Source organism: Mustela putorius, unplaced genomic scaffold (assembly GCF_011764305.1).
Source record: "Mustela putorius furo isolate JIRA1106 unplaced genomic scaffold, ASM1176430v1.1 tig00000785_pilon_pilon_pilon, whole genome shotgun sequence".
Classification (NCBI taxonomy): Eukaryota; Metazoa; Chordata; class Mammalia; order Carnivora; family Mustelidae; genus Mustela; species Mustela putorius.
Window position 1 is genome coordinate 3215534 of NW_025421480.1, and position 281975 is coordinate 3497508.

The 281975-nt window shown below is 43.3% G+C and overlaps 1 protein-coding gene and 1 pseudogene across 10 annotated transcripts; one reads left to right on the forward strand and one right to left on the reverse strand.

The window, feature by feature from the left end:
• Positions 1-15947: 15947 nt before the first annotated feature.
• Positions 15948-197850, reverse strand: POU2F1 (POU class 2 homeobox 1). 10 transcript variants are annotated; one of them, XM_045084628.1, is made up of 17 exons: positions 197759-197817; positions 115657-115757; positions 95390-95455; positions 71149-71249; positions 66723-66776; positions 64776-64895; positions 62298-62486; positions 60723-60849; positions 59553-59647; positions 52925-53098; positions 47920-48061; positions 46803-46948; positions 45409-45588; positions 43452-43569; positions 31180-31528; positions 30492-30580; positions 15948-27375 (listed from the first exon to the last, which is right to left on the reverse strand). In XM_045084628.1, the coding sequence occupies exons 3-17, from the start codon at positions 95445-95447 to the stop codon at positions 27062-27064; spliced, it is 2256 nt and encodes a 751-aa protein (XP_044940563.1). In that variant the 5' UTR covers positions 95448-95455; positions 115657-115757; positions 197759-197817; the 3' UTR covers positions 15948-27061. The 10 variants fall into 10 exon arrangements, with proteins under 10 accessions (XP_044940563.1, XP_044940567.1, XP_044940559.1 ...); XM_045084632.1 differs by lacking the exon at positions 115657-115757 and having other exon boundaries at positions 15948-26848; positions 43464-43569; positions 197759-197850; XM_045084624.1 differs by lacking the exon at positions 115657-115757 and having other exon boundaries at positions 43464-43569; positions 197759-197850.
• LOC123393263 lies at positions 149506-149836 on the forward strand (annotated as a pseudogene).
• Positions 197851-281975: the final 84125 nt, after the last annotated feature.

Below are 281975 nucleotides of genomic sequence, written 5' to 3' on the forward strand. Positions count from 1 at the left end.
GCGGCCGGCTTCCGGCTTCCGGGGTCAGCGGCGCCGGCTTCCGGGCTCGCCTGGGCGGGCGTCCGGGAGCGCTGCCGCGTGAGGTGTCGTGTGTGACGCTCCGCTCGGCCGGTTGTCATTTAGCCGGCGTGCTAAAGCCCCGCTTACTTTCCGCACAGTAAACGCGCGGGCGAAGATGCCGCTTTCGCCCCGAGCTGTGTTTCCGCCGCCTGGCAGGTAACGGGGATGCCCGTGATTCCGTCTGGGGCGGCCCAGCCGGTGCCCTTGCCTTGGGGCGAAACTGCCGACTCCCAGCGAGCGCGGTGGCTGCTTGGACCCTGCGTGCAGGGACCGGGAGTGCTGCCCTCCGGGCCGGTGGCCGTGTCTCCGGGACGAGCGGGCGTCAGGCCGGGCCAGGCCTGGAAGGGGCCGGGGAAGCCGCCGGGACCGCGGGGCTCCCAGCCCCGTGGTCAGCTTGGGGACGACGGGCACGTGGCAGAGGGAGGCCCCGGAGCAGCCACGGTCAGCAGAGTGGGGGTGTGGGGGTTGCAAACGGCCGCTGACGCCTCCGCACAAACCCTCTGTCTGCGGGATTTGGGGAGGGCTGGAGGATGACCGAGGTCCCTTTGGGTCAGGTTCTCTCTAAATGTAAAAGCGGTAAAAGCGGCCCCAACTCGTCAAGCTGCCAATTAACACTGGGTAGACTTCGAAATCAAAAACCCAAGGTCACGGCTGTTAAAAGCCCAGAGCCTTTGGGATTCCGGCGGGAGCGACTCGCATCTCAGCGAGGCGTGCATGTAACACCCCAGGAAGAGACGGCGCTCCATGTGAAACCTGACCTCATGGGGGGAACTCAATTCCGTTCAACAAATATTTACCCTGCACCGGCCTGTTTCTGTGCCCAGCACTTTGCAAGCTCCCTGCGAGGACACAGAAGAGCCACCCCAGAGCTGGATTCCAGCCACATCGCGGAAAGAGCAGCATCGTCCCGCGGGTCATGACACCCAGGGGGCAGGTAGGAGGGGTTGCTGCCAGGGAAGGGGTGCAGACAGAGCCCAACCAGGGGCTGGGGAAGTGGAGCGGGTTTCATGGGAGGATGGCTTCTGAGGACAGCTGGCCCTAATTAGGCGACCTGGTCACCAGGCAATGGAATGGGAAAATGATAAGGAGTGGCTTCAGCTGCCTGGATTCCAAGACAACAGATGGCCCCTTTTGGGTTACTACTTTTCTGTCTTCTCACTGGGCTTTTTAAAACCTGAGGTTGAGTTCATCTGTTAGTCAAAATGAGTAAGCCTCAGGCCTAGTCAAGGTCCACTAAGTTATCTGCAGGCCACATGACCCGGACTGTTGGCTTGAAAATAAGAGTTTGACCCAATTCCATCAAGAATCTGACTCAAGAGGCAGGGAGGAAAGCTGGCAACCAGGTGTGGGTGCTGTGGCTGACCTGGGTGGGTGGGTGAGGACACGTACTGGACCACATGCAAGACAGACAGCTGGGCGTGAGATGAGCACGCGCCAGGGGAGCGAAGCAGGGGCCAAGACAAGGTGTCCCTGGCGCCGCCCAGCTCCTGCCCTTCCTCCAGTCTGGCAGTCTTCTTTCCAAAGCACAGCTGGATCCTTTTCATCCCAGGAAGTTCTTGATCATAAAAGATGGGCCATCAACATACTTTAATTTAAAAACAAACAAAAAACATTCTTGGGGTGCCTGTGTGGCTCAGTCATTAAGCGTCTGCCTTCGGTGTAGGTCATGATCCTTAGGCCCCTGGTTTACAAACACAATAGTCACTGAAGGCCAGGTGTGGCAGGTATGAAAAGGGGAGGTGATCCATTCAAGCTAACAGGATAGTTCCGAAGGGGACTCAGGGCCTGGACATTTGCTTCTAGCCGTTTAGCTGTCAATCTTGTTCTGTCTGAGTAACTCATGCATTTTTGTGACCTGGCCCTGGATAATTCTGTGAACCTATGACTCAGGCCTAACTACAAATGTATGTCCTACAACTCAAAGCCCTCGTTTCTGGGGAAGAAAAGGCAACAGTAAGAGTAGACATCATTCACTTCGTCTTACAGGTGATTCAGCTCGACAGATGACAACCAGGAGTGGGTTAAAATATAACCACATTAAAAAAAAATTAACATATGATGTATTATTTGCTTCAGAGGTAGAGGTCTGTAAATCATCAGTCTTACACAATTCAGAACACCATAACACATAACCTCCTCAGTGTCCATCACCCAACCACCCTATCCCTCCCCCCACAACCCCCAGCAGCCCTCTGTTTGTTTCCTGAGATTAAGAGTCTCTTATGGTTGGTCTCCCTCCCTGGTCCCATCTTGTTTCATTTTTTCCCTCCCTACCCCCCACAACCTCCCACCCTGCCTCTCAAATTCCTCATATCATAGAGATCGAATGATAATTATCTTTCTCTGATTGACTTATTTCGCTTAGCATAATACCCTCTAGTTCCATCCATGTTGTTGCAAATGGCAAGATGTCGGGGTTTTTGATGGCTGCATAGTATTCCATTACACACACACACACACACACACACATAGCCTCTTTATCCATTCATCTGTGGATGGATATCTAGGTTTAGTTAGGCTATTGTGGACATTGCTGCTATAAACATTCGGGTGCACGTGCCCCTTCAGATCCCTACGTTTGTTATCTTTAGGGTAAATACCCAGTACTGTGATTGCTGGGTCATAGGGTAGCTTTATTTTCAACTTTTTGAGGAACCTCCATTATGTTTTCCAGAGTGGTTGCACCAGCTTGCATTCCCACCAACAGTGTAGGAGGGTTCCCCTTTCTCCACATCCTTGCCAACATCTGTTGTTTCCTGACTTGTTAATTTTAGCCATTCTGACTGGTGTGAGGTGGTATCTCACTGTGGTCTTGATTTGTATTTCTCTGATGCTGAGTGATTTTGAGCTCTTTTTCATGTGTCGGCCATTTGGATGTCTTTTTTGGTGAAATGTCTGTTCATGTCTTCTGCGTATTTCTTAGCTGGATTATTCTTTGGGTGTTGAGTTTGATAAGTTCTTTATAGATTTTGGATACTAGGCCATATCTGATAAGTCATTTGCAAATATATTTTCCCATTCTGTCACTTCTCTTTTGGTTTTGCTGACTGTTTCCTTTGCTGTGCAAAAGTTTTTGATCTTATGAAATCCCAATAGTTCATTTTTGCCCTTGCTTCCCTTGCCTTTGACGATGTTTCTAGGAAGAAGTTGCTGTGGCTGAGGTCAAAGAGGTGCTGCCTGTGTTCTTCTCAAGGATGTTGATGGATTCCTGTCTCACTTTGAGGTCTTTCATCCATTTTGAGTCTTGTTTTTGTGTGCGGAGTAAGGAAATGGTCGTTTCATTCTTCTACATGTGGCTGTCCAATTTTCCCAACAACATTTGAAGAGACTTTTTTCCATTGGACATTCTTTCCTGCTTTGTCAAAAATTAGTTGACCATAGAGTTGAGGGACTATTTCTGGGCTCTCTACTTTGTTCCATTGATCTATGTGTCTGTTTTTGTGCCAGTACCATACTGTCTTGATGATGACAGCTTTGTAATAGAGCTTGAAGTCTGGAATTCTGATGCCTACTTTTGTTTTCCTTTTCAACATTCCTCTGGCTATTCAGGGTCTTTTCTGTTTCCATATAAATTTTAGGATTATTTGTTCCATTTCTTTGAAAAAAATTGATGGTCTTTTGATAGGGATTGCATTAAATGTGTAGACTGCGTTAGGTAGCATAGACATTTTCACAATATTTGTTCTTCCAATCCATAAGAATGGAACGTTTTTACATTTCTTTGTGTCTTCCTCAGTTTCATTCATGAGTATTTATAGTTTTTTGAGTACAGATTCTTTGCCTCTTGGTTAGGTTTATTCCCAGGTATCTTATGCTTTTGGATGCAGTTGAAAATGGGGTCAACTCTGTAATTTATTTCTTCTGTCTTGTTGGTGTATAGAAATGCAACTGATTTCTGTGCATTGATTTTTATATCCTGATACTTTATTGAATTCCTGTGTGAGTTCTAGCAGTTTTGGAGTAGAGTCTTTTGGGTTTTCCATGTGAAGAATCGTATCATCTGCAAAGAGTGATAGTTTGACTTCTTCTTTGCTGATTTGGATGCCTTTTATTTCTTTTTGTTGTCTGATTGCTGAGGCTAGGACTTCTAGTACTATGTTGAGTAGCAGTGGTGATAGTGGACAGCCCTGCTGTGTTCCTGACCTTAGGGGAAAGCTCTCAGTTTTCCCCCATTGAGAATGATATTCGCTGTGGATTTTTCACAGATGGCTTTGATGATATTAAGGTATATACCCTCTATCCCTACACTGTGAAGAGTTTTGATCAAGAAAGGATGCTGTGCTTTGTCAAATGCTTTTTCATCATCTATTGATAGTATCATATGGTTCTTGTGCTTTCTGTTATTAATGTATTGTATCACATCGATTGATTTGTGGATGTTGAACCAACCTTGCGGCCCTGGAATATATCCCAGTTGGTTGTGGTAAATCATCTGTTTAATGAACTATTGGTTCCTACTGGCTAGTATTTTGGTGAGAATTTTTGCATCCATGTTTATCAAGGATATTGGTCTGTAATTCTCCTTTTTCGTGGGGTTATTGTTTGGTGTTGGGATCAAGGTAATGCTGGCCTCATAAAATGAGTTTGGAATTTTTCCTTCTATTTCTATTTTTTTGAAAAGTTTCAGGAGACTAGGTATTACTACTTTAAATGTTTGGTAGAATTCCCCTGGGAAGCCATCTGGCCCTGGGCTCTTGTTTGTTGGGAGATTTTTGATGATCTCCTTAATGGTGATGCATCTGTTCAGGTTTTCTGTTTCTTTCTGGTTCAGTTTTGGTAGTTTATGTCTCTAAGAATGCATCCATTTCTTCCAGATTGTCAGATTTGCTGGCGTATAGTTGCTCATAATATGTTCTTATAATTGTTTGTATTTCTTTGGTGTTGGTTTTGATACCTCTTCTTTCATTCATGATTTTATTAATTTGGGTCCTCTCTCTCTCTTTTTGATAAGTCTGGCCAGGGGTTTATAAATCTTATTAATTCTTTCAAGAAACCAGCTCCTAGTTTTGTTGGTTTGTTCTACTGTTCTTTTGGATTCTATTTCATTGATTTCTGCTTTCATCTTTATGATTTTCTCTTCTCCTGCTGGGTTTAGGCTTTCATTGCTGTTCTCTCTCAAGTTCCTTTAGGTGTAGGGTTAGGTTGTGTACTTGAGACCTTTCTTATTTCATGTATTGCCATATATTTTCCTCTCAGGGCCGCTTTTGCTGTGTTCCAAAGATTTTGAACACCTGTGTTTTCATTTTCATTTATTTCCATGAATTTTCTTAATTCTTCTTTAATTTCCTGGTTGACCCATTCATTCTTTAGTAGGATGCTCTTTAGCCTCCGTGTATTTGATTTCCTCTTTCCTCTTGTGCTTGAGTTCTAGTTTCAAGGCATTGTGGTCTGAAAATATGTAGGGAATGATCCCAGCCTTTGGGGTATTGATTTGTGACCCAGGATGTGGACTCTAGAGAAGAATGTGTGTTCTGTTGCTTTGGGATGGAATGTTCTAAATATATTTGTGATGTCCATCTGGTCCAGTGTGTTATGTGCAACCTTTTTTTTTTTTTCTTGTTGATCTTTTGCTTAGATGATTTGTCCATTTCACTGAGGGGAGTGTTAAATCCCCTATTGTTATTGTATTATTGTCGATGTGTTTCTTGGATTTTTTTTTTAATTTAATTTTATTTTTTCAGTGTTCCCAGATTCATGATTTATGCATCACACCCACTGTACCATGCAAAACGTGCCCTCCTTAATACCCACCACCAGGCTCACCTAATCCCCCCCCATTCCCTTCCCCTCCAAAACCCCCAGGTTTTTTTTGTCAGAGTCAGTCACTCATGGTTCATCTCCCCCTCCAATTTCCCCCAATTCACTTTTCCTTTCCTTTTCCTAAGGTCCTCCATGTTATTCCTTATGCTCCACAAGTAAGTGAAACCATATAATTGACTCTCTCTGCTTGACTTTTTTCACTCAGCATAATCTCCTCCAGTCCCGTCCATGTTGATACAAAAGTTGGGTATTCATCCTTTCTGGTGGAGGCGTAATATTCTATTCTATGTATGGACCATATCTTCTTTACCCATTTGTGTGTTGAAGGGCATCTTGGCTCTTTCCAGTTTGGCGATTGTGGACATTGCTGCTATGAACGTTGGGGTACAGGTAGCACATCTTTTCAATACCTCTGTATCTTTGGGTTAAATACCCAGTAGTGCAATTACACAGTCATAGGGTAGCTCTATTTTTAATTTTTTTGAGGAATCTCCACACTGTTTTCCAAAGTGGCTGCACCAACTTGCATTCCCACCAGCAGTGTAAGATGGTTTCCCTTTCTCCACATCGTCTCCAACACTTGTTGTTTACTGTCTTGTTAATTTTGTGCATTCTAACTGGTGAATGGCGGTATTTCAGTGTGGTTTTGATTTGAATCTTCCTGATGGCTAATGATGATGATCATTTTTTTTCATGTGCCTGTTAGCCATTTGTATGTCTTCTTTGGAGAAGTGTTTGTTCATGTCTTCTGCCCATTTTTTGATGTGATTATCTGTTTTTAGAAGTCTGAGTTTGAGGAGTTCTTTATAGATCTTGGCTATCAGCCCTTTGTCTATAGTGTCATTTGAGAATATCTTCTCGCATTCCATATGTTGCCTCTGTTTTGTTGACTTTTTACTTTGCTGTGCAGAAGCTTTTGATCTTGATGAAGTTCCAAAAGTTCATTCTCACTTTTGTTTCCTTTGCCTTTAGAGACATGTCTTGAAAGAATTTGCTGTGGCTGATGTTGAAGAGGTTACTGCCTATGTTCTCCTCTAGGATTTTGACAGATTCCTACCTCATGTTGAGGTCTTTTATCCATTTCAAGTTTATCTTTGTGTATGGTATAAGAGAATGGTTCTTCTATACAGAGCTATCCAATTTTCCCAGCACCATTTATTGAAGAGGCTGTCTTTTTTCCACTGGATAATTTTTCCTGCTTTGGTGAAGATTATTTGACCTGCAGGTCCATATCTGGGCTCTGTAATCTGTTCCATTGATCCCTGTGTCTGTCTGTGTGCCAGTACCATGCTGTCTTGGTGATCACAGCTTTGTAGTAAATCCCTTGAAATCAGGCAATGTGATACCCAGTTTTGTTTTTCTTTTTCCATATTTTTTTAGCAATTCAGGGTCCTTTCTGGTTCCATACAAATTTTAGGATAGTTTGTTCCAGCTCTTTGAAAAATGCTGGTGGAATTTTAATTGGGATGGCATTGAAACTATAGAGTGCTTTGGGCAGTATAGACCTTTTAATAATGTTTATTCTTCCGGTCCTTGAGCATGGAATGCTTTTCCATCTTTTTGTGTCTTCTTCAATTTCTTTAATGAGTGTTTTGTAGTTCCTTGAGTACAGATCATTTACCTCTTTGGTTAGGTTTATTGCAAGGTATCTTATAGTTCTTGGTGCCATAGTAAATGGAATTGATTCTCTAATTTCCCTTTCTATATTTTCATTATTAGTGTATAAGGAATCAACAGATTTCTGTGCACTGATTTTATATCCTGCCACGTTACTGAATTGCTGTATGAGTTGTAGTAGTTTAGGGGTGGAGTCTTTTGGGTTTCCCATATAAAGTATCATGTCACCTGCAAAGAGAGAGTTTGACTTCTTCTTTGCCAATTTGAATACTTTTTATTTCTTTTTGTTGTCTGATTGCTGTTGCTAGGACTTCTAGCACTATGTTGAACAACACTGGTGAGAGTGGGCATCTTTGTCGTGTTCCTGATCTCAAAGGGAAGGCTGTCAGCTTTTCCCCATTGAGAATGATACTCGTTGTGGGTTTTCATAGATAGACTTTATGAAGTTGAGGAATGTTCCTTCTATCCCTATACTTTGAAGCATTTTAATCAGGAATGGATGCTGTATTTTGTCAAATGCTTTTTCTGAATCAGTTGAGAGGACCGTGTGGTTCTTTTCTCTCTTCTTATTGATTTGTTCTATCACATTGATTGATTTGCGAATGTTGAACCACCCTTGCATCCCAGGGATAAATCCCACATGGTCATGGTGGATAATCTTTTTAATGTACTGTTGGATCCTATTAGATAGGATCTGTTGAGAATCTTAGCATCCATATTCATCAAGCGTATTGGTCTGAAATCCTCCTTTTTGATGGAGTCTTTGCCAGGTTTGGGGATCAGGGTAATGCTGGCTTCATAGAAAGAGTCTGGAAGTTTTCCTATTTTTTGAAACAGCTTCAGGAGAATAGGAATTATTTCTTCTTGGTATGTTTGGTAGAATTCCCCAGGAAATCCATCAGGTCCTGGGCTGCTAATTTTTTGGGAGGTTTTTGATCACTGCTTCAATCTTGTTACTAGATATTGGTCTGTTCAGGTTTCAATTTCTTCCTATTTCAATCTTGGAAGTTTATAGGATTCCAGGAATGCATCCATTTCTTCTAGGTTGCTTAACTTATTGGCATATAACTGTTGATAATAATTTCTGATGATTGTTTTCCTTTCCTTGGTGTTAGTTGTGATCTCTCCCCTTTCATTCACCATTTTATTAATTTGGGCCCTCTCTTTCTCTCTCTCTCTTTATCCATCTTACTGATTCTTTCAAAGAACCAGCTTCTAATTTCATTGATGTGTTCTGCTATGTCTCTAGTTTCTAAATCATTGGTCTCTGCTCTAATCTTGATTATTTCCCTTATGTGTGGGGTTGGGTTAATTTGTTGTTGATTTTCCAGTTCTTTTTTTTTTTTTTTTTTTTTTTAATTTATTTGACAGAGATCACAAGTAGACAGAGAGACAGGCAGAGAGAGAGGAAGGGAAGCAGACTCCCCGCTCAGCAGAGAGCCCGATGTGGGACTCGATCCCAGAATGCTGGGATCATGACCTGAGCCGTTAAAGCAGAGGCTTTAACCCACTGAGCCACCCAGGCGCCCCTGATTTTCCAGTTCTTTAAGGTGTAAAGAGAGTTGGTGTATTGGTGATTTTTCAGATACACAGAAACACTGACAGAAGAATAAGATAGGAGGGTGGTTCTTAATCCTCAATGTGAGCAAAGAAGGTGATTTCTGTTCTTCCTGGGTGTATCTTGTTATTTTGTTAAAGGACTCAACTTTACAGAGCTACAGGGAAATTAAAACTGGCTTCTATATAGGGATAGTATTGAATAGGAAAAATGGATTACCTTGAAGCTTATATCTGTATGTGTATTAAAAAAAGAAAAGAATAGGTAAAACACCAGTATATCTATGAAAAAAAGTTCAGGTTAAAAATTACGAAATATGTTCTATTAAACCTCTAATCATAATGGTAAGTGGGTTAAAAAACTTAAAAGAACAAGAATTGTGAGAATGAATTAAAAAAAAAGTATCTATGAAATATACAGGTAACAGGGGAATACTGGGAACTTAATATATTGTTTACCCTGACAATTAGGGTTTACAGTTTTATGGGGACCCTGTGGTGCTTGTCCTCTAGTTCTTTTGGCTTGTCTTCTGGGGAGGGGGCCTGCTGGGTCGTTCTCCTGTCAGTCTTGCTTGGGTTGAGTCGTCCTGCAAGCTGTCAAGGGGCTGGACTCCATGTAACCGATTTTTTGGGCTTTTGTTCTCTGGAGATTTTTGTTCTTTGGCCGCTTTTTGCAGCTTTTCAGAGGGTGAGAGCAAAGAATCCATCTGCATCCCAATCTCTGCCTCAGAGAGGAACCTTAGAATGTTCCCCTCTGGATGGTCCGGAGCAAACAGACTCCTCCTGTGCAAACTCTACTGAACAGCACAGCCTCCTGCAAGGGGTGCACACCCCCAGCCACCATCTCATCGCTCACCCGAGGCCCCTGCTTCTCTCTGCACCCCTGCACCACTAAAACCACAGCGATATTGGTCCAGTGAGCCCACTTCAGGTGTCTGCCTTTGCCAGGACTGCTGTCTGGAGTCCAGGCCCACGCCAGGTGCACTCAGACCCTGTGGTCGCCCAGGTCGTGGAAGGCTGTATTCCTAGAGACTGCCAGCCCGCGCCCACACCAGGCTCTCTCAGACGGGGGCGGGAGTGCACCCAGTTGAGCGGTGGTGCAAGCAGCAGAAAGCCTCAGGTTCAGGGACTGTAGGCCCCGCTGGACTCTCTCTGGCATGGTTGGTTGCCAGTGGTGATGATCCTGGGAATGTGTGCTTAGGCCCGTGTTCATATGGGCCCGTCCATTTCCACCAGTTGCCCCTTCAGATCTTTTGCTCTTTTTGAGCGCTTTTAACCAGACTCCAAGTTAATGCTGGTCCCCAACCACAGGGCACTTTCGTATTGGGGTATTACATTCCAGTGGGTCGCTTCTGGTGGCTCACTCCCCCTTCTGTTTGTCTTACAATATCAGTCTGAGCATTCCCCTTCTACGTTACCTCTCCACTGATGTCTTCTGCCCCCATAGAGATTCAGAAGTGTGCACTTCTACATCTCAGGCTGATCTCCTGGGTGTTCAGTTTCTGGTAGATATTTAACTCACTTTAGAGGACCCGTTGACATGGGGTCTCCTGCTTCTCTGCCATCTTGTCCCTCCCTCTTGTTTCTTGGATTTTATTAATTGGTTTATATAATTGGCTGTTCCCATGTTAGGGGCATAGATATTTAAAATTGTTAGATCTTCTCGTTAGACAGACCCTTTAAGTATGATATAGTGTTTCCTCATCTTTTAGTATAGGCTTAAAATCTAATTTATCTGATAAAAGGACTGCCACCCCAGCCTTCTTTTGTTCAATTTGCATGGTAAATTGTTTTCATCCCCCTCACTTTAAATCTGGAGGTGTCTTTGGGTCTAAGATGAGTTTCTGGCAGACAGCATGTTGATGGGTCTTTTTTTTTTTTTTTTTTTTAATCCATTCTGATACTCTGTGTCATTTGATTGTGGCATTTAGCCCATTTACCTTCAGGGTAACTATTGAAAGATAAAAATTTAGTGCCATTGTATTGTCTGTAAGGTCAATATTACTGTACATTGTCTTTGTTTCTTTCTGATCTGTTACTTTAAGGCTCTCTCTTTGCTTACAGGACCCCTTTCAATATGTCCTGTAGGGCTGGTTTGGTGTTTGCAAATTCTTTTAGTCCTGGAAGCTTTTTCTCTCTCCTTCTATTTTCAGTGACAGCCTAGCTGGATATAGTATTCTTGGCTGCATATTTTTCTCATTAAATGCTCTGACTATATCATGCCAGTCCTTTCTGGACTGCCAGGTCTCTGTGTATAGGTCTGCTGCCAATCTAATATTTCTACCATTGTATACTACAGCCCTCTTGTCCCAAGGATTTTCTCTTTGTCACTGAGAGTTGTAAGTTTTGCAATTAGATGATGGGGAGGGGACCCATTTTTGTTGATTTTGAGGGTGGGTTCTCCGTGTCTCTTGGATTTTGATGCTTTTTCCCTTCATCAAATCAGGGCAATTCTCTGCTACAACTTGCTCAAATATACCTTCTGCCCCCTTCTCTCTTCTTCTGGGAGCCCAATTATTCGAATATTGTTTTGTCTTTCTCTCAGATTCTCTCCTCATGGTCCATAGTTGTCTCTGTTTTGCTCAGCTTCTTTATTCTCCATCATTTGGTCTTCATCACTCATTCTCTCTTCTGCCTCATTTATCCCAGCAGTAGGGATCCCTCCGTGTTTGATTGCACCTCATTAATAGCTTTATTTCAACTTGGTTTAGATTTTAGTTCTTTTATTTCTCCAGAAAGGGATTTTATTTCTCCAAAAAGGGATTCTCTTGTATCTTCCATGCTTCTTTCGAGCCCAGCTAGCACCTTGATAGTGGTCATTCTGAACTCTGGTTCTGACATCTTACTAATGTCCCTATTGATTAGGTCCCCAGCTGTCGGGACTGCCTCTTGTTATTTTTTGTTTTTTTTTTTTGTTTTGTTTTTCTTGAGTTAAGTTTTTCCACCTTGTCATTTTTATCCAGATAAGACTAGCCGGAAAAGAGAATAAAATACTATAAGGGTAGCAATAACCCCAGAAAAATATGCAGTAACCAAATCAAAAGAGACCAGAAACCCAGGGGAGAAGAAAGGTGGAAAATTAGAAAGAAAGAAAAAAAAAAAAAAAACAAGGATGCGTGCGCGCGTGTGTGTGTGTGTATTAGACTGGTGAAAAAAATGGAGCCACACACATTTGGTCTCTTAGAAGAAACTAACTCCCAAAATTCTAAAGAAAGAAAAAAAAAATATATATATATGGGTAAACACAATGAAGGGATGGAAAATGACTGTAAGGATGAAAGTTAAAAAGTCTCCAAAAGGAATTGTTAAGAAGTTGGTTGAAAAAAGAGGAAAGAATGATCAGGCTGGAGACCAGATGAAGCCATGTGCTAGATTTAGAGTATATTTTGATCTATTAGAAAAAACTGCATCCCAAAATTTTAAAGGAAGAAAAAACTATGTGTACACAAAAAATAAGTTTAAATACAATGAAGGGATAGAATATAACAGTGAAAATTAAAAATGATTTTTATAACCATTAAAAAATTGTTTTCTGTTATATATTTTTATTTTTTTATACTTATATCTATTTTTTATACTTATATCTATTTTACTTATTTACTTTATATCTAAATATATATTTATTTACTTTGTTTGCTATTTATATCTCTTTATATCTACTTTTATTTTTTATATTTTATTTTTTCAGTGTCCCAGACTCGTTGTGTATCCACCACACACAGTGCTCCATGCAAAAGGTGCCCCCCTTAATCCCCACCCCCCCATCCCACTACCCTCTAAACCTTCAGTTTCTCAGAGTCCACAGTCTCTCATGGTACATCTTCCCCTCTGATTTCCCACCATTCACTTTTCCTTTCCTTCTCCTAATGTCCTCCGTCTTATTCCTTATGCTCCACAAGTAAGTGAAACCATATGATAATTGACTCTCTCTGCTTGACTTTTTTCACTCAGCATAATCTCCTTTAGTCCCACCCATGTTGATACAAAAGTTGGGTATTCATCCTTTCTGATGGAGGCATCATACTCCATTCTATGTATGGACCACATCTTCTTTACCCATTTGTGTGTTGAAGGGCATCTTGGCTCTTTCCACAGTTTGGCGATTGTGGACATTGCTGCTATGAACGTTGGGGTACAGATAGCACATCTTTTCAATACCTCTGTATCTTTGGGGTAAATACCCAGTAGTGCAATTACAGGGTATAGGGTAGCTCTACTTTTAATTTTTTGAGGACTCTCCACACTGTTTTCCAAAGTAACTGCACCAATTTGCATTCCCACCAGCAGTGTAAGATGGTTCCCCTTTCTCCACATCCTCTCCAACACACCTTGTTTCCTGTCTTGTTAATTTTGTCCATTCTAACTGGTGAAAGGTGGCATTTCAGTGTGGTTTTGATTTGAATCTTCCTGATGGCTAATGATGATGAACACTTTTTCATGTGTCTGTTAGCCATTCATATGTCTTCTTTGTAGATGTGTGCATTCATCTGCCCATTTTTTGATGTGATTATCTGTTTTTGGGATATTGAATTTGAGGAATTCTTTATAGAGCTTGAATATCAGCCCTTTGTAGTGTCATTTGTGAATATCTTCTCCCATTCCATGGTTTGCCTCTTTTTTGTTGTTGTTGTTGACTGTTTCCTTTGCTGTGTAGAAGCTTTTGATCTTGATGAGATCCCAAAAGTTCATTTTTGCTTTTGTTTCCTTTGCCTTTGGAGACATGTCTTGAAAGAATTTGCTGTAAGGTATTGATAAGATAAAATAGTTAAAAAACATTAAAATAGGAAAGTGGAAAAAATTTTAAAAATAGAATAGAAAAGTAAAATTTAAAAATTTTAATTTTGAAAGACTAAAGGATCAAGGAAAAAGCCATAAATTGTATGTGTTGCTTTCCCCTAGCAGTGGAGTTTCATAGTTCTCAGTGATCCGTGAATTTGGTCTTGGCTGGACGTTCTTGCTGATCTTCTGCAGGAGGGGCCTGTTGCGCCTGTTGTGATTCTCCATTGTTTTTGCCGGCGCGGAACTGCAGCGCCCTTGGCAGGGGCCGGGCTACGCGATCTGCTCGGGTTCGCGCTCGGAGCTTTTGTTCCCTGAGCGCTTTCCGTACGGCATTGGAGGATGGGAATGAAGATGGCGGCCCCCGGTCTCTGGCCAGAGGAGCTGCGAGCTCAGGGCCCCGCTTCTCAGTGCGACCTCGGAGAAAAAGCCGTCAGTCCCTCCCGTCTCCCTGGTCTCCCGCCGCGCTCGGAGCACCCCCGGCCTGTGACCGAGTGTTTCTGTCTCTGGTGCGCGGCCCGTGTGGGGTCTCCGAACCCAGCGGATCCTGCCACACACTCCTGTGCCGCTCTTCCCAGAGGAGGAAGGCGGGAGTCTCCCCGCGTCCACCACTTGTGGGGCCCGTCGAGGAGCAGTGCCCGGGCTGCCTCTGATCGTGGTTCGAGGCAGCCCTGAGCGGAGAGCCCCTCCTCGGCTCTGTCTTGCAGGTGGCGTCCCTGTTCCAATACCTGGGAGCTCTGCCACTCAGACACCCCTGGTCTTGTTGTGTCCGTGCGGGTCCTGAGACCACACTGTGCCCACGAGGGCTCCCCCCCCTGCTTAGCCTCCGGAGTGACGTCCCTCCGCGGAGCTGACTTGTACAAGTCCCCGTTTTGTGCCCGGCTGCTCTGCTGCTTGCCAGGAGGCGGCCCTTACCTCGCGGCCTCTCGGGCATAGCGCGTCCGATTCTCTTCTCCGCACGCCCTGCCTTCCGGAAAGCGGTTGGTTTTCTCTTCATGGACCTGCTGCCGTTCTTTTCGATCACCTGTTGAGTTTGTAGGTGCTCAGGATGGTTTGCGGACTAGCCGAACTCCTGGGACCTGAGGCTATTTGGTTCTCCTCCTCGGCCGTCTTGCTCCTCCCTAGAACCACATTTTTATGAAAGGACTACAGGGTAAGGATCTAGTCACTACTTACCCCTGTTATTTAGGTTTGACAAATGCGTTTTGCTTCCTGAAGTCTTTCCCAGGCTAGTGAGCATGCCGCTGCCTCTACCAAATGTAGGATTTGTATTTTTAAAAAAAGCCCCCAAACTTACCTGCAAGGTATAAACACAAGAAATGGGTGGATGGTCATGAGGTAGGAGCAGGGGAGAAGTAGGAGCAGGGGAGAGGAAGAGCCGGGTTCCCTTCCCACCGTCGGCCCTGGGGAGGATGGCCAGGATGGCCAGGCACGTCTGAGACAACAGCTGTCTCCTTTGGGGAGCACACGGGGCAGGTGCAGTCGGGCATAGCCCCCAGTTAGACAGGAATGCCTCTGAAAGTTCTTCAACAAGCTCAAGTTTGCTCTCCGTGGGAATTTCACTTATTTAAAATTCAAATTTCCAAACAGTGGCCTGCATTGAAGCACTAAATGTGAACTAACTAGTCCACACAGGAGGGAGGGAGCTACGCTGTGTGCCCTCTGACAGGAGAAGCAGATGCCAAGTCCGGGCCCAGCCTCTTTCAGAGAACCCCAGAGAGTGGGTGTTCAGAATGTGCCAGGGAAGGCTGGAGGGGGCCCAAGAGCACAAACAGTAAATGTGGAAAAGTCAAGTTCAGTACCAGGTCTGCTGTCAAAGACATAAGTGAAATGGGAGCTTGGAAGAGTTCTCTTGCAGGGCTAGTCAGTGGCCCCTGTGTTTGGTCAAACAGAACCCTGGGGACTATTGCTTCTCGAATGAGCGCTCCCCACTCACCCCCACCCCGGAAAACCCAGACAGTCTGAGGAGGGAGAGGTGTGGTCAGAGCACACCCTTAGGGTACAGGAGGAAGCACAGTGTAGGACCCAGGGTGGGGGTGGGCTAGGAACCAAGGTGCTGCCTCCCCGCCCCGCCAGGGGTGGGGCTTCTGCTGGAAAAGACAAACCAGAAGGCTTATGTGACCCTCTGTTCAAGAAGCATCCAGAACAGCAAACAGCAATTTCAAGGAAACTCCAACAATGTGAAAACACTTGGAAAATGGTTTAATGATGTTTTACAACAGAAACAAACTGTACAGTTACAGTAAGTTTTATATATATATAAAAATTACAGCAGACAAATGCATCTACACAAAATCTACCATTTCATTCTGATTCACTGTCACCTACGCAATCTCGCCCAAGCCTACAGCCCCTGTGGGAGGCCCCAGGAGGGGGAATCATATAAAGGGCACTTTTAAAGAGACAGCACCGCTCATATTCCCCACCGCCTCCTCAGGCCTCTAGGAGGCACATCAGCTAATTCCCCAAAATGTAAAGTTGCTTGTGTTTTGGGTTTTTGAAATCAAGAAAACACATGTTTTCCAGGGGCCCAGATAACAAGGTCCCCCAAACTCCCAAGGTATCAGCAGATTCTTATAAAACATCCCTAGCAGAGGGAATGTGGCTAAGCAAGCACTCTGGGCCAGTGAGGCTATACGACAGCCACCCAGACTGCAAAGTCATCTAAGGAGAAATGTAAAAGGACTCCCACCCAGCTACTCGGAAACTGTCACTGCCTCGTTAAAGCTGCTGGACAATTTTGGAAAGAATCATTTACACCACGTCTTAAGTTTCCACAAAAGAGAACTCAAACTCACATTTTAAATTTAAGTACGTAAAACAAAAAGTTTCGGGAGACCAAGGGGCTAGTATGCCTCATGACTCTCCCTTGACAACAGTGGAAAAACACCCCTGAATCAATATTTAAAAAAGAAAAAAAAAGGAAGAAAAGAAAAAGGTGAGGAGGGGAGTAAAGATGTAAAGACAGAGAAAACATCTTTAGGAAAACACGATCACTGTCTCTTTAAAACAAAACAAAATCCCAGTTGGGAACAGTAATCAGCAAATATGCAATCCAAATTGAACCTGGTGGAAGTTTATTATGAATATTATGTACACTCAGAACTTTTTCATTTTCTTTTTTTATTATGAACACCTAGGCAGTGAAAACTGTTATGTTAATACATACATAGACACACCCAAAACATACAAAAATACTATTATTTCAAACTACTAAGAATAGGACAGTTCAGTTATTTTCATGCTATGACTTTAAGAGCATTACACTGAAACAAACAAGTTAAACGACATTTTTTTTTTTAATATCCCAGAAATATACCAAAATATACATCTAAGCTTTGGAATTACTGAGGTTAGACTAATGCAAGTGCTGGGTAATCGTACTTAATACACAAGTCTAAGGTTCTGCAGGAAAGAAATCATCTTTGGTATCTGCATCAGGCTAATATTATTAACATTTGGATTTTGCTTTGGGATAGAGCTTGTATGACCCTAGAACCAAATACCCCCCTCCCCCAATCAACTGAGATTAAAAAGATCCATGTAAAAAGTTCCTTCATTTGCAAGCCCCCCACCCCCCCCAAGTTAAAAAGTCACAGGCATCTACCTAGCACAGAGGTCGTGAGCTACGATGCATAGTCGCACAGCGGTGCTGCCAAAGGAAACCAACCACGGCAAGGAGAAATGGAGAGCTTGGGAATCGTTCTGCGTGTCTTCTCACAAACAGGGCAGCCCCTTCCCAGCGGCCCCAGTAAAGGAAGAGAGCGAAGGCTCTGAAGGGCGCCTTGGCTGTACTCACTGTCATGACCCCGGAGGTCCGAGCACCCGGCAGAGCAGCCAGTCCTGCACCAGTGTCTTCAGCGTCCCTCCACTCTGGGTGTCCCGCGGCCAGGCCGCTGTGCTCAGCCCCCGCAGGACTCTAGTTTGCTGTCCTCAGCTGTCACCTCAGTACAGTGATGGCATTTTGCCTACTGTTTTGGTAAATCTGAAATGCCAGTTGGTTCCACGGCACATTTACAAGTTGGTCAGAGCCGAAGCCACTGAGGGTGCCACCTCCGCGAACCCCAAAACATGGAAGAGCCCCCTGCTTTCCGGGGAAGGGGGGGGTCAAAGGCCCCCACCCCCACCCCCACTCCTCTGGACACCAGGACACCACAGACTGGATTGATGCTGAAGACTTCCCTTTTCTTTGGTTTTTTTGTTTGTTTTGAGTTTATACAATCATTAAGGAATCTTTGGTTTTGGCTGGAAATTTAAAAAACAAAACAAAACAAAGAAACCACCCTCCCCTGGCTTATAGCAGCAGTATTCAGACCTGGCAAAGCTTTCTTTCGATGTTGGGGGGTGGGAATCGAAGGTTGGGAACTACATTCAAAGAAAAGGTGAAAGGGCTGGGGATGCAGCTTCTAGAGAGCCCACTGGATACAAGATTGTCAAATAATAATATTAATAACAATAAAAACTTAAATATTTGGATTTTTTTTTTTTTTTTGGTCATGTCAAAGGAAAAAAAGTGAAATATGTATGCAGCAGTCAGCTTAAAGGAGCCTTTGGTGTCTTTTCCCTTCCACCCAAAGTCCTGAAAATAAGCAGAACCCTGAGGCCTCAGGGAGGAAGGGGATGGCCTCCACCCCACCAGGGACATCAGACACAGGAGGGGCGGGGCGTGGAGAGCGGGCCAGCCCCCCCCACGCAGGGTGGCGGGGAAAGGAGATGTTAAGAGACCTGTGAAGACCCCTTGCAACAAAAGGAAATAGAAGATTGCAATTTGCCCTCGGTTTGCAGTAGCTTTTCAGCAGCGACATTCAGAGGCTCGAGGAGGTCCCACCCTAGGCTGCAGGTCCCGTGATGCTATAGGCCAGAGTTCAACGTTACTTAGAGGAGGGAGGGCGGACTTGGCAACTCTGAAGGGTTTAGCGAAAGTTAAAGCAAGTTACTCAACCATGAGCTAGAAATGAGGTATAGGACAGCTCGCGGACTGGGTGGGCAGAAGCCCCCGACTCACTCACCTAGCCTTTGCTACTACCGCAGAGGACGGGTCCGGGACGTCCGTTCCCTTGCAGAGGGCGCCTGCCCTCCCCGCGTCTGAGTAACGCACGTCTGCTCCCTGAGGCCGAGGTGAGAGGCTGGAGGAAGCCTGGCCTCTCCCTTTGTCTCAGGGGCACCGCCCCACAGATGTCGCCGAGAACTGCCAAGTCTTATGCTCCTTCCTCCCCGCGGCCCCTGCCCGCCCCACCCCCCACCCCCAGGGTTTGCGGTTTTCATCACACGCAGGCGGGCATCAGTCCGCTCCGCTCTTAGGAAGGTCCGAGCCTTCTGCAGACCTGGGCACCACTGGAGCCAGAGACGTGGCCCCCCCACGTGCCTACGACCACAGCCTTTCCTGACATAACCGCCTACACGTCAGCCTCTGAAAGTGCACTTCCTTTCCTGCTGTACTGTCAGACCTGGAGACACCGGGAGGGCTCGGCAGGAGCATCGTCTCTGCTCTCCTGGGCTCTGTCCTTTCTCACTGTTTCATTCCAAGGAGATTCCAACTTGCAAGAAGCGTCTGGATGTCTCCTGTGCGCACACAGCACGCTCTCCGGCTGTCTGCCTGCAGACTTCGGGATCTAATGTGAGAGCTCAATGCTGCTGCCGGGTTAGGAAAGAAGCCTTAAAAGCTGCTTTTGTAAGCTCGTGGCCAACTTAAAACAAGGATGAACAAGTCAACAAAGAAAACACAGGGGAACTTTGCAGCAGACCTCAGTATTTTTTTTTACGGTAAATTACTTTTGAGGTCTGAACGTTTTGACAGTGTCCTGGGTTTGAACCAGAAGGTGGTGCCAAGCAGCAGAGCCGCGGGCAGATGCGGGACGCCTTCCCTCCCCAGCCGGGGGAGGTTCACTTCCAGGCTCAGTGGCTCCGACACGCGCACCTTGGTTTCCTTAATGTCTGCGCGGCGTGCTCTTGCCTCAATATCCCGATCACCTACTTACAAACCGACCGAGCGCTTTGAAAAGTCACACAAGATTAATACCACTTTCATATAACGGCAGAACCACCGGAGTATTAGTAAAGCTTTCATGAAGTTCTGCAACCTGATCACTTCTGGGCAGAATATTAAGAGAGGAAGAGACGTCCCATCAAGAGTACACCAAGACAGCGAACTTCGGAACTCTCTAGAACTCATATATAAAACTCTAGAACCATGTATAAAACCATTTTGGAGGCATACAGCTCCCTGGGAGAGTAAAGGAAGTCTTTTGATTCTCCATGTAATCTTGCTCTTGAAAATGCTTATCCCTTACAAATGACAGAACAGAGATAGCACATCTAGGTATCAGCTGAATTCAAACAGGCTGTACTGGTTCTATTTATAAGTGTTAGATAAAGGGAAATAAAAAAATTTCTACCTCCATCTTTCGCCCTCCCCCCCAGTTTGCCAGCAAGTGTCAGACCATCACGGCTACGCTGCGCGACTCCCCATCCTCACAGAGCGCACGGCGTGAAGTGAACGCAGTCTCTTTTCCGAAGCCAGGATAAGCGACCAGACTTCCTTCAGAAAGGGGGTCCGGGAGGCGAGAACAGAGGCGAGAGGGACAGGAAGGAGTCACAGGTGCAACTTCTTCCAAATGTCAGCCTTTGATTCCTATTCTCTGCTGGTTTTGAAAACCTAAGAATAAACAGTGACATAGCAGTGTCTTTGGTGTCTAAACCAAATCCCACTCAAGTTCTGTGAGATGGATGGTTTATTTAAAAATAACCTTTTCGGAGCTGTAGTCTGTATCTGAACGTGGAGAGCCAAGACGGACGGCCTGTCTGGACAGAAAGGGCTCTTCACTTTCTCCCAAACCAGCATCATTTCTCATTCACATGTGCACCGAGAACAGCATCCTCCTCAACCTCACTGACCTGCGGGTCCCCAAAGGTCACGCCTCAAGTCGCACGTGTGAGGCAAGCAAGCTGGCCTCCAACTGCTTGGTCTGGTTTTACTTCTGTTTGCATTTTTGGTCTAGACAGAATTAGCCTTGGGCAGGGAAAGAGGAAGTCGAGTTTTCAAATGTTGGGCTACCAGCACAACATTCAATAGCATGACAGAGGGTGACAAAAAGAACCTGTTTTACTTTAACTGTCCTCGATTAGGATGTCCCCGCCCTCATCTCTCCTCTCCCAGGCATATGGCGCCGCCCAGCTCTGCCTCCCTTCTCACCACAGCCCCAGACGGCCGCACATGCATCTTTCGCCTAAGCTCTTGCTACAGAGAGAGGTAATGAATCCTTAGGCGAGGATGGTAGGGTCTGGGGGGCAAGGGCAAGGGCGACCATAGGAAGGAATTTCAATGTGTTAGAGGACCCTGAACCTCCAGGACAACCCATGTGTGACCTGCCTGCCACCACGGCACACGGCAGCGCGGGGCTGACCAGGGCGAGGCCAGGGAATCCCAAACCCATCACAGGGGTAATTAAGTTTCCTTTGGCAAGACAGGGGTAAGGAAAAACAAACACACATGAGAAACATTTTCCTTCTAACATAACCAACTTCTCCTCTCCCCACCCAACCCTCCCTAACCCTATAAACTGTAACCTATAAACAGGACCCGAATACATACAGCATCGATCATGTTTATCGATCATAATAACATCAGTTCAACTAAATGCTACAGCTAGAATTATTTCCACTATTTATAAAGTTTTCTTCTTTTTTATTTATTTGGTTTTTAGATTAAAACCAGGTCTGCAACAATGCTAAGCTACACTGAGGTATTTTATGAAGGTGCCAGAAGCTAGCTGTTACCCCCCCAGCATCACCCTCGCAGATTAAGGTATCGCCACTCGGAAAGGAAAGGCAGAGAGGGACGAGGGAAAGGGGCTCCGGGCCACAGAATCAGAGTAAGAGCCGCTCAAGCTACTGCTGGGAGGGAAGCCTGCGAGTAGGGCGAAGAGCCGGAACAAGGAACTCCGAGCTGCATGGACGCGGACCGGTGGAAGACAGCCCCCGCTCACGACGCGCACGCAAATCTGGCTGTAAACGGGACAAATCTGAGGAGAAAACACATTCTCTGCCCTCCTCATGAAATCCTTCAAAGATCCTACGGGAAATCTCAGGGGTGTCCCGTTTCATCTCTTTGGATCAAGAAAAGAAGAGGCAGAACAGGATTAGAATCCGCTCTCCGCGGCCGAAGCAGTCTAGTCCCCCTAGGCCCGTCCAAGCGCACAGGCACATCCGTGCTGCGTCCGCCGCCGCGCGAGCCGGCCTCCCGGCGGCCCTTCCTGTCCTTAAACGACGGCAAAAGATTCCTTCTCCTTCTCAAAAATGAAGGTAAATGCTAAGAAAGATTTACCATTTTATAGCATTGTCGTCAAAATGTTTTAAGCCAGAAAATGACATCAGAATGGCCAGGGCTGTGACGACACGAACAATGTCGCACACGACAGGCCTCTGTGCGCGCGCACACACGCACGCACGCATTGCGGTTCTGAGCAGAGTCATCCATCCGTTCTTGCACATTTGAGTAACTAACTTTCAATTTCAGGACTTTAGTCATTTTCTCCGTTAGCACTGCTGGTCTCTCAACATTTTCAGTTCCAATAATTTGAGGAATAAATAAAGCTTTAAAGTCATCCATTTAAATGCTGCTTTAATGAAAATGTGGCCAGCGTCTCATACTAAGTTGTTGAGGCTCCTCTTTAACTGAGGGTTCTCAAGCTGCCCCTAAGGGGTCTGAGCCCCAGGGGTGCAGCCGGCAGGAGGCCAGGTGGGCGCGCCTCCCTGTCGTCCCCGCCTGCCACCAGCAGTCTGCGGCGCCCGTAGACTTCTTCGCACCAGCACTTCTCCCTTTTCTTCCTCTCAAGGGGTTTGCCCCGCCCCCCCCCAAGAAAGTTTTGTGACGATGACAAGGGATGGGAACAACTTTAGATTATGAGCTACACAGAGTTTCTTCTGTGAGCCAGGTGTTTGTTACACACTAATTCTATGTTTACCGTCAGGATTTAGAACTTTAAACATCTGCAGTGATTTCCTGTATTTGCAAATGTATCCCGCTTTCCCTGCGATTTAAACAGGAAATTTAATGTTAAAGATTGGGCTGACCTTAAATATTGCATCAAGCAATGTCTGTGCTTCTGGGTAATATAGACTAGGGTTCCCCCACCTTCCCATTTACATGAGGGAGAATAGGACAAAATAATATAAAACAGAGGTATAATTGTGCTTGTTTCCCCCAAGAATGGATGAACTATGTAGAACAAAACAGCATGATAATCTCACTAAAAATCTTTTAATTCTAACCTTATTTTCCCTTAAAAAAACTTAATTTCTAATAATGCCACCATGAAGTACAGATCGGTATGGTCCTACACAAAATCAAAATTGGATTACTTTGGTTCCATTTCTTGAGTAGTAAGTTGAGTAAATTGGGATGGTATTGGTTGTTCTTATCAAATAAATGGAAGTGTGTACTGCATCAGGTAATGGAGATGAACATTTTTTTAATTCTAAAAAGCTGCCTATATAATTTCAGAAACATTTAAACTAATATAGCACTCAACTTATTTCTTAAAGTAGGAACAATAATATTGTTTCTATGAAAAGCCCTTTTCTAGGTCTTTCTGCTCTGTCCTTCAGATTCATACAGGGTATAAAATTCATGTCCAAACTGCCTGCTTGTGATAAGCAGGATTCAGTTACATTCACCACTCCCTAGGGAGGGCCCATTACCATGGGCAAATATAGTATCACCATAAATGCATTCAGAATTAGTCTTTGGTTTAATATGTATTCACCAAATTCAGGAATGAAATAAAATTTGCATAATCATTAGGGGGGATAAAATTAGAATGTACAATGAGTTAATGATGACCTATCTGGCCCATCTGCTGAGAAACGCAGAAACTACCAAACACCTCTTTTTCATCAAAGGGCCCCCTTAATTTCTAGACTGTCCCATAAAAGGGGGTTAAAAGTCAAGTCTGAGTACCTTCGCTTCGGAGAGTCATTCAAAGCAAAAAACATTTCTTGAGATGATAAAGAAATATAAAGTAAAAAAGGACTAAAGTTTGGGTCGTGAAACAGTACGATCAGGAGCCTGTCTAGGGGTGCTGATGGGGAGGCGATGTTAAGCTAAACACCGGTCAACAAAGTGTTAGTGTTCCACGTGTACATGTGCAGATAGGCCTTTCATTTTACAACCTGTCTTTAAGGAAAAAAATGAGAAAAATTTTTAAAGTTACCTTTGTCTAAGGATTTATTTCTTTTAAACACAGATTTTTACGCTGGTTTAAGGTTTATACTCAAAAAGTGATCCGCACACACCGAAAGGCAGAATCCCCCTATCCCAGGATGGCCGGAGAACACACACACAGGGCAGGGAATGGAAGGCCATTGTACTGACATTTAAAGCTTAATATCTTTTAGAATATTGAAATCCGTTGGCGAATCGTACCTGGGAGACGGGGCATCTTTTGAACCACACAGGAAAACAAGCAAGCACAGCCTTTCCTTGCCCTTCCTTTACACCCACTGGGTGTGAGTCCCCGAGGACTCCACACTTCCTTTGGTAGCTGTTTTGGGAAATTAATGCTGGAGCCTCTAATCCGGGACGGTGGGCATCAGCATTTCCCTCCCTGAGCCCGACCTCCTAACTTACCACCCCCCGGGGAGGGATCGCTCCAACGGGCAGCCACAGTCTCACTGAGGGCCCTAAACCATTTGCACGGACTAAAGTCAGAGGTGTCAAGTCAGGATAAAAGAGTAAACGTAACTACATCAGAGAAATAGCAAGATGGAGAGGAGAGAAACTAGTAACTGACACTGCCCTTCTATTTACACACCGAACTAAATAAACTAGTTAAAATCAAGTTAATGTCTGCCCAGAGGGTATTACGATTTACCAACATAAATGATTAAAACAAGCAGCAACTTTTATATAAAATTAATAAAGACAAATGAGAAAAGAAATTGTCAGTAGCATCTATCTCCTCAATGTGTCTGAAATGCACGTTATAAACTAGTCCATTAGTACAGCAGCTTGCTAAAAATTGACTTTGGTTCAAGCTTAGTTAAAAACAACAACAACATAAAAGACAAAACAACACACACCACTCATTAAAAAGGTGGATGGACATTTGTTAGTTTCCCTGCTTGCAGTTTGCAGATTTTGGAGGGATTTTAGGGAAGATGAACGGTGAGAAGAGGAAATTTAGGTTGATAATTAAATACTCTGAAATAAAACAGGAAGACAGAAGCAACAAAAGAAGGACTAACAAAGGGACTACAAATGTTTCCGGCCTTTTACTGTTAAGGTGCCTGTCTCCCACCTGGACGACCACGAAGAAACACACACACCGTGTCCCTGTCACCACCTTTCCCGACGCCGCAAAGAGACAGATACACAGACCCCAAGCTCCCTCGGGGACACAAGCGGAACACTCAGAACGCAGATGACCTGTACACCCTCGCTGAGACCCCAGCTCAAAAGCAGGGGTGCAAGTGCAGTCTCAGGCCACCGGAGACATAAGCGAGCACCCACGGACAGCACGCGGGAACCGTGACCTCCAACACGAAGGGGAGCTCAGACGAGCCCCAGCGCAGCGATCCGGTCTTCCGCGAACCGTTCGGGTAGATACCGTCCTCGCAGCATGCGGACAGGAAGGGGAACTGAATGTCCAAGCTACCCTCATTCCTCTGCATCGACTTCATCAACTCTTCCTTTCCACGGGCTCGTTTACATAGTCTAGAACTCCCTGCCAACAATTCCAGAAGCTAATCCCCTTCTCCGTCGTAGAGCCAGACGTGTGCTGCCCTTGTGACCCGCCTAGCTGGGGCATAGCTGGGGCATCACTAGCAAACCAAGGAGACACTTGAGGTGTGTGCAAAGTTCCTGCTCAGGAAGGTTCTCAAGACCCCGTGCCCAGCCAGCGGTGCGCTCTGCAGCCGGGGAAGCAAGGAGAGACTCGGCTCAGAGGCATGCACGCGCCGGCCCGTGAAAGAGAGGTCTGCGGCCAGGGGGCAAGGGGGGAGCCTCAGACTCCTCCCATCACTCCTCTTTGGGAATACAGAGCTGATGGCAGCCGTCTAGTGGCTTCCTTCGGAAAACAAAAGAAGGGCAGTTTCCCAATCTCAGTCAATCAGTCCCTCTTTGCCAAGTCAGTGAAAGGAAGTTTGGATGAAAAGCTTCCACGAAATGGAAACACACAAACCAACACACCAACAGTAGGAGCATTTTTCAGGAGATAAGAAATCAGGAGAACCGCCCAGTCAGGGGTCTGCAGTAGTCTTTGCGCTTTGGGCCCAGATCCTGCCCTGCCGCGCACGGCCGTCCCCACGGGAAGTCGCGGAAGCAGCACCCGTGCGCCGCAGGACCTGGGCCTCAGGGTCATTCAGTGATCTGGGGTGAGTGAGAGCTACAGTTCAGCAGGAATTCCTTCCTACACAAAAGTGCTCCGAAGGCACCACCTGACAGGGGGGGGGGGCGTGTGTGGAGTGGGCGTGTTTGCACACACTGCCTTCAGCTTCTGCACCAAGCCTCTTGCATAAGTGGCAAAAGAAAATAATTTTCTAGCACCTCTGTAAGAGTCATCAAGGATAAGGAAACCAGCAAGAACATTCCCCGCAGTTAAGAACGTAAGTCTCCCTTACCCCCAAACCCACCCTCCCCACAGTGTGGGAGCTCACTGAAATAGGATCCAGGAGCAAGAGATAAACATGTCCAAACTATATATATATATATAAAAAACAATAACAACAACAACAATAATAATAGAGATACAGTAATACAGGCCTGCCTAAATTGTACCAGTTAAGAAAGGAACCCCCAACACAAATGATACGATTATAAACACCTTGTTATGACTTAATGGCCTGTACAACAGACCCATAAAAATGATTTTTTTTAAGAAAAAAAGAAATTTAGACAAACAAGAAATCCCCTTCCTATATTGGAATTGGTAACCCACCTTAACTTGTCATCATGACTGCTGGAAATGATAAGTAGTCCTTTCACTTCTTTTTTTGTTTGTTTGTTTTTGATTTTTTGTTTCTGCTTTTTTTTTTTTTTTTAACTTTTTGGTTAGAAAGTTCTCCAATCCATGAAGCAATCCTGAAAAGACAGTGTTTTATTACAAAATTAGGCAAATGTTGTCCTTTCTCCATCCTTTGTTTCTGGTATGCGTTTTTCTCCTCTCCCTCCTCTCCCTTGCTGCGGAAACATGGCAAGAGGAAGCCAATCACATTTTTCAGTCTCAGCCTGGCCGGCAGCCCATCGTGCCGCGAGTGGGCAAGGCTGGTGGCAGCCCCGTGCAGCCCAGCCGGCTCACTGTGCCTTGGAGGCGGTGGTGGTGGTGGCGGCGGCGGCCCCGCTGGCGGAGGCCACTGTGAAGAGAGAGTTCTGGATGGACTCCGTGGAGGTGGAGGTGGCGTGAAGGCTGGCTACAGGTCCAGAGTTCCCTGCGGAGGCTGCGGCGGCAGAGACCAAGCTCACGGGGTTGCTGGTGAGCAGAGAGAGGTTCTGAGGGTTCAGGAACAGGGGGGCAGTCACGATGTTGGGGGCTCCGCCTGCATTGGCAAAGACCAGGTTCCCAGTGGCATCCAGTGACGTTATTGGAAGGGAGCCACCAGAGGCAAGAGCTACAGACAAAACCCCCACAAACAGGCAAAAAGGAGAACGTTAAGACCATTCTGGAGAAGCCAAAGTAGCACATCTAATGTAGTCTTCCCACAACCTCGGTGGAAAAGGGCAACCCTTTATTGACTTTCTATCTTAATCCCAGCGCTCTCCTGCCACCAGCTGAAGCGCATCTGTAATTCTGGAAGAGCCTGAACTGCTGTATTTGAACGAATGGGCGCAAGCAGCACAGGTGGGGGGGCCAGGAACGAGCAAAGCCGAGCTGCCAGGCCGTCTCGGGGCCTCAACTTCCTAGAGGACCTCGCCCTCCGAGGAGTATTAATATTAAGTCTGATAATTTCATCTTTAATGAAGAGTGCTGATTTTACACTTTGATTCAAAAGGCAAACTAGGTACAGTGACTGGGGCATTAAGATATAATTTGCTTTTAGCCAACTGGCATTATTCATAAATCTGAGCACTTAAAAAAAAAAAAAAGATGAAAACCATCTTTCCAAATGACTTTAGTGCTAAAATCATTATCTATAACCAAATAAAGTGGAAGGTGCGGCTAGTGCTGCCCTTGCTGAGGCATCACGTCGGACTCCCAGGACTCCTACGGAGGAGGAGGAGGACGACGCAGAGAGGGAGGGGTGAGGACAGCACAGGCGGAGGTGGCCTAAGGGGCTCACTAAGATTAGGACTTGCTCTCATGAGGGAGAATCTCTCTGCGATGCTGTCACTTCTGTCCCCACAGAAGGTATCACCGGACTTCTAAATAATTGGGCACTCTCATTTAATCCCTTCTTCTGCGATCTGACAACCCGCCATGGCCCTCCCACCCATATAACCACATTTGCACGTGAAGATCTGAGGGGTTTTCTAATGGCACTAAAAATCCGGTTCATTTCTAACAGAATACATAAAGCAAGCTAGGGGGACTGAAGGGAAAGTCTCTGACTCTGGACATGGCATACAAAAATCAAGTTTAGGGGCACCTGGGTGGCTCAGTGGGTTAAGCCTCTGCCTTTGGCTCAGGTCATGGTCTCAGGGTCCTGGGATTGAGCCCCCCATCGGGCTCTCTGCTAGGCAGGGAGCCTGCCTCCTCCCCCTCTCTGTCTGCCTCTGCCTACTTGTGATCTCTGTCTGTCAAATAAATAAAATCTTTAAAACAAAACAAAACAAAAAACAAGAATAAACAACAACAAAATGATTAACAAGACTTGGTGTAGCCTGACGTTTTCTGAGGTTCTAGGCTTCTAGTCATCGAACAGTTGCAGAGCTTCCCAGAAAGTACTCGTTCTAATCTCAGCTGGGCCCTGCAGAAGGCATTTGCCTTTGTGGCATCACTAGAGCCCAGAGGTACACCCTCACGCAAGAGGAAAAGTAATTTATCACAAATCTTATGCCAGAAAGAAATCCTCATATCAAAAAGTTTACAGCCCTAACCATCAATTTTACATACGATTTAGTCAATGAGAAACCCAATATAACGTAAGCCAACTGTCACGTAACGATTAATAAGAAATACGGATTTGGTCATTCAGTCACCTGAGTGACCAAATTAGTAATTCTTAGGTAGATCGAGTCGACATCCACAGCTCCTGAGAACGCTTCAGAGCCAGAAAGGTGGAATGGGTATCTTAGTATCAGGGACGGTGGCTTTTAGACCCCACCCAAGGGCAGGGACTGGCTGCCCCAAGACAAACGACGTGACCACAGGGTCGGAACTTGCAGTCCCACCCCCAGCCTCTCGGGATGGGAGAGGGGACGGGGCCTGACTCCGCCAAGGGCCAGGGACTTCGTGGATCATGACAGTCATGAAGCCTCTGTTAAAACCCAAGAGGACAGCTTTGGGTCTTTTTTGGAGAGCTTCCCCTCTGGGAGAACCAGGAAACTTCTACCCGCCACTGAGCCAGGCCCCAAGCTTCCCCTGGACAGAGAGTCCTCGGGCTGGCACCCCACCTGCCGCGCCTTCCCCTCTGGCTGCGGACCTGGCCCTTCCTCGTGCCCTTTCACAAGCTGCTGAGCGTTAAGCAACGGCTTCCCTGAGCTCTGCGAGCGGAGCACGAGACGCAGCCTAAGGAGGAGACTGCGGGGCCCTTGGATCTGTGACTGGTCAGAAGGCCCCGGGAAGCGCCGGGACCTGCGACCGCGGTCTGAAGGGCTGGACCCCAAGCCGGGATGTCGGGCGCTGCCTCTAGGGAGACGGTATCGGAGTCCACTTGAACTCTCCGACACCTTGCTGGTATGCGACAGCTGCTCGCCGCTGGGGGTGGGGAGGGCACGGTGGCTGGAGCTGGGTCTAGGAACCCTAGAAAGTGACCGAGGTCACGTCTTAGATGTGTCCGTCCCTCCCACTCACTACCGCAGACTGCAGACCCCATTCGGGAAACACTGGTCGGCTTGAGGTTGGCTAACAGCTTCTGTTTGGCCCCAGGAACTCTCATTTAAGTACAAAACATTTGAATCTTAAGAAAAAAATTCTCTGATTAATACACTGATGTCTCCGGTTGTCCTCCTGAATCCCCTAACAGCATCTTCAGACACAAAGCTCCGAAGCCAAATAAGCAAAACCCTTCCCGTCTGGAAGGAGCGGCTCCCGCCTGGACAGCACGGAGGCCGAAGGCGACCCGCGGGCCTCGACAGGAGACCGTCCCAGGGCCTGCGCGGGCTGTGCTGGCGGGGACGGGCGAGGGACGGAACCGAACCACGGCAAGTGCGCCCGGAGTCCGCAGAACCGGCTTCAAAGTTAACTCACTCCGGGACCACCTCCTACAGCCGCTCTTAGGGGCGCGGCGGGGACTGGAGACTGTCTCTGGGTCAAGTCTGCCTGGGATGGGTCCTGGTTGTCTACTTAGGTCAGTCTGTCAGGGGGGGATTCTGCCTCCACGTCTGCTCACCTAAGGAGACAAACAGCAGCACGAGTCCTCGTTTCTTAGACACTCCCTGTTCTTACACACGACCCCTATACCGCGTGCGGAAAAAAAGCTTTTCTACAAGGACGTTTTCTTGGTCGTGGGGTTCATGGGCATCACCAACCCAGCCCTCCCGCCACCTTCGCCCGAGCACAGCAGACCCCCCGGTTAACAAGCGCGCGCGCGCAAGCAGAGCGCCGCGAGGGGGACGGTCCACTGACCTTGAATGGTCGCCAGTGTGCTGTTGCTCATGAGGGCCGGGCTGAGGGCGCCGCCCAGGGTCCCTGGGTTGAGGCTGAGTAAGGCACCTCTGCAAGGTCAAAAGAGGGGCCACTCGTTACACGGCGCGGCTGCCGGGCTGAGCTCCCGCCGGAGGGCAAGGGCACCGGGGCTCGGAGGTCAAGGACGTCTCTGTCACCCTCCGTGCGGGACCAGGGCTTGCCTCGTGCCTTCCGGCTGCTCCCGGCACGCAGCCAAATAAGGACATGAAGCCCCCCCCCCCCGGACCTAAAACCCGCGGTTCTGGTGACTCTTCTTTCAAGGACTGTCTCCCCTTTTCCAGAACAAAACACAGAAGTGCCAGAGAAAGGACCGCATTTCAAGCGACCCTTCCACGCTTGACAGTAAACCGGGGTCCCGTTGCTCGCTCGTGTGGGTCTGCGAAGCGGCCGGCGGCGGCGGGCAGCGCTCGCGCCACAGACCGGGGCCCCCTCCGGGCCCCACAGCGCGCGCCCCGTCCTCGTCCTCGTCGTCGCCAGGAAGCCCCGGCGCGGCCGCCCCCCGCCCCGCCCCCCGCCCACGGCTTTAAGGAGAGTCGGGAGGCCCTGAGGGGGGTGGCGTCTCCCCAAGAGCGACCGCAGGGAGGGCCCCCAGCGGCTGCGGGACGCGCCCGAGGCGGGCGCTGCTTACCCAGCTGCGAACTGCGAGGGCGCCATGAGGCCCGGGCTGAGGCCGGCGGCCGCGGCCATGGCGGCGAGGCTGGCGTTGGCCGGGAGCGGGGCGGCCCCCTGGAGGGCGGCGGCGGCCGCCGTCTGCAGCCCGGACGCGGTCACCATCACCTGGCTGGTCCCGAGGGGCGAGGACAACGTGGAGGTGGTCTGGGTCGTGCTGGTCTCGCTGGCGCTGGACGCCTCGGAGGTGGAGGCCGAGGCCGACGGGGAGGGGCTCAGCGCGGGGGAGGCGGCGGCGGCGGCGGCGGCGGCGGGCGGCGCGGCGGCGATGACGGTGGCGGTGCTGCTGGGCGCGCTGTCCGTGCTGCCTGCGGGCGGGGGCAGAGCGCGCGAGAGCGTGAGTCCGGCCGCGCCCCGACCCCACGGTGACCGGTCACCGGCCGCCCGGTGGCCTCTCGCGGGGGTGTCCCTGCCACCCGTAGCGGCTCTGAGGAAACCGACGTGAGAACCCAAACCGCGATCCTCCTTTAGAGGCAAGAGCGACACGGCCGCCCCGCGCGCGGCGCCCAAGCCGTCCAGGCGGGGCATCAGGAGGCAGCCGGCGGGGCGGGCCGGTCTGGGGAGGAAACGCGCGAGCGCCCCGGCCCCGGAGAAGCGGGTTCCATCGAAACTGCAGTGGCCTCTCTAGAAAAATCAGAACAAAACAGCGAAGGCGAGAACTAAAACTTGGGTGTTCCTCTGAAGTTCGGCGTCAACCACATCTGCGAACAGCGGGGAGCAGCTGCGGCGCGCCCAGAGGCCACGGAGCTGCTCTGCCTGAGATCGGCTCCCCCGCAGCCTGTCGGAAACATGTTCCCTGTCCCGGAGACAGTAGCATGCAGGGTATGATGAATCCCAGAAAAGAATGAAAAATGAAGCTCGAGGAAACTGTTATTTGAGAGATCATTACAAAAAGAATCAAGATGCCCAAACTTCTTTTTGTTGTAAGGAGAACAAACAGTTGTATACAAACAACTAACGGACATTATAAATATAGTGCTGGAAACTAAAACACATTCACTGGAATTACTTAATGTTCGAGATCAATGTTGTCCAACAGAAACTTAAATAATTATGTAATTTAAAATTTTCTAGTGTTCCTACTGAAAATATTAAAAAGGAATAGGTTAAACTATTTCCACAATATTATCATTTTAACATTAAATCAGTCTCAAAACTTTTTTTTTTTATATTAAGTCTTTGAAAATAGTGTGTGATTTGTATGTAAGTGTGACGAAAAGAATACACTCTCTCTGCCCAAAGCAGAAATGACTCATAAGGCAGTCATAGGATAGAAAACCTTCCATAAAGCAGATGCCAGCCGTCCCCAGTGAGCTGTAATTCTGATGCTATTTACAGAAGGCACTAGAGAAGAGGCCCTCTCTGTCAGTTCTCAGTAAATGCCACATAATCACAAACGTGGGCTGCCTACACCAGCTGGAACTGGTTCTAGGGTCTCCCCAACCATATATATGTATAAAGCAGAACCCCAGAGGTATTTTCTCAGGACAGAGAGCTCAAGAAGACAAAAAGCGCCTATAAATTTTCAGCGTAGTATTTCTGTGAGGTATAAAAGACTTGATACATTATAGAAGAACTAGACCAATCAAAATAAATATTTCAAACCCATAAATACATTGAAACAAAGACCTTATGTAAAAGATAACTTTTTGGTGATAAAATCTATCACTAAGCTAAAGAAGAAAGACTCTCTCTTAAAAAATTCAGTTCTGTCCTCCTAAAACCTATTTTTGAGCCTTCTGGTCTATACTAAGAACATCCAGAATTCGACTCTCCTCATTTTAGCTCTAAGGCAGTGTTTCTTTCACACGGCAAGGAGCTGGGAAGAAATCAGACATCTGTTTCGGTACTGAGTCTGCTCTTCCGGCCCCCACTCTGCTGCACAGAAGTGTTACGTGGTCTCAGTGAATCCCATAAACACCTCTTTCTTATTGCTTATCAAAAAGGGACCATGTATTCCTCTTTCCCCCTTCTCAAAAATAGATAAAATTGCCTCTTTATTGCTGTTTTTGCTAAATACAGCTACACCTGTATCATTAATCAGGCTCCGTTACTGTTTCAGTTCTAAATCTACCTGATCACTCTCTCCCTCTGAGCCCCTGATGTTGTGCTGGGTCCTACGTTGGGCAGGTTCACACTCTTCCACTTTTGACACCTGGAAGAACTGCCCCTGTTCTATCTAGAAAGGCAAATGTCTTTTCTCATTTATCTTTGTACTACTAGGAAATTTCAATGTACTTTCAATCTTTTCTTGATTAATTTCTCACCTTATCTACCCTGATCTACCCTTATCTATGGGTACTACTTCCCTTTCCAAGTGCTGAAACTGTAATTTCCGTAAGATTTCTTATCTTGAGGTTAAAAACTTAAAATAGGATTTTTTTTTTCCCCACTCTCCATTTCCACTGCTTTCAGACAGACTATTCAGCATCACTCTCTTTAAATCCCCTATGTATACAAAGAAGGTCCCAGTCATCCTCAGCAGTGAAGTTAACCTGGGCTAGAAGATGACTCCAGAAACCACTCCCTGGTGTTTTTTTCTGGTTGTCATCCTTGAACCACATTCCAGGTGTTTTCAATAACAATATGTCATGTGAGGGGCACCTGGGTGGCTCAGTGGGTTAAAGCCTCTGCCTTCGGCTCAGGTCATGATCTCAGGGTCCTGGGATCGGTCCCCGAATCAGGCTCTCTACTCAGTGGGGAGCCTGCTTCCCCCTCTCTCTCTGCCTGCCTCTCTGCCTACCTGTGATCTGTCAAGTAAATAGTAAAATCTTAAAAAAAAGAATATGTCATGTGAGCACTTGTAATTTTCAAATAAATTCTCCTACCTAGTGAATCACATTTTATTTTTTTAATTGATTTCATTTTATTTTGAAGATTGATTTATTTGAGAGAGTGAGTGTACAAGCAGGGGAAGTGGCAGGCAGAGAGAGAGAAGCAAACCCCCCTCTGAGTAGGAAGCCCAGCATGGATCTTGATCCCAGGATGTTGGGATCATGACCTGAGCTGAAGGCAGACACCCAACTGACTGAGTGGCCCAGGTGCCCTAGTGAATCACATTTTAATCAACATTTTATGACCTTATATTCTTGGCAACACAGTTACTTGGGCTACTTTGACCAGAGAACTGATGTTTGCTCAGCTTCAATGTCCTCAACAACAAAATAAGATGCCATCACCCACCTAGAAGGTTAGTGGGAAGTTCTGTGCAAGGATATATAGTGTTAGGCACATCCTCTCACTTCCTGCCTCATCTTTGTTTTTTTAGAAAGTACATTTTTGAGATATAATTTAAATGTAAGAGTCAATGGTTTCTCATATATTTACAAAGTTGTACAATTACCACCCACTGCACCGGGTTTATGACCAGATCGCCTGTGGCTCTTCGTAGTCACACCCCTCTCTGCCCACGGCCCTCCTCCTCATCTGCTTTTCTCTACAGATTTACCTTTTCAGGACACTTGACGGAAATGGACTTGTATGATTTGTAATCATTTTCATCTGGCTTCTGTCAGCACACTGTTTTCAAGGTTCATCCATGTTGTAGTGCAAATCAGTACCTCCTTTTCCTGGCTGGAAAGTACTCCAGCGCATGGGCAGACCACACCGTGTTGAGGGCTTCACCAGCTGACTGGCACTGCCTGGGTTCCCGGTATTTGGTTATTACGAAGAACGCTGCTAGGCTCATCTGTACCAAGGTTTTTGCATGGCCATGCTTTCATTTCTCTTGCGGACTTACCAGGCCAAATGATAAGTTTACATTTAACTTTTAAAGACACCGCCCAAGTGTTTTCCAAAATGGCTACATCACACTTCACACTACCCCAGCGATGCAGGACGGTTCCTGGCCAGCAACTATTATTTTTGGTCTTTTTGATGACAGCAATTATACAGTGAGTATGAAATTTTATCTACGGTTTTAATTTGCAATTCTCTAATGAGTTACAAGGCTGAGCATCTTTTTAAGGTGCTTGTTAGTCATTTCCATATGTTCTTTGGCATTATATATATATTAGAATTTTTCCCTTTTTAAAAATGAGGTTGTTTATATTTTTACTACTTAACCGTAAGTTATTTACATGCTCTAGACACAGTTCCTTTATCAGATACATGATTTACAATGTTTTCTCCAAGGCTGTGGGTGTCTTTTCATTTGCTTAAAATGTTTCCTGAAGTACAAGATTCTGCTTTTGATAAATTCCAATTTATCATTTTTTTTCTTCTATGGATTGTGTTTGGTGTTGTATCTACAAACTCTTTGCCTAACCCGAGGTCATGAAGATTTTCTCCTGTTTTCTAAAAATTTTATTTCTTAAATTTAGGCCTTTGATCCCTTCGGCTTCTTAATTTCCATGCATGGTATCAGGAAAGGACCTGAATTCATCTTCCTGAATACAGACTTCCGGTTTCTCAGAACTATATAGTGAAGAGTATCTTTTTGCTACTGAATTGCCTCAGTACCTCTGTCAAAAGTCAGCAGAGCCTAAATTTAAAGGTTTGTTTCTGGACTCTCAATTCTGTTCCATTAATCTATTGTCTGTCTTCACGCTGGCCACATACTGTTTTCATGACATAGCTTTACACCATGCTCTGAAATCAGGATATTTAAGTCCTCCAGCTTCATTCTTTTTCAAAATTGTTTTGGCTATTCTGGGTCCCTTCCATATATATTTAGGATGAGCTTATCATAATTACTGCAAGAAAATTGCTAGAACTTTTACTATAATTGTACTGAATCTATAGATCAATTCAGAGAATACTGTCATCTTAAAAATATTGAGTCTTCTAAACCACGAACATGGAATATCTCCATTATTTAGACATTCTTTAATTTCTCTCAGCAAACTGCAGTTTTCACTGTATAAGTCTTACACTTCTTTTGTTAGATTTATTCCCAAGTATTTTATTCTTTTTGAAGCTATTGTGAATAAAATTATTTTTGTAGTTTTATTTTCGTACACGCTCACTGATAGCATGTACAAATGCAATGGACTCTTACATGTTGATCTTGTATCCTGCAACAACACGAAATTCATTTATTCATCCTAATAGTTTTTTTGGTATGTGGACTCCTTGGGACTTTTATATATACAGAATAATGCAAACAGAGTTTAACTTTTCCTCTTTCAAACTGGATGTTTTTCATTTTCCCCCTTTGTTAAACTGGCTCTAACCTCCTAGTACAATGTTAATTCGTCGACAAGAGCTCACTTTGTTCCTAGTTTTATGGGGAAAGCATTCAGTCTTTCACCATGAAGTATGCTGTTAGCGGTAGGTTTTTAATAGATACTCTTTATTCTTTATCTGGTGAGGAAGTTCTCTTTTATTCCAGGTTTTTATTATGAATGGGTGTTGGATTTTGTCAAGTGCTTTTCCTGTATCTGCTGAGATGATACTGTGGTTCTGGTCCTTTCTTTTGCTGCCGTGGTGTAGTACATTATCTGATGTTATTATTAAACCAACCTTACATTCCCGGGATTAGGCCCTCTTGGTGGTGATGAATAATCTTTTCTGCACATTAATGGATTTGGTTTGCTAAAATTTGCTGAGTGTTTTTTGGTATATTTTCATAAGGGATATGGGCCTATACTTTCTGTGTGTGTGTGAAATCTCTGTCTGGCTTTAATAACAAGGTAATATTGGCTTCATACAATGAGCTGTCCTTCCTGTCTTCTGGAAGAGAGAGCTGAAGATTAACTTTATTTCTTCTTTAAATATCTGACAGAATTCATTGCTAAAGCCATCTGGGCCTAGACTTTTCTTTTTGGAAAGCCTTTACATTAATGATTCATTTACTTTGCTTGCTTTAAGTTTATTTAAGTTTTCTTTCTTTTTTTTTTTTTTTGAATGAGTTTGGATAATCTGTGTCTTTCTCAGAATTTATCCATTTCATCTAAATTGCCTTAATTTTGGGGGCATAAAGTTGTTCATAATACTCCAGTATGCCACATAAAGCACCAATTCCATTCCTAAATATATACCCAAGAGAACTGAAAACATGTCCACATAAAAACCTACATATACATGCTCACAGCAGCAATGTTCAAAATGGCCAAAAACAGAAAGCAACTCAAATGTCCATCAATTGATAAATGATAAAATCTGTTATATCCACACACTTAAATATCACAAAACCAGAAGAAAGGAATGAAGTACTGGTATTCTGTAAGACGATAAACCTTGGAAAATGTTATACACTAAACAGAAGAAGCCAAACACACACCAAATAATACATTATTCTACTTGTATGAAATGTCCTTAACAAGCATATCCGTGGAGACAAAGCAGACCAGCCAGGACTAGGGTGAGGAGTCCATGGGGAAGGACTGCTAATGGGTATGGGGTTGCCCAGGATTCATTATGGAACAACGTTTTGGGAAGAAAATTGGGGCAGAGCATGTTTAGTTGAGATTATTGAAGGCTGTCGAATTTTCGTCTTTGAGACACATCCGCACATGTCTTTCTGGAGTAGTACACCCACGAGCATTCCTCTGTGTCTTCTAGGAAAGCTCACAGAGAGCGGTCACGTGCCAAGCACTATGCTAAATACTGGGAAAATAAAAGCGACTGTGTCAATAAGACTAGATTTCTCTTAGAAGATGGTAAACTGAGGATATGGTTCTTTGCTCTTCATTTCTAAAATCCTATTCCAAATGATGGTGAAGAAAAAAGGAAGTAAGAGTTCTGGGGACAGATATCAGAGGACTTGAGATTTTGATAGACTCGCAAATAAGAGGTTGAAATTTGGTGGTAGGGAAACCAACTGGAGTCCAGCAGTGAGAATTACTCACGTCAGCAGAGCCCTGAGGAGATTCCAAGCTCAGAGTTGTCAGAGAAAGAGAATTACAATAGAAGGGAATGACTTTATTCTGAAGAGAACTTTCTGTATAGTCCTGACTTTTGAAACCTATGTTTCATGATATGCTATTAGCTTATATACTTACAAAACCCCCACAAGGATGAGAGGAAGAACACCAATATTGAGTATCAATATTGGAATTTCACATGAATAATGTAGCTACACTGAAGAGAACAGAGAAATAACCAACCCAAACAGCTACACAGTCTCTGGATCACGTGCCTTCAGGCTAAAGGCAAGAACCCTAAACAACCAGGGAACTCGACTCAGGGGGCTCTCCGTTTAGAGGCGTGGACTGGCCATTCTGAAACCACTCTGTTTTCACTACAGGACCCAGCAATCCGGTCACGATACTCCTCTTACTGTGGGAGCCAGGCTGCTCCCTCACCGTGAAGGCAGTTAACTTGGAAAACGGACAGAAAGGAGTAAACTCTAGGGCGCCGGACTGGAACTGGAGCTCTCAGTATGAACTCATGGATCTGAATAAAAGTAGCTAAAGTGCACACAGCTATGTACGGATCTATGTAGAAAAATAAATTTACATGTGTCGGTCTAAGCACACATACGAAGGCACGCATATGCACACGTGTACCTATTTCTATTGAGATGCCCTAGCAGCAATGACCGCATAGTATCAATGATGCATCTAGATCCTGGCATCTGCATACCTTCCCTCACTAAAAAGAACTAGGGATCCTTGAAGAAATGGCTGATTCCAGGCCTGGTGCAGAGAACCTTCAGGATGAGGCTGAACATCTTGTGCCAAAGAATTAAGAAAGCAAAGAATGAGGGACATGTCGAAAAAGCACAGGAGCTACCGCCAAGGGGCTCCCACTGGCAAAATGAAAAAGAGTTTGAACACTAAAATAAAAAGTAATAGTAGGATTCTAACCTACTGAATATGGAAAGAACGTCTGAGTCCATACTGATACAGACAGATAAATAGGGGAAAAGGAAAAGTGGATCCTTACGGTTGAAAGGCAACTAATGAATGTAGAAGAAATAACAATTACTTGAGAATCACAGTAAGAGATCCATGCAAAAACTATCAATGGACACTAGTGGGCAAAGGTGTGAAGAAATTCCCCATTTACTGCTGTAAAGAGTCAAACAGTAACGACATGATGGAAAACCCTGACAGAAACCACCTTCATCAGACCGTCAAAGTCGGTGCCACCCGGAGTGGGACTGATCAACAGCACGTGCGTCCACACCAGGCACCAAGCAGGACTCAACATCACTTCTGCGGTCTTCTTGCCCAAACTGCATAATCTGCATCTGATCACGAGGAAACGTCAGACACAACATCTACAAAATAAATAGCTACATTCTTCAGAAAATCAATTTCCTAAAATACAAAGAAAGACTCATACTGTCCCCAGTTTAAGAAGACTGAAGAGACACAGCAACTGAATGCAATGCATGATTTAAGATTTTTTCCTCTAAGAGGCATCATTGGCACGTCTGGCAAAACATGAATGTGAATTGTTTACTAGATAGAGGACTGAGTCAATGTTAAGTTCCTGATATTTATTTATTCATTCATTCATTCATTCATTCATTTATTTGTTTGTTTGTTTGACAGATGGAGATCACAAGTAGGCAGAGAGGCAGGCAGAGAGAGAGAGAGGAGGAACAGCTCCCTGCTGAGCAGACAGCCTGATGTGGGGCTTGATCCCAGGACCCTGGGATCATGGCCTGAGCTGAAGGCAGAGGCTTTAACCCACTGAGCCACCCAGGCGCCCGAAGTTCCTGATTTTTGATCATTGTATTCTCACTAGATGTGGTAATGTCTTGAAGTAGGGATAAAGTAGCATATCCATTAATTTGATCTTCAAATAGTTCAGAAAAACATCACATACATAGCAAGTGAAAGAGAAAAAGGAGAGAAAAAGCAAATATGGCAAGATTTTCCCATACAGAGAATCTAAGGGAAGAGATGTGGGATTTCTCTTAACTATTCTTGTAACTTTTCTGTAAACCTGAAATTACATAAAAGTAAAGGTCCTAAATGGCTTTGCCCAGGTTTACGACACAGTATTATAAAACCAGGAAGATTAAAATGTTAAGGGGAAAATAAATCACCTACAGTTTTAAATAATTCAGTTGGTTGGGCAACTGCCTTTAGCTCAGGTCATGATCCTGGAGTCTCGCATCAGGCTCCCTGCTCAGCAGGGAGTCTGCTTCTCCCTCTGATACTCCCCCTTCTCATACTCTCTCTCTCTTAAATAAATAAATTCTTTTTTTTTTTTAAAGATTTTATTTTATTTATTTATTTGACAGAGAGAAATCACAAGTAGATGGAGAGGCAGGCAGAGAGAGAGAGAGGGAAGCAGGCTCCCTGCTGAGCAGAGAGCCCGAGGCAGGACTCGATCCCAGGACCCTGAGATCATGACCTGAGCCGAAGGCAGCAGCTTAACCCACTGAGCCACCCAGGCGCCCTTAAATAAATAAAATCTTAAAAAAAAAATAAAGGTCCTCATTATAGCATTATTTATAATAGTGAAAACTTCATTCCTTTAATAATTAGTTTATAGTTACTGAGTATCTTATATTAGCATATAAGATACGGAGTATATTACATTATTTTATATTCTAGGTGGTGTGCTTGACACAAAGGATATAATATTGAACAAACAAGACCAGTTATGTGGTTCGGAGACTGAGGCGTTTCGTGGGACTCAAACGGAAAAAGCTGGTCATTCTAGGTAGAACTCAGCCACGATGGCACTTAAATGGAAATGTTTACGAAGTTCTAATACAAACATTTAATAAAATAAGGGCAAATCAAAAGTAGAAATGTAAAAACTATTAACAGGGGATAGTACTTATTGTAAGATCAGAAGTAAAAAAAGTACACACTGAACACTATTAGAACTGTACATATGTACATAAAAAATTTAAAGGCAAATATAAATAGCTCATTGTGATTATTTTTCCCATTTGAGCTTCTGATAATGTTCAATTTTTTTAAGAACTGAAGGAAAAATTCATTCTAAAGAAGTTACCAACACTTCGATTTTTATTTTTTATTATTTTTTTTTAAGTAGGCTCCACAGGAGGCTTGAACTCACGACTCTGAGATCAAGACCTGAGCTGAGATCAAGAGTCAATCGCTTAACCGACTGAGCCACCCAGCACCCCAGTTACCAACATTTTAGAAAACAGTTATAATTAAATGCACATAAATGGGCCAAGCAAGTGAGTTCAGGAAAATGTCATTGGTTAACTGGAACCATCAAAAACTGATAGGAAAGTTTTAGCTGTTTTCGGGATGTATATCTCCTAAAAATTACCTTCTGTTTCAGATTTTTGCCACATTTTTAGAAAATTTGCAAAGCTATCTGTTCTACCAAGTTCTAGTTGAACTACAAGGAATTGTTCTGCAAAAGATGGGTATTTTTAGTCCTAATAAAATATGATATAATTTGCTGGGAAGGAAAAGTTCAGTTTATAATTTAACAGAAGGCGGCAGGCAGGCGGATGGTGAGTTCCTTAAAGGCCAGAATTCCACATTCCTAATGCCCCAAACAACAGCGGCCAGTCGCCCCCAGTTTGCTCACGAAGCCGAAGTACTGAACACTGTCTACTGTACCCTCGCGCACACGGGGTTTCTTCCAATCTCCACTCCTAAGGCATCCGAAGACGGCCCCGATGAGGTGGGGATTGATGGGAGTTGTCATTTATGAACCTCCTTGTATTTTACTAAAAATTGAGCTTTTATCGATTTTGTGAAGGGAACGTTTAAAGCTTTCATCAAGTTTTCCAGGAGCTCTAAAACCCCAAAAAGGTCAAAATGTACTATTCTCGGGGCGCCTGGGTGGCTCAGTGGGTTAAAGCCTCTGCCTTCAGCTCAGGTCACGATCTCAGGGTCCTGGGATCGAGTCCCGCATCAGGCTCTCTGCTCAGCAGGGAGCCTGCTTCCTCCCCCCTCTCCCTCTGCCTGCCTCTCTGCCTACTTGTGATCTGTCTGTCAAATAAATAAATAAAATCTTTAAAAAAAAATACTATTCTAGGGTGCCAGGGTGGCTCAGTTTGTTAAGCAGCCGACTCTTGATCTCAGGGTCATGACTACGAGCCCTGCACTGGGTTCCGCTTTAAGCCTCCTTTTTAAAGAAGTGCTACTCTAAATAAGTAAACAAAATTATGAGATTTCCTAATGACTTAGAAATTTAATAACTATATAAAAGCCCAGTGAGATCATAGAACCAAAGAAGTGCTATAACAAACTTAAAACATGCGTGAAGACAATCAAATTCCTCAACTCTAGGTTAAATTCACGCTTGACTGTGAAATAGCACAAATCCATTCGAGGCTTTACTACTAGCAGTAATCAACCCGGTGAATAACTACAGAATATAGCACTAAAAAACTTCTGATGACAACGCTGTTTTGTTTGTTTGTTTTTTAAAGATTTCATTAATTTATTTGACAGAGAGAGATCACAAGTAGGCAGAGAGGCAGGCAGAGAGAGAGGAGGAAGCAGGCTCCCCGCTGAGCAGAGAGCCCGATGCGGGGCTTGATCCCAGGACCCTGAGATCATGACCTAAGCCAAAGCAGAGGCTTTAACCCACTGAGCCACCCAGGCGCCCCAACCCTGAGTTATCTTAAAAGTACTTGGGAAATGTGCTATTTTAAAGGAGGCCAAAGGAAAAAAAATTATTTATTCATTTTATAGTCAATGTGTCAGGCACTAAACTAGACACTGAGACTGCAAAAAGAATATTTAGATCTTCTAAGAAGCGCAAAGTCTACTGGAAAAGACAAAAGTAGAAAAATATAATCATTTATAATATAAGCAGGTGGAAAAGAACAGTTTCCTGGAAAAGCAAGAGTATTTCCAGAAAGAATCGATACCTATGCTGGGGTAGTTTCCCTGCTATCGGAGAGAAGTGCAGGCAGGGCTAAGGTTTCAGGCGGTGGGGATGTTTACAAAGGCACAGATGGAATCTTCCTGTGCACTGAGGGTGGAAGGGAAAAAAGATCCAGACTGGAAGTAACCTGCCGTGAATTGATGATGAACTTGGATGCTTTCCAGAATACAAAAAGCTGCAGCCACTGAAGGTTTTTAAGGAGTTACTTGAAAAAAAGTTGGGAGTTGTGAAAGGTAAGTCTGGAACAATGTAGAAGATAAGAGTAATGTGGGAAAGAACAAAAGAGATAAAAAAAAAAAACTTTACGTGAAAGTTATTTTTTCTGAAAAAATTAATTATGCCTCTTTTCTGGAGTTCAGGTTTTTATATAGGACTTTACAAAGAAGTGATACATATTTGTCGTTTAGAGCCTTAATTCGCAGTAGCGTTCACAATTCTCAGAGAGACCTGTCACAGGCCTGCCGCTGGTGCACGAGCAGCACAGCCCGGCTGCCTTACCTGTCACGTTACCTGTAACAGAGAGGCTCGTCACCGCCGCGCTGGTCAGCGGGAGGACTGGATTGACCGTGAGGGTCGTGGCCGCGCTGCTCGTCACAAGGCTTGGTGTGGTTGCCACCTAGAGGTCAGAAATGGAAATATGCAAAAGCATTTTTAAAAAATCAGAAAATGTATACCAATACTGAAGATGTATTTTGCCTGTAACAATTTTTAAATTCCAGATAAAAAAGAATTAAAAGGGCCTAAGAGGGAATAATTTTATAATCATCTTTTGATCTTGGAATTGAGAAAATAGACATGTTCAAAGGCTGCTATTAGAAGTTGGTTTTCTTTCTGATAGGAAAAATGGCTTTGCCCAGGTTTTAAAAAGAAATAATTTAGAAATTCCTAAATTTCAATGATGGTGAGTCAGAATTACTCCAAGTAAATAAAAAATATTATACCAATTATCAACTTAATCTACATGAAAACTATTCAACAGGATCAGAGAATCAGGGAATCGGATTGCTTTTACTTTTGGTCAGGTGGAGACAAGTGTCTTATTTTTATTTTTAATGAAATGATATTATGGAAAGAATGTGAGGCAAATTTTTTAAAAGCTTGCAGTTTCTTTCTGAAATAACATAAAATACTTCTACAGTTTTGTAAGAAACACTGTCTTCCTTTCAGTAACAAATAGATTCAAAACACAAAATAGCCACCTACATAAAACAGGACCGTATCTAAAGACTATCTTTTTCATAACTACTATGTCAGGAACTTCATGATTAAAGCCCAACCACTCAACAACCACAGCTTTCCCTTAACAACCTGTACGTGCTCTTAATGATGACTTTAGTTTAAAAAGCAGTTTTCAAGTGATATTCAAATATAATAAGAACAAATTAATAAGGGAAGATCAAAAATCCAAACCCAACAATCTACTTCTCATCTGTGGAATTCTGGTTGGAAATATGGAGTCACATTTGCCATCATCCTTAAGATCAGGGGAGTACATGACCGCCGCATGTTCCCTCAGTTCTAGAATACTCTTCCAAAGCAATGCATTCAAGTTACTCAATGAGGTCAGCAAAGAACAGTCCCACATATGTTTGAGAGTGAAGACGTGAGATGGTTGAATTCATACCAGTTCAGAGCTAAAGGTTATATGGAATTCACTGTCACCTCTTCATGTAAGTTTAATAAACTGGATTTTAAAACCCAACATGAATATAGGGGCAACTGCGTGGCTTAGCCGATTAAGCATCCCACTCTTGATTTCGGCTTAGGGCGGTGAGACTGAGCCCTGCGTTGGATCCGTGCTGAGTGGGGAGTCTGCTTGAGAACTCCCACCCGCTCCCCCTCAAAACAAAACAAAGGAAGAACAACAAAACCCCAAGACCCAACATGAAGAAAAAGCAACTAAAGATTTTTTTTCAGGTTACTGGAACCCAGCAAATCTGCTCCCACAGTTCCAGAGTAACCTAATAAACTACATCAGAGAAGAGAATAATGAAGCAAGCCACCATGAAACAGGAAAAGATTAAAACTGCTCACTTTAAAAAAGAAAGATCACTAAGTTCTTGGCTTAATGACAATATGAGATTTAATTACTTTAGTATCATTTAATTTTTTTAAACCTCCGTCTTTTTTTTTTTTTTCAAGATTTTATTTAGTTATTTGTCAGAGAGAGAGAGAGAGAGAGAGAACACAAGAACGGGGAGAAGCAGGCTCCCCGCGGCGCAGGGCGTCTGATGTGGGACTTGATTATGACCTGAGCCGAAGGCAGACGCTCAACCAACTGAGCCACCCAGGTGTCCCACTTAATAACATTTAAAATATAAATTTACATACACTTACTCAACGTGAACATCTATATACAATAAAGTGCTGTTAGGAAGTAAGTCAATTTCATAGATCATTTATAAAATTATAGAAATCCGTCCTTGAGCTTGCGTCCTCTATTTTTTATCCTTACCAGTGAGGTCGGACTGGGGAAAATTGCTTTGATAGGTGAACTGCTGGTTCCACCACTGCTTGGTGGGTTGATTCTTTTTTCTTTCTGGCGACGGTTACAAAACCAAACACGAATCACTTCCTTTTCCATACTGAGCTGATCAGCAATCATGGTGATCTCTTCCGAGGTAGGCTTTTGATTCTAAAGGGGAAAAGAAATCATCTTTTGGAATACCTTTTTATTATTTTAATTAAAAAAATTTTTTTGTGGGGGGGCAGCTTTTTAAACTACTGACATAAATAAACTAATGGGGAGCGACAAATCGGAGAATGAAGCTGGGATACCTATGACCATATTGGCTGGCTTTTAACGAAGAACTTCTACAGATAAACATTCTAATGAACATATATTTATTAAACTTATTCATATTAATTAAGAGTAAGTTATTCTTTTTTTTTTTAAAAGATTTTATTTGTCAGAGAGAGAGAAAGAGAGAGAATACAAGCAGGGGAGCAACAGGCAGAGAGAGAAGCAGGCTCCCCACTGAGGAAGGAGCCCAACACGGGGCTCGATCCCAGGACCCTGGGATCATGACCTGAGCCGAAGGCAGATGCTTAACCAGTTGAGCCACCCAGGTGCCCCAAGTTATTCTTGAATATATATATATATATTTTTTTTTCTTAAGGGCTATCAATCTTGAATAAAATTATCAATTTTATTCGATTTATCATCAATACAACTTCGTTATCTCAGTAGGAATTTAAGAGCTTCTCATGCTTCAGGACATGCCTTCACCAGGACAGTGAGGCCTGCAATAAGCCTACTGGGCAGGTAGGGCGGGGATTCACAGATAAAGGGACTTCAGCCTAGGAAATCCAGTAACTTGACCAGTCACACGTCGAATGGATAAAGATTCCTGACTCAGTGTTCCTCCCGCCTTTTCTACATTAGGGAAGTCAAAATGTGACGGGAAGCTCAGACTGCGATACCCCGGGGGCAGTAACTAACAAACGAACAGGCCAACCCGCTCTTGGCGATCCAAGGCCCGCAGCCTGCCGGTACCAAACGACTATTCCAGGCGCCCAGACACTAGTCACACCAAACTATCCGTGTGTCGCCGGATCTACCTTGAGGAGTTCCCTCCCTGGATGTCTTTGCTCTTGCGTTTCCTCTGCTTCCAGTGCTTCCCCCGCTCTCCCGGGGCAGCTGCTGCCTGTCCCACTGGGGCTCACATGGCTCGAGCCTGGGCTTTCCTGCACCCTGCACGCTGGTTCTGTTTCTGATGTTCAGTAACCGGCTTTGCCCACTGTTCTCCACTAGGTTACAGGACTGAGGCCAACAAGTCCGTCTTTTGTCACCTACAGCACCAAACATTACACAGACAATCATATGTACAAGAGAAGTAAAAACCTAACCTCCAAGAAACTCTTCTCTAAGGCCACACGGATGTTGGTCTCTATGCTGGTGCGTTTCTTCCTCCTGCGGTTCAAGCCTTCCATTCCCAGCCCTGGAGAATTCAGGGCACTTGGGCTGGAGAGACCTGAATCAGATGAGAGGTTCTCTGTAAGAAAGAAGAAAACACAGAAGTCAAGTTAGTGGAGCGTGATTCATGCACGTGATACATATATTAAGGACAACAAAACTGATAAAAATATGTTAAAAGCAAGCACGGGAAGGTTTTCATAACCTACATTAAAACATCATTCTCTACCATAGATCTTTCTAAGTAAAGTTTAAACAAGGTTCGGGCACTGAATAGTCCAATGGCCCTGGTCATGTCACAGACATCTCTGCGTTTGTCTGCACTGGACAGAAAATGAGGTGTTCGCACCTGCGGAATTCAGTAAGACAGACTGCTCGTGCTGAGGCCTCCCCCCCGCACCTGCGGAACTCAGTAGGACTGCTCATGCTGAGGCCTCCCCCCGAGCTGTGGAAGCAGATCGTCCCAGGGTGGCTATGACAGGTCTGTCTTTTCCAAAGACCTGACTTTTGTTCATATCTACAGTGAGAACCACGGTCTAGAAGCTCTCTGTGGTTCCTTACGGCTCTCAGAGCCTATGATTCTGTGACTCAAAATCCAAATTTTCCAAAAGGAAATCTCAGTACAAAAGACCGAAGTTAAAACCAGCAGTGCAACTTTTTCTCTATGAAATATTACTAACAAAAGCAGAAATATGATCAATAGGAAGTTTACAATGATCCATCAAGGAAGAACCTATAAATCTGTTTTTCAAGCGTTATCTAAATACACAGGACTTCTTATCCTCTTGCTTCGACTATCCCTAACTCTGGTTCAAATACAAGAAATATTCCAAGGCTAAAAATCATTGTTCATTGTGTACTTTGTAATTACTAGAGCTAAGTGCATGACTCTCTGACTTACGGCGTCATAACTGACAATGACCCTTCCAACATGAGTGATTTTCGATGTTCTGAAGTACCAAGAATGCAACAGGAAACATAAACCCATGTGTAAACATCTGCTGCAAAATTCCACTGGACAGTGAGGAAGCGTCTTATACAGTCACTCACCTGCATCATTTAGCCACTTCTCCAAGAGTGGCTTTAGCTTGCACATGTTCTTAAAGCTGAGGTTCAAGGCTTCAAAGCGAGAGATGGTCGTTTGGCTGAAGTCATTTCCATACAGTTTACCCATAGCGAGCCCAACATCACCCTGCACGGTAATACAGAGCAGGAGGGGGAGAGGAAGAGAAGTAATTTGTCTCACTAATGTCCAAAGTCCTCACTCAAGGGTGCTGCTGCAGAAACTGTTCTAAAGACTCAACAATCACTCCCTTTACCGGGTCCCACAAATGCATCCAACCTTGGGCCAAGCACAGCATTCAACAAGGAAGGTTACTAGGCCTGAATTATGACAGAATTTGTGACTCCGATTTTCTCTCTGTTTTGAGTCTCTTCTTGCTACCTCATGTAACAATCAAGCTACCAAATATTTCTAAGTTTCAAAAGACAGTGCTGATATCCTATCAAGCCCCTTAACTGATACAACCACAATGATTTAAATAATCCTTAAAGCCAGTTACCTGTGTGTCCTATAGAGTTAATAGATGTAAATGCTTAGATAACTTCAGGTCCTTCTGAACTAGCCAAACTTCCTGTAAATCACTGTAGAATCTAGAAATAAGGCCTCGCTCTCTCTGCACGTTCCTCCTGCCCCCCGTAAAGTATTTCTGGAAGCAGTGAGAAAAAATCTATTTTCCACCCTTAGTTTGGATTTCAAAGTTGGTTACAAAAACAGGTATCCTAAAAGACTACTTTTGTAACCATTATAGAGACAGAAATTCACAGTAGAGAGGTTTGACCCACTTAGTTAAACCTTCATGGGCACTGGAAACTTGGTAACCTTATAGCAATAGAACAATGATCCCCTGAATATATTACAAAAGATGTCTTTCTTTATAAGCCTATAACCTTTGAAATGTATACAGTGCTTTTCTTCCAGCTGAATCTCTCCTGTTAAAGCTGAAAAAAGCCGTTATCTTAGTAGTTATTTTATATACAGGTAATAGAAACTCATGGGAGTTTAAATGATTCATGCTCTCATTTCAATTAGTTTAGTGGCAGGACAGAAAGGTAACATTTCTAGTCCTAAGTACTACACAGCCAATTCTACCATGCAACAGCCAACTCCCAACAACTGCAACCACACTTACTTTGAACTGAGATTATCCTAGTTGTTGGGGACACCCCCCAGCCCTCCCAATCCGATACTACATCATTTATTAGCACCTGCATCTAGGTGGTAGTTAAGGAAAGGAAAAAAACCTTCCCCCTGCCCAAGATTTTATTTCTTTACTTGACACAGAGAGGGAACACAAGCAGGGGCAGTGGGAGAGAGCGAGCAGCAGACTTCCTACTGAGCAGGGAGCCCGATGAGGGACTCGATCCCAGGACCCTGAGATCATGACCTGAGCTGAAGGCAGATGTTTCACTGACTGCGCCATCCAGGGGGCCCCCCCAAAAACAAACATTCTTAAGAAAACTCCATTTTCTTACTGGTGCGCAACTTCTGATAAAAAGTTTAACAGAGGTATAGGTTTAAATGTTCAAACTAGGGGTGCCTAGGTGGCTCAGTGGGTTAAAGCCTCTGCCTTCGGCTCAGGTCATGATCTCAGGGTCCTGGGATCGAGTCCCACATTGGGCTCTCTACTCAGTGGGGAGCCTGCTTCCCCCTCTCTCTGTCTGCCTCTCTGCCTACTTGTGGTCTCTGTGTGTCAAATAAATAAATAAAATCTTTTAAAAATGTTCAAACTATATGATAAAATGAGGTAGAGAGAATATCAGAACTTCAACTGATGTGGCTACCTAAACTTGAATTAATTCAAATCAAATAAATTAAAAACTCAGTTCCTTATTAGCACTACTAGCTGTCTGTCAAACGCTCAGTAGCCACACGTGGATAATGGCTATTGTACTGAACACACAAATACAGAACATTCCCACCATCACAAAAAGTTTCATTGACAGCTTTGAACATACAATCTCTAAAAGCAGAAATGGACTGCTTATTGATTTCCTTCCAATTATAGTAAAACCGAAAGAACCAGGATGGTGTGAATAGGTATAACTGGTGTCCATTACATTTATATACAAATGTATCTGTAGAAACAGGTTTATCTATATCGGTATCATTATACATTTGTTAGATCTTACTTCAGTCAATCAATAAATATTCACTATAAACATGCTTTGTTTGTCACATATATGCAGGTCTGGGCCACTTTATTTGTTTAGATTATAGCTTTCTAGAAAGCTGCACCAACTAAACCTTGCAATTCTCTGAGAAGAAGAGCTGCTGTAGTAGTCAGATGAAAATAAATGTCTTCTGACATCATATCTGCATAATTTGCTAAGAATTTCTCAAAAACTTCTGTAATATCTTTCTATGAAAAGTAACGCTATTGGTAAGTATACAAAAATAACACATCAAAAATCACATCACTATAAAAATAAATGTCTTTAATGGTGGCTACACATAGAGCCATGCCATCAACTATCCATGTGGGATTTATAATACAATTTTACTTCGTACTTTAAAAAATTTTTAAAAGATTTATTTATTTATTTATTTGAGAGAGAGCATGTGAGGCGGTGGGGCGGGGAGGTGGTTGTGCAGCTGAGGGAGAGAGAGTCCTAAGCCGATTCCACACTGAGTGCAGAGTCTGACATGGGGATCGATCTCATGACCCTGAGATCAATCCACCAAGTGAGGGAGCCTGACTCGGGGCTTGATCCCAGGACCCTGAGACCATGACCTGAGCTGAAGTCAGGCATGGAACCACCTGAGACCGCCAGGAGCCCCTGATACTTTTTAAAAGAGCAAAGGCTGCAATTTGGAAATAATGAATCTACCACATGTGATAAAAGTGTTATACTCTGGTATGCCTCCCAACTGTATAGTGACGCCTACAGCAATCTTTTAACCAATTAAGTAAATAGAAAATTACTGTTTAGGGCATGCCTGGGAGGCTCAGGTAATGATCTCAGGGTCCTAGGATCAAGGCCAGTGTCGGGGGCGGGGGTCCTGTCAGCAGGGAATCTGCTTCTTTTTCTGCTCCTTCCTCCCTTCATGCTCTCTCTCGCATTTTCTCTCTCAAATAACTAAAATCTTAAAAACAAAAAACAAAAAACTGCTGTTTAAAACACTTACTAACGTGTTGTTTAAACTAACAACTATCCCTGTGTGTGTATATAAACAGGATACAAAGCAACCTTTGAAAAACTACAACTGGGATAGTGTGACTTAAAAATAAAGGTTGAGGGCACCTGGGTGGCTCAGTGGGTTAAGCCGCTGCCTTCAGCTCGGGTCATGATCTCAGGGTCCTGGGATCGAGTCCCGAATCGGACTCTCTGCTCAGCAGGGAGCCTGCTTCCCTCTCTCTCTCTCTGCCTGCCTCTCTGCCTACTTGTGATCTCTGTCAAATAAATAAATAAAATATTTAAAAAATAAATAAATAAAGGTTGATTTTCCCATCCTGCACCAGTAATAGGTGCTGTAATCCACGCAGTTAAATTCTGCAAAATGCTGCCAGTGGTATGTCAAAGTCATTCTGAAAAATCAGTAAGAGTCATCCCAGATAACAGGATAAAGCCAAAAAGCACCAAACCATAACGAAGCTCCTTTCCGTAAAAAGAAAGAGAAAGTTAAGAGAAGGAGAAACAACACTAGCAATGTTTTGGCTCAAATGCCACAGAAAGGCTAAACGCTATTTGGGTAAAAGTTAAAAAAAAATTTTTTTTTAAAGATTTATTTATTTGACAGAGATCACAAGTAGGCAGAGAGGCAGGCAGAGAGAGAGGAGGAAGCAGGCTCCCCGCTGAGCAGAGAGCCCGATGCGGGGCTTGATCCCAGGACCCTGAGATCATGACCTGAGCCGAAGGCAGCAGCTTAACCTGCTGAGCCACCAAGGTGCTCCTAGCTTTCTTTTTTAAAAACAAGCCAGATTGTTAAGATATTTCAAAAGTACTGAACTCTATGAATTGTAATTTGTTTGCTCACAAAGATAACTACATTTTCTCTAAAACTGTATCTACTTAAAAAATCGTTTCATGTTCCTAATATGTAATTAGTTTCTTTAAGCAAAAATAACTTACCAGAGAAATATAAGGAACAAAAAGTCTGCTCTTAAAAACACAGAGGAAAGAGGGATATCATCCCTGGTTTTTGATCTACCACAACAGCGCATACTTTACTTTCAACTGAAAATAATTTGGACAATGTTTAACTAGTGGCTTAATCTTCACATGGTAATTATATTCTAAGAAAACAGCAGGTTTTTCCTGATTCCATAAAAACACCCAATCCTCTATACTTCGGCAACTGTTTTCCATCTAATGATCTCATATCATTTTACATAACTGCTATGCGGCTTAATTCTTTCCCTGCTTTCAAAGTATCATTTGTGACCCGTTCATCGGAGGTAACCGTGGTAGCACTTGGAACAAGGGTACCGCATACCCAGACGCCTGTTCAGACCGTTAAACTTATTCCACATTAAAAGCCCTCTGCTAGGTGACATTAAAAAAAATTAATTTGGATTTTGATTAATTTTGACTTTTCAGATTTAACAGATTTCTATTTGTTTACTTTCAGTTTGGGCTTATTGTGTGTGTGTGTGTCTGTCTTTCTCCACTGGCCCCCTACTCCCTCCCAAAAATCTGTTTGAAACAATTCTCTCAGACTTTCCCCCTGCAACCTTTACTCAGAGCACTAAGGCCTAGAACCAGATGTCCCACAGATAAAACCCTCACTATAATTACAGTATTCCCAAACATAATCTTTTAAACTCTCACCTTTTATTGGTCTAATTATGACTTCAGAGGCCGGTGTTCTGAGAGACATCTTAAAGATTTTAACCTAACATTAAAGATTAAAGATTTTAACCTAACATTAAATCATACATTTATACTGACTATATGATGAGCAATCTAAATCTATAAACGCAGAAAACGGCTAAGAACAAGTTCCAATCTAAAACTAGGCGACACCAAAGCCGGGGAACCTTCCGCGTCCTACCTGAGTGAATCCAAGTTTGATTCGTCTTTGTTTGAAGGTCTTGGCAAACTGCTCAAGCTCCTCAAGGTCACTGGGCTCCTCCAGGCTGGGGGTATCGATTCGCTTTGGTGTCGACTGGCTCTGGGGGAGTGCCTGGATCGGAGTGGCTGCTATCGTGCGCGTCGGGGTTGCTGGCTGTTCCGGGGACGGAAGGACATGAGAACAAGCGCACACAATGACCCACTGGGATGTGCCACACGCGAACAACTTACAGAGCAGCAGCCTTTGTAAGAACTACGTGGACCGTGGGACCCGCGGAAGGCACAGTGTACCGGCCCGGCGAGGAGGGCAGCGTGCCAGCCCGTGTGTGCCACGGCTACGCTTACAGTTAGACACGTCCAGTCCAGGAGAAAAAATTAACTACTCAAAAATGAAACCCATTATACTCGGGTTTTCAAATATATGTGTGCATAAGATACTTGTGTTCAGAGCATACATAACAAATTAGACTATTTTAAAGAATCTCTTCATCAATATGCCACTTAAGGTGTAAGTTTCAAAAGAGCAGGGACCACATCCGTTTTGTTCATCACTAGCACATCTCCAACTTACAACACAGTGTTATAAAAACAGTTTAAGGGGAGAGTAAATCACCTACAGTTTAAATGACTTAGCTTCTTTTTTTGTATATCTTTTCGTAGACCTACACTTCTTTCCTTTTTTATGCTGTTTTCATTTGTTGTACTATGTTTATTTAACCTCTACATGTATCTCACACAAGTTCTAAGTAATTTTCATATCTTCAATAACAAGTCCTGCATCTCACACATCAGAGTAACTTTTATATTATTAAGACACTGGAAGGGTCCACAGGGCACAAAGTCAAACAGTAAACTTTGTTTTTACTCAGGTATGACTGATGTAAAAGAAGCTGTATACATTTAATGTGTGCATCTTGAGGAGTCAGAAGATAAGGACACGTTCGTGATTGGATACTGTCACCATACACAATGCCCTAAAACCTACTTATTACCTCTACCAGGTTCTTCTCTGCCTTGGATCTACATTCCTAACTTTAGAGATTTTAGAGAGAGAGAGGGAGAGAGAGAGGGAACACAAGCAGGGGGAGCGGCAGAGGAAGACGCAGGCTTCCCACTGAGCAGGGAGCCCGATGCAGGACTCGATCCCAGTCCTGGGATCATGAACTGAGCCGAAGTCAGATGCTTAATGACTGAGCCACCGAGGGGCCCCTCATTCTTAATTTTAACTGTAATTATAATATATATAATTTTATGCTCTGCTTCATAATTATCATTTTCAAAGGCTGACTGAAGAGATATTATCCTAACTAACTTAACAATTTCTTCATTGCTAGATACTTTTTTCATTTATGTTTTCGTTAAGAGAGTTACCACATAACATAATGAAAAACTTTATACATAGGATTCTTTTTCCCACCTTTGTAACTAGTTGAGATAAATTCAGAAGTGATTTTCTTTCTTTCTTTTTTTTAAAGATTTTATTTATTTACTTGACAGACAGAGATCACAAGTAGGCAGAGAGAGAGGAGGAAGCAGGCTCCCTGCTGAGCAGAGAGCCCGATGTGGGGCTCGATCCCAGGACCCTGAGATCATGACCTGAGCCGAAGGCAGAGGCTTTAACCCACTGAGCCACCCAGGCGCCCCCAGAAGTGATTTTCTATACCTGGTTAAAGGGCACATCATAAATAATTCCATGGCTTTTGATATACATCATTTTGGTTCTCACTATAAAATGCTAGTTTCTTCGACATGATTGTGGTAGCAGTTTTTAAAGATGTATTGCTAATTAAAGGAGTATATGGTACTTCACTATTGCCTTAATTTGAATTTCTTATTACTCGGAAATTTTCCCATGTGTCAATTATTACTTGTATTTCTTTATCAATCAATTTAGATCCATAGCCATGTGTCTATTAATGGTCTCTTTATTCTAATCCCTATGGAGCTCACCAGATGTTAGAGAGTAAATCTTTGTTGCATTAGTACAAATAGATTTCGCAATCTGTTTTTTTCCTTTTCTTTCTCAGTGTACATAGGTTTTAAACTGTCATTTGGGTGAACTTTTTTTTTCTTTCTAATATTTTATTGCTTCAAATCTGAGAAAGCTTTCACTTATTTCTAACTCAGATAAAATTCCTTTAACAGTGTGTTGGCTTCCTCTCTGTTTTTAAATATTTATTTAAATCTATCTAGAGTTTATCTGAAGACATGAAGGTATAATCTTTCTTCTTTTGAATAAAATACTAGATTTCCTTATTACACAAACATAAGGCTACTCTGTTTTGCTCCCAAGCCCTGATTGGCACCTGTCGGTGTGAGTCTTCGATCGTGGAAGGTGCTGCCTGACTACAGCCGAGCTGCAGACTCAAGCCTTCCTGGGAAGTAGCCCAGCTGAGGGCGTCGAAGCCGGCATGACAGCCAGAGCCTGCGGCTGTGAGTTTTCTTGTAATTTACATGCGTCCTACACCCCAAACTTCAACCTGGAGAGTGATGTGCTCTTTCCAACCGAACCAGCCGGCCCAGAAACCACGCGGTAGACACGACCCAGGCCCACAACTGGAGTAAGCGCGTCTCTGTCATCCTGTCTCAGTGAGGACAACCAAGCTCCTCTCTGTCAGATGCTGCTGACGAGGCAGGTCGTTCACCCTGACCGTGCGCGAGGAGCCCGACCCCGCACCAACCGAGTTAGAATCCTGCAGCTGCGCACGCCCCAGGGACCCTGGCTGCCCGGCAGAGGTGAGTCTCGGCTATTGAACTGTGACTTCATCTCCAGGCTTGAAGAAGCCCCGTCCTCCAATGAGAAAGGACTAAAAATAGCGTCCCTCTTGGTGGGGTGGTTACAGATAAGTTACCCCAACTCCAGAAACCTCAGGCTGCACCGGGCCAAAGCTAGCAACAGCAGAGGAGAAGTCAATGCCCAGGGGTCAGGTGAAGCCACACCAGCCTTGCCCTGTGAGCTGAGTGTGGAAGCTGGGAAGGAACTGCTGGTACAGGCTTTTTTCCAAACTCCAACCTGATTTTTATATGCAGCATAATCACAATGAAATGTAAATTTAAAAGTGTACAGTTTGATGCTCTGACAACTGTATATAGACATAGAACTGCTGCAACAATTAAGATATACAACATTCTACAACTGTATATAGACATAGAACTGCTGCAACAATTAAGATATACAACATTCTACAACTGTATATAGACATAGAACTGCTGCAACAATTAAGATATACAACATTCTACAACTGTATATAGACATAGAACTGCTGCAACAATTAAGATATACAACATTCTACAACTGTATATAGACATAGAACTGCTGCAACAATTAAGATATACAACATTCTACAACTGTATATAGACATAGAACTGCTGCAACAATTAAGATATACAACATTCTACCCCCCACAAAAGTTCCTTTGTGCTCTTTGCCACCAATCTCCACCCTTAGCCCCCAGCCCCTGGCAAGCACTGACAGGATTTCTGTCCCTACAGTTCTGCCTTCTAAGACACCACACATGCTGAATCATACAGTCTGCTGCCCTTCGTGCTGGGCTTCCTCCACGTAACACGATGCTTCCAAAATGCACACACGTTGGTGAGTGTTTCACACGTCCATTTCTTCCCATTGCCAAGCAGCATTCCATCATAAGGATATGCCAAAAATGATGTCACCTAGTCACCAGCTGCTGGACATTGAGGTTGTTTCCAGGCTAGGATGATGACGAATAAAACTGCTCTGGACATTTATATACAGGTCTTGGCTCGGACATATGCTTTCATTTCTCGGAGCAGAAGTGCTGGGCCATAAGGTACCTGCATATTTAACTCTGTAAGAAACTGCCAAACTGTTCTCCAGAGTGTTTGCCCCAACTTGCAGCCCCACCGACAATATATGAAAGAACCCAGTTGCTTTCCACTTGGTATTGTCACAGCCTTTTAAATTTTGCCCATTCTAGTGTGTGTAGTGATAGTTCCTCTGCATCTCCCTGATGACATATGATCTTGAGCATCTTTTTATATGGTTACTGGGCATTCACATACCTTCTTCTTTGGTGAAGTATTTTCAAATATTTTGCACATACCCCCCTTTTTAAAATATTATTGAGTTGTATGAATTTGTTTTAAATTCTGAGCGTAAGTCTTATCAGATATAAATTTGAAGAATATTTTCTTCTAGTCTGTGCCTTTTTAATAAACAAAGAATTTTCATTTTTATAAATTAATCATTTTCTTTTATGATTACTGCTTCTTGTGTCCTATTCTTAAAAAAAAAAAAAAAAGATTTATTTATTTTAGAGAGAGAGCACACATGCAAGAGCCAGAGGAGGGGCAGAGAAAGAGGGAAAAGGAAAAAAGCAGACTCCCTGCTGAGCATGAAGCCCAAAGTGGGGCTTGACCCACCACCCTGAGATCATAACCTGAGCTGAAATCTAGAGTCAGATGCTCAATTGAGTGAGCTACCCAACACCCCTTTTTGTGTCCTATTTAAGGAATCATTACCTTCGGGTGCCTGGGGAGCCCAGTTGGTTAAGTATCTGCCTTCCACCCTGGTCAGGATCCCAGGGTCCTAGGACAGGGCGGGGCATCCCGAGCAGGGAGTCTGTTTCTCCCTTTCCCTCTGCACCCCCCGCATCGTTCTCTCTCTTACTTTCTTTCTTAGATAAATAAAATCTTAAAAAAAGAAGGAGGAGGAGGAGGAGGAAGTCATTTTCTTTCCAAGGACACAAAGATTTTTCCTAAGTTTTCTTCTGGAAGGTTAGGTCCATAACCCATTTCAAATAAATCACTGTAAATTGTGTAAAATAGAATCAAGATTCTTTTTGGGGGGGAGTGTCTATGGATAACCGAAGGCTTTCCTTTTCTCACTGAAATCCTTTGGCATCTTTGTGGAAAATCAGTTGGCGATAGATGTGTAGGTCTCCTTACCCTTGTATTCGGTTTCACTTCTATCCGTGGGCCATTATCATCCTACCTTCATTACTACAGCTTTATAACATTTCCTGACATGAGGTAGTCTTTCAACTTTTTTACTTTTCAAAATTGTTTGATTACTCTACGTCCTCCACAATTCCATATAAATGTTAGAAACACCATGCCAATTTCTATTTTACTTTTTTTTTTTTTAAAGATTTTATTTATTTATTTGACAGAGAGAGATGACAAGCAGGCAGAGAGGCAGGCAGAGAGAGAGGAGGAAGCAGGCTCCCTGCTGAGCAGAGAGCCCGATGTGGGGCTCGATCCTAGGACCCTGAGATCATGACCTGAGCCAAAGGCAGCAGCTTAACCCACTGAGCCACCCAGGCGCCCCAACCAATTTCTATTTTAAAAAGCCTGTTGGGTACTGATTGGAATTGTTTCAATCTATAGCTTGACTTGGAAAAGAATTCACATTTTAGCAATGTAGGTCTTCTGATTCATGAACATATCATATCTGTCCATTTATTTAGGTCTTCTTTAATTTCACTCAGCAATATTTTGTAGTTTTCAATATGTAAGTCCTTCAGATGACTTGTTAAATTTACCCATAAATACTGTAAATATTTTTCCTCTTAATTTCAACTTCCAAACAATCCTTGCTAATACTGACTGATCACTAGTCCTACATTCTTGCTAAACTCACTTATTAATTCCAGCAGCCTTTTGTAGATTCCTTAGGATTTCCTACATTGACCATCATGTTGTCTACCAATTAAGACGGGTCTACATCTTCCTTTCTAATCTGTATGTGCTTTATTCCCTTTTCGTGTGTTACTGCACTGCTAGGCCCTACAGTACCATGCTGAGTAAGTGCGGACAGTGGACATCCTTCCCTTATTCCTGATTTTAATGGGAAGTATGATGTGGGGTTTGTTTGTTTTCGGTAGATGCCTTTTACTGGGTTTGAAAACTATTCCTAGTTTGCAAGAGTTTTTTTTTAAAAACATAAACAGATGTTGCATTTTGTCAAATGTGGCAATGTGCTCATGATAACTTTCAAGACTATAAACAAAGAGAATCAGAGCTGGAAGAGAGACTCAAGATCAGTCAGTTCAACCTCCTCAACAACAGAAGAAGAAATGACCTGCTCAGAGTCACAGGTGGTTACGAAGCAAATGATCTATTAAATCTCAAGATGCTGACACATTAACTCTAATAGAAATGAGCCAAAGCAAGATCTTAGAGCCAAAAGGAAAGAGAACAGAGAGGTCAGAACGTCTCTGCAATTTCTGAGAAAGTGCCAAGGCCAATGATGTGTTTGAACCGAGGCACTAGGTTCCTAATGCAAGTGGAAATCTCTACAGACAACTGAGGGGAGGGGTCAGGGAGATGAGATGATGCTCAAATAGCCAGAACTCACTGCTCATCTGCCACTAACAAAGTTATTCTTTATAAACACATGAGCAAACAGGAACTCCCTAAAGGCGGTCAAAGACGACATCAGTTTGGTGGCACTGCTTTATCAAGCTGGTAAGTTCTGTTTTGAATCTTTGATCACTTTGTGAAAACTATCTGGATTATTTTTATCAGGGTATGATGGGGTTTTGCTGTGTTTTATGATTTAACCAAGTCCAAGAATCCGTCAAAACATCAGGGTAAGAGAAAACAACCGTCCCCGGGAGAAAACTGACCTGGGAGGTGAGGGTGATGCTTGGCTGTGACTGTAGGAGGTTGGCTTGGCTTTGCTGAGGTAGTTGCGTTAAAAGATTTTGCGCTTGCAGGAGACCTGTAAAACACAAACATGTCGTGTCAGAAACACTCAAGATTGCTTTGAACATACAGCAAAACCGAGAGTAAGAAAGTGAAGTGAAAATTTCCAACTGATCTCTTGATAGTTTTATCAGTCTTAAAACTCTTAATGTCTTATTTGCTAAAAATTCAATCTTGTTAAATACAAGTTGGGCAGGAAGACAAGAACCATTAAAGTAAACGTGACGCATTTGTTTGATCCTGGCTCTGAGGGGCTCTCTGGTTGGCAAATCCTTTATGTTAGTTAGTAAGGAATGGATGAAAATGAATAAGTACTTACTCTAAATGGAAGCAGCCTGAAACTCTAAAAAGAGCTCACCTTCTTAACCCAGACTGCACTGGAAACTGCCAGTAGATGCTGGACCAGAGGACTGTCTGGTTCAGGGAGGGAGCAGGCTGTCTATTAAGTGGGACAGGTATTTACACAAGGAAAGGTTTTAGAATGAATCACCAAGACGAAGAGGGCTAAAGGACAGAAGTAATGAGGCACTGGTGGAGATGCACTCATGTGTCTTGGGGTGAAGGCGTGATACCCTGAAATCTCTCTACAGTGACTCCAGTAACCAATCTTACAAACATGACTGAACTTAACTGTTTGGTACAGAAATGACAAAACAACTTTTGGTATTAAAAGGCCTCAAACTTTTTTTTATAACTCAAAAACCTGCAACTTCTAATATAGTAAATACCCTTGTCCTTCTCAAACTTTAAAACAAATGACTGTTAAAAGCATATGCTTTTAATGCTCAGCCCACATGTCATAATACATTCTCAAGAAAAACTATCAAAATACTAGAAGTAATTTATGTGAAAGATTTCATTTAGGTTTTGGCCAAGCTCTCGGTTCCCCCTTCGTGACTAAACCGAGGAAAGGCAGTGAAGGACTTGACCGAAAGGTGCATTTTTCTTAACACGAGTACTGAGTTGGAAGTTAGAGTCAATGCAGTAGAGCGGTTGTGCTGATGGACAGTTCCCGGGCCGGCGAAAGTAGCCGGTGTAGGAGCCCCCGCGCGGCGGCCCAGTGCGCCCACAGGAGCGGCGCCGGCGCTCACCCTGCTGGCCCTGGGGCGTCTGGGAGATGATGAACTGCGCGGGCTGCAGGTTGGCGGTCGGATGCACCAGCACGAACTGCTGCAGGTTGAGATTCTGCTGCTGAAGCTGCTGCAGTTGCTGCAGATCCTGGAAAACACAATTAAAACACAGCTTGGAGATCCCGAAATCAAACTCCCTGAATCATCAGGTTCTGCAGAGGATAAACTGGGTCATCCAAATAAAAAAGAGTCAATATTTATTTTACAGTCTTCCGTCTTCGGAACGGGGTGTGCCTGGGGATGTGCATGAAGAGGAAACAAAGAAGAACCCGGAGCGGCCAGGAGGACTCAGGAGTTGTGTGGCAAGCTACTGCGTCCTGACTCAGGCCAAACCTAGTTTCCAAGAGTAATTACGAATTTCCTCAAAACAAACGGTTATGGTTGAGTTTGTAACATGTAAAGACCAATATGGGTTTTACAAATCGAGTGAGGAAAGAGTATGTTGAGTTTTTGAATATTCAACTGATCTTTCTCTTAAATAAAAATTGAGAGCACTATGTCTGAATTTGCATCAATAAATTAAAGTATCTATAATGATTCATTAAAATTGGTACCAGTCTAACTCAACTGCAAAATCAGTGTAAAAACAACTAAAAAGAGCTATCCACATAAAAATCCAATCCACAGCATACTGAACTTGCTTATCTCGGCTTAGTGTTTCATAGTTTTCAATGTGCTTCTGTGCACGTTATCTTATTAGAATAATGTCAACACAGGGTCTCAGATCTTACACACTTAATGTGAATTTGGTGATGAAGCAAGAAGCCAAAATTAAACATCTTGGTAAAGCTTGTATAGAACAGTCATAAAAATTAGTCTGACACGTATTCTTTACTCAATAGTTTACTGGCTCCTTTGCAACATCTAGTCCAATTTGAGCTACACTGCAAATCCACTGCCGCACTTCGGAGTCTCCTCTAGGGCGGTTAAGGACCATCGTCTCACACTAGACTCCGAAGAATTCTTGGTAGGACTTACCGATACGACTACCTGTACTTTCTTCCTCTTCTCAAGATAAAGGGTTTCACTGACCTTTCTTCCTTGGTAGCACTGTCTGTGCATCGTAAATAACTTTTTAGTATCTGTGGATACTTTGCCCTAAAACGTGAATGTGGAACCCAAAGCCCACTCTCCGCACTCCGGAAAGTGAGCGCCTCCTTTGGCAGCGGAGAGCCCGCGCCATCCCGCCCACTCGAGCGGCACCGGTCGCCGCCGCACCCGTGAAAGAACCAGGCCTGCCATAATTAGCTAATTAAAATAAATACAGTCATCCTTTGCTCCAGAAATATGCCAACTAATTATTCAAGAATTGTCACTTCATATAAACAGTCAGTTATTCAAATAATCAGTTATGTGTTTATAATATCAACTCAAATTAGCAAACAAACGTGTTATTTCCAGCTCGGTGGCAGCAAGGAAGGCTGCCGTGTCCTTCCTGAGCTCTCGGGTCCTGAGGGGCCCACACTGAATGCTGCACCACAGGAAACCGGCCCTTCTCTGCCTCCCCCAGGTGCCCGGGCCACCGGAGACACTCACCTGCGCGATCTGGATGGGCTGCGACAGGGGGATCTGCGTCATGGGCGTGGCGGCAGAGGCGGAGATGGTGGCCCCGGCTGCGCTGTGCTGTTGGCTGGCCGAGTGTTGCTGCACGGCGGCGGCCAGCAGCTGGGCCTGGGCCTGGGCCTGCTGGAGCAGTAACTGTTGCTGCGCCGGCGTCAACGTGAGCTGAGCACAAGCACAAGCCACAGTCTGAAAGGTGTGAAGGAGAAGGGCCCCCAGTGCGAGGCACCTGCTCTGCGGCAGGTAACGCCGGCGGTCCAAGACCTTAGCTGGCCAACCGCACCGGCGAGCCCGAGACAGAAACGTTCATCGGCAATCAAGCTACACTTCCCAGCCCAACATTTAAATTAAAATGGTGGCCCTCACTCTGGACTTAAACAATCATTCAAGCTTGTCCTGGGTCCCAGGGTTCAGGCAAAAAAGTAATTAACTAGTAAGCAAGGAAAAAAAAGAATCAATGCTGACAGGATATGAAAAGAAATTTACACCCAACAGAACAGCAAGTGATTAGTCAGATGAATGAGGAACCAGGATGCTGGATCTGACCACGGGAAGAACTGATAAGGCCCAGCTGCTTCCCATTAGCATGAATCTCTGCCATGTTCCATCATTTCCATTATGTCCTAAGATATGACTAAAGAATATGAGCTCTATTTGTTTCTTTTCCAAGTCTCCCTACAGCCCCTCCCTAACCCAGTCTTTTCTATTATTGAAAGCACTGCGTCTGGGCAACTTTACATCCCTTTCCAATACATTATCTCGGTGAAACAGGTGGGGACAGCCGCTCTTCACATGCAAATGAATGCTAAAGCCCAGGTTTAATGGAAGCACCAGCCACAGGAACCTGGTATCCTTGGGACTGTGGTGGACACTAGTCTCTCAAAACAAACCCATAGAGTAAAACAAGAAATGTATTTAGAGCAGATTTAAACTGGCTTTCATAATGCAACTTACTGCAAATACAAAGTAGTAAGTGTGTTTTGCCTTCCTTTTGGTGGCATGTTCCCATCAAACAAGAAGGAACCACAGAATCTTTCGTATGCTTTTCTTTTTGTTGGTAATCTCCACCCCAAATATGGGGCTTGGGCTCACGACCCTGAGATCAAGATTCATCAAGATTCGCATGCTCTTCCGACTAAGCCAGCCAGGTGCCCCACCTTGGGATATACTCTTAGGTGCATTCACCTGGTGGCACAACCCTCCTTCTAGAAGGATCCAACAGAACTTCCACACCAGAGGCGTAAGTATCAAAATCAAACCATCCAAAATACCTATCAAGCTATATTTGCTTATAAATATTTTCTCTAGTATATAAACATATTAATTTTTACTGAGGGGATTTTTATTTTAAATTTTATTTTGTTTAAATTCAATTAACATATAGTATATTATTAGTTTCAGAGGTAGAGCTCAGTGATTCATCAGTGGCATTTAATGAGCATTCAACAGTGCTCATTCCATCATGTGCCCTCCTTAATACCCATCACCTAGTTACCCCATCTCCACCCCCACCCCCCCACCACCAGCAAGTTAAGATTCTCTTATGGTTTGTTTCCATTAAGGGGATTTTGAGAATAGTTTCACAACAATTCTTAAAAGAGCCTTCCCACTACCAAGACATACTTAACTAAAATAAAGGAAATAAAAAGTTGTGTGGGCTGATGTGATGTGAATTTAACAATAACAAATAATTTTTCTTATAATTCTCCTAGCTTTTCCAGCCACAAAAATAACAGACAAGTGTTTAACCCTGGAAAATATTTTGTGTCTTTCAGAAAAGAGAGTTGAAAAGTTAAAAGCTTAATATATCCATAAAGGCCAATTTCTTACCAATAATAGTAAATGACCTTTATTGACTGTAATGTGCACAGCACCATTCTTTAAGTTTTTCAAGTATTGTTGCTCTTAATCTTTGTAACAGTACTGTGAGACAGCACCGCACATGGGAAACACCTCCATTTAACTGAAGGAAAACTGAGGCAGAGAGATAAGATCATCAGCCCAAATAGCAAACTGCAGAACCAAGACAGGAGACCAGGGATTTCATCGGAGAACACTACACAGAATCTTAAAAAGAATGTTTTTCTTTTGTAGGTACTAGCGCTTTCTCTCGCTTCCGTTCTGCAGCAGTAGCAGAACTCCAAACTGATCACTATGACTACACCCATGTCATGGTCTCAGCCACAGGATGACCCCACCACACGATGAAGCAGCAGCTGAAACACGAGTTTAAAGAAGTCTTTAGTTTATCCAGAGCATCTGCAAAAGTCAGAAAAGATACTCTGAAAACTTAGGACAAATGCCTTTTTCAGAGCTGCCTACGGTACAGAAAAATCCTGAAAGAAAACGGTGCCAGGCATAGCAAACAGTTCTAATCCGAGTATTGGCCAATGGCAGTTCTGACACAAAGAAAGTTTATGAAAGTTTATTATAATTCTCTCAGTGAAGACTCACCCCAGTTATCTGTCCTCCAGCCAGCATCAGCTGGGTCTGGGGGATGGCCGCCTGCACTGACGGCTGCTGGGAAGGCTGGCTCGGCTGCTGTGAGTCCCCCGACTCTTCGTTAGATTTAGACTGAGGTGGGCGGGGGATGGTGGGAAGGAAGAAGAGATTTCAAATAGTTGATTAAAAACTCTGTATTTTAAGAATTTTTTACAACATGGATTTATCTATTCTGGTTTCATTCTTTTTCTTTCTTACCAATCTTTGTATTTTCCTAATTTTAACATAATAAGTTTTTAGACATTTTTTCTTTAAAAAATTTATTATTTGCTGTTTTCCAACTATAAGAGAAATGATCAAATATGGAACCTAGAAAAGTAGAAAAATAAAATATAAAAATTATCCACATACAAGTTTTTGGTGTAGATTTTTTATTCCAATAGTAGCCAAGCTGCAATTACAACTCTGAAGAAGCAAAAATAATTGGGTCCTCCACAAATCAGCAGATTGTTTAGAAACCCAAATCCTTAATTTTTGGAAATACAGAGTAAGGGAAGAGCACATTCTCCATCCACCTCTACACCAGACCGTCCAAGCCAACATTCTGAGATGTATTTGGTGGTCAGCCTAAACTTCCTTATACATCCTCTCAGAGACTGGTTACTTGACCCACAAAACTTTCCATCTAATATTTAAAATAAACGTAAATTTAGCATCTCCCATCAAGTAATATACAAATTTAGAGGGAAAATGCTGCAGTCAAGAGGGAAAGAGAACACACTCCTAAAAGGGACACTAAGAGGAAATTTTATGGTAATTAAAACTGGTTATGCAGAACATTAAAATTCTGCATAGATTTGCATATTTCCCACCACCTGTTTTGGGGACCGCAGCAAGGCTAATTAACATAAAGGCTCTGATTAATCCTGCCAGTCACTGAGAGAGAATTACAGTGCAGGACTGTAAACATGCTGCACTGGGGACACAGCCTGTTTGCCAACATCTCTCCAAGGGATGGAAGTTCACCATGGCAACCAAGGCAATTTTCCGCCTCCTCTCCCTCAGAAAGGAAGGTCACATTATCTCCTTTTCTTTTCTCTATTCGCTTCCATGTATTACTAGGTCCATATTCCACTGGGTTTCATGGAATGCTCAACCCAAGGTCTTCAGTCATTAGCAACACTGGAATCAATCTTCTAGAAAACGGTTTCCCCCTCTTGACTGTCAGTAACCCAAACACTACAACGAAAGGAAGCAACAGATCGACTGAATTATGGAGTAATGCATGATAACCGAACTTTGCATGTTTTACCATATGGTTTGTATCAGCAAAGTAGCCAGATTTAACTTTGGTTTTTAAAATTTTGACTGTAGGAAGCCCATCAAGGCTATAACAGGTTTAGTTATAAACCTTAGAATCACAGCATTTTAGAGCAGAGAGGAACCCTGCCAAGCTTCTACACTTCCCTACTTAAATAAATGTAAGAGAAAAGGAACATCAGGAGGTGGAGTGACTTGCCAAAGGTCACACAGCTAGCCAGCGGCAGAGGGAAAATGCAAACCCAAGACCTCTGTACCTCAGCCCAGTGTTCTTTCCTCCACACTAGAAAATGACGAGAAAGACGTCTGGAAACAAAGGGGCATTAAGACACTATGTGGCTTTGTGTTCAGGTATGTTTATCACTACATAACTGAGAAGCTGTTATTAAACTTACATATCCAACTCTGAAAGTACACTTTTCCTGTTCACCTTTTGTCATGCATGGTAGCATAATACAAACTGAATTTTCATTAATGTCAGTGATTATCATTATTGGATCTTAATGACATTAGGCAATGAAGAAAGGTTAATACTTCTAAATATTTCCTAATTATATTATTGCATGCTCATTATAAAAAAATCTAAAAAGTATGGTAAAAAAGTGTAAAACTGATCCATAATCCCCTGACCCAGCTTACCTGTACATTTAAAGACTGAGCAGCAGCCTGTAAACTTGTTCCAGCGAGCTGGACCTACAAGTACAATAATCAGGTAAAGTTCTAGTCTAGTACTATGGATATTGCATCACTGTAAGTCGACATTGACAAGTATTTCAAGAATCCCTACTAAGTGTATGTCACTGAGTTAGAACTGAGAACACAAAGAGGTCTATCTTACAGGGTTAAAACTTTATGGAAAAGCTCCCACCAGAAAATTATGTTAACATTTCTTTCTTTCTTTTCTTTTCTTTCTTTCTTTCTTTCTTTTTCTTTCTCTCGCCAACAGTTTTCACCTTCATTCTTTCTTTTAAAATTTTTATTGTGTTATGATAGTCACCAAAAACACATCTAACATTTCTTTTCTAAAGTCTAGCAGACGAGTTTTCCGAACGAGCGCCAGCAGGCATGCCGTACTTGTAGAAGGCATTCCTCAGGTGCCATCCTGTTTGTACCCACGGACACTGAGATCCTAAAAGCCCAACTCATCTTTCGTATTAAAGAACACGTGAGAACAAGCTACTCATACACGTCACTGTCGTCATTATAAACAACCAGAATTATCTACTCATTCTAATTTCAAAATTTTCATGTACACACCAGAGTAAAAACCTTATATATACATACCCAGTCAAGTCCTTAAAACATTTATAGTCATAACTCAAGAGTGCTGGCTGAAATAGAGAATCTGTCCTATAAACCACACATGAAAGTGTCATAGTATTTATTTAATACATTTCATGCATCCACAAAGTTAAAACCATGATTTTCATTAGAATAAGGATCATTATTTGACAACCATGTCGGCGAGAACTGTTCTGGCAAGTGTCACCCACGGACGCTCTAGTGGTTGAAACTGGAGGAGTAACATGACAGTCACACATTCTCCGTATCTCTTCATAGCTCTCAACTAATTACAAAAGACAAAGTCCCCAGCGATGACACATGTGCCTTCTGGTATGATCCACTAAGAACACAGCATTACGTATGTTGTATGTAAGTACCATACGACTGAGCAACAGTCTTAAAAAATGTCAGTGTCGGGGCACCTGGGTGGCTCAGTGGGTTAAAGCCGCTGCCTTCAGCTCAGGTCATGATCTCCGGGTCCTGGGATCGAGCCCCGCATCGGGCTCTCTGCTCAGCAGGGAGCCTGCTTCCCCCTCTCTCTGCCTGCCTCTCTGCCTACTTGTGATCTCTCTCTGTGTCAAATAAATAAATAAAATCCTTTAAAAAAAAAAGTCAATGTCCTGAAAACAAAATCACTATGTTAGAAGAAAAAGAAGATGAACGAGGGTAGAATAAGCAGAAGCCTAAAGTAGAACAGCAGCCGTCAGCAGGAAAAGCAGTTAACGCAAGAGGCACTGCAAGGTGCTACACAGGATCCTGGCAACTGAATGGATATAGATAAAAAAGTCATGAATTATTCCAGGGCTCAAATCTGAGAGACTGAAAAAAAGGGGACGTTATTGCCAGGGAAGCCAGTAAGTTCCGTTTTGGATCATCACATGGCATCAAAGTTTCCTGAAGGTAAATACAAGTGTTAATATGAGCTCAAGATGGAGTTCAGAGTGAAAATGATGAGAGACGCCCTTTATTTATAACTAATAGTCCTGCTAGGAGCTGAGAGCTCTCAGAAGCAAACCTGGACACTTACAGAGAACGTATTCTAGATGCAGTGTAGTCAAGGGAGGATTATCTGAAAAGATAATATGTTTAAGACCCAAAGGCTAAGAATTCAGCCAGAGAGCCAGAGGAAAGAGTTTTGGGTACACAGATTTAAAGGAAATAAAGTTTCTGTGGGATTTTATTTAAATCATGTTGTTTCTGGGCAGAAGTCTGTTGAGAAACAGGACAGTTACAGGTCTTCAAGTACCCCCTCATGGTTTATTTGCTGAGTGGACTACCTGAATCGAATGATCAAATTTTGTATCACAGTAATGGGACAATGTGATACCACAGACCTAATGTATTCCTGTCAAAACCTTGGATCCAATCACGAGGGAAAAATTAAACAAACCCAAATTGAGGGGGTCTTCTCTAAAACAGTTGGTATCTACTCTTTAAAAATGTCAACCTCATGAAAGATGAAGACAGAACTGAGAAATTCTTACAGAATGAAGAAGCCAAACAGACAGGAAACCCAAATGCAAGGTGTGGACCGGACTGCAGATCAGAGAACACTTACATATGGACTGAACATTAGATAACAAATTTCATCGATGTTAAATTTCTGGAATTTGAAATTTATATTAGAGTTGTATAAAAAAATACTGTTCTTAGGAAAAATGTGATGAAGTATTTAGAAATAGAAGGTCACAGCGCCTGCAACTTGATTCCAAAAAAAAAAAAAGTACATTTTTTATATGTGTTTGTACATACACACACACACACACAGCAAAGATAAGAACAGTAACTGTTGGTGATTCCAGGTGAAGGGCTTTTGGTTGAAAACTGTTCTGTAGATATAACTTTTCTACAGATTTGAAAATTTTCAAAATAGAAAGTTGAAAAAAGAGTGAGAGCATCCTTTTGCCACTCAATTTAGCGAACTCCCAACATCCTTCAAACTGTAGCTCCAAGGTCATCCTCTCTGATTAATGTCTTAGATTGTACAGGTTGAACTAATTATTTCTACCTCTCTATTCCTATACAACCTTACCATTCACTTATTCAGTAAATAATTACTGAACATCTATTATATTTTGGGCTCTTTGGAAAATGCTGGGATAAATATAAATGAGAAAAAGTGCCCATCTTCATGGAACTTACAGGGTAACAGAACTAAAGTCATCTACTTTGTATACGTGTACACACATTTGTAATTATGGTAAGGAAAAGGTCAGAGTGTGAACCCAGTCAATAAGAGGGCTAGAAACAGAAGGTAAGTGTCATACTTATGCTAATTATGTCTCTAATCAGACGGTGAGCAATTCTGAGGGGACTGACATCTTGCTGGAGAAGTCCGTAATGTCAAGATTTCCTATCAAATTCTTTGGTTTAAAGTCCTTTGGTTTGGGGCATATTGAAGATTCAGTGATTTTGGTAATCAGCAGCTGGAGGCCTTGGAGCTGATGTAAGAGTCGCACTCTTCTTAGAATTTGGATCCAGTGAAGAAGACTGCATATCATCTTGTATCTTTGGGGACTTTTGAATACATTATGACTATCACAAATTTAAGCCAGATAGAGGCTTAATATGCACCATAGACATTGACTACCAAAAATTTTATTCCTCTAAGAAACCAGAAAACTTGTTGGAAGCTACAAATGTTTTTACTTTTCACTTTTACTTTTATTTTTTGAAGATTATTTATTTGAGACAGGGAGAGAGAGAGTGCACAGAGGGAGAGGGGAAGCAGGCTCCGCAGTGTGCAGAGAGCCTGATGCGGGGCTCGATCCCAGGACCCTGAGACCATGACCTGAGCCGAAGGCAGACACTAGACCGAATGAGCCACCCGAGCTCCCCTACAAATGTTTTCAGAAGAAAGAACTGAAATGAAGATAACATTTTTTGTTTTCTATAATATATTCTTAAATTATTTTAGATGCTAATACATCTTAATATTTTATCTAAAAGTTCCATATAGAAGTTTCTCTACTTTGCGAAACACAAACAAAGCTATGCACCTGAGCAAAACTGTGTCAGCTAAGCCCTTACTCCAACAGAAGGTGCTGATTGCCTCCTGCACACCATCCCTTTGAATTTGAGAATAAATGGGCTTTTGAGGACCTTTCTAAAATTGCACCTGTTTCAAGTGCAGGAGCTTCTTTTATATAAAATTCAGGGAGGGGGCGCCTAAGTGGCTCAGTTGGTGGGGGTACTGCCTTCAGCTCCAGTCGTGTTCCCAGGGTCCTAGGATCCAGCCCCTCATCTGGCTCCCTGCTCAGCAGGGAGTCTGCTTCTCCCTCTCCCTCTCCCTGCTTGTGCTCTCTCTGTGTCAAATAAATAAGAATTCTTTAAAAACAAAAAAAAGTTGAGGTAGTCTAAAGACATAATTTATGAGCTCAGAAGACATATGAAGACACAATTTATGAAGACATTCTGAGCAGAGAGCCTTACACAGGTCTTGGGCAATGGTGGCCATGTCCTTCTGGATGACTCTGTAATTTACTACCTTCAGTGAGCCTCACAGACCCATAGTGATAAAAACAGTAACTCAGTTGTTATGAACATTCCACTCATAACAAAGAATTCTTTTTTTTTTTTTCCCACAAAGCTGTGCGGTCAATAACAATACAGTCAAACTATGATTCCAGACTAACCATTCAAAAGGACACAATCAGATGTGATTAGCACCAGGCTTTAATCAATTTAAAAAGTCCCACACACTGATATAACTACCCCAGGCCTTCACATTCCATGCTTCTGGTTTTTACTTTCCCTTATGGCTGAGCAGAGAGCATTCTACCTGATGGAGATGTCCAAGGAAAGCCTGGGCCTGGGCTGTTGAGATGGCTCCTCCGACGGGCACAGGCTGCTTCTGAAAGTCCAGACCATTGGTTTGTGTGCCTAAAAAGCAAGCAAAAGCACGTAACTGTTAAAAACAAACTCAACTGAAACAAGCACTAGACTTCAGTCACAAGCATTGATCAGGCATACTATTTTGTAGAAGCATTTTCCTAAGTACCCCCAGGGACGAGAAGGGATTTACAGCACAAGGTTTTCTTTTCTGAAGGGAGGACTGTGGGACAAGTAAATGAACAGAAAGCTTAAGAAACAGAAACAAAAATATAAATACTGAATTCTAATCATAAGATGGTGTTACAGAATTCAGAAGCGATGCAGGGACTGGGGTCACAATAAGCATGGCACTGACATGCCTTAAGGAAAAGATTATCATCACTACTACTGTTGTAAAGAATGGTACAGACAGACTTCCAAGGAGGGATTGATGCGCTCTTCTGGTCTCCCCATTCTCAGTATTTGGCATGGGCAGAAGAAATTCACTGGTGACTCTGCAAGGTGATTGATTCTTTTTACTTATTTATTTATTTGACAGAGATCACAAGTAGGCAGAGAGGCAGGTGGGGGGGTGGGGAGAAGAGGCTCCCTGCTGAGCAGAGCCTGATTCAGGGCTCGATCCCAGGACCCTGAGATCATGACCTGAGCCAAAGGTAGAGGCTTAACCCACTGAGCCACCCAGGCACCCCAAGGTGATTTATTTTTAACTTACACTTTTAATACATGATAATCTGATGGCAAAAACAACAATTTACATGATAAACAAAATAGTCTTACTGATTTCTTCAATCCTAAAGTATAGATTGCTGCATACATGTAATTAGCAAGAGCCCTGCTATAATTATAATCATCCAAATGTTATGCCTGTGCATTTTAACCACTTATGCTGCAGTCTGATGATAGGATAGGACTAATTTATGGAAAGACATACCATCCGAATGTTCAGAAATATTTATTAAGGATATAATATATTGTTTTCAAACTATAATATCCAGAAATAATTTAGAAATTACCAAAATTCCATGTATGCAATAAAATGTAACAGGCCACAGGAACCTGCAAGAATCACCGAGGCTCACAAATGTGGCCCTGAACTTCTGCTTCTGACCACTCCGACAACCTCCCTTCCCGTCCTCACTCCAGTGTGTGCACACAAGGAGAACGCTGGTCAGGACAGGACAAGCCAGAACCTTAAGCAGTATTTCTAAATGGCTACCCACTTCTGCCATTATATATCCGAACTAACATCTGGCAAATGTATCACTTTAATAACAAAAATGAGGTAGATCACATGACTCCAAGGAACTATTAAAGGTTTCCTTGAGATAATTATAAAAGGAGTGTCTATACATATTACCTGCTTAAAACCTCATAATGGTTGTTCTTTTGTATTTTTTCCCTGGCTTCCCATAAGCAGAAAACGAAAGAATCATCTAGACATACAAAGGGTCACTTTTATTGGCCACATGCAGAAATTTAATTATTTTAAAGTTACACATTTGGTCATTAGCTGCTGTCTCTATTCCTATGCAGAAAATCATTACTGAGGTTGATTTTAAGATTGTTCACCCTTAGAGAATTATGCTCCATATATATTACACAAATCCACAAGGCTAAAAGAAGACGAGGTTTTGAAAAATGGAGACAAGCACCCAAAGATTAAAACATCACCAATATAGGAACTCTTCCAGAACCAAAAATTTCACTCTCATGGAGTCCATGAAACTTCTACACACTATCAAGTCGCTGCAAAAATGATATACCCCTTGTAAATCACAAAGCACTATATGAAAAGACTGGCTAATTTCTACCTCTGGTACAGAGCCTATGGCAATGGCCTACAGCTAATGCTATTTATTTATTTATTTATTTTTATAAATCTTTTTTTTTTTTTAAAGATTTTATTTATTTATTTGACAGAGAGAGATCGCAGGTAGACAGAGAGGCAGGCAGAGAGAGAGAGAGAGAAGCAGGTTCCCTGCCGAGCAGAGAGCCCGATGCGGGACTCGATCCCAGGACCCTGAGATCATGACCTGAGCCGAAGGCAGCGGCTTAATCCACTGAGCCACCCGGGCGCCCAGCTAATGCTATTTAAGTACCCTGGCTCTACCAGCTCAGAGGACAAATAAAGGCAGGACACCCAAAGCTAGTGAAGTACAAGAACATTCCTAGACAACAGTTCAGATAAACAGAGATTCAAGATGCAAAAGAAGGGTTTTTTGTTTTGTTTTGTTTTCTCAGTAAAATTCTGAGGCTCCATGAGGAGGTAAGGGATGGAAGAAAGTAGATATCACATAGAAATCATTCTTGTAAATCATAAAGACCTAAATTGGGCTAAAAGGAAAAGAGAGGGGAACAGACGAACAGACACCCATACATACACACACATTTAACATAATTTGAAGACAGTACAGGGAGACAATGATGGTGGGAGCCAAAACCAAATGCGTGTCAGAGAAAATAGAACATCCAAATAAAGAAAGGGGGGAATCAACAGGTTGGGAGAGAAGGTGAACGATGTAAGAAGATTAAAATAGAACATACAGAATTTGAGAAACCCTAAAACATGTAAGAAAAGTGATCCAGAAGGCATTTAGAAATGACAAAGTCCAAAGCTAAAGATTCTATAAGATTGCCACAAGAACAGTGTTACTGAGGTAGACCTCAGAGATCTTGAATCCAACCTTCTTATTTTATTGGTGACAGATTAAGGAATCTTTTTTTTTTTTAAGGTTTTATTTATTTATTTGACAGAGAGAGAGAGAGAGAGATCACAAGTAGGCAGAGAGTTAGGCAGAGAGAGAGAGAGAGAGAGAGAAGCAGGCTCCCTGCTGAGCAAAGAGCCTGATACGGGGCTTGATCCCAGGACACTGAGATCATGACCTGAGCTGAAGGCAGCGGCTTAATCCACTGAGCCACCCAGGTGCCCCCAGATTAAGGAATCTTAAGTGAACTGTTCAAAATGTCATAGCTACTTAGTGGAAGAGCCAAGACAAGGACAGGGTCCCCTGATTCTGTGTGATTACTCACAGAGAAGTGATAGTTGTAATCTGGAGTAAAAATGCCAATCAACTAAGAGTGGGTACAGAGAGAAGAAGCCTGAAGGTAAGACAGCACCTACATTAGGAGATGTAGAGACAAAGAACCAGAGAGGAAGCAGTGAGAAAACAGGGAGAAAAAAATAAAAAAAATCTTCAAGGACTAGTGTGCTTCAGGAGCCAGGCAAAAGAATCCTACAAGGATGGGGTAGTTTACTACTGTCAAATGGTACAGAACAGGATCAAATACTGAACAAGAAATTAATCCAGATAGTCTAAATGAAAGGCAGTTATAAAAGTAAGGCCAAAACTTAATGGAATAGGAAAAGAACACATAACAGAAACACCAAACTTGGTTCTTTCAAAAGAATCATATAGCTTACAAACTTCTGCTAAGATTGAAGATAAAAGTAAAAGGGAAGGAGCAAATAATTTAAGGATAGCAGGAAGAAGGACATAATAAAAAATGCTTTAAACATAATAAAACAAATGCTGCAAACATAATAAAAAATGCTGCTAAAAACAGAATATCATGAACCAATAAAATGCCAAGGGTCCTACAGCATTTGAAGAAATGTAATATGTAGGTAAAAATCTTCCCAAAAGGAAAAATGAAAACCTAAACAATTTTACTCTGCTTGCTTCCAGAAATCAAAGGGACAAATAATTCTAATCTTAAGTAACTTTTCCAGAGTATGGGGAAAAAAGGGAAACAATTTCTAAGGTCATTTTGTGAGGTCAGCATAACCTCACTACAAAACCTAAAAAAGATGAGTAAAGAAAACAAAACAAACAAACAAAAATACATGCCAGTTTTACTCACAAACATACATAAAAATATCCTAAATAGTATTAGCAAAAATAAGCTAATAAGATAAAATATTTGGAGTTTAAGGGTTAAAAAAACCAATGTGGGGCGCCTGGGTGGCTCAGTGGGTTAAGCCGCTGCCTTCGGCTCAGGTCATGATCTCAGGGTCCTGGGATCAAGTCCCGCATCGGGCTCTCTGCTCAGTGGGGAGCCTGCTTCCTCCTCTCTCTCTCTCTCTCTGCCTGCCTCTCTGCCTACTTGTGATCTCTCTCTGTCAAATAAATAAATAAAATCTTAAAAAAAAAAAAAAAACAATGTGATTCATCACATTAATTAAAGGGGAAAATCATTTAATTGACTCAAAAGATTAAAGAAAATCCTTAGATAAAATTCAATATCCACCTATGACAAAAATTCTATGCATAGGAACAGAAATAAACTTCCTTAACTTGATAAAAATTAACATTAAAAGCATTCCAATTAATATTAAGAACAAGATAAGTGTGCCAGCTACTGAAAGCCTCAGGCAACAAACAAGGTAAGAAAAGAAAATATACCAACTGCAAAAAGAAACAAAACTTTCTTTTCAGATGATTTTTATAAAGTACATAGAGTATCCTGAGAAATCTAATGATCTATTTCTAGAATAAGAGAGTTTAATAAGGGGATCTAACCAGTATGGACATAAGATATTAGAGCTAGAATTCAGAATAACGTTTATAAAGATACTAGCTGAGCTTGAAAAAAGCATAGAAGACACTAGAGAGTCCCTTTCTAGAGAAATAAAAGAACTAAAATCTAATTTTTGAAATCAAAAAGGCTATTAATGAGATGCAATAAAAAATGGAGGCTCTGTTAGGATAACTGAGGCAGAAGAGAGAATTGGTGAAATAGGCAACAAAATGACAGAGAACAAAGAAGCTGAGAAAAAGAGAGATAAACAACTCACTGAACCACAAGGGGAGAATTTGAGAGATAAGTGATACCATGCAGTTAAATATTAGAATAATTGGGATTCCAGAAGAAAAGGAAGGAGAAAGAGAGAGAAGCAGAAGGTATACTGGAGCAAATTATAGCAGAGAACATCCCTAAACTGGGTAAGGAAACAGGAATCAAAATCCAGGAGAAAAGAAATCCCTCTCAAAAATCAATAAAAATAGGTCAACACTCCTACATAGAACAGTGAAACTTACAAATCTCAGAGACAAAGGGGGAAACCCCAAAGGCAGTTTGGGACAAGAGATCTGTAACCTACAAGGGTAGAAACATTATGTTGGCAGCAGACCAATCTGTAGACACCTGGCAGCCAGAAAGGACTGGCATGATATATTCAGGGCTCTACCTGAGACAAACATGCAGCCAAGAATACTTTACCCAGCTAGGATGTCATTCAAAACAGAAGGAGTGGCAAGAAGTTTCCAGGAAAAACAGAAACTAAAAGAATTTGTGAACACCAAACCAGCCCTACAAGAAATATTAAAAGGATCCTCTAAGCAAAGAGAGAGCCCACAAGTAACATACACCAGAAAGGAACAGAAACAATATAAAGTAACAGTCTCTTTACAAGAATACAATGGAACTAAATTTGTATCTTTCACTATTTACTCTGAAAGTAAATGGGCTAAATACCCCAATCAAAAGACAGAGGGTATCAGATTGGATAAAAAAAGCAAGACCCATCCATATGTTGTCTGCAAGAGACTCATTTTAGACCCAAAGACACCTCCTGATTTAAAGTGAGGGCGCAGAAAACCATTTATCATGCTAATGGAGTGCTAATGGACCTCAAAAGAAAGCTGGGGTAGCAATTCCTATAACAGAAAAGTTAGATTTTAAGCCAAGTACTATAATAAGAGATGAAGAAGGACACTATACAATTAAAGGACCCATTCAATACAAAGTTCTAACAATTATACATATTTATGCCCCTAACATGGGAGCAGCTAATTATATAAGTCAATTAATAACAAAATTAAAGAAACACATTGATAATACAATTAATAGTAGGGGACTTTAACAACCCCCTCACTGCAATGGAGAGATCATCTAAGCAGAAGGTCAACAGGGTAATAAGGGCTTTGAATGACATACTGGACAAAATGGGTTCACAGATATACTCAGAATCTTATATCCTAAAGCAACAGAATTCATATTCTTCTCCAATGCACATAGAACATTCTCCAGAGTAGATCACATCCTGGGTCACAAATCAGGTCTCAACCAATATCAAAAGATTGGGATCATTCCCCACATACTTTCAGACCACAATAATTTCAAACTGGAACTCAATCACAAGAGGAAACTTGGAAAGAATTCAAATACATGGAGGCTAAAGAGCATCCTACTAAAGAATGAATAGATCACCAGGAAATTAAAGAAGAATTTAAAAAATTCATGGAAACAAATGAAAATGAAAACACAACTGCTCAAAATCTTTGCAGTGTAGCGAAGGTGGTCCTAAGAGGGAAGTATACAGGAATACAAGCCTTTCTCAAGAAACAAGAAAAGGTCGTAAGTACACAACCTAACCCTATACCTAAAGGAGCTGGAGAAAGAACAGCAAAGAAAGAATACACCCAGCAGAAGAAGAGGAATCCTAAAGATTAGAGCAGAAATCAATGACACAGAAACCAGAAGAATAGTAGAAACTCGGAGCTTTTTATTTGAATTATTAATAAGACTGATAAAGCCCTGGCCAGATTTATCAGAAAGAAAAGAGAAAGGACCCAAATAAATAAAATCATGAATGAAAGAAGAGAGATCACAACCAACACTGAAGAAATACAAACAATTAAAAGAACAAACATATTATGAGCAACTATACGCCAGCAAATCAGACAATATGGAAGAAATGGATGCATTCCTAGAGATGTATAAACTACCAAAACAGAACCAGGGATAAACAGAAAACCTGAACAGAGCCATAACCAGCATGGAAATAGAAGCAGCAATAAAAAATCTACAAACAAACAAAAGCCCAGGGCCAGAGAGCTTCCGAGGGGAATTCTACCAAACACTTAAAGAAAAATTACTAACAATTCTTATGAAGCTCTTTCAAATAGACAAATGGAAGGAAAACTTCCAAATTTCTTCTGTGGCCACCATTACTTGATCCCAAAACCAAAGACCCCCACCAAAAGAATTACAGACCAATATCCCTAATGAACATGGATGCCAAAATTATCACCAAAATACTCAGCCAATGGGACCCAATGGTACATTAAAAGGATTATTCACCACGACCAAGTGGGATTTATTCCTGGGCAGCAAAGTTGGTTCAACCTTCACAAATCAATCAATGTGATATAATACATAAATAAAAGAAAGGACAAGAACCATATGATCCTCTCAATAGAAAGGATTTCTTTTCTATTTTCAATAGAAAAAAATGCAGAAAAGGCATTTAAAGTATAGCATCTTTCTTGACTGAAACTCTTCAGTGAAGGGATAGATGGAACATACTTCAATATGATAAAAGCCATCTACAAAAAGCCCACGGCGAAGATCATTCTCAATGGGGGGATATTGAGAGCTTTCCCCCTAAGGTCAGGTACACAGCAGGGATGTCTACTATCACCACTGCTATTCAACACAATACTAGAAGTCCTAGACTCAGCAAACAGACAACAACAACAACAAAAAAAAAAACAAAAGGCATCAGAATTGGCAAATTGGCAAAGAAGTCAAACTTTTGCTCTTTGCAGATGACATGATAGTCTGTGGAAAAGCCAAAAGACTCCACCCCAAGGACTCCTGGATGGCTTGGTCAGTTAAGTGTCTGCCTTAGGCTCAGGTCACGATCCCAGGGTCTTGGGATTGAGTCCTGCAGGCTCCACTGCTCTGGCGGGGGAGACTGCTTCTCCCTCTGCCTATCCCTCCACCTGTTTGTACTCTCTCTCCCTCTCTCCTTGACAAATAAATAAGTCTTTAAAAAAAAAAAAAAAAGACTTCACCCCCAAATTGCTAGAACTCCTACAGGAATTCAGCAAAGTGGCAGGATATAAAATCAATGCGTAGAAATCCTTTGTATTTCTAGACACTGACAATGAGACAGAAGAAACAGAAATTAAGGAATCAATCCCATTTACAATTACACCAAAAAATGTAAGATACCTAGGAATAACCTAACCAAAGAGCTAAGGATCTATACTCTCAAAGGTATAGAACACTTATAAAAGAAATTGAGGAAGACACAAAGAAATGGAAAAACATTCCATGCTCAAGGATTAGAAGAACAAATATTGTTAAAAATGGCTATGCTACCTAGAGCAATCTATGCATTCAATACAATCTCTATCAAAATACCATCAACATATTTCACAGAGCTGGAATGAACAATCCTAAAATTTGTATGGAACCAGAAATGACCCTCAATAGCCAAAGGAATGTTGGAAAAGAAAAACTGAAACTGGTGGTGTCACAATTATGAACTTAAAATTGTAAGAAGACATAAATAAATGCTCATTTACTGGAAGACTCAACATTATAAAGATATCAATCAATTCTTTATAAACTGATCTTTGGATTCAAAGCAATTTCATATCAAAATCTCAACAAGTTATTTTCTCTTTTTCCTTCCTTTCTTTTCAGGGTTGGGGTGTGTGTGTAATTGACAACTTGATTCTAAAATTATTTAAAGTTTTTTTTTTCCCTCTTACCCAACATGGGGCTTGACCTCATGATCCCAAGATGAACAATCACATGCTCTTCCAACCGAGCCAGCTGGAGGCACTAGAATTCTAAAATTGATCCAGAAGGGCAAAGGGTGAAAATGCTTTTTTTTAAAAAAAAGCAAGCTGGGATGCCTGGGTGGTTCAGTCGGTTAAGCCACCGCCTTTTTCTCAGGTCATGATCCCAGGGTCCTGGGATCGAGTCCTGCATCAGGCCCCCTGCAGGGAGCCTACTTCTCTCTCTGCCTCTGCCTGCTTGTCCATGTGCATGCTCGCCCTCTCTCTCTCTGACAAACAATAAATAAAATCTTTTAAAAAATTAAAAAAGCAAGTTGAGGGACCCATACTATTAAGATATTATGAGCTATAATAGACCAACAATAATCAGAACAGTGTAGTATTTGTACAGTGACAAACAGATCAGATTAGAGTCTGGAAGCCACATGTACCTCAGTATTTTGAGGAAAGATTCTATGGGAAGGGATACACTGATGATTTAGAACCAAATGGGGTGAAAAGACAGGACAGGAACTTGAAAGAAATGAGAAGACACATAATTAAGAGTGAAAAATGGAGGATCATAATAATGAAAAAGGATATTTCTTAAAGGCAAACGAAAAGGAGAAGATGGGTGAAAGAAAAGAGGGAGGCGGCCGGCTCAAATCAGTACAATTTTCTCGGTAATCAAAAGGTAGCCATTTTCAGAAAACAAAAACAGCAAGACAGAAAGAAAGTTGAAAAGTTCTGGACAAGGGGGAACAGTCTGCTCATTTTCGCTATTCCTACTGTTTTTCTCTGTAACTGAGAATGGAAATCTATACTTCCGAACGCTCACGTTACAATGTATAAATGGGGCAGGAAACATAACATACTAGGGAGGGAAGGACAGAGACAGGAGGAGAAGAATGGCGGAAGGAAGGACAGACAGAAACCCAAGGTCATATCGTCACGGGAGGGTCTGCAGATGGCCTCCGCCGTCTTCTCTATGTCTCAAAGTCCCAGGTAGTGTTCAACATGCAGCCGGAGTCTACCCCCTTTAAGGGCCAATTTAACTAGAAAAATCTTTCCCAAATCTTTTTTTGGAGGGGGGCTGGGGGGGAGAGGGAGCAGGAGAGAGAGAATCCTAAGAGGGTCCAAGCCCAGCTCGGAGCCCAACACAGGGCTCAATCTCACGACCCTGAGATCATGACCTGAGCTGAAATCAAGAATGGAAGTTCAACCAACCAAGCCACCAGGCGTGCCAATCTTGCCCAAATCTTAACGCCTCTACAGCCTAGTTTTTCTTAAGTAAGGACACTTAATCCTTACTGAAGAGATAACATTAGTGTTTTTCAACAGATCAACATGTTAAGGCCAGAATTTAAAACTTACAGTAATGTATTTTCGTAGTCTCTTCAGGATACAGCTACGTTGAAAGAAAGCCATACTTTAAAAAGGAAAAAAAAAATCTCTTTTTTCTAATGTCAGTAGCCTCAGATTCTTTTGCTAAATGCATGGAAATGGATTTGTTACAGTGGTGCTCAGACCAACATTCAGAATCACTCACATCACCAAAGAGAATTAAATCAGAGTAAAGACATTGGTTATAGAGATGTGAGATTTCTGGAATCCCTGAAAATACTTATAAATATTCCTGGATTTCAAAGGAGGATCAAAAATTATTAACTCTGAGTGGAGACCTAAACATTGAATATATAAAAGGGCAAGGTACCTTTTTTTCTTCTCGGATCTGATAAGACCCTACTTGGAAGGAGAGTGTCACAGGCAGCTGCTTACCCCCACCCAATTAAGGATGTTGGGGACAAGGGAGAAGCCACGTTAAATATACTGCGCCTGTGCTGAGGCTTCTTTGCTTCCAGTAACAGTTGGTATCTCTGGCTAATTAAACTGGGAACTTACTCTCATCTGCAGCGCACGTGGTCTCCCCTTACAAATCTGATCCGCCCAGAACTCTACGCTCCCTCTACTGTTTTTGATCTATTCCGATAGTGACTACTTTGGAATACTGATACAGAGATTATCTGGCTATTTTCTAAATGATTAACTTCTTAACCAATAGCTTTGTCCATCTTTACAACTGAAAAGAAATCTCTCCTTTCAAATGAACAGTTTTACCTTTATAGGGACTACCTTCTGAGAAACCTACTGTTATGGCTGTATATGTGAAACTTAGGACTGAATCACCTCCCACGTGCACAGAGACTGTTCTTTCCACTCAGGCACATTTTCTGCTTTTATATAATTATTTAGATATAAACAACAACAAAAGAGAACCAAGAATATATTGTGCAGAGGAGAGAGCCTCCTGTAAGAATAAATGCTATATTCAACAGTTACTGTGCGTTGGTGTGCCAAGTGCTGAGGTTATGTAAAGAAGAAAACGACACAGTCCTGTTCTTAAGTAGCTCTCAGACCCATTAACTCACGCATTAAAGAAAAACTCACCAAATATCTATGTGGCAGACGCTGTTCTAGATGCAAGAGACAGAACAAGAGAGAAGAGAGACAGAAACCATGTCCTCATAGATCCTACATTTTAGTGTGGGGAAAGAGACAATACAAATGAAAAAATACTGAACATTAGATAAAAATAAGTGCTAATAAAAAAATAAAAGAAAAAGGAATAGGGAGTGTGGTGGAGGTGCAGAGTAACAACTGTGCTTCTAGTTCCGTAAAAGGTACACACAGCACGGCAGGGGCAACAGCAGCAGATACTCACACACTGGGACCGGGACCCAGCAAGGGGCCCGTAAGGGAGAAGGGAAAAGGTGATTGCAGGGAAATCTTCTTGGAGGCAACATTCTGATTGAATCTTAAGAGGATGAGATGGAATTAACAAAAACTGGCTATTTGAAGAAGGAAAATGCCAATTTCTCTATCAAAAGTAGTGGTCATTGTAGTACAAGTTTAACATCCAGGAATCCAAATGAACAATTTTAGACATTCTATTAGGTCCTCGGTTTACAAAGGTAAACAAGTCATACTCCCACACCAAAAGTTGCTCACAGCTAGCTATGTGTGACAGACAAGAACACAAAAAACTATAATGTAAAAGACAAGCACTTTAAAGAAGTTACCTACAAAAAGATGGCAGAAAGTAGTATACAAACAGAATCCAGTACATTCACCGTCCTCAAACAAAACAAGGCAGAATATGGTATTTGCTCAAAGAAAGGTACAAAGTGCTTTGCGAGTTCTAGCATGGTTAAGAAAGGGAGATTAGGATATAAAGGTGGTTTAGGGTTACATAGTGAAGCCTGACCCGCCATGGTATGAAAAGTGAAAATTATTGGTTCAGATGTAAACACAAATTGATTACTAGCCACTGCTCATCTCATTCTCCAAGACAGTCTGACCATAATGCAGAGGGAGATACACAAAGACACTACTAGAAAAAAGAGCGCAGAGCTGCTACTTTAAAAGTACATTAAAAATAAATAAATAAAAGTAGCTTATTCAACCCATTAGGAAACCTATTAACAGGAAAAAAAGGGAAATAAGAAGTGTTGGCAGAAACTGGAAATCCTCGTACATTGGCTGTGGAAATGCAATATGCTTCAGCTACTGTGGAAAAGAGTCTGATGGTTTTTTAAAAGTTAAACATAGACTCAGCATATGACCCATCCATTCCACTGCTAGGAATACATCCCAAAGTGAAAACGGGTACTCAAAGAAATCCTTGGACGTGAATGAGCACAGCAGCACTATCACAATTGCCAGAGAGCAGATACAATCCGAGTGTCCATCAACAGATGACTGGATAAACAAATTGTACATACAATGTATGCACACACAGTGGAGTATCACTCAGCCGTTAAAAGGAATGAAGATTAGACATTAGACATACCACAATATGGATGAACCTAGAAAACGTTCTGCTGGGTGAAGGAAGCTGGACACAAAAAAGATCACATAGCCTATGATTCAATTTATATGAAACACCCGAACGGGTACATCTCCAGGCACAGGAGCTGAGGAGCAGAGGAAATGGAGGGCAACTGCTTGACGAGTAAAGGTTTCCTTTGTGGTGATGGGAACACTGCAGAACCAGACAGGTGGGGGCTACACAAACTGTGACTATACTAAATGGCACTGAATTGTTCACCTTAAATGGCTCATTTTATGCTATACACATTTCACCTCAATAAAACAAAAACAAAAAGAAATCTGCAGCGCAGGACAAATCTGACTGCCCTATGGGCTTTGCCTGCCTCACGGCCCGACTGGCTACTTACACTATGCCTTAGACCAAGTAATGCCAGGCCACCCCTGTGGAATCTGCCTGTCAGTAAATTTAAGGCAGTCAAAGTGAAATTTGCCAAGAGCTTAAACTTCAGATGCCCTACAAGGAATAACAAGGTCTGCGCCTGTTACTGCACTGCCGTAACAAGCAAGCACAAATTCTAAACCAAGTTTACAGAAAGTCAAGTAACTATGGGACATAACTAACATAATAACAGCTAAAAGATCTTCAAGGAAAACTTAGCTTATGTTCATGTGTCTGTGTGTGTGGGTGTGTGTAGGTGGTTTCTTCCTTATGAGTCATCATAAAATGGGAAGAATTTGGGATAACGGAAATCCAGAAAGAAAACCACTTAAAGCTTAGAAAAGTTCTATGTCACCACAAAAGCAAGAAGCATAATCAGAAATTATGCTACAGATCATCTACAGGATGGGTGGCTATTAGGTATCGACTAAAAATGTCCCCTGCTATCATACTGTCTAGTCTTCACTTCCTAAATGATGGTATATTTTTAAAAAATTGCTTATATATATATATTACCTTGGAGATGACTGCATATTAGTGATGTAGGACAAGAGTTCCATGAATGGTTAGTCTGTCCAACTGTGGTATTGTTTTGTTTTGTTTTGTTTTTAAAGATTTTCTTTATTTATTTGACAGACAGAGATCACAAGAAGGCAGAGAGGCAGGCAGAGAGAGAGGAGGAAGCAGGGTCCCTGCTGAGCAGAGAGCCCGATGGAGGGCTCCATCCCAGGACCCCGGGATCATGACCTGAGCCAAAGGTAGAGGCTTACCCCACTGAGCCACCCAGGCGCCCCGTCTGTCAAATTGTTAAACGTCTATCTGGATGAAAGGTATTACTGAAACACACCTTTCTGCCCAACTGAAGAGAAATGAATGGCTTATGACCTACCAGTTATTCAGACCACGTCTTTTTCAAGTAACTTAAGCATGTCACCTACAGGGAATGCTTCAAGGACCAAGAAAACCAGAAATAAAGTCCTTGCTCTAAAGTTGTAATACCATGCCGACAGTTTGTTGACAGAAAAATTTACCAAACATTTACTCTGCTCCGTCTTTCTCCTGCCTCCTAACCTAGTCGAGTATTCCTCACTCAACTTCAACCTTTGAGATGGGAGTTTGCTAAAAAGTGGTAGTTTCCTGCCTTCTTTTCAAACACAAGGTGCCCGAGAAGCTGCAGTGAAACTCCGGAGCCTCTGGTTTTATCTGATGGCAAGTTCCCAGCTTGAATTATGACCCTTTGCTATCAATCCTTCTTATATTGTTTATTTATCTGGATGAACTATCTACTCCCAGACTTCACTGCAATTTGTTCCCTGGTTTCATTTTCCCAGTATCACAAGGACAGCCCTAATTGCCTCCTTCCTAGTCCTATCTAGAGGGCTTTCTTCCCTTCCCTTCTACCTACAAACTTATCTACAGCCGTTACTGTATGTATCTCTAACTCCTCCACTCTCCCATTTCCTTACCTTAAATGGGGGGGGGGCCTTATTCTGTTCCAAGCTACGCCCTGGACCAGCGCCCAGAACCCGCACGCTTCCCTCCTCCTTGGGAGCTCGGTTCCCGACGCATCCATCCCTTCATACCCCCGCCGCCTGGCTCCTCTCCTTCGCACACGCACACTGGACTCCCTCTCCTGCTCTTTCCTTCCCGAATCGCCGCCGTCATCGTCACATTCGAGATGAACACTGTCCCCTGCTGAGCCCCTCCCGAGTCGCACGTCTACTGGCTTTCAACGCGTACATGGCCCTTAAACAAGGATTTGCTACTATTTCTCTCCCACTTCACAGCTAAGAAAAGTGTGGCACAGGAGGAATATGCCCGAAGTAACGACTGTAAGGGAAGGCACCAGGGGCCTGAACCGGGGGGTCTGGCTCCAGGGCCCGGGCTGCAGGCCACCGCGGTGCACGGCCGCGCGGCCACAAGGGCTGCGGACGTTCGTCAGCCCCGGCCCCTTCCCCAGTCGCTCAAGCCTCTGTCCGCAGAAATTCCCTCTACCTCGAACCTAAAGCCATTTAAAAGCCCCCTGGTAACCCCGAACTGTCACGATCGAGGTCGCAGCTAAGCTTCCAGGGTCCTGACCTCGCCGCGGGCCCCGGCTGCCCGGCCCGCTAGCCCCGTGGACGCTGCCAGCTTCGCGGCTCATCCCCGTGGTGGCTCCGGAGTCAACGAGGCACCGGCCAGGGGCAGCTTCCGTAGTGCCGGAAGGTCGGTGTATGCGCGGCCCAGCACGGCGGCTCCCGCACGCGTGGCCACGGAGCGCGGGCGGCGGGGGCGGCGGGACCGCGGGACCGAACCTCCTTCCGACGCGGACGCCGCGGACGCCGTGGCCCAGGTCCCGGGCGGGGCGGGCTCCGTGGCGGCCCCGCTTCCTGCGCCGGCCCCTCGGAGCCGTGGGGAGGTCCGTCCGCGGCTCCAGTCCTGGCTCATTCCACTCCCGTCCCAGGGCCACCTCCCGGCTCGGACGTCGCCTCCCGCACGGCAGCCGGTTCGTCCTCCGGGTTCCGTCCTCCGGGTTCCGTCCTCCGAACGCTGCGTCGCACCCGCAGGGACCACGTGCGGCCTCGGCGCCGCAGCTTCAGAACCTACTGGATCCGGCAGGGGCGAGCCCCCTGCAGCGCGGGCCGTCCCAGCTCCAGCCTGGCGCCCCGGCCACCGCCGGCCGAAACGCAGGCCCGTCTGCTGGATCGCGCTCGCCCCGTGTCTGTCTGCTCCCCCCGCAACCTCCGCTCTCCTTCCCACGAATGCGCTTTCAATCTGACCCCGGTGTCCGCTGCCACTGCTCCAAGCCAGAGCACCACGTCCTGGGTCTCACTGAAAGAGCAATGAGTCTACTTCTTTTGCTCCAAGTGAAATGTAACGTATAACACATCTAGAAAATTCTTTACACACACACACACACACACACACACACACACACACACAATTAACATGGCCGGAAACAAAACTTCCCTCTAAGGGAAAAAGGAGAAAATTACAGAAAGGTCACAATCTGTACTTAAAATGGCCTTTTAGCAATAAATCCTCTTTTATTAATGTCCCAAATTCTTATTGGTAATGAGTAAAATGAAACAGATACTACTTTTAAAATTCTGTATTTGCTATTGGATTACTCCTGGCAAAAGGATCACTCACTCCTTCATTCATTAAAAACTTAATTCCAATGCCACTTAGTACTCTCACAGGTTCAGTAACAATAGCTCCCTGCCTCGCACACCTAAAATCATCATCACCACCACCACCATCATCCTCCCCACATGCACCAGTGGGGAGGGCCAGGACAAGCTTCTCTGATACGCAGTGGTCAGAAGCTCTTAGAAGCGGTATCTTGTAACTGATATCTACCAAACTGAACACCAGAGGGAGATCCCCCTTTCATACAGGCAAGTGGTTTTTGCTTCTAGACTACACAGAATGCCCACCACTGTGCTCCCGAGGCTCTCCAGAAGTGCTCCGGCCAGTCTCACGCACCCAGGGAACTACTCACTATTTAAAACTCCAGTAACTCCAAGAAAAATCAGTATTGGTATTTCCACCCTCAGGCTTATGTAAGAGCACTCTGGCCAGTAGAGAACGTAGTCTACACAGTGAAACACGTAATGAGTTTAAAATGATAATGATAAAAAAAATAATTATCAAATAAAATAAAATGATAATGATAACAGCAGTAAGAATATCAGAAATGGCCCTTGGATAAACGAAAGTTCAAAGGGAAAACAGCTCTTCTGAGTCTGAAATTTGCAACTGCTCTACTGTTTTGATGAGAACTTTATGTGAGGCCTGTTCCTCAGTGAATATCTGATTCTTTTCTGAAAACGCTGTATTTTATCTGGAAATGTTTTCCAAAACTAGTGTTGGCTGGTTCAAGACTTCAAGATTCTTCAATTACTATGACGACTAGCAGGTGTATTCACTGGTGCCCTGGCCCTTCAGGATCCTTTCTCTTTATCTTGGAGATAATGAGGTCTGCTCAAGCTCTCTTACTAATATAATTTGTAAAATCAGCCACAGCACTAATACATTTCACAGAACAAATATCCCTGGTTTCTAGAAACTTCTGATAAAATATTTTTGGAATGCAATCACAGACATATATTGGGTCGCATTAATACATTTATTTGGTCTTTTCAGCTGTGAAAAGATCTTGACATCCTCCCAGGGGAAAAAAAAATCATCTGAATGAAGCATCAAGTGAGTCAGAACAGAATGGGGAGGAGCTTTAGCACTATTGTAATTCAGGTAAAAAGAAAAAAGACTTAGAGTTAATTGACCCCAAACTCAATGAATCAGCAAGTTAGTCAGATGCTTTGAAACAGGTTTCATTATTTCAAAACAATTAAATATTACCAGAAAAAAATAACACTTTATATTTAAAAAATTTAAATCTAACATCTTTTTTACCTTAATTATAAAAAATAATTACAATAAGCCAATGGTAAGTTTTCAAAAATAACAATCAGCTGATGGTGACGGTCATGGTTGTACTGAAGTCTGAAGAGCCGGGTCATCTGACCTGTGAGGACGACAGAACGACAAAGGATCTAGAAATCACAGGCTCTAGGGAAGACTCGGAAGGGATCAGAGAACTTTAGGTTGGGTCTCCTCCCATCTTGGCTTAACTGCTTCTTCAGGCCGAGCAAACACACCGCCCCCACCGACACACGGAAATCGGCCCAGCCCTCTAGGTCCAGCGGTAGCTCCACCTTCCACAAAGCCTTCCCTCACCCTCCCAGCCAGAAACAACCTGCCCCATGCCGAAATCTCACAGACCTCTGCATACTTCTTATGAATCTGCTACTACATTTTCAAGATATTTTCTCTGTAAGATAAGTTTACTGAGAACAAAATCAATATTTGATTGAACTTTAGTGATCATACTTAGTACAGTATCTTGCACATGGAAAACAAGACATAAGGAACAACATAGCTCAAAGGACAAGAGAACAGCTCTGCTCACTTTTACAGGTATGTGGGACCTTTGAAAAGTGACCAAACATCTCTGAGCCTCAATTCCCTGATCCATAAAAAGAGAAAAACAGTGTAACAGTGTAACCTCATATGGTTGTTACAAGGATTAACTGAGACAATCCACACAAAGTGGTTAACACACCTGGTAAATACTTAATGACAGCCACTATTACTATAGTATAAATTATTACTCTATAATAAATTATAACATAACAAATTAGCATTTGAAAATAAATATCAAGTACATGTTGAAGACTTAAAATATGGCAATGACTTCCAAAAGAGCTTTCATTTTTTTAAAAGTTAGGGAAAATCATTTCAATCTGTATTACTCCTAGGGACAGAATTCAAAAAGAATATAGATAACAGAACCGTACAACAACAGAAGAAGATGTATCAGAAATTATGATTCCCTGTCAGTGAATGAGCCCAAGCACAGGGGAGGTGACCATCTGTCAGAAGCAGAAGTCTGCCCTTTGATTAAGAGTCAGCAAGACTTTAAGGTCAAAAAAACCTGCTTTGGTTATTCTTACTGATGTTTACAAAACTTTACACAACTTTTTTTTTTACTCTTCCAAATATTATCTCTAATACAGTGGATCAGATTTAATTCAGGATAAAGAAGTGTAGCAGCCAGAACAATGGCCAAAGATGTCTACGTCCCAACCCCCAGAAGCTGTGAATAGTTCCTTTATTCAGCAAAAGGAGTCTGCAGATCTGATTACCTTAAGAGTCTTGAGATAGGGAGACTGTATGCCTGGGTAGCTGGGTGGACCCAGGGTAATCACAATGGAGCCTATAAGAGGAAGAGGGAGGCAAGAAGAGTCAAAGAAGATGGCATGATGGAAGCAGGAGTCACACGGAATGACCGCCCTGAAGACACCTCACTTCTGGCTTTGAAGGTAGAGGAAGAGGCCATAAACCAAAGACTGTAGGTGGCCTATGGAAGCTAGAAAAGGGAAAGAAATGGATTCTCCATCGAGGCTCCTGAAGGAATGCAAGCCTTACAACACTCTCATTTTAGAAGTTTCAACCTCCAAACCATAAAGATAATAAATTTGTGTTGATTTACCCAGCAATTTCACTACTAGTTATTTAGCCAAAAGAACTGAAAACAGTCACTCTAAGACTTGTGCACCAGTGTTCACAGTAGTTGTAGCTAAAAGGTGAAAACAACCCAGCTGTCCGTCAATGGATGAAAGGATAAACAAAATGCGGTGTATATATAATATATACACACAATGTAATATTATCCAGTTATACATGCTGTAACGTGGATGAACCCTGAAAATATGCTAAATGAAATAAGTCAGACACAAAAGAAAAAATATTGTGTGATTCCCCTTATATACAATATCTAGAAGAGGCCAGTTCCTAGAGACAGAACATAGAGCAGATGTTATCAAGGGCTGGGAGGAAGAAGAAATGGAGTTATTGCTTCCCCTACAGGCAACATCCTTGGCAGCATCCTTGTCCAAAAAACTGTAAGAACTATCATTATTATTCTCCTATCTAGATGGTCTGCATCAGGCTCTGCGCTCAGTGAGAAGTCGGCTTCAGGTTTCTCCATCTCCCTCCGCCCCCCGCTCCTCACTCTTCCTTTAAAATAAACCAATCAATTGGTTCTTAAAGGATATAGCTAGAGTCATCATACTGCCTGTAATAAACTATATTACGAAGATATAATAATTTAAACAATATGGTATTGGTATAAAAACAGACACACAGATCAATGGAATAGTACAGAGTCCAGAAATAAACCCATGCACATATAGTCAATTTATGACAAAATATAGAAAGAACTCACACAACTCAAAAACGAAAAAACCAATCTGGTAAAAAAAATGGGCAATTTTCCCAAAGAAGACGTACAGATGGCCAACAGGCACATGAAAAGATACTGAACATCATTAATCATCGGGGAAATGCGAATGAAAACCACAATGAGATGTCACCTCACATCCGTCAGAATGGAGACTATCAAAAAGACAAGAAGTAACAAGTACTGGTGAAAATGGGCAGAAAAGGGAACCTTAGTAACTGTCAGTGGAATGTAAAGTGGTTCAGCCACAATGGAAAACAGTATGGAGGAGCCTGAAAAAACTAAAAATAGAAATACCAGTAATTCTGCTTCTGCATATTGATCCAAAAAACAAAACAAAACAAAAACACAAATTAGGAAAGATACACACATGTCCGTGTTCACTGTAGCATTATTCACAATAGCTAAGATATGGAAACAACCCTAGTGTCCATCCGTGAGTGCCTGGATAAAGAAGATGCTGTCTATGCACACAACGGAATACCACTCGGCCATAACCAAGAGGGGAGTCTTGCCATTCAGGATGACATGGATGGACCCTGGAGGTATTACGCTGGGTGAAGGAACTCAGAGAATGACAAATACCACAGATCTCAGGACACGTGGCATCTAAAAAGTAACACAAACAAAACAAAATTCATAAATGCAGAGAACAGACTGGTGGTTGCCAGAAGGGAAGGGTGACTGGGAGTTGGGTAAAAGGGAAAAGAAGTCATGAGGTACAAATTTCTGGTCACAGAATAGTAAGTCAGGGATGTAATCAGAGCACGATGACTGTATTCAATAATACTGTATTGCATATTACGTAACTTCACACAGGAAGAAACAGACTTACTGGTCATTTTACAATGTATACAAATATTCAGCCATTATGTTGTCTACCTGAAACTAATATAATGTTGAATGTCAATTATATGTCAAGGAAAAAAATACTCAAAGTTCCTCAAAGAAATACCACTCTGATATTTTTCTGTACCTCCTCTTGCATTACAATAATCTACCCAGAATCTCTTCTCTGTGTATCTGTTTTCTTAACGGACGGCTAACTCTTGAAAGGGAATCTCATCTATTAGCACCAGCACCTTATAATAAACACCACACACAATATTCTACATATAACAGGCACTTAATGAGTCAACACATTGATAAACCTAAACTACAGATTTTCTGGGAACACATCAGGGCTGTTTGACCAAAGCGCACCATCAGATTTACCTGCTCAACTTACACGATCGCTCTGGCAGGAGAAAGGCAAAGAAGACACCCCTCAAACGCGATCTTAAATAATTCTACAGTATTACTCCCTCTAAAATGTCACAAACCAAAGTTATTTTTTCTAGAAATATTTAAAGTTTTAGTAATCTACATGAAAGTATTCCAAATCCAAGAAAAGGTAAGACTTCCGTTTTCTTACAACACTAAGCGTTCTTTCTACTGAGAACTTTACTTGTCATTCAAGTAGCAGAAACGAAGACTTCATACATCCTTTACAATTAAACAATCTGTAGGTCTGCTTTATTTTTAAATAAAAATCAATTTGTAGGCATGTAATTGTCTGAGAAATCTATCTATATCTGATACACTGAGCATTATAACTTAATAGGCAAACTGGAACTCCAAGTTATTTTTATATTCCTAAACTAACAAACTGACATCAGTGGGAGATGCTAAGAACAAAGTGAGAGGCTCTTAACATTTCAGAAATTGACATTCAAGGTTCTAGTTACCTTCAAGCGCATGTAAAGGTCTGTAACATGGAAGTGATTTGTAATTTTACAAAAGCAACAAATGCTGAGTTTTAGAGACATTAAAAAGTAAAAATCTATATTGATACTGCCCAGTTCTGAGTCTATCACACACTGCATATTAAAACAAGTCAAGATATTCCCAAGACTGCTTTAGCAAGTACTCCATCTAGAACTTCTCTTATACATGGTTCTGAAAATGGTTTTACCTGAAATCAAGCACAGCTTAAATTTTGTTTTATTTTATTGCAATTCATGGAAGAAACCATATGCAGGGTGTAAATCCTCATTTTGCCTTTATTTCCTGGCTGGTTTTGTGCCTTGACTTCCTACTCCTTGAAATAATAATACCTAACTTACAGGGCTGTCATTAAGAACTCAACTTGAAATCAGGTAATGGGAACAGTGCTTAAGATTTTTTTAAAACATGTCTTCGGGGGATTATTAAATAAATGTAGGTGCTCAACAAACGGTAGCAATGAAACGTCTATTACTCGTAGGGGTTTCTCAAGGACTCTAGGGTAGCCCCATTTTCAGTGCTGGCCCAACCATTAGTCTGTCTTCCCTGAGGAATGCACGCCTGTCCTCTGAAGTGGCTCCTTGGGCGCAAGTGCCCTGTACACCCCCCAACGTCCTGCGGGATCAACCGCCCTGCTTCCCTCTGCAAACAAGTCCCACACCTAAGCTCGTTGGCCAGAACACTGGCAGATGGATCCGTGCTACAAAATGATGCAAGACAGCACCCGATCAGAGGACAGAGAAACAGCAAAAATGAGACTGCAGCCGACAGCCCAGACAGAAGGGAACGCTGCCCTTCTCCCTGCGGCGGCAGGTCCCACGGCAGCAGGTCCCGCGGCGGCCTCCCCGGCTGGCCTTGGCGCGCTCTGGGCGCCCCGCTCAGTGCAGCGGGCTGTTCCATGGCTCAACTCCCACCAAGAGACAGGTTCACTTTCGGGATTAAAAGCTTAAGAAGTACCTCCATGTGGAGAACAATTTCGAATGGAAAGATATGGAGGCGGGAACCACTATACTGGTTTGCCTCATCTGCTTCAAATTACAAGATGTCGTGGCCGACAAGAGGTGAAAACAAAGGCTGCTTCCAGGGGTGACTCCCAGACGTAGAACCTCCCACAGTCGGGCAGTTTTAAAATGATGGGTCAAGGGCACCTGGGTGGCTCAGTGGGTTAAAGCCTCTGCCTTTCAGCTCGGGTCCTGATCACAGGGTCCTGGGATCGAGCCCCACATCGGGCTCTCTGCTCAGCAGGGAGCCTGCTTCCTCCTCTCTCTCTGCCTGCCTCTGCCTACTGTGATCTCTGCCTGTCAAATAAATAAATAAAATCTTTAAAAAAAAAAATGATGGGTCAAAGAGGCAACCCCCTCTGCAAGTGAAAAACCTAGTTTACTTCAGAAGTTGTTCCTGTCTGTGTAGCCCTGCCCCTGACTCCGTCTCACACAGCCGAGTACTGAAACTCGTGCCTCCTCCCCAGAAACCGGGCCGGCCCGGCGCCCGCTCTGGTGCACGATGAAGACACCCGGTGGAATGTCCTCGGAGCAATGCAATGAATGAACAGCAGGGCTTGTAGAGACGTTCTACCCTTCACGGATTTGCCTTTCTCTCATGGGGCCTCAGTTTTCTCATTTACATGATATTAATTTTCTCCTGATAAAGAGTTTAATCAAGTATAAATTTTTAAAAATTACCAGATGAAAGAACAGATTAGAAATAGGTGTGTGTTTTTAACTATCTACTGACATCCTCATAACTTCAATTTATACTGAATGGGGGGTGGATAATATTTACTATTTTGATTAACACCAGTAACAAGGGCAACGCTTTACTGAATGGTTACCGTGTAGCTATTAGCACTGTGCTTAACCGTTTCCTTTAATACTCACAATGACCTATGAAATATATTATCTCCATTTTATAGGTGAATAAAGTCTCAAAAGATTGGGGAAATTGCCTTAAGTCCAAAGCTAGTAACAAATCCCTAATTCACACCCAGAACTATTTGACCCTAAAGGACTCTTCTCTCAACTGCTTCAGAGTTTCTCTGAAAAACGGCAGCAAAGAGATGAAGCAATCTGCAGGAGAAACTAAATAATCTCTTGTTTTTTTAATTAACATACCATGTATTATTTGCTTCAGGGGTACGGGTCTGTGAACCCTCAGTCTTACACAGTCCACAGCACTCACCATGGCACATGCCCTCCCCTACGTCCGTCACCCAGACACCCCATCCCTATCCACCACCCCTAGCAACCCGCAGTTTGTTTCCTGAGATTGAGTCTCTTGTGGTTTGTCTCCCTCCCTGGTTTCGTCTTGCTTCATTTTCCCCTCCCCTCCCCTCTGATCCTCGGTCTTGTTTCTCAAATTCCTCATTGCAGTGAGATCATATGATAATTGTCTTTCTCTGATTGACTTACTTCGCGCAGCATGATACCCTCTAGTTCCATCCGTGTCGCTGCAAATGGCAAGATTTCGTTTCTTTTGATGGCTGCGTAGTATTCCATATCTCTTTCTCTCTCTCTCTCTCTCACACACACACACTCACACTCATCTTTATCCATTCATCTCTTGATGTTCATCTAGGCTCTTTCCGTAGTTTGGCTACTGTGGACATTGCTGCTATAAACATTGGGGTGCATGTGCCCCTTTGGATCACTGCGTTTGTATTTTGGGGGGAAATAACCAAAACTAGATAATCTTAAGCAAATACAATACCAGTTCCCGCAAGCGCTAAATTACATTTGACAACTCAACACTCCAACTGCTCTTCATTTGCCGAACAGAAGTCATGGTTAAATGGAAAGTTCTTCTCTTAACTCCATTAGATCTAGTTAAAAAGCCGGATCTGGGAATCATCTCTTACCTGTGTTGCCATCTCCACTCTCCATAGATGGTTTACTGGTTTCTGACGGATTGTTCATTCTTGAGTCTGCAATGAATGAGAGGTGAATGAGGTTTTTAAAAATTGGGGATGTGGTTAGGAAGGCAAAATTGTGGCAAAGGAAAGGTTTAAGAATATTGACTAATGTTACATTAATGTTCAAAAACATCAAATGTAACTAGTGTTACATCACAACATGATTTTTGATGTTTTGTGTAACTTATGTTACATTAATTAATGTTCAGAAACATCAAAGAATATTGACTGTTACATTAATTAATGTTCAAAAACAGATAGTGTCAACACTAAAACATTGGAAATTGTAATAAAAGTTTTATCTGAACGAAATTCAGGATTCCTTTAACCCTGAAGTGATCCACAAATAAACTCACTTTCCAAAGAATTTTAACTTTCTCCTAACAAAGATAACTGAAATCTAACCGGAAAAAAATTACAATAGAGTCTAACATGTAAATGTAATAAATAAAATATGAAGCATAAAATACCTCAAAGAAACAAACTAGGGCCAAGCACCTTACAGAGTAAAACATGTTACTCTCAAAGAAAGCTTCTTTTTCTCATAAGCCTTTGCATTTGTTAGTTACAACCAAAACAATTCACCAGTACTCTTCCTAAAAGACTGTACTGTAACTCAACCTCACAGAATAAAAAGAAAGCATGTCTAAGAAAAAAATCTCCTTATCTACTCCCTACCCAAACTATGCGTCAAAGTGAGAATATGTCAAATGCATAACCCAACCGTAAGCCAGTCCAAGAAGGTGCACCACAAGGCATGACAGATATTCTAATAATTTCAAAACTGAACCACAACCACACCCACCTAAAAACACTGTGTGATATCCCATATGAACCTCCTGACCTGGGTTTATCTCCTTGAGGGTTATCTCTTTAATGAAGGTTTTCATAGTAAAAAATTTTCATCAAGCAATATAAAGTATCCCAGGAGATATACAAGGGACAAGAACAAGTCTGTTTTTCTTCCACCTTTTTAACAGGGTAAAACCTAAATATACATTTAATACATACCTTACTGTATTTCTACTATAAACCCAAATTTAGCATATTTGTAATCAAGTTTATTATCAACCAAGTTCCCCGCTTTCCCCTACTGAGTTAAGAACCATTTAACTATAATTATTAGTTTAGAATAAGTAAACCACATATATTTGATTTTTTCACTCAAGGGTACATTTTGTCATCTGCTTTAATGTTTAACTAGGAAACCAAAACCATCATCAGAAGTCCCAACCACCCTGTCCATAGTTGCTTTATCCAAATGCACAAGTGATAAGAGAGAATCAAGAGTCCTCCTCATAAATTTCATTTCCAACCTGGACGCTGTGTGATAGCGTTTCTAACATAGGTTTTGAAACAGATGCTTGTCTTACAGTCTTAAGCAGTTTTATCATCTTTAGTTTGTTCTTCAGATGTTTGAAGGATTCAAATTCGTTTTTTCTGTGGTCATAAAGGAGAGTAGTTCTATAACTTCCTTGCATCTACTGCACAGAAAAATTTAAACGTCACTGAAAGAGTACTAAGGTTTGAAAGGAACAGGTGTACAACTTAGTGAAAACCAGCTTTCTGAATGACTTAACCAAAATCTTACGAAGTCCACAAAGATCAGAACAAATGTTAATATACCATTAAACATACGTTCTGCTCAATGCTTCCTTTAGAATAGCAAAAGAAAGTGGGAGAAGTATGAACCAGTTAATATTCATAAAAAGGGTAACATATCTTTTATACAAAGAAGTAGGAATAATTCTTAACAAGTCATGAGCCTGTGCTTGTGAAACTCATACCCTTATTTCCACACATCTAAATTAAAAATTATGTCACAGGTACTGTGTGACTCTTCTAAGCATTTTCTATTGAACTGTCGAGCTTTAGAGACATTGAACAAAATTACTTCACACACACACATACAGACACATGTAAATAAAACAAAATTCTGACTAACTGTACAACAATGTGAAAACTGTTCAAATGATAGTTACTGTTTGTTACAAATAGTGTAGATACAATTTCCAACTCTAAAATATAATGCTAAAAATATTTCAAAGGTATTTTTCTTTTCTTTCTTGAGTTCCCAACATAGATGTAAAAGAGTAAATACAAGTAAGTTCTCTTTTGATATCTGAAGTTTGTTTGTTCTTTTTTTCTCTCTGGGCACAGCGAGCTGTGTATGAGTCTAACACACAGTCTACAAACTGTTCTCGGATGGAATTCTTGGTATCAGTTTGTTGTTTTGATTGTGGTTTTTATTGTGCTACACAAATATTACTACTGTCTTGAGTTTACGTCATTCCTTCGGCCTAACAATGTAAACATTTTCAGAACTATCGTTTAATTTTATCCTTAGCAACTGTGAAGGAGATGGGGGTGGAGGGGTTAAGCTTCAAATTTTCAAGCACAAAAAATGATGTACAGGGGAAAAAAAAATCACTTGCAAAGGTTTTCAACCTAAAGTACCTCCGTCCTGGGAGTTTATAGCATCTGACTCCCCAGGTGACCAGAGTAAGGTAAGGAGGTTTCAAGAATTTTGCATACAAACAGACAAATCTCAACACAAAATAGAGCCACCAGGAGTCACAGTGAGTCTCAATCTATTTTAAATCTCAGTTACCAAAGACAGTTTATATAATCAAGAGTCACACCCCCTCTCCTAACAGGTTTGTTGTTCTACAGAAAGAACTCTAAATACAGGCTTTCCAGCACTTAAAATTGTTTTCTGAAGAACAGAAGTTGATTTTTTTTTTAAATAAAAAAGGCTAATATCGGCCAAAATTTGAAAAGTTGATAGTTTCTCAAAGCTGGAAACGGATCAACCAACAGTCCTATGGCAGGAACCGCTGCCGTGGCCCTCTGCGTCAGAATTCATGGGAGCCATTCTGCCACTGGGGCTCCGCCTTATTTTTCACTGTCCACTTTTGGTTTTTATATAAGACATTGACATTAGGTATGCAAAACATTTTTATTAATATGTACACATTTTTTAGGTACACTTTATAATATTGTTTCAGATTTAGAGTGTTTTTAGGACTACATGAAATGCTCCCAATAGAAATTTCCAAAAAGCAAAAAGGTACTCTGTTTAAGGTGAATTCCAAATCCACACTATGTACTGAAATGTCCTCTGAACCAGAAGAGCTGGTGGTAGGAGGGACCTACTGCAAATTCAAGTATGCTCCTGCCTTGCAAATGCTTTCCTACTTCTCTGCGCAGTCCACCTCTCCCCTCCCTCCCCGAGCTGGTTGCATATGCGATTAAGCATTTATGCATAGTCAACCCCACACACGCCATTTCCATACTAAAGCTTATAAGAAAGAACTGTGCTGGTACCCACCTAGAACATAGTCACTGCAGTCCAGCATTGCTGTGAGGTCTTCTAGAGGTTCAGACAGTCCAGAGCAAGGAAGAAACAGGTAGCAGTTTGGGGTGGGGGAAGAAGGTACTACTATTTCTACCACATCTACACTATGTTCTTAAGAGAACAAGGGTGGGAGGTGGAAAGTGGATTAGGGGGCGAGGCAAAATACAACTTCAGTTACACCATAGCAATCTTCAACTGAATAAGGAAACTTCAGTTGCTCAGAGGAGTTTTAGTCTCTCCTACCAGCTAGGACTGACATTGTCAAGGCAACTGAAGCATGAAAAGTTCCCCTTTTTGTAATAAAATAGAAACAAAGATTGCAGCTGGCAGTTTCCATAATGAAGCTTAATCAGTATGCGTGTGATTAGGGCCTTATGCAAATCTCTCCTCGTTAGCACAGCAGCCAGCACTTTGAAGTCCTCGAACAATTCATTTACAGAACACACTGAAAGCACTCCCTGCATAATTTAAATCATTGCATAAATATTTATCAGCCCATTTGCATATTAATTGGCAGTGCATGAAGGGAAAAATTATCTCCTGAGTGCCAGCATAATAATTAGGAGGATAAAATGAGATTTCTTCCAATGGCCTGGCTCCTCGGACCTAACTTGAGATAGTACCAGGGGAGAAGGGAAGAGACAGGAGACAGAGTTCTGTTAAAATGGCACTGAAATGACACGTACAAATTAGAAACAACTCTACAGACTTAAGCACCTTTAATCTTATTCCTGCTGGCAACAATGACTTCAGTAATAAGAGGATTTGCAAAAAGCTTTCTACACAATCCAAATAATCCCAAGGAAACAATTAGCAAGGTAGAAGCAGAACATAGGGCTGTCAAGATGGTGCTAGCCTACTGATAGGAAATTTTCCAAATATTAACGTGCACTGTCTGGGGAAAGTCCTACTTTAAAACAAGGTAACAATATAAACCCAGAAGTAGTGCAAGAGCTGTAACATTATTTTCAAGAGTATGGAAACTCATCATCTATAAATCTTTTCAGGCTACTAAATTAACAGACCAGATTAGACCAACGCCACATATCATGAAGCACCCTTCCCTCATCGAAATCAATCGAAAGAAGATGTTTCATCATTTACAATATCAATCACCAAAAAAAAAAAAAAAAATGGTCATACAAATTATGGACTTAGTCTTTTCAAGTAAATTTCACCTCATGTATAGGAAATATATATATTTGTATTCTTTACTAGAGAATATATCTATTCAATTTAAAGTAAATTTACAAGGTAAAACATCAGTCCAAAACTCTTTAGGCATTATGACAGGACATTCCACTGTAATCACCATAAACAACTCAGGAAAAGACTTATAAAAATCCCACGAAGTAGGTATAACTGACTTCTTTGTGGTTTGTTTTTTTAAAGAGGAAACTGAGGCAGAGTGAGCTAAAGCACTTTACCCAATGTGACACTAATAATTTGGAGTCAGACTTAAAATCAGATTTTGCTGATATCAAAACCTGAGCTCTTTCTTGCCCATTATTACACGCTGCGGCCCAGTGGTCCACTTACGGAAGTAGCAGACATGAGGGGCTTAAAAAGGGCAGCAGATTAACACAGCTTGTTTTCAGTGCAGTGAGGACACTAATAACTAGTGACAAAGATTTTGTGTTTAAAAGTCCAGTATGTACAGATACACAGAAGAGTGCACTAGAATTGAGGGGAGTTCTCCAGGGTATTACCCCGTTAACAACTTTTTATTTAGAACTAGTCTTCAAGCATGCCATGTGTCTGATTATTAAAAATATGTATTTTTAAAAAGATTTTTATTCATTTATGTGTCAGAGGGAGAGGGAGAGAGAGGGCACAAGCAGGGGGAGCAGCCAGCAGAGCAAGAAGCAGGCTCCCCTCTGATCAAGGAGCCTGCTGTGGGACTGGATCCCAGGACCCCGGGATCACAACCTGAGCCAGAGGCAGATGCTCAACCAACTCAACCACCCAGGTGTCCAAAGTACGTATGTTTTCCCAACATTAAGGTTGAAATTAAACTCAACATGCATACGTGGACACAAAAGACAAGACTTCTATAACAGAACTTTAAAAAGATTTCTTTGCAGGTCAATAAATTAGGTAGGAACAGAACCAAAACCCTCTCTCAAGTTCTAGATAAGCACTCTATTTGTACTTCTAGTCCTTCCATTGTGCAGAATCACAAAATTCCTATGAGGGGAGAGTTCACAGAAGAGAAAGGTAACACTGCCACTCTGTACCAGGGAGACTATGTGCCTTCCCTTTTTGAACCCTAATTTTCTCATCTGTAAAATGAGAGATCTTTTCCACGAGGCTGCTGTGAGGATAAAGGGGCCTGTGCCTCTCAGACCCGATAGTGGGGCGAGGCAGGAGGCAGCTGTGCCAGTGGACAGAGACCACGACACAGGATAAGCAAGCTACCACCTTCAAGAGCACCAAGTTTACTCAATAATAATTCCCAACACTTCGTAGTAAAACAATAAAGACTGTATTACACAACAAAATACAAAATTCAAATGAGTTTTGAAAGCCTTGGACTATACAAGCTTGTACCTGGTGAGAAAATATCAGAAGCGTGACTGTGACTGGTAAGGAGGGGACACCAGTGTATGCTTCTTTCCCTCCACTTTCGTCTTCATAAAACTTTACGTTTACTGCCTGTACTTATTACAGACGATCTCTGCAACTCACCATCTACTTTTTATGCTGTTTGCAGTGGCACTTCTAAGCTACCTTTCTTACACCAATTTGGTCTTTCATAAATCAGCTAAGTGGGACTTGAAGCCTCAGCCAGGCCATCACTGCCAACTACGAAGTGTTTGCTGGAAGGTGCCCTTTCAGGGGTGGGGCCTTGGCAGTGTACTAACCACCCTCCCCCCCCAAGCCAAGAGAGTGGCACAGGGCCTCTGCATAGCAGGGGGCCTAGAGCTCACCAGCTGACAGAGGCTGCTATCCAGAGAGGGACCCCTATCCCTTCTGCTGCAAGTCATTCGTTGTCCTCACTCCAAGAACAGAAAGAGGGGCAAGCGGAGGCAGTGCTGAGATGCAGCTGTCCACAGTGACGGGGAGCCTCACCCATGCAGCGGACTTCATTACAATGGAAAGGACAAGAAAACTCCCATTCGCCACCCTCGATGTAGGTATTCTGCGCATTCTAAAAGGCAGGTTTAAATACTAGAAGGCTGTCTAGGCCTCTACAGATGGACTGTAGGAGGCTGGCTACCATCCATCCCTCCCCTGCACTCCCCCAACCAAGGCAAAGTTAGACCCAAAAGAAGGGAACAGACAGTTTTCCCACAAAGCTCAAGCATTCACTTTATTGGGCCCTCTGTCTGAAATATCAGATTAAAACTTAACCTAAAAGAATACCCTTCTAAAAATAGAAATTTCTGGAAAATTTTGTAGGGCTGTCAGTCATTCACACTTTAGCACAAATTAATCCAATTCAACTGCTTTCCTTTAACACCTCACTGAGGAGTTATAGGGTGGTAATAATTGTTTCCATTGGAAAAGGCCAGTAAATACTCTTATAAAATAAATGCTATTAGCTGACCTGTACTTGGGGGATGGGGAAAGGGTTCACAGAAAGCAGAAAATAGGAAATAGTAGCGTACAGTAGTATAAAAAGGAGCTCAAAGACAAAGTTAAAATTCACATACTTCAAAATCAGGCTTAAAACTGAGGCTTTTTGTATTTTTCATTATTATTATTATTATTATTATTATTTTAGTAATCTCTACACCCAGCGTGGGGCTTGAACTCCTGATCCTGAGATCAAGAGTCGCATGCCCCTCCAACTGAGCCAGCCAGGCACCCCTGAGCCTTTTCTTTAAGAATGGGAAGAAATGCTCTTCCAGAATCCAGAATTCATGGCTCACAGCATCTGTATTAGAGTAGTTCTTCACTCATGATCATATGGCTAGTCTCGGTCTCATTAGAAAGGCAACTGAGGACAATAACAACTCAATGACAAACCAGATTTTTAAAACACATCTTTTGTGTATGAGGGAACAGAAGCAGGCCTGTACTCCACCGACCTCACTTATCAAATTCCAACCTGGTCACAGGCCAGATGGACAGCCAAGTGTACACCCCAGGACTGGCCGTCCAGCTAGTCCGGGGAACGGGAAGGTATACTCGGCAACTGGTCGCCGGCACATCCCGTCTGCCTCTCAGTAGGATTTTTCATCCCCTAGCCCCACTGCTTTCACGCCTAGGCAATCTCAATTGCCTCTTTATTTTTTAAAGATTTTATTCATTTATTTGACAGAGACACAGGGAGAGAGGGAACACAAGCTGGGGGAGTGGGAGAGGGAGAAGCAGACTCCTCGCTGAGAAGGGAGCCCAACGTGGGGCTCGACCCCAGGACCCTGAGATCATGACCTGAGCCAACGGCAGCCGCTTAAAGACTGAGCCACCCAGGCTCCTGCAATTGTCTTTTTAATTCTCACCTATTTTCAAAATCTACCACTACTGGGGCGCCTGGGTGGCTCAGTGGGTTAAGCCGCTGCCTTCGGCTCGGGTCATGATCTCAGGGTCCTGGGATCGAGTCCCGAATCGGGCTCTCTGCTCAGCAGGGAGCCTGCTTCCCTCTCTCTCTCTCTCTCTCTCTACCTGCCTCTCCATCTACTTGTGATTTCTCTCTGTCAAATAAATAAATAAAATCTTAAAAAAAAAAAATCTACCACTACTTTAATCTCCTCACCAGCTTCTTTACAGAAAACAATGACACTGCTTCAGCAGATGCTCAGTAATACAAAAATGTTTTATTAGCTCAAGAATTATAAACCGTTATCTTACCAAAAACCTCATCCCAAAACTCATCATCCACAGAAAGCCTAAAATAATTTACTAAGGCTCAAATACAAAAGAACGTTCTAGGATCTGGAAATTTCTTAGATCCAAAATCAAGTGATGGGTATCAGCACTGCCACTATTCCTCTGCACGGAATACACAGTATATGTGAATAACATCCGTCCCCCCCAAGGCTGCAATATGGAATTTCAGAGCTTAAGAGGAACAGATTTAAGAAAACAATGTCTGCTGTATTTACAAAAACTCTTCGATGGGCAAACACCAAGACCGAATCTATTTTTATCATTCTGGCAAAAAGCACTGCCCGATAACAAGAGATCGTAGGGATGATTTTCTTTCTGAAAAACCAAACTGAGAGCTAGAGAATGACTCACAGGTCCCACTACTAAGTGGCAGAGAAAGCAGGGGCTAAAGGACATAACAAGGAGGCATGAGAGCAAAGTTTAAGTAAAATAAAACAGGCTGAAACTCTTACCCATGACACGGAGATCTGTAGTTGGTCAATTATAAAAGGTCAGCTTAAATATTATAAAACCATTATATCATAAACATTTCATGTTAACAGAAAGTACATAAGCATACATTTATTTACTCATCTTTTGATGGTGGACCAAAGCCTTTGCTTTAAAATTAAATCCACTCATTTGAGTTTCCTCTTCTTTTCTGGGTGAATCATATCCTTTAATACTTACTCCAGTATTTTCAGTTTCAATTTCTTGAGTTTGTTTTTCAAGCTTTTCATATTTGACATATATATTAAGAATATAAAAAACTCAAGAAGAATTTCATGAAACAATGCTCCTTCTTAGATGTAGTACAATATGATACATATTTTTTTATTTTTATTTTTTTTAATACATATTTTTTAACTGTTGATTTCAATCTACTGAATTGACTTCATGACCCACAAATTGAAAAACTGCTTTAAAAGTAAGACAAGGGGCACCTTGGTGGCTCAGTGGGTTAAGGCCTCTGTCTTCGGCTCTGGTCATGATCCCAGGGTCCTGGGATCGAGCCCCACATCGGGCTCTCTGCTCCGCGGGGAGCCTGCTTCCCTCTCTCTCTCTCTGCCTGCCTCTCTGCCTACTTGTGATCTCTGTCTGTTCAAATGAATAAATAAAAATCTTTAAAATATATATATATATATAAAAAAAGGTAAGATAAGAATGTGGAGTGCCTGGGTGGCTCAGGCAGTTAAGCAGCCCACTCCTGGTTCCGGCTCAGGTCATGACCTCAGGGCCCTGGGACGGAGCCTGTGCTGTTCCCCGCGCTGGGGGAGGGTCTGCTTGAAGATTCTCTCTCCCTCTCCCTCGCTCCTCCACCCCCTGCATACACTCTCTCTCTCTAAAATAAACAAACCTTTAAAAGAAAAAGGCAAGAACTTAAAAGACACATCAAGCACTGAGAGCACAGAATCTTTTTCAAAGAACCATTTATCCCTAATATTTTACAGCTCTTTTCTCACATCTAATTCAGCAGCATTTTCAGTAATTATCCTTTATCTACACTTTTCAAAACATTCAACTGAAGTTTTCACAGAGACGTCATCTCCTCCTTCTCTACCCCTTGGTTGATATGATAACGGTTTAAACCGTGGAACGAGGTGAGAGTCCAACCAGACGGGGCAGGCTGGGGAGCGCAGACAAGCGCCGGTGCTGCGGGCCGGCCGGCCTCCGAGGGGCAGCAGACGGCACGGACAGACAGTGCAGGCAGCTGTGATCCGAGGAGTCCCTCGGCCACCGGGTCGCTAGGAAAGCTGCCCCGCGGGACAGCAGCGAGCTCCGGTGAAGAGGCTAGAGCTTCTGCGCTTCTCCGTAACTTCTGCCGACACACACATTGTCGTGCACGGAGCCCACCTGCCACCCGGGCGACCACTGCAGCGACTCCTAGTAGACGCGTCACTGTAGAATTCCATCCTGCATTTCTGGCTGTGAAGTCTGAACTCCGCACGGCTCTACGGAAGGTTCGCCGTCGCACTGCTGTCCAGCTCAGCCTGTCATCCGATTTGATGCTGTAAATGTCTTTTTTCCTAGTTTATGGAGTTTTGCAAAGTCACTGATTCATGCACGAGCACATTCAACAAATACGGACTCGCTGCGGCCGGGCAGTGGGACAGGAATTGGGGGCACAAGGCTGAGACACAGAATGCTCCCAGCTGATCAGACAGAAGAACTGGACAATCACCCCAAACAAGACCACCAAGTAAGAAGATTCCACAGAGGAGAAGAGCAGGTGACAACCCGGCTTTAACACAGGCCTACAGCCTGTCTTGGCATCTCTGGCTAATATTAGAGTTCTCCTAACAACTGCAATGTGACTTCTCTGATTCCATTTCTTAAATCCATGAAATACAGGCTTTTATTTATTGTGTTTTATTTGAAACCCCATGCTGCTTAATGATTCCCAGCCGTCCCTTTGAACTATTAGGTTTCATCTACGATATCGGTGAGGTGTCCTCTCTGTGTGTCTCTTACTCTCGGTTTCATAAATTTGTGTGAAGATACATGGGTAATAAGTATCCCAGAGTCTATGTGAGATATAAATTTAAAAACACATTTCTCTACTCAACTAATGAAGATGTTCTTCTGACTAATCAGATGTCACTAATACGTTTTAACAATGTCAACGGTGTAGTAGCAGTCAGCCAAACACATGTACGGACTGCCGATCTCTCTGCAGGATCTTTCCTCCCGGGATGAACTCATGATCAAGTCTACCCACCGAACATATAAAGACAGGTTCAAAGGTTACGACCTCAGACCTTCCTTTATCGCCCTCCTCGTCAGGTGACTGTTTGTTGCTCCAAGACCATATACAAATGACAGTATCTCTTTTTGTTTGAAATGGTTCATCCTACAATATGCTATCAAATCCAAGCAAATGACATTGGTATAAAGGGTATGTGTAGGGGCGCCTGGGTGGCTCAGTGGGTTAAGCCTCTGCTTTCAGCTCAGGTCATGATCCCAGGGTCCTGGGATCGAGCCCCGCATCGGGCTCTCTGCTCAGCAGGGAACCTGCTTCCACCTTTCTCTCTCTGCCTGCCTCTCTGCCTACTTGTGATCTCTGTCAAATAAATAAATAAAATCTTAAAAAAAAGAAAGGGTATGTGTAGTTCTGTCATCTTATTGTCACATGTGTAGGTAGACCACAACACCACCGCTGCAATCACGATAGAGGAGAACCATTTCTTTTTCTTTGCTTTTCTTTTCTTCTTCTTCTTTTTTAAAGATTTTATTTATTTACTTGACAGAGGTCACACGTAGGCAGAGAGGCGGGCTGAAAGAGAAAGAGGAAGAAGCAGGCTCCCTGCCGAGCAGAGAGCCCTATGGGTCTCAATCCCAGGACTCTGGGATCATGAACTAAGCCGAAGGCAGAGGCTTAACCCACTGAGCCCCCCAGGCGCCCCAGGAGAACCATTTCATCACAAAGAATTCCCTCCTGCTACCCTATTATGGCTTTACTCATTCCTCCCCTTCTGGCTATTCTGAATCCTTGACAACCAATCATCTGCCATCCGCCTTTGTAATTTTGTCATCTTGAGAATATTATAAAAATGGAATCACATCATATATGACAATTTCAGGTTGGCATATTTTATTCAACATAATACCCTTAAGATCTAATCAAGTTGTCCTGTGTGTCAACAGTTCATTCCTTTTTACTGCAGAACAGAATATTCCATAGTATGGATGTACCCTAATCTGTTTAACCATTCACCTATTAAAAGACTTTCGGTCATTCCCAGTTTGGAGTTATTACCAAAAACAATGCTACAAACTTTCATATTTGGGATGTGCACTGGGTCACAAGCTCCGCAACGGGAGAAAAGGCTTGCAAAGGACCTGTCTGGTAAAGGATTCTCATCTATAATATATAAAGCACATTCCTGTATATGTTTTTATGTGGACAAATTTTTATTTCTCTGGGATAAATACACAGAAGTGATACTGCTGGGTCACATGGTTAAGTGTATATTTAGTTTTTGAAGAAATTTCCAAATATTTTCCAGAATGGCTGTACCATTTTAGGATTCCACGATGTATGAGAGATCCGGGTTCTCCAAATCTACACCAGCATTTGATATTATTACTTTTCATTGTAGCAATACAGAACGTATTTTCATATGCTTATTATTTGTGTATCCTCCTCAGCGACATGTCTATTCAATTCTTTTGGATTTTTCTAAAAATCCCCCAAATCTCCCTTTTCTAAAGGACTGTTTCGATTTCTAGAACTGAGTTTCACTGTGTGTGGGAGGGGAGGTCTAAGTACAGCTGACACATGTTATATCAGTTTCACGTACGTAACACAGTGATTCAACAAATTTATATGTCACCTATGCTCATCACAAGTGTAGCTACCACCTGTCACCGTCCAACACTACTACAATACCATGACTATATTCCCTACGCTGTCTTTTCTTCCTGTGATTTGTTCATCCCATACCTGGAAGCCTAGATCTCTCAGTCCCCGCCCCCATTTGTGCCTACTCCCCCCAACCCCCTCCCCTCTTGCAACCATTAGTTTTTTCCTATATTTATAGGTCTGATTCGGCTTTTTGTTCATTTGGTTCTTAGATTCCACATGTAAGTGGAATCATATGGAATCTGTCTTTCTCTGTCTGACTCCTCTCACTTAGCATAATGCCTTCTAGGTTTGTCTGTGTTTTCACAAGTGGCAAGATCTCATCCTTTTTATGGCTGAGTAATATTTCTTTGTGTGGACATATACCACAACTTCTTTCTCCATTATCAGTGGCCATTTGCACTGCTTCCACATCTTTGCTATTATCAATAATGCTGCAATAAACATAGGGATTCATGTATCTTGTTGAATTAGTGTTTTCTTTGGTAAATACACAGTAATGGAATTACTAGCTCATATGGTAATTGTATTTTTAATTTTTGAGGAACATACATACTGGTTTCTGCAGTGGCTGCACCAACTTACATTCCCACCAAGAGTGTATGAGGGTTCCTTTTCCTCCATAGGGCTGTGTTTTGTGAGCCCTTTACATATTGTAGATAACAGCCTTTTATCAGATATGTGCTTTGCAAATATTTTCTCCCACTGTGGAGCTTGCCTTTCCATCCTTTTAATGGACACAGCAAAATATTTTAATTTTGGTAATGTCTAATTTATCAAATTTTTCCTTTTGTAGGCTGTATTTCTGGTGTCATGTGTTTTGGGTTTTTGTTTTTAAGATTTTTATGTTTAAGTCATCTCTACTCCCAACATGGGGTTTGAACTTATAACCCCAACATCAAGAGCAGCATGCTGTACTGCCTGAAGCAGCCAGTTGCCCCTCTGGGGTCATGTTTAAGAACTATTCATCAAGTCCTCTGTTCTACAGGTTTCCTTCTATGTTTCTTCCTAGTGTGAGCAGTAAAGGTGTTTTTTTTTTTTTTTAATTCTTTTTTAATTGTTTGTCAAAAAGATTTTCCTTCCTCTATTTGCTCCAAATGTTTTCGTACCTTAGTCACAAATTAGTCATTTATACCTGTGTAAACCTATTTTGGGTTTTGTTTCTGTTCCAATGATTAATGTGTCAATTTCTTCACCAATATCCTCAGGCTTCATTCTTGCAACTATGTAAGAAGTCTTGAAGTTAAAGAAACTGATTTACTACCAGCATTTGTAGTCTTTGGTACACAAGTCCTAAGTATATTCTGTTGATTTAAAACTACATATTTTGTTAATTTAGCCATTCTTTTAGGGTAGGTCTACCAGAGAAGAATGCTTTTTCCTTCATCTAAGAATGTCTTGATTTCCCGTTCACTCCTGAAGGATATTTTTGATAAAAACAGAAGTTGGTATTTTTAGTTCTTTCTCAATACTTGAAAAATGTGATGCCACTGCCTCTTGGCTTCCATGGGAATTGTTTTTCTCCATAGGGAAAGGCATCATTTCTCTCTCACTGTTTTCAGGATCTTTCCTTTGTCTTTAGTTTACCAACACTTTATTATTACTACTTTGGGTTTATATTGTTTAGAACTTGCTCAGACTCTAGAATCTATAGGTTTGTATCTTCTGATAAGTTTGGGAAGTTTTCAGCCAGTCTTTCTACGAGAATTTTTCAGACCACCCCCCTTTCCGTTCTCCTCCTCTGTGGTCTTTCTGTCAGTCCCACAGGTCCCTGTGGCTCTGCTCACGTATTGTTCTATTTTCTCCTTTTTGTTCAAATTGGGTAATTTCTACTGTTCTATGTTCCAGTTCATTCTGTCCCCTCTATTCTGCTGTGAGCCATCCACTGAGTTTTTGTTTCAGTTATTGTTTTTTTCAGTTCTAAAATTTTCATTTAGTTCTTTATATTTTCTGTATCTTTATGGAGGCTTTTTGTTTCTAGGCTGAAACTCTGCATTTTATTTTTCCTTTCTTTCTTTTTACTGTTTTGGTGAAGAAATTAGTAGTGGACTGCTCTAAGAATAACGGGAATATGCAGAAAAGACACAAAAGCAAGTTTAAAAGAACCTTCTATTGACTAAATTTCAGGCAATATGACAAAATAAATAAAAACAATAAATTATAACCACTACTGGGGTGCGTGGCTCAGTCAGTTAAGTATCAGTCAATTAAGCGTCTGACTTTGGCTCAGGTCACCTCAGGGTCCTGGAATCAAGCCCCACGTCACACTCCTCACTGAGCAGGGAGTCTGCTTCTCCCTTTGCCCCCTCCGCCACGCCCACCCCCCTCGTGCTCACATTCTCTCTCAATTGAATAAATAAAAGTCTGTAAAAAATTATAACCATTACTCATAGGAATTCATGTTGAAATAAATAAATCAACAGGGAGAAAAGAAGGTTTTTTCCTTGTAGAATTCCAAATAAATACAGAAAGAATAATAGAAAGTCAGAATTTGGAAACTACCATCATCATATAAATTCAGTCAAAGTGCTCTATCTAATGAAATATCTAATATCAAAAATTTGATGATGAAAATGTTGTTTTCCTACAAAATATTAAGCAATTACAAAGGGAAGACGCAGCTTTACTGAGAAGCCTGGTAAGCATCACCATAATCAAGCGATCAGTTAAGGTCACTTAGTCAAGGGACAAATCAAAATTGTACACTACCAGAAAAGAGGAAGTGAGAACACAACATCACTTCTGTGATATTCCTGCCACAGACGTAGAACCTGAATCTATTATGGGGAACTATCAGATAAACACAAATTCAGGGACGCCTGTCACTCAGTCAATTAAGCACCTGCCTTTGACTCAGGTCATGATCACAGGGTCCTGGGATTGAGTCCCAGCATCAGGCTCCTTGCTCAGCGGGAAGCCTGCTTCTCCCTCTGCCTGCCACCCCCCTGCTTGTGCTCTTTGACAAGTAAATAAAATCTTTAAAGGGGCACCTGGGTGGCTCAGTGAGCCTTCGGCTCAGGCCATGATCCTAGGGTCCTGGGATCGAGCCCCACATCGGGCTCTCTGCTCAGCAGAGCCTGCTTCCCCCTCCTTCTCTGCCTGCCTCTCTGCCTACTTGTGATCTCTGTCAAATAAATAAAATCTTTTTAAAAAACTCAAAAAACCACAAAAAAATCAAAAACCACATATACAAATTCAAAGATATTCCACAAAATATATTCTTCCAAAGTGTCACAGTCTTGAAAATCAATTAAAGACTAAGGAATATGGTTGAAGAACAGTAAAGAGATAGGATGATTATATGCTGTGTAGAATCCTGCAGTAGGTACTTTTACTATGAAGGCATTTTTGTGATAACTTGGCAAATCCGAATCAGGTCTATGGATTAGTTGACAGTAAAGTAATAACGCTAATTTCCTGCATTTTATGTCTGTATTGTGGCTCTGCAGCAGAATGTCCTTATTTATAGGATTATTCACTGAAGTACTGGGAGTGTTTTAAAATCAAAATAAAACAATAGCAAAGGAAAAAAAAAGAAAAAAGGGGGGGAGAGCTCAACAAACTACCAGTGTTTTATTATAATTCCAGTGGAGCCCTGTCATCCCCATCCCTAGAAATCTCAGATTGCAAGGTGCACATTAACACGGACAGGAGCACAGTTCTTACAGAATCACGAAATGCACAGATTACCTACGGTCAGAGCGCACTTGAAACAATTTAAATGGTATTCTGATGGACATCTCACGATATGGAGGAGTCCACACTGTGAGGCTCTACACTGCATGAGTGAAAGTCCATGTGAGCACTGAGAACTGAACAACCTTTCCACAACCGGTAACATACCACATACCCAAAAAAGAGCCAGAAACCTATCACAACCCCAAATTCTATTAACTACCACCTTATTTATTTATGTTTAAAGATTTTATTTAATTGAGAGAGAGTAAGAAAGAGAGAGAGAGCATGAATAGGGCAGAGGGAGAGAGAGAAGCAGACTGCCAGCTGAGCAGGGAGCCCGAAGCGGGGCTTGATGCCAGCATGACCTGAGCTGAAGGCAGCCGCTTAACCGAATGAGCCACCCAGGCGTCCCTCTATTAAATATTTTAGAATCTCATATAGTTTTAAATAAAATCTACCCAGACAAAAGGCAATATTGGCAAATAAATTTTAAATATATTATATATATCTATTTTTACATGTCTTTAAAACTTATTATTTTATCGGCACGACAATGTGGTATGTCTAACTTCCTTACTTAAGAGATGTTGACTGAAAGACTTACTGTCTGTTACGGGTTGGACTGTGTCCCCCAGAAGAAGAGTGTGACCTAACTTGGAAATAGGGTCTCTGCAAATGATCAAGTTAAGAGGAGGTCAAGCGTGGGCCCCACGCCCATCGTCCTGGTATCCTTGGGTAAAATTTGGACACAGATACATAACAGGGGCAAGACAAGAAGGAAGACATGAAACATCCTCCCTCATAGGCTTCCAAAGGAACCAACCCTGCTAATACCTCAATCTTGAAGTTCTAGCTTCCAGAACCATGAGGTAAGAAATTTCTGTTGTTTAAGCCACCTGGTGTGTGGTACCTTGCTATGGCACCCCTAAGAAACTTAACGCAACAGCTGAACCTTAATTTCCTCATTTGAGAAATGAAGATTATGCTATCACCCACGTTTGCTCTTAAATTTAAAATGAGAATAGAAGTTATTTTGAAAATAACCAAGAATTATAAAAATGATAATGGTATTGTTATGCGCTAGAAAATTTTATAAATACCACTGTCAAGATTTTTCTTCTATTATAATAAAAAATTTAAGTGAAACTCTTGACCATTTTTGGGTTTTTTTTCCTTTTTTTTTTTTCATTTCTGTGTTTTTTAACTGACTTTTAATCCACAGGCCTCAAGATCACCTTTGCTGTACATGGTAAGAACAGAGTCTTAATAATGTTACAATTACCTGGACATGGCTGATTCCTGCTTTTTTCCTCATGCTTTAATCCTTAAATAACTTAAGAAGTGTAATTTTTCTTCTTTGCAATCATTTTTGAAAATACACTTTATTGAGTTATATTTGACATACAAAAGCTGTATATATTTAATGTATACAGCTTGGTAAGTTCAGCGGCAAGTATACTCCTCTGAGAGTACAAACAAGGCCATAAACGTGGCCATGACCTCCAAGTTTCCTCCCCTCCTTTTTCTTCATTAAAACTTGCATGTGTAGCAAGAGCACTTCACCTAAGATCTACCCTCTGTGCAAATTTTTAAATATTACAGGGAAGTACTGTTAACTACAGTTTTCTGAAAATTTAAAACTTGACCCTCCCACTGAAACCAAAAGCAAACAAACCAACCAACCCCAGAACACCGATGTATAAGCACCGAAAGCAATCCCAGGTGGTTGTGACTCAGAGCACTGGAAACAGGAGCACTTGGTGCTGCCGAAAGCAAACGATGAAAGAATATGGTGGATTAACAAGATGATCGCCCGAACAAAAGCGACGCCTAATTCTGTACACAGCACTTCTCTCGGCTCTACTTCCTGTACTTCCACACTTCTGCTAAAACTGTGCCTCGCAGATGCCGGCGGAGTCGGGATTCAAGACCCACTCGCCCCCCCAGCCCCGCCTCACCTCCTTCCCTTCTACTCGGAGGTGAGCGGCTCTAAGACACATGAAGGCAGGTAAGCGACTCCGGAACCTTCTCAAAACGTCACTGTATCGGTAAGTTTCATACCATCTTCGCAAGCTCCGGTTAGAAAGGATTTAACAAAACCAACAATAAAATCTGCCCGTGTATCTCACCTTTCATCCAGTCCTAACATATGACTGCCCCAAGTTGAGAGATTCCAGGCAATCTAATTACATTTCTTATTTCGAATGGTACAGGTTAAAATGCACACAAATTACATTTCTTTGCTGTAAGTTCTCCACACAACCAGAAATAAAACAGTCCCCTCATACGATCTGCTGATAAAGTGTATTTTTAGCACCTCATCGCCTACATTCTAAGCATGCCCACCCTCCTTGGGCCAGGCGATGGTGGTAAATGGGAGATTTGTGGGGAAAGGGGAGCCTCAGGGGCTAAGTCAGGTTTTATGGCAAAGATACACCTGGTTTGGGCAAACTCAGGTACACTGGGTACTTTAATAAAGAAGACGGCATTTTCTTTGTACTTTCATCATTACTGTTTCATTTCAGATAATAAGCTTTTACTTATCCCCCAGCCAGTCAAACACTTGAAATGTATTAATTTTCAAATGATACTCCTCGCTGTAACATTGATTTCTTTCATTAACATTTAACTAATTTTGAAAGGTCTGTCTGAAAAATACTTGAGAAAAATAATAACTGTTCGTTGTTGATCGGATATAATAAGTAAAAACACGGAGACAAATGTTCTATCACAGGAAATATGCCTTTCAACTTGCTCTAGTTAGTGTAGTTTAAGCACATGTTTAGAATATATAAATATTTTATAAACACCTTTCTTTTGTAGAGAGGCATAAGACCTACACATTTAAACGACATTATAAAAAGAGCTAATATGATTCTTATGGTTAAAATCATTACAGAGGAGACATGGTTTCTCTGCATTACCTCAATATGTCCCTAAAAGGCTCAGAGTTTTGGATGGCTGAATTATGAGAGGAAATTATTCTATAATCAATAATAGTTAACACGGGATAGGTTGGATTTATGATTGAGTTTTAATTCCAAAAATCAACAGGCTTCACAGCTTAGTAATGCACTTTTAAGTCTGAGAGCACTGGGTTTTAAACTCCACTTTCTAAACATCCTAAGCTACAGCACTCTCTTTGAAAGCCTCAGTTTCCTTTTCTGCAAAACAGGTCCAAAATATGCCCAAGGGTTCACCTCAGGCTTAAAGTGTATCTAAAAGCTTTAATGGTACCTAGTAGCTTATTAATGTTAATACCATTGTTAATATAGATAAAGTATTCTATGTGGCATATATATAGATCCATTTTGTCCTCTCTGTTCCTAAACTAACATTTTAAGTTATACATTAGACTCATATCAAATGTTGTTATGATTTGTCTACTCTCTTAGGCATGTTAATTCTTACTTAAGGTACTTAAAAGATAAGAATTTTGAAAAGGCACTAGAGTAGGAATCAAAATATGTAGGCTCTGATCTAAAATTTGACCTCAGCTCTAGACCAGCTAGCTCAACTTTCTTAAGCAAGTTACTTGATCTCGCTAATCTTCACTTAGGTCATCCGTAAAATAAAAAAATGTAGGTTTAATATTCTGATTACTAGATTAATTCTGTAAAACTATTATTTACAAAATACTATTAAACTGCCACATAGGGGTTACTGCTAATGTTATATTATCCAAATAAAGAGAAAACCTAGTATATTTATGTACCCAAAACAAAAAAAAAAAACAAAACAAAAGAAACCACCCAGCACAGCCTAATCTAGTACTAGGGCCAATCCTAAACTGTTTTCTGTCGCCGGCTAGGTCACAGGCATTCTAAGGATCACTCCATCGCATCAATAAATATCAAACAAATTTCAGAGCCAATATCATATATAAATATGGTAAGTCATTTTTATAGTCATTCCACAAAATTAAAGGCACTCATCATAAACACCTGGATTTATCAGAGGCTACTTAATTAATAGCTTTTATGAGCAGAAAATATTTACCAGGTATAGAAAGACTGCATTCTTTCTTTGAATTGATTCATTGAAAACTGAGAGTAGTTTGGTAATTTAAAAGGCAGGAAAGCTCTTCTTACTTTTCCAGTCTATGAATACAAAAAGAGAAAAAGGCAATACTGAGTCAACTGCATAAAATAACCTGACACTTTAAGGGCGAACAATTATACACGGTGGGGAACACTGGACCACCCGTGAGGGTGTAGTTCGCTGCCTGAGCACAGGGGACTGGAGGCGCGCCCTGCCCTTGTGCTGCTTCCTCATCTACCGGATGGGGATAGTAGTACCTGCCCTGACTTCAGAACGTGGAGGTGAATTAGAAGATCCTTGGAACATGTATTACAAGGTGCTACTCTCTCATAAAGCTGAATAAAATAGCCTACTTTTTTCTTTAAAGAGTATATTTCACTAATAAAAAAAAAAAATCCCCAAATCCAGTGTTACCTTTTTCCAAATTTACAAGTACCTACTTCAACTGGCATTATACACACACACATCCACACACCATATATACATACACATATGTATACATATATACACACACACATATGTTCCCAGGTGACAGATCAATGTATACGACCATCACTGCAAAATATTCTGGGAAAAAAAAAAAACGGTACAGGATTACAATTTTGTCACTAGAAAATAAGAAATACTTGGCACACACAAGTATGGAAGTTCACCATCACTCGCTGATCGCCACACTCTGCCAGAAAACCTTAGAATTCAGACCGGTAGAAAGTTCAAGCAGGGGCGCCTGGGTGGCTCAGTGCGTTAAGGCTCTGACTTCAGCTCAGGTCATGATCCCAGGGTCTTGGGATCAAGCCTCCCAACAGGCTCTCTGCTCAGCAGGGAGCCTGCTTCCCCCACTCTCTCTGCCTGCCTCTCTGCCTACTTCTGACCTGTCAAATAAATAAATAAATAAAATCTTAAAAAAGAAAGAAAGAAAGAAAGTTCAAGCAGCCTTAACCAAGGAAGAGGAGTCAATACTTGCGCTCTCATTTGCCACACACCTGTACCATGCAGCTATGTCTGAATTAGCATAACTAATTAGTATAACTAGGATAAGTCAGTATAACTGAGTAGTGTAACTTATTAGTAAAAAGCACCTAAATTGTATGTATCTGTGCTCTGTAACTCTGTGCTCACGTAACTAGTCCATATAATTTTTTTCTGTACATTCAGTGATGGACCTAACCATTTATGAAACTCTGAAACAAGGCTTAAGTTCAATGGTGCAAACAAAATCCAATACATAAATAGTTCCAATTGCCTTCTTTAAAAAAAAAAAAAAAAGTTATTTTTGTGAGAGAAGGGGTTCACAGTAGTTCCTAACACTTGAAAGTAGAGATCAACAAGAAATTCTGCCATAATTCTGCAACTGTGGTCAAAAACTAAGACATTTGATTACAATGTATAACTGGAAAGAAATTAAATTCCTTCTTTCTTGAAAAAGAGTCTGATCTACATGCACTTTAAATTCTTTAAGAGAATTTTAAAACCATAAAGATATTTAATTACGGATATATATTAGAATATTTAAAAGGATATTCCCAAAACAAAAACAAAACACAATGAGACAAATATAAACTTTAGCATATCAACCAAAGCCCTCCAGAAACATGAACTATAATGAGTAAGGAAAACCCACCCCACTCTTCCTCTTTAGACCAATATGATGGTTACAAATGACAAGCTCCTTCTGGCTGTCCATTGACACGTCTACAGACGTTTCATTCTTTTGTGAAATTTCCCCAACTTAAATTGGATGCAAATAAGCCAGGTGTGCTCCTTACAACAGTAATCCCGCTAGCCCCTACTGAGTTTCCATAGAAACATGCACAGCTGGCAACAGCAAAGGGTTGTACTGGCCTCAGACCGGTTTAAAGTTTCAATACTCACTGAGTGAAATAACAATTACCGGATCTTACTAAAGAACAAATAAAAAAAAAAAAAAAAAATCCTATCTTTGGGATCATCGAGCAAAATAATGCCAGTATTTTCATCTAGGCCAAAAGTAGCTTTCAGCCCAGCAGCCATAATCAATGCATCTGTCAAAAGTTGAGAGATGTCAATCATCAAAAGGTAACTATTCTTTTACTAAATAAGTAGAATTTGAGGGCGTATTCCCTGTGGGTCATGTAACGTAATAGCCAACCACCAGAGAGAAAAACCAATACAGTCTGACCTAAACAGCAGTAAGTACCATGTATCTTCTCCTTAAACAAATTCAGTACGACTGCTCCTTGCTTTCATTAAACATAAATGTTTCACAACAGCGATTCCCGAAGTGCAGTACCGGAGGAGCACCATCAGTATCATCTGGAAGTTACTAGAAACTTAAATTCTCAGGCCCCATGCCAGACCTACTGAATCCGAAAATCTGGGGGTTGGAGGCCCAGCAATCGGTTTTTTCACAAAATGTAAAGGAGAACTCATGGGCCCCTGAACTGAGTCTGTTGGCTAGTAACTCATTGCCTAAAAAATACGATGCAGAGGTCAACAGTGGTCCTACACAGGCCAAGCACAAGAAGACAAGAGTTATACTGTCTGCTTGTGATACCTCAAGGAGAAGAGGGTCCTCGCACATAAGATACTCAACCCACTACAGTTACAGTCCATTACTGATCACAAACTGTTTCTAATCACTGAGGTCTTCAGACACAGGGTAGTAAATCTTATCATTTATTCCTTTATAATAAACAAATAATAATTTTTCCAAGATACCTAACATGTAGGTAGGTGTAAGTCTGAAGTTTCTACTTGTAGGAGCTTCCACAAAAAAGGGCATACAAGAATGCATTCCTCCTCCTGATCTAACTCATTAGACACTTAATACGCTACAAAGTACCCATTCATTTTTCCTTTAACTTCAGTTAAAGAAACCCCACTTATAATCCCTTCTCTATTTCCTTTAAGACAATGGGCAGCACTTTCTTCTTTCTTTGAAAGAAACACCATGATAGTGACATTAAAGTGACCAGAGACCAAGAGAGAAAACCACTGAGTAAATCAAATATGAAATATGCTGTTAGAACTAATGAAATAAGGCCAAATAACAGCTTTCTGTAGCTCATAATTAAAAATACACACAAAATAAATTTAACTAGAAGACTGATTCACACGCCCTTCGTTGTAATTGTTAAATGTTGGTGTTGCTCAGGGTCTGTCCTCAGCCCATTCTCACTATACCAAGGACTGTCAAAGTATTGTCTTGCTGCTACTAGAGGTCCAGAACTGATCCCAAAATGCTAATTATTGATTTAAAAAATTTTTCATTATTGAAGTGTAGTTGACATACAGTGTTGTGTTTCAGGCACAGCACAGTGACTGACAATGCCATACACTACACAGTGCTCATCATGAGAAGTGTGGTCACCACCCGCCACTGTTACTGACTGTGATCCTTACTCTGTACTTTTCATCCCCATGATTCGTTTATTTCATCACTGAAGTCTGTACCTCTTAATTCCCTTCACCTATTTTGCTCATCCCCACATCTCCCTCCACTCTGGCACCAATTTGCTTTGTGTATTTTGAATTTGTTTCTGTTTTCCGTTTGTACCTTTGTTTTGTTTTGAAGAGTTCACTTATAAGTGAAATCATAAGGTGTTTGTCTTTCTCTGACTTACTTCACTTAGCATAATACCATCCATGTTGTCACAAAGGGCGAGATTTCTTTTAAAGGCTGAATAATCTGGTGTGTGTGTGTGTGTGTGTAATCACATCTCCATTCATTATGGATAAAGCTGGGACACTTGGGTTACATATTCATCTTGCTCATTGTAAATAATGCTGCAACAAACAAAGAGGTGCATATATCTTACCTAATTAGTGTTTTCAGTTTCTCTGGGTAAATACCTAGTTGTGGAATTATTGTCTCATACAGTATTTCTGTTTTTAATTTTTTGAGGAACCTCTATACTGCTTTTTACAGCAGCTGCTAATTCCATTCATTCTGAGGTTTCACTCTGGACTACAGTAACAGTACATGCTGATGGCGACCCCAACTCTCCCCATTTGGAAATGGGCAAATGACCTCAGCTCAAGGGAAAGAGGTGAATGATCAATCCCAGCTACTGACTTGTTCAGGAATAGACCGTAATCCAGAACATAACTCAATTCTAGCCAATGAAATCAAGGACAGAGCTCCTGAACCTTTCTGGGACAGTTAGTCTCACTTTTCATAGAAAGTAAGTGGCTACTCCCCATTCTCTAGATTCCAACCAGGAGGAGTACTTCTCTGGCTGCTGCTAGCAGGTGTTTTGCAACCATCAGGGAAAGAACCCGAGGGCAAAGCAACACAGAGAGCCCAGGCTGTTGACCCTGCAGCTCTGGGTCTCTCAATCCTGTGAGCCAAGCCAGTTTCCTTGTGTTGAAGCCAGACTGAGTTTTCATTATCTGAAGTTAAAAGCAACCTACCAATAACATATATTTAAGTTATTTAGAGTTACTCATTTGGTGCTCATTGATTATAATTAGATCAGTTACTGGAGTCTGCTAAGAAATGTAGTTACCACTTATGTTAGAGGCAACTCTGCAAACCTCCTAATGTGCATGCACATACGTAATGTACAAACTCGAATTTCCAAAATCTGGTCTTGTTAATTGTGCCTGGTCAATATTAAGTTATAGGTTTTCAGTCTCAACTTTTCTTTCCTATTTCGTATATCAATTTAGTTATATATTTGCACCAACATTTCTAGCTTATCAGATTTCAAAAGAACAGCCTCCATGACAGAAGTCAGTAACATTCAAATAGTCCCCATATTTCACAGTAAAGTGCTTTGCGTATAAGGAAGACTCTGTAAGATGAGTTCTGGGTATGATTCTACTTTTATCTGTACTTATAGACACATATATGTACAGATTTACAACAAATGGTTAATTTTTAGCATATGCATCTGTTTTTTGGTTTCAAGAGATACATAGTTTTTGTGAAATTGTTCTATTACTAAACGTTTCTTAAATTATTTTCAATGCATTTGACAATATCAGTTTCATTTTTTTATTTTTAAAAATTTTATTTATTTATTTGACACAGAAAGATCACATGTAGGCAGAGCAGCAGGCAAAGAGAGATGGGGAAGCAGGTGCGGGGCTTGATCCCACAACCCTGAGATTATGACCTGAGCCGAAAGCAGAGGCTTAACCCACTTAGCTACCCAGGTGCCCCAATACTGGTTTTAAATATAAAGATTTGTTATAATACAAGAAAGTTCTGTAATTAAGAGGAAACTAGCAAATACAAAGGAAGATTTTCCAGATAAAAAGCTCAGGTTGCCCCAAAGTAATATAAAACTGGATTTTATTTTTTTTATTTTTTGCCACCTCTACATTTTGCCCTAGATTAGGGTCCCATTTTACCTAAATGCAAAAAAGCTAACTGGAAGAACTTTCAAAATGCTGTCCTTGCTCGAACTTCATAAGAGCTTGTCAACTCATGACTCAACTGTAGAAGTAAACGAAATTTTTTAGTTGTACTGTTTGTTTTGAGACAAAATAAAGTAATTGTTTTTTAATATGATGGCAGCCACTACAGACCCTTTCTGTGCTACCTATAGTAGAAAGCAGCACCTCCAGAACATACCTGTTAAAGTTCTGACTTATTTCATAGTTGAACCATTCATCAGAAAACTACAACAAAAAATTAACAATGACCCTCAAGGGGTTCAAAGTGGTAGACAGAAAGGGCTTCCGGTCAACGTGGTAGAGAGACAGACCATCCACAACACATTCACATCACACTGGTTATGAGAACATCAACCGGTTCCACAGAACACCATTTAAAAAAAAAGAACATTTTATTAAAATTTTGGCCCCTGAAGTAATGTTCATATGCCACAAAAATGAGGACAGGACTTTCTAAAGCTCTAGATGAAAATCCTAAAGCCATTAACCTAATGGCAGATGATTCAATAACCTTGTATATACTCAGTGCTCCCTCCAGAGAGTAAAGCCAAAATACGTTAGAACTGCTAATAACTTTCAAAGTAGAAAGTCAAGATAGCAATTCCAAACAATGAGGAATGGTTAACAATTATCAGAAAAAGGATCAATAAATGGGGGGCATTTTAGCTAAATTCGATCAAGAACCTATCTCGACTTAGGATTTAGTACATATTATCATTCCTCCCTCTCCTACACAGATTGTTACAAAAGAGACTAAAAAGATAGAAAAACTATAATCTACCCGTAAGAAGGCTCACTAGCTCATTCTCCCCCAGAGGCACCGAGAAGAGGTTATTAAGGTAACGTAAGTGCATTTCCTAACGTGAACTGGAAAGAAAACAAGTAATGACAGTATGCCAGGCAAGCCGGACGTGAGGAGCTCCCGGGCAGCGGCCCTTCTCCGGGGCAGCCGGACTTCAGCCGCCACCACAAAGGAAGAAACTAGAGCACCCGCAGTCACGTCACTCCAATCATCTCCCCCGACTTCACGCTATTTGGGACACAAGATGAGGCTATTAAAATTCTCTCTTCTGGGGTGCCTCAGTCGGTAGAGCGTGTGACTACTGATCTCGGGGTGTGTGCTCGAGCCCCGTGTTGGGTTCCAGAGATTACTTAAAAATAAAATCTTAAAAAATAAATTCTCTATCTTAAACTTGAATATGCTACTAAACAGATTTTCACTTTAGAAAACTTTGTCAACAATATGCTAACATGGTATAAAAGAGAATGCTATGCTTAATTTTAAAAAGAGAAGTACCTAGCACCTCCTCCCACTCTGAGAAAATAAAACTTTAAAAAAATGTACTGTATTGTAGACCAGCCCGTACTTAGAAACCATCAACTATCCAGACATCTTTTCTTTTTTTAAACTATCCAGACAGCTTACCATACTGGCTGGGCCCTTTTTTACAAACACACTACTTGTTTGTACTAAAATAATCTCAATACTAAGAAAAATTAGATAGGCAGATGAAGAGTACAGGCCACTAAAGAAAACAGAAGTGGCAGTTAATCATAACATAGCACACTGTGTACTCATACCCCCACTAAACCTTTTTCAGCGTTTCACTACCATTTAACGAAAAATAGTTTAAGCACCGCTGTCCTGTGTCATTAGATTTAGAATCAAATCTAACATAAAAGGCAACCTTTATCTCTCCTGGCTCTTGCAAATAGCAAAGGATAAAAATCATAGGGTTTTAGAGTAGAGAAAAATGTTAGCAACAATCAATCTAATCCCCTCACTGGACAAACAAGGAAACTGCGAGCAAGACAGCATGATTTACTTCAGAACACATCATGAGTGACAGCACAGCTTCAATTCAGATCCGTTTTCGGATTCTGGGTCCGTATGAGTGTTCTTCACACTGGCTACCCCATCCCCTTCAGAAATGCTTAAATTTTCCAAATATGACAAAGGCACTTTTTAAAAAAGCAGTCAATATCTATCTTTTTAAGGGCGCCTCGGTGGCTCAGTGGGTTAAGCTGCTGCCTTCGGCTCAGGTCATGATCTCAGGGTCCTGGGATCGAGTCCCGCATCGGGCTCTCTGCTCGGCGGGGAGCCTGCTTCCCTCTCTCTCTCTCTGCCTGCCTCTCCGACTACTTCTGATTTCTGTCAAATAAATAAATAAAATCTTTAAAAAAAAAAATCTATCTTTTTAAGTATGCCGATTATTGGTTAATTATTCTCCAAAGACTACCTCCACAGTAAAGTTCATATATATTCATTCATTTGTTTATTCAGGCACTCAAACAATTTTAAGAGATTATTATGTGTAACGCCCTGTACTCTCTCCATGGGACCAGATACTAGACAGGATTCTGACCTTGGAAAGCTTCAGTCTGACAGGCTGAAGAGCTAGAACAGACAGCACAGGACTCAAAGAGTAATAGCTAAAAAAAGTATTTACTTTTTGAAAAAGAGTACAAATATATGTATATTTCAAAATAAAAGAGAAACATAGTTTTCCTGTGATTTTAAGGGTTTCTTATTTATGTAGTATAACTAAATAACTAGATATTTATGAAACTGATTTATTCTAAAGAAAAGAGACTAGATGCTTAAATTCTATAGCATAATTTAACATTTTGGATACTCCCTTTAAAGTTTCTTTCATGTGTAATAAACAATGATCATTTGTTATTCTCTCTTATCTCCCTCTGTAAAAAACTAGATTTATAATTCAACTAAGTTTAGCAAATATTTCAATGTTTTTATATTACAGTGGGGTCACTACCAACTGCCCAAATGAAAACAGACCACATACCAGCAAACAAATCAAACATCTCCAACCAAACGTTACTGAGTTCACCGGCTGAAAACAGAACAGAGTAAAAATTACAGCAGCAACACTTGGGCCAGTAAAAGATATGAACTGAAGTTATGACACTCTAGTGTGATTCTCACACCATTATAAAATCAAAATCAATTTCTACACAATGTAGGGTCATTTTTAACCACCACATTAATATGCTCCCGTAGCACGTGGAAACACCGGCTCATACGGGCCTCACAGCCTTTGCAATTTGTTCCGTCAGCCTAGGAGGCTTCCTGCTCAGGAGGCTTCGTCTCTCTTCCAGGCTCTGATGGCCATCTCCTCAAAGAGTCCTTCCCTCACCATTCAACCCAAAACACATGCCCCTTCCCCCAGTTACTATCATGTCACCCTATTTTGGTCTTTTTATGTACTTCTGATAATTTTAAAACTCATTTACTTGCCCCACTAGAAGGCAAGCTTCCTGAGCACAGGCACCTTATTAATCTTGTTCGCTACAGCAACCTCAGTGCAGGCGAGAACCTGACAGGTGTGCAAAAATACCTGCTCGATAAATAAATGAATGGTGCCCAGAAAGTCCAATAAATGGTGGATGAAGGATATCAACTTAGGTCCACAAAACTCCTTAAAAGAAACTATTTCAGGAGTGCCTGGGTGACTCAGTGGGTTAAGCCTCTGCCTTTGGCTCAGGTCATGGTCTCTGGGTCCTGGGCTCAAGGCCTGCATCAGGCTCTCTGCTCAGTGGGGATCCTGCTTCCCCCCCTCTCTCTGCCTACCTCTCTGCCTACTTGTGATCTCTGTCAAATAAATAAAATCTTAAAAAAAAAAAAAAACTTTCAAAAATATATAAAAATATGTGCTGAGAGAACTCATCTATTGACTTTGGCCCTCCTAACAAAATCCTACTGAAAGTATACTACTGATAACATAGCTGAATTTCAACAGTTAGAAAAAAATTCTGTCTAGCAAATACTTTTTTTAGAGTCAGGACCATAAGAGAGAGAGAAGTTTCTGGTTGTGATGTTCTTGGCCAGTTAAAGAGTATCAAGTTCTATTTCATTTATTATTTTAAAATTTGCCCTAGATTAGCATGGGTTCTCAGAAACAATAAATCTAGAACTGTCTTTTAAATAATGGATGTAAAATCTGAGAACATTTTGAGTAGAAATTCAAATCTTCAAATAAAAATCAAGAGTGACATTTAAGATCTTGGTAAACAGGGGGTAAAATTTGTTGATACCTAATTTAAAATTTGCTCGGCAACCAATAAATAGAAATCTTTCATGAAATTCAGCCACTCTAAATCACATCCAAGAGACTGAATGTGTCTCCTAACTTTGTAAAATAAGACTAACCATGTTGGGAGTTCTGTTGAAATTCCAGCTTCCCTTGAAAAATTCTAAATTAAGAAGTCAGTGTCCCCCTTTGCCACGGAGGAATGAGAGAGCACACTCTCTCAGGAAAGTTGATGGATCAACTATCTGTCAATCCAGCATTTACTCAGTACCAACATCTTAAGACAGGTGTATGGAGGTTACTTAGATTTACCCAAGTGACCAGTATCTGCTTCATTCCCTCTGGAATCTTGGTCTTTCCATCCGAGTTCAATTTCCTTCTTTAAGTATATCATTTTAAAGTTCTTTCAGTGAAGGTATGACAGCACCAAATTCAGTTTTTATTTGTTTAAAATGTCAATTCATCTTTATTTTCAAATAAAAGTTTAGCTGGGTAAAAATTTTAAGGCTGATAGTTATTTTCTCTCAGCATTTTATAATTTCATTGTCTTCAGGGTTCCATTACTGCTACTGAGTACTATGAAATGTGGCTCTGTGTGGGCAATGATCTATTCTTCCTGTCCCCTATTAAAGATTCTTTCTTTGGATTTTCTGAAGTTTCACTATAATATTTCTAGGGACAGGATTTTTATCTATCCTACTTAGGGTTTCATTGTGCTTCCTAAAGCAGAGAATTCATGCCTTTCATCAATTCTAGAGAATTCTCAACCATTATATAGTATTTGAATTGACAATAGCTGAGAACTACTTCTATTCTCTCTGAACTCCAAAATTAGATTCATTTTAAATCTTCTCATCCCGTCCTCCAAATCTCCTACCTTCTCATTCCTGCCTTTCATCCATAACTACTAGTACTACATCTGGTTAATCTCCTGAGCTCTATTATTAATTCACTCTTTAAAAAGTTTGTAGTCCACTATTACCCACTGAGTTTCTAAATTTTTTTCCTTTCTAGAAATTGTTCCTTTGCCAAATCTACCTTGTCATTTTTTACTTTGCTTCTTGCCCGGGTTTTCAACGCCCCTCTTTTATTATTAAAACATTTGTATGTTAATTTGAATGATAATCTGACTAATTCCAATAATCTAAGGTCCATGGAGATGGGGAGAGTCTACTTCTATTGTTGGTTGTTTTGCTGCAACTCTGATGTTGGCTTCTTCCTTCCTGGGTTCTATAATCTGGGGATACAGGCTTTGGAGGAGGAGTCTGAGAAGCCTGGGTTGAAAGTACGTTCCTTCAAAAAGACCATATATTTGCCTCTACCCCACTGAGGCACTTCTACCCCAATATCACTTTTATTTCTTACTCCTGGTTTCCCAGATCACATAGGTGGCATGATTTCAAACTTAGAATTTGTTTCTTAAAAAGAGCTCTGGTATGAATTCTCAGGATGACATCTCCCTAGATCTAAAGTTAAAAAAGACTTCACTGCTATACTTTGCCAGTGGGTGGGTTTTTTCCTCGCCTACCCTTTTGCTACAGAATATAGGTATTCAAGAGTTACAACTTCATGAAGGGATCTCAGCTCCATTTCACCATCCTAAAAAGTCTAGTCTTCAGACATTACAACAGAAGGATCTGGAATGCTCGGGCCAAGGGCCCTCCATTAGCTAGATGATCACACCCTCTCCTATTCACTGGCCCTGGCAAAATCCCCTATATCCTTAATCTTGCAAGAAAACATTAAAGAGCTATATCATGGGCATTTGTAGGAATTTTGCAGAATACTTCAGAATAATCTGGTGTAGTAACAGAAGTCTGAGAGTTTTAACTGCTTAAAACAAGCAATTTCAATCTTCACAAGCAAACTTTGAGTTTTGTCTGCTCCTCTGTGTTCCCACAGCCCAGAGCACACCCCGTGGTCGCTCTTCCTTTACCCCACCTTGTCATGTGGTGGACCCTCTCCTCCCTGCCTGGATTTCAACAGACATTCTGAGTGTTCAGCAACCCAAGGGAACATAGGAACAATGACAATACCTCAGCAATTCCTACAAGAAAACAGGAATTAGGGGAGTGTTTCTTCAGCTTCACTCTAACTCAGGAGATAAAGATCAGGGGCAGTTGTTCTCTGCAGTTCTTTTGAGAATGAAGGACTACAGAGGTTTTGACAAATGCTCTCAACAGGACAGCAGGAATGGAAACTTACTGGTTGATTCTGGGCCATGTATGACAGTAATCTAGAAAAGAAATGATGGTGGCCTAAGCTCAGATGGTAGCAAAAGGGACCGAGTCTCTATGTGTTTTAGAGGTAAAGCTGGCAGGTGTCTGATCTGATACGAGGGATGAGAAAGGTATTGACTCTGTAAGGCTACAGAGAATGAACTAGAATAAAGAGATGAAAGTAACAAAAAGGGAATATATTTCAAGTTAGTAGTTAAGGGAGAACTATTTAAAAATCAGAACATTCACTTAAAAATGGAATAAATCCGAGTGTATCACTTCCAGTTGAACTTCTCTCTGTACTGCATTCGGTGGGTGCGAGGCCGCCAGGCTGAAGCTGTGCGTCGAGGAGTCTCCTCTCTGGCCAGAACCCGCTCCGGCCCTTCCTCTCACTATCCTTTTACCTTCCCCTAATCTCCTATTACAGGCAACGACTCGGGTTCATGGTTTGCCGTGGCTGCCCTATATCCTTTATCACCGATTCCTGCAGTGAGAAGCCCCCGTAAATACGCCGGACTCAACCCATCTCCCGAGAGCGCGCTCCAGGGCCGGGTCTTTGGCGAAGCCAGACCCTCAGCAGTCTCCAGTCGGAGCTTCTGGAAAACCTGCCAGGAGTCGCGTCTGAAGACGAAAGCGAGCAGCTGGGAAACGAACGCCTGGCAAGGGTACCAGAGAAGGAATTAAGTTCTTACAAGGAAGGCTGGCCTTGAACTCTGACAGCCCCTCTAATTCTAAGGTTTTGTGATTCTATAAAACTTCTAGTAAAATAGTCTTAAGACATACCTGAAGCACTGTTTGGTTTTTAATCCGGTAAATATTTATTATCCACTCTTCATGTACCAGGTACCGTGCTAGGTAGGCTTAAATGTGATCCCATTTAATCCTAATAAAACCCTATGAAGCCTTACTCTCTTCTTTCTTCTACAGATGAGGGAATCGACGCAGACTGCCCTAACACAAATGCTCTCCAAAGTGCCAGAGTCGAGGCACAGACTTGATCTTCCAATTTCAAGCTTCCTGCTCTTACACTAACATCATAGCAAACAACTGATTTACAGTATCATTTCATTTCCACATCTAAGTAAATAAGAAAAAATACACTGAAAGTTTCATAGACAGGAATGAACCCAGCACAGACAGCAAATAGCCACAAGTTCTTCTTTTACACTTGTGAGAGAATCTGTTTCAGCAAAGCAAAACAATTCATCGACTCAGCAGGGTTCAATTCAACAAATATTTATTGTGAAAGGCATTAACAGAATTCTAAAAGAAAAAGTCTAAGAAAAATATTAAAGCAGAGAGTCTATCATCGTTAACTATTAAAGCTCATGGCAGCATGGAGGAAAATTTTATAGCTTAACACTAAAGATTAAACATCAAGTTATTCTCCATTTTTTGTTAAAAAAAAAAATCTCTTTAAGAGGAAAACATAACCTAATAGTGACATAAAGTCTTTTCCACAAAGCAGTGTTCTAGGGCAAAGTTTTTCCTCCAAATCAGAATACAGAGGTGGGAACTACATATATTAAAATGCATCGATCTTAGTTGCACCAAGAACATCCATTACGCAGGACAGCAGGACCAGCAGTCAGTGCAGTCTACCAGAGAGCCGAAGCACTGGGCTTCCAGCTCTCACTATACTGCTACCTGCCTTTGTGATTTACAGCAACTGACCAACCTGTGAAATACATTTTGGTATTTTCAGGTTAGAAATATGCAAATGGTTGCCAATTAACTTAAAAAAAATAATAATTAATTTGGGCACCTGGGTGGCTCAGTTGGTTAAGGGACTGCCTTCAGCTCCGATCATGATCCCAAGGTCCTGGGATTGAGCCCCACATCGGGCTCCCTGCTCAGTGGGTAGCCTGCTTCTCCCTCTCCCTCTGCAGCTCTGCCTGCTGTGCTCTCGCTCTGTCAAATAAGTAAGTATAAATCTTTTTATAAAAATGTTAAAAATCAATATTTATTATAATTGGATATTACCTTTAAGACATATACTATTTAGAGCAAATAGAAAGTTGAATCATTAAGGAAATAAAAAGGAAAAGAAATTGTTTCAATGCCATAAAAAGAAAATAAGATAGACGGTAAATTGCTTTGGCCAAAGTCCCTAAGAACGGCAAAAATAAATATTAAAGAATCTAGTCTAAATTTACTATGACTCAGCCTTCTCTATTTCTACAAATCTACACAGGCAAAATATATGAAGCCAGTTAAACTTAAAGTCAGTATTTACTATTTGTTTACTAGCATGGATGCGCAGGAATGCCTCATGGAAAACACACACCCCCCCCCCAACTTCTCATTTTTACAACCCGCAGGAGCCAGCAAATGCTTGTCTTCTTTCACACGTTGAGACCTGGGAATCTGAACAGCACTCCTATATCCAACTTCTCAAACACAACAGAAAAACGCAGGACCTGAAAATGTCCCTACACACGAAGAACAGATAGTCTAAACCCATGTCACCAAATGAGAAAGCAATGACTCTGGACTCTCCGGGTCAGGCGGGGGCAGGCGGTGAGAGAGAGGGAGTCTTCAGGGGGCTCCAAGCCCATGCAGAGCCCAGCGCAGGGCTCAATCTCGTGAGCTCATGACCTGAGCCGAAACCAAGTCAGGCACACAACCCACTGAGCCACCAGGGCGTCCTCCTCCAGTGACTTTCGTATTTTCACAATGTAGCTGCCGTTTCCTCGCACAAATCCCCACAACCCTGATCTGTAGCACCTACTCACTATCTATCCACCCAACCATCCCATGCAAGCGCCACTGCTTCTGGCTCGCCACTGCTTCTGGCTCGGACGTTAGCAATGTTTTCTACAAACAAATGTATCAGAGGTAGTAAGTATCTTAGGCTTTGTGGGCTCCTGCTCTTGGCTCACATACTTTTCCCTCTTTTGGTTGCCCTCCTCCCCACACCACGAATAATCCTTTTAAAATGTAAAAACCATCCTTTTACCTCAAGGGCCTTACAAAAGCAGGCCACAGTCTGGGCTCCACCAACTATCCCTGACTTAGTGGATGCCCCATAAGAATTTTTTAATAAAATTTAAGTTGAGTACAACTTAGTCCCTTCTCTCAAAAAAGCTCACAACTCACTGGAAAAGGGAACATGTTAAACTGGTGATTCGGTGCCAGTAACATCTGCTACGAATGAGGGATGCACAAGATAACAACAAACTAACGCTCCGTCCAGGTTCCCGGGTGCCAGGCACGCTAGGCCACGTGTCCGACACAGGAACTCACTTACCCTCAGAAGAACAAGCCTATAAGGTACGTTCTAGTATTGCTCTCATTTTGCACGAGAAAACTGAATGATACAGATGCTGAGCAAGTTGCCCAAGGAGACGCATCAGCAAAGAGCAGGGCTGTTTTGAGGCTGGACAGTCTGCCTCCAGAGCAAGCCTCGCCTTCAGCGTCTGCAAGGATGCTACACGGGCACAGAAGAGATGCGCCCACTGGATGCGAGGTCGAAGCTGCAGCAGGCTTCCTTGAGAGGCAGAAACAAGGGAAGCAAAGAATACTGAGGCAGACAAGATCAGAAAAAGCAGAACATTTCCAACTACTCTCCAGCTGAAAATAAAGGAATAAGTAAAATGTCAAACACAGGAAGGGAAAAAGCTGTGACAGGCACAAGCAGCCCAGGAAATGGCCAGTCTACGAGCCAGTCGGAGGGGAGGTGAGCAGGTGTCGGGGGTGAGCGTGGAAAGGTGAGCAAGGACAGGATCATTTCCTGAAGCTGAACCTTGAGCTCAACTTAAAGTCTAAATTTTGTCCTTAAAGCTGTGTGGGTTTTAAGCCTAGCGTGATATAATAATAATTTTAAAAGCCCCTTTTTTTTTGACAGTTTACTTGGTAGCTCTATGAATGCAGGTTACAGGGACTAAATCTGAAAACTGAACCAACACATGTCCCGAGGCGAGAGTGGAAGCTAGAAGTACGGCAGCAGCTAGGAGAAGGGACAGCAAACAGGCATGAGCAACAGTAAGACGGAAGGTCTGGTAGCGCTGACAGTTAAGTGAAGGAGATGAGCGGAGTAACGACCAGGTTCGAGCTGCAGCCCCGGGCAGGGAGGTGGTGGAGCTACCGAGGAAAGCGAGCCCGCGAGCCCGCGAAGGGAAAACTTGGGAGTGGAGGGGAAAGGAGGAGTTTGAATACGGTGAAGTCGACGTGCCCATGGCAGAGTTTTAGCAAGCAGTTGAATCTGCAGGTCTGGAATAAAGCGCACCCCTATGTCTACTATAGCATTATTAATACAGCCACCTTGTGGAAGCAACGAAACCCAAGTGTCCATCCACAGATGAATGGATAAAGATGTGATATATACATATATATGTGTACACACACACAAAATGGAATATCACTCAGCCATAAAAAGAACAAAATCTTGCCGTTTACAACAACGTGGATGGATCTAGAGGGTGCACTGCTAAGTGAAATAGGGCAGTCGCAGAAAGACAAACTCTACATGATTTCACTCACATGTGGAGTAAGAAACACAACAAATGAGAAAAGATAAAAAAGACAACACACAACTGATGAATTACTGAACTCCACATCTGAAACTAATGATGTACTATATATTGGCTGATTGAATTAAAAAAAAAAAAAGACAAAAACACAGACTCTTAGAGAGAGCAAACGGGTGGTTGGGGGTGCACGAGGGGAAGGGGATTAAGAACAGTCCGCTTACCGTGGTGAGCTGAATGATGCGTAGAATTGCTGAATTACTATATTGTACACCTGAAACTAAGGTAACACCATATGTTAACTGTACTGTAATTTAAAAAAAAAAAAAGTATGTAGAACACTTAGCCAGGCATCTGGCATTATGGAAATTTCAGTAACATTAGCTACTTAGTGTTAAAAAGCAAACCAGAGGGGCGCCTGGGTGGCTCAGTGGGTTAAGGCCTCTTCGGCTCAGGTCATGATCTCAGGGTCCTGGGATCAAGCCCCACATGGGGCTCTCTGCTCAGCAGGAAGCCTGCCTCCCCTCTCTCTCTGCCTGCTTCTCTGCCTACTTGTGATCTGTCAAATAAATAAATATTAAAAAAAAAAAAAAGCAAACCAAACAACCTGAAAACAAGGAAGACAGAGCAGGATATGTAAGTTTGAGAGTTAAATTGCAGATAGTATTTGCAGCCAGGAACATACCCAGGGAAAGAGAGTGGCAAGAAGAGAGAAAGGTCTGATTGTGAGTTCTGGACACTAACAATTAGAGATCAGGAAGATTAAGGAAGATCCAAGCAACGGTAACAATCTGAAGCTACAAACTGGCGTTCTTGAGCCTGGTTTGTAAGAGTCCTGTCTAAAGACACGTACTGATAAATGGGGTTCTGAACCCGTCGGACTGGAGACTAAATCTTGAACTTCGGCATATGAGCTAGGATAACAAAACCTGTCTTATGAGGCCTTTTCCAGGGATTCCCTGCCATTTGTGGCCAATCTGTTTCTATCGGAGTTTCTGCCCTTGACTCACTGAATCCGTCTATCAACTCTGGATGTAACTATTACTACACTCATTTTATAGGTGAAAAAAAATGGGTGGGGGTGGACTCAGAAAAGCAAGATAATTTGCTTGATGGCACATAGGAAATGAATGGAAAAGCTGGGATTAGATCCCTGATACGTTTAATCTAAACCTATTGTTATTTTCTTCCATTGGGAGTAAAGTGATCTACTGAAAAAAAAGAGAAAAGGTAACACTGAGAGCAGGGTGGTCAGTTTAAGAATGTGTTTTGTATGCACCATGGCAAATTAGATTAAACTGAGCTAAATCTGTGTTCATATTTGTTTTATGGAGGAAGGGGTGGAAATAAGATTATAAATGTAGGTTTCTATTACCAGGTGGCCATTACTACACTCTTAACCTCAGCACTACTTACATTTTGGCAAGTCTCTGCTAGGGGAGCTATCGTGGGCACTGCAGGATATTACACTGCACGCCCCGCCTCTAACCACTAGATGCCAGTGGCGCCCTTCTGCCCCAGCTCGGGGCAATGCAATAAAAAATGTCTCAATAGTCAAATGTCTCCTCAGAGACAAATGTGCCCACGTTTGAGAACACTGACCTAGACCCATCCAAACGGATTTAACATCCTGTTTTCTGTGCTTCCCTTTCCAGCTTTGAACTCTCCTCTTAAACTAATCCTGATTCCTGGAATGCTCTTCCACATTCAGCAGGCCAATCTTTTGTTATTCAAACAACCCTTAAAAACCCCTTTTAATAAATCTCAAGCACCTTAATTATATCCCAGGATTCTAAAAACATGAATATTTACATTCTACTGGAAGGCATTCTCCACTGGATCTGATCTTCAGTTTGCCAGTAAATTTGTTTAAGGACATGCTGATTAATTGTGGGGATGTTTTTTATTTTTCATTTGTCCAGTATCTAGTTCTCCAAATCCTTAAGAAGTTCTAGTGTTTCTCAAATTAACAGCTACCATTTACTGAGCCCTTACTGTGGTTCAGTAACTGTTCTAAATTCTTTGCATACATTATCCTCAAAACAGCCCAGTTGATAGATGAGGCAGCCAAGACACACAGAGGCAGGCTCCGAACCCAAGACTCAAATGCAGATAGTCCGGCTCTAGAACCCTATTTCTCAAATCCTACTCAATCAACCCTGTGTCCCAAATGTTGATAAAACAAAACCAAACTCTGCATTTCTTTATTCTGCCCATTCAAGATTTAAAACCTGTGATCTTACACAATTTCAAGGTTTTATTTGTGTTGTATTTCTTGATTTTTTGTTTTCCCAGCGCAAGAAAAACAGTTAGTGGGACACAGTTCACACAGACGAGCAGTATCCTGCTTGACAAAGGCAACAAAGAACAACGTTTGTGAGCCCAGCACAAGGCCTAGAGCACAGTTGTCCCTCAATAAACAACCGCTTGAATGAAAGCCTACATATCCTACATTTTATAAAAACCCAGATGGAAGTGTTGCAATTATTTTGTCTTTCTGGTCTTTCATTGTCGCTCTTGTGGACCTTCCTTTTTTGCCAAAGCGATGTGTCCAAATCTATATATAACATACGAAGATCATTTTGGTGTAAGAGCAGAAAAATATTTTCTTTTGTTTCCAATAACCTTTCTTTTACTAGTCTTTTGGCTGCAGTACATCAATCTGCTATTTGCAATAATAACAAACAGTAACTTTTCAATTCTCTTTCCCTAGCAACAGCTTGAAAGCCATAATCCTACAAGTGTTAACTAGAATATTTCCCCCCAAACGCATTACTTTTAACTTGCACACCATAGCTCTTTTGCCACTATTCATTCAGACAATCGCAGTCTTGCGCATTCTGCTAACTGGGAGAGCATTCCCAAATACTTTATGTACATTTTAAGTAAGACTAGCCTATAAATGGACCTCTGGAGAACTGTATAACTTACATTTCTTCATCTAAACCAGACCCAAATGAAAACTAAACACTCCACCCTCCTCCCATGGGGATGCAATCTTAAAGCATTTAAGGCACTTAGCTTGGTGGGACAGGGGCAGAGGGACACTAGTTATATGAATGCCTCTGATAATGTGATTTGTATTAGTGTTACCTGGCACTTTAAAAGCCCTTAATAGACATGAGTCCCAAGAGTTCCTACTTTATTACTACAACACTTAACATAGCAGCAAGCACATATGGACACTTAATAAATGCCTCTGGTATGAGGACTGCATGATATCTAAGAAGCTGGTAATTTAGCCAAATTAATTTCAGGGAAGGGGTTAGAAGAAAGATCACCCTTTGTATGCTTAGCTGGGGCTGAAAAATAAAGAACATGGAAGAACATGCAAAGGAAACCATCTTGATGAAAAGGGAAGGAAAGTCAAAGGTTCACAAAAGCCTAAATTAAAATAATTTCAAAGAAAAGCAAAATCGGTTTGTAATCCACTTTGATTCTCATCTTCAAAAGGGGGGGGGCTCATGTAAAAACGTAATGTCAACTATCAACTACCTTTGTAAAGGTAACTATCATAGCACTATTCATACTGTAGAGGCCAAGGGCAGGCTGTCCAAGATGGCGCACCTTGGCACGAGCATTATTTTGAGTTAAAAGTAATCCAAACCCAGAGATTCAGGAAAAGCTCTTTACCTGCCCCCTCAAAACTGTCGTTTTACCAGCATGAAAGGTATTAACGAAGATTCCTCTCTGCAATCTGAGCGGGTAGGACAACATCTTTGCTTTCCAAACATCTCCTCAGCTTCCTATTAATGCATTTTCTCCCTGTTGTGCCCGTAGGCCCCTACTCCTCTCCCAAGCTCAAATAAGCCTCATTGTCTTTGTGACCTCATGTCTATGTGGATTCCCCATACATATGCTATTAAGTTTTATTTTCTCCTGTTACTCTGTCTCCTGTCAACTCCTGATTCTTAGTCTAGCTACAAGGACCTGGACAGGCAGGAGAAATTCTTCCTCCCCAACAATACCCTTTAGTGACATTGGCTGATACTGGCACAAAATAAAACGCTCCAGAAATTGTTTTGTTGAGAGCCTAACAACATGTTCACTAATGGTAAGTGTTCGGAGTTATTTTTCCAAATTCTCTAAATGAACAAACCAGCTATAAAATCTCAAAGACGAAACAAAAGTCAAGCTCAAATATAAAACATCTTTGCTACCCATCATGTCCACTTTTATTTTCGCAAGACCAACAGAGGAAGTTTTTTTACATCACAAATCTGTACTATATTTTTAAATACAAATAATTGTCTTAAGTCAGAATTCTTAGCTTATGCTTCCAATCGTAATTCCGACTAATCACCACCTTTTTCTCACTCTACACAGTGAAGGGGTTCAGAAAGAGACTCCCCAAAATGTGTCACTTTGACATGTGCATTATCTTAGGCTGAAGATGAAAGGCCCTGAAGGTTCAGGTTTGTTTATTTTTACCTCCCCTGTAACTGCCTCTAAGACTGAGGGGCCTGGTCCAGGAAGAGAGCTATCACTGGGGACAACCACAAAGAACAGGGCCGAGGCATGCCGGGTGTCTGCAGGGCTGGCTTGTTCAGCTTCTCCTCGGTGTACCATTCTACCTGATGACAAACATTTGTTTGTCAATCGCTCTCCTCATCTTCCTTCAAAATTGTTTCTTCCTCTGCTTTGAGGCCCCAGACCCCCTAACCCCTTCTCCTTGGGTCAGGATGCATATAAAGCCCCACTGCCTATTTGGAGCCTCTCTCCTGCTAATCTGTGTGATGTGAATTTAATTAATGTTCAGTCAAAAGAACCTAGAAGGATAGGGGAAAAATTTTTCCTCACCTCCCAAGAAACCTGCTTCCTAAGCCTTCTACTTGATCCCATTCATCACTGCCCAACTCCAACAAATATTGGTTTGTTCCCTTTGGACCATCTATGCTGTAGCTCCTTCCACCAAGAACTGCGTATCCGCCCCCACTCTGAATCACATCTCTTCTCACCTTTTACATATTCCTCAAGCTCTTCTAAGTAATTTACCAAGTATTTCAATAGTTATCTGAGCTGCAAGGGTAGGTCACAGGTTATTCCCTTAACTCTGGTATACACATTTGTCACGGCTGGGAAGACATCTACGGGAAACAGAAATGGTTCCGCTAAGCCTACATTTGAAAACTTGTAACAGCTCTCGGTCCGCATCTTTGAGCAGTCGTTGGTTGTTTTCTATCTGTAAAACAGGGGATTGAATTTCTTCCTCAAGATTAAACCTTTTCCCCCCCAATTATGTTTGCTAATTCTCGTCCATTAATGACATTTGTTACATACTGCCAACCCCAACCAAATATCTGGGCAGTATTCTACATATAATGTGAAACCATTAGATACTATCAGGCTTATGCAGTAACGGTTAAGAACCATCATGATCAGGGGAAAGAGAAGAACTTGGGGACACAAACCTTATTCCAATAGCATTTGAATACCTTTAACATGCATAGTTATGTACTAATTAAAGAGCATTTATTTAACTTATCAGCCAAGTGACAAAACAGCTTTCAGTGAACATTTTATTTACAAAGTGCACTGTTTAAAGAATCACACTCAAACACCCAAATACATAATCATATGAAACAGAGGTCTTGAAAACGAAATCTAAGGTTAAAATTATTTTAAATTCTATTATCACTGAAAGATAAATGAAGGGGAAATAGCCGATTAAAGTCTGCAAAGTATCTGGTATAACATAGGTCTTCAAATGTTTGTTGAATTAAAGCTAAATCCCTAAGTCAGCATATCTTCTCTTAGGAAGCATGTCAGGGCAGGAAAAAATGGGAGTTCCCAGACACCCTGAATAGATTCAAGTCCAGCTCAGAAATCAGCTGATTTTACTAGATCATTAGTTTCTAACTTGTGTTGAAAGATAAAAAGTATTATCCTTAACTTTGAGGCCTAAAAAGATTATGCTGTGCCCTAAGATTTCTTGAAAGTAAAATCTATGGACCAGTAATGGATCCCTTAAATCTACAGAAAAGACAAACTTAAGCCATTTAACCACTATTTATTAATCACCTACCAGGTGCCAGGTGTTAGAGACACCGGGAGTTCAGCAATGGATACAAGACATGGTTCCATCCCTCTGGGAATTCCCGGTCTCATCGCAGACATCAATGATAAAGTATGATAAATGCTATAAATGGAAAACATTACATCAAGAAGCAGTTCTCCTATGGAAACTCTCTTTCTGTTAGATCTGGAGAATGAAATGGAATTGACTGGGCAAAAGGGGATGTGGAAGGTCAGAGCGCGGCCCCTGTGAGGACGTGAACAAAGGCCTGGGTGTCTCAAGTGCCAGGAGGGAGGGGAGGAGGGAGGAAGAGGCTGGAGAAGCGGCATGTGATGTGTTAGTCTTCAGCCTAAGAGCAGCGGACATCACTCTAAGCGGGAGAATGACGTGACTGGATTTGTATTTTCAAATATCATCCTGGCTTCAGTGTAGAGAATCAGTTAAAGGAAGACTGGGGGCACTGGGGGCACTGGGGGGACCGGCGTTATTCTGCAAGACAGGGGTGCGCTGCTGCTCTTCAGACTGGGGACGCAGAGAAGCTGGACAGAGAATTGGGCAGATCTGGGAATTCCTAAAGAATAGAAAATACACAAACTTTGCTATAATAAGGATTTGGGGAGTGAGGGGGGCTACTGGGAATGACTCCAGAGACTCCAGCGACTCTGACTTGGTGTTAAGAAAACGTTACTGGTGGGAGCGTGGCTTCTCCTCAGCAAGCTGCTCCCAGACAAGAGCGCCCGCCACCCCCGCCTGGCCTCCGCGGTCTGCAAGTCGGTGCATGGATTCTACAGGTATCCGAGGGCCGCCTGAGCTCGGCTCACTATTCGGGTGCTGGGGACAGCACAGAGAACATGCCAATACCTGTGCCTGCATGCAACATACATTCCAGTAGGAGAAACCATGACTTTCAAAAAATACGCATAAATATAAATGGTAAGGAGAAAAATTAATTAAAAGGGAAATAAAGCTATTAAATAATGACAATAGATTTCTTGTGTGGTTTAATCAGTCCTTTTTCTTTATCACAGACATAGCAAGGGAAGTCATGAAACTTCTAATAATCTGCAGGGGGAAAAGGACAACCACTGTAAGAATAACAAAATAAAATAAAAATCAAACCACTCCTCTATATATACTCCTTCCAAAAACACTAATTCCTGTTGGGCAAATTGATAATGCTCCTCACCACTACCTTCCTTCCTTCCTTCCTTGCTGCAAAATGCACAAGGACTTCCAAAAAGGAAAAAGAAAGAACGAACGAGCAAATGAACGAGCGAACACTTCTGGTCTCATCACAGTGCTTCCACCATCTATAATGATCTCATTCATCTGATAAAAGTTAACTTAATCCTGGAATTCAGCAGCAGCAAAGCTGAGAGCTAAAACAGCATGTTCCAAACAAGTATCTCAAAAAGATAAGAAAAAAGGCTGAAAACAAGAAAAGACTGCAAAGGAAAGTGGAAGGAGTGCCAATAGTCTTAGACGGAGATGCTGACATTAATGAAAAGTGACAAGAATTCTTACAAAAACTGATTTTGTTAAAAAAAAAAAAAGTAACTTTACCAAAATTCATGGTTTATATACACAACTGAACTTATTAACAAATAAGAACCAAACTACTTTAACTCTTCAATCTTTCTGATGGAACAGTTGAGTTTACAGAGAGGTAATCCTAATTACCAAACATATTAACTACGTTAGAACTCAGGGCAGTGAGTAAATACTGAAATTTTCTAAAGCAGAGCATACACCAAATACTTACAGCAAACTCTTCGAAAAGCAAAGCCAATCAAACAACATGAATAGGTAACTTAAAATTACATCAGCCTCTTCAATACTGCCACATCTCCTATACACATTTACCAGAAAAGGTATTATTTTAGGCAGTACTTGGAGCTAGAAGGCTAAGAAAAAAAAAATTAGGGAAAGAAATTATCAAAAATAATCAAACTAGGGTGCCTAGGTGGCTCAGGTCATGATCCTAAGGCTCTAGGATCGAGCCCCATGTCGAGCCCCATGTGGGGCTCCCAGCTCAGCAGGGAGTCTGCTTCTCCCACTCTCTCTGCTGCTTCCCCCTGCTTGTACACACTCTGTCAAATAAACAAATAAAATCTTAAAAAAGAAATCAAAATAATCAAACTGAGTACTGTGATTAGTTCTATAGCTATATGGATTTTTGACAGCTTCATTCTATATCCAGGCACATTACTATAAAATTCCTTAAACTTTACCTAAAAGTGCTGGGGAGGAAGGGGGTGGTGACTAGAAGACAGAAGCAATGGATTTAATTGCAAAATATTTCCTGCTAGAGATTACAGCTCTAATAAGTGAGTAAAAACATGCATAATAACTTAAAAAGTACTTTTTTAAATCCTGCATAGAGTAATACAATATGAACCAAAAGCAGTAAAAAAGAAAATATCAACCTTGTCATTCTTTAGATATGATTAGGAAAAGAAACCTAGTTCGGTGGGGGGGTCACTTAATTTGCAGCTAGTGGTCATTCAGCATAAATCAGGAGTTTGATCTACACTTACTACCTTTGTTTTTTCACAGAAATTAGTCATAAACAAAGTGCTCATGGTTCAGGCTCAATTATTTAAGAGAAGAAATACAAGGAAATTAAATAACTTCTCTTTAACTATGACTTCTATAATTTGGTTAAACCCAATAATTTATTTCATTATGACATTTCAAAATCCCTAATTCTATTCTCCTGAGCATGTGAAGCTGTTAGGAGGGAGGAAGACAGAAGAATCAGAGAAAATGGACAAGTTCAAACTCTCGTCTGCACTGCTCCCTCCACCCAGGCAAATCAGCAGTAGATCCCAGCATGCACGGTCATCCTATCTTTTCCCAGAGAAGCCCAGGAGAGCTCCGGGTTACTTCCCCACAAGGGCCACCTCCTAGCAGGTAGAATAGGGAAGCACAGAAGCTACTGGTCCAGAGGATAAGAGAAAGGAAAATGTTTTATCTTATTTTTAACTTTATTATTTTTAAATTTTAATTTTTTAAGTAAACTCTACCACGACACTGGGCCCTAAGATCAAGGAGTCACCAGCTTTGCAGACTGAGCTAGCCAGGAACCCCAACAAGTCAACTGTTCTAGTGCACTTCTTTAAATGCATTTTAAAAGGCCGGATTTACAAATTTTGGAAGGCCTAATACTCTCAAGAAAGATTCACTGCCCATTTCAATGTAGTTGGCTCAAATGGGGCAAACTTTGGGTACTAATTCTAAGACCTCAAACTTGCACAAACAGCAGCGTGAAGAACAACAGGCCCAAAATAGCAGCACTCAGGCCAAGTCACCAAGTTGAGGCTCAAAACCTAATCTGATTGTTTTCAACCTCCCGCAGAAACGTACTCACAGCTGGTCAGTCAGCAGTTTTCTGACTGGTGATGCTGAGGTAATCTGGCACAAGGGTCCTCTCTATCCCCCAAAGGAAAATGACGTAGTCTAGAGGATAAGACAACCTGCCTCTACCCCTAAGGAAATGTGAGCTTGCCTGGAACAATCCTTTTCTTTCGGGAATAACTTTCTTGCTCCATCCTCCTTCCCAATAAAAACCTTCCATTTTTGTACAACTCCTGAGAGTTCCCCTCTACTTGCTACATGGGATGCAATCTAATTCATGAATCCTTTAATACAGCTAATTAGACTTCTGAATTTCCTTGGCTGAATTTTATTCCGTAACAGCAGTAAATACCTCTCCTGGTGTTCAAACAATGGCATCTCCCATGCTCTCTCAAGAGAGAGCACAACAAAACTCTGGACAGACTGGGGAAGTTCAGACTGAGTTCTCAGTATGGCTTGATCTTCTGAAATCTCAATGAGTAGGAACATATTGAATGAACTTAAATAAGGATACCCCCCCATAAAAGCATTACATGCCCCCCACCCCCCGCAAGGGCTTTTATTTACTATCTTGGCATTCTGCAGAATTAACAAAACTCACTAAAAAGAGCATTGATTCTTGATGAATATGTACGAGAACACAGAAAACAAACACAAATCAAACATACCTAACCCTAGCAAAGAGTCTACACTGTTCACTCTGACATTCTGCAGGCAATCCTTTATTACAGCAAACACGTTCTGGAAAAGGCCAGGAGGCAAACATTTACGTCTTTCCGAGCCAGTCTCTTCACAATTGCTCACCTGGGTCCCTGCAGCACGCGTGGTGCAGCCAAACACACTACACAGCGGACACTAAGTGTGAGGGTATGCTTGTGTCCCAGTGAGACTTTATGGATCCAGAAATGTCCATTTCATATAATTTTCAAGTGTCATGAAGTATTATGCTTTTTATATCTGTCCACTTAAAAATGCAAAAAATGTAAAACTCATTCTTAGCCTGAGGGCCATTTTATGCCATCCCTGTGTTATTTTTAACAATATTTACAGAAAAAAAATTATGAATGTCTATAAAAATATTTCTCTCTTGATATTTCTTTAATTTTTTTTTCTCCATTCCCAGTTTCAAGCCTTCCACAGTAACTTTCTAAAGTCCTATTTCGGGGCGCCTGGGTGGCTCAGTGGATTAAGCCGCTGCCTTCAGCTCAGGTCATGATCTCAGGGTCCTGGGATTGAGTCCCGAATCCGGCTCTCTGCTCGACGGGGAACCTGCTTCCCTCTCTCTCTCTCTCTCTCTCTCTGCCTGCCTCTCTCTACTGTGATCTCTCTCTGTCAAATAAATAAAAATAAAATCTTAAAAAAAATAATAATAATAAAGTCCGATTTCATCAGATTCCTTCCCTCCTCGCACATCCCTCTCCCCAGGGGACAGCTTGCCAGTCCCTTGGAGGTTTTTTTTAAATCAAAATCTACCCATGGCGGGGGTGGGGGGGGTGGGGGGGGTGGGGGGGTGGGGTGGTGGGGGGGGGGAGTCACTCATTGCAATTTTTTATAAATCCTACTTCCTTGAACTCCTGTAGAGCTCCAAATCTTTTCATGCTCAATCTTTCAATAAATATAGATTTGGCCAATCTTATCATGCCCCGTCTCTTTCAGCCATCATTTAAGTCTGGTTCTATACAGTGAGAGCCCTGTGAAATTGTGGCAATCAGGCTGCATTCTTGAGAAGGCAGGTTTTAGTCACAAATACACTTAATGTTTAAAATCTCGCCTGTAACTGTTCAGATGGCATCTCAAGAAAAAAGATGATCTACTGCTTTAAAATGCTCTGTCTCCACTTCCCTGGTTAAGTAGCCTTTTCTATTTTTTAATTATTTAACTTTATTATTTTTCCAGTTACTATTATTATTGTTATCATTACGAAGGCAATGTTTCATAATATGTTAAAAACTTGCATCTCTTTAAATTTAAAGCCACAAAGTCCTAAAATGTTACTTTAATAACTGAAACATTATAAGTACACATCAAAGTATAATATTTGAAATAAAATCAATACTAATTTGGAAAGGTACAATCATAAACTGGAAAGTGTCAAGAAATCATCAATTTCGTAAGTGTCTCTCTATGTGGAAAGTGTGTAAATGTGCAATCCCTGGTGCAGGGGATCTCTCAGATTAGCATAAATATTCAGGCATTCCTGAAAAGCCATGTGCTAGGGCAGAATTGTGTTTGTGAAAGGTGATGGGCAGGAGATGAAGCATTCAGTAAAGAATGAGATTCCGCTCTCCACCTCTCCCCATTCATAAATAACAAGTGTTTAAATGCACCTATATTGAAACGGTTCCCAGTGAATTCAGCATAACAGTAACAGCAAAAATGCCACAGTTCAGCAATCTGTGTTTGACTGTGAAGTGATTTCTCCTAAAGACAGATGCCACCCCAAGGAACAAAAGCAGAAAAACAATCCATCCTATGACCAGAGGCAACAGCAAGAAAAGATTAGAACTGCAAGTCTCTCTCCCTCTGGCCTCTGAGGCTCCCTGGCTCCATCTTTAGAGCGTCCTGCACAGACAACAGAAATGGTAATTTCCTACACAGCACAAAGCAAGAAGCTCTTTGCCTTTTATTCTGCTGTCAACTACATAAACCAAAGGATTTCTTGCAAACTACTGTACCCCCTCCCCCAAAACAAAAAACCAAGGGATACAGTTTCTGAAAAGCAACATTCAGGGTCCACTGAAGGTCAAAACATTTCCTCAAGTAGTTAACACGTTTAATTTTTGTTTTGTTTTGTTTTACTTCAAGTGCTCTAGCTAGGTTTTAGTATTTAAAAAAAAAAAAAAATCCTCAGTACCAAGAAAAGGGAGAAGGGCTATTGTACTATATATTTTTATTTGAATGCATGTGGAAAAAGAAACAAATACTAAAAATTTCCTCATAGAATTTTCAAATTTCAAATAAAATGGCACTACAGCTCCCACAAATTCCTACAAAGGAATTATTTCTTTAATTTTTTTTTACTCCACTGAATGACTTCTATAATCCTAAAAAGGCAACACCCTTACCGTATGTTGTCACAAGCAGCCCACCATTAGTTCAACATCAAATAAAACACAGTCAGAAGCTCTAACCTTGCTCTTCCCCAGATGGCAATTTTTAATTCAAAAATACAAAAAAAGGGAATATCATTCTTTCTTTCCCCATCGACATTCTCTCTCTCCCAAATCTTTTGGACAGCCCCCAAACCCTACCACACAGCACTTACTATCCAATTTCTTTGAAGAATAAAAATAAATCAAACCATATTCTAAAATTTTAATCATCTGATACGCCATCTTCGCAGTGAATTAAGGCCATTCCTAAAGACTTGCTAACCTGATCATGTTTTTCTCAATGATTAACAGTAGGTAAATATATAGAACCTCACACTTCTTGTAAAAGCAAATAACCTTTGCCAGCAACATTAAACAACTTGACCATAAGCAGGCTACATTTCAAGTACGTAAAACATGAAATAATTTTCCGTGAAATTTTAAGTTTCTTCTACATAGGTTATCCCTTTTGTTATTTCCCATTTAAAGCTTTTTAAAAAAATCATTTCTCAGCTCCATCCCAGTGAAAAGTACTGTGAAGACAACACACCCACAGTGAAGCCATCTACGTGACACCAGAGCAAACACCCAATAAGCAGGCGCAGACTGGCAGGAGTTTCTCATGAGGACAAGAACTGTTCTCAGCAATTAAATTTATTCCCATTTGTGTGTTTTGTTACATAGACAAAAAAAGCAAAAACTAACTCACCAACCTATAGGGAGCATAAATCAAAGTTATTATTTTAAAAATACAGGGTATTAAAAGGCCCAGAGCAGAAGAATAAAAGCAGGAAAATCTTTGGTTCCTTCCACCTGCCCTGGATTCTTGGGTTGCAGCTTCTCTATCAGCTAATTTTCTCTCAGTGTGGGGTTTTACTTGGTGTGCATTGCTCTCCACGGCCATTTCTACCCCTGTAGTTTTTTAAAGGAGATAAAGCAACTGTATAAGAATGCCTAACGACATCAAAGCCCGCAAGCTTCACTGGCTGTGTGTGGCATAGGAGGAAGAGGAGGAAGCCGTGAGGTAATGAGGATCTACTGTATTTACCTTATGTGCAGGGCATGTGGGCAACAATAGAAACCATGCAGGGGGCACGTTTGGTCAAAAAAGAACATGGCAGCCTAATGGGAGGCCTTTGTTCTTCAAAAGGGTCTCCTTTCCCCCTTTTGTGTTTCACCTAATTCATGGCATCTGAGCTGCTCTTGAACTTGACAGACGGAGAGAAAGAGTGGGAGAAGAGCGGGGGAGTCGAACACACAAAGGGAAGCGAAAGGGGGAACTTCAAAAGGAATTCATTTGTAAAAATTAGTTCTCTTGCCAGTTTTGATGAAGTTTGGGAACTTTAAAGGAGTTAGAGAATATCACTCAGGGTTGGAATAAATTTAATTTTCCCAGAGACTGTAACAAGAAATAACATAGATAAATAAGGAACAAAATGAATTATGTCCTTAGAACCTGTTACAATTTTTCTCTGCTACACCACAGCTCTTAAAATAACAGTAATAAAACTGTTGATTCTCAACAATTACAAGACAGCATTCTACAAGCAGAACCAGTAATTAAATAATTTTCCAGTTTAGGGGAATTTTACTTGAGTGGTAAACAGCACCAAAAACTCTGCAAAACCACCAGCGCCCCCTGCAGGATACACACAGATGAGCATTCTGCAACATTTCAAAGCCTAATATATAAAAAGAAAAAAAAAAGTCACATTAATCTTTGACAATTTGACACTTTTTTTGAGAGAGAGAGAAGGAGAGAGAGAGAGAGAGAGAGAACAAGAGCGGGGAGCAGCAGAGGGCGAGAAAGAAGCAGGCTCCCCGCTGAGCAGAGACCCAGACCCAGGTCTCCATTCCAGGGTGCCTGGATCATAACCCAAGCTGAAGGCAGACGCTTAACCAACTGAGCCACCCAGGTGCCCTGACACTTCCAATTTAAAGTCAAGAACTAAAAAAAATTAGGGGCACTTGGGTCACTCAGTCGTTAAGCATCTGCTTTCAGCTCAGGTCATGTATGCCAGGGTCCTGGGATGGAGCCCCATATCAGGCTCCTTGCTCAGCGGGGAGTCTACTTCTCCTCTCCCACTGCCCCTGCTTGTGTTCCCTCTCAGAGACTGTGTCTCTGTCAAATAAATAAATAGAATCTTAAAAAAAAAAAAAAAACTAAACTAAAAAGAATTTTAAAAATCAGTGAAAAACTTCAGATGGAGATAAAGCCCTAGGAACCTTTTGCCAATTTTAGGTATCCATGAATATAAATACAGGACTCAAAGATCCTTAGCTATGTTATGTATTAATACAAAAGGTTGCTTCAAAGCAATAAAAGATCACAGCTTTAAAAATGATTTATTTTTGCAGTGCCTGGGTGGCTCTGTCAGTTAAGCCTCCGCCTTCGGCTCAGGTCATGATCCCAAAGTGCCAGCTGGGCAGGCTCCCTGCTCGGGGCGGAGTCTGCTTCTTCCTCTGCCCCTCACCCCACTTGTGCCCTCTCTCTCAAATAAATAAGTAAAAATAAACTATCTTTAGAAACAATTATTTCTTTATGGTCATATTTCAATTTCATCTTACAAAAAAATTACTACACAACATCATTACTCATTAAAGTACCTTCAGAAAGTACTGGATATTTCCAAATCCACCCTCAGAAGAAAATGTGGTACCAATAAGGAGATTTTTTAAAGACTTTCGAAAAACGAAGGCTCGCATAAACAGAGATAGCCTTGTCAAGGGAACTACTTTGCAGACGTAGCTTTCAACCGGACTTAAGGACGCGAGCGTGCACGTGTCAGTCATGTGTATTTGTTTAAAAGTTAAGACCCACCATTCTGCGTGGACAAGCAGCTGTGTCAGATGCGGCTGTAACAGAGTAACTGTAGGTTTGGCTCCGACAGAAAGTGAAGTTTTAATCTCATTGTTCTGGACCAGATAACTCTGCAGGGGGAGGAGGGCTCATGTGCGCATGGTGGGGCGTTTTAGCAACATTCCGGCCTCCAACGACTAGTGCCATCAGCACCACCCCACAAGTTATGAGGCCCCCAAAAATGTCTCCGCACATTGTCAAATGCTCCCCAGAAGGCAAAATCATCCCTCACTGGAGAACCACTACCCTAGGCTAACTAAAACAACTACCGCATGCTAATTTTACTTCTGCTAATTTTACTGTCTCACACATTCAATTTTATAAAAGTAACAAATCTGTTAAGCACTCGAAATATTTATCAAATTCTTAATAACCTGCACACCACATTCTACAGTCACCAGTGAATAAGACGGCACCAGTAGGCACAGACTTTAAAAAAAAGAAAAAAAGACTCATCTGGTTACTAACATATCACCAGCTAACAATACGTTTCATGTGGTTTAACGGAAAGAACACTGAAGTTGTTAAGTGAACTAGGAACTGTAAACTATCCAAGTATAGATGTTGAACCCAATATATATCCAAAATGTATCCTGAATCCATCATTTCTCTGCAACTTTCACAACCTTCATTTCCGCCAACATCATGACTCATCCAAAGAGCCTTCTCAGTTTCTACTCAGCGTTTACTGTAGACCCTTCCAACCCCTTCTCATCCACCCGCCCACCCACCCATTCAACTACTATTCACTGAACGTCTGCTACATGCCAGGCATTCCATGCACTGAGAATACACTGGTGCACGAAATTTTCTTACAGAATACTTTACCTACGGAAACTTAAATTCTAATGTAACAGATGTGGGAAGGCAGTAGGAGGCAGAAAGAGCAGGCAGGGAACGATGGGCAGGAGTGGAGACTGGTGTTCCACAGCGTGGCCGGGGACAGACTCACCAGTTGTATGAAGACCTGAAGAAGGTCAGAAAGTGAAGCATGTGCATATGGGGAAAGTATCTCAGGCAAAGAGAAGAGCAAGTACAAAGACCCTGAGATGGCAGCATGCCTCTGCCTTCTACTGTGCATGAAATGGGAAACAACGAGGAGATTTGGAGCAGAGAACTGTGCTCTTAACACTTTAAAGGAAACCACCAGGGGACTACCGTCAAGTATAGGCCTTGGGGCTGTAAGGGACCAGTTAATTTACATGACATTAGACCAGAGTGGGGTAGTGAAGATAAGAAATGGTCAGATTTTAAGATATATTATTAATCGCAAATTAATGTTTTTTAAAACATAAATGGGGTTGTGCTCAACTCAAAAGCCCTTCAGCTGCGACTTTCTTCCCACTGCACTTTATATAAAATGAAAAATCCTTAATATGACCTACACAGCTCTGTAAGATCTGGTCTCTGCCTAACTTTTCTAGCGTCATCTGAATTCTCAGTAACCAAAACACCTGGCCACACTGACCTTTCTTTCAGGTTCTCTACTACCCCAAATTCTTTTCCATGGGGCAGGGCTTCGCGCATACCGTTCTCTCAGCCTGAAAAGCACTTCTCACTCGTGGCCTGGCTCGCATGATCACCGCAGCGCTCACATTTCAATTCGCAGCTTGGAAAATTCACTTCCACGAAGAGACCTTCCCCAACGTGTCACTCTGAATTTGCTTTGCCCCCTTCCCCCATTATATTCTCCCCAAGTACCCCAAAGGACTCTTCCTTGATAGGGCCGCTCACCCTGGTTATTAATTACAACACTGGTTTAATTATAATTCATGGTTAATGTGTGTCTCTCAAGACTGTGGGATATCAGGAGCGGAGACTATGTCTGTGTCACTTACCATCACAACCGCAAGGTGTGACACAACGTCTCATACCTAGCAAGTACAAAAAATAATTTTTGAACAAACGATAATGTTTTCATCACAGCTCTGCCAGACATAATCTAGTCTCTTAAGTTCTCAGGGCCTCAACATACTTTTCCCCCTTTTTAATCTTATGACTATAAGAAAGTCCTAGAAAACAGAGTAAATGAGACAAACAGGACACCAGAAAAGTTTTAGGAACAGTTTTCCTGAAGCAGTCAGGGAGTGGGAGAGAGAAATGAGGGAGGGCCTTGATTGTTGGGTTATTAACTTCAGACTTCATTCAGTGGCCAAAGGAAGGGGTACTGAAGGCTTTTTGAGCTTTACAATGCTACAAGCAGAACAGCGTATTTGGAAAATTAAGCTCTTTGTAATGTATAACTAACTGAAGAAGAATCCGAATGCAAAAATTTAATTAGAATCCAAATGCAACAAGTACTTCTGCTCTTTCTGCCATCTTGGAGCCTGTGGAGGCCTACTGGGAACAGGGCTTCTAAAATGACAATTATTTCTGAAAGGCTATGGTCCAAGGCCATTTCTGCTGGTGGTAAGTGGGGTCTCCAGAACAAGAGAGAACACACAGCTCTTCCTAAAATTTACGGTGTTCACGCTCGAGATGAAACTGAACTCTACCTAGGCAAGAGATGAGCTTATATGTACAAAGCAAAGCACGACATGGTACCTGTTGGTGGCAAACTGAACAAAACCAGAATAATCTGGGGAAAAGTAACTCATGCTCATGGAAACAGGGGCGCGGTCCCAAAGCAATCTCCCTCCTAAAGCCATTGGCCACAGAGTCCATGTGATGCTACAACCCTCAAGGATTTAAACTTACTAGAAAGTAAAAAAAGGTGTAGATTTGTTCTCTTGTATTTTTGTTAAAACAAAACAAGTGCAACAATGACTTCTGACAGTGGGGAAGCCCCCAAAGAAATGCCAGTCATATAAAAAAAATTTTTTTAATTAGAATCCAACAGGTAAATAGGGCCTCAACTACTTTTAAAAGGTAATTGAATATAAGAACGCAAATATATACTTTCTTACACAATAATTAATGAAGATATTCAGCATTATTTAATGACCAAATTAAGCTTATGTTTGTTTTCATTATATTTTATACAGAAAACAAAAAGGAACCAACAACGAAAAACACTTGGATTTTCCTGTTCATTCATCACCTACGATGTAACCAGATTAATCTTCCAAAGCATGGCTCATACCATATTACTCAGAAAACTTCAGTGGCTCCCCACCGTCTACTGAATTAAGTCCTGATATTTAAGACTCTCTACCAACTGACCCCAACTTACTAGCTTTTACTTCCCTATATTCTAGCCAAACTGAACTACTTTTGCTCCAACACAGCCAGCTTCTTCTGTCTCTACTAGACCTTGGTTCATACTGTTCCATCTTTCTAAACACAATTCCACCCTCCGTGCCAAGTTCACCTGTCAAAATCCTACCTTCCTATTTCAGGTCCCAGGTCACACGCTACCTCCCTCAGTCTCACTCCAAACCCCCGCGGGTACAAAACTACTTCTCCTTCTACAGACACTCACAGCCCCAGTGCTTTGTAACTTACTCCATGCTTATGTTGAATGACTTTCTCTCTCCTTATACGTTTGATCTTCCTGATTAAATCATCAAAAATCTCTAGTCCTTTTTGTGAAAGGAAGATGGGTACTTACGTACACCAAATTAACAACTGTATTTACAGTTTGTAAACTGTTCTAATAGCCTATTCCTTTGGAGGGCAGGAACTGTTTATGATTCATGTTTTGTTTCTTGCAATTCTTTGAACAAAGTGTCTGTTTTAAAACCTTTGTGTAATAAGACTAAAAAAAAAATTTTTTTTTAAGATTTTATTTATTTATTTGACAGAGAGAAATCACAAGTAGATAGAGAAGCAGGCAGAGAGAGAGAGGGGGAAGCAGGCTCCCTGCTGAGCAGAGAGCCTGATGCGGGACTCGATCCCAGGACCCTGAGATCATGACCTGAGCCGAAGGCAGCGGCTTAACCCACTGAGCCACCCAGGTGCCCAAGACTAAAAAATTTTAAGTTGAAAATAAATACACCCCTTCTCACTCCAGTCTTGTTCACGGAGTCGCATTTTAAAGAAAGAACAGAGGCGCCTGGGAGGCTCAGTCAGTTAAGCATCCAACTCTTGATTTCAGCTCAGGTCATGATCTTAGGGTCATGAAATCGAGCTCTGTGCTGGGCTCCATGCTCAGCTTGGGATTCTCTCTCTCTCCCTCTTCCTCTGGCCCTCCCCCACTCCCTCTCTAAACACACACACACACACAATTATTAAGCACCTGCACTGTATTTAGCTACTGTGCTAAGAGGCAGTATAGACTATTAATAAGAACTATAAAATACCACCCCTGTCCTAAGAAGCTTATCACTATATTGCTAGGAACATAAGACAATTTCCACAGCAATCAGAAAAGTAATAAAAATGTTATCAAACAATTAAATTCTAAACTATGAATTTCAAAAGAGCTGGCATAGATAACAAGTGCCATGGAAGTGTGGAACAGAGCGACCACAGCTGGCTAGCCGGGACGAAGAATGTTTCTGAAACGCACAGCTAGACAGGCAAGAAGAGGCAAGATTATCCAGAACAATGTGTTCCCTCAGGTTGCTCCAACAGTCATATCCTCCTACATCTTGGTTTAAAAAATAATGACCTATAAATGTACATGCTCACTGGCCCCATTCACTTTACACAGAAGTCCTCTACTAGCCCTCAGATGTAAAATCCAGAAATCTGAAAACACAGCATTTTCCAAAATATCAAAAAAATCATTTTCTACATTTTCCTCAGGAAAAAAGGGAAATCTCAAAGATGACCATTTAGGAAGCCAAATTAAATTTTAAAAACAAACTAAATAAATCTTTATGGCCCCAGCCTGACTCAGTCTAATAATTACCACCTTAAGCATCAGTAACTGAACAAATTTTAGATGGGATATAGTTGACTTGAAGTCAATGTTCAACTGTTTGAGATTAGAAGAGTCACTTTTAATTCATTCAATGAGAAAAAGCAGAGGGTGTGGTGGTTTGAAGTTGAGACCTGTGGGCCAGCTGGCCTGGGTTCATAATCCCAACTAATCAGGCCTCCTCTGTGCCTCAGTTTACTCATCTCTAAAAGGAGAACAAAAAACAGCTCACTCCTAGTATGGTTATGAGACAAATGAACAAATGCATCGAAGCATCAGTAACATGTATAGTAATCTAGCACAGAGCGAGCAACCAAAAGACCGATTATTATTATTCAAAGGAATGAAGGACACTAACTCAGTCAGGATGACCTAGGCACTAACACACTGTAACAGCACCCCCCCCCCCCCCCCCACCGCTTACCCATGGAGGATAGGTTCCACCACCTCCACCGGATGCTGAAACCTCAAATAATACAGAATCCCGACATACACGGTTTTCTCTTTACATACATACATACCTAATTATGATAAAGTTTCATTTAAAAATTATGTACAGTAACAGATTAACAATAACTAATAATGAAACAGAACAACTGTAACAACAGGTCGCAATCAAACTTGTAGGAATGGACTCTCTCCAGTATCTCACTGTACCGCACTCGCACATCGCACTGATGATGTGGGGAGAAATGCCCACGGGATGGGACCCTCCGGAGTAGGGGGTGGCACAGGCGCTGCGGGAGAGCATCAGGCCACTCCTGCCCCTCTGCCCAGTCGGAATGTCGATGTGCACATCGACGCGCCTCCGGAGCGCGGCTGACCACGCGGGGCTGCAACCACGCAAAGCCAAACCACACACACAGGGGGTGACGGTAGTAAACAAAGTACCAGCTTCAAAAGTAAAAACGAGGCGTTTCTACTGTGTCGGGGCCCAGGGGAGGCTGCCCCAAAATGGGCCCCTTTGGCATAAGGATTATTTCGAGTTAAAAGTAGTAAGAACCCAGCAGATGCAGGCAAGGCCCTCTGCCTCCCCCAACAGCCTTGATTTACACTGGGAAGTAGAGCCTGCAAGGGCACTGAAGTATTAAGGAGGAACTGCATCATCTGCATGATAGAACAATCTTGTTTCCATTCACCTTTCTGCTGAGTCTTCTCCCTTTCCTGTGCTCAGGCCCCTCCCTTTTCCCTTAGCTCCTAGAAGCTTCCTGTTGCTGGTCTTCAGAATTTCATGTCTTGTGGATTCCCTGTGCGTACGCACATCCATTAAATTTAATTTTCTCCTTTACTTTGTCTCATGTCGACTTGATTCTAAGTCCAGTTGGAAGGACCCAGAGGGAGGTCTTCCTCCCCGACACATATGAAATTCACATTATATGAAATTCACATTAAAGGAAATGCAGAAGCTGTGTACACATAGAAACTCAATGTATGACAGAGCTGACATTGCATAAAAGCAGAGGAAAGGGAAAAATTTTTCAACCAATCACACTGGAAGAACTGTAAGTCCATGAAAATGTCCTGACCTCATACCATACACAAAAATAAATTCCAAGTTGATTTATGACCAAAAAGTAAAAAAATAAACTTTATAACTTCAAGTAAATACAAGGCATAAAAAGTATAAACCATGAAAGAAAAGGCTGTAGATCCAACAGTATTAAAATTAAAAACTTGTTACTCAAGGTCCATTTAAGAAATGCGAAGACGGGGGCAGTCAGTTACACTTCTGACTCGTTTTCTACTCAGGTCATGATCTCGGGGTCCTGGACTGAGCCCCACTTCTGGCTCTGCACAGAGTCTGCTTGGCCTTCTCCCTCTCTCTCTCTCTCAAATAATTAAATAAAATCTTTAAAAAGAAATGCAAAGACAAACCACAAACTGGGAAAGGATGTTATAACACATAATACCAACAAAGGATTGGAATCCAAAAAATTGCTATGAATCAATGAAAGAAAAAACAGTCCAATTAAAAATGGGTAAGATATATTAACTGTCAATTCACAGAAGAGACACAATGACCAATAAGCATATGAAAAGGTGCTTATCTCATTAATAAGAAAGGAAATACAAACTAAACCCGCTATGAGACACCATTTCACAGCCACTGGGGCTGGCAAAAACGAAAACTCCTCAGCAAAGATGTGGGAGCAGCGGGAACCACGCCACTGCTAGGGCTGCAAACTGATCCAGTCACTCGGTAATACTTAACCAAGCTAACAGCAGGCATCCCCTACAACACACAACAATCTCCCTTCCGGCTTACGTGTGTACGTACACATGTGCACATGCATACTTTCTCACCCGTGCATGTGCACGCACATACACACACACACACACACACACACACACCCCTTAACAAAACTCTTGCAGCACATGTACCCAAGGACACGCACAGCAGCACTGCGTGTAAGCGCCAAGACCTGAGAACATCAGAAATGGGCATTAATAAAAGAATGTGCCAGTTCCTAGCCTCAGCCTCCAGGCCAGGCACACTTCCTCTTGCTTTCCTATAACCCCGCTCAACTGCCTGGAGAGCAACACTGGGCCAGCCTTCCGTAGGATAAAACATGTGAAGCAGAAACCACCTCGTCCTGACCCGCCCAAACTGGAGCCAACTCCAGCACCTGGCCGGACGCCGGGAGCAAGCCCAGCCCTGATGCGCGAGTCACGTGGCTGACCACAGTCTCATGAGCCATGAACCAGTGGTTGCTATTTTAAGTCAGTTACGTCTGGGGGCTTGTCACGAAGTGACAGATAACAGATAACACAAATGGATTAAAGCAATACATATTAATGTGAATAAACTGGACAAATAATACTACATGTAAAAAACTGCAGAAAAATCTATGTTATCATACATACATATGTTTTAAAAGCATTGTGTAGAGTTGTTCGACATACGCATGAAGAATGATGGTTATCTGCAGGTTTGGAGAAAGGAAATGCCACTGGGGAGAGGCACCCAGGGGCTTCAAGCTTCCCAGAGAGACCCTCCCTAAAATCTCAAACCTCCCCATACACCCTGTTCCATATTCCCTTCTCGGCTTTATTTTAATTCCATAAAAGCAAAGATTTGTACTGTGTTTGTAGCTCCCAGAATAATGACTGGAGCCTTCTAATTTAAGGCTTCCAGGTAATGATAATCTCCACCCCCGACAGAGAATTGCAGCCTTGAACAGTTAGTGCCATGGCCGCAGCTAAGGACAGGAGCGGGCAACCTACAGGCTGCAGCCAAATCTGCCCTCTTACCTGTTTCATGTGGTCCGCAGGCTAAGAAGAGTCTTTACAGAAGAACATTTCAATTGATTTGATAACAGAGGACACTAATTTTGAACCCCAATTAAGTGAAATGTTACCCGCCCCCCCCCAATAATTCTATTATCCTCATTAACAGACCTGAATCAAAGATGCCTGGGCGGCTCAGGTCATGATCCCAGGATCCTGGGATGGAGTCCCATGTCCTGCTCCCTGCTCAGCGGGGATCCTGCTTCTTCCTCTGCCTGCTGCCCCCCCTGCTTGTGCTGATAGTTAAATAAATAAAATCTTTTTAAAAAAATAGACATATCACAAAAATTTTTACTCAATTATTGTATTTTGAATTTCAGTAACTAGAAATACATGGAAAATGTTTTTTTCTCTTATTATAGAAGTATCTCCATTTAAAAAAAGTATCTATATCATATTCTTGAAATGCCTCAAAGCTTAAAATATTTACCATCTGGCCCTTTACAGAAAAGGTTTGCCAGCCTCTAATTAAGAGCAACAGCCATGGTGAATGCTGTGGAAATTTAGGCAGGTTCTTAAACTCCCCATGCTTTAGTTTCCTTATCTGTTATCTATCTAAAAGAGTTGTTAGAAATAATAATAGAAGTAAAATATATAGAACAAACCAGACCACTAGGAAAGGCTCAATAAATACAGGATATTATTATTAGTGATGAAAAAACAAAAACAAAACAAACAAAGAAAACACAATTATACAGTGATTTGCAACGTACGGTAAGTGCTATGAAGGAAATAAAGGACAGAGATAGGTAACAGCCAGGATACCAAAAAATGCCTAAGGATCACATTCAGAAAAGGAAGAAATACGAAAGAAATATAATGGGGAGGAGTTGCTGATTCTTGTCCCTAAAGTCACGGCCCTCAAGAGATGGAGACATACCCAAGCCATGAGAAATAGCAAAAAATGAGGTACATTTGAGGCACCTAAGTAGCTCAGTTGGTCAAGCGTCTGCTTTTGGCTCAGGTCATGATCCCCAAATTTCAGGATCAAGCCCTGCACTGGGCTCCTGGCTTAATGGGGAGTCTGCTTCTCCCTCTAACCCTCTCTACTCTCATGCTTGCTCGCTCTCTCTCTCTCTCTCTCAAAAAAGAAAATAAAATCTTTTTCAAAATGAGGTGCATTCCCTCTGTGGTCACTTCTGGAGTTAACAACACACCTGGAGGCAGCAGAGCCTACTGATTAAGAATGGAGCATGAGAATCTACGTGCCTGTGTTCAAATCTCAGGTCCAGTATTTATAGCTTAGCTCTGAAACCTTGGGCAAGGTATTTAACCTAAATTTCAGGACTTCTCTTCTGTAAAACGATGGTTAAAAACACCATCTGCATCCCAAGACTCCTGTGCGTAGAGAGGGTAACACAGCTCGGCCCAGTGAGCAACGCACGAGGGTATCATTAGGACCAGTCGCCAGAGTCTCGTCTCAACGGATCCCTTAGTATTTCCTAGAAAGCCAATCATTTGTAGTCTGCATTTTCCAATTTCTCCAATACTCTTCTGCCTCAGACAGTCCTTAATAAAGCTTTTGTTTTATTTCTCAGCCAATTTCTTCAGATTTGTAGCTACTATATATATATTCTTAGCCCTATATATTTCTAACATTTCCAACTAAAAATCGATATTGGGGCTCAAAAGAAAGATATTTTTCTAGGGGAAAGAGTTATAGTAACTGACATTGGACCAAACTGCCATCTACTTCTCATCATTTGGACACAGGTGTATATAATGTTACTGTAGTGCTCTTCCTCGTTTTTATTTTCCATAGAACAAATAAAATATTGCCAATGCCTCAAAAGAGGTTGTTTTTAAGTTATCTTTCTCATGCGCATATGAGCATTTGCTGGTTTTTCTGTTTAAATCAAAGAAAAAGTAGTGCCAGTGTCAGATTTTAAAGTGAGAGACCATTTGATGCCCAAAATGAGACATGATCCCCAGCACTACCTATTCCTGTACAAAACAATAAATGGCTCCCTGCAGGATACAGTCTCCAGCTCACCTACCCAACTTAATAACAATCTTATCACCAGAAGTACCCTGAGCACTAGATAGCATCAGGAAGTGGCTCTGTTATAAATTTAGGAACAAAATTAAAGGTCCTAGGGAGACATTTTCCACAAGCACATCCAGACAGTGAAAAGGCACTGCCACATTCAAACAGGATTTTACTGCTTTATAAGTATCTCTCTCCCTGAAGCGACTCAAAATTATGACTGCCTCAAAATAAAGATTTGTGTAGCTGTAACCAGTGTACCCAGACCCTAATACACTGAGGTGCTTCGGAGCAGGAAAGTCATTGTACTGCTGTATCCCAAAGAGTTTGTCCAATACCATCACCAAAAGGGGTGGGGGTGGGGGGAGACACATCTGAATTCTAGACTAGATCTGAATTCTAGTCTCGCTATTACTTGTCAGATGACCGATCTCTAACAAGTCACTTAAGTTCAGTTGTTTCCTGCTTAGGAACTCAAAGTTACTTGGTGTGAACATGCTCACCAACTCTTCAGCTAGAACTCCTGTTATTTCCAACATTTATTCTCCTGTCTCAACAACAACAAATCACTACCATTTCTCTATCACTTCAGGAGCCTATCAATTTCAACGCACAGGAAATTTATCATGGACAGATAAGTTAAAAAAGGGGGCAGGGGTGGCCCAAGTGACTGGAATAGCCAGGAGACCAGACGACCCACCCTCAAGCAGCGTCTTCAAGGCCCTATTCCTCCGTCTCCGTCTCCCTCTCTCCCTCCCTCCCACTCAACTTGTCTCTCTTCTTACTCCGACCTCACTCTTGGGCGCCCTGCGGTACCAGCTGACTGCAGCCGCCCATGCCCTTCGTGGGCCCGGGTTTAGGCTCAGCAAGGACAGTTCCTCCCATTCTGCTCCAGCAACAACAGAAGCTGCCTTCACTTGAGAAGCTGCTGCCCGGTCACTCGATCACTCGCCTGGGGGAACACAACATAAATGGCAGAGCGGAGTCGGCGCCACACAACGGGCAGGAGCTGGGAGCGGGAAGGAGTGAGACGCTTCACACCAAACAGATGTTCTTTACACCTTCTCCTACCCAAGGTAAATCCCTCCACTGAGGCCCCGCGGCCATTTCGCTCCCCCATCAGCTACATCCCCAGCCCACTATCTTCTTCCAAAACGTCATGAGCCTTTAAACCTTCCCTTCCATTCCTGCCCACCACTCACACTCTCCATCTATGGGAGAAATCACCGTCTTCTCCTAATCTCCCGAATCCAGTCAGTCACAGATGCTCCAAGGCTCCACCTCCTCAGCTTCTTCTTCAGTCTTCTTCCCCCCCAGCTGCTCGCACCCCTCCCTGCGTGCAGGCCTCCCTCCCACCGCTCCCGAGCAGGTGTTGAGACTGTCTCCGACCCATCGCCCACCTCCGGTCTCCACCACCCCAAAATCCATGTTCCATACTGTCACCTGTATCCCTCCAAAGTTCAAGTCCAATCTTATTCTTCCTTCTTTATATTTTGGGTTTTTTCTTTTTTTAAAATACTTTTAAAAAAAATATTTTATTTATTTATTTGTTTGACAGAGAGAGATCACAAGTAGGCAGAGAGGCAGGCAGAGAGAGAGAGGAAGAAGCAGACTCCCCTCCGAGCAGAGAGCCCGATGCGGGACTCGATCCCAGGACCCTGAGATCATGACCTGAGCAGAAGGCAGCGGCTTTACCCACTGAGCCACCCAGGCGCCCTTTAAAATACTTTTTAATGTCTCCTTGTTTCTGGTAGTATAAAAACGATCTTATTTTTTATCATCTTCACCTTATAGTTTAATCATGCCAATTACTGCAATTTCCAAAACTTAATCACTTATTTCTTACCAGTCTTTTTGCTCACCTTGCTCTGTAGATCGAAATTTGCCTGGGCTACTCTGCGGCTTCAAGGGATTCCCTTAACTCTAAACCACTTGGGAGAACAGGACTCAGCTAAGGTGTCTCCACTTTTATGAAACCTCTCCCGAGGTACCTGCTAGGACTTCTTTCCTTGTGCCCTCACAACACCCAGTACAGTTCTCGCTCACAGCACCTATAACGATCTATCGCACTCACCTATTTGCAGGTAAAAGTAATTCTCAAAAGCAAACAGGCCTTAGCATCATCCGAAAAGCTCTAAAGCACAGATGCCTGAACCTACGCCACACCAGACACACCAAAGCAGAGTTCAGGCCCAGGCCTGTGCACTACAAAAAAGCTTCAGGGCAGTTAACATTACCTAACCTATCTCTCCAGGCAAAAACCACTTACAGGTGATAATCTACTTGAGGAAAACAATTCCTATTAAATATATCCAGTCCTTCAAACTGTTCCTGACAGTAGGGAAACAATAAACGTTATGGAATGTTACAGAATGTAAATCTTATACATCGCTGTGAATTACAGTTACCAAAAATCACCCAATGGAAGAAAATTACCATAACATACCATCTTCAGGCATTCCAACTAAATAAAAATTTTTATACACTGGGTGAGGGGGATGAGCAAAAAGATAGATGAGAAAACTACCTGAACCATGTTTTCCTCTGATAATCAAAAACAGAACATTGTCCTGTATGCTCAGTTGCTGAAGCCAAGGACCAATGTTTCTAACTTCAGCTTCAAGGTCCTCTATGATCAGGAGTACTTGTTGTTTTTAAACGATGAATAAAACTAATACTGTCTGCATTAGCTTTCTATGCAGCGGGAATCAAGATACGGAACACAGCTCTACTATGAATTATAATTAAATACTCAGAGAAACAACCACTCCCTATGTCAAATCCAATTTAATAAATATTTCCTGCCTACCTTCAGGGCCAAACACTAGTTTCGGTATATTAATAAGGAGAACAAGAGGTTCAGCGGCTGTCCTCAGGGAGCTGAGATTCAGGAACACAGCAGCTAAAGAATGTTATGGTGCTCAAATTTTCACTAGCCAGAAGTGAGACTCCTAAATGTTTTATCTGTATTCCATTATAACCTTTAAGTAAGATCAATATTCTTATCTTATACAATGTTTTTAAAAGAACACTAAGGCATTTTCCTAGTTTGAAATGGATTATCCAAATTTTTCCTCTTGAAAAAAAAAGTTGCCGTATTTTTTTTCTAGAATCATAAAAGAAGGGAGCAAATAGGTAAAAAATGAAGTGATACAGAAAAGACATTAAAATTTCCTTCAGCCAGTATTTTCTATTCTTTTCCACACTGAGACAAACAAACCTAGCATCAAGTTAAAAAGGAAAAAAAAATCTAAGAGGAACTTTATTTTTTTAAATAAAAAAATCTTTGGGGTGCCTGGGTGGCTCAGTCGTTAAACATCTGCCTTCGGCTCAGATCATGATCCCAGGGTCCTGGGATCAAGCCCGCATGGGGCTCCCTGCTCAGAGGGGGGTCTGCTTCTCCCTCTCCCACTTCCCTGCTTGTGCTTCCTCTCTCACTATGTCTCTCTCTGTCAAATAATAAATAAAATCTTTTTAAAATTTTTAAATAAAATTTAAAAATCCTTAATATAAAGGCACCTGGGTGACTCAGTCAGTTAAGTTGATTTTGGCTCAGGTCATGATCTCAGGGCCCTGGATGGAGCCCTACATCTGGCTTCCCTCTCAGCGCAGAGTCGGCTCGCCCCCTCCCTCTGCTCACACTCCTGCCCTTGTGCTGGCTCTCAATCATGCACGCACGCGTTCTCCCTCTCTCTAAAAGAAATAAAATACTTTAAAAAAGAAAAAAACCCTTAATATAGTTCCAAGTTTCACTCTGGGAAAAAAACGAACTAGAAAAATAAAGGATGAAACATGTTAGTGGGGGGAAAAATGACACCTTATTGTATAAGAGAGTTAGTAAATTCTGAGAGGCTATAAAATGATAACTTATTGTACCAGGGAGTAAATTCTCAGAGGCTACAAAGTCTCAGGCTGATGAGAAATAAAAGCATAATTCAAACCATTAAAAGTGAGTACTACAGGCTTCCCTTCTGAAGTGAAACTCTTGGCCTCATAAGTGATGATCAAGTTTGTCCGAGTTTCAGGCATATTTCATTAGCAAACTCATCATAACGGGCTCTTTGGGCTAGTCCACTTAAAAATATGCATTGTAATGAACTGTACTGCAATAAAACCAGGCCATTTCTTAAAAACCCGAAGGCCCAATTAGATTATGTAAATTTGAATTAAATATATACATAAATCAGTCAATACCCAAGGCTCCTGGCAAAATGCCAGCCAGCAGTCTTTGGCATAAGAAACATTAGAAATGCCATCCTAGAGGGATATGTGCCTTTTTTCTCTAGTGCCAAAACACATCAGACTGAAAGCTATAACCTAGTCACCCTGTAGATGCTGCTATGAGCAAGGAAACCACCCAATGCAGCTACACTCAGAGGACTGTCCACCTTTTCTATTGGCCAGAAATACTACTCATTTGGGCACTTGTGGCTCAGTTATGAACATCCTTGCGTTCGGAGTTTGCAAAAAAAGTAAAAAACCAAATCTAATAAAAGCTGTAACTTAAGAAAGAGAAATTAAGGAGTCAATCCCATTTACAATTGCATCCAAAACCATAAGGTACCTAGGAATAAACCTAACCAAAGAGGCAAAGAATCTGTACTCAGAAAACTATAAAGTACTCATATAAGAAACTGAGGAAGACACAAAGAAATGGAAAAGTGTTCCATGCTCCTGGATTGGAAGAACAAATATTGTGAAAATGTCTATGCTACCTAAAGCAATTTACACATTTAATGCAATCCCTATCAAAATCCCATCCATTTTTTCAAAGAAATGGAACAAAAAATCCTAAAATTTATATGGAACCAGAAAAGACCTCAAAGCCAGAGGAATATTGAAAAAGAAAGCCAAAGTTGGTGGCATCACAATTCCGGACTTCAAGCTCTATTACAAAGCTGTCATCATCAAGACAGTATGGTTCTGGCACAAAAACAGATGCATAGATCAACAGACACATGGAACAGAATAGAGAGCCCAAAAACAGACCCTCAACTTTATGGTCAACTAATCTTTGACAAAGAAGGAAAGAATGGCCAATGGAAAAAAGACAGCCTCTTCAACAAATGGTGTTGGGCAAATTGGACAGTCACATGCAGAAAAATGAAACTGGACCATTTCCTTACACCACACATGAAAACAGACTCAAAATGGATGAAGGACCTCAATGTGAGACAGGAATCCATCAAAATCCTTGAGGAGAACACAGGCAGCAACCTCTTTGACCTCAGCCACAGCAACTTCTTCCTAAAAACACTGCCAAAGGCAAGGAAAGTAAGGGCAAAAATGAACTACTGGGATTTCATCAAGATCAAAAGCTTTTGCACAGCAAAGGAAACTGTCAACAAAACCAAAAGACAACTTGACAGAATGGGAGAAGATATTTGCAAACGACATATCAGATAAAGGGTTAGTATCCAAAACCTATAAAGAGCTTAGCAAACTCAACACCCAAAGAACAAATAATCCAATCAAGAAATGGGCAGAGGACATGAACAGACACTTCTACAAAGAAGATATCCAGATGGCCAACAGACACATGAAAAATGCTCCACAACACTCGGCATCAGGGAAATACAAATCAAAACCACAATGAGATACCACCTCACACCAGTCAGAGTGGCTAAAATTAACAAGTGAGGAAATGACAGATGCTGACGAGAATGCGGAAAAAAGGGGAACCCTCCTATACTGTGGGTGGGAATGCAAGCTGGTGTAGCCACTCTGGAAAACAGCATGGAGGTTCCTCAAAAAGTTGAAAATAGAGCTACCCTTTGACCCAGCAATCCCACTACTGGGTATTTACCCTAAAGATACAAATGTAGTGTTCCGAAGGGGCACGTGCACCTGAATGTTTATAGCAGCAATGTCCACAATAGCCAAACTATGGAAAGAACCTAGATGCCCATCAACAGATGAATCGATAAAGAAGATGTGGTATATATATACAATGGAATACTATGCAGCCATCAAAAGAAATGAAATCTTGCCATTTGCAACGACATAGATGGAACTAGAGGGTATTATGCTTAGCGAAATAAGTCAATCGGAGAAAGACAACTATCATATGATCTCCCTGATATGAGGAAGTGGAGATGCAACGTGGGGAGTTGGGGGATAGGAAAAGAATAATGAAATAAGATGGGATCGGGAGGGAGTCAAACAATAAGAGATTCTTTTTTTTTTTTTTAATATTTTATTCATTTATTTGACAGACAGAGGTCACAAGTAGGCAGAGAGACAGGCAGAGAGAGAGGAGGAAGCAGCTCCCCACTGAGCAGGGAGCCTGATGCAGGGCTGGATCCCAGGACGCTGGGATCATGACCTGAGCCAAAGGTAGAGAGTTTAACCCACTGAGCCACCCAGGCACCCCCCGTAAGAGACTCTTAATCTAACAAAACAAACTGAGGGTTGCTGGGGGAGAGGGGTCGGGAGCGGGTGGTGGGGTTATGGACCTTGGTGAGGGTATGTGCTATGGTGAGTGCTGTGAAGTGTGTAAACCTGGCGATGCACAGACCTGTACCCCTGGGGCTAATAATACATTATACGTTGATAAAAAAAAAAATTTTTTTTAAAGCTGCAACTTAACTACACAATTACACAGAATACAGATAATTATCTGGTTAGTGCTCTCAAATTATCAACAATGGAATTTATTATGGTGCTAGCTCCCCTTCACGGTGAGAAAAAACTAACACTGGAAACAGATCTGGGGATCTCAGGTCCCCCTACAAAATTTCATTATTAGCCATTCCTGCATGGGCTTCTTCAATATGGAAAACTATACAGGAATTAAATTTGGATAGCACTTTGGAAAAGCGCACTTGAATTCCTCAAGTCTTTCAGGGAAGATTTGGTGGGGACTGCTGTTTTGCGGGTATATTCTATGAAGAAACTGCAAACATCTGTGCTTCTCCTCATTTGCAAAGACATAACACATGAAACCTGAACTACTGGTTCTAAATATAGACTCTCTGGAGATCTGTTCAGATAATCCTAATAGCAAACAGGATGGCCTTTATTTGTAGAAGCATCCAGAGGGATCTTGTTATGACATAAAAAGATAAGAAAACACATTTAAAAAATGGAGAAAATTGCCAACCCTTAGAAAAGAAATACATCTGACTTAAATAATCAGTGTATCCAGAAGAAACAGGAAAAGTTTAATATTATCTTATGTCATATCTATTCTCCCATCCTTGTCTCTGAATGACAAAATACAGAAAATCATTTTACACTATACATCATGAAGCCTGTCACACCATATATTCAGTGATGACAAAAATGGTAGGGTGTCTTCACTCACTCTGCAAAGCCTATTATGTCAAGCAGGAAACATCCTATGGTCAGGACACAAGCTCAGGCTGTCAAATCAGGGGAACTTTTAAAAGGTATGACCTTTTAATGGAAAAATGTTATTTTCCTAGTACCTGATATGGAGAAAACATGAAAGAAAATCAAAATTAGGGGCGCTTGGGTGGCTCAGTAGGTTAAGCCTCTGCCTTTGGCTCAGGACATGATCCCAGGGTCCTGGAGGCCCACATCGGACTCTCTGCTCAGCAGGGAGCCTGCTTCCTCCTCTCTCTCTCTCTCTGCCTGCCTCTCTGCCTACTTGTGATCTCTGTCTATCAAATAAATAAATAAGATCTTAAAAAAAAATCAAATTAAAATTTCCCACTAATATTAGTTAAAACTCTCTCTCTAAACTCTTTTCTCTCCATACTCAGGAAAATACTGATAAATATTGGCTCTAATTTTCTGAGGGACAAATGAATCCAAGATTAGTTTTAAAGCTAAAAACCTCGTAGTCTGCTCATGAGATTTTCTTAAAATAGGTCGCTCTTTCATACACACATCAATCTATTACCTGAAACTGTTGAGTTGGTTATACATCTTTACTGATCTCCTAAGGGACACAGTTCTGAAGCTACTACAATAACAATTATTTTTACAGAATCTTAGCAAAATAAAGTCTTTGTATGTGTACCATTTTTAATCTAATCTAAACATAAGTAGGAAAGGTAACAAAATTTGAAGAAATAAAATAACTTACAATAAAAGTAGACAGGGTGTTATTAAGATATATTTTTAAAATAACACCAGAAAACTGAAGCACATAATATATTCCAGGCACTTAGATTTCCTCTGTTTATGAGGTTACAAGAAACCATGCTTTAGAGTCTGTCTGATCCACTCTGTTGACTTAAATAATGGGGGGGGGGGCTTCCAGAGTCCACTAAAGGTACAGTTATGCCCAAAGCTCATAGAAAACCAACAGACTGTACTACTACCTTTGTTGCTTGTGTACATCAATGTTTAGCCCCAAAGTCGTATTCTTTTGGGGGGAGGCTGACAATGAACTAATTCTCTCAAACAGAAGATTACATTTTTTCCCCTGATGTTCCTGTGGTGACATCATCAAATACAAAAGTACTATTAAGCATCATTTTCCATTTTTACTAAAATTTAAACACCATAATTTAAATTCTGATAAAACCTATAAACAAGAACAACAAAAAGAAAACAACGGTATTTCCCAAACCATGATTATTGCCTTCTTTCTACCCGACCCAGGTGAACATTCCCCAAAACTATCAGCATAATTCAAACACTCTGAACTAGTAAAGATGAGTGTCCATCCACATCTTCATCTCAAATCCTTTTCCCTTCTTTGATTTTTGGAAAGAAAATGCCAGAACAGATCGCCCAGAATGATAGTCAAGGTCAAATACTGCTATGCTAGGAAATATACCAAAAAGAAGACACATACAACAATCTGATCATACAAATAATGTTCCTTGTCACTAAAGCCTTTGCATTATTTTATGCAAACAAAATTAATATTTCAATTACAAAAGTAAACACATCCCCATTAATAAAATGAGTATCTTCATCTAACAGCGAGCAAGGGGCAGAGATAATAGAAAGCATTTTTGCAAACTCTGCATTCATTCTCATCACAGTGCTCACTGAACACACAAGGCCTCTTTGCACCAGAGGGGATGAGTATTTTCCACTTAAATAACTGTTCCTTTAGTTAGGAGTTCCTTTACTTATGATACTATAGTTAGGAGTATCTTCCACTGAAATAACTGTTCACACCTATAGCCAGATCCTGAACCCCCCTCCCCACCACCGAGCTCTTCTTTCTCTAACACCTTAAACTCTAGCAATGCAACCCCACTCCTCTTGGATCTGTCACTCCCTCAGTCCCACTACAGATCTACTAGCCCCCAACTCAACAAGTTAGTTAGGCAAACCTCCTGCCCTCCTGTTTCCTGAGACCATTAATTGGCTCCTTTCTTCAGTTCCATATCAATTCCACGGAGACCATAAGGTCCATTAATGGCTTTCTTATCGCTATTTTCCACTCCCTTGCTTCCTTGTCATTCTGCTGTACATCCCAACAAAGCTCCTAGGCCTGTCAGATTCCATCTGTCTTCTCCACTCATACACTTTGGGCTTCCAAGCACTGCTAGCAAAATTAAAAACAGAAGGCACAGCCCTACAGGCCGGTCCTCACAATCCTGAAGGTGTCCCCATGAACTTCTCTTTAGAACCCAGATTTCAATGGGTGGAGGAAGGACTTAAAGGTGTAGAGCAGATGAAGGGAGTTGATGAGTTTACATTATGTTCGAAGCAGCTTGGAGAAAAGGAAAGAGATGGAAAAGGCTGGTTACGCAAGGGAGCCGAAACAAAGTGGGATCCCGCTGAGGTTTAAAAGGGTTGGTAACTGGAGCAAGTTTGGAGGCAAGAAGAAGATAAAGATGTCCAGGATTCCTCCCAAAGTGGAAAAAAATGGACAGGATCCATTGCTTCACATTTTATGAAAATAATATACTTGATTCAGTAATACAAGTTAATTAAAAAGGGTTTATTTCCAGTGCAACCCATGGTTTAACGTCTTGCATAGTAAAAGCCCAATCTCTGAAATCAGACAGCTGACTTTGACTTCCAGCTCTACAGCTTCCTACCTATGTTATTTCCTAGACAAGTTATCACATCTTTCTGTGCCTCAGTTTCCTCATCCGTAAAATGGGGATATAATTATAATACCTATGTATTTATAAAATGAAAGGTGTTAATACACAGAACATACCTGGAATGGTGACCAGCACATAATAAGCACTATATGGAATGTTAGCTATTCTTCTGGCTAAAAACTTAAAATGCTAGTTAGATGTTCTCATTTTCGGTCCACAATACAGTAGACTTCCCTGACCCCTATATTCCCAACCTAATTTCTATTAGCCTTCTGGATCCACATCTCCCCTGGCTCTTCCTCTCCCTCCTCCCTGTAAAACACCTGCGTTAAGTGAGTCTCTTCTACTTGCAAGCTTGGGTTTATATTCTCACAATATTTATCACAAGGTATTATAATTTTCACTGATACATCTGTCTTCCCCCTCCCCCAAACTGAATTGTGAGTTCTTCCAGGATGGAAGCCATCTTTTCTAATTTAAGCTCAGGGGGTTTAAGAATAAGTGATGTATGTAAATCAGTAGAACACTGTACTAGATGGGTAACAATGAATGTCAAAATAAATGAATAAATCAGCTATTCTAGTCTAGAGGATTGTTTTATGCAAGGCAGCAAACAAGTTCATCTACTAACTTAATGTCTATCATTTATAAAATGTGCTACAGTCAAACTCTTAAGTTAAAACATATAACCACCCCAAGTCCTTGAAGAGCACTGTGCTGCAAAGAATCACCACACACAAATCTCTGCAATGCTTCTAAATTCAGAATATACAAGCACATTACTCAAACAGCTTAAACACGTATTACTCAAACAACTAAGTCTTTCCAAAATAAATCTGATAATGGTTTAAAAGAAGTAAAACTGTTATATACATTGTAAAGTAAAACATACAACTCCCAACCACACAACTTTTCATAAATATTAGTTCATTCTATTACCAGAAATTGATACTTCACCCTCACTGGTGATCAGAAACTGACTAGTGTCCATTGTCTTCTCTCTCTACATAAAGCTTGAAAAACCTCTAGAGGCAGCAAAATTCAAACAATTCAAAACATGAACAGTTTGATTGTGTGCTGTAATCATCGTACCTGCACTTTTTGTTTAAGCTAACTTTTTAAGCACACCTTTTCAACATATATATGTAAAAAAAAGTATCGAAGCCAAGCTCCTTTTTTTTCCCAGTAAGTCAGAAAGATTTATTATACTTACATTACTGACCAACAACAGAATTCCTACTGAGAAGTTAACTGTATGGTAGAGTATATATCCTAGATCATCATACTAGGGGCAGGAAAAAAAGAGAACTTACAAAAATCCCATGTTCCAACTACTAAGAAAATACAAGCCTCACAAGTACTATATAGCTCAAAACAAATTCAGTGGGGGATGTAATATTTTCAGAAAATTTTCTAACAATAAACAAAAAGAGGGAAAGAGGAAGAGATCTGCAAGAGGGAAAAGCTGGGAGGAGAAAATTAATTTATGTAATTTATTTATTAAAACTTATGCACTGTTTCATAGGGGTCCTTTATAAATTCAAATTCTTTCTAAAAATTGGAGATACAAAAATTGAATAATGCATATATAACCTGATTTACTTACAAAGTTACATTTAGAATTAAATTTAAAGCACCGTTTGTTCACAGTTAACAACATACTTATGGTTTGTTGCTGTTTTTAAGTAAACTCCATGCCCAGCTTGGAGCCCTGTGCAGGGCTTGAACCCACCACCCTGAGATCAAGCCTGGAGCTGAGATCAGGAGTCAAAAACTTAACCGACTGAGCCACCCACACAACCCAATTTACTTATTTTCTAATGGCAACTAAGGTTATAAATACATCATTTTTTTAAAAGATTTTATTTCTTTATTTGATAGAGCTAGCACAAGTACACAGAGCAGCAGGCAGAGGGAGAGAAGAAGCAGGCTCCCTGCTGAGCAGAGAGCCGGATGCAGGACTCGATCCCAGGACCTGGAGATCATGACCTGAGCCGGAGGCAGAGGCTTAACCCACTGAGCCTCCCAGGTGCCCCGATACTTTAAAAAACAAAAAAATGATGTGAGGTGTGCCTGGGTGGCTCAGTGGGTTAAGCCTCTGCCTTCAGCTCAGGTCATGATCTCCAGGTCTTGGGATGCTGGATGGAGACCCGCATCTGGCTCTCTGCTCAGCAGGGAGCCTGCTTCTCCTTCTCTCCCTGCCTGTCACTCTGCCACTTGTGATCTCTCTCTGTCAAATAAATAAATATAATCTTTAAAAAAAATTTTGTAAAAAGAAGCAATACCTGATTTTTATTAGCCCATGAAAAACAGACAAAACTCTTGACAGAAGAAACTATCAACAGGAAAGCAAAAGGGAAATTAAAAATTGGGTCTTCTTGTTTTCCACATAGTGCTAGGAGATACAGAAATCACTAAATTTCAATATTTTTAAAAAGTCACTAAATAAAAGCAAACACATTTTACTTGGAAATCTAAAATCTGGAGTCCTCTTTTAACTATAAGACCTTGGGTCAAGAAATTTAACTCTTCTCTAAATAAGGGAGAAGAGTCTTAGATCTCTTCCAGATCTAAAAAGTCTAGACATTTTCTTCTATTTATTCTTTATTAAACAAATTTTAGGCACTGCTTCCCCCAACAACTCTCATCAGGGAGGTGCCATGGTTACGTGGCGCCACGTGCGGCTAGAGCGATCAAAGTCAAGGGTCTGTACCCTGGCTCTGCCTCCTGGTAGCTGGATGACCCCAGCTCCTCAAGCCCATTTCCTCGTCTACAAACCACAGCAGTGATACCAGTACCTATCTTCATAAGGTTACTTTAATTCAAATTTTAACCCACTAAGCAGGGAGCCTGATGCCAGGCTCGATCCCAGGACCCTGAGATCATGACCTGAGCTCAAGGCAGGCATTCAACCCACTGAGCCACCCAGGGGCCAAGAAATACCTTTTAGATTCTAAATGTCTGAAAAAAGTTTTGCTTTTCTTGAGGAATACAACGCTACTGTACCCTGACTCCCAGCCTCCCCAAGCAAAGTTCAGAACTTCGAACATTTTTTTCTTCGCTCTAGCCAGTAGGATTCTTAGTACCAAATTATGCGTTAGTTTAATAACTACATACTTACATTCTAATTTATGCTTGTTTTAATCTTCTTCTATTTCTTACATATACTCTAGAAAGGATACATGAACTGGGTAGTAAGCCCGAGAAAAACAAACCAAGTTCTGTCCTTTGCTATAACTGAGGTACATTAGCAGTGTCATTAGAGGGCTTTCCCAAACCAAAAATCTAACTATATTTCATATTCTGAAATGAAAAACATTTTTTAAAGATTTTATTTTTAAGTAATCACGACACCCATTGTGGGGCTCAAACTTACCATCTCCAGACCAAGAGTCATAAACATTTTAAAGATCTTTCCAGGGGTTCCTAGCTGGCCCCCTCAGTCAGAAGAGCATGCAACTCTTGAACTCAATTCTCAAAGAGAAGGAATTTGGGGTAATAATTTTTAAATGGTTGCTAAAATGTTCCAGACAAATTCCAGTATGGCTAAAATCCATTATAGGATCCAAATAATTTCTAAAAATTGTGGTAAGATTTTATTGTGAAACTGTGTGTATCCGTCACTTAGACTGAACAAGATCATTCACATCCATTCCTTTTTAAATGGCAAGATTCATCACAGCTTTGGTAATTCATTCTCTCTCTACCCCAATGCAGAGCATCTTAAGACATTTTGAAGTCCGAAAACAAATGGCCCCATTTACCAGATAACATTTTTGTCCCTAGAGATTAAGACCACTGAAATAACAGTGGCAACTGGGGAGTGGAACCTCTTCAAAATCTGGCTGAGAACGCAAGCACTCTGGCTTCTCAGGATAACACAAATGTTGGTTAGATGCTATTTCTCCTCTGTCGGTCAGGTACCCTAATTAACTGCATTCTCTCCTCCTACCAATGACATGAAGTGTCAGTGACTGGGACAAAATTGCGCTTTGTGTTCTCAAAGCCGGTATGACAAATTTCAGAGATGTTCCGGCTTTTACAACATCTGCTATTCTTCCTGTTACGCTGTGTCCTTTCCTAAAAGATGTTGCTAGAAAACCGCTATGTAAAATATGTAATACTTATTCATCCCTCTCTTCAGAAAATGACATACATAAAAATCAGAGGCTTTCCTCATTTCATTTTCACTCAGCAGGCCCAAGATCGGACTCCCCAAAAATACATTTTATGGAAGGGATTATTTCCCAGACATAGTCTATCAATTTAGAATGTCTAGATTAGGGCGCCTGGGTGGCTCAGTGGTTAAGCCGCTGCCTTCGGCTCGGGTCATGATCTCAGGGTCCTGGGATCGAGTCCCGCATCGGGCTCTCTGCTCAGCAGGGAGCCTGCTTCCTCCTCTCTCTCTCTCTCTCTGCCTGCCTCTCTGCCTACTGCCTACTTGTGATTTCTCTCTGTCAAATAAATAAAAAAAAAAAAAAAAAAAAAAAGAATGTCTAGATTAGCAGTACTCTAACTTTTTTTAATTTTAGGGCCCCTTTACACCCTTAAAAATTATTGACGCTTCCATGGTAGACAGATTTCTAAGCTGGCCCCAAATGAGCCCAAATCCTGCTCCTGGTGCCTTTGTGTATCCCCCACCCCTTGGCGTGTGAACTGCACCAAGTGATCTGCTTCTAACACAACAGTGCAAAAGAGATGGGATGGGGCGCCTGGGGGGCTCAGTGGGTTAAAGCCTCTGCCTTCGGCTCGGGTCATGATCCCAGAGTCCTGGGATCGAGCCCCGCATCGGGCTCTCTGCTTGGCCGGAAACCTGCTTCCTCCTCTTTCTCTCTCTGCCTGCCTCTCTGCCTACTTGTGATCTCGGTCTGTCAAATAAATAAATAAAATCTTAAAAAAAAAAAATGGGATAGCACTTCTGTAATTAGGCTACAACGGCTATGACTTCTGTCCAACACTCCTTTCTTGACCCTTGAACAACATGGCTTTGAACTGAGTGGATCCACTTTCACACGGATTTTTGTTTGTTTGGAAGAGCTGACAGCAAAAACACATGGCATTTGTTTACAAGTGCCCGCTTGTCTCCACAGGGCTGACTCTTAGGCACCTAGTAGAGGGATCACACCTGCTGCCCTCTAAGTACTGGGGAGGCCATCAGCATCTCCTGGGAGCCCCCATGTGCTAAGTGGCTGGTGGGCAAGATGCTGGGCTGACTTGGAGGAATGAGCCCAGGGGAAGGGTTTGCATTGAGTAGGAGAGCCCCACTCCCCACCCCAGTCCTCCCTGCTGTGGAACAGGGTAGCTGTGGACCTGGCGCCCCTTCCAGCAAGGCATCAATCCCTGCGCGGTGTGGTACCCAGTCTGGAGGTCTCCCAGAAGCCAACACGTTAATGTGCAGCCGAAGCTGCCAGTGGCCATGTGCTAGTGGTATCCCTCCAGGCAGATGGGGCTGTCTGGGAGCCCTTGTCCGTCAGGCTGCCCTGCAGCTGCCCCTGCTGAGCCGAGGCCACCAGTGGCTGCAGAACATTGCTATTCCCCAGCCGAGCTCCCTCACTCCTGTCCTGGCCCGGCCCACCCATATGCAGAGTTTTTCTCAATAAATATCCGTATGGTTCTGTAAATGTGTTTTCTCTTCCCTATAATTTTCTTTTCTCTAGCTTATTTTATTCTGAAAATACAGCATATAATACACATATCATATAAAATACACGTCAATCAACTGTTTATATTTTCAATGAGGCTTCCAGTCAACAGGTAGGCTACTAGTAGTTAAGTTTGGGGGGAGGCAAAATTATTGGGGGAGGGGGAGGGCTAGGCACCTAGCCCACAGGGTTTTCAAAGGTCCACAGTACACTCTCTAGTCTTTTTTTTTTTCTCCTTAAGACTTTATCTATTCGTTTGAGAGAGAAGCAGATTCCCGTCTGGGCCTAGAAGGGAATCTGTTACTCTCCCTCTGCCCCTCCTCCCACTCATACATGCACACTTGCTGTCTCTCTCTGGAATAAATCTTTTTTTTCTTTTTAAGATCTTATTTATTTACTTGAGAGAGAGAGAGAGAGTGCACAAACAGGAGGCCGGGGTCAGAGGGAGAGGGAGAAGCAGGCTCTCCACTGAGCCAGCGGGGCCGACTCAGGGCTCAATCCCAGGAAGGGCCCTAGGATCATGGCCTGAGCTGAGCTGACGGCAGACGCCCAACTGACTGAACCACCCAGGCACCCCTGGAATAAATCTTTAAAAAAAAAATAAAATGGAAAATAAAACCCACTTTGAAAAGAATAAAAATTATGTAACACTAAACATGTTGTTGGCTTTGTTTTATTTGCTATTGAAAAATTTTGTCTTCCACAGTTTATAACATTTTATAATCAAAGGAGTTTTTTTTAAATATGGATAATCATTTGCTTTGTATGTTTGCAACTTTGTATGACACATTAAAAATTATAGCACTTGTTTACACTTGCGTTTTTATCAGGAGGTTCCAAGTCATCATAAGATCTGAAAATAGTAAGAAGAAAGAGCTTATATAAATTAATAGGTTCTGGGGTAGGAAAAATTTTTGGATTCCAATTACTAGGCAATGTGCTCAGCAATTTATGTACATTATTACATTTAATCCTAAACATAGGTATGTAAGGAAGGATTTTTACAGGTAAATTCTCAGAGCCTAGTTTTTTTCTTTCTTTTAGGTGCTTAAAATAATGTCTGACACATAATAAGCATGAAATATCTGCTAAAGAAAGAAAGTTACTGGTGAGGTATTCAAACATCAATTTGTCAGATTCTTGGGCCAGTATTCTTAATTACCATAAAATAATGCTTCACGTTAAAATACAAAGTAGAGACAAAAGCAGAAGCAGGGATTGTAAGTTACATAGAGGCAGTCAAGAATAAAGGATCAACTCAGAAAATTCCTCAAGATTCAACTCAAAGAAAAAAAGCACTCATTCTGGGAGACTAAAGAATGAGAGAGAAAGAGAGAGAGAGAGAATATACTCATTATGTTTGCATATTAATAAGCAGGACTGATATACCATTTTCTGAATTGTTTATTCATGTAGAGATATATTTATCCTATCCAAAGCAAGAATCATAAATATATTACTACATCTGAGTTTCATTTCACAGCAAAACAATTAGTACAAACTCATGAAGATATTTCATTTTTTTGGTTACTCTGCTAATGAAAACAAGTAACAATTCCAAATATGCAAAGTTGGGTCCACATACATCAGTTAAGTTGTGGCTCCTGATCTGGATTAAGTTTACATAAAAGGTACATAAGTAAAAGTTAAGCTACAGGAAAAAAGCATCCATTTGCTTTTCTCATCTACCTCAGGACAAAATCAGTCAATTCTAGAGCCCAGACCATCCTGTGGGATAGACTTAAGCATTTACTGTTTCAACATAACCCCAGTGTAAGAAAGTTCTGTGATTTGGGTTCTTACACCAGGAGCTTTTTTTTAAGATTTTATTTTATTTTTTTGACAGACAGAGATCACAAGTAGGCAGAGAGGCAGGCAGAGAGAGGGGGGGAAGCAGACTCCCTGCTGAGCAGAGAGCCTGATGCGGGGCTCGATCCCAGGATTCTGGGATCATGACCTGAGCAGAAGGCAGAGGCTTAACCCACTGAGCCACCCAGGTGCCCCCACCAGGAGCTTTTCATTCTGTTTTTCAAATACTAACGTTAACCGTCTTTCAGAATCATCAAGGGCAAACAGCTCTTCCAAGGTCCAGACCAGAAAGCTGAACACACATACTTTTCAAAGACATCCATGTCCTGTTGTTTCTTTTTTTTTTTTTTCTTAAGATTTTATTTATTTGACAGAGAGAGACCACAAGTAGGCAGAGAGGCAGGCAGAGAGAGAGAGGAGGAAGCAGGCTCTCCGCTGAGCAGAGAGCCCGATGCGGGGCTCAATCCCAGGACCCTGAGATCATGACCTGAGATGAAGGCAGCGGCTTAATCCCCTGAGCCACCCAGGCGCCCCTGTCCTGTTGTTTCTATCACCCTGTGTAGTGCTGAAAGCTGCATTCATGGCACTTACTCCGACGGTGACCAGATAGGCTGAACAGCTCCGAACTGAAACCTCAATGCCCCAAACTAAAAGTGTTAAAGCTGGTTCTTACTTTCCAGCCACAATTAATGTCCACAGTACAAGTGTCCACAAGTGCAAAAGAGTAAGCAGCCCTTCAATGTACGACTGTCCCTAAAAATATTTTACCACTCAACAGATTTCCAAATCTTGAAAAGCAATCGACAGTAACAGATTTTCTGCTGTTAATATCTTCCTTAAACAATCAAATAAGGAAGTCAAGCAAAGTTAGCTTAAAACTGGAAGCAATACTCTCAAATTATTTTAAACTTAAGTTCATCAATTCCCAGTTAACACTGGAAAATTACGTAACTTCCCTGTGCTTCAGTTTCCACATCTCTAAAACACAGAAAACAGTATACATGTGGTAGTGCTGAAGTAGGATTAAATGAGGCAATAAACAGAAAACAGTGGCTGGCACATGAGCTAAAAACAACCGTGATAAATTATTTTATACAACACAGAACAATTCTGTGAGGCTAATACCACCAGTTGAGATTGTTAATTAATTTTTCAGCTCAAGCAAAAAAACTTGCTGTTAACTTATTTACCTATAGCAAATCTTGCTTTAAAATCCTTGTAACAGCATCACTGCCTCCGCTCAATTAACTTTGCTGATACCACTACGTCTACAAGCCAGCTGTACTTAGAAACAGGAGATTTCTTACTCCTTTTTAAAGGAGTTATTTCGGGGCGCCTGCGTGGCTCAGTCGTTAAGCGTCTGCCTTCAGCTCAGGTCAGGATCCCAGGGTCCTGGAATTGAGCCCCATATTGGGCTCCTGCTCTGTGGGAAGCCTGCTTCTCCCTCTCCCATTCCCTCTGCTGTGTTCCCTCTCTCGCTGTGTCTCTGTCAAATAAATAAAATCTTCGTAAATAAATATCTAGACAGACAGACAGATAGATAGACAGGGGAGTTATTTCACCCGGCACCAGAGAAAAGATTCTGTAGACCATCTGCAGTCGTGCCTGGAGAAGACAAGGAGGTCTCAGAGAGGAAGCGGCCGGGTGGAGGTCACGGCTTTCTGCGGCCATGAGAAACAGGACAGAAGGAGACTGCTGGCTAACTCTATCTCCTGGGTGACAACTTCATTACAAAACAAGGAGTCCCTGAACTCACAAGTTCCAGAGTTCAGTTCTGAATCAGAATGGAAATTCCCATAATGCTAAAAAATTCGGGTGCGGCTTCAAACCACCACAAAACGGTACCTTCATCAGGACGCTGGACGCGTTTATTCATGTTTGTGCGGGAGCACAAGGAAAAGTGAGTTAACACAACAGATGACTTTCAATCACCTGTGAGACGCTTGTCTTGGAACAAACTAATGATCACCACACAAGCCGGGGCGGGCCTAACAAATCACCCGCCTGCCGTCCCACACAGCAGGGCAGGAGTAGCAGGAATCCCCTCACTACTGAGCTACTTCCTGCTTTTAAATATTTTTTCCTCCTTTAAAGTAATGAAGTTACCTAGTATATAAAAGACACTCATAAATCACCTCTACGTAATTGCCAAATCGATTTCGACTCTCTTCTCCCAGCTAACATGTTAACTTCCCCATTACCCCACCGAAAGCATCTTTCATTTCAGTTTTTATCTTCCTAACTTGAAGGAGGTTCTGTCTTTGTGGCGGAGAATCTTCATCAGGGCTCAAAAATTTGTTCACAGCCCTAAGCGATTGCCTATTCATACTTTTGACCATTCTTCTACTGAGATACTTGTCATTTGTTTTGGATGTCTAAAAGTATTTAACATATTAAGAAAAAATTAACTCTATCATATAGGCTGCTAGTATTTTCTCCACATATTACATAGTTTATTTATATCTGTAGATTCTTTTGGCAGGTAGAACCTCACATATTTTTACACAATTAAACCTATCAAATCTTATTATGAGTTGTGTGTCATGTCAGAAAGGCTTTCCATTTCTAAAACTAAAGTAAAATTATTCCTACTTTCGTCCTAGTACTTTTTTGAGTTTTTCTTTAAACATTTAAATCTTTAATCGCTCCAGAGCTCATTTTTGTGTATGGCATAAGGAATGATCCTGACACACAATCTCTTTTTTCAAACAGCCAACTGTCCTAAATACCACCGGGCCCTCCACCTAATGAATTTCAATCATTCCAGGCCCCTAAACCCTGGTTTCATGCTGACAAGTAATTTTCATGTCTGCATTAAAGTGATCACTTTCAAAGCATATTGTTGTTCAAGGGGCTATGTATTCTGCTTCTAGCACTCCCAACACCTGCCAGAATGAACATAAGAAGAAAGGCGGGATAGGAGTATCAATTTGACTACAATGCCAAAATATAACCATTAAGCCACCAGAGCAATTTAATATGCATGTGTACACCTGTCATATGCATTAAAATTACCATCTGAACTGCTGCCTACAGGCAGCACTTTAAGATATGTTCTTTTACACTGGCAAAGCAGTGAAAACTGTGCAAGATAGCCGTATTTATTAACTGAGAGCTAACTACGCCTTAACAGGTTGGCAAACAAGAACAAAATGAGGAGGTGAAATTCACACATAATCCGAATATCAAATATCACACTCTTCCCTTATTTATAACACCTTTTAAGTAGCCTACTTAACCAAGGTTTCTCTGTCAGTAGCAAACAGTGTTTTTAGAGGACAGTTCCTAGATTAAGAATAGGAAAGGGAAGCCTAGAAAACAAAAATTTTCAGGAGGTGCCCAGGACTGTTCAGGGCAAAATATACTTTAGCGAGCAGAAAAGGTATGTCCTGACCATTAGCACAATTAACTCATTTTCTTGGCCTTGACCAAGGAAGAGTCATTAAGCAACTCTTCTGATTATAATTTGGCTTCTCCTAAAGCACGAATGCGTACTGCTGAACAGTCAAGGATTCTCGTCTACCATGCAAGTACATTTCTTAGGACAGGTTCGCACAAACAAGCATTGTTTCTATTTCTGTCTGATCCCATATTTGGTTAGCAACAGTTCCCTTGAACTCAGTTATCTGCAAGTTTGGTAATCGAATTGAGTTTGTGAGAAGCAGGCCTGCCAATGAGCCTGCCAACGTAGTAACACCCTTTGAGGGGCCGCCTGAGTAGTCGCCTAATCTTCCTGAGCAAGACCACCTTCTCTCTCTCCACCTCCGATAGGAAGCACCAACAAACAGAATTTCAAACACAGTGCAGCTTCATATTTATTCTGAAAAAACTTACTGCCAATTCTCCTGCACTAGCGTGAACATAGATACATACTCTGTTCCTCAACCAAAAGTTCAGAGAAGGAATATTGATAGAAGATTGACTAAAGGATATGCACTACCTCTATCCTTCTCAATAGTCCAAAATCTCTTCCTCTTTTAGCTCAGACTCAGTTTCGAATGGTCCTCACCTCTCCACCCAGAAGGGCCTCTACTTGAGGTCCCCCAGGTGCTCCGTTTGGCCTACAGAGAGGGGTGCCATGAAATCCACTGGTGCGCCCACAGCACACTGCAGTGCGGCCAGGGCTCATTCCACACAATGCCAGCCTGTCTGTAGAGCCTCTGAGGAGAAACTTCCTTCTAATCTTAGTGTCAAGGAACTGCACTTTCCTTAAAACAAAAGCGTGTTTGCTTTTATATGTTATGGGCATAAATTTATTTGCACCACCTAATATGAAGTTTAGAGAAGTATTTATGCTCCACTGAAAGCAAATATTTGATTTTTATATTGGGCCTTTGATTTTATTTTACATCTTTTTTTTGTATTTCTTGCTAGTTTTTGAATCTTTAAAAACCACCTTAAATTTGGTGGGGACAGGTCAAAATGAAACAAATGGACAGTCTGCATAATGCATCATAAGAACAATTTTCTTTCTAAATTTAAGGGGTCAGGAAAAAAGTGTCACATGAGAAGTCAAAGGAGAGGAAGGATTTGGAGAATAGGTTGTATGGATTGAAAAATCAAAAACAGCCAACTCTCAATTAAATGGAAAAAGAAGGAAGGGAAATTAAGAAAAAGGGTACAGAGAAAAGATGAGGGAATACCCAAATAATTGGCTTATTTATGTAAATTAGACAAATGAAATTAGACAAATTAAAAAAATGACTGTGGAAACTTAACCAAACTTACTGTATAGTTAATGTTATACATGATACTTAGAAATGTTTATTGTTCCACAGGCATCACTCAACACTGTAAAAATGACAAAAAAACATAACTATTTGAAAAATGGCCAAAAAGGGGACGCCTGGGTGGCTCAGTTGGTTAAGCAGCTGCGTTCGGCTCAGGTCATGATCCCAGCGTCCTGGGATGGAGTCCCACATCGGGCTCCTTGCTCAGCGGGGAGCCTGCTTCTCCATCTGCCTCTGCCTGCCATTCTGTCTGCCTGTGCTCGCTCTCCCCCCCGCCTCTCTCTCTGATAAATAAATAAAATCTTTAAAAAAAAAAAAAAAGAAAAGAAAAGAAAAATGGCCAAAAGGATACTACCTGGATACAAACAGACTGTTAACGTGAGTTGTGTCTTATCTGAGCCCTTTCCCGCCCCTCAAGTATTAGGAAAAGCCCTACGCATTGCAAAAATCTGAGACTACTGACCTCTAGGCTTTCTAAACAACCCAGCATCATCTCCATAGATGTGTAAACACCACAACAAGCATGATCATGTTCTTGCTGGGTGGCCTCTCTCCTTCAAGGCCGCTGTCATCATTCCTGGGCACCGAGAGACTTTACAATGTTGTCACTGCTGTATGTCAATTTCGGTTCACACAGAACACCACTGAGCTATCTTCACTCAGAAGTTAAGTTATATTCCTAATGGTCAGCTTCTTTGTATTTCTTTCCACCCATGTCTTAGAGAACCCGGTCTTTGCTCACAAGTTAGACCTCAGTTCAATCCAGCACTGGAAAGATTTTAGGTTGAGTTCCATCAAGTACGTTGTGTCTAAATGAATTCTTATACTGTCCAAACAGCATTATCTTTCCATTCCTCCCTTACTTTCCCCTCCCAAATATCTGATCAAAAAAATTAAACTAAGAGCACACAGAGTAAAAATTTATGCTCACTCTACTTTCTCTGTGCTAAAAGGAACATTCTGTACAAGGGTAAGGTATGACTGTGCTCTCTAAGATCACAGTGCCACTGACCAGTCCCTACCCAGACTGCAACTGTCCCCTCTGACGGAACAGCTAATAGATGGCTAGAAAAATGCAGCATCTGACTGCCAAGATGATAAATACAGCTAGCATTTACAGACTACCATACAAGGGTCAAGGAGAAATCACTTAAAACAGGTAGATGTTTCTGCTGATCATTTTTTACTCTTTCAAAAATGCACTATTTCTTTTAAACAATGTGTTAGTCTGCATACAAGTAAGATCTGGCTGTCACCAAAGCGCTGCTATGTGCAAGGGAAGTGAGCTACAGTCCCAGGGAAAGAGGGCAAATGTGTAACAGTCACAGACAAGAGAACCTTGGCACATGGGATACCCCATAAAAGCAAGCACCACGGCCATTATCACAAACTCAGAAAGAAAACTGCCTTGCAAACAGTAAACATTCAGAAAATATATGCTACGAATAAAGTTGCTAAATGAAATAAATTATTCTTTTAAGATTTTATTCATTCATTTGAGATAGAGAGACAGAGCACAAGCAGGGGGAGCAGTAGAGGGAGAAGCAAACTCCCCACCCAGCAGGGAGCCCGATCCGGGGTTCCATCCCAGGCCCGGGCCGAAGGCACATACTAAATCATCTGAACCACCCAGGCACGCCACGAAATAAATTATTCTGCAGATTACTACAAAGAGGCGAAGTAACTAGCCCGCTGGCCCACAGACAGGAAACAGACTCCACCGCGGATCTGGCCGGTCCAGAGACAGAGCTCTGCTCCCTTCCCTCGAGCTTCCCACGGTGGGAAGGAAATCTGTGCCAAGGACGGCGGAGAGAGCAGATACACGTACGTGCTGGATCTCCCTGGAAAGTCAATTTTACTCAAAGTTTCATAATTTTAAATATTTGATCTATAAGACGAACACCAATGCTTTAGGAAATGAAATAAAAAATTCATAATCACTAATTTTAGATTACATGGGCCATGACTTTTTTCATTTGGTGATAAGCCCGGGCTCTCTCAGGAATACAAACTCGTTCCCGTCTTGCACTAGACGTGCGCTAACCGAAGAAAACGGGAAAACCAAATTCCCGTCCATCAGCACTTGCGGGGGGGGGGGGGGGGGAGAGGCAGCAGCGGAGGCCGCGCGGCCTGGGCGCTGGAGGCGCGGGGGGGGGGGGGGGGGGGCGCTCCCGCACTCCGGCCCGGCCCGCCGGGCACCGTCCGAGGGCTGGCGGGCACCGCGGCCGCAGAAGCCCAGTCCCTAAGGACCGCCCCCCCGCAGGCCCGGCCAGCACCCCGTGAGCCAGCCGAATCGGCCCCAAGCCTTCGGGGGTGCCCAGGAGCGAGCTGGACCTCGCTACGCGGCTCGGAGGGCCCCCAGCTCTTCCTGGGTGGGTGAGGACTCCACACACAAGCTCTCAGGGGCTGTCCCCTCTGGTCCACTCCATTAAGCTGTGGGAAGAAACGCTGCCACCCCTGTGCACCAGCAGACCAGTCCCCCTCCATCGGGGGACGCGAGGGCTGGCCCGTGCGCGTTCCCGGACACGCGCGGGTTCCCGGACACGTGCGCGTTCCCAGACACGGGTGGGTTCCCGGACACGTGCGCGTTCCCGGACACGTGCGCGTTCCCGGACACGTGCGCGTTCCCGGACACGGGTGGGTTCCCGGACACGCGCGGGTTCCCGGACACGTGCGGGTTCCCGGACACGCGCGGGTTCCCGGACACGCGCGGGTTCCCGGACACGCGCAGCCCGGGGACGGCCCGCGCTCTTCAGCTCCCGCGCTCTTCAGCTCCCCCGCAACACCCGTCGGGTCTGCGCAGTGCTCAGCCAAGGAAGCAGGGGGCTCTGCCCGCTTGCTCCGCGCTAAAACCAGCCGCCTCCGCGGCCAAATTACGGAGGTCAAACTGCAATAAAGCGCGAAGACTTTAAGCGTTGGTGCGGCTTCTCGGGTGATGCTTTTGTCTTTGCTTCATCTCATTAGGGAGCTGATACAGGTCAGTGTTTAAGATGCTGTTTGGTGTAACAGATGTAAAATTAATTCTGTAGAAGCAGGAAACAAGTAATAAACACATCCTTGTTAAGCGCCAAAAACATAGGAAGCCCGTGTTAAACGTCATGGATAAAATGCAGTCCTTAACCTCACAGAGCTCAGGCTATTCCGAAAAAAGGAAACAAGTGCACCAATACTTTAAAGTGCTACCTTAGATGGCTGAATAGGATGTACAGAAACAGAGAAAAAGGACTCTGAAAGTCTGGGGAAAAGGGGAAGGCGATAAGGCAGCTGAAGAGTTCCGGGCCCGTAACCCAATTGCTTCTCTCATCCCTAAACTACTTCTCAATAGACAGGTAAGAATTATTAGAAGGAATAAAGGGAAGGTATTCATGAAAAGAGTATTTAAATTATAAATTTTCAGGAAAATCACAAATATTCTGAAAGGCTGGAATCAGTGCAATACAGCAAAAACAACAACAAAACCTCATTGTTTTACATCTGAAAAATATACAGAAATAAATTTTTAGAAGATGCCCAACATACGGTGAAAGTATGAAAATGAAAATATGTTGATAGATATTTCCATCTATCAACATAGCAAAAATTTAAAAGAGCTTGTGGGGGAAACTGATACTATTAAATACTGCAGATAAAATTCATACTGTAGGTAAAAATACACAAGGGCAACATATCCAAAATTTTTAAAGCTGTAATTTTTTTAATCCTATAATTCTTATTCCTAAGAATTTATATTTAAAAAAAAAATTATAGGGATGCCTGGCTGGCTCAGTGGGTGGAACATGCACCTCAAACTTGAGGCTGTGAGCTTGAGCACCATGTTGGGTAGAGAGAATATTTAAAATCTTAAAAAAAAAAAAAAATCACTATAGATGGATGCTTATAACTATGGGAAAAAACCTAACATCAAAAGAGATCAAGTAAATTGGCTGGTCCACCTATACAGTAAAACACTGTGTAACCACTGAAAGAGGATCACATAAGATGTGGAAGGCTATTTATTAACAACTGTTAGATTAAAAAAAGGCCGGGGCACCTCTGTGGCTCAGTCGGTTGACCATTCAACTCTTGGTTTAGGCTCCGGTTGTGATCTGAGATTGTGGGATGGAGCCCCAAGTGTCAGGGCTCCCTATTCAGCGGGTCGTCTTCTCTCTCTTCCTCTAACAACCTATCCCCACCCCCTGCCCTGGTCTCTCTCAAATAAATAAACTCTTTAGGGAAAAGAAGGGCAGGTTCTGTTAGTTTTGAAGAACTGAAACCTGCAGCCATGTCAGTATTTTCCAGTTTTATAAGACAAGGTAGAAATTGCCCCTCTGCTGACTTCACTGGGCCTCTCTGTTCAACTTAAGAATCACCCTTTGAGGGGTACCTGGGTGGCTCAGTGAGTTAAGCCTCTGCCTTCAGCTCAGGTCATGATCTCAGGGTCCTGGGATCCAGCCACCAGGGAGCCTGCTTCCCCCTCTCTCTCTGCCTGCCTCTCTGCCTACTTGTGTTTTCTCTCTCTCTGTCAAATAAATAAATAAAATAAAAGAATCACCCTTGATCAGCTATGGCCACACTGAGTCATAATTCAACCATTAATTTATCATTTGTTATTTATGCCCCTAGAAGTTATTCAACTAAATACACCTTAAAAAAAAAGTAAAGAAAAAAAAAGTTAGCCTTCATAACCCAAAGGTTATACCTAGCAAACAAACAAACAAACAAACAAAAACCCTGTTTATTTCACTGACCTGAACAAATCCTAAATAGGGAGGGAGGTTTGCAAAAATTTAAGAAAAGAGGAAGGCGTGGATTACATCACAGATGTACACTAGGATTCCTTTTCAAAATTATGCGCACATACGTGAGGGGTCAGGCACACCCAGGATGACGCTCTGTGCACCGGGGGTATGTGCACATACTCACGAGCACATTCCAGAAAGGGGCTCAATTAGTGACCCAGTATCCTACCGGTCCCTGTAGCATCACATCACTGAAAAGACAAGAGTCCAGCATCATGAGCCCGCCACGGCGCCTGACACCACCGTCTAAGTCCCTGAATTCACAACGTGACTTCTTACAGCAATACTCATTAAATTATTAATTTGTCCTCACAAGCTGTAATGATGTTTACACTATCTCTCAAAACATCAAAGGATTTTCACCAATTCCTTTCTAGCTGACTGGCATGGTGTACGAGTGTGTACGTATCAATCTCCCTGAAGAGCATTCTTGGCTGACTGCGTGAGAAAGCACCAGGAGAGTGGGGGTAGTGGCTCTCAGCAAGGCAGTGGAAAGAAAATGCTTCAGACACAAATAGCATAACTACTCAGGGTGACACTGGGCAAGACTAAACAAGGTATATGCGACTGAGAACACCAGTACTATGAAATGACTGACTTCTCAGAAACAATAATCAACGGCCGCATTTCCTCAAATGAAAGCTACACCACTGGTCCGACAGCAGCTTGGTATGGGGTAAAGGGAGGGTAGGAGGGATGGTAGACCAGTGCATGCAACTTACCTGTACATCAACTTTAAGTCACAACTCATTAAACATTAAAATATTTTATTTATTTACTTATTTATATTTTCTTCCAAGATTTTATTTAAGTTCAAGTTAGTTAACATGTAATGTAGTTTTAGTTTCAGGAGTAGAATTTAGTGGTTCACCACTTACCTACAATACCCAGCGCACATCACAAGTGCCCTCCCTGAAAGGGGAACCCTCCTACACTGTGGGTGGGAATGCAAGCTGGTGCAGCCACTCTGGAAAACAGCACAAGGCTCCTCAAAACGTTGAAAATAGAGCTACCCTACAACCCAGCAACTGCACTACTGGGTATTTACCCTAAAGATACAAATGTAGTGATCTGAAGGGGCACATGCACCCGAATTTTTATAGAAGCAATGTCCACAATAGCCAAACTATGGAAAGAACCTAGATGTCCATCAACAGATGAACGGATAAAAACGTGGTGTCGATACACAATGGAATACTATGCAGCCATCAGTTGTCCATCTCTCCAAACAGCAAGACAGAGATGAATATATAGCTGGCACTGGAACACACAACTGTGTAAGTGCACTAAGGATAAACTCAAAAATAACAGTTGCTGTATACTTCGTCATCCAAGTGCCTTGAGACAGAATTTAATGGTTAAGAGCATGATAATTCTCTTAACTGCCTACCGCCCAATCAAAACTGGTCAGAGACCTAGTGCGCCACGGAGCCTCCTCCGAACACAGTTTTCTCACATGGAAGAGGAGCAGGACAAGTGCACACACCTCGCGGGCCACTGGAAAGAGTAATGTAAAAGCGCACATGAAGCACTCTGTAATGGCACAAACACTCGGTAAATGTTCTTTGTTACAGTCACTGGGAATTAATACACTTGCTGGAGGGTATGAAAATCTCTTCCACAGATTGTGCCTGTGTATCTGGCCATTAAAAAGGACAAAGATCATAAAAAAAACAGCCTTCTAATAAAATCATCTTCAGCTAAATCTTACTCTTTCCGGATCAGACAGAACAAACTTGAGTTCCTTGACAGTGCTGTGTTTTCACCAGTTTCAAGAGTAACTTATGAACATTTGCAATCCGACTTCCTACTGGCCTTGGACTGATTAACTTTCATTCATCCCTGGTGTCTCAGTGTAAACATCACTTCCTTAGGGAGTCCTTCCCAAATCCTCTCATCCAGATGAGGTGTCCCATAAGGTATCTTTTGCTTATGGCCGTATCTTCCTCAGAGCACTCTGGATTTCCCATGTTTTACTCAGTTAAGTAAGAACAGCATTATTTAATGTAGGACTTACCCAACAGATTGTGTAAGCTTTGAAGGCTAAAGCTGTATCCATCTTACTCACTATTTTGTTTCTAATCGTTGGGTGCATAGCAAGGAATAAAAGACACTCTATAAATATTTACTGAATTAAGTGAATGCAGAAGGACCAGTCGGGTTGGTTAGTAAGAATCCAATTCATGCTCACATTGAAAGACTACTGCAGTTCCTGATAAGCGCTGTCCCTGTTCATTCACATTCTAATAATATATTTCAAGTTTAAAATCTAAATACCACCTTTCTGGACTACCTATCTCAAATGATTGAGCTCTATTGCAAAGACAGGATCAAGTCTATCATGCTCTGTAATCTTTTTTTGTTTGGAGGTTTTTTGTTTGTTGTTTGTTTTCTAATATAAATTCAATTAGCCAACTTACACTAGGACCATTAGTTTCAGATGTGGTGTTCAATAATTTATCAGTCTATTTTTTTTTAAGATTTTATTTATTTGAGAGACAGAAAGAGAGAACACAAGCTAGAGAAAGAGGTTGAGGGAGAAGCAGACCCCTACCAAGCAGGAAGCCCAATGAGGGGTGGAATCCCAGGACCCTGGGAGCATGACCTGAGCTGAAGGTAGAATCTTAACGACTGAGCCCCCCAGGCATCCCTATCAGTCAGTCTATGTTCTTAATATACTTATTAAAACGGTATTTAGATGAAAGCCAAACTACTTAAAATATCTGTGTTTACTGGCCTTCACCCAAAACACAGTACTGAAGAATTCCATAGCTTAAAAGGAAAGAAGTAGGGGTGCCTGGGTGGCTCAGTTGGTTAAGCGACTGCCTTTGGCTCAGGCCATGATCCTGGAGTTCCAGGATTGAGTCCCACATCCGGCTCCCTGCTTGGTAGGGAGTCTGCTTCTCCAGCTAACCTCTCTCATGCTCTCTCATTCTCTCTCTCTCAAATAAATAAATAAAATCTTTAAAAAAAAAAAAAAGAAAAAGGAAAGAAGTATGAAAACAACCCATAGTTTATCAATGAGAATCCTATGGGCCTGAAAAGTTAAGCATCAGAAAGCTACACAGTCCAGGGCACCTGGGTGGCTCAGTGGGTTAAGCCTCTGCCTTCAGCTCAGGTCATGATCTCAGGGTCCTGGGATCGAGGCCCGCATCAGGCTCTCTACTCAGCGGGAAGCCTGCTTCCCCCCCTCTCTCTGCCTGCCTCTCTGCCTACTTGTGATATCTGTCAAATAAATAAATAAAATCTTAAAAAAAGAAAAGAAAAGAAAGCTACATAGTGCTACAAGCAGAATAAGGACCTGGGTGTTTTGTTAATGTTTTTAATTTTGGTATTGAAAGAGGACTTCAACTTCCTCCATTTTTTTTTTTTTTTAGATCTTATTTATTTGAGAGAGACGCAGAGAGAGCGTGTGCAAGCAGGGAGGAGAGGGAGAGGCCCCTGCTGACTTGGGGCTTGATCCCAGGACCCTGGGATCATGACCTGAGCCCAAGGCAGCAGCTTAACGGACTGAGCCACCCAGGGGCCCCAGACCTAGGTTTCCTAGTTCTGTGTATCTTTCCATTATAGAGCCTTTTTGGTACATTAAGAACCACTGCTCAAAACAGTCTAAGCAAGTCTTGAAATGCAACTACCCTAATTTAAATCACCCTACTCATTCAATGCTCCTGAATCATTTGTAAAGCTTTCTGAAACTAGGGATGGCCAGATCACAACTGCGTTAGAAACTCTGGAGTAAGGCCTCGGCCTTCGCATGTTGAGAAAGTTCCAATGGTGATTCTTAATCCCAGCAAAGACTGAGAACCCCTAATTTAATCCATCAAGCATTATCTGCTAAATGTCTTCTCTGTCCCTTGCAATGTGTTCTTGCTTTCAAGGCTCTTAGAGGAGACAAGATTTACTTACATAACTCAATTACAGAAGAAAATAAGACTGTGTATAATGAAGTGCTGAATTAGCTAAACGAACACAAATTAAGTGTTAAAGTCAGAGAAACTAGGACAGTAGCTCGGACTTGAGAGATCAGCTATTTTTGGAGACAGAATAGCCGACAGGTCCTTCATGATAAACAAGGGCAACAGCTTTCGGACAGTGTGCTCAGCAAGTCCTTAAGGGTCCCGTGGAAGTGTCTTCAGGGCCACGACCGGGAAGACGGAGGGTGCTTCTCCCTGCCCGACGGCTGTTTCAGTCACAATAAGCATCTGCCTAAAATTCATTTTAAAAAGAACTCAAAAAAACTCCAATGACTTTTAAAAGTGTGAAAACTCTTTCACTTACAAATATGAAGAAAAGGTAAAAAAAATACCAGTGAAGTAACGTGTCTGGAAGTCACAAAGCTGATTAGTGACCTAGATAGAACCAGGTCTCTCAACCCAGACGTCTACCACACCACACAGACACTCCGCAGGGCCCGTGCGCGCAGAGCTGCTCACAGAGCACCCAGGTGCCGGCGTGACCGGAGCAGCAGGTTTACTTCTTCTTCTTTTTTAAGATTTTATTTATTTATTTATTTATCTGAAAGAGAGAGAGAGAGAACAAGCAGTGGCGGGGGCGGCGGGGAGAGGTAGGCAGAGGGCGAGGGAGAAGCAGCCTCCCCTGACGTGGGGCTCATCCTGGGATCAGGACCTGATCAGAACCTGAGCCGGAGGCAGACGCTAAACCGACTGGGCCACCCAGAAGCCCTGGTGCGTTTCCTTTCAAGCTGGGACGGGGCTGTGGAGCAGGATGGGGAGGGGCTGGGGAGGGAGGATGAGAAAGAGCCCAGACAAGCATCAGAGTAAAATACTGCCACCCTCCCTGAACAGCTCTTCGGCACCAAATTTTAGGTAGATTTTTTTTAAAAAACTGAAACCTGCCACAGAAACAGTGTTTTGTGGTGGGCCTGTCTAAGGGGACTTCCTGGGTGGAACTGTTGAGTCACGCTCTGTAAGGAAGTAGCCGAAGACAGGAATGGACAGGCATGGACGGGGCTAGACAACAGACACCTCGAGAGTTCACGTTCGCTGCAAGGGCAGCGCCTCCGCTGGTCAAACCCGCCGCAGGCCCCGGGCAGTGTCCTCCTCTCCCGAGGCGCGGCCGCTCACGGACCCCGACCACCCGCAGGAAGGGCCCACAGAATTGTTCTGAAGCTGAAGCTTCTCCTTCTCTACAGCAGCACAAGTAATAAAATTGCTTATTTTACCCGTGCGCTCCTGTAAGAAAAACTATGACAGTATTTAAAAATGCTTCTGCCATCAGTTTGTGACTCCCCACAGCATCGCTCTGGCACTGGGGTTGTCACCATCCTGCTGTCGGGGAAACCAGCACAGAGTCAGTGGCAAAGTCGGAACGAGAGGTCTGGAATTTACGAGGCTCAGACTCCGTGCTCAGTCGGAGTGGCCTAAGCACAGATCTCCATCCTAATATGTGTATGTTTATCACACACAGAGTTCAGCAGAATGGTTTTGACCGTCACAATGAATCTGTAACCTAATACTGTCCACCCAATCATGTCTCAAATAACATTTCCAAAACTGAATTCACTGCCCATTCTCCAAATGGCTCCCTCTTCCCACCTCCCCACTTCTGTTTATTTGGCACTGCTCTTGGTAATCTTAAGCTCAAAACCTTAGCATCCCCCTTGACTCTAATTGGCTGCTAAACACTTAAAATTAAGGGCTTTGATCATGGCCAGTCCAGAACAACCAAAAAACCTCAATGGCTCCCTACTGCGCAGCAGCAGAAATCCAGACTCCCACACCACCAACGCCGAGCCCTCAGAGCTCTCCCGCACGCACGGAGTCCCAAACCAGCTCCCACCACTCCGCACCGCACAGACTCAGCAGTAAATGTCCTGCTGTTCCCTAAACACTTCGTACTTACCGAGCACATGACCTTGTGAAAGGTACTTAATCTATGCTTTATTTTACTCAACTATAAAATGGGCATAATAATACTTGCCTGAAAGGACCAACTGAGGTAATGAAAATGAGAGCTGCTATAAACTTTAAAGTACTATAAAAATACAGACATTATCATTATGTCATGGTGATGGTAATTTCGTTTTATTTACACCTGACTTGCTCCAGAAAGGATATAAAGGCAGCCCACATGAAACACAAAATAACAAGCATTTAAAGATGGAAGCAATAAAAGAAATGTAAAACAAAAGTTAACGACACAAAGTGGAACTGGGAATGAGGAGGCTAAGAAAAACGCATTCCAGAATTACCCATCTCACCCTTCAGGTTAATAACTTGGTCTAAACACTGTAGTTGATTAAAAGGAAACTATGTCACTTAGATAATCCACTGTGCAGAAGACTAAAAACAAAACCACTGCTCAGAAATAAAACAGTTCCTCATATAAAGACCTGGCAAGAATTTCTTCCCACGGTCCTTATTCTGTGTGATCACCTGGACACATCCTCAACATATTTATCGTGGATTCTCTATTTTATAATATCATTATTTGACTGAAAGCCTGTCAAGGTCAGGTAACTGTCCTGTTTGTACCTCTAACAGTGCTGAAAGCAATTTTTAAATACTGGTTTCCACAGATGGTCTCTGCTTCCTATTTCCAACCATCTTGCACACCACCATATTACTCCTAAAAAATCACTTCTATCACAGGATTCCTTACTCCTACAACCTCCAAAGGCCTCCCTGCACATAGAACAAATGCCTCATTCTTCATCTACGATCCTGTTTCCCCAGCAATGCGCTTCCCTGTCTTCTCATTCTTCCAAATTCTTTTTGCTTTTCTTAACTCAGCTTTAAGACTCCTCTTCTCCTTCAAGTCTCCTCTGACCGGCAGCAGTGTGGTAGAGGGAGGACTGGGGGTGTGGGGAGGAGGAGCCTAGGAAGTCAGAAGCCTGGTGTTCTGATGCCTAACAGGTAAGACTGTGGGCAAGACACGAACCCGAACCCACGGTGAGAGCACTTCCTCATCTGCAAAGGCTTTAGGACAGATGGTACTTCCTCATCTGCAAAGGCTTTAGGACAGATGGTATCTACATTACCTTCCAGCCATAACGGCTCTAGGATGCTCTGGTGCCTACAAATTTGGACACACCCTGATCTCTACTCTGATCATTATTATCTGCTACATATTTTAATATATAATTACACACACTGTTTTTTAACTTTCTCTGCAAAGAAAACATACCAACTCCTCCACAACAGAGTCTTCCATTTCCCTGATTATCCCCAAAGACAACTGGCATAAGACCAGATACATAGCAGATACATGTCGTAAGCAATGAAATAACTGTTTTAAGACTGATTAGAATACACTTTCTTGCTGCAGTATGAATCAGCAAAAAAAACAAAAACAACTTTTTTTTCATTAAGCACACCATTAAAATAAGTGTACTAAAACAAGAAAACAGGTGAGTCACTTTTCTCTAAAAAAGTATATTCAGTCCATAAGTTACAAAGCCAGTCAGTACAACTCCATTATTTGAGGTGACCACGTTAAACAAAAAACAAATGTTCATTTCCCAGCCATAAATGCTTATATCTTGTATTGTAAACTTCTACTGCGAAGAGAAAGTTGACTAGTCAAAAAAAACCACAAGAAAAAACACCCATAATTTTTATTTTACTGATTGAACTTTATATACTATTGTTATGATTCCAACATAAAAACCAATGAAGTTACGGAGAATTAGGAAATAAATCATGTGACAAATTAAACTGTACTTGCAATGACTTTCAAGGTTGCAGACTAAGTAAAACTACTAACAGTACTCACACTGAGCTTATTGTAGTTCTTCTCACATTGTCTTTTTTTTTCTTTTAATAAATATTATATACCCTTTTCTGGATGAATACCTAGTTTTATGGACAGTACTTTAAAAAAATCTGATAAATCTAAAGGTTTACTGATTCTTCTTTTGTTCATTAATAGTCTTGTCAGCAAATCTAGGCAACAGTGAAAACCTGAGTGTTTGCTTAATTGGAAAACAAAAAACAAGGAAGCTCTATCAGCCATGGAACACATTTGATAACCTATCAAATGCTCAGTAACACCCTCTAGTAAAGACACACCAAACTGTATAAACTACATGCACACCGTGTAAGGAGCTTCTTTAAATCAGAGTACCTGAAACTTAAGATAATTCTCATATTCCAAATTCTAAATATGTGGTAAATGGATCAGAAAGTCACTCATACTATTTTTTCCCCACTGTTATTATTGCTGAAAGAGTTTATAAGGGTTCACAGCTAGTTTAGAACGTAGAAATATTTCAGTACAAAAAAAATAAAGAAAAGAAATATAGGAGGGAGGCTGGAAAGATGGCGGAGTAGATAGAAGCACCCTAAGCTTGCCTCCTTCCATGGACACAATTGGCTAACACTTACATCAGTGTAAATAACCTAAGAAGAAACGTAACTTCAGTTATTATCTTTATTCACAAAATGTGCAAAAATATTGAGCAAAAGATGGATAAGGAAACTGCTTTTCTCTACAATCTGTAATCATTACTTCTTTCAAGCCCGATCCCCTGCAAAGGATACTTATCTTATTTAAGCAATACAATACAAGAATTAAGCAAAATCCCTGCCCAAAGAGTTTCCTAAAAGAGAGGAGGAAGAGGACGAAAGAATTCATTCAGAAGGGATACAGAAACTCGAGGAAGAGAGATGTATGATAACTAAATCCATACTCTTAACATCGAACACTGATTTCCTTTAAGAAATAAGTAATAAGCATGTCGCCCAAGCATTTAATATTAAAAGAAGAAACAGAAACAAGAACATTAGTGACCTAAAAGGAGCATGTTTTGCCCATGACTTGTTCCGTTCAGGAAACAATTATTAAATAGTTCTAAACATAATCACTTCCATTGGGAAAACACATCCTGCTTAAAATTGTGCTTTCATAGTATTTACTAGTCACAAAAACTGTGTGATTGAACAAATAATGTGTATAAAAGCAAGTTAATGACAGCCATATACCAGTATTTTAAAAGAAAACTAATTTTAATAGTGCTTAAAAGACATATGCAAAGACTAAAGCGGTGGCTTTTCAACATAAAAACAAAACAAAACAACTGTTAATAATAAGACGGCATTCACTACTACGTATTTTTACAGTATTCCTAAGTACAAAGCAAACACATTTCACTAAAGTGAGTGACCAGTTTTAAAAACTTAAACATACACACAGACACACACAAATAAATCCAAGATCAAATAATTTAGATTCAAGAAACTTCAAATATTTCCTTTTTAATGCAAAATACATATGAAAGATAACATTCAAATTTCTAGTTCTGTCATGTTAGAAGCACTGACCTAAAATATTCAAGGCTCCTTTAAACATCTTTGGTGGCTTGATAAGAGCAATTTAATATTCTGAGCCCTAAACTTATTCCAAAATCCAATAACCAGATGAATAACAGATTAACAATTACTTCAATCTAGGCAGCAATAAAACACGCTTATTTCTTCTCCCTTATGCTGCTTATTGATGCAGAGAATAGAAAATTAAAAATATGGCAGAATAATACTATACAATTCAAACCTGAATAATAGTCACTGTTTGCTTCTCCTTGACTACTGGGATTTTTGACAATGACAAAATGAAAGGAATTCAAAATTAGTTTGGGAAAGATGTTAAAAATTACAGTTAACACCTTGGAAACAGAATGGTCCTTTCAGATATTAAAAACATTTGGTCAGCTGTCACATTAATTTTCAAGATCTAACCTCAAAAGTACCACTATAATTAATAGGTGGGGTAAGTTAAGAAGGAAGTGGCAGTGGATCTTCTGAAAACTTTTGAGAAACTGCCTGAGAGATGCATAAGGGGTCAGAAAGGTTATAAACTAAAGCTTAACAGTAATCTAAAATTCTGTATCAAGGTTGGAACACTTAGGAATAAGGCACAACATCCTACGACATTCTCAGAGCATTTGAATAAGTACTTTAAAACAAACTGGTAGAAACTATGATGAAAAAGGTCTAAAAGGAAAGTATTCTGTCAGAAATCACAGGTGGAATCATGACCTCACAACATAATAACTTTAAAAATCACCAGTCATTCAAAATAAATACACAACCTTATCCAAAAAGAAGTTCGATTTATTTTTTAAAAACTGTTTGCAAAGCACATGCTTTCTTACAAGTATCTACCTTACTGTAAACACTATAATTCCAACCTAAAAGATACAGAGCCTTCATGCTCATCAACTTTGCTTTACTCATTGAAATAGGTTCGAGGGCAAATGATCTCTCCTTTAGCCTGGCAGCTTCTTACTTGAGTTTGGGAGATCACAAAGAACCTCTCTAAAATAGCATTTATATTGATCTCTTCCATGATTATACTTCCTTAAAACCCCTGGTCTCCTTCTGAGAATTTGAAGAAATTAATTTTTACAATAGCATGGAATGCCAACCAAAATATAAGGCCAGTTAACAATACTGATCCTTTCCTCTATTACAAAAATTCAAACGGTGTAATTTTGTTTACAAAATGCAGCATACATTTTATCATCTTGGATAAAATATCTACAGCCTCGGTAGTGGTTAAATTGCAGCTATAAAGGAAATTGTCCTGAGATAAATGGTTTCCCTATGAGAAGGTTTCACTGCTACACTTCACCCCTGGACAATAAATCAAATTAACTGCACCTTGTCCTCTGTCCAATGACATCATCAGTTTGACCACATCTTGGGAATCGGGTGCAAAAACATATGCTATTTAAGGCATGAAATCATATTACTGCTTCTTGTCCATTCGACCTCATGCTTCAGGTCTCCAAAACAGTCATTCACCTGGACATTCACATGAAAGCTACAGATTTTTTTTTCCTGCTACATTCAGGGCCTGCCTACTGAAGGTGAGAGAGGAAAAATGATGAGAACTGTTCATGTGAAATTGGCTTGCTGTTAGCCCATCAAATCTACAATTTTGTTACAAATTAAACTGAAGACTAATGTCTCCAAAAATATGTACCTAGCAACTGACCATAAAGTGCCTCATAATTTCAAAGGCTTAACACATCAGTGCTAAATAACACTTCTCTGGTACTTTATCAGCAGGGATAAAAAAAAAAACCACCAGTGAGAAGCAACACTGTGTTTTTAAGAAACACACTAAAACTGTATAAAATAAAAAGGAAAGAAAACTTTACCAAGGGAAAGACTGAAAAATGGAAATTACTGTTTTTTCTACATAACAAAAGTCAGCCTGACTTTCTCAGACCAACTGTCCTAATTCCACATAAAACATAAAATCAATTTTGACAACTTAAAGATGGGTGGGTGTGCTGGGAGGAGAAGAAGTTCCAAGATCAGGGGAGACACAATGCCTATGTTTATTCTTCTATGTTCTCTCATTTAACTGAGACACAAACACTTAAAGAAAACACAAGCCTGCTTCTGTCTTTAGGGAGTGCTACATTAAAACAAGCAGGCCTTGACAGGGAGGGATAGCACAAAATTAGTATCAGCCCCATTTTAAATCAGAATGAAGAAGCTGAAAGGGAAATGCAGCACTGAGACATTCTGAAACTGCTGTTAATTGGAATTTCTAAAACACTTACTCTACAACTCCTAGGGAGAAGGGGAAAAAAAAGAGAGAGAGAAAGAAAACCATTGGTTTTACAAATACTGCAGCCCTTTACAAAGCCTGAAAGTGTTTAACTTAGAGGTAGAAGCCAAGGGGCAGGGGAGAACTATCACTAAAGTGATTTTATTTGTATTAAATCAGAATAGGCCCATTTCGTCTCTGAGAATGAGATTTTTTTTTTCCTTAGGCCTAATATTGCTGCAAACTCCAAGAAAGTCTTTTTAAGAGAAAACAAAACACGACAGAGTTGAAGCCGAGCTAGGAGCTGCTTCAGTGCCGGTGAAGGCCCCAGGAGGGCTGGTCCTGCCCGCGGAGGACGGGTCTGTGCATGGAAGTTGGAGGGGGAAAGTCATTTTGGTTATTAGTAAATAAATCAGGCGGCAGAGAACGAGGCCTAGGCAACTGCTAGAGGAGCCAGGCCTAGCTCCCCCTGCTCTCCCAGCACAGCCTGGGTTTGATCTCAGAGCCCCGTGGATTGCCAAGGAAAAAAAAAAAAAGAAGAATCATATCGAACCACAAAAGCACATGGGGCGAATGTAAAATATAAACACGGCGTTGGGCTGTGAGTGGCTGTTATTAAAGGTCTGAATTACTAAACATGAGAGGCGGGGAAAGCCAGGCGGCCATTTCAATAATATAAACCTCCCCGAATTAGACATTATTCAAATGAGCGAGGTTCGGCTCCGCAGAGCGAGCAGGACCCGGCACCCAGCAGGGAAGCAACCCCGCGGCCCCGCGGAGGGGGCCCCCCGCCCCCCGGCCCCCCAGCGGGAGAGGGGCGATCTGGAACGCTCCCAACTCGTCAGGCCGGCTCGGGGGCGGGCGCGGGCGCGGGCGCGGGAGGGCAGCCCTCCACAGCCCAGTTCTCGAGAGGCCTCCGGCGCTGCTGGGGCCTGGGAGCGAGGGCCCCCGGGCCCGTCGGTCGGGGTGCGGGGGCGCGGGACCGGCGGGGGCGCGGGACGGGCGGGGGCAGATGAAGACCAGACCACGCCGGGGACCTGCCACCAGCTCCCCGGAGAAGGCACGACCCACGAGGGCGCGGGGGCTTCTCCAGGACCTGCGGGCACCGCGGACCGACGGCCCGGAGCACAGGCGGCTGCCCCGGAGGGCAACCCCCTCCGACGGGAACTTTCCACGAGGGCCGCCTTCCAGCCCTGTCCGCCGCGGAGGGGGCGAAGCGGACCCCGCGCGGGCTCCCCACCCCCGCCGCTCCCCAGGCCACCTCCCGGCGCCCACGACCGCTCGCCCCTACCCACCTAGAGCGCAGGCCTGGCTCCGGTCAGGCCGCCGCGCGGGGGACCAGCGGGGCGCGGCCGAGGTGCCCGGGGCCGTGACCCCCGGGCGCAGCCCCGCTCGGACCCCCGGGCGGCGGCGGGGCGCGGGCGCCGGCAGGACGCTCTCCCCGGGCGCACCCCCAGGCCGCCCCCGCGCCGCTCCCGGGCCCTCTCCCGGGGCGGGGGGTGGGGGGGGCGGGACGCGCGCGGCTGTCCGGCCGCCGGGGTCCGCTCCGGCCGCGCCGCCTCCCCGGCATTGTGCTCTCCGCCACCTCCATCCCCCTCCACGCCCCCCCCACCCCGCGCCCGCCCGGCCCGGGTCGCCCGCCCGCGCCCCGCCGGCCCACGGCTATGAATATGTAAAATGTCTTTATTGTCCTCTCCCTGTGCCCCGGCCCCGCGGCCCCGCCGCGGACCCGCTCGGGTTCGGGCACCGCGGCGAGGAGGCGGCGGCGGCCGGCGGAGGAGGAGGGCCGGGGCGGGCGGGCGAGCCGCGGCGGCGGGGTGGGCCGGGGGCAGGAGGAGGGCGGTGGATCGCAGCCCCCTTTGCCCCTTGTCTTTCCCCTCCGCCTGGCCGCTCCGAGCCTCTTTCCCCCTCCGCTCGGCGCCCGGCGGGGGCTCCGTGCTCCCCGGCCCCCCATCTCCCCGCCGTTAATTATAATAATCCTGAGTACTAATAAATTATGCTAAGTCGCGGGGGGGGCAGCGGGAGCCGGGGTTGAGTATGAATATGAATATGTAAAATGCTGTAATGATTACCTGCTGCTGCTGCCGCCGCGGCTGAACTCTCATCTTGACTCGCTGCTCCTCCGTCCGCCATTTTGAATATTTTAACCAAAATCGCCCGGTCGATAAACCCTCCCTCGCTCCGGCTCCCCTCCCCCCTCCCGCCCTCCGTGCCTCCTCCCTCCTCTCCGCCCCCTCCCGCTCCTTCCTCTCCCCGGGCGCGCGCCAGGGGGCGCGCGAGGCCGTCCCCTTGGAGGAGCCCCACCCCTTCGGGCGCTCTGCGCACGCGCCTCTTGGCCGCCGTGGTTCTCCAGTAGCGAAAGCGCCCTCAACCTGCCAGTCACCCCTCCGCTGCATTTTTTCCCCCACTGGGCTCTGCACATGCGCAGCTTTCTCCACGCGCCTGAAACGCAGGCGGCGCATGCGTTACCTCTCCTGGGCTCCTTCTCGAAGCGTAACCTGTGTGGGACGTGGAGCGCTCGTCACTTCTCACAGTCCTCCCTCTCCTCCCGCCTCTCCGCTCTCCTAGCTCTACTCCGCCGGCCCCCAGTGGACAGTGGCATTTTTAAAGGAAGGGCAGGGGACACGGCGGCCGGGAGCGTGGAGGCGCGTGGAGGGCTCGCGGGCGGGCCACCCCCGCGTCCCCTCCGCCGTGCACTTTTGAAGGCTCTGGGCGCTGGAGGGCCGCGCACAACAAAGGAGGGGCCGCTCCCCCGCTAGGTAATTTCCGGCCCGCCGGGCAGGTAGGGGCGGAAGCGCCCGCCGCGGGGAGCCGGCCGGAGGCACCTGCTGAGCGCGGCGCGGGCGTCCCGCTTCAAATTTGAATCCTACCTAGTCCCCGCCCCCAAGTCGGCGAAGCTGGAGACGCGGCCGGGCCACCGCGAGGGGGCGTGTCTCGCGCGGGTCCGGATGAGCCCCGGGGTCTCCCGCTCCGCTCGGCGGTCGCCGCCGTCCCGGAGCCGGCGTTCCGGGCGCCGAGGTCCGGCCCTGCCGCTCCTGCGGGCTTCGCGCCCGGGGGGCCGCCCGCCGGGTCCCCGCCCGAGGGTGCGCGTCCTCCCCCTGTCGCGGGCGGGGGCCGGGTGTGAGCGAAGCCGGCCGGGAACGGGAGCGGAGGACCGGGCAACGCGGCGGAACTCGGGAGCTCGCCCGGAGCTCGGCTCTGCGGCGCTGCCCCGAGCGCACCGGACGGGCGCGCCCGCGGTGGGGGGCTTTGTCGCAGTCCGGTTCGGCGAGTCCCTCGTGGTGCCTCTCCCGGGGCGCGACCCCGCCTGACTACGAAGTCTGGAAAGTCCTAGGCTTTCCCGGCTTTTTTCCTCCCCCTTTGTAAGGCGTGAGAAGAAAAGCGCATCCCGGGAGCGAGGTTGGAGAAGCGCGTCGCGAGGCGCCCGCGTGGCCCAGGGGTAGCGCGGGAGGCGCGGGGCGTCAGGCTCCCTGAGTTCAAGCCCCGCCTCGGGTAGTGCGTAGAGACTGTTTAAATATAATTTTTTAATTAAAAAAAAATTCAGACCTAATTTGTCTGTTTTTAAGAGAGAACTGAGGTTTCCGCCGAGTGGACTTGCAGATTCTGCGCTGAAGATAAACGGATCTCGAGGAGAGCGGTTACCCCAACGGCTCGCGTTTCGCTCACGGGTCGCCGCCTCTGGGATTCCAGCGCGTGCGAGCCCGGAGCCCGGGGAACCCGGGGTGGGACGGCGGGTTCGCGGTAATGAAGCCGCAGGGTGCGTGCGGGACTGTTCAAACCAAGTAACTGGGCCACCAGATAATTGTTTCCAGCCACACCATCCAACACAGTTAAGGAAATGCAAATTTCAATCATGTTGCAATTAATCCGGAAATACAACCTAAATTAGATTCACCTGCGGTACCGTGGGGGAAGGTCTAAAAATCATCGAACTATTTGGAACACAGTCAATTACCTACCCCTGCTCTGAGGGCAGGGAATTTGAAATTACCTCCCCTAAGAAAAAGAGCCTAAATAACTACTTGAATTCCTAGCTTCTATTTGATCTTTGTTTAGCTCTTTAGTTTTAATAGTGAATTAATACGAATTTCTGAAAGTAAGTGAAGCTACTGCATGTGCTATTCATTCTTTATCTCCTTTCCATAAAAAAATTTTCATGGAATGAATATTTAAGGAAGGATAGCTCTGTGAGAAAAAAAGTAAGTTTAAAATAGTCTGTATCAATGATTTATTTTCCTCTTAATGAAAATATTTATGCCTTGGCTTAGTAGGTATTCATAAATATTTACTGAATAAAAAATAATGAATAATACAGTGATATATGTTAGGATTATTTTAAAAATTGATAAAGTCATTTACTCAACAAATATTTATGAACATCTGCATTCTGCCATAAGCTCTACTAGGTGATAAAAATACGAAAATGTATAAAACACTGCTTTGACCTCAGCAAACTCCGTGTATCAAAAAAATTTTTTTAAATCCTCACAACTCTAGGAGATAGAAAATGTTTTCCCCAATTTTCCAGGATGAAGAAATTGAGACAAAAAATGTTACATAACTTGCCTATATTAGGGTTCTCCAGAGAAACAAAACCAATAGGTGATATATATGTGACTTTCATTATGTAGTTGATAGTTCAACAAGCCACAGTTAGGATTGCTGACAGCCCCTGCCCGCCCAAGCATAGCTTTTAATTCCCCAAAAATGTAACTGCCAACAGACTACCTTTGACTGGGGGCGCCTTACCAATAACATTAATAATCGAACAGTTGATTAACACTATTTTGTATGTTACATGTATTACAAAAAATGTAAAATAACACATTTTTTTAAAGATTTTATTTATTTATTTGACAGAGATCACAAGTAGACAGGCAGGCAGAGAGAGAGAGGGAAGCAGGCTCCCTGCTGAGCAGAGAGCCCCATGCGGGACTCGATGCCAGGATCCTGAGATCATGACCTGAGCCGAAGGCAGCGGCTTACCCCACTGAGCCACCCAGGCGCCCAAAATAACATATTTTGTATATGTATGTTATATATTATGTTACTGTATTCTTATAATAAAGCTAGAGAAAAGAAAATGCTATTAAAACCATAAGAGGAAATACATTTACAGTACCATACGGTAAAAAAATCCATGTGTAAGTGGACCTGTGCACTTCAAACCCCTGTTATTCAAGGATCAGTGGTATATGTTAAAGAGATTTGTTATAAGGAATTGGCTTACACAGTTTTGGAGGTTGAGAAGTCACTTTGTGTTCCTTCCACCATAATCCCATTCCCTTAATACCCATTCCCACACATGCTCCCTAGATTTCTGTCTGTATAAATTAGTAAACTCACATAGTTCTTTCAGAGTGTAGTATCCCTCCTCCTGAGCCAGATGATGAGCAGCTCAGGTCTCATGGTAATTTGGTGGCCCGTGATTAAGCTTTAGGTCCCTACTAAGATCTAGTAGCAGGCCAGGAGCTAGTTCCCAAATGAAGAATAGTAATCCATAGAGGATAGATGTCGGGCTTTGTTCTAAAATCCTGAGTCTGAGCTGCAAGTCACCTGTTGGGACCTGCCATTGACGCCTAGTAGCATCCTTACCAGCCACGGACCCTTCGAGCACCCTTGGATCTGCTGGGCCCTATGGCCCAAACAGCAGAGCACCTTGCCTGGCACTCTGGACACATTACAGAGTCTTCTCAGTCAACAACTTTTTGGAGTCACTTGGAAAATGGAGTCCATTCCCAAATGGAATATGTTGCCTCCAAAATCCAAAGGGGCCCATTCAGCATTGCGCCTTTTTTTTTTTTTTTTTAATTGTAAGAGAGGCCAAATGCAACAACTTATGCATTACCTTAGAAGGGATATGCTGACATGCCCCACACTACGGAACCCCTAAAAATTTAACTGAGATAGAAGGCCCCTGAATTTGTGCCAGATTTATTCCCCATCCTTCGATACACCAAGGTCTTACTAATAAGTCTAAAGTGGTCACTGGGTCCAATCGCATGATATCGTCAGTGTAATGGGTTAGTGTGATAGCCTGTGGAAGGGAAAGGAGATCACGATTCCTATGAATTCAGTTATGACATACAGCTGGCAAGTGGGACAGAGACGGTGTCTGGCCTGCCAGCTGAAACCAAATTGCTTCTGGTGGTTCTTATGGATGGGGATGGAGAAAAAGGCATGTGCCAGCCCAGTAGCTGCATATTAGTTTCCAGGAGTTTTTTCTTTCAGTTTCCAGTTTCCAGTGAATTTGCTGAAGCAGCGAAACCACATCTGGTACAGCAGCTGCAAGCGGAATCACCACAGCTCGGCTTGACAATAATCCACTGTCGTTCTCCGAGACCCACCTGTCTTCTGTACAAGGCACATGGGAGAGTTTCGTGGGGATGTGCTAGGAACAGCCATCCCTACATTTCCCAAATCCTTGATGGTGGCACTGATGTCTCCAACCCCTCCAATAAGCAGTGTTGCTTTGGGTGTATTATTTTCCTAGATCGTGGCCGATCTAGTGGCTTCCATGTGGCCTTACCACTATAATAGCCCTCACTCCACAGGTCAGGGAATCAAGTGTGGGAACACTGCCAGCTGCTTCAGTTTTACCAGATGGGGAAAACTGAGGCACAGAGATGTTAAGAAAAGCCTGGGCTTGGGCTTGGCACTGCCTTCCTTGTATGGAAGTTAACTCTTGGTGCTGCTAGGTTAGTTTTGTTAAAAAGACTGAGGAATACAGGCCCTGGGGGATGTGTTTTAATGATTGTAATGACCCTAAGTGACTAAATTTTTAAAAATTGTCATTTTTTTATGAACATCTCCAATATTTTGCCTGTTCATAAAGATTATCATTCTAATAGAGCAAATTAATGTGCTTAATGACCTGGGGCTGCATTTCGTAACTAATTAATCTTATAGCAGAGGCTTCCAATCCTCCATCTCCTCTTTAATCAGAAAGGCTCTGCTTTACCTGTATTGGAGTTCAAGACAAGGTTTCATTGGAAAACATGGTATCGCTGTTTTTTTTAATTTTATATATATATATATATATATATATGTATATATAATATACACACACACATACATACATACACACACACGAAATTTACTGTTTCATTGCTTAAAGATGCATAGGCTATGGATACTTCATTGCAGTAAAGCAAGCTTGGTAGTAGTAACTTAAAAGCTCTCAAAATAAAATGATCTATGGCTATCGTATATCAAGCAACAGGAGCTTGTCTCCATTTCCTCCATGTCTTATTTCGTACCCAGAGTCTGGCCAGGGAACATTTTGATCTTGCCTCCAGTGTTTCCATGGTCCTCTACCTTGAACATGTGGAGAGGACTTCTATTATGAATGCACAGATTCCAATCATATGTATTAACATTAACAAAAGGACGTCAAACCCCTGGCTATAGCTGACTGCTGCAATTTATGTTTCTACTCTGAAGGTAGAAACTAGAGTATTTGTACTCCTCAGAGAATGGACACTGATGTTTTTAACAAGTCAATACTTATCAAAAAGCTCAATACCATTGATGGAAAACTACCTGATGGATACAAAGCCCATTCTCCGCCTCTGGTTCAGGGTCAGCAAATTCACTGTGCTATTCTTACCACCATCGCTTCCAAGCCTCTGGCCAACTTCTTTCATCCACAGCCCTTTCTTATGCTGAGCCTAGACTCTTACTCAAACATGATTCTGCCCAGCCAGTGCTTCGGGCAGTCATTGGCATCTCATCAGCCCTGGCATGCAGGATGAAATCCATTTGTAACTCCAACCCTAGATACTCTTAAAAGCTGAACTGTCAGAAAGCTGTGCACTTGAAATACATCATTTAATCCCCTTGTAGCCTTCTTTCCTAGAATAATGATTTGGACTTATGTCATCAGCCTACATTAAAATAGTAAGAAGAAAAAAAAAACTCTGAGAAATGTATCATATTTACTGTATGAGTGTTTTTGGAGTATCTGTCTTCTTTCTGGGTATTCTTTCTTAATATCTGAAGGGCAGCGTTAGTAACTTGCCCAAATTCATACAGTAAGCAACAGAGCTAGGAGTTGGACCAAGATTGCCTGATCCCTTGTCCTCTCTGCCTTGGCGGCCATCTGCCTCCCCATCCTGACATTTTGACTACATCTAGACATCCAGCCCTTTGCTCTGTTTCCATGAGTTTTGGTGTCTATTTTTTTCCTGCATTCATTGATTCCATTTCTGCCCTTCCTGTTTTTTCCAGCCTCTTCCTATCCCTTCTCATAAGCTTTTCAAGATAAACTCTTCCTGCATTTACTCATCAACTCATTATGGTCTGACATCTGCTCCAATCATTTTCCTGAAATTACTTTATTGGAAGTCACTGATGACCTCCCAACTGCCAGTTCTGATAACATCTTCACTCCTCATCCTGCTCCATCTCTCGGCAATTTGACAATGGTGATTGTTCCTTCCTTCTTAACCCATCTCTCTCTGGCTTCAGTGGCAAATTGCTCTCCAATTTCTCCTCTTATCTCTCTAACCAGGTCTTGGTTTTCCTCATTGGATCCTCTTTTTCTTCCCATCTAATATAAGTACTCTCCAAGGATTTGTCCCTGTCCTTCCCCTCATAGCTGCAAACCTGTTTGATGTCATTATCTATCCCCACAATTTCAGCTGTTATCTCTCTGAAGACAACTCCCAAATCTACACCTCCCATCCTGCTTTCTCCTCCAGTGTCTGACTATGTTTGTTACATTTATTTCCATTTGTCTCTTTCACTAGAGTATAAAGCATTCAAGGGGTGGTCCATCTTGTCCTCATTATTTTTTATCATCTTATGCTTAAGGTCATAGCTCAGGGGCTGGACATAGTCTATGCTTAACAATTTTTTTAAACAATTTTTTTCATACCTCTCTATTTTAGTGATCATCCAATGTCTGTGTGAAGGCTTTATTCTCTCACAAGCATTCTTAATTTTCTGCCAGGCACTCAGCATTGCTCTAGGCAAAAATATTTCCTTGTGGTTTTTGGAACATCTTGTGATGAGTGCACATTTAATTTGACCTTTTAATGTTTCAGGTCTATATCTATAACTATGTTTTATCTACCCTAAGATACACATTTATTTTTTCACATCTTAATATCTTTGAAATCAAAATGCATCTTACAAAGGATATGCAACAAAACATTGCATCATAGTTTAATTGGCAGCCTTTTTAAATGGTACATGAAATAATGGTATATCCTATAATCAATGGCATTTTAAATTCTATGAAATATGGCTTTTATATTAACGTTTATGATTTAAAAACTTCATTCTAACATGGTTTATCAGCCAAGAAATACTTAATTATACTGAGTATACTAGACTTTCTAAGGCAGGAAAATAAATATTTTATTTTTTTTTATTTAAAGATTCTATTTATTTATCTGACAGCACAAGTAGGCAGAGAGGCAGGCAAAGAGAGAGAGAAGGAGAAATAGGGAAGCCCAATTTGGGGCTTGATCCCAAGAGCCTGGGATCATGACCTGAACCGAAGACAGAGGTTTTAGCCCACTGAGCCACCCAGGTGCCCCAGGAAAAGAAATATTTTAAAGGGTTTTCAATCATAAGGGTTAAAACCAGAGGAAAAAGATTTCCATGGCTAGAGAAGCTTCAGACATCCAAGCATTTCCTCTGCTATAAATATACAGCAACGGTAGATAAAGTATAAAGACTGAAAACTGGGGGAAAAAAAAAAAAAGCGCACTCAAAGGCAGTTACCATTTCCATGAATCAGGAAGAGCACATGAGGGAGTGTGTCCTGGGGCCCGTCAGAGTTCCAGCCCGGGAGGCACGAAGTGCTGCCTGGAGTTTTAGTGCCACAGAGAAGAGTCAGAATACACGCACGCGCGCGTGCACACACACACACACACACACACACCCTTCTTTTTTATCTGGTGGGGCTTTGTTATAATTCTATCTTACATAAATCATCTTCTATAGACACATCTTAGAAAAATCACAACTCAACTACAGCATTTTATGATACAGAGAATTCCCTTGTTCACCCCAGTCCCCACTTCTCCTCTTCTTTAGGAAACCATTTATAGCAATTTGTTGCTTATCCTTAACCATTTCTTCTTGCAACTATATAAATTCTTATTTCTCTCCTTTTCTTTCACAAAAGATAGCACACCATCTACACTGTTCCATGCCAAGCTTTTCTCACTGACCTGCATCATCCCTATCAGGACATGGAGATTTTACTCATCTTTTTTTATACCTGCGTGCTTCATTGTGTGTGTGAACCGTGGTTTACTCAACCAGCCCTCCTCTCTGGCGAGACAAGTCATTTACAAATTTCCCTGGGACTCATAAGGAGCAACCTTCTCACCTGTGCCGTTTCACACTCACTCTCACAGGCCTTTGTGAACGGAAGCTGAACAGAATTGCTTCCTGACTGCTGCCTGAGGCTACAGCTTTTTAGGAAGCTGATGATTAGCCAAATAGGAAGACCAAGACACAGCACGGCAACCAGAAAGTGAACAGATCTGCTCCCTGGATTTCTCTAATATTGCAGGTGCCCTAACCACCACCAGAAGACCTAGATGTGGACTAGAGACCTGGCAGGTAGGGTGAAGGTAACCGCAAAACTATCAAACTCAAAAAAAGAGAGAGGGAGAGAGACTTTGTAACAGTATGTATGTATGGATTTGTACAGATATATACATATTTCAAAAGCAAAATACATGTGTGTATGCATTAATATATATTACATATAAAATTGGGTCTGTACCTAGACGAGGATCAATTCCCAATGGGTCAAAGCTTTAAATGTAAAAAATAAAAATAAAAATTCTAGAAGAAAACATGAATGAAGTCCTTAATAAGAAAGCTATTTAACACTATTATCACGAAAATTAGAATTTAAGGAAAAAGGAATAAAAATATGTGATAAAAGGTTAATCCATCAAGAAGCTATCACAATCATGAATTTGTATGCAATTAGCAACCTACCTTGAAATACACAAAATAAAAACTAAATGACAAGGACTGACAAGATCATAAGCATAGAAGATTTTAATATAAAAGCAGTTTGTTATTACTTAACCAGAAATGGAAAGTAATCATGATGCCCATTCCCCTCGCATTACAATCAGGAGAGTTGGACCCTTCTGACTGAGCCCCAACTGCACAGCATTCATGTTTGTTGGTGTCTGGACATACCTGGCAGAGGACAATGGATCAGCAGACACCTGTTAGCTTAAAAGTCTAGGAAACTTCTGGGAGAAAAACTCTCCTAAATGACTCTGGTACTGAGGGCTTGACTCTACATCCCAGTCCATCTTGGTCTTTCAAGGGGAAGGGCAACAAGGTTTGGTTAAACTCTGGTTGAACTTCTGGCTCAGACTCCCATGAGCACTCATCTGTGGATTCCTACGGAGAGGCAGCTCTGGAATCAGAGGGGATATTCAAAATATTTTGCACACGGTTTGGCACAAGCATTGACCAAACTGAAAAGAGAAGCAACCCGTCAGAGTAGATGCCTGCTGTGCCCCATGCCTTACTACGGCATATCTGATGAATTTCAGCCCTTTTCATAAAGACAATTCTATGCAACTTTCTGTAGGATGATGAGACACGAGAAGCTCCAGCACTTCTCTGATCAAGTTTAATGCAGGGGAGAGAGAGAACTCTGCCCAACTCCGGCAAATAAAAAACCGAAGTGACTAGTAGCACCAACCCAGCATGACAGCAATGCTCAGAGAGGGAAGCTCAAGTAAATGAAAGGGTACAAAATGGGGGATGCCATGGGTAACCCGATCAGATGTATTTTCTTTAAGTTTTTATTTATTTGAGAGAGAAGGAAAGAGCACAAGTGGGGGGGGGCGGTTTGAGGAGGAAGAGGGAAAAGCAGACTCCCCTGTGAACAGGAAGCTGGGGATGCAGGGCTCAATCCCAGGACCTGGCATCATGACCTGAGCCAAAACCAAGAGTCAGATGCTTACCTGACTGAGCTCCCCAGGCACCCTCTGATCAGATGTATTAAAGGAGAAAATTGAGTGAGAAGATGAGGTGAGTTCTGGCATTGGCTAGATCTGAGATCCGTCCCATTCTGCCTCTCCCCTCACCATTTGACGGCAGGCAAGAGACTTGAAGACCCTGGGGATCACAGTGGTCCCCCAGTGCTGCCATCGCAGGTGGTAGAAGGAACGTGGGACATACCCACAAGGCTCCCAGAAATCCCCTTGGAGACCAGATCTGCCTGGCTTGGCGGGGCAAGGCCAGTGACACCAGAGCCACACAAGCCAGCTTCGTGAGCCTAAGCGGGAATAGGGAGAGAGCCAACTGGGATTGTTTAAGCTATTTCTCTTTTATTTTACTTCAGCTCCATAGATATCATCTCCAGAGATAAAAACTATAATTTCTCCCCTCAAGAAAATTCCAAGTTATAGAGTATTCACCAGGGACGGTTAAACATAATTTGTAGCATGCGTTGATCAGGCAATCTCAAAGTAGATACATCTGACTCCTAACTCAAGCAAGAATTGGGAGCAGGGAGTCATTCAGAACTAGTGGGAGGAAGGGGAGGGAAGGGACAACCATGAGCTTCCCAGCCGGGTGCCTGGAGGACTCTACAGAGATATTAGATACAAGAGGGATTGGAGGTGAGAACCAGTACACCAATGGTGTAGGACTACAGATTCCCAACAGAGGGATGTAGGATGAAGTGCTAAATGTATACTATCCCTTTTAAATATTATCCATCCTTGTGAAGGAAAGATCATTTCCATTGCATGATGCTCAGAGGGACAAAAGTTGAGAGAAATTGAGAAACTTGCCCAAAGTCACATAGGCATTGGGATTTGAACCCAAGACCACCTTCCATCAGCTTTTCTTATTAAGCCAAGCGGCCCCGACTCAGGAGAGAGAAAAACCTAGTATTTCCATTGCCAGATAGTTCTGATTGCTATTTACTTTCTCATCTATTTCATATTATGATAATGTTTTCCTGGAATTGGATGATATAATACTAGAAATTGAAGATGTTTATTCGCTATAAAGATTACATATGCAGGCTTCCTGTCATAATCAAGGGAAGTTGCTCCCATCATTTATGATTTCCAGTCTTCTCTGTATATGATAATGCCTCTTTTAAAAAATCCGTTTTTACTAAGCCTGCGATCTAAAAAAAAAAAAAACAAACAAAAACAAAAACAGGCAGAGACAGGACAGTGATATACCCTTTTGATATTTATCAAGTCTAGAGTCTATCTTAAATTAGTTTGCTGGGAAGCACTGCGTGTGATGAATATAGTATTTAAATGATGCCATGGCTATTCTCCCTTGTAATAAAGCAAATTACTCTAACAAAACTATTTTGCTTCATTTCTTCATACAAAATTCATGTTTGAATTTCATCTAGGCCCTAAAATTTTAAATTTCCATAACAAGTTTTATGCATTATTAAATTTTATACACCACTGCATTATGCTTTTGAAACTGATTGTACAATCTAATTAATTCCAAATATTAACTACAATTTCCATAAAACAAATAGGATAATGTTGCTTGGGGTAAGATGGGGGGCTACCATCATCTTTTCCCATCTCCCCAGGATCTCAATTATAGGTACACTAAAACCACTTCCCTGGAAGTCCCTTATCCGGTAACTGCAATTTGGAGCAACACAGCCAAGACCAAAAGTTAAATCAAAATGTCTCCAAAGAGACAAAATGACTATCTTAAAGATTTGCACTTCATTCCTGGGCAAACCTTTCGGACCCTGTGTCAGAATGCAATTTTTTTTTTTTTTTTTTTGCTTTTTTAAGAGAGAACATGCGTAAGAGTCATGACTTCTAGATCCAAAGCAGATTAAATATCGAATTAAAAGGATGATGAGTTTAAAGTAGATTCCTAGACACTGTCCCCTCCAGAGAAGCAAGATGTGTCACTGATAGCCGATAACCACGCAAGAGAGAAAAAGCCAGCACAGTGGACACAGGAACCAACAAAGTAGAGAAGACCAAGCCCAACTTATCTCAGGAGGGCTCTTAGGTCATAGCCCAAGGGCCTTGCCATACCATGGCACAAAAAGTCATCAGTGCTCATGATGACTTGAAGATACCAGGGAAGGGTTAAATTCCTTCTTTTTCTCTGTTTGAGAAAATACCAAAAGTGTATTTTGGCAGTCTTTCCATCAGAAAGATTAAAATGGTGCGATCTTAGAGGGCTATTCCAATAGTTTGGAAAACTGACTTACTTGGAATATCACATTTCCTAATAATATAAAATAAGTGTTGGTCTTACTATACAATATAAGTTGAATCCTCTTTCCTCTGTTTAAAAAAATAATAATAAAGCAGGGGCACCTGGGTGAATCAGTTGGTTGAGCGTCTGCCTTCCGTGGGGTCAAGATCCCTGGGGGTCCTCCCCTGGAGTCCTGTGTGGGGCTCCCTGCTTCGCGGGGAGTCTGCTTCTCCCTCTCCCTCTGCCCCTCCCCCACCCACGTGCACATGCACATTCTCTTTCCTCTCAAATAAATAAATTATTAAAAAAAATAAATAAATAAACCATGCAAACCACATTGATATCATGCACCCCAGATGTCCCAAGACCCTACCGGGCCTGTGGGTACAAATGAAGTCACGTTATCATTGATTGTCCCAAAGTTCCCGTTCGCAGCACCAGCCGCGTCCCCGCAGGACATCAGCACGTCCCACAGAAGCTGTCCTGCCGTGTCCTCTCTGCGCAGGGCCACCCGCCGTGCCTGCCGCCGTGCCTGCCGCCGTGCCTGCCACATTAGGGGGCCTCCCCGGACCACCGCAGGGGCCGGGTGTGTGGCTCCCGCGGAGAGGCGTCTCACTTTTCTGCAGTCTTGTGCCTCAGACCCCACCAAGTACCCTGCCTTCGGTTGGGGTTACCGTCCTCCCCCCAGTCAGCCTGCGGAACGCGCGCCCTTCTCAACGCCTTTTCCCCGTCCTGAGTGTTTCCCCCGAACGTCCCTCGCTCCACGCGCCCCGCGAGCAGCACAGATTCCTGGGGCGGCCCCCGCGGGTTCCACAGCCGCGCTTCGCGGGAAGCGGGGCCGGGGCGCGGGTGCGGCGTCCCGCCCCAGGACGTGTTCGGAACCCTTAAATTCCTTTCTTTTTCTGAATACTTATTTGACTGAGAAAGAGCGCGCATGCGTGCGCAGGATGGGGGAAGGGGCGGGCAGGGAGAGGGAGAGAGAATCTTCCACCGGACGCCGTCCTGGGCGCGGAGCCGACGCGGGTTCGATCCCAGGATCCTGAGGTCCCGATGGAAGCTGAACTCCCGGGTCGGCCACCCAGCGGACTGAGCCCCCGTGGTGCTCCTGAAATTCTTAAATTGTGAAAGAAGGAGGAGAAGGAGGAGAGGAGGAAGAAGAAGCCATTATATCGAGTCCTTTTTTTTTTTTTTTTAAATCATGGAAACGCTCCCTTTAAACCCAGTCTTAACTCGGAAGCTCAGCTCCCTCACCCCCGTCCCCGTCCCAGGAGCCACCGCATCTCCTCAGCAGCGCGGTGACATCTTTGGGCTGAAGCAGGATCCGTGACCTCCGACCATGCCTCCTCCCGGGGACCGTCTCATTCCCTAACTGGATGCTGAGCTCGTCCTTCCCTGTTTCACGGCGCCTCGCCTCACCGGATAGCTTCTGGTCACTCCGAAAAAGTAAAGCGTTGCGGTTTTCTCTAGAAGAGCCCGTCCTGGGGCTCCGGCAGCCCCCACTGTATCCCCACCTGACAGGACTCGGTGCTGGTCGAGGAGCGCGGGCGACCCAGGAACAGAGATTCCTGGACGTGGTTCTGTGGGCGCAGCCGCGCGGCGACAGGCTCCGGGCTGGCGGGGGGACGCCGGCGCTACCTGTGGAGAAGCCGTCGTGCGCGAGCGCCTCGCCGGAAGCGCCTCACCGGAAGCGCCTGTCTGATGTGCCTCCCCTGACTGCCTCTGCGGCCTCCCCTGACTGCCTCGGCTTCGGGACTCCACAAAGACAGCCCGGCGCGGTCGCTGAGAAGAACAAAACTCTCCTGGCGGCCTGAACAGCAAAGTTTTCCAAATGACTTTAAAAGAATCATAGACACTGATGAAAAATAATGTTCGATAATTACTGGAAAATAGTTCTGTTGTTCACTCTCCGGCAGCGCCTCAGGGTGTGACTGAAGAGGAGACTCTTTCTCCTGAGTGTGTCAGGGTCCTCCCGCCCGTGTGACGGGCCCGCGGGACCCTCGGGGAGCAGGGGAGCTTCTCCCCGGGCGGTGGCTCCGCTTCTCCCTCTGGACTTGCAGAGCTGAGTCACCTCTAGGACGTTTGTGAGCTCTTCTGTGAAATGCCTTTTCCAGGGTTTTGCTCCTTTTCTTACCGTGTCATCTGCAGTAGGACGGCCGGATGCGCTGACCCTCCGCTGCCTGGAGGGAACCTAATATTCCTCCCAGCCCGACGTTCGCCTTTTCACTCTCCCCGTGGATTTTTCTCATTTCGTTTTTCTCATTCTCGTTTCGTTGTCGTCCCCTTGAAACTTTATAATTTTTTAAAGATTTTATTTATTTATTCGGCAGATCTTAAGTAGGCAGAGCAGCAGGCAGAGAGAGATGGGGAAGCAGGCTCCCCGCTGAGCAGAGAGCCCGATGCGGGGCTCGATCCCAGGACCCTGGGATCATGACCTGAGCCGAAGGCAGAGGCTTCACCTGCTGAGCCACCCAGGCGCCCCACTTTCTAATTGTTTTAAATAAAAAGAAGTTGCAACATCTCGCTCGGTGAAAGTCGCCAGTCTCACGGAGGGAGGGCTCGTGCTCCAGCCCTTCCCTTGTTCTGAAGGAAGACGGTGAGCTAAGTTTGGGTGCTTCTCTCTCGCACTAAAATAAAAAAAAAATGTATTATCTCTGACTGAAAGTGTTTCCTGACTCTTAAGTTTATCAGTCTTTTACTCAGAAATTGAGTAAAAGTTCCTGGAGTGCTGATCGTAAACGATCTTTTCAGCCTCAGGAACTAACATTTATAGGGCACAGCCAATGGGTCACATCTTTTGCTTTTCAGTTTCCCTGTGGTAACTCACATAAACTTGGCAATGACCCTAAGAGGAAGTCACAAAGGCCACCGCATAGATAAGAAAATGAGGCTCAGAGAGGCTGCCCAGCTCTTACACTTTAAAAGGGGAAACCAGGCTTCCAGTCCGAGTTAGCGTGTCTCCCCGATGGCTTCCCCAGCAGTCCCCACTGTCCTTGCTCTGTATTCTGAAACTGCTGCCATAGTACGTGCTCACTTAAAAATGCCAGGAGTGCTGGCATTTAGACTATTAGACTACAACTACAGATGGTGTCGATAAGACACAAATCACATCAACACCCAATATTCTGAACACGATCACAGATTTCCTGTGACCATCACTAATATATAGTAGTAAGAACACCTTAAATTTGGAGTCTGCTTGAGATTCTCTCTCTTTGTCCCTCTGCACCCACCCCCTTGGGCTGTCTCTTCCTGTCAAATAAATACATAAAATCTTTTTTTAAAAAGAGAGACTTATTTATTTATTTGAGAAAGAGAGACACACAGTGAGAGAGGGAACACAAGCAGGGGGAGTAGGAGATGGAGAAGCAGGCTTCCCACTGAGCAGGGAGCCCGATGCGGGGCTCGATCCCAGGACTCCGGGAAGTGGGACTAAGACAGGCTGGGCTCCCTTCACTGTGTGCTCTTACCTAACTGGTAATGCCTGGAAACCCTAAGAAGCTCAAAGTCCTCTATTCCAGGCCAAGAACACTGTGACGGTGGCATCCACAGGGCTCTAAGATGACACAGCAGTAAGAGCGAGCAATATTCTAATTAATTTTTTTAATATTTTATTTATTTATTTGACACAGAGAGAGAGATCACAAGCAGGCAGAGAGGCAGGCAGAGAGAGGGGGGAAGCAGGCTCCCTGCTGAGCAGAGAGCCCGATGGGGGGCTTGATCCCAGGACCCTGACATCATGACCTGAGCCAAAGGTCATGAGCTACCCAGGTGCCCCAATCTTCTAATTCAGAGTCACCTTCTGCTCTGTGACAGAAGCCCATCCAGCTTCTTAAAGAATTTCCCTGGTGGGGCGCCTGGGTGTCTCAGTCGGTAAGTGACTGACTCTCGGTTTCTGCTCAGGTCATGATCTCAGGGTCGTGAGATCGAGCCCTACGTCGGGCTCCGCGCCCAGTGTGGAGTCTGCTTGGGATTCTCTCCCTCTCCCCCCCGCTCTGCCCCCCCCCCCCACTCACTTTCTCTAAAATAAAGAAGTAAGTAAAAATCTTTAAAAGAATTTTTACCAGGGGCACCTGGGTGGCTCAGTGGGTTTAAGCCTCTGCCTTCGGCTCAGGTCATGATCTCAGGGTCCTGGGATCGAGCCCCACATCGGGCTCTCTGCTCAGCGGGGAGCCTGCTTCCTTCTCTCTCTCTCTTCCTACTGTGATCTCTGTTTATCAAATAAATAAATAAAATCTTTAAAAAAAAAAAATTTTTACCAGTGCCGTGTGTATGCGACTCAGCATAGACAGGCAAGAGAAGGGTAGGAGCTAGACAGGTGCAGGCAGCAGCGCGCAGATGACCTTTGGGGACCAGGGCAAAGTCCGCAGGTGGCTGTGGCTCGTTCCGAACAGAGGCCGGAGAGGCTGGAAAGCCACCGCGGGACTCGCGGAGCGCAGGCGTCCAGCAGACAGACCGACTGTCCCCCGTGTCGGTCACGGGTTCCAGCGCTGTGGCCACGCTGCCCTCTGTCCGCAGGCTCGTCGCTGAACACCGGAGACAAGGACGTCCGTGTTCCGCAGACGGCTGCGGCCATCAAAGGCCAAACAGCCTTTTCCTCCCGCCGGAGCAGCCGCGACCGCAGGATACCCGAGGCCGGGGCCGGGCGCGGCCGAACCCCCACCCCTGCACTTAGCGCAGCGCCCCTGGGACGGCCCACGGTCCTCAGAGCTCCACGCTCCGCCTTTGTTGGCTGTTTCCAAGGCGACGAAGCTTCTGTCCTTTGCTGTAAATAAAGACGAGAGCAGAGGGACCCAGGCCTTTCCTCCTCGGCGATTAGCTCCTGTCACGCTCGGTTGTCGGGCGGGTGTGTGTGGGCGCCGCTTCCCAGAGCCAGGCCTTCCCCGCGCGGGGTGTGTGTGCGTGTGTGTGTGTCCGGGGTGTGTGTGTGTCTGGTGTGTGTGTGTGTGTGTGTGTGTGTCCGGTGTGTGTGTGTGTCCGGTGCGTGTGTGTGTGTGTGTCCGGGGTGTGTGTGTGTGTCCGGTGCGTGTGTGTGTGTCTGGGGTGTGTGTGTGTGCGTCCGGGGTGTGTGTGTGTCCGGTGCGTGTGTGTGTGTGTGTCTGGGGTGTGTGTGTGTGTCCGGTGTGTGTGTGTGTGTCTGGGGTGTGTGTGTGTGTGCGTCCGGTGTGTGTGTGTGTGTGTGTGTGTGTGTGTGTGTGTGTCCGGTGTGTGTGCGTGTGTGTGTGTGTCCGCTGTGTGTGTGCGCGCGCGCGGATGTGTGTGTGTGTCCGGTGTGTGTGTGTGTGTCCGGTGCGTGTGTGTGTGTGTCTGGGGTGTGTGTGTGTCCGGTGCGTGTGTGTGTGTCTGGGGTGTGTGTGTGTGTGTGTCCGGTGTGTGTCCGGTGTGTGTCCGGTGCGTGTGCACGTGTGCGTCCGATGTGCCGTCAGTCAGCAGCCTGGTCGCCGGCTGCCCCGCGCTCTGCTCCTCGCTCCCACCCCGCGCTCCGACACGTGTCCTCACCAGGGGACAAGTAAACTCAGACCGTGTCGCAGGTTCCGGGTCAGTCACTGAAGCTCCGGGAAAGGCTTCTGTGTTCCCAAAGCCCCGCGCGGGCTTCGCGTGTGACCTGCCCGCGCCCAGGGCGCTCTCGCCAGCAGCGGCCCGTGCCGGGTCGGAGCGCAGGTTTTAAGAGGCGCCTCCGGTCTCTTGTCTCCTCCCCCAACCCCCACCCCCCACCCGGAGGACACTAAATCCGGGGCAGGTGTCGTTTCTTCAGAGCCCAGAGGGCAGGGGAGACGCGCACAGCACGGCCGCAACCCACTGTAGCGACGCGTGCTAAGCGTGAGAGACGAACTTGGGGGTCGTGAGTCACCGAGGTCGCGGCGAGTGTCGGTCACCACAGCACAACCTCGCAGAAGGGCACTGCCTGAATGCCGGTGAGCGCGAGCGGGGCAAGCAAACAAGTGGGCCAGGCGGGGACCTCCTCGAAGGAGAAGCCCGGCTCTGCTCTGCGGAGCCTCCAGGGATGTGCGCCCTCCAGGGACCCAGACCCACGGCTACCAGACTTGCCAGGTTTTCCGAGATACGCACCGTCTGCCTGTGGATGCGACCTCTGCCATGTTCTCAAAACCCAAACTACATCCAGGCCGCATGATACATACGCCACAGCCCCACGTCAGGCGTCGGACTCCAGTTCATCAACGGGTCGACGCTAACGTTGCACCGGGACAAAACCGGCCTGTTTGTTCCTCTCTGGCAGCCGCCCCCCACCCCATTCCCTGCTCCCTGGCAGGCCCTCCAGTTCTCCCACCCCTACAATCCTAATTCCCCTCTTTCAAGGCCTTAGTCAAGTCCTCCCTCCTCCAGTTCCCCGCCCAGACTCTCCCGCCTGGGTCTTACTGCAGTAGATCGCTACAGACTATATGGACCTATGGCCTATTTCCCAGTAAGCACCTGGCATGTTTCTCCAATTTTGTAAATCTTCTTATACATATGTTCTTCCCTTTGAGAGTCTAAAAGCCCAGTAAAGGCAGAGACCATAGCTTATACTCTTGGCATAACAGGTACAAAATTACTGTTTTTACATGATAGCTTATTGGTTCAGATGAACACCCACATTCAATTATCTGATTCTGAAGGTCTGGGTTTGTTTGTTTGTTTGTTTGTTTTTAAGATTTTATTTATTTGACAGAGATCACAAGCAAGCAGAGAGGCAGGCAGAGAGGGGGAGGCAGGCTCCCCACTGAGCAGAGAGCCTCATGCAACACTCGATCCCAGAACCCTGGAACCATGACCTGAGCCGAAGGCAGAGGCTTTAACCCACTGAGCCGCCCAGGTGCCCCGATTCTGAGGTTCTTGAAAACAAAGGATGAAGCCCAGAAGAAGCCAGATTCTAGACACTCAATTGCCTATTTTTCTCATACCGAAGGGTATAGCTCATTAACAAACAAACAAATAAGCAATAACTCACAGTTGAACTGTGTGCACACGAACCCTGCTAACACCAGTGCTTCTTTGTAGATTAAGTCCTGTCTGCAGAAATATACAATTAAGGACACAATATTAGGGTTAATCCAATTCAGATGAGATTGAGTCCGGCTTTATGTTGACCATCCTTCTAAGACCCCAATTATAACTTGTTTTATGCTTCAGCAGCCAAAATAAGTTAGGACATTCAGCTGAGTTATTAGAGAAGGATGTTTAATTTGTCAAGCTTCTGGGACATTCTTTCCAGCACTTTTTGGAAGATCCCATTGTATGCCATGGCCACAGCCATGCTGTTTGGGAGCCTCAATGTAATTTTGTTGAATGAACAAATGAATTAGTGAAAGGCTTTAATACACCCGGTCTTATTTCTCCAGTCTAGAAAGATTAAATTCCCACCCCTCTCCCCTATTCTTTCCTAATCCAATGGGTTTAACCTTAATAATTTTCACTGCTTTTAAAGTAACTCTGTACTAATAGTCCTCCTAATTTCCCTGAGAACCGAACTTAACAGTGGGAGAATCTAGCTCTTTAATTGGCAAGTTCTTAAAATAAGTGCTTTCTTATATTTTGTAAGTGAGTTGTTCAGTGCGTATGTGAAAAAGGGCCAAATAACACCCTATGGTATTAAACCAATTACTAGAAGATGTAAGACCAGATCCATGCTAGGAAAATAATATCAGAGTCAAAACAAATCACTTGGAAGTGAATCACTTCCCTTTGGCAACTGAAATTAATTGAAACAACTCCCTCTCCCCCTCCCCACCCCCATCCTCCATCCCCATGGTGTTGTCTGACATTTCCTTGAATGCCAATGAGCACCTCGCTTTGTCAGATCAACTAAGTCCAAGCTGGTGATGTTATGTGACTTGAAAGCCGCACGGCCATATGTCGATGATGTTCCAGGACACTGATTTCATGTAATTTTAATCTTAATAAAGGCAATTTGTTAAGCATATAACTAAACATGGGATCATTTAATAGAATGATGAGATTTCGTATGATTACATTTACAAATAAGGAAACATTTTTATTACCATTCAATTCAATTCAACCAACATTTACTGACTGCTCTAAGGTACGCCAGTTCCTAAGTTAGGGAGCCTACATGTAAATAGGGCATTGTCTCTGCCCTCAAGGCTCTTACAAAGTAAACAATAAGCTACAATTCGGTGATTCATATAACCATCCAAAGACGTTCCAGCCACACAGGAGCAGATCACTTCATGTAGTCGGGAGGTGGGACAACGGCCGGGGAGGCCTCCCAGAAAAGGTGACTACTTGGTTGGGTTTTAAAGGTAGGTCAGGGGATGGACCCTAGTAATCAAGGCAGAGGAATAGCCTGTATGTGTCTTGACTTTTTTGTTGTTGTTGTTGTTAAGGAAATTAGGTTCATTTCACAGAGATAACAGAACCAACAGAGATGGGAGCTCTTGGTGTAAAGATAGTTGCTGCACCTCTGAAAAGTCTCTGGAACTTCAATTCTTGCTTCAAGTACTCTCTTGGTAGCCTCAGTTGGGAAGAAAATTGGGTAAAGTTTTGTGTTTAGAAACTATGTAAAAGGGGCACCTGGGTGGCTTAGTCAATTAAGCTCCTACCCTGGGCTCAGGTCATGATCCCCACTCAGCAGGGAGTCTGCTGCTCTCTCTGCCCCCACCCAGCTCTTGTGAATGTGCTCTCTCTCCCAAATAAATTCATAAAATTAAAAAAAAATAAAATAAAAAAATAAAAACTCCATAAAAATTACTCCTTGGAGTTTGGTCCGTTGGCTATGAACAAGAAAATAAAAAGATAAATAAAAGAAAATATGTCCTGGATAAGAATAATAATCACTTTTCTTACATTTCAGTATGGTTGACATACAGTGTTCTACTAGTTTCAGGTGCACAATACAGTCATTCAGCACTTCCATACAACACCCAGGGCTCACCAGGACAAGCACATGCCTTAATCCCCTTACCAGTTTCACCCGCCCCTCCCCCCACTCCCCTCTGGCAGCCATCAGTTTGTTCTCTATAGTTAAGAGTCTGTTTCTTGGTTTGTCTCTCTCTGTCTTTATCTTTACTCATTTGCTTCATTTCTCAAATGCCATATATGAGTGAAATCATATGGTATTTGTCTTTCTCTGATTTATTTTGCTAAGTTCTATACTCTAGCTCCAACCATGTCATTGCAAATGGCAATTTCATTCTTTTTTTTATGGCTGAATAGTATTTCACTGTGTCTCTACACCACTTCCTTGTATCCCTTCATCTGTCAGTGGAAACGTAGGCTGCTTCCATAATTTGGCTATGGTAGGTAATACTGCTATAATCATAGGAAAGCATGTATCCCTTTGAATTAAGTAATGACTTCTTAAATTTTTTGAATTTTTTAAAGATCTTACTTTTTGACAGAGAGAGAGAGACAAGAGTAGGAACACAAGCAGGGGGAGTGGGAGAAGGAGAAGCAGGCTTCCCTCTGAGCAGGACCCCGAAGTGAGGCTCGATCCCATGACTCTAGGATAATGACCTGAGCCAAACACAGATGCTTAGTGACCAAGCCACCCACGTGCCCCAATAACTTTTTTTAAAGTAGCTTCTACACTCAGCGTATAGCCCAGTGTGGGACTTGAACTCATGACCTTGAGATCAAGACCTTAGCTGAGACCAAGAAGTAGACCTTAACCAACTGACCTCCAGGTGCCCCTTAAATAATTTTTTTTTAAGATTTTATTTATTTATTTGACAGAGAGGGAACACAAGCAGGGAGAGTAGGACAGGGAGAAGCAGGGGACGCTGAGCAGGGAGCCTGATGTGGGACTCGATCCCAGGACCCTGGGATCATGACCTGAGCTGAAGGCAGACGCTTAATGACTGAGCCACCCAGACACCATAAATATCATTTTTAAATATCCAAAGGAGAAGACATGTCTCTAGGCATCTTCAGTTCCTCATTGACCATGCGTCCATGGTCATGCATCCTTTGTCCTGCCATGGAAAAGACCTTCATTGGGTTTCGTGTCTGATGCCAAATTGTACATGAACTTTTTCTGTCCTTGAGGTACTTGTGATCCAGGAAAGCAGGAGGATCCCCTTGGGGAGATGGTCTGGATCTCTGCTCTTGGAGGTAGAGACTTTTGAAGTTCACAAAATGGGTAGGGGAGCACTTCTAGATAGCTTTTTGGAGATCTCATGAAAAGCCTCTCATCCCTGTTCTCCCTGACATGATTAAAGGGCAAGGCAGACCCCGTGCCTGGCAGGTGCTCATCCACGCTGTAGGGAGGATGATGAACCTTTCCCTGCCTCGCTGTGAAACCTTCTAAAGAGCTGCCCTAATGCAACTCTGGCTGCAAAAGAACTCGAGAAAGTAGAGCCAAATTACTCTCCGTACTTCCTTCTTCTGCCCCTTCCATCTCCTGGCGGTCCAGATGGTCCCTTAACACATGATACTCCCCACTTCTCTGCTCACCACCGCACCTCTTAGCCGGGGTATTTTTAGAATCTGAACACGAGGCAAGTTTAGGCCACTTCCGTGCCACGCAGTGAATGCCATGAGTGGCCCCTGAACCGAGCAGAAACTTACCTGTTGGTGGGACCAGGGTAAACTGGAAGGGAGAACTTGGTTTGCTGGAAATCACATAACACTGTTTCTCTGACATCTGACACACATGAGATTTGCTCTCGTGCTTTCTTAAAAAAAAAAAAAAAAGAACAGCCTGTCCACACTGGTGATGGTGATGGTTTCAGGGCAGGGGGAAAGAGAATCATTCGAACATAATCTGGAGTCTGCAATAGCCCAGTAGTCCACTGGCTGGCCGAGATCCCGGATGCAAAGGAGAATCCAAAAACCCGAGGAGAGACAGTTTCTCCCCAGCTGGAAGCACGCAACAAACCCCACGGAATGAAAAGAGAGCCTTCTGCTGTACAAACCCAAAGTGATTAATATTTACTAGGGCCTCTGTGCAGCAAAATGCACCAGGGGAATGGGTCTTTGAGAACCTGGAAAAAGAAAATGAAATGTCTTTCATTGAAGAGGAAAATCAAGATGGTCTGCTTACTTTAGGCAAGCGCCTTAGAGGTTCACACACCCTATTTCCACACCCTCCCGTAAAGTATTTCTAAGAATCTGCCTGGAAAGTAGACATAAAATAGTGAATAAATGGATTTATGTTTCATTTCTGGAATCTTAAAAAGATCACAAAGACCATAATTTCACCATGCCTTTAAGACAGAATCTTTACTCTGTTTCAAAGATTTTATTTTGATGTGCCTTTATAATTTATAATTCAATGCATTGGATTGGGGTGTGGAGTTTTGTTTTGCTTTTTCTTTGACAACATCAAGCCTGATGAACATGTGTTTTAGCCTAAAGACAGACTACTTTAGCACAATGATTTTTATTTTTGCCTTAAGTCCATTAAATTAATGGGAACTTTGCCTCCTATCACTAAAAAAGCACTTTCATTTCCTATTCTCCTGTCATTAAATCTTTTTAAGTATATCAAACTAAAACATGTATATATGTATATATATATATATATATATATATACATATATGTACATATATAGATAGATATTCAATAGCCCTATAACTTCTAGAATTTACAAATGTACTTATGTGCCCAATTTCTCTCCCAATTCTACTGCCTGCTCCTAGGGGCAACCATATAAAAACTTTTTAGCTATTTCCTCTGTTTTTTACTCTTGTATTTCTAAATATGCTTATATTGCTATTTTTTCCCCAAGTTTTCTGTTTTGGACATTGCTTACTCACTTCTGATTATAGAAGACAAGGATTTATTTCCTTATACCCCCCCCCAACACGATACCCATACTTCCCTCACTTTCTGTCTACTGAAGGAGCTATGTTACTATTATTTTTAGGAAATCAACATTTAAAATTATACTAAACAGGGGTGCCTGAGTGGTTCAGTGGGTTGAGCCTCTGCCTTCAGCTCAGGTCATGATCCCAGGGTCCTGGGATTGAGCCCTACATCTCTGCTCAGCGGGGAGCCTGCTTCCCCTTTTCTCTCTGCCTGCCTCTCTGCCTACTTGTGATCTCTCTCTCTCTCTATCAAATAAATGAATAAGTAAAATAATAAATAAAATTACACTAAACAATATAAAAATCATATGTGACATTTTATTGCTTGGCAGACATAGGTCCATTTCAACCACTGAGTCTTCTTTGATTCTCTTTACTGTCAGGGACTACTTTTTCCCCCTAAAATAAAGAATTGGCTTATTTTTTGTTTGCTCAGGCTTCTATGTAATAATTATGAATTCATTTCCAAACTTTCTGGGAATAGGCTACTCTTCTCAATATGATCAACATAAATTGATCAATTTTATGCTTATGTTTTTCTTGACGTGATCTCTCCAGGGCCCTCCTCCCCTCTCTTTCTGGCCTCTACTGGGTACCTCCCAAGCCTGCTGATCCTGAACTTCTCTTTGCCGACGGCCCAAGAACCCCCTTCACAGTGCCCCCTGGGGTACCCCCACCTTCCCGGAACCTGCTTTTTCCTTTTCCTTGATTTGTCTCCTCACTCTTTTGAAACAAATCCATTCATATTTCTGTGCCAAAGGTGGCACAGAAATACTTTATTTTAATTTATTTTTTTTAGGTCTTAAACAACCTTAACCCTACTATCTACTTAATTAAATATTTAGCTGGAACTAGAAATGCAGGTTGAAATAACGCTCTGTGAGAATTTTGAAAGCATTACTGCAATGCCTTCTACCTTCTAATTCCTTTGAATCGTTCTCATTTTTTTGGCTCCAAAAACTTTCCAAATCTTCTCTTTCTCCCTATAGTATGGGAAGTTTGCTATTGTTATTACTTTACTGATAATTTCCTCTCCTTTGTTTCTTCTCTCTTTTTCTGGATTTTTCGTACTTTGCAGATTAATCTAAATTGCTGTCTTTTTTTTTTTTTTTTCTCTGTTTTCTATTTGTTTGTCTCTGTTGTTCCATTCTCTGGTATATCTTCTCTACTTGATCTCCCAACGCATTTAATGGACTTTTAATTTTTGATATTATATGTCAGTTATTTTAGTAAAGAGCTCTTTCTCATTTTCTAAATGTTCCTTTTTCGTAACACTATATTCTCACTTAATAGATGGAATATCTTTTTATCTGTCTGCCCCTATTACTCATCCCTTCTGTGAATTTGACTCTGCTCCCTGCACTGTCAGTCTTCTAAAATACTTTTTCTGTTTCTTTAGTTATTTTGTCTGCAAAGCTATAGGATTTCCTCCCATGTCTAGTAGTCCATTCATATTTAAGAACAAGGCACCACAAATCTGACTGGAAGTTCTGTGGGTGTGGGCAAAGGTTGTAACTAAGGAGCTAACCACAGGGAACTGTTCTTCATTAGGAGAACCCAAATGTTAGTATCTATGGGTCTTTTGCTTGGGATGGGAAATTTCTCCAGAGGGGAATCTTCTCAACTTTTTCTGGGAGCAGTAGTTATGCCCAAGAGGTATATTTAGCTGAGAGCATTCTAGAATTCAAGCCAAGAATCTGGGGGTTCTTACCACTCAATAGGCTATCTTTCAGTACGGTGTCTCCCTCCCAGCTCTAGCACTGCTAGGGGTCCCTAAGCTCAGAGATACTCTGCTTCTACTTCTAGGCACTAACCACTTCTCTGCTGCTGGGGTGAGGAAGAGATACCCCACAGCTACTTACGCTGTGGAAAGGAGACCCGGGGGTTATGGAGATATTTGCCAATACTGAGTTTCATCCCACATTTAAGCCTCTGTTTTTTTTGTTTTTGAATTTTATTTTTTATTATTTTTTAAGGATTTTATTTACTGAGAGAGAGAGAGCAAGAGCGGGGAGAAGCGAGCGGCAGAGGGAAAAGGAGGGGGAGGGGCAAAAGGAAAAGGAGGGGGAGGGGCAGAGGGTCCCTCCTAGGGCCACATAGGAAAGGCTGCCTGTGTGACTATGCCAGCTGTATGAAAGCCACCACAAAGTAAGGTCCCAGTGAGCACATGATGCCCAAGTCACAATTTTAAATGAATTTGTGATTTAGTATTCATTACAGCCTTCAGATACGTTTTAAAAGCAGAAATACACATATGCATGACACATTATTTACAAACATCTACAAACAATGAGAGATACTCAGAAACCTAGGGATAACTCCTTGCCCACACACCCTTCTACCCCAAACCCCCAAATTCATGACCCGGTGGTTTAGAATTAGTGGGTAGAGTGTGTTAGATGGTACCCAGTTGGTCTGAAGCCAATGAAAGTGTATAGTGTTAAGGACAGTCCCGCAGAACTTAATTCTAGCCATCTAATATCTTCATCAACAATTTAGATGATGGACTTTTAGTTCGATCATTACTTTTTCAGAAGACAAGATGAATAGGGTTACTTGTGAAGGTCTGGCTAGAAGGCAACATTACCTTCTAAAAAATGGGGAGGAAAATGTTGATTGAACAAAGAAGCATCCTCCCCTTTATAGAAAGCAGACATGGCATAAGAGAAAGGCCTCATGGTTTTAGTCGGCCACGAACTGGAGGAGGGCTGCTCTTTTTGAGATGATCACGGTAACAGTATCTAGTAACAAGAGAAAGACACTCAAGGCCAAGCTGTAATCCAACCAGTCTACTTCCAGTGCCCGACAGACACTAATGCCATGAATTGCTACCACAACTTCTGACCCTCTGAAACAAAGGCATAGTCAACATAAATTAAAACTAATCATTTTATATATTTTCGTGTGCAAAATTCCTTCTGTGATGGCTTTGAGTAGAATGGGCTATCTCAACTGATTCTCATACCGCCCTACAGATAATGCAAATCAGTATTTAAAATACTCTCTTTTTTGTGTGGTTGTTTGGTTGGTTGGTTTTCCCCCCTCCAGATTCAATGCAGCAACTAACTCTGGACGGCTGCTTCTCCCAACTCCTCCGATGCTGGTAGAGCCAATGTTCATGAAGAGTCTTTCATCAAAGCTCATACTCAAGTGATGCAGAGACAATGCTGAATGGCCAAATCGCCCTGGTCTGTGGATTTTACTGCAAACTTATCTTAAACCAACAGGTAGCTAAACCAGCAGGCCTCTCCCAGCTGCCTGATTTGGGAGCGAGAGGTTCAGTCAAATTTCAAATTCTTTCCCTCCAGGTAAGGTCAATGTCTTAGGCCTTCCAGGGCCTGAGTGGGCGCAGACCACTGATGCCAGGAGGCATCTCAGCACAACAAAGCCTGAACTGCAGTAGCCAGAGATGTCCTGTAGGTCCCATGGCTTTGCCCTGTTGGAAGCAGCTGGGGCAGCAGGCATCCTGCCCTTCCAACTCAAGCTAAGAGGAGGGCCTCTGGCCACCAGACAGGGAGGCTGGGGTCAGCTACAGCGAAGGCTGCATCCCTGTGACTCTGATCCTGGGCAACACGCAAAGGAAGGAACCCATTCTAGCCCCCTGCTCTGCAGGTTATTCCCTCTGGGACCTTGGTTGTGCCTCAGTTTTATCTTCTGTCTCAGAGAATGAGAATGTCCTTCTCGAGATAAGCTTTTTGAGGAAGAAATTAAATAATAATGGTAGCTCACATCTATTGATCTACTGAGCACCTACTACATGTTTTCGTGACCTTCTCTGCTAATTCGAACAACAGGGCCAGTTCTGGGGTGGACCGGTCTGCGGCAGGTGATTAATTATTCTCAGTCGGGATCACGTTTCCTGCCTCTTTGCCAGTCTTTGATCGGATGCCAGGCACTGTGAACTGCTGTTGTGTTGGATATTTGTGTATTACTATAAAGCTTCCTGGACACTGTTCTGGGATGCTGTTACTTGGAGGCAGTTTGATCCTTTCCAGTGTTGCCGCCGTGATTTGTTAGGTGGACTGAGAACAGGGCTTAGGCTCGTGCTAAATATTCCCTACACGGACATAAGACTTTCCTGAGTGCATTGCCCCATGTGCCACGAATTAGAAGTTTTTGTCAGTATGGCTGAAAAGAACACAATCCGGGCACAATTCCCAGCCCTGTGTTGGCCCCAGGCATGGTTCCATCCAAGCCTTTTGGGTTCCTTCCCCAAAGCCGGTGTCTTGCCCAGGGTCCCTGCTCGATCTCCAGGGTTCTCCGTCCTCTCTCACATTCTGTCCTCCACTCTGGCTGCTTCCGTGTCCCCAGACTCTCAGCCACTCACTGAGGTCATAGGGCATGGCCTCAGTTTCCCCTCCTGAGTGGCATCAGGACACAGTCTCAAAGCAGGAGGTGATGGCAATCACAGGGCTCCTTAGGTTTATTTTCCACTTCTCCAGGCTCACTGCCCTTTGTCACCCGACGCTCAGTGATCAAAACTGCTGTTTCATCTATTTTGTGCCTTTTAGTTGTTATTTCAGGCAGGAGGATGAAACCAGTGTCCGTTACTCCATCTCAGCCGGAGCAGAAGCCTGAAGGGCATGTTTGAAGTCCTGTGAACTTGGGTTAAACTGCTGACTTTGTTCCTTAAGACTCGGGGGACCTCCATCCAGCTCCATGAACTGCCTGAGCCTCAGCGGATTTTCTGCCTAACGTGTGTGTGTGTCTGTGTGTGTGTGTGTGTGTGTGTGTAGAAATGAGTTTCCTCAACTCAGCACCCCAGGACGGAACGAGAAAATGCCTCCAGCGTGTGGTATGGGTTGAAAACACAGAGGGGTACAGCTGAGAAATACAGGAGAACAGGTGCTGAGGAGAGGCTGAGTGGGTGTGGGACACAGGGAAGAGCTGTGGGGAAGCCAGTGGCCGGCTGGAGAGGAGAATGGGGGAACGAGGTGGCCAACAGAGGAGCCGCGGGGCGAAGGGAAGGAATCCCAGAGCCACCCAGCTCCTGTGGTTTGGGCCCTGCACAGAGGTGCCCAGCCCAGGGGTGAATAGGGCTTAAAATCCAACCCGAACTCAGCGATGTAGGCTGTCTCCCCTTTCCTTCTCCTAGGGGCTCCTTCTGCACCAAGCTGTGGCCTGAGCGGTGGCATCTGCCCAGAGGAGGGCATTTTCCTAATTTGCACAAAGGTGCTGTGCAGACTGTGAAGCTCTGTCTACAAACACTGGATACTGTCCAGAGACTTGTCAGCCTCGGGTAACATTTCTCCTCTCTGGGGATTTTAGGCAGTAAAGGGCAAGATGTCATGGACTCATTCATTCACGCACTTGTCTCTTCATTCAACAAACATTGTACCCAGCATTCCCATGGGCCAGGCAGTGTGCTGGGGCTCAGATCGAATGATGAACGGACCTCGCCCCTGCCTTCCAGGAGCGAGGGTGCCAGCAGCGGGGGTGGGCAGGGGCAGGACAGAGACTCCCTGGCTGTGGAGCCCACCCCAGGAGGCTGGTGGACCAGCCAGCTTGCGCGCACTGAAGGGACGGGGCGGGTGACCACTGGCCTGTGCTCCAGTGACACACTCTCTCTCTTCCCCTCCTATCAGACCTGGAGGACAGGGAGGCTGGCGTTAGGTGCTGGTCAGGTAGGGCCAGTCTGCTGAGCCCGAGGAAGGCTCTGCCCCCAGGTCAGAGTGCAGGGCTCTCAGTGCTCCGCATCAGCTCTGAGTTCCAGGCCACATCAGGTACATTCTCCCCCTGGGTACAATGTTTAACTGTCACACAGCTTGTTGAATAGGTGAAATAATTGTTTGATAGAACACGCGAGAGTCACACCAGGAGAGAGAAGAAATCTCACAGCTACCCAGTCTCCTTCCCCGGAGGCAACTATCACCACCTACTGCTTGCATGTCTTTCCAGAGACTCCGTATGCATCACGAAACAAACAGATCCACATAGAAAGGCAGGGGCTTTTTTAAAAACAAAACAAAACAAAACAAAAATAAACACAAATGCTGGGCGTGTTTCCAGCCAGCGCACACATACCACATGAGGAAGAGGATGGTGGGCTCATTCCCTGAGTCTTTGGGTCCCTGGTTTCCATCCTTTCCAGAATCCTCTTGCACTATTATCCCCCCTTCCCTTCCCCCTGCGCCCCCCTGCCCGGCCCTCTCCCACCCGCCGACTTGCTGCTGCTGTCAGGCTCCTACTCAAAACCTTTGGGCTTGACGCGGGACCCAGACTCCCGTTCTCTGTGTCCCATGAACTTGCTGCCGAGCCCCCGGTCACCAGTGTTCTGGGAGGCCGCGGGGAGCTCACCACCAGGCACACAAAGCCCTCCCGACGCCCAGCGCGGCCTGCCCACACGTGATTGTTGTGATGAATGACCGGCTCCGACCGCGCCTGCAAACGCCAGGGACCTTGGGGCAGCCGCGTGCGGGGCTCACATGAGCCATGGGGTCCGCCGTGGATCCGGCCCCATCACTCGCCGACACACTCGGCCACGAGGACAGCAGTGCTGGCACCGGCGTCTGTGTCTTCTGCGCCTCGGGCCGGGCCCCCTCGGACTTCCTTAAAGCCCTCCAGCCTCTAACACTCAGAACAGAACTGATTCCTCGGAGAGAAAACCCCGCACGCCATCCTGTGGGCCATTTAGACGTTCTCGGGCAGTGAAGGTAACAAAGCAGTCGCCTGAAAGTCAACCTTTTACAAATTGCAAAGGGGCCGCTTGCTTTTTCATGAGGAAAATAGAAGCAATTGCTTCCAGGGAACTTTATTTCTTTCTTTATTTTTAAAGTTTCCATTTCCATTGAAGTTCGAGAACATACCATGTATGGGGAGTTTCAGGTGTAAAAGACAGTGATTCAACACCTCCTTGCAACACCTGGTGGCCATCCCAGGTGTACTCCTCAATCCCCAATACCTATTTATTATTTTAGGTTTTTGTTTAAATTCTAATTACTTAACATACAGCGTATTTTCAGAAAGATTTAAGATCCAGTCCGTGCTAATTTAGCTTGTGTTAAGTAAACACTGATAGATAGAAATGCTTGCTTGGAAAAGCCTGGAAAATTTGTTTTGTCTATCTCACTGGGTTTCGATTTTTCTGTTTATCCGTATTCCTTCTACTTATCCCCCTTCCTTGGCTTTTTTTTAGTTATTTTATGGAATTTGAGGAAAGAATCTGCGACCTTGGAAAAGATCTTGGAGTTTTTCTGTATTGGTTTTTAAAATAACCTCTGCTCATCAGTACCCCTGGGATGCTTTTTTAATAATGCAGACCCTTTACCCTGTCCCTGGAAGGTTTACTTCCGTAGGTCTAAGATGTGGCTAGGGAGCCTCTATTGTTGAAGGGTTTCCAGATAATTGCAAGGGCACGTCCAGCTGAGAAGCGCAGCACAGTGTACCACCGGGCTCGGCTCTGTGATTTCCTCGGTCACATTCTGTACAGCACATGTCTATGGGTCAGGCACTAGGCTAGGTGTGTGGAATTTTTTTTTTTTTTAAGATTTTATTTGTTTATTTGAGAGAGCAAGAGAGCAAGCGAGCACACAAGTAGGGGGAGCAGCAGAGGGAGAGGGAGAACCAGGCTCCCTGCTGTGCAGGGACGCCCCCATGCGGGGCTCTATCCTAGAACCCCCGGTTCATGACCTGAGCTGAAGGTAGACGCTTAACCTACTGAGCCACCCAGGTGCCCCTAGGTGTGTGGAATTAATCAGAAAACCAAGTGGAAAAAATGCCTGCCCTTCGGAGCTTATTCTGCAGCATTTATTAAAACAAAACAAAACATCTTCACTCCGAGCTCTGCACTGTCCACCAACTCACTCGCACCCAGGAACTCTGCTGACCTTCTTGCAAATGCCTGTGCTCTGGTCATAAGGGTAGGGAGATAAAATACGGAAGATCAGTGCACGAATCCTGCTTCAGGAATCACTAATGGGGTGACTGGGGGGCTCAGCCGGCGAAGCATCTGACTCCTGATTTTGGCTCAGGTCGTGATCTCAGGGTTGTGAGATCAAGCCTCAAATCAGGCTCCACGCTGAGTAGGGAGCCTGCTTAATATTCTCCCTCTGCCCTGCCCCAGCCCCCCAGAAGAAAAAATTACTAACTTACTTACTTACTAATTACTTATTTACCAACCTTTTTTTCTCTGACCCCTTCCTGTCTTCTTGCCGAACTTGTGCACAACCTCTCAGCCCTGCTGTTCCCTTGGGCCCTGCTGAGTGAGGCCTGTGTCCCATGACTCCTGTGGCTAAGTTGCTTGGACCAGAGGCCGGTCCGAGGTCACGGCTGGGTGACCTCATCTAGACCAGACTAGCTCTTCTTCTGGGACTTCAGAATATGCACTTAGAAAAGTCACAGGGGTTGCAAATTCAAATGCCTGCAAGAGTCAAAGACGTAACATGATGGATGATGGCGGCCAGGTGTCAGGAAGCCAGTTCTCCTGGCCTGTGATCTTGGGGTCAGGGACCCTGCTCTGAATTGAATGTCTGTGTCCCCCAAATTCTTATGTTGGAACTCCAACCTGCACTGTGGTAGTATTTGGAGATGAGACCTTTGGGAAGTAGCTGGGTGGCAAGGGTGGCGTCCTCGTGGACAGATTAGTGCCCTTGTCAGAAGGAACGAGGGGGAACTTGCTCCTCTCTTCCTCCCCTCACCATGTGAGACAACCAGGAAGACAGCTCTCCGCAGAGCTCAACCAGGCTGGCACGCTCATCGCAGACTTTCCAGAACGTCTCCAGAATCATGAGAAGTAAGTGTGTGGTGTGGAACCCGCCGATCTTCTGCATTCTTGCGACAGCAGCCGGGACTGGGGAGGACAGGTGAGGGGCCCAGCTGGAGCCGGTAGGCTGGAGGGCGTGTGCTCCGTGCAAAGGGCTGGCGGTTAGTTCCCTCGGGCCAGAGGCTGCCACATGGGAGCCCTGTTGCCCAGGTTTTCTGAGGCTTGTAGATGTCCTCAAGTCACAATTTGACAACACTGAGCTGATCTTACATTAAGCGAAGGGTGTCGTCCGTCTCTGCTAGGGAGCACGAGTTTGCACCGTGGGCTTGCTCGGGCGGGTGTGTGGGAAGCAGGACATGGAAGCGGGTAAGGCAGGCCCGCGGCCGCTGGGGGTGGTCTGTGCATCTGGAGAAGGGCCAGCCGGATGCAGAGGAAGAAGGTAACGATGGCAGAACCAGGGCTGGTTGATGTTTATTTGCTTTTTAATGTGGTAGAAAGACACACTGGCTCTTGACGGGCTTCTAGTTTTTATTCCAGTCCGTTGCTTCTCAGCCTGGGGCTCTGTTAAGGTCCCGTTTCTTTGTAACAAACCGTCTTTTGCTGACGCCTCCGTTAAATCCCCACAATTACTGATGACGTGGCAGGTGTCTGTTGTCGTTCTCCCCAGGGGCAGCATTCAGACTCGCGCTCGTGTGACTGATGCCGGCTGGGCTGTGGCCTTTGGCTCCGTACATGTCGGGCTCATCTCGAGTGGCTGAATTAAACTGATGTTCGTCTAGTAGCCGCCGACCCGGGCTGCGCATCAGCGCTAGTTGGGAGCTTTGGGGAAAAGACACATCCTTTCGTAATCAAACCCAAGTTTGCATGCCTGGTGCACAGCAAAGGAAATCAGAGACCCCTGGTCCGCAGGAAGGGAAGCGGTGGTTAGAGAGGCGGCTAAACGAGGAAGCGGGAAGACAAGCTTCAAGTCGGCCTTTCCAAAGGACACTTGGAGAAATTTAAAGGCAAAAGAAAGAAGTTTGGGGGGAAAGTTGCAGCTCTGCTCATTAGCTTGTAGCTGCAAGTTTGTCCCATGAACCCTTTGGTTTCCCTCTGATCCCACACCAGATCTACAGACTCTGTCACCAGAGGGAGAGCCTCGAGACTGCACCAGAAGCTCCCGGGCGAGACTGAGGCAGCCAGTCCAGCACTGGTCCCGGGACCACCATGAGACCACTGTCAGGTGTGGGCCACACCTGAGCCAGAGTGGCCCGCAGGTGCTTAGCTGTTTAGAAAGGATCTCAAGGGGATGTGGGCCGCCCAGTTACCCCACGTTGTAATCGCAAAGTTGAGTGTCTTGCCACTTTATTGTTCTTGAATTGGAGAGCAGCTTCGTGAAATACTGCAGGAACAGAACGTCCGAGTAGCTTCTCTGTAATGGGATTTGTGGGTGCATCTTGGGGCTGGTAGTGGTAAAGTCACTTGGTAGTGGCAGGCCTCTTGCTGAAAGCACTCCAAGTGCTTTGTAGAAGGGAAGAACTTGAGACGATGATTGTCGCTTCCAATATGTAAATAAGCGTGTGTTTTCTCATCCGCTCACCTGGAGTCTGTGGGCTCAGCCAAAATGGGGGAGCTGGCAAGTGTTTGCGAGCCATGTGGTTGAAGAAGGTCACTAGGTAGGACCCAGGTGACATCTGGGCTCTTCTGTAGGCCGTTTGGTGGGGACAGCTGGAGCGCTGGGCTCAATCGGGCCTCCTCCTCTTCTGTCCTTTCCGCAGTGTCTCTCCAGTAGGGTAGCCAGACACAGCAGCTCAGGGCCCCAAAAGCCCAGGCAGAAGTGTCCGTCCTCTCAGCGGCCAGGCCCAGTCTGCCACACTGTCACTCTCTCCGTTGATCAAAGCAACCAGGCCTCCCCGGTTCAGAGGGGGCGGGAAATGAGCCCCATCACTCAAGAGGAGTGTAAAACATTCGCAGCCAGCTCCCTTTCGTTGGTGAGATCATTCATCTAGGTTGCTGAGGGAAACTCAAAATTCAGGACCTAGATCCCCGATCATGTTGAACTACTCTATTTTGTGCTGAAACTTGATGGCTATTGTTAATAGTCAAGAGGCATTTACGGAGCACCCACGAGAGACAGAGCTTTGTACCATAATAACAATCCCAGAGCTCAATATCATAATAACTGTAGGAATCACAATCTTGGTTTGATAAAATAGGGCTGAACTTATGTAAATCGAACATGTCTGGAAGATCAGGTCAAGGGCACCATTATTCTAAGATCCGAGACAGGAATTTATCTCAGAACTGAGGTCTCTTTGGTGCTGTGAGGCTGGTCCTTGACCCCACCCCAACCCCTGACTTCCTGCTGATACTCGAGCATTGAATCTCTTGCCATGGTCTTCAAGGTCTACACCCTCCTGGTGCCACTGCTCTATTCTTCTGGTGTTTGATTTGCTTCTTCTTGGCTTGGAACCTGAGAGCCCCGCCTCATTGTTTTTGGCCAGTACACAGGGGTCTGACGCGAGCCTCTGTCTAGCTCCCTGGGCTCTACCTCAAGGCTTTGCTATCATTTCCCACTGTACCATGCAGACTTAGCAGACATTAGCACCCCTCTCCAAAGCCTTGGCTTACAATAAGAGACGTAAGAGTCATCACACCAGTGACCTCTAGCCTTCTTCATCCCACTGAGGGCTTTTGGTTTTACATTTCTAAGGTTTTCCTGAAAGTGGTCCCTAAGCCCAGTGAAGAAAATTGAGCAGGATTAGGCTGTGCTGTTGGAAGAGGCAAGAACTTTGAGCAGCAGTAGCAGGAAAAAGATTGCATCACTGGATTAGTGATGTGTTAGAGAGAAAGAGAGACTCAGTCGGCCACCATGGTAGCCGGTATTCTAGCTTACTCGATATTACAGCTCCCTCCATACGGGGGCTGGGCACTGCCATCTCACTGATGTCACCTGGGCCTCAAGACAACATCTGACAAAAGAAATGTGAGCAAGGTAGCCTTATGGGCCCTCGTGATCTCCGCCTTCTGGTACCCATGGCCTTGTGGAACCCCCTTCTACACCGAGTCAGGGCTGGCCCTTGAGATCCACAGAATATGGCAAAATGCATGATTTCAAAGACGAGGCTATAAAAGGCCTAGCAGCTTCTGCCTTCCTCTGTGGGGTCACTTGGTCCAGAAAAGGTCACCTGCTGCACTGGGAGGACACAGAAGCAACCCCAGGAAGAGATGCATGTGGAGAAGACTCAGGCCCCAGACAATAGCCTTGGGAGTGAGCCACCTCGGAAGACAGTCTTCCAGCCGCAGACAAGCCTTTGGACAAAGCGGCCTCAGTTGGACTCTCATGAGAGACATCAAGAGAACCACCGTGCCCGAACTCCCGACCCACAGAAACTGAGATAGTAAATGCATATTGTTGTAAGCCACCATTTTTTGAAGTGGTTTGTTACACACGTAGTTAATACCAGTATGAGCAATGCGGGTTGTCTGGCACAGTCTGGAAGCATTCGAAGCCAGCCTGCGTTTGCCGTGTTCCCTTTTCTCTCTATCGTGATGCCAGCTCCCTTCCGCAAGAAGGCTGCTTCATCGATTCGGGTCCCGGAGTGAAAGCAGCCACGGCGCTCCGTGCAGCTGATCCAAGACGGATGTGAGGCGCGAGCAAGAAATAAATCTTTGTGGCTGTCAGCCTCGAGATTTTAGAGTTGTTTATCATCACAGCATAATCTAGCCTGTCCTGGCTGAGACAGCTACAGACTGTCCATATTCCAGGCTAATTCAAACTGCTTTCCATTGCTGTAGATTCTTGGAGGATTATTGGGGCTAATAAAAGAGATCTGATGTATTTGGGGGATCATAAATGCAAGGAAGAGAGCCAGAGCTGCTACAGCCCTGCCCCAGGGTGTGCGGACAGACAGATGGAGAAGCACCGACGCGCCTCGTCATCAGCCAGCCCGAGGTCCTGCACGTGGCTGCTCGCGGGGTCAGATGAAAATGGGTGGTTCTGCCTTTAGACTCGGGACTGCTAGCCGGCGGCCAAAGCCATCCTTCCTGGGCTGAGGAGGTGAGAAAGCGAAGGGAAGGTGCTTTCCCAACTGCAGTGGGCATTCTCGATCAGCGCTGACAGCCGTCCAACACCGCCGCATAACAGTTTAGGGAAGAGTTTGCAAAAGTCCAGACTTCATTGACTTTCCTGCTAATTATATTCTCTTAAGCAAGGAACCAGCTGGAGGAAGCAGAGAGAAGAGTTCAAACTCATTTGCAAGGTTACGTGAGTTTTCCCAGCTTAGAAATCATTGCTTACATAATCTCCCGAGAGAGTAGCCTGGAGCGTGGTGTGTGTGTGTGTGGAGGGTTTCCTAATTGAGAGATACCAAATATTGGGCGGGCCTCTAACGCGGGAGTATTACTGTCGTGTTCGTCTCAAGCGGATCTGTGAGGTGCACCTCCAAGTATCGCCAGATCCAGGCTCCCAGTGTTCTAGAACCTTAAAAACAGGCCAGACGATGTTGTTCTGAGGGGCAGAGACAGCAACAGGAAGCCATTCACCCACTGATACAATGAATCCAGTTCCTAGGCCTTCCCAAGCCAGGGACTCCATCTGTCAGGTGAGGAGAGAGATTGCGTGCTCCTGTGTCATGACTTTCTGTCCTGCTGTCCCTGCCACCCAGCCCTTGCCCCAAAGCCACGCATTTCCACCGCAGCCAGACCTCTGGGAAGATCGCGACTGGCACCCTCTCCTGCCTGAGGGCCAGTGTTAAGCCCCCGAGCCACACTCCTTGCCACAGTACACGCTTGCTTTCTGTTTAGTCTCTTTCCACCTCTTCTTCCTTCCTCAGTCCCCTTAACCAGCAGAGGATTGGAGACAGACAAAAACAAGAATGTCTAAGCTTGTCACCTCTGGTCTACTTCTTCCCTCTCCTAAGCTAAATTCCAAAAGGGTAATTGCATTAGTGAGCCCCAAACCCGGCCTTCCTGCGGCGCCAGGCCCCTGCTCCCTCCTCCTCCTGCTTTCATGGAGCTGGAGCCCAGTTTGCAGAAACCCCCTCACCTGGGGGGCGCCTTGTTGGTTCAGTCCTTAAGCGTCTGCCTCCAGCTCAGGTCATGATCCCAGGGTTCGAGCCCCCATCGGGCTCCCTGATCAGTGGGGAGTCTCCTTCTGTTTCTCCTCCCCTGCTTGTGTTTTCTCTCTCACTGTCTCTCTCTCTCTGTCAAATAAATAAATACAATCTTTAAAAAAAGAAAAAAAAGAAGGCAAAAAATCTCCTCACCTTAATTTCCAATCTGTTCCCTCTCTGGAGCCGCTTCCCTTTCTGGAGACAGGCCACCCTCGTCCCAGATGAAGCTCCAAGGGCTTCCAGAATAGAACGCTTCTCGTCACACCCTCCACCTTGCAGCCAATAAAAGGCGCAGAACACCTGCTGCTGCTCCTGCCAGCTCCAGGAGGGAAGGGGGCGGGGAGGACAAGGAGCGGGAATTAAGGGGAGGCTGGTGGGGGGCCCCCCGCTGAGAATGCGGCCAGGCCCTGGGCGAAGATGGATGGGGTGTGCAGAGCGATTCTTGGAAGCTGGGGCTGGATGGGAAACGGTGCACGACCACGTTGAATCGCAGTCCTGGAGATGAAAGACTAACCGAGAGGCTCATCGGTTTTCCTTACGAACTTGGCACTTTCTCCAGGGCAGGTACGGTTGTCTGTCCTGTGGACAGGGCGCGGGTGACTTTCCTGGGGCTGTTCGCGGCACCTCCTTACCTATGTCCAGCACCTAAATGCACATTGAGATCTTAGACATAGACGCCACTCACCCCTGAGGAGCTTCTGTCTCATTAAACGAACCCCTTTGAATCTCCGTTTTGCATTTTATCCCATGGGTCCATGGGCACCCCACAATCCACAACCCTTTTTGGAGGAGGGCTACGTTGTTCTGTGGGGCTCATGGTCACAAATAAGACATTTACTTGGTGTGTATAGCCTTGTTATTTAAATATAGACAGATGATTGATAATAGGGGATAGATATTTTTTTTTAAATGAAGTTATAGGAAATTCACTCTGCCGTCATTAGTTCTCTATTCTGAGCTGATGACTCTCAAAAACTGATTCTCACCAAAAAATGTATTTTTTGTATATAGAACAACCCATCGCTCTTCTAACGTTTGCTGAGTACTTGCTGCAGGGATGATCGCAGGTGCAGGGACAGACGGGAGCAGGACACAGCCCTGTCCTCCAGGAGCCCAGACGGGAGGGGAAGCCGACTTCTTAACAGAAAAGTTGTGTTTGTGCCAAAAGAAGGCAGATGCTGTAATAGAGACCTCAATAGATTGTTATGAAAAGACAAGAGACAGAGCCCCGAATCAAGTCAAGGAAGGTTTCACCACGGAGTGGACATTTATGCTGAGTTGAGTAAGCAGGCTAGTCTGACACCCAGTGGCTTACTGCTGTTCAGTTCCTGTGCTAAGTTCCCAGAGCTAGCACAGTCCCCACAAGGCCGCCCTCACTTTATATACCAGCCACAAGTTCGGGGGTTCCCACGCCACCTGCCCTTCTTCTGGATGACTGTCTATAAATTTAGGGGCTCTCATGACCACTGGAGTTTTGACAATTTGCTAGGACAACTGAGAACTCCGCAAAGAGCTATATTACGAGTAGATTTGTTATAAAAAACACATACAGATCAGGAACAGCCCAATGAAGAGACACATACGGTGAGGTCTGGGGGTGTCCTGGGCCCTCTGTTCATGGAAGAAAGGTGCGTCATGCTCCCAGAACATCAAAGGGCTCACCAGCCGGGAAGCTCTGCGGAGCTCTGGCGGCCAGAGTTTTATTACCTAGGCACGATTGATTAAACCATTGGCCCCATGATTAAACTCCATTACCAGTCTTTCTTCCCTCCCTGGAGCCAGAGCACCAACGACCCCGCTAAAGACCCTCTAATCCAATGGTCCGTCTTCCTGGTGACCCGCTCCCATTCTGAAGCCATCTAGGGGCCCACAATGAGTCACCTTGCTAACATAATGATAGCATGGTGACCCATGGGACTCAGGAATAACAAAGGTACTTCGATCACTCAGGAAATCCCAAGGATGTGAGAAGATCCATGCTAGGAACCTGGTGGGAAAAAAATCCCACAGACTCTTTACAGCATAACAAATTTGTTATACCAACTAAGATACACTTTACCGAATGATTAAGAGTTGCTGCAAGTGTAGATTTTTGGCCTACACTGACCAAAAACGGAGTTGAAGATTTCCCTTGGTCCCTGTCCACAGGGCAGCAGGGGAGCTTAGCCTGGATTAAAGACAGCACAAGTCACCTCTGTTTAGCTTCTCCCTTGTCCTCAGCCTGCATCTCCCTCCACTTCTGCCTGCTGTGCCTTTTCATCAGTTCCTTCCAACTTTCCTGCCTGAAAGTTCTGGCCCAGAGCCCTAGACTCCACTGACAGCAGCATCCCACACAGAGCCCTTTCCATCTGCACTCCTCCCCAAGGCCACAAGCAGATGTCACCCCCCAAACCCGCCCCACCAGAGCCCAGGGCTATGTCTCACACCGGCAGTCAGAGGTGACATCACATGGCAGTCACCTAGCTCGCGTTCTGCAGTCTTCCAAGTGGTCACAATGAAGAAACAAAAATATGGAGCTTTTTACAGAGACTTTAGAAAGAAGAAAAAAAATAACATCCCCTAGGATCTCTGTGATGTGAGCCCAGTCTCTCGTCACGCTGTTCCCTTTGTCCCCGGCTTCTCCCTGTCCTCTTCGGGGAGGTGATAAGGGATCATGATTGTCCTCGCCTCGCAGGCATGAGGTTGGTCCCAAAGGATGGCCATGAAAGAAAGGATTCCTTTAATGGTGTGTGCACAGCCATGAATTTTCTCTCTCTTTCTCTCTTTCTGTTGGGGTTTGGGGTGCTTTTAGGAAAAAATGATGAAAGGGAGGGTAAGGTTCAAACTATAAGTAAATAAAACAAGGTCTCTCCAGGAGATAAAGATTCTACATCAAAATTCCCATTCTTCCCAGAGACACTGGGATTGGGTGGGGAAGGAGGAAGGTCTAGTTTTATTTTCTTAAGGAGTCCCTGGACCTTTCATTTATCCACTGAACAAATACTGAACAACTATGTGCGAGACACTGTTCCAGATGCTTCAAATACAGCAAGAAATGAAATAAAGAACTTCCCTGTGTGGATGGTCTCTTCAATAAATGATGTTGGGAAAAGTGGACAGCTGCATGCAAGAGAATGAGACTGGACTGCTTTCTTACACCACACATAAAAATTAACTCAAAATGGATTGAAGACTTGAATGCAAGACCCCAAACTATAATACTCCTAGATGAAAACAGGCAGTAAGCTCCTTGACATCAGTCAGTTTGTAATTTCTGAATCTGATACCAAAAATAAAGGCAATAAAAGCAAAAATAAACAAGTGAGACTACATCAAACTGAAAAGCCTCCACACAGTAAAGGAAATCATCAGCAAAACTACAAGGCAGCCTACTGAAAAACCTACAGGAAAAACTTCTGTGCTCATGAAGTTTACGTTCCTTTGAGGGAAGAAAAACAAACCAAAAAAACATAAAATATGGCAGGTGATGGTAATTGCTCTGAAGAAAAACAGAACAAGTTGAGCGATTACAGAGTGATGACAAGCAGTGGACTACAGGGAGATCAAGACAGCCTCCCTGTGCGCTGCCATTTGAAGTGAGTTGCGAAAGTGAAAACACTGAAGAGAGGGAGTGCCTGGTAGAGGCAATAAGTGCAAAGGCCCTGAGGTAGGCTCTCACAACAATGCTGGAAAGTCAATACTATTGTTGTCTACCCTTTTTTTTTTTTTAAATTCTTTCCTTCTCCAGTTTCCTCATCCTCTTTCCCCTTCCTTTTCTCTAATCTCTCCCACAACTTCTCTTCTTCCCTTTCCTTCCCTGATTTTCTCCTTCTTCACTTAACATCCGCTGTATCTAGCACTACCTTGGAGTCAGTCAGCCCAATCTTGTCCACGAAATCCTGAAATTTTTAAGAGGTGGGTGAGAAGAATAGAAAGAAGAATCCATCTCACTGAGTGACATTCGGTCCACACATAGCCCTTCTCTGGCTCTGGGCTGCCTGCAGAGCCGTCTTCAGTTCTTCAAACATGCGCTGCCTTCCCTCAACTGTCCACGACGTCTCCCGCCCGCTCGGGGGAGTCTGGGAAGCAGGACGTGGATGGAGAGGAAGAGACTGCAGAGAACACATTTCTCTACCTGTCAGCAGCCAGACTGGAAACTCACCAGGACCTGCCATCGCAGATGTCCTGGTTAAGGCATTGAAATCAGAATGTTACCTGCTCAGCTCCTTCTGTGATGGAGGGAACAGAGGTTGTCTCTCTTGTACACAGTTCCAGAAAATGCATTACATTCTGTAAGAGAAGGAAAAATCCCTCTTAACAATGGCATAATTTCCACATCCTCTTCTCTTTGAACTTATGCCAGAAGATTTGCCATCATTAGTTCTCCTTAAGAGAGACTCCTCCCATCCGTACGTGCAAAGATCAATGCTGCCTTGAATCCGCCCATCGGAGCGTCTCCCTCTCGGGAGGGAAGCGCCCGGTGGAGGTGTGCTCGCCTCAGACAGGATGAGGACGACTGAGACACACGCTGTTTCATGCTTGCTCTTCTCCATCCTCCTGTTCCGGCCCCTCCGGACCTCATCTTCACGCCACCAAACCCACGCCCTCCCGTGTCACTCCCACGGAGGATCCCGCCGGCATCCCTCTGTGTCGCCTGGGCTTTGTGTCTCTGCCGGACCCTCCTCGCACGTCCGGGTGACAACCCTTTTCCGTGTGGTGTGCCCCTCCCCCCACTAGCCTGCAGGCGCCCCCGTGTCAGCCTCCTGGTCTCTCTTATCCCTTGAGAGTCCAGTCTGCTGTCCAGGCCCAGAAATGGTACGAGACGGGCTGAGTGAGGGGCTGTGCAGGCCTCACTTCTGAGGGGCCTTTGTAGACCTGCCTGGGTTTTAGTTTTGAAGTTCTCATGCCAACGGCAGTAGCTTTACTTGAGACACGTCTTGACCTCAAAGACTGTGCTTGGTGCTTGTGATCCCCTCCTCAGCTTTGTGTCTTGTCTGACGTACAGGAAAGTATCACTGGTTTGCGTTCGTAGAACACTTGAGGCAAAGCCCAATTCCGCCCAACTCCGAGTTAACGGTCAGTGGCAAGGGCTTCATTCCCAGTGTGTGTGGAATCCCCTGCCGGGGTTGGAAGAGCGTCTGGAAATCCTAGCTTATTCACATATTATGGGGGAAAAGGGAAGAGATGAAGGAAGAAGAGGAAGGAATGGAGATGATTTAAAAAGGAAAGAGCTAGAAAATGACTTCATTTCTTCTTTCACACATTCATGGATTAGTTGAATAAAACACGTCCTGAGCAGAGGTGTGAGCTCTTCACTGGGCCTCCGTGATCCCAGGCCCTGTCCTGGATCTAAGGAACGTAAGAGGGAACATGGCGGATGTGGCTGTGGGCCTCAGTGTCTGTGGTCCAGCGCCCCTTGCCAGCCCGGGGGGATATGCCTGGCCCAGGTCACATAGCTAGAATACCGAGCAGCTTCCCCCTCAGTTACCATGGAGACCCCAGGGGCACGAGGAGGGGGAGGGAGGTCCTCTCTGATATCATCCAGCAGCTTCCAACCTTCTTCCATCTTGGCCTAAGCTGTGGCCCTTCTTCCAGCTGCAAATCCCACCCACACCGGGTCTCTGGCGGAGGGAGAAGGAGCAGCTGACCTTGGGGGAAGCTTCAGGCTGAAGGTGATGTATACCCCCGAGGAGGAGGAGGGAGTTGGCTCTGCCTCACGGCTGGCCAGGCAGAACTGCCACGAAGAAAATTATGACATGAATTAAACTTTAATTTGATTTTTATTTGGTTTCAGCAACCAATAAAGGGACAGCAATTTTCCAAGTCCTGTCAGTGGTTGGAGGAATGTTTTGAGGACATCTGTTTTATTAACAGCAGCAACAATAAACGCCAATCCCGTATTTGTAGAGGAGCTGCCTTCCAAGGCCCTCTGAGCCTCTGAGCACTTTCACTGATCTTATCTGCTGCCTCCCCCGCCCCGTCCTGGAGAAATTGTATTTACTTGTAATTAAGCTTAAGTGAGAGCTCTCCCACAGCCCCTCTGCTGTTGCCTCCTCAACGCAGGGCACCAGAAGAGGCCAGCACAGCGGGGGGGGGGGCAGTTAGAGAGGGAGACAGGGAGACAGGGAGACAGTGGGAAGAGCCAGGTGCCAGCTCTCATTCCTTCAGCAGCCTTTATGCGACACTTGCTGGGGACTCAGCACCCAGCGGCCCTAGTACTGTGTGCTGAGTTTTCTGGGCTTAAGAAACTGTAGAGCGATGTGTGGCCATAGGGAACAAGTGGGAAAGCATTTCTGGTTTGCATAAAATTCCATTTGTCTGAAAGAATAGAAAAACACGGAGATTTCCTATTTTCCCCAAGCCTTTTCTCTCTTTTTTTCCCCTTCACCTTGCCGAAATGCCTACATTGCTTAAAAAATAGACAACTTTGGGACCTCTGGGTGGCTCAGTTGGCTAAGCTCAGTTCATGATCCCAGTGTCCTGGGAGCGAGTCCCACATCAGGCTCCTTGCTCAGCGGGGAGCCTGCTTCTCCCTCTGCCTCTGCCTGCCTCTCTGTCTGCCTGTGTTTGCTCTCTCTGACAAATAAATAAATAAAATCTTAAAAAAAAAAAAAGACAACATTAACTCTAAGTACTTGACAGTAAGTATGTATTACAGCAATTTCCAAACTGACTGTAGTTTAAGCACAGGAAGTGATGTGTTTTACTTGTAGAAGCCAAACGGGATACACGAAATATCAGATGGCGGACTATTGTTTGGGCGGTAAAAGGAACATAGGACATGCTTCATCGCGAATGAACCTTGAAAACACTCTGCTAAGTGAAAAGCAGTCACAAATGACAACACATTAACTGTTCAAGATAGGACAGAAGAAGTGTTTGGTGATGGGATCAATCACCAAAACACTGCATCGGCTGAGCAAAGTGATCGAACCTTCTAGACCTGGGGCAGACATGGGCATGCGGGGCTGGGCTGGGCTGATGGTCAGGAATGAGGGGAAAGGTCTTAAATGGGTTTGATGATGGTAACAATGTACCACAATTGAGGGGTTTGATTACCTTCTAAGGTTACTAAAATTGCAGAAAAGATTCCTAGAAAAGAAGCTGGGCAGATAAACTCGCTAAAGAACACTATAAGGCAAAATGTAACCAAGAATAATGTGTTGGTCAAGTTATAAGTCATTTGGGAAATTCACTTTTTTAAAAAAACAAAATTCTTTTTTCTATTAAAGAGCAGTATATAAATTAAAAATACCAATTCATGTATTTATTTCTATTGTCTTTTTTTCCTAGCCTTTTTGGGATTGTTTTTTAAAGCTATCTTCACAGTGCTACCTCATATTATAACACTCATTTTTCAGTTCAACTTATAAGAAGGATTTATTCGTGTTATTACAAATTCTTACTAAATAGCACACTAACCAGGCAACTTTCTGATTATGTGTATTGTTAGAAGGGAACAGTTTCAAAATTCATCCACACCAAGAGCTAGGCAAACTTCGATTTAATCCGAGTACTTAGAGAATTAATTCTCATTTATAGAATAAGTCTCTCCCTTAAGAACGATGCAGTGTTCTAAGGAGGGAAACAGGAAATACAATTTAAAAGCTAAAGAGCACAAAGGCATCAATATCAGCTTTTCTTCGCCCGTCTCTTGGCAATGGTTTTCTCAAAACTGTTCCCAGGATGACCACAGATACAGAATGGACCAAGGAAGTCAACCGGGTTGTGGAATGAGGTTGTTTTAAAGTCGCAGCTGAAACAAAATGGTCTTGAAAGGCAAGGTACCAGAGAGTGGAAAGGCTTTTTAAATTCCGGAAGCTGGCTTTGAACATCAGGAGCCAGACGGGAAGGAAGCTGGGCATCACATTGACCCACAAACCACAGGATAGGTAGGAAAGCGTGACAGGATAGGCTGCCTCCCGAGAACTGGTTATTACTGAGATAAAGAGCTCACAACACGAGTAAGTCAGCGTCGTCTCCACGAGCACTCTTCAGTTGAGTTGGCGCTTTCTTTTTTGGTAGCCAGACTTCCTTGAGGAGGGGAACAGCGTGTGGATTCAAATGCTGCTGTAGCGTCCTTCTCTTCCGCAGTCCTGCACTTTGAGGAGCAGGACGGAAGAGACGGTTTCCCATCCCAGAGCAGGAGGTGAGAGAGAGAACAAGAGAAGACGCCATTGTGTCGCTTCCCGGTGAGAGGGTGTGGAGTCCTGACCGCCATCTCCACACTCCTCTCCTGGGGCTTGATCCCAGCAGCAAACCCGACAGTCAGCGCTGGTAGGTCAGGGCCTGTGAGGAGCAGACGCGCATGCCTTTTGCTCCGCACGGTGTAGCCTCGGGAGGGGGTGAGGCTCTTCGAGAAAGACATCTCCCACCACACCACCCGCGATGGGGAATGGTGCCGCGCGGTGGTCATTACCTCACAGCATCTTAAAGACCTTGAGGTCCATGGCGGGAGGAGAAATGTTGCGAAAGGGCTGATAGATACCAGAGGACTTGGGTTGGCATGAAAGGGGCCAGAGTGGTGCCTCTGGTCTTCGGAGGCCGTGGCAGAGCCGGCCATCCACAGCAAAGGTTGAGAGGAAAGATGCCGGGCCGTGACGGCCTGCAGAATGGAAGGCAGCTGTGGGGCAAAGGCATCCCCCGAGCCTCTCCTGCACTGGGGTCCACTTACCTACTCTTCCTACTCCCTCCAGTACCCTAACCTTAGATATACCCGCCCCATACCCCACTGGACAAGGCGGAGAGAAGGACCTTGACTTTGCCACGTATCCGTCCCTCAAAAAACGGCTGACCATTACACTGAATGTGAGCACAATGGGTAAGACCAGATTTTCTACGTTGGTAAAAGTGACAGCTTGATCATGAAGTTCAGTGAAGAGGAAATAAAGGCACATTTCTGTGCTTTCTAGGCTGTTTCAGTCAGGGTAGGCGGGACCACGCGACAGTATCAAATAACCCCCAAATTCCACGCACACAGCACATCTACCTTGGGTCAGCCAGGGCTTGGCTCAGTGTCGTTCTCACTTCAGGACCTGCGCTGACGGAGCTGGAACCGGGCCATTCACAGGGAAGAGACACGCATCACTGTCTAGTATTTCCGCTCACAGCTCATCGGCCCAAATGCGTCTCGGGCCCTCGTGCAACCCGGTGAGGTCAGGAAATCTGTATCCAACAGGTGGCGATCTGAAAATATTTGGTGAACAGCACTAATAACTACCCCTGTAGGTGTAAAATCCTTACCCACTGCCTGATTTAGGGCTCAAATACAAAAACCAAACAACAACAACAACAATAACAAAACAAGACAAACACAGCATAGCTGTTTAGAGCACAGGACCTGGGGTTGAATTTTGACTCCGCCACTTGCAAACAGTGGTAGGATCTTGTCTTAGTGACTTGAACCTCTGTGACCCTTAGGGTTTCCCTCAGGGGGGAATATTATATAAATTTTATATATTGTATATAATACTGTATGTTATATAAAATTATTATATAAACTAACTACTGGGCACGTAGAAGTGACACAACAAATAGCTATTATTTTTTATCTTTTTTGTTATCACTTCGCTTCTGTCTTTTCTTTGTAGTTTATAATCCCAATAAAGCAAGGGTTCTAGTTAGTTGGCGTTCAGCCAGTGGAAGTGAGTGTGTTTTTTGTTTTGTTTTTTTAGGTTCACTGTCTTTTAAAAGCACAGTCAGATACGTATATGGGCAGCAGTCGCCTTTGGGTCCCTCTGAATGATGAATGATGAGTCCCCAACCCGGAATGGTTGGGTAGAACCAGGGTCAGGGACTCAGAGTGGTCTGCCTTCGGTTTTGTGGGCTTCGTGGCTGGTTGTAATTGGGAATGACCAGCTGCCCTCACCTGTCCTGACAAATGCAAAACTAAGTAGAGAGAGAGAGAGAGAGAAATAAAGGATATATAGCCACATGCTGGCACACACTCATCACCACTGTGTTCACCCTCAACCAGTATCAGCATGGTCCACAGTTAGCCCTGGGAGGGTTTCCACCAACCAGTGGTCCTACCACTTCTTTAGAACGAACTCAGAGAGTCTGGGTGCTATATTTTGGTTTCTTATATATATTTTAAAAGATTTTATTTATTTGACAGAGAGAGCAAGCGAGCACACAAGCAGGGGGAGAGCAGGCAGAAGGAGAAGCAGGCTCCCCGCTGAACGAGGAGTCCGATGTGGGACTCGATCCCAGGACCCGGGATTGTGACGTGAGCCAAAGGCAGGTGTTTAACCGACGGAGCCACCCAGGAGCTCCTATATTTTGTTTTTGAGTATGAAAATGTTCCCAAACGGAAACGTCTCCACTTCCCACCTGTGTGGGCCGGGGTGTCAGCCCTGGCCACGGAACAGGGGAAAGCGAAGAGCTTCCCCTGCAGCAGCCGCGGTCCACCTGCTGGGGCCACTTCCCTCGCCCACTCCCCTTGCAGCCCACCACGGAGGGGTGGAGACACAGTCCCCAGCTGGCACAGCACTCGACAGAGGTTCAGGTTTGGGCAGCAATAAAAGGAACACTTCTGGAAGACACATTTCCCCCAGAGTGTGCGTGCGTGTGTGTGTGTGTGTGTGTGTGTGTGTAGAACAAGCCCTGTGTATTCTTTTTAATCACTGGGGGACCAAGAATGGTAGCTGCGAGCAAGATGCTAGACACTGACTAAGAGTAACCATAAGTGTGAATAGGTTTGGCCTGGAGCAGAACGATGTTTTCTGTAGAGAGCGTGGCCAGCATTTCAGGCTATCTACCGCTAGCCCTGATTCGGTCGTAAACTAAGCTCAGACAGAGAGTGAGGACGCTCCCTTCCTGTTCCTTGTGTCCCCGGGTCACCCATCCCCCAAACTACAGCAGGAATAAGACAAAACAGAGGTCCAGAAACGATTTCTTCTATGGACGAGTCGTCCGTGCACATGCTGCACAGAGGATAAAAAATGCCCTTCAAGGAAGGACGGGCTCAGACGGGCTCGCATTCTCTTTCAAAATTAATTTTAAAACCGTGTGGCAGGGGTGGGGAAAAAATCCTTTAGCGTACCTTATAAAACACAGGATAAGGTCAACCGTAAATAGCAGAGTCCCTCTCGTAACTTGGTTTGAAAAAAGAGTGAGACTGAGAGAGAGGGAGACCCATGGAATAAAAGACTCCACAAGAAAGGGAAAGCCGAAACTAATTAGAGGAACCCGCCGAATGACAATTTAGATCCCCCCGGAGGACACATATGTCCTCCGTGAGTCCTGTCTGGAAATGACTTTGGAAAAGGGGGATTCCGGGCTGCTCAGAGGGTCTCTGCTTTCTCGGAGCAACAGAGCAGAACCGGGAAAATTCTTCAGGTTTACAAGGTGAAGCCTGGCGTGAGCAACTATTGACAGGAAACCAGTACCAGGTGGACCAGCAGTCGGGAATCACCTGGTTCAAGAGCAAACTGTGTGGACGTGCGTGCACGTGTGTGTGCATGTGATCTTTCACGGACACAGAACGAGGGAGGGGCTTGGAAGTCCTTGCCACCAGAAACGGAACCTGAGCGGGCTGGACCAAACCCCACGGGGGTCCCAGTCCAGCGGTGCAGGAGCAGGAGGGCGGGGTGGAAAACTCTTCAGCTGGCCTGGCCCCTCAGGGTCAGAGCACCTGGGAAGCAGCTGCTCCTTGGGTCCTGTGAGGTCAGGCGCCTTTTGACACCACCTGAAGGGTTTTGCTCACTTGTGACTTTCTGGGGGCAGCAAGATGATTCATCGAGAGTGACGGCACCCACACTCTTGGGACTTCTGGTGGCCGCGGGCACACCCGCTGGAAGCATGAAGCAAAGGAATGTATTCTTGGGTGACAATGGCAGTTTGAAACGCTACCTTTCTTTCGTGGTTGTAAAAGTGACCCGTGTTCTTGGGTGTGTTGATGGCATCTTCCCTTCCATCTCTCTCCAGGGTGGTCCGACAGGTCAGGGCTAGCCCAGGGCCCCGCTTTACCCTGACGCTGATGAAACCCGTCTTCTGGGGTGGGGTGTCTGCCCGGCTTCCCCACCGGCTGGTGCGCCGGCCCGTTTACCTTCCCGTCCTGCAGAGCGGGCGTCACTCTCTCTTCCAGGGGCCTCGGCTGAGCCTTAGTGGCAGTCCCTGCGGGCACTTGTGACAACTCTTTGGGGACATGCGGCAGCACCGCAAGGACAGGGGAAGAGGGAGACGTTCCTCACTCACCCTTCCGTGCGTCTGTGCCAAGAGCAGGGCAGCGGCAAGCGAAGCCCGGGTTTGCACCGGAGGAGCTGGCCGAGCTGGCGAGGCTCCCGCTCCTGCCGGAGAAGCAGTGGGCGGAGGCCCCCAGCCCAGGGCGGCCCTCTGGTGCCCACCGGGCTGCGAGCGTCGCAAGGAGCTCCCTGGGCAGGGGGCGCGGCAGATGCCAGCGAAGCAGAGCGCGGCAGCGGGAGGGGTCGCCAGGGGGTCCCCTCACCCGCGCAAGAACTCTGTGGAAGCCCCTGAAGGCACGGCTGGGCGGAGGAGAGGCGCAAGGGGCGAGGCCCCAGTAGCGGACCGAAGGGAAATCCCGTTTCTTTCTGCTCCTGTGACCTGCCGGAGCCCCCAGGCCCACGTGGCTTTGGACGCAGGCGACTGCGTCAGGGGCTTCTAGATGAAATCTCTAATAAAGATACTTTCTTCTCTCGGTAATTCTCGTAGGTCCCCTCCTGAAATGCAGAGTCTTCCTCAACCAGGTTTGCAGTGACTGTAAAGATACAAAGGAGGCCGCAGAGCCACCTGGGGGCGGGCCCAGAGCAGACCTGGGTCCTGCCGGGACTCGCAGCCACGCGAGAAATTAATCTTACCAAGGTCCTCGGGGTGATCAGACCCGGTGGCTTTGACCCACACTTTACAGAGCTCATAAAGGGCAGATGGCAAAACAGAGACGGCCTTTTATTAATGCACGTTTAGATTTATGTCCGCCAAGGTGACTAGGTACCCCTGGCCCCTGACCTACAAATTCGCTCCCTGAGGGAAAGCTGTGGGGAAGCTCATTTGTCATCCGAAGCGTTCCAGGTGACTGCGGAGTCAGAAGGATGGGCTCTGAGGGCCCCCCCCCCCCGTTCCTGGCGGCCGGAGCTAGCCCGAGGGGGATCCACGCACAGGTCAGAATGAAAATGTGGCAGCGTCGTGAACCTGCTGCTGACAGGGGGACCCCATGCTCGCTGTGTCGCTCTTGTTTCCAACTCCCGTTCTGCCTCTCACATCACTTACAGGAGGCAAACCAACTTCCCAACGGCCAGTATCCCAGTCTGCTAAAAGCCAAGCGAACAACTTACCAAATTACTGATTCCCCAACACCTTGCCCCTGCTCGTCGCAGGCGGCCGTAGGATGTTGCTTCCATTGTCTTGGAGGCTTTGTTTCCAGGGTCTGTCTGGTGTGGCCCCTGGGAACCCAGCAATCCCACTGACGGCCTGCCAGGTCTACCCGGTGGAAGGCAGGTTGTACGTTCTCTGCTGTTCCATCTCTACCACGCAGCCTTTTGTATGCTCACAGCCGAGCTCACTCTTCAGCACAGCTGCCTGCCTTCTCTCGTTTTGAAGCCTCACACATAACTTGGATTTTGTACGCCACACACCTAAAATGAGAGAGAGAACGCATTTCATGAAAAGGATTTTGCTAGTTTCCGCATTTGTCCTGGGTAAGCAAAATTAACAAGTAGACAAAAGTCTTTGTCCAAAAGACGGGTAAAGACAGCAAAAATAGGGAAGGGAAAATTAGTATAAAACTGTGTCTAAAGGCAAACCATTTTTTCACGTATGTAACATTCAAGCGAAAGGAGTCTGAAATTTGAGACAGGTGCACGATATCTGATTGAGCTCATTCACAAGGCCATGATTGAGGATAATACGAAAGACAATGGGCGAATTATACTTGCAGAGAGAGAACTACCTTATTATTTATCAAATCCTTGAACGGGAGATGTGCACACTCTGTGAAATTTGAAATGTACAAGATCCTCTCGTGACTTAATGACATAGACCCAAAGGGCCAAATTCACTAGCAGTTGGCCTGTCTCGGTGACACAACTGTAGCAAACTGACTTCCACGGCAGTCACTCGGGTGAGCGGTTCCAGCAGTCTAAGGTTTCAGGTACCAGGTTTGGCAGTTTGGGGTAAGTGACTCATTCAGTAAAATAATTTTCATTGTGTTGACTTTTGATGAATTGGCCACTGAGTGACTTATCTTTTGGTGAATTGATGTTTGATCAATTGGTTTTCATCAAATTTACCCAAAGTTCTTTGAATTTATTACCACCATCATACAGGTTAGCATTAAATCTCTGGACTTAGGCACTTCTAGCTCTTAGAGAGTCATCTTAAGTGACTTAGCAAACCCCCGATTGAATCCTGCTGTGCTGACTGTGTAGTTTAGTCTGAGGACAAGCGTAGTGTTAGTTTCTTGGGAAACAATGTCACTAACACATGCGTGTACTGTTTATCAGAATTTGAGTCTCTGTTTCTAGGATTCTACTGAATTATTCACAGCACACACCTGGTTAGGGCATGCGATCTTCTTGTAAATAGTTTCCTGGGGTCTCCCCAGGCATTGATTCTCAAGGAGGGTCACACCACTGGGAATATTTTGGAAATTTATGGGGGCAGTTTTGTTTGTCACAAACAAACAAAGGGTACCACTTGATGTAGGAAAGACATTAGGGTTTGAAGCTGACAACCAAGAAAGAATTCTTGAGGTGTCTTTGGTGCAAAAAGGTAATTTTATCAAAGCATGGGGACAGGACCCATGGGGAGAAAGAGCTCCGCTGGGGTCATGAGGAGTGGCCCAGTATATACTTTCAAGTTGGGAGACGGTTAGGGATAGTGTAAGTCTCTAAGGAATTTTGGAAGCAAGGTTTCCAGGACCTTGAGGGGGCTAGCTGTTGTTGGGAAAGGGTCATTTATTACCATCTAATAAATATGAGTCATGAGACACTTCAGATATATATCAGTGTGTCATATGCTTGAGGGCTGATTGCCAACACATATCTTGGGGGGAGGTCAGAGAGAAAGGAAGTTTCTAAAGGAATTTTTATATGTTAAAGTAGACTTACAGGAGCCCAAGGGTCAGGCTAGGATTGTCTTTTGCCCTTAGCAAAGTATGAACATCAAGGCAGCAGCTGAGTTCCTAAAGAATGTCCCTCCGCCTGTTTCAAGGACTTGTCAATGGGCTGTAGGTAGTAAGGAAGTTTAATAACTTTTCTTCTGCTTTTGTTTCCTACATCACCACTGATGTCTTAGGGAGGGGGTCAAGAATGAAGCAGTTCCTGAAATGCACAAGGTCTTCCCCACTAAGCACCTGCTCTGAGTCTCATACGACTTTGGAAAATTGCACTAGACATTAGTGTAGTTGAAAATCCTACAGATAATTATCTAAGCCTAGCATGTAACTGTGAATCAAAGGTAGATGATATTAGGTTTTGCTTGGAACTTTATTTATCAGAAGTTGTTCACAGTTTTGGAAATGCATGTTTCTGACAGCTATAGTTCTCGTGATACTAAATCACCAATTTAACCACAACAACATCAATCTGTCTTTGCAACTCTTGTGCTCATGATGATTTTCAGTAAAGGTGCAAGCGTCGGGCTCTTTGCTGTGTCTTCTGGTGTAGTCCTGTGCTAGGATCACATTTTTTTTTTTTAAAGATTTTATTTATTTGACAGAGAGAGAGAGAGAGATCACAAGTAGGCAGAGAGGCAGGCAGAGAGAGAGAGGGGAGGAAGTAGGCTCCCTGCGGAGCAGAAAGCCCGACGCGGGGCTTGATCCCAGGACCCTGGGATCATGACCTGAGCCGAAGGCAGAGGATTTAACCCACTGAACCACCCAGGCGCCCCTAGGATCACATTTTTAAACATACTTTATTTCTGATTCTTTTCCTTTTATTTTTACCTTATAGTACAGGTAGGACATCCTCTTGATTTTGTAGGTTGTATTATTTAAGAATTTCATTTGCAGAAGTAAAAGGGATATTAGGAAATATTTCTTATAAAAGGGAAGCATGGTGTCCAAGAGAGCTGTCATCAACTTTCTCTCTCCTTGCCCTGCTCCATTGCCAGGTCCTGGCACTCGGCTTCTGTCCCTCTAATTGTGCTCTGGGGGCAGAAGGAGCCTTGTAGTCGGTCTAGGCTTTGAGGCCGGAGAGAATGACCTCCAAGATGAATGGACCAGACTCTGGTGAGGACCAGAGTACTCAGGGGCTCCCAGCTCGGTGACTGCCTGTGTTGCGGTAGAAGCACCTCTCCTGTATCCCCCACTTACCCACGCTCCTCATCACAGCTCCCCCCACTGGAGGTCTTACTGTGAAAGCCCTTCTCTCCCACTGGTAAGCCCCGAAGAAGGGATGGCATGCTTGAAGAGAATACCAGAAGTCTGGCTGAGCCCAGTGTATCTCTATACTGCACTTCCAGCTAAAAGCTGTCTTAAAGATTTCTTTCTCTTTAGAAATGTGTCACCTGCGAGGATTCCCCAACAAACACTTCAGCATTATGACCTGCGATTATTAGGTTGGCTGTGGATGCAAGAGAGAGCTGTCCTCTGCAGAAACCAGGCCCTGGTGTGGGAAAGGAGAACAGGTGAGGCCTTGGGTCTGGTCACGAAACCCCATTGGTGTGGGACCAGCAGGGGTCACCTGGAGGGGGCGGCAGGCACAGACTTTACCAAGGCAAGTCTCAAGATATGCCCCTGACTGGGAAGATGAGACATAATTTCCCATGGGAACATGTCTGAAAAAGCTGAAAAGCTGACATTACTGCGGGACTGGTGCTAAGGACCGCAGATAGGAAATAAAACCAACAGTCATCTCTGTTGGTGAAATCAGCGGTGATTTTCTTCTCTTCCTTTCCCTCTTCTGTATTTTATAGAAAACAGTGACTCAAGAGTGCCCTGGCTGGGTGGGAGTTCCAGGACTAGCGCTCAGGAACCGTGATCTGACACAAATGAGGACTTGCCCTGTTTAGGTTTGTTCCCTCAAGTGCAGAGCAGGCTCCTGCCAGAACAGACTCCGTGGGGGGAGGAGGAGTCGGTGAACTAGCCATGGTGTCGCAGTGCTCCGCAGCTGAAGTTACTCCGGGGCTGTGACTTTGAAAGAGCGGGTTTCTCCGGGGTTGGTCTGGACCAGCCATCCTCACGGGGAGCCTTCAGAGGTGGTCATTGCCTGTGTTCCTGGGGTCCCAGCTCCCCTGCTTTTGGGAGACACGGGCATCCTGGGCAGGTCCTTCTGTGCGCGGATCAAGCAAATAAATGGACTGGCCACCGCAGAGAGCAGAAGCCAAGCAGGACCCAGTGGGCCGCTGGCCTGAAGAGGGGTCGTCCAGAGAGAGACATGATCACCATGGTGACCAGGGCTGGCCCTGCCCAGGGAGGCTGGTCATCAGTGTCCTCTCCTCGCTTCCTCTTCAGCACCGTCCCCCACCACCAACATTGTTTCTTGGAAAGTAATGATACCGTGGGCCAGAGCCCGAGTATTCTTACATGCGACTTTTCCCTTACCTTCCATTAACTGCTGGGACAAATCTTAACTATTCATTGCCTGATTTTATTTTTAAATACCATTCACCACTTTAACTTTGGTTAATTCCAGTAACTTTTAACTTCGGTGATTTCTTTCTTTCTCCATAAACCAACCAGTATTTACCGCGCATGGGTTACATAGGAGACAACGATCAAATCCTATGATGGACCAGTATGCTGCAAACACACCAAATGTTGATTTGGGGCAGCAAGAAAGGAAACTTGCTTCCCATGGGGAAAGTCAGTGGTGTCAGTGCTACCGATTCCTGAAGCTTGGGACCTTGCCTGGGCTCTGGCCTCCCAGGGCTCTGTGAATATGGCAGTGGTGGAATGGGTGGATGGCAGCTTGGATTTGCAAGAATACTGACGTGCCTCCTGCCTTAGTTGTCTAGAACACTCCTACCTCTCTGAGTTAATACTGTTTTATTTCCAAACTTCTCAGAGAACCTTCTCACTACCACTTTCCCTTGATCCCAATTCAAGGACTTGTTTCCTTCACTGTTGTCCTAAGTAGAATATTATTATCTTCTTATCTCATACTCTTGACGTTGCAGGACCCAGAAATTCAACTTTGTAGTTCACTGGGAGTACAGAAGTCCTTAGGAGCTTGTTTCCTATTAACCAGATTTACAGGAGATTGGTGTATGTATCTGTAGTACCACCTTTTCCTTGGCACAGGGAGATATCCCTTACCAGCAAGCCCTAGGCATTCTGCTTGGCATATAGGGTATTGGGAATTGTGTGCCACTATTGGCAACAGAGCTCTGGGATAATGGTGGTTTAAGGAAGATAGAAGTTTATTTTTCTCTCATGTAAATGAAGTTCAGATGTGGGCGATAAAGGGCTGATGTGTGGGCTTTGTAGAGTCATCAGTGCTCCTGACTCCTTCAATAAGCATCCTTACTGCATGGCTTCCATTCACAAGGTCACTCAATGTCACAAGTTGGACACTGCCTCTCCAACCATTGAATCCACAGTTCTGGCAGGAAGAAAAGGCACGGCAAGGCCAATGGGGACTCCAAACTGACTCAAATATCCTCTTTATGGGGCTCTCCCCAAAGGTTTCCAACATCTTAGACGCCAGAACTTAGTCACAGGGCTACCTAATCTCTTTAAGAGGAACTGGGGATTTCACAACTCTCACTCTTTCCAAAATCATGATTATGTCATAAAGAAGGGGACAGAAAGAATACCAGGCAGACAACTAGCAATCTCTGCCATTATTGAGGAAACAGGATCAGATTCTTTCTTTCTTTCTTTTTTTTTTAAAGATTTTATTTATTTGAGAGAGAGAAAGAACATGGCAGGGGAGGGGCATAGGGAGAGGGAGAAGCACGCTCTCCACTGAGCAGGGAGCCCCATGCGGGGCTCGATCCCAGGACCCTGAGATCATGACCTGAGCTGAAGGCAGACACTTAGCCAACTGAGCCACCCAGTGGAACTGATAGAGTGCTCACAACATTCTTCCACCATACAATCGTGCAGACCACACTATGGTGGGCCTGATCAGCTACTTATATTTCCACTGAGACACCCATTTCTGTTATGAATAGAATGTTGAATACTGAACAAGATCCTGACGTTTCCTCTTGGGCTGATGATTGCACTCTAAGAAAGGGGAGAAAAAAGCAGAGGCTTATGACTTCCCTCAGAGAGGAAGAGTCTTCCTGTATGCCCTTTAACTATGAGGCCAGAAAGAGGGAGCAAAGGGAAACCAATGACATAACAGGGGGTCCTGGGAAGAGAAGGTGCTAGAGAATTCTGGCTTCCTGGATATGCTGACAGGAGGAACACTCCTTCGGGTCCTTTGGATGGAAATTGGGAAGCTGCTCAAAGCTTGTGTTCATTCAGTTGAGGTTGGTATAACGTACCTGGTGGCTAGAAGCCCAGGCTGTATGTACCAGAAGTCTGCATCCAGGATGGGGGTCCTCTCATTCCCATTGTCCTGTGTGGGCATTCAGATGCCTTTTCCACGTTAGGCATCTGAATTCTGCCTTGACCTACAGTTTTTATGTAGTATTAGTTCAAGTTTTCTTTGGCTGGTATTCACATTGCCAATTTCTGCTTCACTTTCAGAATGTTTTAAGCTTAATGCCTTCTGGGCCAGCCTCTTAGGTATTGAACGGAGGTGAATTGGGAACTTGGCCCGGCCACATAAACACACACTGATAATTACTACAAAGAACATCTTACTCTTATAACATTATTCCACAGCAACTTCCCACCACAAAGTAAATAAAGGGGTATAGGGTGAAGCTTAATTAACCTACTGCAATCAAGGGTAATATATTTTAGTAATTTGTTTTATCTTAAAAAATGGATACAAATTCTACATTTTACTCCTTGGCATTGTTGAATTTATACTAATATATTTTTTAAAGATTTATTTATTTGAGAGAGAGAGAGCACACACATGCACGAGTGCAAGGGAAGGGACAGAGGGAGAGGGGGACAGAGAGAGAGAAGCACACACCCAGCTGAGCACAAAGCCCAGTGTCGGGATCGTGGGGCTCGATCTCACAACCTGAAATCACGACCTGAGCCACAACCAAGAGTCAGATGCTTAACCAACTGTGCCACCCAGGCACCTCTACATTACTATTTTTAACTCAGTAATCATCTGGTAATATTGATATCCCAGGAGGTAGGAATGATATCCCAGGACTGAGTTTTCCATAATATTTATGTATGTCCAGATAGCATGAGTTTTTTTTTTTTTGGAGCTTTTTTTTTTTTTAAGATTTACTTATTTATTTGAGAAAGAGAGAGTGTGCTAGCAGGGGGAGGGGCAGAAGGAGAGAGAGAAGGAGAGAAGCAGACTTCCCACGGAGAGCAGAGCACCATGCTGGGCTCCAACGGAAGACCCTGAGATCATGACCCAAGCTGGAATCAAGAGTCCAGCTCTTAACCAACTGAGCCACCCAGGTGCCCCCCAATTTGGATTTTCTTTGGTTTCCTTTTGGTATTGAGTTATGATCACCTTGATTGGCTTAGGACACTTCCCAGTATTTCTTGCAGGAACATAGTCACTTCTGGTGACAGTAAATCCTTTCATTGTGTTCTATTTATTTATGAAATTATATTGTATAGTGGTAATTTATACTTATTTACAAAAACAGATGTTCAGTTTAAGGGCAGTCTTGTTCGTTTTTGTACCCTACATAATTTACTCCTATGGAGTGATTGGCAAAGTTTTTCTATGAAAGGCCAAATTGCAAACACTTGGCTTTGTGGGCCATATAGTCAGTATCAAAACTACTCAACCCTGTGGGGTCCCTGGGTGGCTCAGCTGGTTAAGTGTCTGACTGCTGTTTTAGGCTCAGGTCATGATCTCATGGGTCATGGGATCCAGCCCCCATGGGGTTCCATGCTCGGTATGGACACTGCTCGAGGATTCTCTCCCTCTGCCCCTTCCTCCACTTGTGTGTGCTGCATAAACATTCTCTCAAATAAATAAATAAATCTTTTTAAAAGCCCAGAACTACTCAACTCTTTAGTTGTGGTGTGAAAGCAGCCATAGACAATGAAAAATGGGCAGGATATGGATATATTGCAATAAAATTTTATTTGCAAAAACAGGCAGTACTCCGAATAGTGCTTATTCAGTACTAGAGGGACCTAGTTTATTGACTCCCGCTCTATACCCTATAGAATTGAATACTGACAAATACTGACGCACATCTTCAGCCACAAATTTGAAAAAAATATACACCCAAATGATTGGAGATTCCTTTTTTTTAAGATTTTATTTATTTATTTGACAGAGATCACAAGTAGGCAGAGAGGCAGGCAGAGAGAGACTGAGAGAGGGAAGCAGGCTCCCTGCTAAGCAGAGAGTCCGATGAGGGACTCGATCCCAGGACCCTGAGATCATGACCTGAGCCGAAGGCAGCGGCTTAACACACTGAGCCACCCAGGCGTCCATGATTGGAGATTCTTAAATGGTCTCTTAAGTAATTACTGGATCAAAGAAAAAAAATCAAAATTATAATTGTAAAATATTTAGAAAATTATACTAAAAATAACAAATAACAAATAGCAAAACTTATGAGGAATAGCCAAAGCTATATTCAGAGTCAACTTTGTGGCCTTTGAGAATTTAATAAAAATATAAGTAAATATACATTTATATTAAATATATCATATTTTTATTTAAAAATAGATGTAAATAGGGGAGCCTGTGTGGCTCAGTGAGTTGAACACCCAACTCTTGATTTCTACTCAGGTTATGATCTCAGGATTGTGGGAGCAAGCTCAGCAGAGGGCTCCATGTGCAGCAGCGAGTCTGCTTGAGAGTCTTTCCCTCAGCTCCTCCCCTGCTCATGCTCTCTCTCTCTCAAATAAATGAATAAGTCTTAAAAATAAATAAAAAATAAGTGTATCAAATGTTCTATCAAGACATTGGCAAAACAAAAAAACCAACAACAATAGAACAAACACAAGGAAAGTAAGGATATAAAATTAATAAAAATAGGAGCAGACATTCTCTAATTAGAAAAAAAAGAGCAAAATGCAATTTCTTTTGTCAAAATACAAGGAGGTAGGTAAACTACTATCTAATCTGAAACAAAAATGAATAGATAAATATAAAACATTAAGAAATGAGAAAGAATAGAGTCATAAATACAGCAGAAATGTTTAAGATTCATATTATAAGAGGCTTCATATAATACATTTGAAAATTTGCATTAAACAAACAATTTTCTAGGAAAATATAGACAATTAAAATTTCCTCAAAAAGAGGAATAATAAAAATAATTTTAAAATAATAAAAATATAAAATAAAAATAAAAATAAATATAAAAAATAAAAATATATAACAAAAAAGAATAAGCTGAAGCCCATGGAAGAACCACTTCCAATGCTGTATAGAATAACTAGATCGAAGATCACCACGGAAAAAGAAAACTTGAATAACACTATAAGCCCACAAACCTAATGGCCATCTACAAGACTCTATAGCCCACAAAAGCATAACATACACATTCTTCTCAAAAGCACTTTGTCTAGCTAGACCATACACTAGCTCATAAAACAAGAGTGAGTACATTTAAAAAGATCAAAATCACACAAGTATGATCTCTGATGAAATAGAATTAAATTAGACATCAGTAAAAAATGGGCATACAAAGAAATTAAACAATACACTCCTCAGTAAGTAATCCATGGGTCAATGACTCAATCACAAGGGAAATTAGAAAATACTTTGAGATGAATTAAAATGAAAAAACATACCAAATTTTATGAGATGCAGCTAAAGCTAAAGCTAAAGCAGGCTTAGAGGAAAATTTATAACTGTAAACATCTATATTTTAAAAAAGAATGGCTTCAGGTCAATAATCTTACCTTCTGGGGAGAGGAGCAAGGTGGCAGAGGAATAGGAGACCTAAATATCGTGGGGTCCCAGGAGTTTGGCTAGATAGTTATCAAACCATTCTGAACACCTACAAACTCAACAGGAGATGAAGATAATAGAAGCAATTCTAGGAATAAAAAAACCACCACTTTCTGGAAGGTAAGATGTGTGGAGAAGTGAAGCTGAGGTGATGGTATATGCAAAGATTGATTGGGGTGGGGGCTCCCAGCAAGCAGTAGAGCAGCAGAACACAAAATCAGAGCTTTTTTTCTTTTTTAAACTTTTATTTATTTATTTGACACAGAGAGAGAGAGAGAGATCACAGTAGGCAGAGAGAGAGGGGGAAGCAGGCTCCCCACTGAGCAGAGAGCCGGATGTGGGGCTCGATCCCAGGACCCTGAGACCATGACCTAAGTCCAAGGCAGAGGTTTAACCCACTGAGCCACCCAAGCATCCCTAAAATCAGAGCTTTTAGAAGTCTGCTCTGCTGAGGGATGTCACTCCAGGGGCTAAGTGGGAGGTGGAGCCCTCGCGGGGACAGTGTGGTCTCAGGACCCTTGGGGTCACAGGAAGAGCCGGTGTGTCTGAGTGTGGCAGAGCTCTCAGGCACCAGAGCAGGGAAACGGGGGGACAGAGACAGAGCTGAGGAGGGGGCTCTCAGCTCGGGGTTGTCATAAACTATGATCTGAGGCACAGTCTGACCACTGCTCTTTGAGCAGGGACCCCACACGTGGCAGATCTGGAGAGACTTACCTTTCTCCATGGGAGGAGTGGCGAGGGAGCACCCTGCAGGAATCACCTGGGTCTGGAGACTCCAAACAGGGAAATGTGCCAGAGATAGAAACACCCGGTCACAGGCCGGGGAGCTCGGAGCACGGCCAGAGACCAGGGAGATGGGAGGGATTAACGGCTTTTCCCTAAGGGTGCACTGAAGAGGGGGCCTGAGCTCTCGGCTCCTCCTGCCGGAGACTGGGCTGCCGCCATCTTCATTCCCGTCCTCCACAGCCGTAGGGAAAGCGCTCAGGGAACAAAAGCTCCGAGAGCGAATCAGAGATTACTTAGCACGGCCCCTGGCCAGAGCGGTGCAATTCCGCCTCAGGAAAAGACATTTGAGAACCATTGCAACAGGCCCGTCCTACAGAAGATCGGCCAGAACATCCAGCCAGATCAAGCTCATTGATCAATGAGAAGTGCAGAACTCCGGATTAGGAGAAAGCAACACAGAGAATTCATGGCTTTTCTCACATGATTCTTTAGTCTTTCAAAGTTAAAATATTTCTTAATTTTAATTTTTTTCTTATTAAATTTAAAAACTTTTTCCTCTTTCCTACTCTAACCCTTTTAAATGATTTTATTTTATCATTACCTTTAAAAAAATCTTTTTAATTTTCATTGTCACAGTCATAGTCTACCCCTTTATTGTAATCAACCTTATTTTCTGTATACATAGAGGTTTTTCTTTCTTTAAAATTTTGGAATTCAGTTTCTTGTAATAGATCAAAATATACCCTAAATCTAGCACATGGCTTTGTTTGAGTCTCCAGCCTGATCACATTCCTTCCTCCTTTTTATTCCTTCTTTTTTTCAACCAACTTCTTATCATATCAACTCCTTTTTAAGAATATTTTTCAATTTTCATCTTTACAGTCATATTCCATCCCTTCATCATGTTTATCCTTATTTTTGTATATATGTTTTTCTTTCCTTTTTAAAAACTTTTTAAAAACGAATATTTGACAGAGAGAGAGAGATCACAAATAGGCAGAAAGGCAGGCAGGGGGGAAGGGGAGCAGGCTTCCTGCTGAGCAGAGAGCCTGATGCGGGGCTCAATCCCAGGACCCTGAGATCATGACCTGACCCAAAGGCAGAGGCTTAACACACTGAGCCACCCATTTGCCCATAAGTTTTTTTTTTCTTTAAAATTTTGGGAGGCAGGCTCTTCTAACAGACCAAAATACACCCAAAATCAAGTGTGGGGCTCTGTTCTACTCACCAGTCTAATATATATATATACATATAGTATTTTATTTTAGTATTTTGTTCTCTCATTCATCTAGTCTTATCTGGATAAAATGACAAGGTGGAAAAACTTCACCTCAAAAGAAAAGAACAAGACGCACTACTGATGGCTAGGGGCCTAATCAATATGGACATTAGTAAAATGTCAGAAATAGAGTTCAGAATGACCACTATCAAGGTGCTAGCTGGGTTTGAAAAAGGCATGGAAAATACTAGAGAATCCCTTTCTGGAGAAATAAAAAAACTGAAATCTAACCAAGTTGAAATAAAAAAAGCTATTAACGAAACAGCTTCAGGAGAATAGATATTATTTCTTCTTTGAAAGTTTGGTAGAATTCCCCAGGGAATCCGTCATGTCCTGGGCTTTGGTTTTTTGGGAGGCTTTTGATCACTGCTTCAATCTCGTTACTAGATATCAGTCTATTCAGGTTGTCAATTTCTTCCTGGCTCAATTTTGGAAGTTTATAGATTTCCAGGAATGCATCCATTTCATCTAGGTTGCTTAACTTATTGGCATATAACTGTTGATAATAATTTCTGATGATTGTTTCTATTTCCTTGGTATTATTTGTGATGTTTTCCTTTTCATTCATAATTTTATTAATTTGGGCCTTCTCTCTTTTCTTTTGGATTAGTTTGGCCAATGGTTTATCAATCTTATTGTTTCTTTCAAAAAACCAGCTTCTGGTTTCATTGATGCATTCTACCGTGTCTCTAGTTTCTATCTCATTGATCTCTGCTCTAATCTTGATTATTTCCCTTCTTGTGTGTGGAGTTGGCTTAATTTGTTGTTGATTCTCCAGTTCTTTAAGGTACAAGAGAGCTGGTGTATTCTGGATTTTTCAGTTTTTTTGAGGGAGGCTTGGATGGCTATGTATTTCCCCCTTAGGACCGCCTTTGCTGTATCCTATAGGTTTTGGATTGAAGTGTCTTCATTCTCACTGGTTTCCATGATTTGTATAAGTTCTTTGATTTCCTGGTTGATCCAAGCAGGGTGATAACCAGGATCTAAAAAGAACTCCTCAAACTCAACACACAAAACAGATAATCATGTCAAAAAAATTGGCAGAAGACGTGAACAGATACTTTTCCAATGAAGACATACAAATGGCTATTAGACACATGAAGAAATGTTCATCATCACTAGCCATCAGGGAGATTCAAACCAAAACCACATTGAGATACCACCTTTCACCAGTGAGAATGGACAAAATTAACAAGACAGTAAATAAGGTGTGTTGGAGAGGATGTGGAAAAAGGAGAACCCTCTTACACAGTTGGTGGGAATGCAAGTTGGTGCAGCCTCTTTGGAGAACAGTGTGGAGATTCCTTAAGAAATTAAAAATAGAACTTCCCTATAACCCTGCCATTGCACTACTGGGTATTTACCCCAAAGATACAGATGTAGTGAAAAGAAGGGCCATCTGTACCCCAATGTCCATAGCAGCAATGGCCACAGTTGCCAAACCTTGGAAAGAGCCTTCAATGGACGAATGGATAAGGAAGATGTGGCCCATGTACACTACGGAGTATTATGCCTCCATCAGAAGGGATGAATACCCAACTTTTGTATCAACATGGACAGGACTGGAAGAGATTATGCTGAGTGAAATAAGTCAAGCAGAGACAGTCAATTATTATATGGTTTCACTTATTTGTGGAGCATAAGAAATAACCTTGAGGACATGGGGAGATGTAGAGGAGAAGGAGGTTGGGGGAAATTGGAGGGGGAGATGAACCATGAGAGACTATGGACTCTGAAAAACAATCATTTTGAAGGGGCGGAGTGGGAGGTTGGGTGAGCCTGATGGTGGGTATTATAGAGGGCAGGTATTGCATGGAGCACTGGGTGTGGTACATAAACAATGAATTCTGGTACACTGAAAAGAAATTTTTAAAAATGCAAATAATAATAATAATAAAGCTATTAATGAGGTGCAATAAAAAATAGCCCTTACTGCTAGGATAAATGAGGCAGAAGAGAGAAAGATAGATACAGAAGACCAAATGATGGAGAATAAAGAAACTGAGAAAAAGAGAGACAATCAACTACTGGACCATGCGGGGAGAATTCAAGAGATACCATAAGATGAAACAATATTAGAATAATTGGGATCCTGGAAGAAGAAGGACTGGGGGGGGGCAGAAGGTATATTGGAGCAATTTATAGCAGAGAATTTCCCTAATTTGGCAAAGGGAACAGCATCAAAATCCAGGAGACACAGGAAACCCCCTCAAAATCAAGAAAAATAGGTCCGTACCCTGTCATCTAATAGTCAAACTTACAAGTCTCAGTGACAAAGAGAAAATCCTGAAAGCAGCTCGGGACAAGAGGCCTGTATCATACAATGGTAGAAATATTAGATTGGCAACAGACCTATCCACAGAGACCTGGCAGACCAGAAAGGACTGGCATGATATATTCAAAGCACTAAATAAGAAAAATGTGCAGCCAACAATACTATATCCAGCTAGGCTCTCATTGAAAATAGAAGGAGAGATAAAAAGCTTCGAGGACAAACAAAAACTAAAAGAATTTGCAAACACAAAACCAGTGCTATAGGAAGCATTGGAAGGGGTCCTGTAAGCAAAGAGAGAGCCTAAAAGTAACAGAACAGAAAGGAACAGAGACAATATACAGTAACAGTTACCTTACAGGCAATACAATGGCACTAAACCCATATCTTTCAATAGTTACCCTGAATGTAAATGGGCTAAATGCCCTAGTCAAAAGACACAGGGTATCAGAATGGATTAAAAAAATGATCCATCAATATGCTGTCTGTAAGAAACTCATTATAGAACTAAAGACACCACCAGATTGAAAGTGAGGGGGTGGAAAACCATTTACTATGCCAATGGACATCAAAAGAAACCTGGGGTGGCAATCCTTATATCAGATTAATTAGATTTTAAGCCAAAGACTGTAATAAGAGATGAGAAAGGACACTATATCATACTCAAAGAATCTGTCCAACAAGAAGATCTAACAATTTAAAATATATATGCCCCTAACATGGGAGCAGCCAATTATATAAACCAATTAATAACAAAAATCCAAGAAACACAGCAACAAAAAATACAAAAAAATAGTAGGGGACTTTGACACCCCCCCACCCCAAAATGGATAGATCATCTCAGCAAAAGATCAACAAGGAAACAAAGGCTTAAAAGGATGCACTGGACCAAATGGACATCACAAGTGTATTCAGAACATCCCATCCCAAAGCAACAGAATACACATTCTTTTCTAGTGTACATGGAACATTGTCCAGAATAGATCACATCCTGGGTCACAAATCAGGTCTCCACTGGTACCTAAAGACTGGGATCATTCCTTGCATATTTTCAGACCACAATGCTTTGAAACTAGAACCTAACCACAAGAGGAAAGTTGGAAAGAACTCAAATACATGGAGGCTGAAGAGCATCCTACTAAGGAATGGGTCAACCAGGAAATTAAAGAAGAATTACAAAAATTCATGGAAACAAATGAAAATTAAAACACAACTGTTCAAAATCTTTGGGACATGGCAAAGGCAGTTTGAGAGAAAAGTATATAGCAATATAAGAAATAAGAAAGTTCTCAAGTACATAACCTAACCCTACACCTAGAGGAGCTGGAGAAAGAGCAGCAAAGAAAGCCTAAACCCAGCAGGAGAAAAGAAATCATAAAGATGAGAGCAGAAATCAATGAAATAGAAACCAAAGAACAGCAGAACAGATCAACAAAACCATGAGCTGGTTCCTTGAAAGAATTAATAGGATTGATAAACCCCTGGCCAGACTTATCTGAGAGAGAGAGAGAGAGAGAGAGAGAGAAAGGACCCAAATTAATAAAATCATGAATGAAAGAGGTGAGATCACAACCAACACCAAAGAAATACAATTATAGGAACATATTATGAACAACTATACACCAGCAAATTTGATAATCTGGAAGAGATAGATGCATTCCTGGAAACATATAAACTACTAAAACTGAACCAAGAAGAAATAGCAAACCTGAACAGACCCATAGCCAGTAAGGAGACTGAAGCAGTCATCAAAAATCTCCCAAGAAGAGCCCGGGGACTTCCCAGGGGAATTCTACCAGGGGAAGCCAGACGGCTTCGCAGGGGAATTCTATCAAACATTTAAAGAAGAATTAATAACTATTTTCCTGAAACTGTTAAAAAAAAAATAGAAATGGATGGAAAACTTCCAAACTCATTTTATGAGGCCAGCATTACCTTGATCCCCAAATCAGAAAAAGACCCCATCAAAAAGGAGAATTACAGACCAATACCCTTGATGAACACGGATGCAAAACTTCTCACCAAAACACTAGCCAATAGGATCCAACAGTCCATTAAAAGGATTATTCACCACGATCAACTGATATGTATTCCTGGGCTGCAAGGTTGGTTCAACATCCACAAATCAATCAATGGATATAATACATTAATAACAGAAAGAACAAGAACCATATGATACTCTCAATAGATGCTGAAAAAGCATTTGACAAAGTACAGCATCCTTTCATGATCAAAACTCTTCACAGTGTAGGAAGAGAGAGTACATCCACAATATCATCAAAGCCATCTATGAAAAACCCACAGTGAATATCACTCTCAATGGGGAAAAACTGAGAGCTTTTCCCCTAAGGTCAGGAACACGACAGGCTACGCACTATCACCACTGCTATTCAACATAGTACTAGAAGTCCTAGCCTCAGGAATCAGACAACAAAAGGACATAAAAGGCATCCAAATCAGCAAAGAAGTCAAACTCTCACTCTTTGCAGATGATATGATACTTCAGGTGGCAAACCCAAAAGACTCCACTCCAAAAGTGCTAGAACTCATACAGGAATTCAGTAAAGTGTCAGGATATAAAATCAATGCACAGAAATCAGTTGTATTTCTATACACTAACAGCAAGACAGAAGAAAGAAAAATTGAGGAGTCAATCCCATTTACAATTGCATCCAGAAACATCAGATACTTAGGAATAAACCTTACTAAAGAGGTAAAGAATCTGTACTCCGATAACTATAAAGTGCTCATGAAAGAAATTAAGGAAGACACAAAGAAATGCAAAAATGTTCCATTCTCATGGATTGTTAGAACAAATATTATGAAAATGTCTATGCTACTTAAAGCAATCTACACATTTAATGCACTCCATATCAAACTACCATCAATTTTTTTGCAAATTAATGGAACAAATAATCCTAAAATTTATATGGAACCAGATAAGACTGCCAATAGGCAGAGGAGTGTTGAAAAAGAAAACCAAAGTTGACAGCATCACAATTCCAGACTTCAAGCTCTATTATAAAGCTGTGATCATCCAAGACAGTATGGTCCTGGCACAAAAACAGACACATAGATCAATGGAACAGAATAGAGAGCCCAGAAATGGACCCTCAACTCTATGGTCAACTAGTTTTTGAAAATGATGGAAAGAATGTCCAATGGAAAAAACGACAGTCTCTTCAACAAATGGTGTTGGGAAAATTGGACAGCCATGCAGAAGAATGAAACTGGATCATTTCCTTACACCACACACAAAAACAGACTCCAAATAGATGAAAGACCTCAATGTGAAATAGAAATCCATCAACATCCTTGAGAAGAACACAGGCAGTAACCACTTTGACCTCATCTGTAGTAACTTCTTCCTAGAAACTTCACCAAAGGCAAGGGAAGAAAGGGCAAAAATGAGCTATTGGGACTTCATCAAGATAAAAAACTTTTGCATAGCAATGGAAATAGTCAACAAAACCAAAAGACAACCAACAGGGTGGGAGAAGATATTCGCAAATGATGTATAAGATAAAGGGCTAGTATCCAAAATCTATAAAGAACTTATCAAACTCCACACCCAAATAACAAATAATCCAATCAAGAACTGGAAGACATGAACAGACATTTTGGCAAAGAAGACATTGAAATGGATAACAGATTCATGAGAAAGGGCTCAACATCTCTCCGCATCAGGGAGATACAAATCAAAACCATAGTCAGATACCATCTCACACTAGTCAGAATGGCTAAAAGAAAGAAGTCAGGAAACAACAGATGCTGTTGAGGATGTGGAGAAAGGGGAACCCTCCTACACTGTTGGTGGGAATGCAAGCTGGTGCTGCCACTCTGGAAACCAGTATGGAGGTTCCTCAAAAATTTGAAAATAGAGCTACCCTACAACCCAGCAATTGCACTATTGGGTATTTACCCTAAAGATACAAATGTAGTGATCTGAAGGGGCACGTGCACCCCAATATTTATAGCAGCAATGTCCACAAAGCCAAACTATGCAAAGAGCCTCGATGTCCATCAATAGATGAATGGATAAAAAGAAGTGGTGTGTGTATGTATATGTATGTGTGTGTGTGTGGTGGAATACTATGCAGCCATCAAAGGAAATGAAATCTTGCCATTTGCAATGATGTGGATGGAACTAGAGGGTATTATGCTAAGCAAAATAAGTCAACCAGAGAAAGACAATTATCATATGATCTCTCTGATATGAGGAATTTGAGAAGCAGGGCGAGGGGTTTGTGAGGAAAATGGAGGGAAAAAATCAAACAAGATGGAACAGGGGAGGGACACAAACCATAAGAGACTCTTAATCTCAGGGAACAAACTGAGGGTTGCTTGAGTGGAGGGGGATGCGAGGGATGTGGTGGCTGGATTATGGGCATTGGGAGGTTGTGTGCTATGGTGAGTGCTGTGAACTGCGGAAGACTGATGAGTCACAGACCTGTATCCCTGAAGCAAATAATACATTATATGTTAATAAAATAATTTAAAAAATTACCTTTTAACATAAGAAAATAGAAGAGCAAAGTAAACACAAAGCAAATAGAAGAAGTAAATAACTCTTAGAAGAGCAGAAATAATTAAAATAGAATAGAAAATATTAATCAATAAAAAGTTGATTGTTTAAAAAAATTGACTTGAGTAACAAATCTTTTTTTTTTTTTTTTTTTTTTCATTTTATAGACTGGGCAGCAGGCAGAGGGAGAAGCAGGCTCCCTGCTGAACAAGGAGCCCAATGCAGGACTTGATCCCAGGCCCCTGGGATCATGACCTGAGTCAAAGGCAGATGCTTAACTGACTGAGCCACCCAGGGGCCCCTTGAATAACAAATCTTTAGCTAGACTAAGCAGGAAGAAAAGAGAGAAGACAAAATTTAACTAAAGGCAAAGATGCAGAAGGAAATGTCATTACCACCCTTACAGAAATAAAAAGGATTATAAGGGAATAGTATGAACATCTGTGCATATAAATATATCGTTATATACACAAATGATTTGCAGGAATCATTGAATAGGAAAGGATTTTCAGAGCAGAAACCATCAAGAAAAAGACTGAAATTTTGTCTATCTGAAAGCATAAAATATCTATATATCTGAAAAATAACGTTAATAAAACTACCAGAAAATCAACTGAGGAAATGATTTGCAATGTATAGGACACAGTCAAACAGTATCATAACTACAGACTATATGTAAATTAGAAGGTCAATACCCAAAGCGCAAAGGGGAGTGCAGGTGCAAATAAAGCAACCTACAAATTCCAAAACATCAAAAGTCAGAAGACAGCAAAAAGTCAAATTCAGGAGCAATATTTTTTAAAAAGTCAAAATGATGAGGTGGCATTTTATTATGTGATTTGGGGCAAGCTACTTACAGTTCCTACAATTCTTTGAAATTCAATTTTAATTTTTATCAAAGTAGTACACGTGTGTTGCTTTACATGGACATGATTTCCAACATTAAATAAAATTACAAAGGTAATCACAAAAATCAGCAGACTCCGGTATCTGCTCTTGTCTCTGCTGATTTCTGCCTTCTGTGGGCAGCCCTCTTCAGCTTGTTCATTTAGCAAGTGTGACATGCGGCCCTGGGGCACGGGATGAGTAAAGGCAAAAACAGTGATTGCTTAAGAAGGCTTCAACTGATGTTGTGTCCTGAATGAAATGCCAGATTTCTTTTAAGGCTAGGAGAGGATGAGGGCACTCAGAGAAGACAGTGGGTCTGCAGGGAGTGCAGGGGAAACTCGAAAATCATTGCTTTGTAATAAAGATCTATAAAATGAAAAAGGCAGCTCCAAGACAGAATGCTATGAAGTTGTTAAAAATCGTGTTTTAGTGGCGTCTGGGTGGCTCAGTGGGTTAAGCCTCTGCCTTTGGCTCAGGTCATGGTCTTGGGGTCCTGGAATCAAGGCCTGCATTGGGCTCTCTGCTCAGTGGGGAGCCTGCTTCCCTCTCTCTGCCTACCTCTCTGCCGACTTCTGATCTCTCTCTCTGTCAAATAAATAAATAAAATCTTTAAAAAAAATAAAATTAAATAAAAATCATGTTTTAGGGAAATATATTGAATGAAAACAGTAAGTGAAAGTTAAGTTTAAAAACGTATAATATGGGCGCCTGGGTGGCTCAGTGGGTTAAGCCGCTGCCTTCGGCTCAGGTCATGATCTCAGGGTCCTGGGATCGAGTCCCGCATCGGGCTCTCTGCTCAGCAGGGAGCCTGCTTCCTCCTCTCTCTCTCTGCCTGCCTCTCTGCCTACTGTGAGCTCTCTCTGTCAAAAAAAAAAAAAGTATAATATGATCTCAAATATGTGAAAAAATATGTATTTATATACATGTAAAAGTATCAACAGTGAGGGGTCCTTGGTTGGCTCAGTCAGTTCATCTCTGCCTTCTGCTCAGGTCAGGATCCTGGGGTCTTGGGAGCAAGTCCTGCTTTGGGCTCCTTGCTGAGTAGGGAGCCTGCTTCTTCCTCTGCCTGCTGCTCCCCCTACTTGTGCTCTCTCTCTCTGACAAGTATATACATAAAATCTTTAAAAATATATACCAACAGTGAACTATGACTACCGGCATGTTTTCTTTTCTTTGTGTGTTTCTCTGTGTGTTCCAAATTTGCTCCCATGAAATTTTCCTATTTGCAAGTTTAAAAAAAATTTTTTGGCAATGGAGGGAAAAACTCAAGAACGTTACTGGGAAAAGAGTAAAGATTTATATTGCCCACCCAGGTGGGATTCATTCCTGGGATACAAGGATGGTTCAACATTCGCAAATCAATCAATGTGATAGAACACATTAATAAGAGAAGAGAGAAGAACCACATGGTCCTCTCAATTGATGCAGAAAAAGCATTTGATAAAATCCAGCATCTGTTCCTGATTAAAACGCTTCTAAGTATAGGGATAGAGGGAACATTCCTGAACTTCATAAAATCTATCTATGACAGACCCACAGCAAATATCATCCTCAATGGGAAAAAGTTTGCAGCCTTCCCGTTGAGATCAGGAACAAGACAAGGATGCCCACTTTCACCACTCTTGTTCAACATAGTATTAGAACTCCTAGCAACAGCAATCAGACAACAAAGAGAAATAAAAGGTATCCAAATTGGTAATGAAGAAGTCAAACTCTCTCTCTTCACAGATGACATGATTCTTTATATGGAAAACCCAAAAGACTCTACCCCCAAACTACTAGAACTCATACAACAATTCAGCAATTTGGCAGGATACAAAGTCAATGTACAGAAATCAGTGGCTTTCTTATACACTAATAATGAAAATACAGAAAGAGAAATTAGAGAATCGATTCCATTTACTATAGCACTAAGAACCATAAGATACCTGGGAATAAACCTAACCAAAGAGGTAAAGGAACTGTACTCGAGGAACTACAGAACACTCATGAAAGAAATTGAAGAAGACACAAAAAGATGGAAGACCATTCCATGCTCTTGGATCAGAAGAATAAACATTGTTAAAATGTCTATACTGCCTAGAGCAATCTATACTTTTAATGCCATTCCGATCAAAATTCCACCAGTATTCTTCAAAGAGATGGAGCAAATAATCCAAAAATATGTATGGAATTTTGATTCGCTAAGGAAATGTTGAAAAACAAAAATAAAATGGGGGGCATCACGTTACCTGATTTCAAGCTTTACTACAAAGCTTTGATCACCAAGACAGCATGGTACTGGCATTAAAAACAGACACATAGACCAGTGGAACAGAGTAGAGAGCCCAGATATGGACCCTCAACTCTATGGTCAAATAATCTTCGACAAAACAGGAAAAAATATACAGTGGAAAAAAGACAGTCTCTTCAATAAATGGTGCTGGGAAAACTGGGCAGCTATATGTAGAAGAATGAGACTCGACCATTCTCTTACACTGTACACAAAGATAAACTCAAAATGGATAAAAGACCTCAACGTGAGACAGGAATCCATCAGAATCCTAGAGGAGAACATAGGCAGTAATCTCTTCGATACCAGCCACAGTAACTTCTTTCAAGATATGTCTCCAAAGGCAAAGGAAACAAAAGCGAAAATAAACTTTTCAGACTTCATCAAAATCAAAAGCTTCTGCACAGCAAAGGAAAGAGTCAAAAAAACAAAGAGGCAACCCACGGAATGGGAGAAGATATTTGCAAATGACAGTACAGACAAAAGGTTGATATCCAGGATCTATAAAGAACTCCTCAAATTCAACACACACAAAACAGACAATCATATCAAAAAATGGGCAGAAGATATGAACAGACACTTCTCCAATGAAGACATACAAATGGCTATCAGATACCTGAAAAAATGTTCATCATCACTAGCCATCAGGGAGATTCAAATTAAAACCACACTGAGATATCGCCTTATACCAGTTAGAATGGCCAAAATTAGCAAGACAGGAAACAACATGTGTTGGAGAGGATGTGGAGAAAGGGGAACCCTCTTTCACTGTTGGTGGGAATGCAAGTTGGTGCAGCCACTTTGGAGAACAGTGTGGAGATTCCTCAAGAAATTAAAAATAGAACTTCCCTATGACCCTGCCATTGCACTACTGGGTATTTACCCCAAAGATACAGATGTAGTGAAAAGAAGGGCCATCCGTACCCCAATGTTTAAAGCAGCAATGGCCACGGTCGCCAAACTGTGGAAAGAACCAAGATGCCCTTCAACGGATGAACGGATAAGGAAGATGTGGTTCATATACACTATGGAGTATTATGCCTCCATCAGAAAGGATGAATACCCAACTTTTGTATCAACATGGATGGGACTGGAAGAGATTATGCTGAGTGAAATAAGTCAAGCAGAGAGAGTCAATTATCATATGGTTTCACTTATTTGTGGAGCATAACAAATAGCATGGAGGACATGGGAGATAGAAGAAGGGAGTTGGGGGAAATTGGAAGGGGAGGTGAACCATCCATGAAAGACTATGGACTCTGAAAAACAATCTGAGGGTTTTGAAGGGGTGAGGGGTGGGAGGTCGGGGTACCAGGTGGTGGGTATTATGGAGGGCATGGATTTCACGGAGTACTGGGTATGGTGCAAAAATAATGAATACTGTTATGCTGAAAAATAAATAAAAAATAAGTTAAAAAAAAAAGACTTATATTGCCCGAGTTCATGCTTCATTATCTACTTTTTTTTGTTTCCATTCTTTAATTTGTTCTGTAATTCATCAGGGGGCATTGGGTTTGTCTTTTCTGAACTGGAAATTGTAGTCTTATTTACAGGAAACTGTTTTGGCATGGTGGAGTTTCTTATCCTCAATGTTTCTGTCAGACCAGAGCCATGAACGTCCCTGAAACTCAACTCTACTCACAATGACCTCAGAAGTCTACTGTAGAAGTTACTAATCTTACAACCCTTTACCTGCAGTTCCTGGTGATTCGTGATGGAATCACTGTGTGATATCTTGGTTGCTTTAACCCCAGGAGTACTGATTTCAAATCAAACATACCTCCCCGAAGGAAAAAGAAACCAAAAGAAAACAACCCCCCACATATCAGGATGTCCAGCTGGGGAGACATCTGTATTATAGACCACTCAATTAAACATTATGTGCCCAGGGTTGATTTAGGATATTAGTTCCTGATTTGGGGGCCTGGGAATGGTAGATAAAATGATGTAGGAGTTAAATAAATAAATAAATAAGTGATGTAGGAGTATCAGAAAAAATCTGTGGACTTTCTCAAGATCCCCTTTCCTATCTGCTCAGGCATTTTGCAACTGGGAGGCCAAGTAGGGTGTGACAGGGTTTTAGCTCCAGAGTCAGGCAGAAATGTGTTTTAAGGTGAGTCCCACCAGTCTGATATGGAGCCAGGAGTTAAACTTCTCTGAATACATTTCCTTACCTGTCAAATAGGTATAGAAATGCCTGTCTCTTAGGATTGTTGTGAATACGAAATAAAAGAATGCATAGTGCCTGTGGACATCCCACCAGTGGTGGCATTGAAAATTATTGGTAAACATTAAGGGACAAGGGTATAGAATACCACAGAGCAGCAAAAGACACTTTGATACACAAACAAACAAACCCAAATGATTGCATGCTAAGGCATCTAGTTCCTTACTGGAGAAAATAACACTTTTGTTTAAGAGTACTCCTGGGGTTAAAGCACACCTTGGGAGGGGGAGAAGTGTTGTCTAGAAATTTAAAGGTATTCTTGAGAAAAATCAGAATTTCATTTAAAGAGAAAATTTTAAAAATCACCCCAAGGAAATTGATAATTTTCTAGAAAGTTCTTATGGTTAGAGGGTGGGTACTGAAGTAAAAAATATGAAAGATTACTTTACTGATCCATTATACTAAAAAAAAAAAGAGAGAGAGAAAAGTCTGCTATGTAGTAGTTACATTTTAATTATGAACTAGTTATTATTTTTTTTTAAGATTTTTATTTATTTGTTTGACAGAGAGATCACAAGTAGGCAGAGAGGCAGGCAGAGAGAGAGAGGAGGAAGCAGGCTCCCTGCTGATCAGAGAGCCGGATGTGGGACTGGATCCCAGGACCCCGAGATCATGACCTGAGCCGAAGGCAGCAGCTCAACCCACTGAGCCACCCAGGCGCTCCCATGAACTAGTTATTTTTTAAGTAAAATAATCAAAATTCTGTCACATATTGCTATGGATCTAGAACTAAAATCAAAGCACAATGAAGAAATTTGGGATCTAGGCTCAAAGTTACATGTTGGATTCCCTACTCAGTCTTTCCCAATTGATTAACCTTGAATAATTTCTTTAACTCCCAAACCTATTTTTCCATCTACAAAATGGTGATTAAAATGCTTTTTTGTTGGGGGGGGGGCGCCTGTGTGGCTCAGTGGGCTAAGCCTCTGCCTTCTGCTCGGGTCATGATCTCAGGGTCCTGGGATCAAGCCCCACATCGGGCTCTCTGCTCAGCGGGGAGCCTGCTTCCCTCTCTCTCTCTGCCTGCCTCTGCCTACTTGTGAACTCTGTCAAATAAATAAATAAAATAAAATAAAAAATACCTTTTTGTGGTTGTTGTTAGATCACTGAGATGATGTTGAGTCACAAAAGCTGAGATATGCTGACCCTGATTTACAGGAACATCTTGGGGAGTCAATTTGAGAAATTTCATGGAGACTTAGGGGATAGGGGTAGTTGAGCTACAACCATGCAGCTAAGAAGCAGAGGGGAGATTCTCTGAAAGTTGACTTACAGCTTCAGACTTGAAAAAAACACAATTTTATTTAACAAGAAAAAAGATGGAAGTATAATGTCTGAAGCCATTTTATTCTATAATTTTGATGGTTTCTTAGTTTTATCTTAATGAAATAAACACAGCATGTTAGTCTTCCTGCATAAATGAATGCACAAGTTAATGAAATGACATTTTATGGGCTAAGGGAAGGGAAGTTTGAATGCTGTCCATGGAATTAAGTTGTCTGCTCACTTGTCTTCCAAAGTAAATAGCATTGGCTTTGCCACGCAAGTGGTGATAATGAAGGTACTGTGGGGACCTGAAGGCCAACTATCACAGTTGTGTGGCATTCATCTGGACAGAACTTCGTCTCAACGTTGAGACTTCACTGAGGGTCAGTCTTGCAAGGTCAGAGTTTAGAAGGCCTAGTTCATATTGTTTATTATTGTGGTTGTGGTGAAAATATTTTATGATAGTAAACAGAGTTTTTAAAAACCATCCAGTATATTATCAGAGCAGAAACAATATTTTTGTGTCAAGTAAATATTATGACCTAAAACTCCGCAATCAAATAAAAAGTTTGATTGGCTGGGCACCTGGGTGGCTCAGTCAGTTAAGCCTCTGCCTTTTGCTAAGGTCATGTTCCCAGGGTTCTGGGGATCAAGTCCCACATCGGGGTCCTTGCTCAGTGGGGAGTCTGCTTCTCCTTCTGTCCCTCCCCCTGGTTGTGCTCTCTCTCTCAAATAAATAAATAAAATCTTAAAAAAAAGTTTAATTGGCTTGGGATGTCTGGTTGATGCAGTTGGTTAAGCGTCCGACTCTTGATTTAGGCTCAGGTGGTGATCTCAGGACCAACCCCTGAGTCTGGCTCTGCACTCAGTGGGGAGTCTGCTTCAGGATTCTCTCTCTCCCTCTGTACCTCCCCTCACTTGCTCTCTCTCTCTCTCAAATACATAATTGAATCTTAAAATACAAACAAAACCCCAACAACTTTGATTGGTTTGGCTGAACCGCTGACACATAGATTTTTAAAAAAGAGAAAATTTTTGTAGAAGTCAAAGAGGTTGTTGCCTGTGTTCTCCTCTAGGATTTTGATGGTTTCCTATCTCACATTTAGGTCTTACATCTATTTGGAACTTATTTTTGTGTAAGGTGTTGAGAAAGTGGCCCAGTTTCATTCTTCTGCATGTGGCTGTCCAGTTTTCCCAACATCATTTGTTGAAGAAACTGCCTTTTTCCCATGGGATATTCTTTCCTACTTTGTCGACTAGATAACTGTGGATCCATTTCTGGATCCTTCCACTGATCTATGCATCTGTTTTTGTGCTGGTGCCATACTGTCTTGATAACTACAGCTTTGCCGTAGCAACTTTTTACCAGACACATCGCCAGAGGCAAGGGAAACAAAAGCAAAAATAAATTGTTGGGACTTCATCAAGGTAAAGAGCTTCTGCACAGCGAAGGAAACAACCAACAAAACTAAAAGGCAGCCTATGGAATGGAAGAAGACATTTGCAAATGATATATCTAATAAAGAGTTAGAAAACAAAAAAGAGTTAGTATCCAAAATCGATATCAAAATAAAATCCCCCCAAATAATCCAGTTAAGGGGCACCTGAGTGGCTCAGTGGGTTAAAGCCTCTGCCTTCAGCTCAGGTTGTGATCTCAGGGTCCTGGGATCGAGCTCTGCACTGGGCTCCATGCTGAGCGGGGAGCCTGTTTCCCCTCTACCCCCCACTCTGTCTGCCTCTCTGCCTACTTGTGATCTGTCAAATAAATAAATAAAATCTAAAAAAAAAAAAAATCCAGTTAAGAAATGGGCAGAAGACATGAACAACACTTCTCTAAAGAAGACATGCAACTGGCTAACAGACACATGAAAAGATGCTCAACATCAATTATGATCAGGGAAATACAAACGAAAACCATGATGAGATCCTGCCTCACAGCTATCAGAATGGTTGAAACTGACTACACAAGAAACAGTAAGTGTTGGCGAGGACACACAGAAAGGGGACCCCTCTTGCACTGCTGGTGGGAATGCAAACTGGTGTAGCCACAATGAAAAACAGTATGGGGGTTCTCAGAAAGTGGAAAATAGAACTACCCTCTGATCCAGCAATTGCACTACTAGGTATTTACATAAAGGATACAAACATATAGATTCAAAGGGGTACACGCACCCCAATGTTTACAGTGGCATTAACAGTAGCCAAACTATGGAAAGAGCCCCAGTGTCCATGAATGGATGAATGGAAAAAGAAGATGTGGTATGTAGATATAATGGAATATTACCCAGCCATCAAAAAGAACATGGGTGGAACTAGAGTATTATCTTACGTGAAACAAGTCAGTCAGAGAAAGATAAATACCATATGATTTCACTCATTTGTAGAAGTTAAGAAACAAAACAGAGGAATATACAGGAAGGGGTTAAAAAAAGGGATAGATGAAAAAAAAAAAAAAACCGTAAGAGACTCTTAACAACAGAGAACGAACAGGGGTGATGGAGGGACATGGGTGTGGGGAGGGCCCGACAGATGGCGGCTGGCAAGGAGCACACTTGTTATGATGGGCACCGGGTGTTACATATAAGTGATGAACCGCTGAACTATACTGAAAACAATATATTGTACTGTGTTTGAGTAAAAATTTAAATAAAAATTTTTCAAAAAAGATAATTTCTTGGGGTGGAGAGCCAGCAGGTTTAAAGTGAGCTGTGTTGAAAAAAATCAGTTAAAAAGGTGGGGGGGCACCTGGGTGGTTCAGTGGGTCAAGCCTCTGCCTTTAGCTCAGGTCATGATCTCAGGGTCCTGGGATCAAGCTCCACATCAGGCTCTCTGCTCAGCAGGGAGCCTGCTCCCCCCACCCCCACCTGCCTGCTTCTCTCCCTACTTGTGATCTCTCTCTGTCAAATAAGTAACATCTTTTTAAAAAATCAGTTTAAAGTGAGCTGTGTTGTCTGTCTTATGATTCCCTGCAGCATACACTGAGCTGTGTATTTTAAGAAACTTACAGCGATAGAGGAAAAAGGAAGGAAGGGGGTCTTTCTTGATTTGCAAATGGCCTCATGCTGCCCTTGTTATGCCTCCGCCACAATTTACAGGCTTCTGGACCTTTTGATATCCTCATAGAAACTTAACTTTCTCCGGGTCTGTTTCATTTCAAAGGGACCAGCTAATCCACACCACTGAGTTAGCCTTAATTCAAAGGAATGAGCCTAACGCTGGGATTTCAAGCCAGAATTGCCCCTGGGCTCCTGTCGTTCTTTATCAGAGAACCCACCAGATGCATTTACTCTTCTGAGAAAGACACTCTCTTTCATTCTTCTTTGCATTTCCATCACCCAGAACAATCTTGTCCTCTAGCAAGTACTTCCTGAATGGAAGGAAAGAATGGATGAAACCAGTGAAGATCTTTTATGGCAGGTCCCAACTATTGCTGTGTAATATAACACAAGTCAACTGAATGGGTCTAGTGCTAACTAGGGTCTAAACGTTGGCTGTATGTGAGGTCCTCCTTCCTCTCGACCCCGCTGTAATCAAGCAGGGGCCATTTTCCTTCAGTTGGAGGGACTGTGGGAACGAGTGATTTGCTCTGTCTCACACACGCGCTCGCACACACACACACAGGCACACGTGCACACGGGCCCTCCAGCTCTCTGCCATCTCCCCAGCAGCCTTTGTGATAAATCGAGAGCTAAGTAACTAATTACCTGTGTGTGCAGCTTTCAAAAGAGAAAAGCTGTCTGCAATACGCACAAATATTGTGACTCCCTTCAATGACAGCTTCTCTCCCGGGAGTCGGAAGGAGCGCGCACACTGAAAACTGAGCCTCTTTGAACATCGCATCCTTTAGGTAAGGCTCCGTTTAAGGGCAGTCCCCCGGGGCCCCATCCTTGTCATCCCCTACACTTCTTCGCCCTGGGCTGTCTGTTAGCGAGAGGGCCAACACCGAGAACGGGAGGCCGGCTGGAGCGCCGGCTTTGTTCGCAGACTGCTTCTTCTGCATGGTGGCAGCCCTCCAGTCAGATTTCAGATTTCTCTGCAATTTGAGTTTTAATCCCTCCCTGGGCATAGATCCCTCTTAAAGGCAAAATGGTGTGGGAGAAAGAGTGGCTTTAAAATCAGACATACTTAGGTCCAATTTTTGTTCTACTTCCATTGTGATTTGGGGCACATCACCCCGTTATGTCTGACTTTTCACATCTGTGAAAGGGGGATTTTTACAGTGATTTTGGCTTAATGGGGCCTGGCAGAGAGGTGGTCAGCTGCAGGTCTAAATGCAATTCCAAAAGAATAGCGGGCGGGGTGTGTGTGTGTGTGTTCTGTCTTTGGGGCCACCGGGGCCAGGAACAGGAATTGTCTTCTTGTCTGAGGGCTTCTTTGTACTGTTGTCGTGTTCCAGTAACTTGAACAAGGCAAAGATCCACTTAAGCCAAATCTTCTCAAAGTCCTGCAAAGGGCCGTGAGTCATGCCAGCCATCTGCCCTTTTGCCCGCTGCAGGAAAACTTTGTGGCTCTGTGTTCCTCTGAGGAATGCCTACTTCTCCGAAAACAGCTCTTAGCAGCCTCCTGGGAGTGAGGTCAGAGCTGGCTAGCTGTGGCTGGCCCACTGCGGGGCCAAGACCAGTCACAACTGTGATGGTTTTTGGATCGACTTTCCTTTCCCTGCCGACTCTCCGTACCAGCCTCTGTTCCACCTTCAAGAAGGTGGACATTGGTCAAAACTGGCCTCTCTTGAAGCAACTTCCATGTCACTGTGACTTGGAGCAAAGTGCTTTCAGCAACTCTGGCCCAGTAGTGCCAGTAAAATGGGGCCTGCTCTCCCAAGTGGGGGGCTGATCTGCTGTGCCTCCCACAGACCTCTGGGAGTCTCTCCAACCTCGAGTCCCTGGGACATTCTCTCTACTCTCACCACCTAGCCCCCTTGCTCACTCATCGGGGGGAAAAAGATCACTCTGAAAGTAGCCAGAAACACCCTGACTTCTTTGGGTCCTAAAAAGATCCATGCTGAATCATTAATTATGTAGCTGATCAATAATTTTATGCTTTTAAAACAAGATTGATTTAAAAACTTACCATCTAGTCGTGGGTGTATAAAATGCTTACTGAGCACTTATTATGGACCAGGCATTGTCCTAAGCAGTTTACAGATGTCACATACTCTGTGCTGTGTGCAGTCTCTGAAGTCAGATGGTCTCGATTTGTATTTTGGCTTCAACTTGGAGTTGCCATATGGCCTCGGGTCCTTCATGGTTTCATCCTCCAAACCCAGTGTCTCTGTCAGTTCCTTTGCAGGGGATTCTTCGAGGTCCTAACCAGGCTGGCTCCGTCTCATTGCTTCGGCTTCAGCTCCTCAGAGAGGGTCTCCTGATCTCTGTATGACGGCAGCACTCCCCACACACAACATTGTTTCACTGTTACCTGGCTGGTCTCTCTCCAGCCACAACACAAGGTTGTGAAGAGCACCTTTTGTCCTAGATTTGATTTCTACATGTGGGGCTACATCCATGAACTGCAGGCTTGCATTTTGTCATTTTATTTTATTTTTTAGTGAGCTCTATGCCCTATTGGGGCTCAAACCCACAACCCCACCATCAAGGGCTGCATGTTCCACTGACTGAGCCCGTCAGGCATCCCAGGGCTTGCTTTTTAGTAGGTAGAGAGACAGACAGGCAAGTGGATAACAGATAAACAAATAATCTTCTAAATATTCAAAATTCCTCTTTAAAGTTTTTTTTTTTTTTTAAGATTTTATTTATTTATTTGACAGAGAGAGATCACAAGTAGGCAGAGAGGCAGGCAGAGAGAGAGGAGGAAGCAGGCTCCCTGCCGAGCAGAGAGCCCGATGCGGGACTCGATCCCAGGACCCTGAGATCATGACCTGAGCCGAAGGCAGTGGCTTAACCACTGAGCCACCCAGGCGCCCCTCAAAATTCCTCTTTATTGCCTTTCTCCCTTCATAAAATTATTAGCTCCTTGAGGACAAGTTCTCATCTCTCTTGATTTCTCCTGATTCTCCAGTGGCTCTCGCTGTGTTTAGGACACCACAGGCTTTAAAAAAAAAAAAAGGGTAAAAAGGTAAAGGGTAAGATTTTTGAGGAGAAGATGTAGGTAATCCATGCCGAAGCTCCGAGCTTCGTGCCTGGAATATGGTGAACACTTGATACAGTGTCGGCTGTTTTTTCGTCGGATTCCAAAGCTGTGTTCTTAAAGACTTTACTGCACGGTGTCTATAATAATTATTACGGTAGTCACATTGTTATTATAGAATTACTCCTAACAATGTACAGCTTACTAAATTCTACAGTGTGCTATCACCTGCCTAGGTATGTTAAAATTATATCTTATTTAATTATAAGTCCATAATAATCCTAAAAGACATTCTTATCCTTATGAACCAAATTCCTATGATAAAGACCAGACTGGGCTAAGCATCAAAGACAAGTGCCAGCAAAACGCTGCATGGTTTCAGAGGAGGAAGAGACTCGCGTGGCCAGGGGAGCTGGAGGAGGGTGAGTAGCAGAGGAGAGGCTTGGAGGGTGGTGGGACCACTGCAGTGAGGTGGCAGGGCACAGTGGGGCGCCGGAGGCAGAGGGGACAGCCTAGGGAGGAGCACGGTAGAGGGTGTGGAACGGTGGGCTGCTCACACAGGGTGGGAGGTGTGGCCCACAAGGGGAGCAACCAACGGCTGGACATGCAGGATAAGGGAGCCCTTGATGGCCGTTGAAGGGATTGAAGCGTCACTGCCCGGGCGGTGGGGAGCACTGCAGGGCAGTGGGGAGCACTACAGCTCTGAAGCACAGGAATACAAAGAACCAGAATTGTGAACCTTGGGAAGATTAGTTTGGTTCTAGACCAGATAGACAAGAGGTGAGGCCCAAACTGGTTAGAAAGGCAGCGGCAATAGCCAGGCGGTGCGCGGAGGGGGCCTGGTTTGGGGAGCCATGAGAGGACTAGGACGAAGGGGGCAAATCTAATGGGCGGGGGTTACCGGGCCCGGCTGCAGGCAAGAGGGCCAGGGAGGGGACAAACGTGACTTCCACGAACGACGCTCTTCCGAAGGATCTGGAAGACCGAGAAGCCTGCACACATCTGTCCCCGCTTGCTAATGCTCCCCAGCCACACCAGGCGCGAACGCTTCAGAGAGGCCGGAGAAATCCGTAGCCCTTTTCTGGTAACTTTCCTGACACCACACGCAGAGTCTTATAACCAGCCTCACAGTAATAGGTCGCGGGATAGCTGGTGTGCTGGCCCCCAAATTTTGCCTTGGCTGTGCCTATCTTCTCTTGGCCTCCAGCTCCACGCCTGGCCCTGACCCCCCACCTCTGTGACCGTGAGGCTGACTGGGCGCACGCCAGGCCAACTCCCTTGCCTCTGGGGTTTGGTTTGTGGGGAACAAGACAGGAGACGTGGGGAGCCACGCAGGAGACTGGAGGCTGAAGTCCTCTGGCTCCTTCCCCATGGGGTCCTGTCAACCTGGCCCCCTGGACCAAAGATGTCAGCTCTTGGGAGACATCCTCCCCACACATCCAGCTCTCTCTGTCTCTCGGTCTCCTGGAACAGCTCCATGTGCTGGCCTCTTTGGCCCGGGGATGTGAGCCCAGGTCCTAGGGTGCACACTGTCTACGCTCGCCGACACCTTCGTAAATAACCCCTTTATGGACCTCCCCTTCGAATTACCCTAATCCGGGTGTGCCCTCTGTTTCGTCCTGGCATGCTTCCCATATTCCTTATTTCTTCACAGTCTCCAGGTTTTCATTTACCCTCCAAGGCCTCACCTTCGAGGCCAACTCTTCTCCTCTCTTTCTCACCCCAGAATTCTGTGCAGGATTCCCACTCTTGTGGGGTCCCTTCTGCACACTAATCTCCCCTTACTGTGGGGCTTTTCTCCTCGGAAATTCTACACAACTCAGGACTAGATGAAGGACGCAGAGTAGGTCTGTCTTTTCTTTCTTTCCTGTATAACAAAATTACTGACTCTGTGAATTGGTTCTGTGCAGCTAAAACCCTGTTCAATCATTAATTATTCTTAAGAGCGGATCGACCTTGTGGTCTGTGCGTCGTGTTCTCAGTCATCTAGAACATCGCTGCGGAGGTGACACAGACACGGCCTTCCCACTTCAACGAATCTATCTCTGTGGCTATTCTCTGCCCCTTCTGCCCTGCTTTCTGTTCCTTTCCAG

What these genes read in the sequence shown, in the direction of transcription:
- POU2F1 (XM_045084623.1), bottom strand. Translation starts at nt 197,819, where the DNA reads ATGGCGGACGGAGGAGCAGCGAGTCAAGATGAGAGTTCAGCCGCGGCG. An exon ending in GACGCCCCAGGGCCAGCAGG is followed by an intron (nt 59,648 to 60,722) that starts GTGAGCGCCGGC and finishes TGTGTTTTACAG; the next exon opens with GTCTCCTGCAAGCGCAAAAT. An exon ending in TGTTACAGGTAACGTGACAG is followed by an intron (nt 31,529 to 43,451) that starts GTAAGGCAGCCG and finishes CCCCGCCCGCAG; the next exon opens with GCAGCACGGACAGCGCGCCC.